The 278,289-nt window shown below is 40.7% G+C and overlaps 4 protein-coding genes and 1 long non-coding RNA gene across 6 annotated transcripts; 3 read left to right on the forward strand and 2 right to left on the reverse strand.

Moving 5' to 3' along the window:
- The first annotated feature begins 1,800 nt into the window (after window positions 1–1,800).
- On the forward strand, window positions 1,801–44,867 carry DYNC1LI1 (dynein cytoplasmic 1 light intermediate chain 1). The gene is made up of 13 exons (XM_074267146.1): window positions 1,801–2,033; window positions 2,418–2,491; window positions 25,068–25,187; window positions 25,717–25,947; window positions 28,998–29,164; window positions 32,934–33,027; window positions 34,692–34,827; window positions 35,903–36,014; window positions 36,586–36,645; window positions 36,775–36,819; window positions 38,596–38,716; window positions 39,140–39,295; window positions 43,900–44,867. Exons 1-13 carry the CDS (start codon window positions 1,903–1,905, stop codon window positions 44,010–44,012), a joined length of 1,560 nt encoding a protein of 519 aa, XP_074123247.1. The 5' UTR covers window positions 1,801–1,902; the 3' UTR covers window positions 44,013–44,867.
- A 9,380-nt stretch (window positions 44,868–54,247) lies between these two features.
- Window positions 54,248–75,082, forward strand: CMTM6 (CKLF like MARVEL transmembrane domain containing 6). Its single transcript, XM_074267147.1, has 4 exons — window positions 54,248–54,657; window positions 66,780–66,956; window positions 69,327–69,425; window positions 71,550–75,082. The coding sequence occupies exons 1-4, from the start codon at window positions 54,526–54,528 to the stop codon at window positions 71,685–71,687; spliced, it is 546 nt and encodes a 181-aa protein (XP_074123248.1). The 5' UTR covers window positions 54,248–54,525; the 3' UTR covers window positions 71,688–75,082.
- Window positions 75,083–97,239: 22,157 nt separating this feature from the next.
- On the reverse strand, window positions 97,240–151,519 carry CMTM7 (CKLF like MARVEL transmembrane domain containing 7). The gene is made up of 5 exons (XM_074267187.1): window positions 151,011–151,519; window positions 105,587–105,760; window positions 102,356–102,454; window positions 98,973–99,054; window positions 97,240–97,836 (listed from the first exon to the last, which is right to left on the reverse strand). The coding sequence occupies exons 1-5, from the start codon at window positions 151,203–151,205 to the stop codon at window positions 97,823–97,825; spliced, it is 564 nt and encodes a 187-aa protein (XP_074123288.1). The 5' UTR covers window positions 151,206–151,519; the 3' UTR covers window positions 97,240–97,822.
- A 128-nt stretch (window positions 151,520–151,647) lies between these two features.
- LOC141542630 (uncharacterized) lies at window positions 151,648–220,244 on the forward strand. 2 transcript variants are annotated; one of them, XR_012482221.1, is made up of 3 exons: window positions 151,648–151,968; window positions 190,868–190,931; window positions 220,114–220,244. It is a non-coding gene; the product is annotated as an uncharacterized LOC141542630 (long non-coding RNA). The 2 variants fall into 2 exon arrangements; XR_012482220.1 differs by lacking the exon at window positions 220,114–220,244 and adding an exon at window positions 205,390–205,758.
- Window positions 162,196–226,577, reverse strand: CMTM8 (CKLF like MARVEL transmembrane domain containing 8). The gene is made up of 4 exons (XM_074267189.1): window positions 226,305–226,577; window positions 169,479–169,652; window positions 164,621–164,737; window positions 162,196–162,619 (listed from the first exon to the last, which is right to left on the reverse strand). Exons 1-4 carry the CDS (start codon window positions 226,449–226,451, stop codon window positions 162,536–162,538), a joined length of 522 nt encoding a protein of 173 aa, XP_074123290.1. The 5' UTR covers window positions 226,452–226,577; the 3' UTR covers window positions 162,196–162,535.
- Window positions 226,578–278,289: the final 51,712 nt, after the last annotated feature.

A 278,289-nucleotide genomic window follows, 5' to 3' on the forward strand; every position in this document is an offset into this window, starting at 1 on the left:
CACACACACATATATATTATTATCATTTCTTTTGAAATTAAAAATCTTGTTTTTCAATTACATGTGTCATATTTCATTTCATTTTTTCTTTTTATTTCATTTTTTTTTTTCTGATGAAACAAGAGAAAGTAAAAAAAAATGAGGCTTTATTACTCGGCGTGTGTGTGTGTGTGTGTGTGTGTGTGTGTGTGTGTGTGTGTGTGTGTGTTAAAGAAGAAAAGGTAAAGTGAAAATAGAGAACAGCATCTCAATATAATTCCTTCTCCCCTCCCATGTCAGGTTGGATATAATAACCAGATTTATCATAGGGAATAGCAATATTTTCTTCAAACAAGATACTATTCTTAAGCTTATTTTTGAGAGCAGCTAATAGGTTATTTTAAAAGACTGGAAACAGGTTGTGCCATACGGTATCCTCTTACAAATGACTATCAGGAAAATCCAAACCATTCCAGTTTGTGGGGAGGTTGTTTGTTTGTTTGTTTGTTTCCTTTCTATTGATTGTGTGATGGATTTGTTTTATTGAAACCTGCTATTGGTAAGAAAAAGGAATTGATAATAATCCTTTGGAGCATCTAGATGGTACAATCGATAAGGTGCAGTTAATAGAGTATCAAGCCTGCAGTCAGGAAGACCTACATTCAAAAACATTCTCAGGTATTAGCTGTGTGATTCTAGGCAAGTCACTTTACCCTGTTTTCCTCAGTTTCCCCATCAGTAAAATGAGCCAGAGAAGGACATGGCAAACCACAATGTATCTGCCAAGAAAACTCCAAGTAGAGTCATGAAGAGTCACTACAATGACAATACTCTTGCTGCTTGGGAACAGATGACAGGAAAAGTTCATTAATGTTAAGGTCACTGAAGTGTCAGGACAGAATGAGGGACAAATAGTAACTCTAGCTTCTCTGCCTTCCTTTCCCAGGTGAATGGGGATGGAGGCTAGAACCGAATACGCAGTGTACATCAACAGCAGCTGTTAGGGGGCAGGAGCACCTGTGGGTTCTAAGCTCTCCCAGAATCCAAAGAGTCAGGGGACTGGCTTGAAATCAAGTAACTTGCTACTAACTTGCAAGGTGACTTAGGGCGCCTCTACTGTCTGGGCCTGTTCCTTCATCTATGAAATGAGGGGTTGGAGACATGATCTCACAGATGCCTTCCATCTCTGAATACTTATGTTTCTATGGCCTTTCATCTCCTCTTCTGTAAAAATGAGGTGGTTAAACTATTATAAATTCACAGAGGGCTCAAAGGGAATCTAATGCAACCCACCATGCAGATGAGGAAACTGAGGCCCACCAAAGTTCCTTCCGACATTAGATAATCTTCTGTTTCATCCCATACATCAGTTTCCTCTTCTGTAAAAGCAATAAGGGCCAGTACTTCCCAGCATAGACAGTGCGGGGTCCCAAGCCCCTTCCTTTCAGAGCCTCAGTTTCCCCGTTTCCATCACAGCTCGGACCGTGCGGGATCCCACGCCTGGCACCGGTGTGACCAGTCCCGCGGATCCTGGGCTGGAAGAATCCTAGAGGTCATCGCATCCAAAGCCCTCCTTCATTTGCAGATGAGAAAACTGAGGGGAGGGGGGAGGCGCCGAGGACGGGTGGGACTCCCGGTCAGGCGCTGTCCCGACCGCACCCACCGAGCCTTCCCATCTCCGCAGCAGTCTCAGAGGCAGGAGGCGGGGCCAGACCCGCCCGATGCAGTGACGTCATCGTGACCGCGCCCAGGGCAGCCCCGCGGCAAGGGCGGCCCAGGGCCCGCCCCCCAGGCGCAAGCCCCGCCCCTCCCGCTCGCCAGGCGCCGGGCGTTCGCCTCACATCCGGGTCCCGCCGCCGTCGCCGCCGCTGCCGCCCCGGCCTCGCTCATTCAGCTCCGCTGGAGCCCAGAGTTCCGACTAAGATGGCGGCCGTGGGGCGAGCCGGCTCCTTCAGCTCTTCGCCGCCCACCCTGGCCGCCGCCAACGGCTTCGCCCCGGCCTCCTGCACGGGCGGCGGCGACAAGGCCGAGGACGACGACGGGCAGAACCTCTGGTAACCGGAGCCCGCAGCGGGGGCAGGGAGGGGAGGGGAAGCCGCGCTGGGAGGGGCCGCCGCCCCGCCCCAGCCCCCTGCCGGGGGTCCCCTCCCCGCTCGGGGTGCCCTTCCTTTGCTCCCTCTCTTTGCGTTGGGGTCTTCTCCTGCCTCCCTCCTTCGGGGGCGGGCTCCCTCTCTTGGGTGGGGGTCCCTTTCACCCCCTCCCATGCTCCCCTCTGCCTGCTTAGAGGGTCCCTCCCTTGCTCTCCCCTCCTTGGGCCAGGCTCCCTCCCTCGCTGCTTCAGCCCCGGGATCCTCTCTTGCTCCGGGCTAGCTGGGGGTCCTCCCTGACCCCTGCAGCCTCTCTAGCGGTCCCCTTTCTCTCCCCGCCACCGCTGCCAGGTCCTGCATCCTCAGCGAAGTCTCCACCCGTTCACGCTCCAAGCTCCCGTCGGGCAAGAACGTCCTGCTGCTGGGTAAGTGGTGCCCGCCCTGCCCTCGGGGGGCTGGGCCAGCCTGGCCGGGAGGGGCTCCGGCCTCAGTGTCCCCTTTGGTAAAATGGGCGGGTGCTCCTCCCGGTCCCGGCCTCAGTGTCCCCATCGGCAAAATGGGCGGGGGCCCCTCCCGGCCCTCCACGCTGCTCGGGACTGGGCGGGCCGTCCGAGCTGGTGCCCGCCCCGAGTGGGCGGCCGTGTCCCCGCCGAGTCCCGGCTGCCGTCCCTTCCTTTGTGCTGGGCTGGCCCGGCCCCTCCCCCTCCCGGGGCTGGCCCGGTGGCGGTCCGCGCACCTTGGCTGCCGTGCGCGGGGGACGCCGGGGGACGCCTATTATTGTTCCCGGCCCCCAGAGCCGGGGTGTTGACCGAGCGAAGCCGTCCCCTGCAGCAGGCGCCTGGAGGGGACATCTTAGCATCCAGGGTACATTCAAAACTGAGGCGCCCTGTCACGGCCATCCGAAGTGTAATGGCGTAACTCATTAATTTTTCATGGATGACTGGTACAAAAGATGATGAGGCTGGAAGGGAGGCGCTCCTGGAAGGGAGGCTCTCGGGAGCGCTCTCCGCCGGCTGCTGCTTCTCCGGGTAGTGTTTGGCTTTGGAGCGTTTGGGCTTACGGGGCTCTTGCCGCTCGGAAGGAACTCCGCCGATTTTGTAGTTGGAAGGGACTTTGGCTTCCCTTCCCCCCGCCAAAAGGTTTTGATGTGGAAGGACATAGTCCATCTAGAAGTCATGAACTGTTCTACACATATGCCTTTTCTCAGCTTCTGAGCTAAAAGGCTGAGTTTTGTCACCCTCTTCGTAGGCAGCCTCAGACTCATTTAGATGCATTTTTCTAAGGTTCTCCTTGGTGTTTGCCGTACTTAAATGTGGACTTTCTCGGTTAGATTAAATTGAGTCTTAAAATAATAAAACGAAATGGTTTTTTTTTCCTGTTGTGCTCGAAAGCCTAAAAGGAAACTTGAGATTTTATAAATCACAGAAATAAGTTAAATGTTGACTAGATGCTGACATTTAGCATGAACTTTTTGGGATCAGGAAAACCCATGACATGTTGTTACCCTGGAGTGCCTTGTGCTTGTGAGGTCCCTGCAAGGTGTCTGCAATAGCCGGACTTGTTAATTGTGATTTTATTTGCCTTAAATGGACTTTTTTCCTTTGTGATTTGTCAGGACCGTGTTGTTGTTTTTAAATTATCTTTTACTGAACTTGTTCCATATGAGTATGACATGCCTTGGATGATTTTCAGATCAGGATTTTAATGGAAAACATCTAGAAAGTGTTTGCAAACCCTCTTTCATTGCACTTAATACTCAACTCAGTGTTTTGTGTTTATCTTTTAAAATGACCTTAAAGCAGCTCGGCAGAAACAGAAATGACTTTTAATGAATTTAATTTATATGATAAAGAAGACTAGTGTTTGGTTATTTTGTTTATTTATTTATTCTTGGCTTTCATTGATGTGGAAACAGGGTCATGGAAAGTACTATGAGAGTTGTTATATGGCTGTGCCTCTTAATGTTGGGAGGAAGAGTGGTTGAGATAGAGTGAGAATGGCTGGCTGTGTTCACTTTTATCATCCAAGACAAAGCGTGTCCTGTGACATGCACAGATTTTTAAATCTCTGACTGCTGGGGAGTTCTCTTATAAATCCACAAAATCAGAGGTGGTGGTGGGGGAACCCCCAGAACCCAATCCTTCTAGATCTGATGTTCGGGAGTCTGATTCTGTAATGATGAAGTTTTTAAAATTTTGTCCATTTCCCCAGCACTGTACTGGGCTAACTGTATAGGCTCCTCATGATGAGCCAAAGCCGATAATTCTTTAGATACTTCATGGTATATTTGACTCGGCAGAGACTCTAAGCTTTCCCTTTCAGTGGATGGCAGTTCATTGTCTTCTATCATGGAGTCTTTGAAGGAACCTTAAGGGCCATCCTTCCCAGCCCTCCATTCTACAGAATGAAGTCACACAGGTGCTAGGAGTTCTGGTCCTCAAGAACTTTTACTGCCTTTCCAGTCCATAAGTCTCCCATTTACTTGGAGACCTCAGACTGGTCAGTTCATTCCAACATGTTTATTAAGTAGCTATTTTGTGAATGGTTCTGAGAATGTGGCTGGACCACAAATGTGGCAGTGCCCATACCTCCAAGAGATTTACATTGCACTGAAGAAATAGAACAAGTTTTCTGAGAATTGAGGACTAGACAGTTCGAGAAAGATGAATGCAGACAAAGCAGAGGAGAGAGACTGGGAGAGCTGGTCCCTGAGCCATGTCTTAAAAGAAGCTATGCATTCTAAGAGCTAGAAGGGGAGGACTTTGAGGGTATACTCACCTACGGACAGCCTGGGCACAGACACAGATTGAAGTTGGTGTGTTGAGTTCTGGAAAGATCTTATAGACCTGACTTGAAACATAGGGTTATTGAAGGAGAGTAATGTGAAATTAGTATAGGAAAAACAGGGAATAGAGAGGAGAGGCCTTTACATGCTAGTTTAAGAAGTTTGTAGTTTATCCTAGAGGCAGCTAGGAGTTATTAAGTGGAAAGGTGTCACTTTCAGACACATTTAGGAAGCAAAGAAGCAAACATTTATAAGTGTCTACAATGTGTCAGCATTTATTTGAGGTGCCGGGGACACAAAGAGATACATGAAGTAGTCCTTGCCTGCCTTTGGGAATGAGACCACATGTGCTCATACAGGATAAATACAGTGTAACTTTGATGGCTCAGTCTGTGGCAGCTGGTGTATACGGGAATCAAAAAAGCCTTCCTATAGGGGGAGTAGGGTTTGAGTTGGGGGTTCTGAGAGGAGCAGATAAGAAGGGAGAGTGTTTAAGCCATGGAGGACAGAGAGCGTAAAGAAGAAACATGACATACTCTGGGTGAGGTCAGCTTAGCTGAACTGTAGTGGCTGAAAGCATTGAAAAGGTAGATTGAATCCAGATTGTGAATGACTTTAAGTGAGAAACAAGAATTTATATTTGATTGTAGGAGCCACTGTAGTTGGTTGAACATGGGAGTGACACGGTTGGACATGTGCATTAATGACCTTATTTTGACAGCTAAGTGGAGGGGTGAGTGGAAAGGGGAGAACGTTGAGTTAGGAGGTTGTCGAAATAGTCCAGTTGAGAGATCAGGGATTTTACTGTGATTTTGGCTGAGTACAGAAGAGGGAGGTATGGAGGCTGAATTAATGCGATTTAGTAAATGCTTAGAAATGCAAGGTGAAGAAAGAACAAAGATTTGAAGGGATAGAAGGATGGACATGCTGTTGTTGGGAAAGGGGAAATTTGGAAGAGGGGTGGGATTTTGGGAAAAGATACTGAGTTGTGTTCTTGACAGAATCAGATGCTATGGGGACATCTAGATCAAAATGTTAATGTGGGATTAGAGCTCAAGAGCAAGACTGATTCTCTAGATCTGGAATCATCTGAATATAAATGATAATGGAACCCTTGGAAGTTGAGGTCATCAGGAGGGAGAGTGTCAGTCAGAGAAATAAAGAGGGGTCTAGGCCAGAGCCTTGGGGTAATCCTCAGTTAGTGATATTGATGATGACACTGAACAGAAATGCAGTAGAGAAAACTAAGAAACAGCTACGCAGGAAGGAGAAGGACCAAGAGCTAGCAATGGCACAGAACCCCAGGAGAGGAGTGTTCTCAGTAATGTCACAAGGGCCTCCAGAAAGGCAAGGATTAGATTAAAAAGCCAAGGTAATTCTGGAGAAAGGAATTTAAGTTTAGTGATGTATTTAAAGCCAGATGGCAAGGATGAGGAAATGGAGGCTAATGGGCTTCTTTTTAGGTGATCTGTTGTGAAAGGAATGAAAGGGACAAGGTGATAGGTTAAGGGTATGATAAGGACAAGTGAGGGTTTGTAGGATAGACATGGGGATAGAGTAGGGATCTGTACTTGCTTGTATGAAGACTAGGATAATTAATTTGGCAGCTGGTGGCAGATGGTTTAGAGGGGGGAGAAACTGGATGCAGACTTACTAATTATGCTGTTTGGATGTCCAGTAGAGGGAGAGATTATGAAGGGCTGAACTAGAATAGCCAGAATAGTGGCTAAGAAAGGGGGAAAGATATGAGCAAAATATGTATTATTTCTTCCTCAAAATTCCTAGTTTTCCTCCAGGTACATCTCTAGTACCACCTTAGATAAGTGATCTTTCCTCTCAATTTATCTTGTATGAGTTTTACATATATACCTTGATAAGATTGTAAATTACTTTGGGAGTCAAATCAGCAAACTTTTTAAAGTATTAGGCATTAAGCATAATGCTAAGCACTGGGGATATAAAATTGGCAAAAGATAAATACCTTCAAAGAGCTCTTGGTCAGTTAGAAGAGATAACTTGTAAATAGCTGGGCACAGACAAGTTATATATAGGATGAATTGAAAATAAGTAGCAGAGGGAAGATGGTAAGAACTAAGATCTGGAAAGGCTTTTTATAGAAGATGAGATTTTAGTTTATACTTGAAGGAAGCCAGGGTGTGGAATTGAGGAGGAAAAACATTCCAGGCATGGAGGAGAGTCAGTGAAAAAGGCCAGAGTTGGGAGATGGAATGGAGGCCAGTGTCACCAGACTGTAGAGTATATGGTTGTGTTGGTGGTGGTGGTGGTGGTAAGAAGATTGAAAAGGGAGGGGTTAGGTTATGCAGGGCTTTGAAAGCCAACCAGATTTTTATATTTGATTTTGGAGGCAATCAGGAGAATGGTTATTGAGTGGGGGTTCATTGGTGCAATGGTCAGAACAATGCTTTCGGACAAAAACTGTGATAGATGAGTAGAGGATAGACTGAAGTGGAAGAGAATTGAAGGAAATCGAATAGCCCATTGGAATGATCTAGGCGTGAGGTGATGATGGTACTAGAGTGGTGACTGTGTAGAGGAGAAAAGGGTACATTTTGGAGAGATGTTACAAAGTGAGTTGAGGATGGACATCTAGGTTAGGCACCTAAGGCACTGGGAGGGTGATGTTGTCCTTGACAGTAATAGAGAACTTTGGAAGAGAAGAGTGTTTGAGAGAAAGGTGACAAGTTCCATTTCTCAAATGGAATTTTTATGTCTGAGACATCCAATTCTAGGCATCAGTAAGTCATTGGAGATGCAGCACTGGAGGTCAGGAGAGAGGTTAGGGTTGGATAATAGATTTCAGCAATCATCAGTTTAAAGGTGATCATTGAATTCATAGGAGCTGGTAAAATCATTGAGGAAAATAGAACTAGGAGAGAAAACCTAGATAGAAGACAGTAGTTCAAGCAGAAGAGAATGATTGATAGCAGAATCAAAGGCTATAGAGAGGTCCAGAAGCATGAGGATTAAGAAAAGGCCAAAGATACAGGCATTTAAGTTGGCATTAGCGAAGCAGCCAATAGACAGGGAGAGATTGAAAATTAGTGACAGAGGAAGAGTGTTAGAAGAGGCAATTAGCTGGGGAAGATGGGATGAAATTGAATCAGTTGTGCATGCCTAGTGATTGGTCTTGCTAAGAGAAGAGCTACCCGATCAGGTGAGACAGGAGTGAAGAAGGAGCTGGGGCAGAAGGCCTCTGGGAAGTGAGGGGAGGAGGGGAGAAGAGCAGACAGCCTCAATTTTGTTAGTTCCCACCTGAAACCAAGGGAGATGAAAATTTTTGAAGAGGAACACAAACTAAGGATTTCATGAGTATATGGAGCTCCTGGTGAAGTACTCACCTGCTCTATTTTCACTTTTCTCTTTGTGTCCCAGTGCCTGCCCCATCTTTAGGCACTCAATACATTTGTATTGTTTGATGGACAAGTCTAGACAATTGACTGAATATAGGAGATAAAAGGATGTGGAAGTTCTAGGATGGCTTTGAGATATATCTGGGTGCCTGGAAGGATGCTGATTCCCTTAACTGAAATGGGAGATTGGAAGGAGGGAGAACTTTATTGGCTAAGATAATGGATCTGGGCTGTTGGAATGCTAATAGGATAATTGTCTAGCAGTCAGTTTGTTCTTTTCTTGTTATAGATTGGTATATACTACTCTTCTCATAAATTTTTATATTTTTCTTTTAATATTTGAGATTTTCATCCAACCCTTTTGGGTTTAAAGAGAGAAGTAGAACCGTTTTTGTTTTTTTTTTTTGTGATGATGGATTCTTATGATAACCCCACAGATAAACACACACACACACACACACACACACACACACACACACACACACACACACATGATCCAGATTTCTCTGAGAGCTTCAGAGGAACTCAGTGGAAAGCAGAGTGCTATGCTTGAAGTGAGGAGGATTCAGACTCTTGGAGATGATGAGGAGTATCAGATAGGAATTTCATCCATATACAGAGCTCTTGGTAAGGAACTTGGTTCTTCCTCAGGTCAGATCCACAGCTCTATAATCTATCAGTCTGAGAGATGGACTTCTTTACATGATAGGTATAAACTTGTTAGAATATTTTGATGAATTAATTAGTTTCCTTTGTAATCCTCTGTTTTATCTATTGTGTTTTATCTCCATTTTACAGATGAGGAAACTGAGTCTCAAAGGAGCCTCAGCGAAGATTGTAGTTTATTCAAGAATATTGTTATATGAGGGAGACCTTGTATACTAGAATGAAAAGTCTTTGGTTTAAGCATCAAGGCACATTGATTTGAGTCATGTAGAAAAACAAGCTCAGTCCTAACTGGCCCCCCACTAAGATACTGTTCCATAAAGACACAAAGGGAGGAAACACTCAGCCAACATGGAGTTAATCTGCAGAACCATCTGGGCACAGGAGCAGGTTAATAAGGTAGGAGCTGCTGCTTGGAGACCAATGAATGCAAGGATTAGGATTGTGGCCCACTGCCAAGGAAACATCTTTTGGGGCTCCTACTTATTTATCAGAAATTAAGCAGTTCATTATGCTTTTCCTGCTTTGTTGAATACTAAAGGTATTCTATACCTTGTGCTGGCTTCTCCTCTGGCAGATGGTGAACTGTATGTGTTGCTCATTTATAAATAGCATGGCAGGTTTTCTGTAATGGCCCTTCTCTGAGAGGAGGATTGATTAGAAGTTGGGCTTCAGGGTCATAAAGACCTGTGTTTCATCTGGCTCAACCTTTCACTTGCTGGCCACATGACCCTGGGGAGGTGCTGTTTGTCCAATACATTTTTAATTTAATGTAATCAAAATTATCCATTTTGTTTTTCATAATGTTTTCCAATTCTTCTTTGGTCATAAATTCCTCTCTTCTCCACAGATCTGAGAGGTTGACTGTTCTCCCCATTTGCTCATAGTATCACCCTAGACAAAAGTCTAGATCATAAACCCATTTTGACCTTATCTTGTTAGATGTTAGTCAATGCCTGGTTTCTGCCATACTATTTTCCAGTTTTTCCAGCAATTTTTGGCAAATATTATTGAGTTCTTATCCCAGAAATTGACTCTGGAGTCAACTTTTTTTTTTTTTTTTTTTTTTAAACAAAGATCCAAGAACTAGAGCAGTATATGAGAAAACCCAGGATACCTGCAGACTAAAAATTGCCATGTGTTCTGGGTCCAGAGAGTGAATGTGGGGATCCTTATCTCAGATCAGATCAGTTTAGTAAGGGTCCTGGAGGGGTTGGAGATTCTAGCCATACTGACAGTGTTGTTGATAACCTCAAGCCTGCTTCCAATTAGGAGAGGATGATAGACATATAGATAGCCCTTTAGATTTTCAAAGTGCTTCCCATAAGGGATTTTGTCTTTGATTTTCACAACCACCCTATGAGAGAGGAACTCTCCTACTTCATTGGTTTGGGTTTACAGATTGAGGAAGCCGAAGCTGAGAAAGGTGAAAGAGGTTTTTTGCCCCTGCTCTTCAAATGAGTGTCTAAAGTGGCATTTGAAGCCAGCTCTGCCTAACCCCGATTAGGTACTTGCTCCATTGCCCATGCTGTATCTTTCTGATTCAGAAAACTATGCTTTGTAAATGTTGTTCAATTTCATGTTTTTGTTTATCAAAATTCCTTCTGAAAATATCCCAGCCTGTTTACTGACATTTAAGGTGGAGTTTACCAATTCTTCCGTCAGCCAATTTAAAAAATGTCATATTCCTCTCTCTCTCTGTGGCAAGGCAATTGGGGTTAAGTGACTTGCTCAGGGTCACATAGCTAGTTAGTCTTAAGTGTCTGAAGCTGAATTTGAACTTGAATCCTTCATACTTCAGGGCCAATGCTCTCTCTACTGCACCAGCAAGCTGTCTCCTTTTGTTCTTACATCATAATGAAGCTTTTTCCACTCCCAAAATAATGAATCATGAAAATCAGCCAACATTTATTAAGCACGTTCTTTGTCAGTAAACTTTTATTAAGCTCCTCCTATGTGCCAGGCTCTGTGCTATGTGTTTGGGATAGATAGGAAAAAAGAAAGATAACTCCCACCCCTCAAGAAGCTTATAGGTTAATGGATGATGGTGTTCACAGGGATATTCCCCTGTCCATCCTGGTGGGACAGCTAGAGAAGCCTCAGAAGAATATACAGCCCTGGGGAAAAGAACTGTGCCACTTCCCTCCTTTTGTAGAAATTTTATCCTTCAAGGCTCCACCTTCTGATTAAAGGGACCTGGGATTTGGCTGATAGGGAGGAATCACTGGGCTGATGAGATCTTGTGATCTCAGATGAGGTTATCTCTAGAAGGAACTTCTGAGGCCTGAGGAAGAAGTTAGTGAAATCCCAGAGGAGGGCAGCCAGGGGAGAAATGAGAAAAAAACATGATTAGATGCCAGAGTAGGTGGCAAAGCCTTTACCAGATGTGTGGGTGATCTGGGAGGGTGCTGACCTTGTACTGTGCTAAGTGTTGGAGACAATTAAAACAGTAATCCAGTGTCAACCCCCTGACTGAAAGGGACTGTGTTTCTGCCTCCCTTGTTTGCCTTTTACTTAAAGGAACTCTTCCTTTTTGTGATCTTTTCATTCTCCTTTCACTGTGTATGAACTAGGTTTTTCACTCTTTATCAGTTCATACACATAGCTTTCACGGTTCTCTAAATTGTGCAGATGCTTTCTTCTTTCATAGGACATTCCATTGCATAAGTCATGATTTTTTTCAGCACTTCATAGTAGATATCTGTCCATATTGTTCTTCAGTTCTTCACTATGCAAGAGTATTGCTGTCAGGAGCAGCTCGGTGGTGCAATGGATAGAGCACCAGTCCTGAAGTCAGGAGGATCTAAGTTCAAATCTGGCCTCAGACACTTAACACTTCCTAGTTTTGTGATAGTGGGCAAGTCACTTAACCCCAATTGACTCATCAAAAAAAAAAAAAAAAAAAGTGCTGCTATGAATGTGTTGGTATATAACAATCCTTTGGTTTTATATTGATCTCTGGAGTTCTATGCCCTGTACTGGGTTCTTTGGGTCAAAAGGATATGGACATTTTAGTCACTTTTCTTGAATGTTTCCTCATTGATGTCTGGAATAATTTTTTATTTTGTTTTTATTATTATTTTTTTTTATTATAGCTTTTTATTTACAAGATATATGCATGGGTAATTTTTCAGCATTGACAATTTCAAAACCTTTTGTTCCAACTTTTCCCCTCCTTCCTCCCACCCTTTCCCCCAGATGGCAGGTTGACCAATACATGTTAAATATGTTCAAGTATAAGTTAAATATAATATATGTATACGTGTCCATCTGGAATAATTTTATCAGACTTCATAGTATGGTTGTCAGCAGTTTCCCTTAGCCTCTCCATTATTATTATTATTATTTTGGTAGTTTTGCCTATTTGCAGGGGATAAGGTGAAACCTCAAAGTTGCCTTAATTTCCATTCCTATTACTTTAAGTGATTAGGAGCATATTTTGAAATTATCATCTATGGTTTTTTAAAGCTTTATATCCTTTGATAGTTCTCAATAGATGAATTGCAGTTTTAAACAGCCAAACAAAAGATTGCTTAAAATTGTTAACAGCACAGTGCAAAGATATATAAATTAGAACAATCTGAGGTTTCAGTTCACACACAATAAATTGGCAAAAACTACTGAGGCTAGGAGCAGTCACTGTTGGTGGAGCTGTGAATTATTCCAACCATTTAGGAAAGCCGCATAGGATTATGTAAAGACAGTGACTGGGCTGTGCTGCCCTATTGTTCTAAGATTCTGATGAGAGACATATGTCCTAAGGAGGCCAGAAACAGAAAGGCCACGGGCTGCACCAGAATAAATCTAGCAGAACTTTTTTTTTTTTTTTTTTTTTTCCCTGAGGCAATTGGGTTTAAGCGACTTGCTCAGGATCACACAGCTAGGAATCTTTAAATGTCTGAGATCAAATTTGAACTCAGGTCCTCCTGACTTCAGAGCTGGTGCTCTATCTACTGCACCACCTCGCTGCTCCTAGCAGAATTTTTTGTAGTGGCAAAGAACTAGAATCAAGTAGATGGAAATGGCTAAACTATGTGATCTAAAATGCTTGTTAATGTCTCGCACTAAATGATGCATGTGAAGAATTCAGAGGAGTCTGGAAGGCAGAATCTCACTAAGGAAGAGCAACATAAATAGAACCAAGAAGGCAGTGCACACAATGAATTGGGCTGTGGCCAGCATTCTATTTTCTCTTCTTCCCACTTTCCATCCACATCCCATCCTATTTCTCCCATTCCCACTGAAGAAAAAAGAAAAACAAAACTTTGTTAGTGAACATGCACATTGAAGCCAAACCAGCCATCACCTTGTCCACATCCAAAGATGTCCTCTGCCTCTTTTGTCAGGCTCTGGGGAGCTTGTGTTCTTGGTACTGGGTCTCGGAGAGCTTAGTTGTTTGTTTGTTTGTTTGTTTTTAAAATCTACTTAATATTTAGCATAGTTTTACATAACACTTTTTTTTCCTTTTCTTTTTCTTTCTTTTTTTAAAATTAATTTTATAATTATAATTTTTTTTTATAGTATATATGCATGAGTAATTTTTTATAACATTATCTCTTGTATTCATTTTTCCAAATTTTCCCCTCCCCTAGATGACAGGCAATCCCATACATTTTACATATGTTACAGAATAACCTAAATACAATATATGTGTGTAAATACCATTTTCTTGTTGCACATTAAGTATTATATTCCAAAGGTATAAGTAACCTGGGTAGATAGACAGTAGTGCTAACAATTTACATTCACTTCCCAGTGTTCCTTCTCTGGGTGTAGTTATTTCTGTCCATCATTGATCCACTGGAAGTGAGTTGGATCTTCTTTATGTTGAAGATTTCCACTTCCATCAGAATACCTCTTCATACAGCATTGAAGTGTACAGCGATCTTCTGGTTCTATTCTTTTCACTCAGCATCAGTTGATGTAAAGTCTCTCCAAGCCTTTCTGTATTCCTCCTGCTGGTCATTTCTTACAGAGCAATAATATTCCATAACCTTCATATACCACAATTTACCCAACCATTCTCCAATTGATGGGCATCCGTTCATTTTCCAGTTTCTGGCCACTACGAAAAGGGCTGCCACAAACATTTTGGCACACACAGGTCCCTTTCCCCTCGGAGAGCTTAGTTATTGTATTGATCAGAACTTTTCAGAGATGTTTGTCCTTACGGTGTTATTTTTTGTATAAATTGTTCTTGATTTTGCTGATTTCACTGTTTCAGTTATAGAAGGCTTTCCAGGTTTCTCAGAAACTGTGTGGGACACTTGTATTCCATTATATTCAGGCAGCTAGGTAATTATTATGGTCAGATGTGGTCCTCTCTTCTATTCTTGCAGGGGTTGGGAACCAAGATTGCAGAATCAATCTAATCAGATTGATGAGGGTTGGGGTCCCTTTAAGACTCCTAATTGCCCAACCCATGACTGACCTTGATTCACAAATCCTGGTCAGAGGCACACTTTGAATATCCGGGCCCAGCCCCCACCATCAGCTCAGCTTCCCCCAGCCCTCACCTGATCTGAGCTAGCTGAAAAGCCCGCCAGAACTGGGTACCGCCCATCATCTTTTGGGTATAAAAGAAATAAGCTGGAACGCCCTCATTGCAGGAGCCCTCCCAGCCAACACATGGTATCCTTCCAGCCATGTAAGGGTCCCTGCCCGCCCAGCGGCCACCTCTGGCCCTGGTGTCTTTCTAACTGAGCTTTACTTCCAAATTCCTACAATAAACCTTTTATTTATCAATCTAGGTTTTCGGGCCTGTAAATTCATTTACAAGGGACACTGCGCCTCATGGGATCTATGCGCCGAGAAATGGGGTTCCCCCTTTCCTTTCCCTCATTAAGATGATTAGGAAACACTTAACTGTATATCAGGTATTAGCTAGGGATACAAGTGCAAAGGAAACAATCATTGCTTGCAGTGAACTTACATTCTTTTGGGTTAGACGAGTGCATAACAAAATATATATGGCGTAAAATCAATAAATAGAAATGTGCACAAAATAGTTAAAAGTAAGGTTGTTTGGAAAAGGGAAATCAGCAGAGGCTCCACACAGAAAACATGGCCCCTAAGCTGCAGCTTAAGGAAGAGAAGGATTCTGAGACAATGCATTCCAGGAATGGGGGAGGGGGATGGACAGTGCAAAGCCACCAGAGTAGAGCTAGAGCGTCCATTTGTGAGGAACTGAGAAAAGGCCACTTGGACTGGATCACAGAGTGATAAAGGTGACAACCTACAGTGAGCCTCAGAAAATTGGTTGGGGTTGGGTTTTATGTGACTTTAAAGGCTAAATCAAGAAGTTTGAATTTGATCCCGGATACAAAAGAAAGCCTCTGCAATCCATTGAGTCTGAGGTGTGTGTGACTTGGTCAGATCTGCACTTAAGGAAAAAAGTACTTTGATAGCCATGTGCAAGGTGGATTGTAATGGAGAAAGCCTTAAGCCTGGGAGACCAATATGAGCATTGCATATGCTGTCTGATTCTGTTGAGGGATTGGTTAGTTGCTTCAAAAGATGGCCCTCAGGAAGGGAGAAGGAATATATTTAGAAAACAAAATATAGAGCAAATTAGAACAAATATAGGTACTGAGCACTCTTTTAAGAATGATTTAAATTTTTTTAAAAATTTCACCCCTGGCCCTATTATAAAAAGCACCTCCTCTTAGTAGTTTCTAATTTTTTTTTTTTTTAAACACTGTCTTTTTCTATTCAGTTTGGATATTCATTTTGTATGAATGTTATGCTGTGTAACATTGTTAGTCTAAGCCTCATTTTTGCTTTCTGGTTTTCTTAGCTGTTCTTGCCAGAGTCCTTATCCTAGAATAGTAATCATGTTTTAGATTACATCATACTCTGAGCTACTGGTTTTGACTGCTGTTTCTTGCTTTTCTAGTCTGTATCTACTGACCTATTCTTATGTTTTTTTAAACTGTTACCACATAGTTTTGTTGACTGTTGCTATATAATGTAATTTGAGATTTGCCCCTATTTGTATCCCCAGCATTAGTACAGTCCTGGCATAAAGTAAGTGCTTGTTGATTGATAATGCCATATTCTCTTTAGAGTTTTTCTAATTTCCTATGAGATTTTTATCTTTCAAATGAATATTATTTTGATTGATTTATCCCTAAATCTCTACAATGATTTAGATATTATCATTTTTATTATATTGATATGGCTTAACCATGATCTGTGAATAGATTTCCAATTATTTCTGTCTTTCTTGCTTTGAAGAGTGACTTTAATTGTATTTCTATAAATCTTGTATATTTTTGGTAGATTAAAACTCAGATACTTTATATATTTTTGTAATTATTTTGGATAGAATTCCATTTACTGCTCAATCCTAACTCTCATTTTAAAAGGTGGGGAATGGGGGGCTAGGTCCTGGATTATCCCAGGTCTGGTATCTGGGGAGAGACCTTAGACCTGGGAGAAAAAGAGAAAGAACTCAGGAGGCAGAGTCTGGATATTCTTTCTGCCAAAGACATTTTTTCCCCCTTACTGGGAAAGGTGGGGCCACCAAAAAAATGCTTCCTATATGGTTATATAGTTTTATTTATTATTTGAATAATAACAGTTGGCATTTAGATAGTGCCAACTTAATGTGCCTGGCACTATGCTAAGCACTGTACAAATATTATTTCTTTTGATCTTCACAATAAACCTAAGAGGTAAGTATTATTAGCCTTGTTTTATAGTTGAGGGAACTGAGGCAAAGAGGTTAAGTGACTTGCTTAAGATTACACATCTAGTAAGTATCGAGGTCAAATTTGAATTTAGCTTTCCTGGATTCCAGACCCAGAATTCTATTATGCTGGTCCCACTGAACTGCCTTTATAGGCATTATATGTGATTATAGCAGAGCATAAAGTAGACGAGAAACAATGAAACAGTAATTTTTGAATCAGATTATGAATCTTTAAAGTAACAATTTGTAGTCAAATTTCAAGAATAGGGAACTCTCTTAGAAGTAAGAAAATAGTAAAGCAACAAATGGGCATTTCTCCAGAGAAAACTATAAACTGACTGAGGGATAATGTTGGAGATCAGGGCTAGGCCCATAGCAAGTCAACATTTTTGTAAGCAAACAGGAATAGGAAGCAAATAGTCACCAGACTTTTATTAAGCACCTACTATGTGTCAGGTGCTAAAGACAAAAATGAAAATCCTGCTTTCATGGAGTTTACATTATGTATGGGTAAACATACACATGTATATATGCCTCTTAGTCTATATAGATACATAAATATATGTAACATGCAAATATATATGTATGTATGCATAAGGTAGTTTGTTGGGGGAAGAGCAAGGGAAAAATTATATATGGAAAGTGATGTGAGCTGACTTTGAAGGAAGTGAGCAGTTTTAAGAAGTGATCTCACTTTACTTTAGCAGATGACACTAATCTTTCTCATATAGAACTAGGCCAAAGGGATAAGCTAGGAGATCTCTTCATTCTCTTTGTGGACTAATGCATTTAAGGGAAATAATCCAAACAGGGCTTAGGGAACCAATGTAAGGAAGGGAGTACCTGTATTGATGAGGTCATAACTACATTGCAATATAATTGAACCTGCCTTTTAAAAATGATTTTAAAATCGATTTGTCTTTGCACTTCCAGTTGTGAGCTCAAAGGGTATGTCCTATAGCCTTGAATCTCATTTTCCTAATTTATAATAATGGCATGATAACTTCGTTATCTGTATGTGGGGTTTGGTAGCATCACATGAGATGATGGCTACAAATTGCTTTATAGATTATAGAGAAATACACAAATGACAGGTATTATTGCTTGATTAATTCAACAAGCATTTATTGAGAACCTATTGTGAAGTACTGTGCTCAGTGCTGGAGCTAGAAAGACAAAATCAAAAATAAGCTCTGCCTTCAAGGAACTTACATTTTGGGGGGAAGTATAATAGAGGAGAAAATAATCAATAAACTGATGTTAAAATATAAAATATTAATAGGTTCATTTTGTGCGTCTGAAATTATAGTGAATAGTTTTCTCATTTTTGATTAGCAGATTAAAGTACTTCAAGATCTTATCAAGATCTTACTTTAGAGAAATAAGGAATATTAGTTATTGAGAAGCAAATGCCCGTAGCATTACTTTTACTTATTTTATCTATTGCACATGGAGGGAGGTAAATTGAAAATATAATTTTAAGAATGGTTTAAATAAGTGTGGATAATAGATCCATAAGATTATTAAAGGAAACAGGATATTTGGGGTACATCCTTAATCTTTGGGTGTGGAAGACAATTGTACCCTTTTATGACATCTCCTGTAGGACCACTATCAGAGACAGAATACTGGATCTGCATGAACCTGGTGTGGCATTTCTAAAGTTGTTAAAATAAGGTATGTGTAACTGTTTTAAACACTATGAAGAAAAATGCTTACAGAAAAGGAGATCAGGAGATATAGGTTCTATAATCTTGTGCTTTAAGAAATGATGAAAGGGTTTCTGAGCAATATGTAAAAATTTGTATGTACTGATGCAGAGTGAAACGTACAGAATCCAGAAAACAATTTAATATAATAATTACAGTATTATAAGGACACACAATTTTGGAAGACTTAGGAATTCTCATTAACAAAATGACCAACCATGATTCTAGAGGACTCAAGATTCTACTCATCTCCACATAGAGAACTGATAGACTCAGAGTACAGGTTGAGATCTAATTTTTTTGGCCATGGTTAATGTGGCTCAAAGTATAAAAACAAAACAAAAACTTATTTTTGCTTGCAATACGAGTTTTGGGTTTTTTTTTTTTTTTTTCTTAATTGGGGAGGGGGTGTGAGGGAAAAAATGTTCATCTGAAAATAAAATTTAATTTAAAAAATAGAGGTTATGGTACCATTTCAGTCTAACAATAAATATTAAGTGTTTTCCTTGAATTGGGCACTGTGCTAAGTACTGTGGATACTATGTTTTGCTTACTGATGGAATCAAAAGACAACCCTCAAGAAACTTACAGTCTAGTTGGAGACAACATGAACATATCTATGCACAAATAAGTTGCAGGAAGGGTAAATTAAAGCTAATTAACAGAGGGGATGTTGTAACATTAAGAGATTGGAAAATATTTCTTGTACATAGTGGCATTTTAACTGATACTTGAAGAAAGCCAAAAGGTGGAGATGACAAGGTTAGTGTCACTAGGCTGTAGAGTATGTCGAGGAGAGTAAGGAATAAGAAGATAGAAAGGTAAGGAGAGCATAAGTTATGAAGATTTCATCTGTAAAATGGGGATAATAATAGCATAGATAAAATTTGAGTTTTTTGAGATTAGGGGAGGCATAGGCATGTTTGTGGGCTGTAGAGAAGCAGTAGTAGATAGAGTTAGATTGAGGATTATTCAGAGAGGGAATGATAGAGGAGTCTGCTGGAAAATATTTTTTTAATGGGATCACTTGTACATGTTAGAAGGGATTTTTTTGCCTTGGTAAGAAAAACCACCTCATATGGAAGAATAGAGAGTGAGAGAGTAGAGGAAGCTTTCAGAGTGATGTGAGAGGAGGAGGGGAAAAAGTGAACTCTTAGAGAATAATCTCAATTTTTTCAATGAAATGTGAGATAAGGTTCTTAGCTGAGAGGATAGGGGAAAAGGGGAGCTATGGACAATTTGAGGAAGCATGAGCTAGTCTAAAAAAGTCACTGTTGAATTGGGAAAGTGAGTCAGGGGGGTGCTAAAAAAATTACTGTGTTATAGTGAAGGTCCAGTTGAGATTATGTAACAGAATTTGTAAAGGACGCAGTCAGCAACTTTGTGATTTTTTTTTTTTTTTCCTAGTTTTATTCATAGAATGTGTATAAGACAGAGGATGGTGGTAGTAATCCAGGATGGAGGCTTGGTGGGACAAGAGACTTGAAACAAGACAACCATATAGAATTGAACTGATTCACCAAGGGATAAAAATAAAGAAGGAAGGAGAGTGTGGGGATGATAGCCTGAGCAATATAGCAATTTGAACTCGAAGTTGAGGACACAGAACAAGGTTAGAGCCAAATAGTCGACTCATTGCATGAAACACTGATTGGGAATCAGAATTTCACTTTTAGGTTCAAACTTTCTGCTGACTCTCTGTTCCTGGGCAAGTTACTTCACCACTTTCTCCTTCAGTTTCCTCATCTATGAAATGGGAATGATAATAGCATTTGCAATCCAGGGTTGTTGGGGGAACAAAATGAAATAATATTTGTAGAGCTCTTTGCAAATTTTAAGCACTATAAAGACTACAGGGGGAGGGGGTGCAAGTCAGAGGGAGAGGTGGAATGATGACAGATTATGATCACATAAGGGAATTTCCAAATTCATCTCTATGTGGATCTGTGGTGGGATAGAGGAACAGGTCTTGGGAAATGAAGTTGAGGAACTGTGTTTAGTGGGGAGATTTATGTATGTTGAAGTCCCGTGGTATGAGGAAAAGTTATTGAGGAACATGTTAGAAGGAGAGAGAGCCTAGAAATGGCAGTGAAGAATGAGGCATTTTCCATCTCCTTCCATGACCAGTGAGAACATTAGAAAGTGTGAATAAAAGGCAACCAGTGCTAGAAAGTGTGGCAAGAGGAATTGTGTCATGAAGAAGGACCCATATTTCAAAGAATGCAGGAAAGGAAAAGATTGTAGTTTGTTACCAATGGAGGAGATTTTCTGGAATCCTGTGGGAAGAGTGGGTAGCTTTAGAATGGGCTTGGTGGACTGGAAATGACAACTAGGAGATGGTAGGAGGGAGAGTGAGCAGAAAGGGGAGTAGGGAAAGATCCTTGGGCAAGGGGAAGCCCGGGTGTGACATGGATAGGCAATCACCTCCTGCAGCAGGTTGGGTAGTTTGCTGTCATTCTCACCTCACCAATGCTCCACCTTTTCTCAGCAAGGGAATTCTCTTTACATCTAAAGGCTTCTTGAGAGTTTTCGATCCCACTTGGTCTATCTTTCTCAATGAAAGGAGATCATACCTTCCTTTGTCTGAATCCTTTGAAATCTGTTCTCCTAAAAGTTAGGGTAGATGGCAGACTCGGCTCAGCTTTCTCCTCCTTCAAAACCACAGATTCTAATGGAGTTATTACTTCTCTTTTTCTTTATCCCAAGGTTCCCATCATTTCCCCTTTTGTAAGCAGAAGCATTTTGGAAAACATTACAAGCCTGGGACAGAAACCTGATACAGTAGCATTAGGATATACATTAATGATCTGGGAGTTTGCTAGAGCTTTTTCTCTATTTTAGAGCAGGTTATAATTTCTTGATTTATTTTGATGATAATCCCATCCTTCAGAAGGAAGCAAATCCAACCAAGCTAACTTCAATTGTCACCAATGAGAAAACATTGTTCTGCTTCTACCAACATTGATTTTTATGCCCATACCTATAACCATACTCCTCCCTTCTCTTTCCTAGTATATTCATTTAGTATACAATGTCATAGTACTTTCTCTCCCCTTTTTTCACTTCTCCTGTTCCTTGTTTTTTGCATGAGATATTTTTCCAGAGCCATATTTTAGTCAGGTGACTCATCTTGCCACATCTCAGTGATACCTGTAAAATCATCTTTGCCTTCTTTCAATAAGCATCTTCACCTTTGTGTGCTTCTATGTAGAGATTTAGAGCCATCAGTTTTTACTAAAGCTGATTCCTTTTAAAATTTTGTTTCCTATTAATTTATAGGTATCACTACTTATACTTTTCCTTATGTTGTGGCTACGGACTATGATCCTTTTCCATTTAAAATTCTTTTGGTAAGATATGCAGATACATTCTTATTAGTCCATGGTGTAAGTGTTTATTCATCTCAGGCTCAGTATGTCATTTCTATATTTTAAGCTGTGATTTAGTAATCCAAATCTCTAAATCCTGTTCCCACACTTCTTAACCAGTTGTTCATTTCCCAAATCTTTTTGTAAGTAAACAATTATTCCTTATTTTATCTTTATTATGTGTGTGTGCATGTACACACACACAAAAAAAAAATTCAATTTTTTTTTTTATTGGAGTTACTGAAAATAGATCTTAGTGTAAGAATGAATTTTGTTAATGGCCTTTCAAACAGGTGTTTTCATATTCAAGTTTAAAGTCAGAGACAGAGCTGCTTTGGGAAGCACAAATAGAAATCCTTAATTTGGAAGAAATTAGAAAGGACAGAAAAATCTCTGTAATTAGGAGCTTTAGTGACTTAAAGTGAGATTGAGTAGTTTTTTCCATATGGAAACTGTAATAGTTGGGGGGAAATCAGGGTCTACAGTCAGTAGCATTTAGTCATCTGGAATCCATAGAGACTATGAATCTGTCTGATAGAACTTTAGCAGGTATCAGATGTTTTCTATGAAATGTTCTTTAAAACTAGGTCTAACTCCAGTAGGAGGGAAAAAAAAGAAAAGTAGCATCATTTTGTTAACCTAGGATAGAAGTTAGTTGCTTGCTTCACAAACAAGAGCCTAATACATTATTTTTCAAACTCTAACTTCCTAGTTATTAGTGATTAAGCAAGCAAGATTCTGTCGTTTCTTGAGAGGCAACACAATGTAGTAGAAACATAGCAAAGCTTATAGTCAGGTGATGACTGCTTTTGGATCTCACATCTTAAACTTTCTAATTGTGTGATCCTGGGCAAGTCACTTTGCTTCTCTGAACCTTCATTTTCTTGACAGTAATGATGATGATAGCTAACATTTCTATAGCACCAGCTGGTGAAAAAAATGTTTATTAAGTTTCTTCTACATGCCAGACTCTGTGCTAAACTGGGAAAATAAAGAAAGGTAAAAGAATCCCTGCCCTTAAAGAGCTCACATCTAATGAGAGAAGACATCTAAAACAGTTAAGTACATATAAGCTCTATACAGGATAACTTGAAGATAATTAACAGAAGGAAAGAATTAAAAGGGTTGGGAAAAGTTTCTTGTAGAAGATGAGATTTTAGCTGATATTGAAGGAAGCCAAGGAATCCAAGAGGCAGACATGAGAAGACAGAGTTCCAGGCATGAAAGAGTTCCAATGAATATGTGTGAAGTTGAGAAATGAAATGTTTCATTCAGGGATAAGCCAGGAAGCCAATGTTACTGCATCAGAGTGCTTGGTAGGGGATTGATATGAGAAATAAGAAGAGTGAAAAGGTAGAAGAGGCTATGAAGGACTTTGAAAGCCAAACAGGGTTTTATATTTGGTCCTATAGCTTATTGGGTAGTGCTTGAGAGGGGCATCACTTTGTCAAATGAATGGAGGTGGGGAGAGACTAGAGACAGGAAGACAATTACTGCATTAGTCCATAAGTGAGGTGATAAGTGCCTCTCCCAGGTTGCTGGCTGTGTTATAAAGGTAAAATTAATAGGATTTATCAACTGGTTGGATATGAGAGATGAGAGGAGTGAAGAAACATGAATTGACATCTAGGTTGAAAACCTGGGGGATTGGGAGAATGATGGTACCTTGGACACCAGTGGAGGGTTTGGAAAAAATGATATGTTTTGAAGATGTTGAGTTTAAACTGACTCTGAGGCATCTAATCTAAATGTCTAAGATAGAACACTGGAAATTAGGAGAGCGATTAGGGCTAGATAGAGAAATAGGAGAATTATCTTGGAGAAGTTTTAGTTGAAATCATGGAAGTTGAGATCAAGTGAAATAGTTTAGGAGAAGGGGCCTGGGACAGAGCTTTGGGAGACAGCCTTGGTTAACAGGGGGATCTAGATGAAGATCCAAGAAAAGAGACTGAGAACAATTGGTCAGAAAGGTAGGAAGGGAACAAGAAGAGAGCATTAAGAACAAGAGGATAATTGGTGATGTAGAGGGAGAGGAGAGGAAATACAGGAATCAACTAGAGACAGTCTTCTTTGGGAGTTTAGACAAAAAAAAGAGAAGAGATAAAAGGACAGTAGTAAGCAGGGGTGAATGGATCAGGTAAGAATTTTTGAGATTGGGGAAGACATGGACAAGTTTGTAAGCAGTAGAGAAGCGACCAATAGACAGGCAGAGATTGAAGATAGGATAATTAAAAACAATCTAATGGAGAAGACAGGATGTAACAGGATTCCTTTTACAAGAAGGACCATTCCTTCTTGTAAGGCAGGTGATAGAAATCATCTTAGTAATGGTAGGTGATGAGAAAAGAGAGAGCTTTTAGTGACTGACCTCAACTTTTTCCAGTAAAAATATAAAGCCAGGTTTTCAGATAAGGGGATAGGGACAAAGGGGAGTAATAGAAGATATAAAAGGGATAAAAAGAGTGGATAAAAACATTTCATGGATGAAAAAATGAGTTAATTAGATATTTAAAAGTTGAGATTATGTAACATTTTTAGTGGTTTTGTCACTACAGTCTATATGGTCTTCCTTCTTTCCCCTCCCCCTAGCTTCATACATTAGAATATATATTGGGATTGAGAATATTCCAGAGTTGGGGCTTTACAGGGCAAAATGGGATAAGGAGGCAAGAGATTCAAAAGAAGACAATTTAGAAATGAACTGGTTTACCTGGGATCAGGCTAGGGAAGGGAGTATAGTCAGTACAGAAGTGATAGCCTGGGAGAGAACTGAGAAATTGAGGGATTTCGGGTCATGGGGAGAAAGAAAATTAAGCTTTAGGGTTGCAGAGGGAGAGGTGGAAAAACAACATATTGTGGTCAGATAAAGGAATTTCAGAGTTCATGAATATGGAAGGGATGCATTATGGGTGATGTCAAGATCAAGGGTATGAATGAGGAACAAGGAGGAATGATGACTGGAGATTCAGAATTACTGGGGGTGACAGGGAAGGGAGTGAAGGATAGGTTAGTGATGTCCATTGGGGCTCACCCTGAGGGAGCTTTAAAGTTCACAAAATGCTTTATATGTATTTATATAAATATATGTATATGTGTACACACATATTCCCTTGATTCTCAAAATAGACTTGTCATATACATGCTATTATTATCTCCATTTGACAGATTAAGAAACTGTTTGAATCCATGGTTAGTACTTTAAGTGTAAAACATAAAAAAGAAAACAAGACTACAAAATATAACTACGTTATAATAGCAAGCAGTTGAAGAATGGCCAGATTATGGAGTATTAGAGAGAGAGAGGGGATATGATACAGGGAATTAGTTTTTTTAATACAAAAAAAATTTCAAATGTTTAGTATGAATACTTTAAAATTCCAATAAATAACTTTTATAAATTTGTGTCTAGGTGAAGATGGAGCTGGAAAAACAAGCTTGATTGGGAGAATCCAAGGAAGAGCTGAAGAGTGCAAGAAGGGGAGAGGGGCTGAGTATTTGTACTTGAGCATTCATGATGAGGACAGAGATGGTGAGTGGTGACTGCTGGTTTATACCAGTAACGTTCTTATTTAAATTAACAGAGATTCACATTGGAATCTGTCTTTTACTGTGAGACACTTCAGGAGAATGTTTTCCAGACTTTCTCTGCTCACTTATCTAGTCTATGGTACCAATCCCTGACTTAAAACAAAAATTGACTCATTGATGTTAGTGAATTTGCTAAATATGTACTTTGCTACCATCTCTTGTAGACGTGTCTGTGTGTAAATGGTAGAGGAGTGTGTACAGATGTATGCATTGGTAGTAGTGATTGGAAAATACAGAACCTGGGTCTCTAGCATCTGGTGTGTTTCAGAGAAGCCCATTGCTTAATGAATAGATGGCTACCTTAAAGATTATTTTTATTTTTACATTTCTTCTTGTGGAGTATACAAGAAATGTTTAAAAATGTTTTTATTTTGATGATAAGGTAATTTCATAAAAGTTTATGTATTTGCTAACTTTTTAAAGAACAATTTATAAAATATTATCAAAATTTATGTTTCATCTTGATACAGATCAAACAAGATGTAATGTATGGATCTTGGATGGGGACCTCTATCACAAAGGGCTCCTAAAATTTGCAATGGAAGCTGACTCTCTGAGAGACACTTTAGTTATTCTGGTTGTTGATATGTCAAAGCCTTGGACTGCTTTGGATTCTTTACAGAAATGGGCAAGTGTGGTGAGAGAACATATTGATAAGCTAAAAATCCCTCCTGAGGAAATGAAAGAAATGGAACAGAAATGTGAGTATTCTAGAATAATTTTTAAAATTTTATGTATGTATGTGCTGGTATTTAGATTTTCATGAGTGATATTTGGGAAATGGTTATCCAATTCATACTGCACTTTAAAAAAAAAATCCCATTCCCATGAATAATTATTTAGACAAGGACTTTGTTCCATTATACGAGGAAAATAAGTCTTAGCTCCCAGATTTCAAGGTGAAAGATTAGAATTTGCCCATGTGGCTTCATGTGCTAAGATTAAAAACTATATCGAATTTAAGAAAAAATCTTAAGTTTAAAGCTTAGCATCTGAATTTGTAGGTTTCTTCAGAATTACCCAGAATTCCATAATTATTGAGTGTTATTGTTCTATTACAGTTTGAAATCGTATTTAATCATATATTCATAATCATAGAACAAACCTTTAGTGACTGCTTTGTCCAGTCCCCTCATTTTAGAGGTAAGGAATCTGAGGCTTGCAGAAGTGATGTCAACCAGCCAGGCCAGGTCAGGTGTGCCTGGCGCCATTTGTTCACATGGGTATTAGAATAGTTCAGCTAACTAATTAGTGATTTCATTTCATAAAGTCACTTCTGTAATCTGTTACATTATTAAACGACATCCTAGACATCGTAATTGACAGTCTCCCTCTTCATTCTTGCGTTTGAGTGGCTCAGTGGTTTCTGTGATTGCTTTTTCTCTCAAGGACGGCCAGTTTGCTTAGCCTTGTGGGCTGCAAAGGTGAGCAGGAGGGAACTGCATGGTTTTGCTGCTACAATGCTAATTTTGTGTATTTGGCTCCTTGACTAAATTGGTGCAAGTGAGTGAGCTCAGCTTTCTCAAGACAAGACTGGAGGGGAAGTGGTAGCCCATAATATGAAAGGAACATTTACATTGCACTCGATGGGAAGTGCCTCTTACTGAATATCTCTTTTACAGACACCGAGATTCCTTAAAGGTCCATTTGGGATAACAAAGTGTTGAAAGGCCCGCTGAAAGTCATTGTTATAAATGTAAAGGTTTCCTGAGAGAAGAGGTCTGATTTGTGATTTATTATGAACAATTTTGAATCAGATCAATATCAAACTCTGCCACACTATAATAAATCTAGGAATTCATTTATCTGACAAAGCTATTCCAAGAACAAGATGCTAGGGCAGGAAATGCACATAGAACTAGTTTACATTCTTCTCATGAGAAAACCAAAGATCAACCAGGACTAATTTGTCTATCTCAGACTCTCAACACTGACCCCTCTGGGTCTTGAGGCATTGGAGAGGCAGGCAGAGGGGCAAGCAGGGAGCTGGAGAAGGAGGGCCAGGCACACCTCTTCTGCTTTCCCCTGGGACTCTAGAAGAAGCTTGGGTTTGCTTTTAGAAAAAATATTTTCCTAATGCCCTATCTCTTTCCTTCATTGTCATTTCCAGTGGTCTTGGCCTCTGTTAACAAAGTTGTAAAAGTGCTTTGCACATAAAAAAAATTTTTTTTTTTTGATGCTTGTTAAAATCAGAATAAAAAAAATTAAAATAAACAGAAGTAAGTATAATGAAGCAAAACAAATCTGTATATCAGCCACATTGAGCTGCAGGTTATTTAGCAGTAAAAATCACTGTTGCTCACTGTTCATGACTTCATTAATTTATTAGAATTAAATTAAAATTATTATTATGTATTAAATAATTATTAAAATATTTGTAAGACTGAAAACCTTGATTGTGTCTTTCCCGAAGCTTCTTTAGCTTAGTCCATAGGCTTCCCCATCCAAAACTAATCCAGAAGGAAATAGGAAAAAGAGGAAAGTAGCCAACTCTTTCTCTTTCATCCCTTCTCCCTTTCCTTATTGGAATGATAGATAGACTATTTCTAGAATATGAATTAATTTCTAGAAATTAATTTTAGGTTTTATTTCACTGTAATCTTTCCTACTAAGAATATATGAATGGAAAAAAAGAATATATGAATGAAAAACTTTTTAGAAGAAGTAAAATATATTCTCCCTTGTCAAATATGTACCTTTCTTCTGGAATTTTCTTCACTTTATAATCATGAGCCATCTTTTAATTTCCTTAGGGGGAAAAAAACAGCTCAAAATCATATGGAGCTTTAGTGTTTACAGAGACACTTTCCTCACTCATTTTGTGAGTCATAGTACTGTAATAATGATTAAGAGAAAATAGGATCAGAATGGTTAGGGGCTTTGCTTCTCATCACACAACTGGCAAAAGGGAAAGCCAAGTCTTGAATAAATGTCTTCAGATTCTCCATCTTTGTGTCCTTTATAAGTAAGAAATCTATTTTAGGATGGGGTATAATTCTAAGGAGTGTTATTTTAAAAATGGGCCTTTTAATTATTTACAGGTCAGTGGCTAATATAACTGGCAGATTTTGCTGGCCCATTTAAAAAGAAATGAGCCAGTTTCTATACATGCATGCATGTGTAAAAATAGTATTAGTAATCATAAAATGAATAAATAAATTTTTTGTTATTAAAATTGATAAGTTTCTTTCTCTAAAAGTGCTATTATTTTGGCATTTATTTTCATATTTATCTTTTATTTTGTGAAAGTAGAATTTAGAAAAGATATAAGTTAAGTGACTTGCCTACAGTATTTATTATTATTGATATTATGAAAAACAGTCTGGCATAGATGGATAAACCAGTTATTGATATTGATGATGAGTCTACCACTTTGTCCATTATGCCATTAGTCCCAAGCCACATTCTAAGATCATAAATTGTAGAGAAAGTGTCAGTCTGCATTGGTAGAGATCACTAATTCTTCCCTGAGAGTTTCCTACAGAGCCGTTTTTTTTTTTTTCCTGCTTTAATCACAAAGACAAAATGAGTACCAATACCCAGATCCTCTTCTCAATTTCAAGTCAAATGTTATACTTATCCTTTCAAGGATTAATGGTACATTATCTTTGTTCATTCATATCTCTTTTATAAGACATATTTCAAAAAGTGATAAATATTGATAAATATACTTAGTTCTCATGCCTGAATAAACATATTATTAGGAATATAAAAATGAAATCATCATGAACTATTATCATTTGCTTTTCAGTGATTAGAGATTTCCAAGAATATGTAGAACCTGGAGAAGATTTCCCAGGATCTCCACAGAGAAGAAGCACGTTACAGGAAGACCGAGATGACAGCGTCATGTTACCACTGGGCGCGGACACGCTGACGTATAATTTAGGTGTTCCAGTGCTCGTAGTTTGTACCAAGGTTGGTGTCCATGTCAGGGCCAGGAGTCTTTTGCTTTGAAGGATGTTTTTTTCCCTGGGAGAACTTGATTGCCCATGACAATCATCGTAGCCTAATGGAAAGATTTTCAAATTTGATTAAAATCTTAATCCTATTTAGGCTTTTAAAGGGAATATCATTTTATATTGTCACAGGAAGTCATTTGTGCCTTTACTTATTTTTGTAGCCAATACCATTATCCTATCCCAGAGTGGTTAAGTGTTAGTAAGATTATTTGTGTTGATATTTCAGTCATATCTAACTCTGTTTTCCTTGGCAAAGATACTGAAGTAGTTTCCTTCTCTGGCTCATTTTACAGAGGAATCTGATGCTAACACGATTAAGTGAGTTGGCCAGATCACACAGCTTGTAAGGGGCAGGCTGGATTTGAACTCAGGAACATGAGGCTTCCTGGTGCTCTGTGAACTATGGCTCCCCCAGCTGTCCTCATAAAACTAGACCTGCTTTTATTTTTGCTAAATAAAAATCATCAGAAGTTTAAAAGCTCATAAATTTAGAACCAAATTTTTCACAGTTAATGTAGAATCCAAAATAATTGGATAAGACTTTGTTTTGCACTTATTCTGGGGTAAGAATTTGATAAAGGCTTTCAGGGCATGAAACAGCGATCCACCTAGGTTAGAGAACAATTTTAAAAGTATTTTGGCAGCATTTATTGTGTACAAAGATGACCTATTAAATGGTGATTCATTAAAAGTGGTCGGTGGACATTTATCATGTCCTGCATGAAAGTAATAAAGTTGCAATTACTTTTTGAAAACTTTTCTATTTGAAATTTCCCTCTCTCTTCATCAGTCCAGATTTATGAACTTTTATTGCATATCAATAATAATATGCTTAAGAATTTCAAATCAGTGATTTGCAAATAGCTTTGGTCTTAGGAAATTTAATTTAATTTTTATTTTAGTCTTTTAAAATTTCATTCTTAAATACATTATGAGGAAAGGTGACAAAATACTGAACTATCAGAACCAAAAGGAATAAACAATTTCAAAATCATCTAACTTAAAAATTGTTTTTCTCTCCTTGAAGTTCCTCAGTCATTTTAAAATTAATTCATTTTTGCTATTTAGTGTTTTTAAAAAGCATCCATTTTTCTCCATTTTGCTTTTGTTAATCTAGTATGCAAGCATTTCTAGGCAGCTCCCATTTTCATCATGATGCATTCCTGGAAAATGTCAGTGGATCTTATTTTCCTATAGGATCAGTGTTATAATTGGGAGGAATATTACAGGCTGGCCATACAAGCCTGAAGTGAATCAGAGACTCAAGTTTTTAGATTTGGAGGAGGCCTTTTAGATCATCTAGCCCAACCTCTTTATTGCACATATCAGAAAATGGAGACCAAAGGATGATGAGTGACTAGTTAGTGGTAGAGCTACCTCTTGAATCCAGACCTCATGACTTCCAGGCCAGTGTTCTTTCCATTATATCACACTTCCAACTCTAGTCAGAGCAAAATGAATAACGTGTCTTTCATAATTTCAAATTGTGACGGTATTCTTGAAATCCTTTTAAAATGAATAGAATGTGTATAAAGTATGTAGCAATATACATCGATTCCATGGTACTATAATCAGTTTAAATGTGTCTAAAACAAATAGGCTGTCATAAAAACATTAAGCATTTAATAACCTTGCCCATCATTCTTGGGGAAATTTGGGTGGCTCACTGTTTCTTTTAAAAAACTGAAAAGGGAGCTTGGTTTAATGCCTTATTTTTGTCTTGATAAATTTCTATTTAGCAAATAGAGGCCTTCCAAATCATTCCAGTGTTCTTAGTGCCATGATTTTCAGAAGTAACCTGTTGTTTCTTTTTGGCCATTAGTTGTCATGCCTATGCTTTGGTAAACCCTTGATTAATTGAGTAAAGGTGCAGAAAACTGAAACATTGAGGTCAATAATTAAAGTCATGAAGAGATTGGCCAGTTTTGAAGGGCATGAAAGGTGAGGCTTTGCTTATATATTTAGATAGATCTTGAGTGAATTTTAGATTCTAGATACTTCTTGTGGAAAACAAATAGTTGAGCTAACCAAATTTACTTCAGTATTTTTTCTATCTTAATCCTTACAGAATCTTTAACAGATGAAAACTTTTCTTGAAGTGTTTTCCCCCATGATTTATTTTTATCACAATTGTCCCTGGTGCTTAGAATTGGACAGTTCATAAGATAAAGAACTATAATAGAGGGTCATAGTTCTAGAGCACATTTCAGGCCTCTCCATTTTACAGAGGACAAGACTAAACTAAAGATCCCTGAGGTTAAATGGCTTGAAGAGGGCCACACACTAAGAACCTTAATTTGAACACAAGGCTTTTGATTTCAAAACCTCCATTTTTCTCTTTCTTCTCAATAAAGAGCTCTAAAACTCTTAATGCAGTAGGTATTTCCACAGTACATTAAAGACCTAAATGAGTTAGAGGTGGCAGATTTTTCCTGACATTCAGCATAAAGGGACAGAATCACTTTCAGCACAGAAACAAGAAGTGTTGGCTCAAGTCAATCATAGGTGCCTATTGGTGTGTCCCTGTTTGTAGGATTAATGAGGGAAAGGAATGGGGGAACCCCATTTCTCGGCACATAGATAATAAGATAATCCCATGAGACGCAGTGTCCCCTGTAAATTGAATTTACAGGCCTGAAAACCTAGATTGATAAATAAAAGATTTATTATAGAAATTTGGAAGTAAAGTTCAGTTAGAAAGATGCCAGGGCCAGAGGTGGCCGCTGGGCGGGCAGGAACCCTTACATGGCTGGAAGGATACCATGTATTGGCTGGGAGGGCTCCTGCCAAGAGGGCGTTCCTGCTCATTTCTTTTATACCTAGAAGATGATGGGTGGTACCCCCCCAAAGTTCTTGGGGGGTAGGGCTTTTCAGTTAGCTCAGATCAGGTGAGAGCTGGGGGAAGCTTAGCTGATAGTGGGGCTGGGCGCGGATATTCAAAGGATGCCTTTAACTAGGATTTGTGAATCAAGGTCAGCCACAGGTTGGGCAATTAGAAAGGAATCTTAAAGGGACCTCAGCCCCCATCAGGATGACAGATGCAGGTGACCAGACCTTATATATATATATATAGGCACCTTGCATTCAGTGACCCCTGTTAAATCCATCTTTTAATGATGGTCGTAGCCTTGGTACTTAATTAATAATTAAGCTTATCAGCACCCATCAAGGACCAATCATGAGACATTTAGGGCTAAACAGACATTTGGGAGACCACAATGGAAAATCATGAGGAAAATGGATTGTTTTTGTTTTTGTTTTTGTTTTTTTACTTCATCGGAATATACAGACATTCCTCTAACCTTAATTACTACCCCTCTCTGTCTTTACTTTCTGTGGCCAAAATTTCATTACCTTTTGGCCAGCGTTTTCGTATTAAGCCTCTCCAAAGATAACTAGGCTGGTTAACATATCTATAATCTGTCTTTGGACCCATAATTAAAGACTTTTCTGCTCAGTATCACAATTTGTCTTTAGGAACCCAGGCCTTGATGACCCATCAGAATAGACATTAAAGTAGAGGATTCTTGTCATTAAAATTAATTTTTATGCAAACATTTATTTTGACATCTTTCCAGGAATACATTTCATTAAATAAGGTTTACATGTTTAAGTGAATTTTTTAATCTTTTAAATCTTTTTTTGGTCATATTTTCATTTACTGTTTTTGCATTGTTATTTAATACGATCTTTTCAGCAATTTTATAATTATTTTAACTCAACAGTGTGATGCCATTAGTGTGTTGGAAAAAGAACATGATTACAGAGATGAACACTTTGACTTTATTCAATCACATATCCGGAAGTTTTGTTTACAGTGTATCCTTTTAAAATCTGATATTGCATAATGATTGTACATGTACATTAATATTTGTATTTTCATTATAGAGTTGATCAATTTTCCCAGCATTTTAAACTTTGAGGGGGAAAAAGACCCCACTTAGTAGTTGTATTAGGCCTAATTATCTAATCAATAGAACATCTATTACTATTATTTCTCCTTCCATTGCCATCTTTTGCCATATGACGGTTTATTGATTTCTCTGGATAAGAGAATATTTCAAACTGGTCATTTTTATACCAATTAAAGATATTTATTGCTTAAAGTTGAAAGCATCGCCTTCACAGCACTTACAGTCAGCTCCGAGTCAAAACAGTCACATTTAAATGTAGCTTATGTTAAGTACCAAATGAATGATACCAACTAAAGCAAATTCCATAAATGACCTCAATGGTCTGTATGTTACAACAAATTAACAGTATTAATTCTGAAAGTCCTTTTAGTAAGTTAGGTGTTGTATTGAAAAGAGATGACAGAATAGGGTTTTGTTCTAATGTTTTATTTTCAAAATTTCTGTGACTTGTTCAGGATGAATGAGCTGGATGAGCTGTGTCCAGAAGAAGTTGAAAGGAGAATTTCATCGGGGCTATTTACTTTTTGTGACTTGATTGCCAGAAACTCTTTAATTGTAGCTCAGGAGTTCTTGGCAGAGTTGCCTTCCTATGAGAAGCTCCCTTGAGCTATAGGCTTTGAACCCCAGGAGAATAACCCTGAAAAAAGTAAAGCAAGTAGAGATAGGGAGGGAGGAAGTAATCGAAATTCTATGCCTAAATAAAATGCTGATAGTATTTCCTTTTCCCTGATTTCTATCCTATTCTATCCTATTCTATTCCTTGTAACTATCAATTTGTCTCCCAGCCCTGTAGCAAAAAATGCCACAGATTAAATTCTTGAAAATGGAGTTAATTAAAAGACACTAGCTCAACAAAAGACACTTTTTGTGTGTATTTAAATAGTGGTGAATCAGAAAAGGTCAGGTTGGTGTTCAGCAAGTCTTTTGTTCTCTGAAAGTTATCTGTAGACCTGCCAATTTAAGGTCTAATGTTGTTTCTTCATCCCAAAAACCCAACCCACAACTACATATACTGTACCTGAGAAATACAAAATATGGGCAGCTGTAAAAAAAAAAAAATATATATATATATATATATATATATATATATATATATATATATATATATATTAGTCTTGTTTCTCATTTACTTCACCTTATTGCTAATTAATTTATAAGTGTTTGAATTGCATTAAATAAGTAGTGTTGGAAGGTTAGATGTATGAGATTTGAAAGTGAATGAGGATAACCCTATGTGAAAAGATTGTCCTTGATGGGGAAGAAATTTATTTTAAGATATGTTTCTGTTCTCACTCCTAGCTTCCTCCCTGCTCCCAGGTTTTTGTAAATTTTATCTTCCTTTAGTTTTTGGTCTAATAATATTGTTTTTACCAATTTTACTATTGTTTTAAAGTTTGAGAAAAAAATAATTTAAAGTCTTATTTAAAAAACCAACAACAACAAAAAGAAGACCTAGGACATTGCTTTGAAAGTTAGTAACTATGGGTGCTAATGTGCCAGTTATTGTAATTAAAACACATCTGGTAAGTTGACAATCTGCTCAGAAATTTCTTTAACACATTTATTTAGATGGTGCAGCACTTATTTACACTTCAGTAAAGGAAAATAAAAATATAGATTTAGTATATAAATACATTGTTCAGAAATTATACGGATTCCCTTTTAAGATCCCTGCTGTTGTTGTGGAAAAAGATGCAGTATTTATGTAAGTATCTCATAGGTTGATAGTGCTCTCTGGTATTTTTTGTTTCAAAGGTGAAACTCAAGGGCAGGGACTGGAGGGGAGGTGGAAACCAATAAAGATTTTCTTGAATGTATTTAAAAACATTTCTTGTATAAGAAGAGAATTTCCATTCCCTACAGCTGCACAAGTAATTTGTTTCTTGACTTTAGCTTTTCCCTGCCATCCAATTATACTACAACATCAAAAAAAAAAAAATTCAGTTTATTTACATACAACATTTGTAAATATTGTTTTATTAAAGATAGGGACTGGCCTTGGCATGTCATTGGTATCGAGACCCCCTGAGTAAGTAACTTTCTCCCAAGGCTGCTCAACACGTTTCCTGCCACTTAGAATCTGGGTGCATTGCTTAGATCCAGTGAAGGGAAGGAAGCTGGACTTCCAGGGTCCTGCCTATACCACACCACCCTGCTTCCCACATGATATACTCTGTGTGTGGGGGGGTCTGTGAACTGCTGTTCTAATGTTGTCGTAGGCATGTCCCTTTCTTCATGACCCCATTTGTTTCTTCTTGGCAAAGATACTGTTTCCTTCACGAGATCCCACGGGATGGGCCAGTCACACAGCTGGAAAGTGCCTGAGCCTGGATAGATTAGAACTCTGAAAGCCCTATCGATGCACTCTGTAGCCACCTAGTGGTCATGGACCCTAATACATGCCTATAAATGTGACAGGATAATTGGATGTTTCAGGAGAAGTGACTTTGAGTTTATCCATTCAAGGGAAAACAAAACAAAACGTTATTGGATTGAAATGGTTTCCTAGCATCTGAGCTTTATCCAGATTATCACTAATAATCACTATCTTTTATGAAGATATATTCCATCAAGAAAATCTATATAGTAAAGAAGGATTTTCTTCTTTAGACTCATGTTCCCTGTATCAAAGATTGTGACCATTAAAAGGAGTCTAAAATTGAATCTTCCAGACCATGGAAGTGAACAGCTTCCTTCATGTTGTGACATTGGGTTGGAGAAGAGAATGTATACCTACATAAGTGGTTAATAACTGATGTCTGCATAATCTTTATTTCTAGTCCAGCAGGATGGGATAATGATAAGAAAATAGGAATTTTACATGAAAATTTTCAAACATTAAAAGCAGAAGATAGTTTTGAAGATATTATAACCAAACCACCTGTCCGAAAGGTAATTTGATTTTATTATCTGTTTTTAGTGGTAACAACCTCAAAATGAATGTTAGTATTTTACATTAAGAAATAGGATTTGCTACAAGAGTTTGCTTGCTTGCTTATAAGGCAGGACTTTTTCTATTTGTTTAATTGTACTGTTGACAAGGGCAAATGTGGTTAAAGTTGAGCTCTTGGATTATTTAGTTTTGGGAGGAAAGGAGGACTAGAAAGAGCCAGGAAGCTAGAACTTGTTTGCTATGAGACCTAACATATCAATGCCTCCTTTTTAATAATATGGAACCTGCAATTTGCCAGACAGTTCTTGTTGATTTCTTCTATTTTTTAATTAACTGCTTGCCATTTTAACAACAACTCAGGGTGTTTCCTATTTTATCAGAGCCCCCAGCTTGACTTCCTCAGAATGAGATAACCAGATTGGAAAGTTGAATATCTATATCAATATCTCTTCAGTACAAAGAATGTGATTGACTATTGGAGAGATAACATCCATAGCCCATTACAGTTTCTGATTTTTCCATATCTTTAGAATGACATCTTGAACTCAGTTAAACATTTTCTTGTTTCAGGTTGTTCATGAGAAGGAAATTGTAGCAGAAGATGATCAAGTATTTCTCATGAAGCAACAGGTCAGTATATTTCATTTAAAAGCAGATTTAGAATTTAATACATGAATCCATTCTCTAACAGTATTTGAAAAAATTGAAGTAAAAATCTTGTAATTGTATATATCTAAAGTAAATGTTTTTATTTTTCAGTCCCAGTTAGCAAAACAACCACCAACAACAGCTGGAAGGCCAGTGGTTAGTATTACAAAGTTAAGAAAATACAGGAATATGTATTATTCTTGTATTTTTTCATGTGTGTATTTGTGTGTGACAGAGACATGGATTGTAAAGACAGAACTAGAAACTTTGGGTTATTTTGTTTCAAACATAATTTAAATTCTGAAAGCATTTATAGGCAATCTTTATATAGTCCAAACATCATTTAAACTAGTTATTTAGAATTTATTTTCACATAAAAACAGTAGTGCTTAGATTTCCGGGCTGGCTCAGAAAAATACATATATAATCCATAATACAATCTAAAAGGAAATGTAGTCTAGTGGATGGAGAAATAGGAAGCTCTGGATAAAATCTGGTCCCTGATATTGTGTGATCCCAGACAGGTCACTTAACTTCTCAGTATCCCAGGCAACTCCCCAAACTTGCAGAGAAGGTGCAGACTTGTATCTGTTGAGGAAATGTCCCTGACAAGAGCTCCCTGTTGTAAAGAAAAAATCCAAGTGCATCCCATGTATTGTGCTAAGGATGCTGGAGCAGCCTAACATTCATGGGTGACAGTATTTGGATGGGAGCCACAGCATGAGAGAACATCTTCTTCCTCATCATTCAGGACTCCTACAAGCTGAGGTTAGGGGGCTTCATGGCCTAGGGCGGGGAGGAGATGACACTGAAAGAGAATTTTCTTCTTTAGCCTCATTTTGCTTTTTGTTTCCTAATTAATAATTGTGTTTTATTTATCTCTCTTTGCTGTTGTCTCTTGAGAGTGGGAGCCAGTTGGTATTTCCTCTAGCACCAGTACAAGGTTACCCCCACCCCACCCATATATACTTAAACATATTGATTGGTTGATTTTGATTCACCTTTGAGGTGAGGAGCCAGGTAGTGTTTCTTTTCTTTCACTTTTGATAGACAAGGCATTAAAAACCAGATCCCTCTGTAGCAAGTTTTTAACTAAAGAAAATTTACTAAAATAAAACTTCCTTTAAAAAATTGGGGCTGGATTAAAGTTAATATATTAAACTGAAAAAAAAAGTATGTATGAAACTGAAAAAAAAGTAGCTAAAATGTAATAGAAGAAACTATTGAGTCCAATAAAGCAAATTTTTATGTTTTTTAAGGCATCCTTTTACATACAATTAAGTATTCGTTATACACTATTGTTAGCTAATTATTAAAACATTCTTGACTATTCTTATTGCCAGAGCTCAGTAATCTTGCTTGTAATTGTTTGAAAGTGCAAATGGGTCTTATAAGATCATAGATTTAGAGCTGGACAAGATCTTCGATCATCTAGTCCAAAGTCTCGGTGAGGAAGCTGAAGCCCAGAAGGCTAAGTGATTAGCCCCAGCTCTTAGAGGCATTGTCTGAAGTCTAGTTTGAAATATGCCGCTGATGCAATTTTCCATTTTGGTGACCTTAGGTCCATCCAGATCTGAGGTTCCAGAGTTCTGTCTATATGTACATTAGTCTTTTCACTGATTCAGATGGAATTTTTTTTTTTTTTATCTTCAGTAAGGTTTGGCATATTTATTTTTTGAAGATGACCACCACTTTTCTTCTTTATGTTGTTGTTACTTTTTAAAATAGTTTGCAAGTTCATGATGTCATGGAGGGATTTGAGCTTCAGATAGTCTGAAATGTTCCCCCCCAGGACAAAGTTGTTCATGTGTCAGTGAAATGGATGATGTGATAGAGCCAGTGATGAGTACATGCAAAACATCTCTTTGATATTAAAAGCTTCAATAATTATAGGTAAACCTCACCAATCTTCTTATTACTGTCTTGGCCCAGGATTCTTCTCCACGGGTTCCTGGTGGTTCCCCTCGAACACCGAATAGATCCGTATCATCCAATGTGGCCAGCGTGTCGCCCATCCCTGCTGGGTCTAAAAAAATTGATCCAAATATGAAAGGTATATTTCTAAGAGAATAAATTTGAGGGATTTGGGGCTCCTTCTTAGCATATATATCATACTGTCTTATTTTGATTATTTATTATACTGTTGCTACAGTAGACATATTATTTACATAGGATTTGCCTAAGATGAAAGTTCCTGTGCTCAGACTCAGAGACTAAATTTGGTTAAGAATTCATAGCTTCTCCTTGAAGTTGTCTGACATGGGTGAGTGCCATTCTAGATCCTAGTCCCCAAAGGCAAGGACTTTACAAGATCTCAATTGTTTTTCTTCCTGAGATGCATAGCAGTACTCGCTCCAAAGAAGGAACTTCATTCTTGTTTTTAAAAAAAAAATTAGTCTGAGTTTCTCTAATATTGTTTCCCATTTAGGGAGGGGATGGAGATGTTATATTAATAAAAATATTTATTTTCCTACAGCCGGAGCTACAAGTGAAGGTGTCCTTGCTAATTTCTTCAATAGTTTGCTGAGTAAAAAAACAGGCTCCCCTGGAGGCCCTGGTGTTGGTAGCAGCAGCCCTGGAGGTGGCAGTGGTGGTGGTGGCAGCAATTTACCACCATCAGCAAAAAAATCAGGTATGGTGGACTCTGGAAAATAATTGACTTTTAATTTTTTGTGAGTTCCCCTCCCCAAAAAAACAAAAACAAAAAACAAAACTTTTGATAGGTGAGAAGAAGCTGAAGCACAGTAAGGTTATGATTAAATGAGAAAGCTAAGATCAAAATCCAAGATTGCTGTCCTATAAAAAATTCCATACTTTTTATACCTGCACAAAGAGTAAATTTTATTGGGGGGGGGGGGAGTAGGGAGATGGGAAGGTGGTCTCATTTGATTTTCCCAAGTTCCAAGCAGATGTTCTGATCCTCAGTCTTCAGGCTACCCAAACCATAGTCTTTTTGAAATACTATATACTTGGAGGTTACATGAAGCAACTGAAGGAGTTCCATAAAAGTTTTTCATAATTATATTGGAAAATAAGCCCTATGTGGAAAGCTATGGAAGAAAAGACAATCTATACAAGGTAAAGTAAAATGTAGAAAGATTGTAAACATCTTTTTGGCAAAAAAACAATCTTCTGCCCCCTAGTGGTAACTCCTGGTGAATTATACTCTATTGGAAAACTTGGATCATGGAACATAAATGAGGAGAAAAAGAACCAAAAAATCATTTCCTGCCACTGATGCTACCTCGGTATTTCCAGAACTGGTGTGATTTGTGGTTAATTCTGGAATTCATCCTCTGCCTGAGAGATCCAGGGTCCTTTAGGTCATCCCCTGGACAAAAGACATTAAAGGGTCAGGTCAGACTGAGGTACCAATGAGTCTGCTAAGCAGCAAGTCAGTCCTTTGTTATTACAGCCTGTACTATCCTAAACCCCAAGTTTTTAGCTTCAGAGTATCAAATATAGGCAAACGTGTGGAAGGTCTAAATCATACTGGGCAACTTTAAGTCAACTTGGTTCCTTTGCAACCTAAAGCACACTTTCTTCCAAGTTTAAAGTAGAACGTAATCAGCTTATGGAAATAGAGAGGCTTGGGAATTTAGAAAATGCTAATTTTTTTCATATAATTCTGTTACTTATCACTTTCTTAATCTCAGGGTGGGATAAGATAAGATCTTTAAAATGATGGAATAAAAGTCCCTGGAGCTACCTATTATTAGGTTCTAGAAAGAACATGTTTACATGATTAAAATGTAGACCTAGATTGTCTTTTTGAACTTCATTAATTTTTTAGTAGTATTTGGTACTTGTCATATTTTATACATGCATCCCAGAGGTTATATCCTAAAATTGCTAATTAGTAGCTGACTTTATTTAAAGCTATTTTAAGGAGATCAACAGCTTTTGAAATGTTCCTGAAATTTTAAATATTTGTATTTATGTATCCTGCTTTATCATGGCAAAGCAGCTTGCATAGTTCAGTGAAACTGTGAGCTGTGCTATATGGGGGTACCTAAGATGATTAGGTCATTAGTGGAGAGTTTTGAAAAAAGGTTATCCATTAGAGGAGGAAATGGGCAAACCACTTTTAGTATCTTTGCACCCCAAAAATACATGGACAGTACTAAAATGATAAAAGATGTTACACTGGAAAATGAGTCCTGGAGAAGAGCAGAGGGACAACTATAAGTAGCTCTAGAAAAAGTGAAGTGGCTGGGCCAAAGCCAAAAAGAAACTCAGCTATGGATGTGTCTGATGATAAAAGGAAAGTCTGATGCTACAAAGATCAATATTTCATTGGAACCTGGAATGTAAGCTTTTTGACCAAGGTAATTTGATTGTGTGGTAAAACAGGAAATGGAAAGGTTGACATCTCAGGAGTCAGTGGCCTTAAATTGATGAAAATGGGTGAATTTAATTCAGATAATCATTATAATATGCCTCTGGGCAAGAATCCCTTAGAAGAGTTTCTTAATTAATGAATTGGTAAGAAATAATTTTTAAAATGGTAACAAAAGCAATATTAGGGCATAATTTAAAAAATGACCAAATGATACCTGTTTGAATCCAAGGGGAAACCTTTTAACAATAATACTGATAATACAAGTCTGTGCTACAACCATGGATGTCAAAGAGACCAAAGTTGATTAGTTCCATGAAGACTCACATCATTATCTAGAAATAATATTAAAAAAAGACATCCCATTCATCAAAGGGAAATGGAATGCTGAAGTAGGAAATCAAAAGATGATTGGAATAATAAGCAAATTTGACTTTAAAGTACAAAATTAAATAGGACAGAGAAAGTTTTTCAACAGTTTTCTAAAGATAACTCACTAGTCATAACAAACAACAATGTAGACATTGATTGGGAAGGATCAATTTATATGCCAATCGTAAAGAAGTGTACTGCCTAGGAATCTTCAAGTTATTGCTGAGTTGTGCTCATTTAACACACCAGCAGGGTTATATTTAAGATTCTGGAAGGTAGGCTTTAGCAATATGTGAACTGAAATTATCAGAACAGCAGCGGGCTGGTTTTTAAAATTTTATTTATTTATTTATTCATCTATTTATTTATTTATTTTTTGATTTTATTTTTTTATTAATTTTTCCAAATTATCCCCTCCCTCCCTCCGCTCCCTCCCCCTGATGACAGGTAATCCCATACATTTTACATGTGTTACAATATAACCTAGATACAATATATGTGTGTAAATACCAAAAAATTTTATTTATTTTTTTAAAATTGTAATAATATTTTATTTTTCCAATTAAAGACAATTTTCAACATTTTTTTTTTTTAAATTTTAGTTGTTTTAGTTCAGTTGGCTTTTCCCTCCTTCCCTTTCCATCCCCACAATGACAAGCAATCTGATACAGGTTAAATGTATGTAGTCATATAAAACAATTCTACATTAGTTTGTTGTGAGAGAAGAAATAAAAGAGAAAAAAAAAACCTTAAAAATTTTTTTAAAAGGGAAAATAGCATGATTCAATTTGCCTTCAGACTCTAGCAGCTCTTTTTCTGGATATGAAATTTAGTTGATTACTGCACAAATGCTATAGCATGTAATTGTATAGAGCATTCTCCTGGTTCTGCTCATTTTACTCCACATTGATTCTTGTAAGTTTTTGAATGTTTTTCTGAAATCCGCCAGCTTATCATTTCTTATAGCACAGTCGTATTCCATTAAATTTATATGCCACAACTTTTCCAACCATTCCCCAATTGATGAGCATCCCTTCAATTTCCAATTCTTTGAGCCAGCACAAAAAGAGCTGCTGTAAATATTTTTGTACATGTGGGTCTTTTTCCATTTTTTAATGATCTTGTTAATATAGACCTAGTAGTGGTATTGTTGAATCAAAGGATATGCGAGGTTTAATAGTTCCAAATTATTCTCCAGAATTAGTGTCCCAATTTTCTCACCTTCTTCAACATTTATCATTTTCCTTTTCTGTCATTTTAACCAATCAGGCAGGTGTGAGGTGGTACCTCAGAATTGTTGTAATTTGCATTTCTCTAATGATTAGTCATTTAGAGCATTTTTTTCATATGAATATATTGATATCCATATATATATTATAGATAGATATAGATATCTATATCTATTTTTTATACACACACACACACACATATATATACACACACACACATTATCACCTTATAATCCTAACAAGATATCTATATCTATTATATATTTTATATATATATATATAATCACCTTGTAATCCTAACAAGATAGCTTTGATTTCTTCATCTAAAAACTGTGTGTCACATTCTTTGATCATTTGTCAATTGGGGAAAAACTGGTTTTCTAAGAGGCAGAGGGAATAGAAACCAAATTGCCAAAATTCACTGGATTATAGAAAAAGCAAGAGAGTTCTGGAAAAACATCTATTTCTGCTTCATTGACTTCACTAAAGACTCTGATTATATGGGTCACAACAAAATGTGGGAAGTTCTCAAAGAAATGGAAGTAACAGATCATTTTACTAGTCTCCTAAGGAACCTATCTATGAGCCAAGAAGCAATAGTTCTATCTAAATAATTGATGGTTTAAGTTTGGAAAAGGAGTGTGGCAAGGTTGTATATTGCCATCTTATTTATTTAACTTTCATGTAGCATCATGTGCTGGACAAATCAAAAGTCAGAATTATGGTTGCTAGCAGTTTCAAATACGCAGATGATTCCATTCTGATGGCAAAAAATAAAGAATTAAGAAATCTCTTGATGAGGGTAAAAGAGGAGAATCTAAAAGCTGATTTGAAGTTTAACATAAAAACAAAACAAAACATTAAGACCTTGGCAATTGATTCCACCACTTTGGGGCAAGAAGAAGAAATGGAAGCAGTGTTGAATTTTTGTATTCTCATGCACTGTGGATGGTGGTCAAAGCCATGAAATTGAAAGATAATTGTTCTTTGAAAAGAAAGTTTTGATGATCCTAAAAGGCAGAGACCTTGATATCAAAGGTCTGTATGGTCAAAGCTAAGGGCTTTTTAAATAGCAATGTAGGGCTACAAGAATTGAACTATAAGGAAAGTTGAGTACCACAGAATTGACATTTTTGAATTGTGGTGTTAAAAGACCTTTAAAATTGTCTACTTTGCGTAACTTGTTGGGCAAGACAATTTTAAGTTTAGTTGATTAGATTTTTGTTAGAAGCATTAATGTAAATGAAGTACTTTTTCTTGTAAACTTAAGTTTGTATTTTATTCATTTTTCTGTAGGCCAGAAACCTGTCTTGACAGATGTTCAGGCAGAATTGGACAGAATTTCACGAAAACCTGATATGGTTTCTCCTACAACACCAACGTCTCCTACAGAAGGTGAAGCATCTTGAAGATACCAAATAAAGCCATTTATTCAGTTTTCTGAGATAATGTAAACTTGCCTCTGCCTTTTCCTTCAAAAGTGGAATTAGGGAGCTGAAACATTTTTTTTCAAAAGGATAAAATTGATGTCTTTTTTGTTGCCCAATCTTACCAAAAGGGAACTGTACAAATGGAAGATTAAATTACACTATGTTGGACTGCTGTTTGCATTGCCACTTTGCATAAGGAATTAATTTTGAGATTTTGAACACTCAGAACAATTTCTAAAACTGCAATCTATCCATTGACCTTATTCTAAACACCAATTTTTTTTTTTTTTTTTTTTTTTTTTTTTTTTTTTAAATGGGAGGGTTTGGGGTTGGGTGGTAAGCAATATGCAACACGGACACTGGACTGATTTGGAAATCCCTGTCTGTTTTAGCTTTTAGGGCTGTTAAGATGGTAAATGAATTAACCTGTTAGTTTTCTTGGAAGATGGTGATCGTTTGCTCTCTCTTGTGTATACCAACATGAATGAATTCAAATTCTTTTTACTGCCATGTGTAGAGTGTGCTCCCCAAACTACTGGATCACATCTGAGCCACTAAGTCTATTAAAAGTTGTGGGGCAGTGTCATCTTCCAAGTAGATGGCATAGAGAAATGTTGACCAAGTTTGATTTAATTAACTAGCAGAATACGACGGCCTACTGCCTAAATAAAGAAAAATGCAGAGGTTTTCAAAATGAAAAGAAAAACAATCTACAGATTTGTTTCTCTATGGCCCAGCCTTAATACTCCCCTTTATGTTTTCCATATTACCGTGATGGTTTTAATGATCAGTCTTTTAAACTGTAATCAGTTAATAAAGTATTTATTCTCTGCATTCAGATTTAAATAATTCATTGCTTTCTTTTATGTTTAAAGTTCTATTTACTAGTTAACAGAAAATAAGGTCTGCTAGTATTTTTATGTTTGACTCAGTGAGGTTATTAAGCATACTGATAATTTCCATCTCTTCATCCAAATGTTCCTAAGACAAAAGTGGTGAAATTCATCAACTTCTTTGATTTTGTATATCAAGGAAATGTCAGATACAGTGGATGGTTTGCTTGCCTTTGATAACCTTGCTTCCCTAAGGATGGAAAGTTTTCACATCCCAGAACTTTGTATAGCATTCAGCCTCACAGGTTATTTGAGAGGCTGCTTTTTAGTCTTCAGTCAATATGCTCCTGATAAATTATTCCCTTCCAACACTTATCATTTCCCAAGATTTTCAGTAGCTACACTATTAGAACCTAAATATAATAGCATTAGTAAGAGCATATTTTCATTGATAGTTTGATGATCATAGCCATGTTAGACCAACTTAAGCCAATAAGGTAATTTTTTTAATTGTGTGCTTTTCTTTAAGTGACACTTCAATTTTTTAAACTTTAAAGATATGCTCTATATTCCAAAGATATTCTTTAGAAATCCCTGAAGCATTAGAGAAAAATCATCTTTCAGGATGTCTTTCAAAATCAATTTAGTCATAGGAAAAGCATGTTAGTTTCCTGTACCTCCATAATTAAACATAAATACTGAAGCTGTGTGAGAAGAGAAGCAGCTTTCTAGATTCCTCCATAAGAGAGTATTTAGGGAGAAAAGATGTTCCTTTACACTGAAAAGTAGGCTATTTTGAAAAAACTTATTTTCTTAAAATATGCATGAGTTAAGTAAAACATACCACTGACAAAAGAATAAATATTTACCTCAGGTTGTGCAAGTATATTGTCATAATACCAATTTTTCTAAATTAGTACTTTATACTAATTCAGAACACCATGGAATAACTGGGAAGACCAATAAAATTGATGCTCCTATCTATATCTCTTTATACCTCAAATATCTACTAAGTTTGCATGCACAGATTAATGGGTTGTTTCCTATACGGCATGAAGATGTATCAGAAAGCCCCAGTGGTGAATTCATTTGTGTATGTGTTATCTGTTATCATGCTGCTTACTCAGAGCAGAGGGGTTGGATGCTATCCTGAACTAGATTAAAATGTAATTGGAATGTATTTAATGAAACAAAAATAGAGTAGAACATAGATAATGTTAATATGTGATTTTCTAAATATGTGGCCTGCAAAAAGCCTTATATTAGAAGTTTAGTGACCATATTTTTAATTGAATTTATCACTATATGTTATCAAAGGTTCAGGTATAACTAATCCCAGCTCCTTAACTTTAGCATGTTCTGGGTGCTATAATTATTTTTGTACTGATTTAATGTTTTCAAGGAGGGCAATTTGTTTTTCAACGTCTCAGCAGTCTGAATTTTCAGATATCAAGTTTTGAGGCCCTTTGTGAGACTGGACAAATGATGCATATGTTAAAGAAATGTCCGTTACGTGTTTGTTTTTTTCTTTTTTTTAACTTTTATAAAGAATTTCTTTGCTTTTCAAACTGTTGAAATCACAAAATGCCCTGAATTTCTCCATCTAGCTGTCATCTCCTTTAAGATGTTTATGCCATATTAAATTATTTTGTCTCTTTTTTAATGAATTTTTAATGACTATTTTTAGATAGTCAGATTTAGTCCTCTACCAAAGAACTATTCATCCCTTAATTGAAAACTTCTCTAATCCCCTTAATATAAAGAAATATGTAAATTAGATACAACCAGTGCACTTAATGGAATGTGTTTTTATAATTTAAAAGAAGATACTTTAAAAGTTAGAATGGAAGTGATATTAATCATTGCAAATGAGTGTTAACAATGATGAATTGTCATTTTTCAAAGAAATTACCTAAAATACACTCACTACTATCAATTCTTCCAGATATCTATATAATCGAGTACCAATAGGTTTTTTTGTAATATAAAGTGGTAATATTTTTGTTGAAATTCCTGAAAAAAAGAACAAAGAGGGCATTAAATTCATTTTTAGTTATTAACTTACTTTTGCATTTTTAAAAAATCCTAAACAATGATCTAATCCAAAATTAATATTAACAAATTAAGAATATTTTGAAATATTCCAGCTCTGGAAAAAAATTGGAGGAAATTTTAAAGGCTTATGTTTTTTTCCCCACCCTCTACCTCTCTTTGGGGGATAATAATCTTGTTTTCCAACTCCCTAATTCTCAAGTTTGATACTATTGAATAAGGAGAACTGGCAAGTGGAAAGACATCACTTGTGTAAAAAGTGAGCTAAAGTTCAGTTGTTGAAAAGGCATTTAGTAAATTAATTCAAAATGAGCATATTAAATAAAACTGCTATACTTCCTTGATACTTCAATTAATGAAAATTTGATCTCACTGATGAAGATAATTCCTCTAAGGCTGACCATCATAACCCATTTGTGTCTTTTCCTTATGGGATGAATAGCTTAACTATTCTCTTAAATCTTCCTTAAGGGTTTCACTCAGATTCTTGGAGACTTTCTTCTGGAGCTCTTGACATTGTATGCATTGTAGTAAAACACACAGGATTTGTTACTTATTTTTCCTTCATTTATGCCTGTGTTATAAACACATTGTCCATGTCTGACAATTTATTCCTCATTACATGTCTATTTTCTGCCATCTGTCTGGTAAGAGGATAAAAGTGTTTTTTCATGGTCTTCTGAAGTCATTTGGTCATGGCCCTAAGCAGTTTTTAGTTCAGTATTTTCCTTTACATTTTAAAAAAATATAAGTTCATATGAATTCTTCATAGTCATTTTTTAATTTAATTTTTCATTTAGCAAATTTTTTTCCTCTTCTCTCCCAATGGAAGAGGGTTGAATGTCTGTAACATGAATAGCTTAATAAAAGCAGTTCACCCATTGGCCATATCAGAAAAATATGCCTGTACCAAGTCCAAAACTTTTGTCGGGAGATGGTTAGCATTGGTTAATATTAGCCAATTAAGAATATTTTAAAATATTCTTTATCATAGCTCTGAAGTCTTTCAAAGTCATTTGTCTTTACAAGTGTGTTATTCTATAAATTGTTCTGTTTTACTTCTCTCTGCATCAATTCATACATACTTTCTCAGATTTCTCAGAAATTGTCCATTTTATCATTTCTTACTGTAGCACAGTAGTATCCCATCACATCCATATACTGTAATTTCTTCTCCTTTCCGATATCTTCCTATATCATTTGAATCACTAGTAGGGAGTAATAAGGCTTTTCCCCCCTTTCAAGAAAATTTCTTTTTCTAACTACATTATTTTTGTTCACTGCAGAGTTCTTCATTGATGATATGCTACAATGTACCCAAGCTCAACTTGTGCTCTGTTACTCTTTGGGTGATCCACAAATTTAATTTTTCAGCCACACAAAATCATCTCATGAATATTGATATTAAAAAAAAAAAAGACAGATTTTGTCCCAAAGCTAATTCAGCCCACCTTGCTCCAGTTCATTCTGAGGTCTAACAGCTGCATGTTATAGTCTGAACAATAGAAATTCTTCATTTTATTTTATATTCAGAGAATTATCAAGTGAAATCAATTATTGTATGCTTTAAAGAATCTTAGTCAATTTTACACATGCAAGATAAGTGTGCATATTTAAGGTAGCCTGGTATTATTAAGAATTGCCCTTGGAATTTGGATCAGATCCTGCTCTGACATTTGATGATTTTGTGAGTCTGGGCAAGTCCTTAATCTCTTTACTCCAGATAATTCTCTAAAAGTTAAAACAGGTGCTGATGCACTGGGAAGGGAAGTTTCCTTATCTGGAACTTCCTTGTACCAAGGAAATCTGATTTAGTCCTGTTACTATGAGAAACAATTTCCTGCATGTGAAATCAGCATTGTGCTTTTGGAAATCAAATGGTTGTTTGTTTTTTAAGTATAAACAAAGACAGTGGGAATGTATATGACTATAAAGATGTGACCTACTATAGAATATCTGTGACAACTTTGTTTTCTTCTCTAGCTACCAAGGATGCCCATAATATGCATGTGGATTATTTTTACAAAGATGTAGAAATGGAAATGTAGGAATATAAGGGTAATTGTAATGGATATATCTGTTTCCTATTAAAAAAAAACAATCAATTTCCCCCCCAAAATGTTTAATTTACATTCATTATCCTGAGAATTGATCTGTCAGTACTCTCCTAAATGTACCTCCTCTGGAAGAACCCTCCTTTCTCACTAGTGTATATGGTATTGCCTGCCTGCTTTTCTTTAGTGATGTTTCTACTTCTAATGCATATGCTACTAGACTTGACCAGTGTATTGGTTAGTTTTGCTTTTAACTACTTTTTAAAGAGTGTTCTGTTATATGTTGCTGAGATTTTTCTTTTTTAAGCTTTTTTTTTTAAAGGGATCATGTTGAGTCCAGATGTGGCTCCATTGCCCAAGAAACGAGAGCATTATAGACATCTTGACATCTCTTTTGCATTTTTCTTTGTCTTTCCAGTTTAATCTTTAAATGAATGCTATTGGAACAGTTTGGCTAAGTTTGGCTCAGCAGTTGGAAAGGTGAAATCAAAGCATAATCTACCTACCTCCTCCCTCTCCCCCCCCCCCCCCCCCAGTCACACTGGTTTGTAGCTTGATTTGTTCAACTGTTAAACTTGTGGGCCATTTCTGATTTGTATGAACCAGTGTAGTATAACTTACTGTCTGTCCAAACCACTAACCTTAATTTGGTTGTCAAAAATCACCAAGCTTGTTTTATTTTTTTGTCTTCTATCTCCTTAATTTTTTAGCTTGAAGAAAGAATAACTCATTTGTTGTTATTGAGTCATTTTAATGGAGTCCAACTCTTCTTGACCCCATTTTGGATTTTCTTGGCAAAGATACTGGAGGAGTTTGTCATTTCCTTCTTCAATTTATTTTACAAATGAGAGAACTGGGACAAATAGGGGTGATGTGACCTGTCTGGGGTCACACGGAAGAATCTGAGGCTGGATTTGAACTTGAAAGATGAGTCTTCTGTTTTCAGGCTCTGCACTTCATTAAGCCACTTAGTAATAAGATTTTTAAAAAGGACATTGTAGCAAGAATACCACCTTGGTGACAAGCAGAAATCTGTATTATTGAGACCAGTGTCTTAATAGAGATAGGACATGTATGAGAAAAAGAGAGGGAGGAAGAGAGACAGAGCATATTTATTAAACACTATGTGTGCCAAGCACTGTGCTAAGCAATGGTGCCTTATGTAGATAGGACAGCCCCTGCCTTCAGGAAACGAACATATTCTAATTGGGGAAAACAGCCCATCTTCATGTGAAGATGACTAGAAAATGGTAAAGTGAAAGTCTACTTATTAAAGCTAGGAAACCCAGAGAGGAATCTAAGGTTCCAAAAGCTAAGAAGATGAGACTGATGGCCAGAGAAAATGTTAAATGGTGAGGAGACAGCTAACAGGTCATCATCTTTGTATTTCCATTCCCAGCACCTACCATAGTAGGCACTTCATAAATATTTGTTGACTGATTTTTGTGTTCTTGAAAGCAATCAAGAATAATGTTCTTATCTAAATTCAGTCTTTCATCCTATCTCCCCTTATCCATCTTTCCTACCCTACAAGACTCATCATTCTTATATCATTTTTCTATTTCCTACTGAGTAAAATTTATTTTTCTTTTGTGATTCAAAGCTCCCTTTTATTCACTATCAAATTTACCAATCTTCATCAGTAACTCTTCCAGCTTCAGCCAAATCATAGTTCTCTATATCTCATGGGTGTTTTTTTTGTTTTGTTTTGTTTTGTTTTCATGCCTTTTTTCTCAGTATTAGATGTATTCTAAGCATAGTGTTCTGCACTTTCATGTTTTCTAAATTAGTGAATAAATGAGAATCTAGAGTTACATGGATTACTGCGACTAAGTGCTTAAAGAATCATTTGGGCATTATTCCTAACACAAGCTATTATCAAAGTTTAGATCTGTTTTGTTTGAAAAGTAAGTATTTTTTCCCAGTTTAAGATCAATGAATGGCTGTGTCCTCAGTGGCTGATGACCTAGATGGTCAAGTCCTTTCCTCCCTCCAGGTTCCTAGAGATTTAATCAGCCACACTCTGCTACAACAATTAGTTCACCTTTAGCTTAGGAGCTGTGCAATAACCCCTCAAGTCTATGCCCCTGCAAATCCCAAGGCCTTCCCTGCAGTTTTATGGATTTTAAAATTAAAGGAAAAGTTAGCAAAAATCACCATCATTCATTCAGAGCCTTGCAAATAAGGAACATTCCTAACATTTAGACAGGCATTTTGCTTTAATTTAAGTAGATGTCATGTTTAGCTCTCCCCCAGCCTCTTTAAGATTGAGGCAAAATTCATGTTACCAAGGAAAGGAGCATTCAAAGTATGTTCCAATGTCTGCTAATGGACAAGAATCAAGAAGGGATGCTGGCAAAAGAGCAGACCTTTTCTTGAATTTTTCCTCAGTACAAGAAGGGATGAGTAAAACTGGTTTCAGTTTGAATCTTCTGCTCAGAGTTGTCTGTAGTGTGGGCCAGGATCCTCCTTGAACAGTCTCTTCTTCCCTCCATTCCTAATTTTTATGCCTCCTATTTCCTTTCACCCCAGTGCCACTAGTTCCTTCTAGCTAGCTAGTAAGTCCTATACAGGGTAGTGGGGGATGACCCCCCCACACACACCTTGCTGGTCTAGCCACCCAACTACCACCCTACTCCCACTCCACCACACCCCTCATAGAATTCTAGGGTATGATTCAATTCCTTCTGAGCTCAAAGATCATTTATAGACTGGAAATTATTGGTAAATATTTAACCTCTGGCTGAGAGGAAATGTAGTTAGGATCTACTTTTAAGTTTAAACTTCCTCAACATTTTCTTCCATTAGTTTCCTTAAAAAAAAAAAAAAGATATATATATATATATTAATAGCTTTTTATATTTTGCAAATACATGCAAAGATAATTTTCAACATTCACCCTTGCAAAATGTTGTGTTCAACATTTTTTCTCCCTCCTTCCCTCTCCTTTCTCCCCTAGACAGCAATATAGGTTAACATGTACAATTCTAAACATTTCCACATTTATCATGCAGCACAAGAAAAATAAGATCAAAAGGAGGGAAAATGAGAAAGAAAAAAGCAAGCAACAACAACAAATTAAAATACTAAGTTGTGATCCACATTCACTCCCTACAATCCTCTCTCTGGGTACAGATGGCTCTTTTCTCCATCACAACCATTGGAACTGGCTTGAATTACCCCATTGTTGAAAAAAAAAAACAAAAAAAAAAACAAACCAAGTCCATTGCAGTTGATCATCACATAATCTTGTTGCTGTGTACAATGTTCTCTTGATTCTACTCACTTCACTCAACATAAAACAATAATATGCCATTACGTTCACATATCAGGACTCTACATCAGTGGCTTTTGAGAGATTTTGCCTGATTTCCCAGTTGCTAGTTAGTAGGTGAGCCCCACTCCATCCCATGACTTTATTTTGCATGTGCTGTATATTACCTAGTCTCTCCTGTAAAATATAAACTCCCCAAAGTCAAGAACTGTATTTTTGACTTTGAATTCCCCCTAAAAAGAATTAGCAGGGGTGGGAAATTAATGGTGGGCTAACTCCAAAAGGGGTTAAAGAGTTAGCAAGGGTAGATTATTTTTAGAGGTGAAATATAACATCGGAGGTTGACATAAGTTGGCTTTCTGATTGGATACAATAACTGTAGAGTTATGATGGTTTTGTCAATGCAAAGAATTCAGCTAAGAATTCTAACACTGATTCCCACCTGGGGTGGGACTGTAATAAAAGTTCATACTGTTCCATATATGGTCCTAGCTACAGAATATATGCATTGCTCCCCTGAATCTCAAAATCAACTCCAGTATTTTCTCCTGGAGGCAGACTCCCTCCCCCTTCCACTTGGGGAATCTGTATCAGCCATGAATGCTCGTTACAATCCGTGCATTGGGTATGTTACACTCAGCCAGTCTCCCTGTTACAGTCAGATTTCGTTTCTTCACTTATATTCATGCAGTCTGCTCAAAGAATTCTAAACTTGGCCTATTCAAGAACTCTGCGAGGTAGAAAGCACAAGATGAGGCTGAGAAGGATCAGTTGCATGGGTAGAAAGAGAAACCAGTAGGGAGCAATCATGGAAGCCAACAGATGCTGAGGAGGATGAAGACTGAGAAAACCACATGATATTGACAATAGATAAGAGAAAACTGGTGTCCTTGGAGACAGGATGGGAACAAGATGGGAAGAGGATAGACTGTGCTTTCTAGATGTGTTAATGGAAGAGGAAAAGTCACAATGGCTTGGGAGAATGGCAGAGTTGAATGAAATTAAGGGAGATGGAGTTGGACACAACGCTGTTACAAGGAGGCGGCAAAGAAGGAAGGAGTGGAGGTGAGCTTCTGAAGAGATCAAGTCCAGCAGAGGGTTTGTCTTTGGGAAGGAGAAATGTCTCTCTTTCCTCAGAGACTGGAGTGAACGAATGAAGGAGAGTTCAAAGAGCTTCATTAGATCTTTGCAAACTCCCAAGGACCGAGGTCTGCGTTTTGGCAGTTCTTGTACCCCCAGGGTCTAGATGCGGCTCTTCCCGGAGAGTAGCCACTTAATAAGTGTCTGTTGGATGGAATTGAATCGCATTGAGAGAATGGAGGAGAAAGGGGAGGGATACGTCCCGTCTCAGATTGTCCTTCCATCCGTAAAATGGGACCTTTGAGCTACTTTTTCTCCAACGTTCCTTCCAGCCTTCGACAAGGATGGGGTTAGGGGAGAGCAGAAGATGGGCAGAAGTGGCTGACCCTGCAGGATTTACATCAGACTGCTTCCTATAGTGCACTCTGGGATGCCTCCCACTGGGACAGTCCAGGACATCCCAGGACCCTCAAAGGCTGGGGACGGGGAGGACGAGGTTAAGGCGTGGGATCTTCGGGCAAAGGGCAGGGCTTATGACCCCTAGGTGCGGTGAGACTTTGGGGGCGGGGCCTCTGGGATACTGCGTGGGATCGGTTATGGAAGGGGCGGAGTTTCTAGGCAGTGATGGTCAGGTGACCTGAAAAGAGAAGCTATGGGAGGAGCTCGGTGGGAGGGAAGCGGGCCGGGGGCGGAGGCTCCGGACTGGGCAGAGCAGCGGTTGAGAGAAGGGGGAGGGGTGTGGCGCCTCTGAATTAGATGGGACCAAGGGGGCGGGACCTCCAGACTGAAAAGTGGTAGTTAAGAACCACCGAGGGGGCGTGGCTTTACCGAAGGACGGGGAAAATGGGCGGACCCTGGGGCGGTTCTTCAGAATGACGTCATGAGCAAACGGGGTTCCGAACTTAAGAAGAGAGGTAGAGGAAACTCAAGAGGCGGAGCTTCCAGATTTGGGGGGGGCCACGCTCTAGGACAGAGAGAGGGGTGGGGCCAAGCGTGGGTGGGGCTTCCTGGACTGGGAGCAGGGCCCATTCCTCCGCTCCGGACGTGACGTGCGGCGGGAGCCGGGTGGGAGTGTGGAGCCGCAGCTCTCCGGACTCTTCCAGTCTTCGTCTGCCGAGAGACTCCCGCTTCAGTTCCGGCTCCGGCTCGGGGCTCCTCGCCCGCCTCCTCGCCGCTCCGCCCCGTCCCCTCCGCCGGCCATGGACAACGGGCAGGTGTACAGCTCCACCACGGAGAACGTCCCTTCCACGAGCGGCCCCGGGCGCGGTTCCCGCCGCTTCCCCCTCACCCGGCCCGACCCGATCCGGGCCTCCCTCAAACTGGCCGAGCTGGTGAGGCAGTCTCCCCGGGAAACCTAGGAGGCAGGGGCTCCCCTTCCCCCTCCGGGCCGCGCCCCAAAGGGAAGTTTCGGGGGTTAGAATCACAGAGTGGGTTTAGACCGGGAGCGAGTCCTCTAGGGCGACCCCCACATTTGAGGAGGAGGCAGCCCCGGAGGACCGTAGTGACCCCGAGGGGTCCGAAGCCAAGAGTCAGAGTCGGAGCAGCCCGGCCCGGGGAGGGGGGTCGGCCGCCTTCCCAAGGGCAGTTCCCCAGGCTTGTTTTCGAGGACCCGGGCTAGTCTCGCCCCGCTCCCGGCCCCGGCGGGTTTTGGATGCTGAGCATTCATTCCTGTGGGAGGGCACCCACGCTCGACTGGGCAGTCCGGTTGGGCACGTTCAGGACTGGGGGCCATCCTCCGCCGTTAAGCCGGCTCCCCTGGCCCCAAACCCCTCTTCTAGCCGAGGTGCTTTCTGGGGTCTTCGTTGCAAATATTGGCGTGCCCCGACCCAGACTGTAGATCTTGCAGATCTGAATCTGTATCTTCGTAGTGATAATTGACACTTGATAGAAAGCTCTCCCTTACCTTTCACCACCTCTGTCAGTTTCTGAGTTTCCCAAACCACCTGTGAAGCCGCCTCCATTTATCAATTCCCCATTTAGGGAGGAAATCGAGGCTCCGAGTCAGGCATCTGCCCTTGGTAGCACAGCTACTTTGTCCCTCATTTGGAATTGGGAAGATCCCAGTTCAAATTCCACTTCAGAGAGCCCAGAATTAACGCAGGGACTGGAAATATAAAGACAAAGTGTATATATATTCTCGAGATTCTCAATTCTCAGTCTCAGCCTGTGTCCAGATGTGTTCCTCTGGGGAAGGGTCAGGGATGAGGGGTGGATAGATCTGGGAAGGCCTTTTGGGAGCCCAGGCCTATGAATGGGGGAAGGGCAGTTTGTTTAGAGGGAATGGATAAGAAGAAATTGCTTTGAACTAATTCTGGGTAGGTAGACTGGAGCCAGATGGTTAATAGCTTAAAATGCCCCAAAGTTGGAATTTTATCTTAAACGAACAGGAAGCTATTAGAAATGCTGGAGCTGGAGCAAGGATTGAGGAAGCTAAGAGACCTATTAATTGTCTTATTTGCAGTTGGGGTGGGGCTCAGTAGATGAGGGGGGCTGGAAAATTTTCTAGACGTAAAACTGCTTTGACTTTCTTGCCTTATACCCTTTTAACAATTGCCCTTCCCCCTTTCTGATCTCTTCAGAAGTGCAAACTGAGCTCATTTTTATGAGGATCCCTTCATCTTCTTTAAAAATTGAACACAATCTGGAGTTTTTGATAGTCATTTTTTGGCCCTGTTTTGTTTTGAAACCATCTACATGGCTTTTTCATTCTTTAAGAAAAAATTGGTTCAGAAGGGGGCTAGGCTGGAATTTTCCAGGTGCTCTTTTAAGCAAGAAACATGGTTGCTTTGGATGCTGGCATGATCTCATTTGTTTCACTTTCACTTTTCCCACGTAATTTTTGTGCTCAGTTTAGCTTTGACCTTGGTGTTCTTTATAACATTGTATCGTTTGCTTAGTCCTGTGTATATTGTCAGAGATCTACAAAAGTCTCAGTTGTGTAACATTGAAAGATCTGTACAAGTGCAGAGCTCAGGAGAAAGCAGGGCTTCTAGCTTGGATTAGGACAGGCAAAGTTCAAGTTCATTTGGAATTTAAATCAGAGCAAAGGCTCTGACTTTTCATCTTGACATTTTGAAAAATTGATATCCTGGATATCTGTTGACTTAATTTACCAAATATTCTTTCTCTACTCAGTGAGCCCTCTCTTATAACAAAGAGCTTTAGAAGAAGGAAAAAAAAAACACACTAGTCTAGCAAAAATTTACCCACAAGTTGCCTCTGTCTGATCCTATCAGAATAACCTTTATAATATAGTCTACAACCACCCCAAAGTTCTGTACCTCTGCAAAGAGAAAGCCCCTGCATATTTTTAGGGGACTTTCTCCTAAGCTTGAGCTCACCAGCTTTAAGTCTAGGGTCCTCCTTTGTAGGGCAGAGAGATGGTGTTGATGTCAAAGTCAGAAAGCGCCAAGTTCAAATCCACCCTTAGACACTTAAAAATGATGACCTTAACTTTTGTCTGGCCCATTTATAAAATGGGGATAATAATAACCCCTCCATCACAGGATGGGGTAGATCAAATGAGATATTTGTAAAGTTTTCTGCAAATTTTAAAGAACTATATAAATTTTAGCTATTTTTATTACCATCAGTTTCATTACAGATGGCTGAAGGTTTGAAAGCAAGTTAGGGTAAGAGAAGAGTTTGGAGTATGTGGTGATTGTAAAGCTGGCTAGAAAGTGGCAGTGTGTGTGGCCAGATTTGTGGCCTTCTTCTCTGACTCTTGCATGAGCTCAAGATAATTCAGTACACTCGTCAACAGACTCTACATTGTGATTTTGGTACCTACCAGTTGAGTGTTCTAGTGTTTGCACAGTGCCGTCATTGTGGTCACTGTCCAGTTAAAGCGCTTGCGTTAGGGTTCCCCAGTGATATCACTTTATTAACTGAAAAGCAATGCTGCTGTTCTTTAAGGCCAAGAAACAAGTAAATTTATTCTTTTTTTAACCACAGCTTAATATTAAGTAGCTGCTGTCTTACTGCCACCATTTCAGCTGGAGAATGCTCAGGCTGATGTGAAGTGCTGTGTCAGTGAGACTCCCTACATTAGTAATCGGGGCAAATGATTTTTGAGGAGCTGGTTAGCATGATCCTGGGCTTTTGGGTATGGAGGCCATATTATGTCGTACTGCTCTTCTTGCTGACAATTCCCATTTTTCTTTTACATCACAGAATCATAGAAATATAAGAGCTAAAAGAGGCTCGTCAGCCTTCCTTTCCCTCCTGCATTCCCCTTGTCCTTTGTTCATGAAGCTCTTTTGTCCTTTGCTCAGTCCCTGTAACTGCCTCTGGTCCTCTTCTCTCTCCTCACTTAATTTGTATTCAGTCACCTCTATGCTATTACTGTGATTGATCCACCCTTCAGTCTACTGCTCTGGTCAGTTTTCCAAAGCTTGGGCTCTGATTGTCCTTGCTGTACTCAGTCTTTAGACCTTCCAGATACAAGCTCCAGATCCTGGCATTCAATGCTCACTAGAGTCTGGTTGCAAACTGCTTCCCTAAAGTTTTCTAGGCTCCAGCAAACTGGACTGTTGACTTCTTGCACCACCTTATTGGCATGACTTCATTTACTTCTGTGCAGATGACACCCTCATCTTGGACTGGATAGTCCGTGACATATCACACATAGGAGGGCAAAAGCAGGACCTTCCTGTGTCTGTCAAGACCCCTCAACAACAGGGCTCTGATTAGGCTTCCCCTCCCCCCCACTCATTGAGGTCCGGGGACCTCTGTTAGCCCCAGGAGCAAATATAGAATCCTTTTAAAGCTCTTCTGAACTTGACTCCTCCTTGCCTTTCACAAATCCTAGAAGCCAGCTTTTTGGGCCTATTTTTTATTCTTCAAAACCCAGCCCTGGCTTTCTGATTTGTGCCGCCAGGCTGAGATCGCTCTGTAGCCTTCTTGGTACCTCTTCCTTTTCCTTGTTTTCTTCAAGACTTGCCTTGCATCTCCCTTCGAGCCGCCCCCCCCCCACCTTGTTTGGGGATCATCTGCCATCTATTCCAGACATATCTCCCTTTCTTCACCTTCCCAATGCTCAGCACAGAGCTCCAGGTAACAGGAAACAAGGTCTTTCCCTTGTGCTTAGGGAAGGCTCCCGGGCCCATCTGTTAAGACTTTGCTTTGAGGCCCAGTTTCTTTTCTGTCTTTTCTTCTCTCCACCATTGGAACTTGGCCTAGCCTCTCCTGTGCCTTGGATCTAGGCCACTTGGGCTCCGGCCTGTTCCGCCATTGGACAAGCAGAGGTTGTGTCATATCTAGCATTAGTCTCTGGTAACTGTAGGCCTGCAATAAAACTTTTGTTGACTCTCTTTAAAGAGTTAAAACACTGGTCCGGGAAGTATCATGTGAGAAGGAGCTCTGGCTTTTAGTTAGTTTGGGTTTTCCTGCTTCTGTAGCTGACTCTTTGAGACCCTGTGAGCCATAGCATGTCAGTGTTTTCCATGGGGTTTTCTGGGCAAAGATACGAGAGTGCACTGTCATTTCCTTCTCCAGTGAATTAAGGCAGAGGTTAAATGAACTGGCCCAAGGTCATACAGCTAATAAGTGGCTGAGGTCAGATTTGAATTCATGTCTTCCTGATGCCAGTAGGAGCTTTAATTAGATTGGGGAACTTTGGGCAAAGTCTCTTTGCCTTTCTTGACCTCAGTTCCCTCATTTGTAAAATGGAGACGAAAGAAGAATTTCTGAGATTTCTTTAAAAAACACACTTATCCAGTTAACTCATTCCTAGAATTTTAGAACTAGGACCTTACAAATAAAATAATAAGATGAGAACTTACAGTTTTAAATATTATATCATTTGATGCTCATGTCAGCCAACCCGGCTCATCATCCTGATCCTTAGTCCACTGTCCTGTCCCCAGGATTTATTCAGTGATTTGGTACATATGTTACCCTCTTTTAAAATATCTCTAAAGGGGCAGCCAGGTGGTGCAGTGGATAGAGCACCAGCCCTGAATTCAGGAGGACCCCAGTTCAAATCTGGTCTTAGACACTTAACACTTCCTAGCTGTGTGACCCTGGGCAAGTCACTTAACCCCAGCCTCAGGGGGGGAAAATATATTTCCAAGTATCAGTCAAATTGATGAGGAATTTCAACTTTGTTTTTATGTCTCATATTCCCATTCCTTTCCCCGGGAAACCATCCTTTGTACTAACATTTTTAAAAAGTAGGAAAGCAGTTGAGCCAAGCCAACCAGGTCCTAATCTAGGTGTGTGCATTCTAAGCACTATTCCCAGCTCCTTATTTCCCTCCCTCTGCAGTGAAGGGGGCAGGGGTGTTGATCTTTTCAATCCTTCTCTACCTTCTTGGGGCCTTCTCTGGAGCTTGGCTGTGGGTGTGTGATGGAGTCCTGCTTCCTTAAATCTGGAGGGGAGGAGGGCTTGAAGATTGGGCATTTTCTCTCATTTCATGGTATTTCCAGGAAATTACGGAAGTTTTGGAGATGCCAGATAATTTTTCTGGCATCTAGTAAATACTAGCTTCTGGTGCTTTGAGCAGAAGGCTGGCCAGGCCGTATTTATGGCGGTTCTCTTGAAGGTTAGCCGTGACCTCCTTTCCTGGTAAGCGCAGTGGCCTTTCCTCTAAACAAGTCCTTTTTGATCTCTTCCAACTTCTCTTTTTTTCTTGTTGGTACTTTTTGTCCCTCCCCCGCTCCCAGACAAGAAACCTTTATAAAGAGGAAGCAAAAGAAAGCCTTTGCGAAACCAAGGAGCGTACGTGAAGTGTAAGGCCCGTCATGTGATGGTCTCTTCTCCCTCCAGAAAGAAGGTGTAGGGGGGTGTCTCCTCTGCCTCCTTTGGAGCTTGGGCCTCCCCTCAGCTTTCAGTTATTTTGTTTTCATTTATATCAGAAAGTCATTGTATATAATTCTTTTTTGGTTCATACCAGTTCGTGTAAGTCTTTCCTAAGTTCTCGGTATTCTTGCAGCCTCATATTACACGACATTGTATACATCACATTTTGGTTAGCTGTTTTCTTACTCTCTGGACACTGACTTTGTTTCCAGCTCTTGGCAGGCTCTCCCCTGCCTTTACAGTTGTGCTTTAAATATATTGACATAGACATGACCTAGCTGGGAGAACCTCTGGGCCAAAGGGTATGATTATTTTGCATCAGGTTTCTGTGGCGTCTGAAGCTATTGACAACTCAGCCTTCTTGGAATCCCCGCATTTTTAATTCTAGAAGCTTTTCTCTCTGACTTTTCCTTCTTGACCCTTAGCTTTCCTTTCCTGAATTAACTGGGGGTTTCTCTCAAGGCTTTTTTGTTCTTTAGGTGATTCCTTCATGCCCCATCCACATCCTCACCTTCTATTATTGCCTCTGATGACTTCCTGTGGCCACTGATGCCAGACTCTGCAATCTTGCTCTCTTGCTGACCCAGCTTCCTTTTAGTCCTATATTTATAGTTCCTGCAGGCTATTTCTGCGTGGATTTCTTCTTTTTCCCACAAGTATTTATTTAGTACCTTTTTGTGCTGGAGGGCACTGCCACTTTAACTTCCACTGCCCAAACCAAATGTCTTCTTCCTTCCTGTTTTTATTTTCGCCTGCGAAACCTCCATTTGTAATCGCTTTCCAGGCAAGAAGGCTTGGAGGCATCTTGGATTCTGATGGTACATGGAACCTTTCCCCAAATCCTGTTACTTATTCTTTTCAAAATGGCTCAGGGTTTCCATGCTCCCTGCCACTTTGCCCACCAGCACTCAGTTCTGACCTTTCACACCTCATTTGGAAGTTACTGCTTTGACCAGCCCCAGTGCCTGAATATTCTTACTTGTCCCCTCCAGTCCACTTCCTGTTTGCCTTTGCATTCTCACCTGCCTGTTGTCAAGGCTCTTCACCAGCCTATTCAGCCTGTGCTGGGCACTCCCAGTATTTTCCTAAAATTTGTCTAGAACTCTACAGGAGTTGGAAAAGGTTTCAAAAGAAAGGACCTGGGTGGTGTAGTGGATAGAGCACCAGCCCTGAAGTCAGAGGATCTAAGTTCAAATCTGGCCTCAGTCCCTTAATACTTCCTGGCTGTGTGACCCTGGGCAAGTCACTTAACTCCAATTGCCTCAGGGAAAAAGAAAGAAAGAAAAAGAAATGGGTTGAGTATGAAAGAGCCTAAGCTTTTAACTCAGTTATGCTCTGGAACAGAGGAGTGACATGGATCTAATTTGAAAAAGAAAAGCTCAACCAAATTGAGGAAGAGGATTTTTCTCAGTAACATCCTCTGAAGGCCCATCAGCTAAGGGTTTGGGTCTGGGCAGAATGAGAGCTCTTATGAGGACACAGTCACAGATCTTTGACACACAAGCAGATCACAGAGCTAGTTATGGTAGATATAATGACGAGTGACAGCCCTTGATAGTCGAATGGGGACCAGGATGAGAGAGGCAGCTGAATTTTTACAGACTCCTCCTCCTTGAAGCCTTCTGTGATGCCTCTTGATAACTATTGTGTGGCTACTTTATTCCACGTAGTGGTCAGCCCTTTGCATGCCTTGGGTCTTAGCCAGTTTCTTCTGAGTTGATTTTGCCTGCGCAGCTAAGTTGTGAGTCTGTTACGGAAAGTGATCAGGAAACCTGTTCCAGCCAGCACAACACTAGGCACGTGGGAGTTTCTGATTATGAGGCTCTATATTACACTAGGCACTTAATAAATGCTTGTTTTCTTCATGATGTCCTTTCCACGCTGATCATGGGAGGAAGTAAGTTGGCCCTACACCAAGATGAGACTGCAACTCAAACATAGCTCTTGTTCCCCATTGCCAGCAGATGCAGGTTTCCTGAGAGAAACTGGAATAAGTTGGAGGTCTTCTCCCTTTTCCCTCCGTTTCCTCATCTCCAAAGTACAAATGGCTGTTTCTCCACCGACCCCATTTCAGCCAGATAGTAGGATTTAAATCCTCCCAGAATCCTCCCTTGGATGTGCTCTATCTGGTGCGGGCCGGACTTGGTTCTCCCCAGGATCTCAGGGGAAGACACAGCCCTGGCACTGTCGAGTCTGAGGCAGCAACAAACTCAGCTGAGAACTCACCTGCTTTGTCTTACTGGCCACCAGTGGATGGATCTCTTTAGCCGCTGGAATAAGAGAAAAGTTGTAAATTGCTTTTGTTGGGAGTAGCACTATTGATGAAATCAGTCTTCAGAGTAGGAATTAAATAGATGTTTGTTGAAACTGAATTGCCATCTGTAACAGTTTGTGGTTTCAAAAAGTGTTAACCAGTTTCAAACAGCTTGTGTGACGGATAGCTTTTGGAAGGAAACCCGTTGTAAACTGGAAAATTCTTAGATGCCCAAGCAAACTGTAGTTTCTTCCACCGAGTAGATAAGTTTTACTCGGAGAATTCTCTAGTTGGTCAGGTCTATATCCCACCTTCCCAAAGTAGATCTTTTCCCAAAAGTCTGCTTTTTTATATCCTGTTACCTTGAGGCTAAGCTGAAGCTGCCTAACATGGGCATTCTGCTGGCTTCTCTGGTTTTTCTCCCGGTGCCACTTTTCTGGGGCCTTCTACTGGAAGTCCTCACCAGCCCTGCCAGTCTCTGGCCCAAGTCTGCTGTAGGTTCCTTGTTAGAACCTTCCCTTACTTAGACTTGAAGTTGGTTGAGTTTGGATCTTTCCCTTCCACCTTTTTTTTAGATCATGTTCAGAACTCTCTTTCCTAATTCCCATTTATTTCCTTTCAAAAACATTTTAACTGCTTTCATTTAGCTCCTAATGGCCAGCTTCCCTTTTCTTGCAAACCCAGTATTTTCTGAGTACCCCCAGGTGATAAAGATTCTGAGTTGTAAAGGGGTATGTTGGAAGGAAGGATAAAGATGTGGAGCAGTCTGGGAACATTAGTGCGCAAGCCGAAAACCTTGTGGCCATGAGATGTTAGTTCTGTGGAGCTGGGAACAAATCCAAAGTGTCCCAGTTTACAGAATGGGAACGGCATTCCAAGTTCGCCATGTTGGGCATCAAGGGCATCTGGGTCTTTGGATCTTGCTGTGACTCTGGCTTCTTTCTTGTTGCTAGTTTCCCACTTGCTGCTTGGTGATCCCTATGCATTTGACCCTCAAATTTACATATCAATCAAGCATTTATTAAATTAAAATTTAAAAAATTAAAATTAAAAGTTCTCAAGATACTTAATTCTATTTGGGGGAGTGGGAGATAAGCTGTATACTAATATATTTATACCAGGTAATTTAGAGGGGAGCCACTAGTAACTAGAAGAGCAGAAAATGCTTGAATAAGTCCTTAATCCTGAACTTTAGTTCTATTACCAACTGCTTGTTGGACCCTATCTCAAACTCAATATGTCCAAAGCATTGATTCATCTATGTTTTTTTTTTCAGTTCCACATTTTGCTTCTTATTTTATTTTTTCAAAATTTTTTATTAAAAGCTTTTTATTTTCAAAACATGCATGGATAATTTTTCAACATTGGCTCTGGCAAATCCATATATTCCAAATTTCTTCTCCCCCACCTCCTCCTCTAGATGGCAAGTAATCCAATATATGTTAAACATGTTAAAATAGATGTTAAATCCAACATATATGTTTATTTATATTTATATATCTTGCTGTACAAGAAAAAAAGCTCAAAAAGGAAAAAAATGAGAAAGCAAAATGCAAACAACAAAAAGAGTGAAAAGGCTATGTTGTGATGAACACTCACTTTCCACAGTCCTCTCTCTTCTTTCTTTTTTATGTTGAAGGGGCTAATATACTTCCATCCATCCAAGTTCAAATTTCAGAATACTTCTTGACCCTCTACATCCTTTTCTAGTACTCAGCTCTCTTAAATTGTGGGTTATGAGCCTTGTTACTGAATGTACGGGTCATGAAATTATGATTTGTTTTCAGTAAATGTTTGATGTGTACAGCTAGTTTATATATCTATATGCCTGGGTGAAAAGGGATTATGAGTGGAAAAAGTTTGAGCTCATCAATTACCCAGAGTTCTTGCAGTATGGTAGCCCAATGGCTCAAGTGCCAAAGACTCTTGGCTTGAAGATACTTATGATCTTGAGTTGTTACTCTCTGGGTTCCATTCGCTTCACTCTGTAATGTAATTCTGTAATAATGATTCATACTACCCTGAGTTCTCTGAAATTATGTTTTGTCATTTTTGGGTGGCTCATAATCTATTAGATTTATCTAACACACTTTGTTAGCCATTCTTCAATTGATGGGTTAGATTCTAGTACCATTCTCTTCTTTTCCCCCCTTGTAATCCCGCTCTTTTGAGGTCACGAAATTTGTTTTGCTTGGGACTATTTCCTCCTGAGTATTTTTCCCCCTCTTACTCTTTCCCTATCCCTGCTTCAGTGTATCCCTCCACCAACCTATGTGTACATGAATGTGTTCATTCCTGCTTTTTTTTCTGTTTCAGATAAGAGGCTCCTTTGCACATTTTCTCCCCCTCCACCCCAACCTCTTTCTCTCCCTCCCCCCCCATACCTCTGACTCCAGTTAGGAGAAACAGCATGTTTCGCTCCCTTGTTTCTTTCAATCCTCCAGTGTTCCTTTTCTCCCTCTCTTCTCTTGCCCCTTTCTTAAGTCCTCACAACAGAACCAGTTCATTCCCATGTCTTTTGGTTTTCTTATTTAATTTTATGCCCTTTACCGGAGCTCTTTACTTCACCCACCTTAAAATGTTAGAACTCTCCTCATACCCTTGGAATTGCTCTCATGACTTTATCTTTCTAGGCTTTTCTTGGCTCTTATATTTATATTCTCGACTTGCTGCTCATCTGAAATCCTTGAAAGACCATTCAAATTCATTTGCTCCCCTGTGGGAGAAGTTGTAGCTTGTGCCTTGTTTTTTGCAATGTTGAATCCCCCACCCTGTGTCTCATTTGGAGTAGAAGCTACCTTGTTTTACGTCATCTAACACATGGTTTCTTAGGTGCTCAAGCTGTTTCGGGGTGATTTCAGTATTTTTTCCTTTGGCTTGAAAGCCCTGGATTTGGTTCTGATGTTCTTGAGCCTGCCTTTTGAGGTTGCTTTTTGGGGTAATCAAGAATCTTTCCCTCTTCACTTGTCCCTTGGCACTTTTCATATATCATTTCTGGAAGTCTAGTGACCAGACTTCCCCCCCCCCCCCAATCATGGTTTTCAGGTAGTCCAGTGATTAAATTTTCTCTCCCAAGCTGTTTTCCTAGTCACTAAACTGACTGACCTGTACTGGGTCCTGCCATATTCCTTCTCCAGCCTCTGGGACCTCTCTGCTGGCCATGATTTCTCCTTTCTACCTCATAGCATCTCTCATCCCCTTCAGGACAAGTTTTGTTGCTTTTTCTAAGCCTCCCCGATTGTTAGTGGTCCCCACTTATCCATACATCTGACACAATCTTCTGGACCCTCCCAAGAGTAGCCGTATGAGTAAGAACAGAGTTTTCTATTTCATTTTTTGGTTTGGGTTTTGCGGTCCCTATGGTTGACACTGAAATGTTTGATCTACATTTGAACAGGAACACAGACAGCATTTTTCTTTTGAACTATGTCATTCATAATGAGTGTGATGTAAGACAGAAGGGTTTTCTCTGATAAAGACCCAGTGACTGAGCAGGAAGGGGAAAAGTAAGGTTCATCTTTCACTAAAACAGTAACGATCATAGTAGAAGTGTTCTTTCATTTTACAGTGAAATAGAGAAGAGAAACTACTAGCCACTGATGAAGGAATCCGGAGTGCCGGATACTGAGTGTCTTAGCGTGTCAGAGCCACTCACTGGAGAGTGAGGAAGCACACTGACAGAACTGCAGCTGGGACTGATGGGGAAGCAGGAAGAGGGTTGGTGGGGGAGTGGGTGGATGCTCTCTGAGGAACCCAGGGTGTGGCCCAGACACTGGGCCTTCTGTGGAGCAGGCTGGGGGACTCAGGGACATTATGGGGAAGTGGGAGAAAATGGAAAGAAGCCTCCATAAACATTTAAAAAGAGGGATAATGCCCTCCAGAGCACCCCAAATGGCTTTTTGTTTTCTGGGGTTTTCACTACCTCCTGTGCTGTGGTTTTGTGCCACCATATTATGCCCATTAAATGGGAGAAGTTGGGTAGCGTGAGCCTCTGTGTCCCCACTCTGGGGCAGTGTGCCTGCCACATGGTAGCCACTCGATCAGTGCTTGCTCACTCACCTTGCCAGCCCCCTTAGAACCACGGGCTTTGGGGTCCCCCCCCCCAATAATGCATTCTTTTGTTTTGTCTGGGCTTGTCCATTACAACTTACTAGTAGGAGCGGTGGAAGTCTTTGAGAAGGCAGTTGCCCCCTTTCAGGTAGTGAGCAGATGCGGCCTGTGCTGGCCTTAGTGACAGCCCTGGCTCTCAGGCCGGAATTTACTGACGCTCTCTTGTCTTGTGAGACCCTGGTCAGTCTGTCTGTTGGGGTAACTGAGGGCGCTGCGCCCTTTGGGCCTCTGAGCCCTGGTTTTCTCTGTGATTCTGGTCTTTTCACTGTCAGTGTTTCACGATTGCAGGTCTTTTCTCTGCTGGCCTTTATCTGTGAAGAGGTGGTGTCCCTGTGCACACAGTGCGGAGGCCTGTACTTCTTCGAGTTCATCAGCTGCAGTGCCTTCCTCCTGAGCCTGCTGGTGGTGATCGTCTACAGCACCAAGTTGTACGAGAAAGTGGACAAAGACAAAGTGAAGAAGTTGGTGAGAGCTCCTGCTAAGTCCCCTGATGGGCGGGTCTTGAGTGGCTGATTAATAATGAGCTTTTAGCGTTGAGCCGGGCAGTTTGAGAGTTTTTTCTAAACATTTATTCCCTCTGCCACGTGGAATGCTAGAAGAACATAGGCTGTGAGGGCAATGTAGGGTTTAAAATGAGGGGGAAAGACTATGTAAGACAAGTGTATTAATATTTTGATATTTGCATGTGTTAAATTCAGAAGAAAATTAGAATTGTTGCCTTCAGTACTTTTATAGGGGCTTGTGAGTCCTGTGGCATTCTGGCTCTCTTCTATATATGGCTGCCATTCTAAGGACAGTTCCTAAAAAAGTTCTTGAATGTGTCATTCTAAAATTTCACCTCTGTGAGAGCTCAACCAATTGGGATGTTTTAAATTGTCAAAATAATATGGTTTTCAGGATTTTGATCCTTTGGGATCTTATGCCCTTCTTGAGGGCAGGGGCTATGTATTTTTGAAAGGAGAAATGTTCAAAGCATCAGCCTAGAACAGGGGTTCTCAAACCATGGCCCACGGGCCAGATGTGGCCCGCTGAGGATGTTTATGCGGCCCACCGGGTTATGGCAAATGGGCTGAGGGCGGAGACAGAGTGTGAGCTTTTGTTTTTACTATAGTCTGGCCTCCCACAGTCTGAGGGACAGTGAACTGGCCCCCTATTTAAAAAGTTTGAGGACCACTGCTCTAGAACATGGTACTATTGTAGAAAAGATAAAGATTTCAGGAAGAAAACTTGGAGGTACTTCTGTTTTCTGTTTCTCTGCTAAGACATCCCAGCTCTCTCAGTATGTTTGAATGAGGAATTCTGCATCTTAGAAGATGCTGAATGTTACCGCCAGGGAGAAAAGCCGTGGCTGATGTATTAGAGACTCAGCTTTATTGGGGTTTTCGATGGAGGCCAAGCCTTTTTTTGTAGGCTGCAGCTGCATCCACATTAGTCGCAGAGCAGAGGTTCCAGCCTATTAAGGCTGTGTCCCCAAATTGGTTTCTTTGAAGGAAGATTGAACATTGAACAAGAAGATTGAATTTCCTCTTGCATAGATCAAATATTATGCCCTTAAGGAATTACTTTGAAAAGAGTAAAAAAAAAACATTATTTAAAAGAAAAGGTAGCTTTTCTTATATAATGAGATCGAGAAGTATAGTTAAAACATGTTCTAGCTGGGTAGGCAGATGATCTCTAGGATTTCCATTTTAGAGTATAAGAAAGGCAGCTGATTAAATTAGTTGCGTACTTCCCTACCTATTCTGACTTTAAATTAAAAGATTTATTTTAAATTTAAAATTAAAAAAACAAACTCAACACAATTAACAATTTCTTTCCAATAAGATAACAGAAATGAAGAGTAAGAGTTTAAGATAAAAATGAGAAGTAAGGAGCTTTTAAGTGAAAAGAAAAGCCTCTTTCCCTTCTAATTCATTAAATCGCATCATTAGGTTTGGTAGGAAAAGGAATCTTGTTACCCTCTCATTTCATAGAAAAGGCAACTGAAGACCACAAAATGAAATTGCTGCCCCAGATCAAGGTGGTTATAATTCTAATTGAGTTCAGGATTAGAACTCAAATCCTTGGACTTCAGTTCCAGTATATTATTTTTCAGCTATGCCCTGTCTTCCCTTCCATACACAATTACATATACATACTTAAAAGGTTTTTTTTCTTCCTTTCAAAGACATTTTATTGTAGAGAAGTGGCTAGAGTTGAACCAGCCCAACACATCCTTTTATTGTAGCAGGAAGGAATTAAGGGCTCATAAAAAACACCGAAAAGAATTATTTTTAAGTGACTCAAAAGGTGTATGGCCTATCAAGCTGTCTCATATGGCCCTGGAAATGTAAGCCTCCTGAGGCTTTGAAAGTTATTACATACTGGAGGTGTAGTAGAGTCATGGATTCCCATGTCATCTTTTTCAGTTCTGCTTCATTTCTAGAAATGCCTATGTGGTGGTGTTTATTAAATCTTGAATAAAACTAGTTCTTTAAAGGAGAAATCCCTGACCTTCCAAAGAAGGTTTAGCATAAAGCGCTGGGCCCTCCAGCGAGGTGATGGGCCCTCTTTTCCTGTAGCTCAACAGGGTTGAGCTGTTTCAGCTTCCAGGCATGAGCTAAATATCCAGTGAGAAGCCTGCTGAGAGCACCAGTCTCTGTAGAATGAATTCAACTTACAAGTCGAGTAAAGATATGGAAAGGCTGAAAATTGGATCATTCTCCCCAAGGGGAGAACATTTATTTGCGCGTGACTTTGTGGAGTTTGTTTTTTATTTTTTAAAAAACCAAACAAACTGAGCTTGACTTTTCTAAATGCTCATCTTGGTGTCTTTCCCTTTACTTATGGTTCCAGGACTTCATAATCTCTTTAGTAACTGGCGTGCTGTTTTTGATAGCATCAATAGCCTTTGCTTGCACCAGCGACCAGACTACAGCCGAAACTGTTGCAATTGTAAGTAGATGTGTTTTCTCCCGCACTTTCTTCTTCTAATGAATTTATTTACAATTTTTTTCTAACACGAATCCTCCAGGCAGCTCTTTAAACAGTCCAGCAAAAGGCTGAAAGAGCGGTGAGACTTTGCCGTTCTCTCCCACACTGTGTGCTCATCTGCCCTATAGAGTTTGGTTGAGCACTAGAGCAATGCGGATGACTTCTTGAGGGGCGTCCGTAAAGCCAAACTTAGGCAGTGTGTCAGTGGTCGAGCCATTTTGCTTTTGTCCCCCTGAACTTTTATCATCCCGTTGTTGCTGCCTGGCTCCCCCAAACCCTAAAGCTATCCTCCACTGCTTCCCCTTTACCTTCTCCGCCTCTATTCCACAGCACTGCTGGCAGGATCCTTGCCCACAATGGGCCTTCCCTCTTTGGTTTCCTACCATTTTCCTCCCCTCTTAGTGATTTTCTGCCCTATTACCCAGGGTCACATTTACATTCTCCCCTCTTCAAATTTGCAGATTCTCCTGCTTTCCTTAGCAGAAAACGCCGCCTTCTGGCTCACTTGACAAGAATGTTCTCAACTGCTCTTCTCTCTAACATTATAATTTATAGGTCTGGTTCCATCTTTTTCTCAGCATAGCAAATATTTTTTTGAATAATTGAAAGCTGTGGTAGTGCTTGACTGATGTAACTGGGTACAGAAGGGATATAGCAATGGGGACGAAAGAGGGGAATCATTTTATTTTATCTTATTTATAGAGACAGTTTTAAATAGAGTCATGGCAGAGAATCATTATTTGACTTTAATAACAAGGCCAGGTTGATAATCTTGAAAGTGCAGGTCATCTCTTCATTGACCACCATTGTTTGGCTACCTGGATCTTTTTCAGCACTGTACCTGAGGACTGTTTTCCTGTTTTCATCAAACCCTCTCTTTTGTGTCAAATTCTCCTTGATTTTTGTCCTCTCTGGATTTTTCTTATTACTTATAATATTGGATACAGAACTAAAATCAAATGGTTGATTTTCTCACTTAGAAAGTCGAAGAGAATTTCTTTATAGGGTTTTTATGGAAGAAATTTTCTTTATTTTTTATAGTGTGATTTTTTTTTATAGGGTTTTGCTCACATTTTCCCAAGAAAGCACATTTTGAGTTTTGTCATTTCTCTTGGAAAAAGTAGATTCTCTTATCTACTATCTCACAATTCTTTTTTTTTTTTTTCCTATCTCCCTCTCATCTAGTCAATAAATGAAAAATATAAGAACAGGGAAATCTGAATATGATGACCTTATGAACGACCAATTTGGGAGAATTGAATACCTCAAGAAATTGCCCCAGCAGCTCCAAATAGTGTCTGTATGTCACAGTCATTTTGGAGTGAGAATTCACTCTAAATTTAGGATTCTTCCCCCGTTGGGGGCCTGTGGATATGATCTAGGGGGGATAGTATTTATATCTTCATTTTTATTAACTTCTGACTGGAATTTAGCATTTTCTTCAAGTATTTAAAAATAGTCTTTTAAGATGGGCCCATTAACTTCACCCTGCTGCCAAAGAGGCTCGGGAGCCATAAAGGGTGAAGATTGGCTTAAAGGGAACATTCTTTCCGGCACTAGAAGATTAGAACCTGTTGGAGCCCAAACATCCTTCCTCAGGTCCTGTTTGCTGTTCAGCTCCATGTCCCGTCAGGAGCACTGCCCCTGTGCCCCTGCCAGTGGCTGAATGATTTTCAACGGGAATGAAAACCGTTTGGTATTTGATTTGCAGAAATAAAGACAAACTGATTAGCAGTTGTGGCCCTTTAGGCAGCTCACTAGGTAGAGTCCAGGAAAGCTGGTTTTTCCAGCTCTTTGGCCCCTGGGAGGTCTCTTAGCTTCTTACCCTTAAGTTCTTCAAATGGAAGAGGAGAATTGTAATGTTCTGATCATCTCTCAATTATAATCCTTCTCTGGGAGAAAAAGAATCCTTCTCTTAGCACTTAGTAAGAACCTAACAGAGAATATTAATGTTAACCGTCTTCCGTTACATGAGATATTTGTGAAGTATCATGTAAATGGTATTATTGTTCAATTGTCATTCTCAAAACCACCATTGATGGCCCGTGGATGGATTTGAATTGACTTTCTCTTTTTACTTTCTAGGTGTTTGGATTTTTGGCAAGCTTTATATTCATATTTGATTTTGTTTTAATGATGGTTGAAATATTGCGGAAGTCCCAGTCCAGGAAACCTGAAGTCCCTCAAACAACTCTTACTCAGCCACTAAATGCAAGTACTTAGAAGAAGGAAAAAGAAGGCAAGGACCAGAGGAGGAAGAAACTGAGGGGAAGTGCTTATAAAGTTTGGGGTTCCACTCTGTTTCCACCAGCTCTCTGTTTCCTCACTTCTGGGAGTTTAGGGGGAGAGGATGAGGAAACACTCTGTTAAGCCAGAGCTTCATCAAGGGTCTATCCATGTTGCCTTTTTTCCAACTACTGCTAAAGTGTGTGCCTTAATGAAATTTCTTTGTGCTGTTTTTTCTTTAAAACCCATTGTCCATCAAGTGCCGAATCTTTCTGTGACGCTGTGCCGGGGCCTTGGACTGTGCTGGCTTCCGGATAGCTTTGTGTGCTCATAAATGGTATGAAATGTTCATCTTACTGGCACCTGCTCTTGTTCAATTAATTTGCTGTTTTGGAATCTAGGGGGAGATTTAAAAAATGAAAATAATCTAAACGTGGAGTGACTTAATTTTATCTTATTGAATAATATCATTTAACCTTTAAAAAGGGAAAACGTGTTCAACTTTTCAGATACAGGAGTCTCACCTTTCTCATTGAATGTCATTATATCTGGGAGGATCGGAGCTCAGCCATGAATGTGAACAACCATTCTTCTCACTTATCCATCCTCACCAGGAGGGTCTTTGCCCAGGCCATTGTGCATGATTTTCTGAGGGAGGCTGAATTTGTACATCCGGCTTTAAGCAACAGGGATGGCCTCTAGTCCATAAATTAGTCTGGCTGTCTTAATGGCATAGCAAGTAGGAAACTAACTGGCAGATTGTTCGCTCCTCTGTTAGCTTGTGAGGTGAAAACCTGAACACAAGGCAGGAGGGGAAGGACCACTTGTCACCTTTACCACCTCCTCTCCAGCCAATATCTGGAAAGTTGATATCGTAACATTACATTTAGCCTTTTGGGGTTCAGAGATGGTCCTGGCTGCCTTTGTACCTTCTCTACCACAAAGGCAGAAAGAAGGCTGCCATGTGGCCATTGTTTTCTCCCTCTTCAGTGCCCACCTAGTGAAATAGTTTATATTGAGAGCTGCTAGAATGCAGGAGTTTTAGATGTTATCTTTCCAGGGAAATCCCAGCTAAGGAAATTCCCTCCGCAAAGCAGGTGCAGACCTGCTACTGGGCCTAGAGCTGCTGAGAGCATGAATTCGGTTTAGGTGGAGCCGCACGCCTCCCACTTGTGTATGTGTCAGAGGCCGGTTTTCTGGTACTATGATCTGGCTGCCACTTGGGGGACTAATACTGTTTCCATTAATGTTGATTCTAAGCCTTCAGAAGAGGGCTCCCACTGTACTTTAAGCTTTGATTAGAAGAAGTGCTATTTGTGTTTGTCTGGACGTGGTAGCCTATCTGGTGTCTAAAGGCAGGGTGGAAGTGGGGGAGAGAGAGGAAGGAAGGAGGAGAAGAGGAAGAGAAGGGGAGAGAGACAGAGAGAAGACTTCACATGGAGGGAGGGCTGCCAAGTGTATACTCATGTTGCAGTGATTTCCATCTAGTTGTGACCTTGCTCAGGGGCCAGGGCGATCTGGAATTGGCAGTTTTGGGCTTGTTTTCTCCCCAAGTGAGTCTGGGATAGCTTTCCTCACTGAGAACATGGATGTAAGATCCCCACTCTGCTGAGGTATTCTCTTCCTCCCTTAAATCACAGATTCACTCACTTTCACTGGAAGATTGTTCTGTGCTATGAGAGATCGAGAACGAGAGCGAGAGAGAGCGAAAGAGAGAGAGAGAGAGAAATGTGTCATTATGAAATGTCCCAGAATCTCCTTTGTTTCCTGTATAATAGTGCTTGTTGTGATGTCTTTCCATTAATATGTAAATCTTGAATATAAAAATAGATTTTTCATATTCCTGTAGATTAATTTGGCTTTTGTTATCAATGCTAGAACAAGTCTAAACTTGTACTGCTGGCGACTCAGCTCTTCACTCTTGCCTCCAGAGTTGGTATTGCTCTTTGAAGAAGGAACAGCAGGACATGGAGTGTTTTTGCCTGTTCATGCATGTGCCCCACCCAGTCATGTTGTCCATCCCTGGCATCCTGTCACACACTGACTGGGTTTTTCCTTGGCCCTTACTAAAGACCTTGGTCCCAGGGCTGCCTTCTCAGAAGCCTGCTTTGCCATCCCAGTTCTCACAGACGGCCCATTAGCATCAAAACCGTCCCGATCCTTATTTCTTCTATGTGAATTATGTTAGTTCTGTGTCATGACATGAGTCTTGGGTCCCATCAAGCTGTATGGTGTTTATCCATTAAGTGAAGAGCAGCATGAATCTCTCTTAAGGGAATTAATAACCGTGACCTATCAGACCAGTTTGGAAGCTCCCTTTTGGATGTGTGGGAATAGATGTGTGTGTGTGTGTGTGTGTGTGTGTGTGTGTGTGTGTGTGTGTGTAGTTTCAGGACCAAATTAGAAGCTTAAACCAAAACTTCCAAGTGTGCTTTAAATAGTACAGAGTGAGTGGACATAAATATATTGTCTCAGAGAAACCAAACTCTCTATGCTGATACTTAATTTCTTCTGAGGCAATTTATGTAACTGGATTTTGGACTCCACGTTCTGGGTCATGGTCTTAGCAAAACTCTTCTTTGCAAAATGCTTGGTTTTGAAACTTTACAATTCTTTTGGAAGATCTAGTTGTAGTTTGTTCAGTAACTTAATTTATAATCTCTTTTAGGAGGGTGTGGGGGAGCGGGGCTGTCAGGAAATCTAATGTCTGCACTTTGAAGCTCAAACCACTACTTCCCAGGTTGTCCATTTCCCAAGCCTTTAAGTGACTTTATGTACTTTGGGATGGCTGTGTTTGACCATTAGGTTTTGGGTCCATGATGAGGTTAAGCGTCCCTATGTCAACCTTGACTCTGTTTGGGAGATACATAAATGAAATCAACTTACTTTTGATCTTTACTGACTTGAGTGGTGAGATTTTTTCTTTTTAATTCACTAATTGGACCCTTCCTTGTAAATTTCTAACATTCAACATGGTACATCGCCACAGATTGAAGAAAGAGTTAATGGGGTAAAAACACACCAAAAATTCCCACTATTCCATCTGAAAATTCAAAACAGAATTAGAAATTTGGACATTAATGTCCTTTAATGAAAAATCTTTTAAAAGACTTCTTTACGTTGTTGAATTTTCAACTTTAGACATGTAGTTCCCTTTCCTTTTTGCTTTCTGTTTAATTTTTACTGGTTCTTTTTTAAATATGAAGGACTTACTAGTTAAATTATATGTTTGTACTTGGATATGTATATTTAATGTTATTTGTAGCTAGTCTTTTGTATAGATGTTAATTTTTAAACCTGTGGCCTTTTTTATCTGCCTGGTTTTTTGTGGTGCTTTTTACAAAATAAAAATTTTGTAGTTCTCTTTTTTGAATAAATTCATTTGACTAAAATTGTCCCGGACATTCAGTGCCTCCTTTTTTCATAGCAACCTAAGGTGTAAATGCAGGTTCATTCAGGGTGTCTGGTTGGAATCAGAGCACTGTGTGAACACCATGGGAGAATGCCGAGGGCCTCCTTTGCCCCTCTCCCAGCCCTCCATCGCCCTGGAAAGACATAAGACAAACGAGCAAGTTTAAGGAGTCACTTGGAAAAGCAGATAAATAATAGCATTTGAGTGAAGTTATCACATTCATGAGATAACGTTCCAGAAGTCCAGGCTCCCATCACATTGCTCAGAGCCAAATTCTGGGGGCTCAGGAGCGTCACTTGGGGAGCTCTCAAGTTCTCTGGGAGAAGGAAGAAGTGAGATTAAAGTGTCTTCCAGCTTTAATCTATGATCTGAAGCATCCGTATTTGGGTGGCTTTGGCACAGCAGCAAGCATTTGTCTCCATGCACTGTAAAATTCTTTCCTCCAGTTGCCAGGAGGGACAACAGAGCCTGTGTGAGTGGTCAGAATTCTCTACAACATTGACATTCTTCGGAGTTTGTGTTTGTAATTTTTTTAAAAAACTGCAATAAAAGTAAGAGGTGCTGCTGTATGTTTTGGAAAATGCTCATCAGCTAGCTATCAACATAAGACAGATCAATTGATAATTTTCAACACTAGGAAGAAATTATTTTTGCTCCTTCCTTCCCTATTAGTAGATCGTTATCTTTGGCCCTGTGTTCTTGGTGCGACACACTGAGCGTTGCCCCAAGATTGCGTAAGTTGAGGGAAAGCCACGGTAATTGTGTCTATATACATAAATACATGTGAGTATATGTTTAGTTATACCGAAACTGTCAGGGTGTCTTAAATTGTGCCTTTGTAAAATCAGTACCACACATGCTTCATACTTTAAAGTTTGCTATGGAGTAGATTCCTGAGACAAAAATACAAAAAAAAAAAAAAAAAAAAAAAAAAAAAAAAAAAAAGTTTCTCATGAAGAAGAAAGTAGTAAGTCATAGTGAAGGTTTCTGATGCCCCTTCCTGATCTAGTTATACATTAAGACCCCTGAGTATCCCCCAAGGATAAAAAGAGGAGAGGAGAGGGTGTAGGGTGTACATGAAGGCAACGATTATAGTGGGGAGACTCAAAACCAAACTACTTTTTGTAGGTCACCTCTTGCCTGTTAAGTGAATTGATTTATTTATAAATTTATTTATATTATATTAAATATTTAGAAATTTTCATTTATGGGGAGAAGCATGGGGCTAATTGAGGGCCAAGAATCTTGTGACAAAAAGTAATATTCAGTGGGTATTATATCATTTATGTGATAAATTCTACCTCCCCAACATCACCTCCCCAACATTCCACAAACACAGAGGATGTGCTGTGGGCTAAGTATGGGAAAGGGAAAGACATGGATGAAGATGGAAAGACTTTTATGACCAATAAAGGTCCTTTTTCACAGGAAATTACTACCTCTTTGAAGTCTGAGACAACATAGCATCTATCTTAACAGCAGTAAGAAAATGTGACCAAATTTCCTAGCTGTGTGACCCTGGGCAAGTCACTTAACCCCAGTTACCTCAGCAAAATAAATAAACAAATAAATAATAAATAAATGTTTTAAGTAAAAAAGAAAAGAAAATGTGGCCAAATGAAAGAGTCTCCACATCAGGCTAAATATAACCTGTGTCTGCTTGACTAAGAAATAGCTAGGTAGCTCATTGGGTAATGTGCTGGGCCTGGAATCACAAAGACAAGTCGAAATCTAGTCTCTCATACTCTGGGCAAGTCACTTAACCACTGCCTCAGTTTCCTCAGTTGTAAAGTGGGAATTGTAATAACATTTGCCTCCTAGGGCTCTTGTGAGGGTAAAATGAGAAAATATAAAATGTTTTATAAATCTTAACATCTAATATAATTGCTACTTATTATGAGACCCAGCAGTATGAATATTTTCTAAAACAGTGGAATCACATGTGATCTATATTGTTATATATATAAAATGATAAGATTATACATTTTCAACTCAAAAACTTATTTTTGGAGGGGACTCTTTGAACCAAACCCAAAGGGTAGCATCTACTTCAGTAGCTCCCCAGAATTTGATGGGGACACTTGGGGGGAGGTGTCTGACTTCTGACTGCTCCTCTCATATGACACGGGGACTTCTGGACAGAGCCTGTCTAACTTCCTTCAGCAAGCATATCACTCACAAGACTCAGAATGAACGGGTTTATTCACCGGCCAAAGAACCTAAGCAGAGTTTTGTATAGGACATAGCAATGTTCCCAGTAAGCCATCATCCCAACCGCCTGGGTGGGCCTTAGGCTTGGAGCACCTGGGGGGCTCCTCCATCCTTTCATTGGACCTCTCATGTGGAGTTTGTTAACTGTGCGGGGGCTGTCCACATGTGCCCCCTCCTCAGCACATGGCATTAATCGCTAGTTCCCCACTGCCGTACTTCCAAGTCCCTGTGCCCCTCACCAGTCCCTGGGGTGCTCGGCACATGAAAACAGACTTGCTCTTCCATGCGGGATCTTAGCCTCCATCCTCAGTTTTCTGCAGTTCCTAGAAAGTGGAATTAATTGTTCTCTTGCCTAGACAACTAGCATCCCCAAAGCCCTGGAGCATTTCAGACGGTCTGTCCTGGCAGCTTTAAGTTTCCAGAGAAGGTGCCCCAGATCCAAAGCCCTGGTCATGACCTTGAGCCTCATGGCAGCATCTTCTCTCTCCCTTAATTAATCAGTAGTCTCTTGGCTTAGCGTGAGTTCATGGCGGTCCTTCTGCTTCTGGACCCTGCGTGGTGTGCCCCTGCCTGGGCCAGTGGATCCCAGTTCAAATCATCCGGGTCTCTCCTCCTGCTCTTAATTCTTCAAGGTTCCTCCCGAGGCAGCTGAGCAGCTTCTTCTCCAGCCATTTATGAATGAGCACAGGAAGTCTACACCTGTCCAGAATTTCTCACTTGACACTGTGACCTCACTTACTTTACCTGCAATCTCTCTCAATGCCTGGAGCTTTCTCCTCCCATAATACTCATGCTTCCTTCTCCCATTACTCCCATTCCTTCTCCTGGGAGCCTCCATGTGGGGCATGAGATCCAGCCAGCTAAGCTTCATTCCCCTCCCAGTTATTCTGAACGTATTTTGCCATCGTGTTCACCATCGTGCTCCCTCTCAGATATTTTCTCCCTCCCCCTGCACCCCTTTACAGTTCCCCACTACCAGTTTTGACTCATCAGACCAGAAGCTCCTTGTGGGCAGAAACTCGACCCCAGCGGTGTGTAGCACACAATACTTATGTGATTGTTTCCTGTGTACCAGCGGCACACTGACAAGAGGGACATAATATATATATATATATATATATATATATATATATGTAAATATATATATATATATATATTTTTTTATATGCTATAATTTCCTCACCCCCTTAAAATTTTTGCTGTCCTTCAACTGATACTGACCTTTATACTTCTGAAATTTAAATAAATGAAAAAATAAGTGTATTTTATATATATAAATAGCAATATGTAGCCAAAAGTCCTTATGTGAATTATTTGCATCATCCAAGCCATGAGTGATACACTCACTCGATACCCACCTAGAGTAATACACGCACATTACCCCAGATCCCTGGTAATTAATTGTAGTAGTGACTAGTAGTCATCTATTACTACGATGACAACTACTACTACTACTACTACTACTACTACTACTACTACTACTACTACTACTACTGCTGCTGCTGCTGCTGCTGCTGCTGCTGCTGCTGCTATTATTACTACTGCTACTACTATTACTACTGCTACTCCTGCTACTACTATTACTACTATTACTACCACCACTACTACTGCTACTACTATTACTATTACTACTGCTGCTACTACTACTACTACTACTACTATCTCATGCCTTCAGAGAGGGTGAATGTCATGTTAACTCTGTGACTCCATTGGGATTTCTTGGCAAAGATATTGGAGTAGTTTGCCATTTCCTTCTCCAGCTCATTTTACAGATGAGAAAACAGACAGAATGAAGTGACTTATCCAGAGTCACACAGCTAATAAGTATCTGAAACTAGATTTGAACTCAGGAAGATACTTCTGAAGACTCTATCCTTTGTGGGATGGAAATTTTATTTGGGGGACAAGGGACCATGTTCTGGACCCATGACCCTTGAGAGGGATTGGGAATGTCTGCTATATCTGTAAGCTATTTCAAAACTGATTTATTTTCAAAATAACTTGGTCTGAATTCAAACAATAGTTGATTTTCAGCCAAAATGGAGTTACAAAGACCCATCCACAGCAAAGGAGACAGGAACTGACTGGGGCAATAGTTTTTCTGCCTGGCTGAAGAATGATAGGGATTCTGTGTCCGCCAGAGCTGTGGCTTCCAGGCAGATTTAGTCACAATGTGGAAAATGCCCAGGATATGAGATGATCATGCTTGGGTTCAAATGGGCATTTTTAATTGCCTGACAGACTTAGATAAGCTCACTCCTTTTCCCTTCATCATCTCCGCAGTGACAGTTTCTAGTTTGGGAGGATTGAGAATAAATACAATGCTTTGTGTGTGTTCTTAAAATTAAGATGTGTGACCTACTTTGTAATTTAGCCCTCATGAAGGGCTCTGAAGACTGTTCCTCCTGGAACTTCCATTGGTCATCCTTCTGTCTCTGCTACTGATTTTCGAGGGCTTGCTACCATGTGCCAACTTGGGTACCTCCCCACTTCCCACCTTTTCAGCTTCCTTCTATATATTGCCCTCCCCCATTAGAATGCAAATTGTGCATAATAGATTTGCAGTTTCATGTTCAATTTTTTATTATACTGTTAGAAATACTTGTTTTAATCCATAATTTTAAAATAAAATAAACCATTCTCCCCCCCCCAAAAAAAAAAAAGAATGTAAATTTTTTGAGGGCAGGGACTAGCGTTTGATTTGGTTTTATATTTCCCAATGCAAAGTACAATACCTGCCAGTAATAGGTACTTAAATGCTTGTTGTTGACTTGGAGATAATGCTTACTTTACAGGGTTGTTGTGAAGATCAAATGAGTATAATTATAACATTCAGTTGTTTCAGTCACATCCAATTCTTTGCAACCCCATGGGGGGCTTTCTTGGCAAAGAATTGTAGTGGTTTGCTATTTCTTTCTCCAGCTCATTTTATTGGTGAGGAAACTTAGGTAAAGTTAAATGACTTGGCCAGGGTCATATAGTAAGTGTCTGAGGCCAAATTTGAAATCAGAAAGACTTTTCTTCCACTCTACCACTGAGACATTCACAATTATAATAATTGCCATTTATCTGGCATTTTATAAGTATCTCATTTGAACCCTGTGGAAGTAAGAGACATGATCCTCCATTTAATGCTTGTCAAGAGAATTGGAAATTGGAAGCATGAGAAATGACACTTATCCTATTAAGTCTCCTGTTCTAGCTTGTCTGGATCTTCCAAAATTCTGATTTATTTTATTTGATGCGCAACAGATTCCCGATTACTCAGCATCGTATCATCTGAAGGTCTGATAAACATGACATCTCTGCATTCCTGCCTTTATCTAAGACGCCAGTAAAAATGAGACAGACCAGAATCAAGTCCCTGTTCCTGGTGCACTCTTTGCTAGATTCCCCTCTTTTGAGTTGATCTTGACTTATTCATGACTCATTTTGGGGCCCATTCATTCTATCAGTCCCAAGTCCAACAGGAAGGGTTTGTCTTAGAAGACTTTTTTCCAGATAGTGGAAAGGCTTTCCAAAATTGAGTTTAACCCCATACACAGCCTCCACTCTATGAATTTTACAACTGTGTCAAAAAAGGAAATGTCAAATCTAGTGCAAACTGTTTTTGATGAAGGCATGCTGGCTCTTTGTGACTATGGTTTCCTTTTCTAGATAGCCACTAAACAACCCATTTAATAATACTAGAAGTTTTCCAGCAATCCAGAAAATCAAGGATGCTGACACAAAATTTGCCAGACGTGTTCTTTCTCTTAAAAACAAAATAAGGAAAAAAAAAAAAAGAAAAAGCTAACCAGGCCCAGGAAAAGATTCAGGACTTTGAAAGACAATAAAGGATCTGGACTTTAAAAGAATAAAAGAAAATAAGAACATTTGTCCTAGTTCTGTAATGACTTCAGGGTTCTGGGATCTTTCAAGGGTCCTGAGAGAGCAGCTCAGCCACCACAAGTCAGTCCTTTCAGGACAGTGGGCTCAGCCATTTGGACTCACCAAAGAGAGCTCTTGCTGTGTACTCTTACTCCCACTATTGCCTTACTTAGCTTGGCCACTACTGCTCTATTAACCCTTTTACTCCCATTCTTGTTGGTCCAAAGAGCAATCTGTTCTTCATTGAAATCAGGAGCAAACCAAGAGTTGACCTTCCCTCTCTCTTAAGTGATCTCTGTCCCCTCCACCCTGAGCAGTGTCCTGCTTTGTTCTCCCCACTCCCCAAAATGCATCAAACCTTTTCCTTTCCTGCTTGCCTCGCCTGTTTCCGAGCTTTAGCAAATGGATACTTTTCCTATAGGTCCACCCCTTGGGATTCTTCTTCTGATCCAGTTTTTGCTTCCAATTTCTATACACATATTTTTAAAAGATGAAAGATCAATGGCTAAACCAGAATTTTTCAGAAAGCATCAGAATATCATAGGGATAGGAGATCTTTGTTTTGTTGATTTCAACTATCCCAGGAGTGCTTAACCTTGGGTCTGGGATTGATGTTGGATTTAAAAAAAATTTAATATTATTTTTTTCTAATTACATGTAAAGACAATTTTCAACATTCATTTCTTTTTTCTTTTTTTTTGCAATAGCTTTTTTATTTTTCACACTACATGCAAAGATATTTTTCAACATTCACCCTTGTAAAACCTCCAAATTTTTCTTCCTTCCTCTCCCCTTCCTTCCTCTCCCCCTCCTTCTTCCCCTAGACAGTAAGAAATCCAATAGATGTTAAATGTGTGCAATTCTTCTGAACATATTTCCCACATTTATTATGATGCACAAGAAAAATCAGATCAAAAGGGAAAAATGAGAAAGAAAACAAAAAACAAGCAAACCACCAGCACCACCAAGGGAAAATACTATTTTGTGATCCACATTCAGTCTCCATAGTCCTCTCTCTGAATGCAGATGACATTTTTCCATCACAAGTCCATTGGAAATGACCTGAACCACCTCATTGTTGAAAAGAGTCAAGTCCATCACAGCTGATTATCACATAATCTTCTTGTGGCTGTGGACAATGTTCTTTTGGTTTTATTTACTTCTTTTAGCATCAGTTTAAGTCTCTCCAGGTTTCTCTAAAATCATCTTGCTGATAATTTCTTATAGAACAATAATATTCCATAATATACATATACTATAATTAATTCAGCCATTCTCCAACTGATCCACTCAGTTTCCAGTTCCTTCCCACCACAAAAAGAGCTGCTGCATACATTTTTGCACATTTAAGTCCTTTCCCCCTTTTTATGATCTCTTTGGGATATAAGCCCAGTAGAGATACTGCTGGCCCAAAGGGTGTATGTCCTTTGGGCAGAGTTTCAAATTCAACATTCATTTTTTGAAAGATTTTGAGTTCCAAAATTTCCTCCATCCTTTTCTTCCCATCCCTTCTCCAAGATAGCAAGCAATCTGATATAGATTTAGGTTATTCATGTGTAATAATGCAAAACATGTTTCCATATTAGTTATACTGTGAAAGAACAAACAGAATAAATGGGGGAAAAACCCCAAAGTGAAATGATATGCTTTGATCTGCATTCAGCCTCCATTAGTTCTTTCTCTGAATGTGTATAGCTTTTTCCATTATGGGTCTTTTGGAATTGTCTTCAATCATCCCTTTGCTGAGAAGACGAAGTTAATCATAGTTGATCAATGCACAATGTTACTGTTACTGTATTCAGTGTTCTGATTCTGATTCATTTCAATCAGCATCAGGTCATGTACGTCCAGGTTTTTCTAACGGATTTAAAAATAGAATTTAATAAGTATTTCAACAGAATTGGTTATCTTTGTAATTAATTCTGAGACTTTCTCAGACAGAAATAAAAGTTTAAGTCGGGCCAGAAGAGGATATTCTTTCTGTCAAAAGCAAAGCAGCTAATACATTCTTATCTTGACAATCAAATCTTTTAAAATGTGGAGAAATCAATCAGTATTTCAGTGAGGACTTGATTCTCAGTGACTTATTGCTGGGGTAGAAATGATGGGGACGGAGGAGGAAAGTGGTCATTCTATTCTTGAGTAGGCGATGGGAGAGAGGAAAGCCAGGAATAATTTGCCATGTACCCTAAATTTAGAAGAGCAGATCTGAAAGGTTTAGAGGAAGCATATTTAAAATACCATAGACTAAAATGGGAAGTCAGCCCAGGAGGGATAAACTCTTGAAACAGAAATTCTGAGGACACAAAGATATAATTCCAATGAAGAGGGAAAAGGGAGCTGCTAACAAGATCAGTATGTGGGGATAGGTAGCTCACTAACCAGCTTAGCTTTTTGAGGATGTTCAGGAGAAGCAGCAGAAGGTTGGTTAATGTCGGGGGTTTCTAACCATTGGATCCATGGACCTTTAAGGGGTCTGTGGATAGATTTCAGGGGCATTTGTGAACTCAAATGAAAAAAATCTTTATTTTCACCAACCTCAGATCAAAATTGAGCATTTTCTTTTATTTATGAATATATGTGACACCCAGCAGTATTAGACTTCCCCAAACTGCCAAAGAGGCCATGATATAAAAAGGGGTAAGAACTTCGTATGATACCATGGAAATATGTTTTGCCTGACTTTACATGTATAATGGTCATCATACTGTTTGCCTTCTCTATGAAGGGGGAAGGGCTGCAGAGAGGGAGAGAATTGTTGCCCCTCAACAACCTTCTGCCTCAAGGATAGGGGGCAGCTCTTGAAGCCCACAAGGCCTGGTTTGGGGTCCCACTTCCATTAGGTTAATATGACTTGGATTTGGGAAGATCATAGGATCATAGATTAAGATCTAGAAGACATCAAAAAGACCATCTAGCTCAGTCCTCTTCATTTATGGAGAGGGAAACTGAGTCTCAGAGAGTTTAAGTAATTTGCTAAACCAGGAATACAGTAAGAACAAAATTGTGCGATGATCAACTATGACATGATTGATTTTTCTCAGTGGTTCAGTGATCCAAAGCAATCCCAATAAACTTTAGATAAAAAACACTATCTGAATCCAAAAAAGAACTGTGGAGAATGAATATAAATCAACACTTGATATGTTCACTTTTTTCTGTTTTTTTTTTTTTCTCTCTTGTGGTTTTACCCTTTTGTTCTGATTTTTCTCTCCCAACAAGAAATGTGTATTTACAGGCTAATTGTACACTGTTTCAAAGTCTGATTTTTTTTGTACAGCAAAATAGCTGTTTGGACATGTAAACATATATTGTATTTAACTTATACTTTAACATATTTAACATGTATTAGTCAACCTGTCATCTGGGGGAAGGAGAGGAAAAGTTGAAACAAAAGGTTTTGCAATTGTCAATGCTGGAAAATTACCTATGCATAAAATTTTTGTAAAAATAAAAAATATATATAAAAAAGAAATGCATATTTAAAAAATTAATATGCAATGTATAACCAGCAAAACAAAAAAATTAACAAAAGAGAAAAAAGGAATAAAAATTGCTTTTTACATGTAATTAGAGAAAAATAAAATGCTATTAGATAAAAAAGCATTTTTTTTAAAAAGAGGAAAATCTAGCTTAAGTCACTTAAGTAGTATTATATGCAAGATTTGGGGGCTCTAATTTTATATTTTTCAATTCACAAAATCTATTTCCTTTTCTCTCATCTCCACCACCCTCTCATTAAAAAAAAGGGGGGAAACAAGCCCTTATAACCAAATATACATAGTCAAGTAAAAAAAATCCCACATTAGTCATGTCCAAATTTAAAAAAATAATAACCATATTTCAGGGGCAGCTAGATGACAGAACACCAGCCATGGAGTCAAGAGGAACTGAGTTCAAATGTGGCCTCAGACACACAACACTTCTTTTCTTTGTGACCCTGTCAAGTCACTTAACCCCAATTGCTTCAGAAAAATAAAACAACATAAAGTAGGTCTCAGTCTGCTCTCATTATCTGGGTTCATAATCCATTTACTATTAAGTTCATTACCCGTTAAGAGGAAGGTAACATATTTCAACTTGACTCTTTTGGAATATCGGGGAGTCACTTGAATGATGGAAGGTCTTAAGTTTTTCAAAATTCACTCTGCATCAGTTCATAAAAATCTTCCCAGTTTCTCTGAAACCGTCCCCTTTATCATTTCTCATAAAGCACAATCGTATTCCAATATATTTGCATATCACAATTTGTTCTGCCATTCCCCAATCGATGGGCACCCCCTTAGCTTCCAATTCTTTGCTCCCACAGCACACACACACACAAACCTATGAAATATATATTTTGTACATGGGAATCCTTTTTCTCTTTCTTCAATTTGTTGGGAGTATCAGTCTAGTAATAGCTGCATTGACCCTGGACCAGTCCTTTATCAAGTGCTCTGAATTGTCACTTCTTTATCTTTAAAACATGGACAATAACATCCAGGGCTCCGGGAGGCTCAGATGATGTCATGCTCATACAGTGAGAGGCACTGCAAATTTTGGTGTTATGTAATTGATAACTAGTTAACAGCACCTAGTGGCAAGCTGCAGTGAGGCCCTTTGGCCACAAGAGGGAGAGCAACTCCCACTGCTCAAATAGTGCAGGAGCTGGCTTTTGGTCCAGCCTCTCAGGGTTTTCAGTGATGCTCAACATCTGACTCCTGATCCTTGGAGGTTTCATTTTTATAAGAAAAAAGAAAGCCCGTAGCACTCAGTGTCCAGAGGATTACTCAGAGCAAGACAGAGCAGCTTCTGCACAGAGAGCCAGCCACAAATCCCTCTCCAACTGATGTCCCCACTAATGTCGCCCTGCTTCTCCCACAGAGGCTGCCTCGGCTGCAAGGTAGAGGATGTACTCAGGGAGGAGGCAGCGGGGAGCCAGAGTCCCCATCACATTTGTTTCTGAGCGTCCATTTGGGTGAAATGGCCTGGAGGGGATCTTTCCAGCTTCAGTCACTGGGGCAGGGGTCCAATAACAGCCGCCAATAGTTAGAGGCAGTGCTTTAGGATTTGTTTGGAAAGCACTGTACATTTATCTCAGTCTATCATTGCAATAACCCTGGGAGGTAGATGCTATTTATGATTAAATCTAGTTTACAGAGGAAGAAACTCGAGACTGAGAAATTTAAAGTGATTTGCTCTGGGTGATAACAGGTAGTAAGTATATGAGAGAAGATTTGAACTCAGGTCTTCCCAATACCAAGACCATCAATCTACCCACTGTGTCATCCAGTTGGCACTATGCCTTTATTTTATTTTATTTTTTTCTGGAAGCCATTGGGGTTAAGTGACTTGCCCAAGGTCACAGAACTAAGAAGTATTAAGTGTCAAGGACAGATTTGAACTCAGGTCCTCCTGACTTCAGGGCTGGTGCTCTATCCACTGCACCACCTAGCTTCCACTAGCACTATGTTTTTAAAAACCATGAGGTCCTAGTGGGCTTTTGGATTGTGTCATTCAGCAATGAGCCTAGCAGTGCTTAAGAAAAATCTAGCTCAAACCCAGAGAAGAAACACTGGGAATTGAATGTAAACTGTTTGAACTACTGTCTTTCTACCCAGGTTACTTATACCTTCGGAATTCAATTCAATAAGAAAATTGGATTTACACACATATATTGCATCTAGGTTATACTGTAACACATTTAATATGTGTGGGATTGCCTGTCATCTAGGGGAGGGAGTAGAGGGAGGGAGGAGAAAATTTGGAAAAATGAATACAAGGGATAATGTTGTGAAAAAATTACTCATGCATATGTACTGTCAAAAATTATAATTATAAAATTAATAAAAAAAAGAAAAATCTAGCTCTCTAGCTCTTTTTGTGGTAGCAAAGAATTAGAAAATGAGTAGATGCCCATCATTTGGGAAATGGCTGAATAAGTTATGGTATATGAAAATGATGGAATATTATTGTCTATAAAAAATGATGAACACAATTTTAGAAAGTCCTGGAAATATTTATGTGAACTGATGCTGAGAGAAACAAGTAGAACCAGGAATACATCATATACAATAACAGCAAGATTGTGTGATGATCAACTATGAAAGACTTAGTTCTCAGTGGTTCAGTGATCCAAAGCAATCCCAATAGACTTTGGGTAGAAAATGGCATCTACATCCAGAAAAAGAACTATGGAGATTGAATATAAATCAACACTTGATATGTTCACTTTTTTTTGTTTTTTTTCTCTCATGGTTTTTCCCTTTTGCTCTGATTTTTCTGTCCCAACATGATTCATAAAGAAATGTGTATTTAAAAATTAATATGGAAAGTCTAATCAGAAAAACAAAATAATTAACAAAAAGGGAATAAAAATTGCTTTTTACTGTAATTAGAGAAAAATTAAATGCTACTAAATTAAAAAGCACTTTTTTAAAAAGAGGAAAATCTAGCTTTAGAGAGCCTCCTAGGCAGCCACATCACCCACAGCTTCTAAGCCTCGGGGTGCCTTCCTTCTTATTCATGGAGGTGGCGGTGACATGGAGTTTGGGTTATGTTATTAAGGATCAAGAAGGGCAAATCAGCTTTTGCTGTGGTAGTGAAGATGGCTCCCTACAAGACATTCAGCCCCATTTGAGAGTGGGACATAGAAATGGTGTTAGATTTGAAATCAGAAGGCTCTGGGCATCTGTCACTTAGTACCTGTGCGATCTAAGATAAATCACTCTACCCTCAACTCTATGAGCCTCTATTTCCCCATCTGTAAAATGGGAAGTCTGGACTTGGTGGCTGCTAAAGGTTCCTTCAAGCTCTAAATCTGTGATCCCTTCATAGAGTCAAGTTCAGTTGGGAGGGACCTTACCAGCTATGTATCCTGACAAGTCATTTAATCTTTTGGAACCCAGTTTCCCCATCTATAAATGGCGATAATGTTAGTACTGCCCTCATAGGGTTGTTGTGAGAGAACACAGTAAAGTGCCTGTGAATCTTATTGTCCAGGGTCATACTGGTGAGGATTCTTACATTCTCTAATCTCCCTGGTTGTTTCCTCCCCCTTTTAAAAATATTCCCATTACTGTGCCTAGCCCATAGTAGGTACTTAATAAATGCTGGTACTATGAGGTATTGGACTCAGGATAAATTGGGTTCAGATCCTCCCCTGGAATATTGTAGGAGCTTAATTAATACATGTAGGATGAATGGAGGAATGGATCGGATAGTTTTATAATATGGGAAATTTATTTATTACAGGACTAGATGACCTTCCATGTCTGTTTCCCAGAAACTAAAACCTATGACTCGGGGGGGGGGGGGGAAAGTTTGCATGGTAGGATGGGAATGAGGTTATGCTGGTCGGGAAATTCTCTGTTTCCCAAAATTCCCTTATCTTCCAGTTATAAGCAGGGCCAAAGTATATTTGAACTTAGATCGCTTCATTCCAGAGTTGTCACTTTGCTCAAATCTCACCTTTGATACTTCTTTCATCTGTGAAATGATGAGGTTGGTCTAGGTGGCCCTAAGGGCTTTTCCAGCTTGTGGTCCACTATGACCCTCACATCCTCATACCATTAAATTTTTTTTATTATAGTTTTTATTTACCAGAATATGCATGGGTAATTTTCTAGCATTGACAATTGCCAAACCTTTTGTTCCGACTTTTCCCCTCCTTCCCCCCACCCTTTCCCTCAGATCTCATACCATTAAAAATAACTTTACCATCCTTGTTTTCTCCCCAGCCCCTCTTCTGCTGAGCCTTGATCTCTGCTTTTATTAAAGGATGGGGGTGACCTCTTAAACCACTTTTCTGTAGGTATGGTCTGAATAGTCGAATAGGTTGGTGGTTATAAATAAAGTCTTTGGAGAACAGAGAAAAGAAAAAAAAAATGTCATAAGGACTCCACCAAACAGCTTCCTGCCAGAAGCAAGACTGGTAAGAAAAACACCTGCTTTGGGCCCGCCCTCCTTCCCCAAGGACCCTCCCCACCCTCCTTCCCCAAGGACCCTCCCCACCCCCACCTCAGCCAGACACACCCACCCACAGCACAGCTGACTGGAGGGACATCATAATTAGTAACCAGGACTGGTGATGAGGTAATCTGGCTCTCGGAATTTTGAGACACTGTTGGGGAATCCCCTCCCCACCTACCAATTCTACCCACACTTGACCAATATCACTGAGAGGCTGAAACTGCCTTCTTCTTGTCTGAGTTGGATTCACAGTACAGGATTTTGGCCTGGAACCCATAAGGTGCCCTAGACCGAAAGCTGGGTTGAGGAACTGAAAGATGGAAAGGGCCATATGATGCTTTGAGGCAAGCAGGACCAAACAGAAGGTTTTAAAGTCAGAGGAAGTGACTTAGAATCCTGGCTGTGCTGATTAATGCCCATATAACCTAGAGAAAGTCACTTCCACATATTGGTGTTGGTCTCTGAAATGAGAAAGGCTGGATTATAGAATATTCAAATTGTAAAGTTTGGAAGGACCTCAGTGGGCATCCAGCCCAATCTGTACATGAAAATTCTCCAGGTGACCATCTTCTGCCCCCGATTTCGAGCTCAATAAGCAGTTATCAAATACCTAATGATTACAAGATATTGTTCTCCAGTCTAAGGGAAAGACAGAGCTGAATGGACCTCAGGGATCCTGCCCTCAAAGATCTTAAAATCTAATCAGGAAAAAATAAAATGTGCAACAATAAAATACAAAAATAGTGTGTGAGATGACAGGCAATGAGATCAAGGCAGGGAAAAATAATTTTTCAGGGGAACTCTAAGAAAAATGGGGAACCTAGAATTATGAGCTGAGATTAAACTGAGATAAATCTACTCAGGAAGGCTGCATCTGGACAACAGAGAACTTTGAATGCTGACCGAGGGAGAACAGTCTTTATTTGGTAGGTAATAAGGAGCTAATGAAAGTTGGGAGAATAACATGAACAAGCAAGAGTCATAGTGTGGAGTCTTGTGATTAGAATTGGATAGGGGGAGTGGAATTGAGAGAGACTGGAGACTAAGGCAGGAGAGTCAGAGTTGAACTGGAACCTTAGACACTATTTAGTCTAACCCCTTACATGACCAAGACTCTCCTCTGTAATGAACCTGACAAGAGTTTGCTTGAAGGTCACCATCTCTCACTGAGGTCAGAGAGTCAGTCAATCAACATTTATAAAGCACCTACCCTATGCCACAACTGTACCTGTAAGCACAGGAAATAACAAAGGAAGCCAAAAGACAGCCCTTTTTGTCAAGGAGCTCACAAACTAGTAGAGGAAAAACAAAACAAAACATTACTTTCTGATTAGTTCAAGTTACTAGGCATTTTTTTTAACCTTATATCAAGTCTAAATTTGCTTAGCTCCAACCTTTGGGGTCAAACAGGACAAGTCCAATTAATCTAATTATAGGATATTAGAACAAGAATGGACTTTAGGAATGATTTAGTTCAGCTTTCCCTTTGAAAACATAAGGAAACTGAAGGCCAGGAAGGTTGACTTACCCAAACTCATATGTACTTAGCTAGCCTAGTGGCAGAGCCAAGAGGCAAAAATTAAGCCCCATTTTCCTCTAAACATAGTGTTCTTTCTCCTATAATAAACTGCATCCCTCCAAAAGTGAAAAAAAATGAAACAAAAATCCTAGAGTTGAAATGTTAACTTGAAAATTGGGGGCAGCTGAGTGACATAGCAGATAGAGCACTAGTCCTGGAGTTAGGAAGAACTGAGTTCAAAATTGGTCTCTGACACTTACTAGTTGTGTGACCCTGGGCAAGTCATTTAACCCCAATTGTTTCCAATAAATAAATGAATGAACAAAATAAAATATTCCTCAATGGACACGAAGCACCTGAAATTCCTCAATGCCATCTCCTCAGCAATATCAGGGCCATAGTACACACTGCTTGCTTATGAGTCATATCTATTCCATAGCTCATGAACTCCACATCCCTTTTTTTATTTTATGAGACAACTCAGGCTAAGAAACTTGCCCAGGGTCACACAGCTAGGAAGTGGTAAGTGTCTGAGGCCGGATTTGAATTCAGGTTTTCTTGACTCCAGAGCCAATGCTCTATCCATTGTACCATCTAGCTGCCCCCCTCCCAAATTGTACCAATTGTTCAATCTTGTACCAAACAAGACAGGTGACCATGAGTTCAAAGTAAAAACATCTAATGAAAAAAATTAGGGCTGGGTACTGTACTTATCTTCAAATGTAGAATGGGGAGAACAGCACCTCTATTGAATGGTTGTTGTAGGGATCAAGTAGATAATATTTGTAAAGCAAATAAAGCTCAGGGCTTGGCTCACAATAAGTGTTATGGAAGTACCTACTCCCTTCCTTTCCTCTTCCTACCTTGCACTGCAAGCACAGGATTTCTGTGCTACTTGTGTACAAAAACTAGAAAATAGTAGGAAACCTCTTGGGTCTCACGGTCTTTTAAGTCCAGGCCAGATGCCTGAGTGAGGGCACAGTTACTATTTTCTTCGCATCTTTTTCCAATGAAGCACTGTTCTAGCCCCACTGTTCCCAAGATTTCTTCCAGTGCTTTCCACTTTTGTACTCAGGAGTTCCCTTGCAAGGGATAGAGTTCCCAAGAGAATATCGAGTCCCAAACCTGCCTCTTACAGAAAGGAAGCAAAAGCTATCCAGATTAATCCTAATAATCTCACCACTGTGGAAGGCAATCCCTCTCAGTTTCCTCAGACCTTTCCTGGGTGTCCATGAGTAAAGGTACCTGCACCATCTGGGGTGTTGAGGCTGGTGGGACTGTTCCTTGTTTTTTAATGTCTCAGAGAGATCAGATGGATTGTAAACCTGGATAAAATCCTAACAATGCCCATATTTTAGAAAAAAAAAAACTTGTTTGGGGGTCTGGCAAAGGAGTCAGGTGGTTTAGCATTTTAAATAATACTCCTTGTTCTATTAAATATCGATTTCTCTGCTTTTTTAGGCTGTGCATAATTTAGATGGTATTTCAGCAAGTGTGGTGCACTAGCCGTGGCTGGCAGGTATTGATTTTTTAAGTGATGTATTATTTTGTGTAGGAATAGTATCCATTTCAATCCTTGGAATTATTTGATTGGGAGACATAATCCCAGAAGCAACCTGGATGGATCTAAATGAACTTTCTGTTGCTTCAGAAGGCTCCACCACATTTGAGTATCTTGGCTTCTAACTGATCAATGGAGGGCCTTTCCCAAGTGGGTGAGAGGCTCACCTCAAGGCCCATTGACTGGCCTTGCTTGACATGGGGAATTCCAAGGCAGGATGGAAGGTAGCTAAGGACCAGTTGGGACATTGGGCAGGAGATCACCACCATACCAGGACAGATGGGGCTTGGTGACTTGATGCTCAGGCAATGGGTTCAATAAACACTCAGAAATTTTAAGATGACTGTCAGCTTGAAAATAATGAGGAGGACCATCCCACAATCTGGGATGGTTGACTTGCGGGAATTTCAAGTTCAGAGAGGAGGGATCTCAATTCTCATCTACACCCCTTGAAAACAACCTCTGAAGATTTTTTCCCTAAAGGGGATGAGGGGGAGAGGGGAAGGGATCAAACACTGGGGACAAAAAGGACACAAGCCCTCAAGCTATCATGGACACCAGCAGCCTATGGGGACATGAAGAGCACAGAGATTGTTTTAAGGTATTATATGTAAAAAAAAGTTTACTCATGAATCAAAAATGGACTGGAGGGCCTTATTTCTTCAATTCTGGTCACGCATCCTCACTCCCTCTCATAATGAGAGATCTAGGTAAACCTAAGTATATGACCAAGCAAACCAATTCAAATAACATTGACCTAGGATTCTACAATCAAATGCAAACTCTTCTGGCACTTGAAATCCTTGTCAGATCAAATGAAATATTTTGTTGGTAGTGGTGATACAGTGGTTAGAATTCCAGGATTGGAGTCAGAAAGATTCATTGTCCTGAGTTTAAATCCAGCCTCAAAGACTTCCTACCTGTGGGACCCTGGGCTAAATAAGTGCAGAGACATGGACAAGATCCAGGCAGAGGCCTAGGAGCTAAGCTCAGAGAGAAGACCCCAGCAGCTGGCGGAGACCAGGAAGGCTCTGCAGAAAGGTAGCATTTGAAATGAGTCTCCAAGGCAGCCAACAATCTTAGAGTCAGAGAGGAGTTGGGGCGGGGGTGCCGCCAGACACAAGCATCAGACAGTGAGCGCCAAGTCCTAGAACTGGGAGGTGCAGCAGGAAGAAAGCTTCTGTGGCTGAACCAAAGAGGCAATGTGTTAGGACTACCAGGTGATATTGCGTTATAGCAATGCATGGATATGAGTGAAATGTGAGCATTCACAAGGGGCTGTGATAGAGTAGGGGTCAAGTGTATACAATGTGTCAATGTACCTATAATGTGTCAATGTATAAATAATGTATCAGTGTGTACAATGTATCAATGCATATGTAGTATTGATATATATACAATGTATCAGTGCATATGCCGTATGTCTATGCATATAATGTATCAATGTATATGCAGCAGTGATGTGTATACAATGTATCAATGCATGTCTTATATTATATACCATGTGTCAAGGTGTCAATATGCATAGTGTCAATGTGTATACAATGTGTCAATGTATATATATATATATATATATATATATATATATATATATATATATATATAAATGTGTAAACAATGTATCAGTGTGTACAATGTATCATGCATATGTAGTATCAATATATATACAATGTATCAGTGCATATGCAGTATCTCTATGTATATAATGTATCAATGTGTATGCAGCTTCCATGTGTATACAATGTATTATATAGCATGTGTCAATATGGATTTATATGCAAGGTGTCAATATGCATAGTGTCAATGTATATACAATGTGTCAATATTTATGCAATGTGTCAGCCACTCTAAGCATAGATACAAATATTCCTGGATCTAAGAGGCAGAAAAGAATCTGAGTCTGACAGAATGTTGTTGTTCATCATCTTTGGCAAAGATGCTGGAGTGGGTTGTCACTTCCTTCCCCAGCTCACTTTGCAGATGAAATAATTGAGGTAGACAGGGTGAAGTGCCTTGGCCAGGTCACACAGCAAGGAAGTGTCTGAGGCTGGATTTGAACTCATGAAGAGGAGTCTTCCTGACTTCAGGCCCAGTGCTTTGTGCACCATGGCGCCCCCTAGCCTGGAGCACAGTAAAAGAGCAAATACTCAAGGTTGATTTCGAGGCCCTGAGCTAGTTGCTGAAGGTCAAAAAGAAATCAATCGGTCACTGATACTAAAGAAGGGAAAGGGACCTGTATGTGCCAAAATGTTTGTGGCAGCCCTTTTCGTAGTGGCTAGAAACTGGAAAATGAACGGATGCCCATCAATTGGAGAATGGTTGGGTAAATTATGGTATATGAAGGTTATGGAATATTATTGTTCTGTAAGAAATGACCAACAGGAGAAATACAGAGAGGCTTGGAGAGACTTACATCAACTGATGCTGAGTGAAACGAGCAGAACCAGAAGATCATTATACACTTCAACAATGATACTGTACGAGGATGTATGCTGATGGAAGTGGATTTCTTCAACATAGAGAAGAGCTAATCCAATTCCAGTTGATCATTGATGGACAGAATCATCTACACCCAGAGAAGGAACACTGGGAAATGAGTATAAACTGTTAGTATTTTTTTGGTTTTTCTTCCCAGGTTATTTATACCTTCTGAATCCAATTCTTCCTTTGCAACAACATCAACAAAATTCGGTTCTGCACATATATATTGTACCTAGGATATACTATAAGATATTTAATATATATGGGAATGCCTGCCATCTAGGCGAGGGGGTAGAGGGAAGGAGGGGAAAAATTCGGAACAGAAGGAGTGCAAAGGATAATGTTGTTAAAAAAAAATTACTCATGCATATGTACTATCAAAAAATGTTATAATTATGAAATTAATTTTAAAAAATGGCTTCCAGGGACAGGTGTTTATATCATCTTACTTAGGAACGTACATTCTGATCCTCCACTGGAGGCAGCTGGGTGGCTCAGTGAATAAGGTGCTGTGCCTAGAGTAGGGAAGAACTGAGTTCAAATCCAGCATCAGATTCTTCCTGATTGTTACTTAACCTGTTTGCCTCAGTTTCCTCAAAACTAAAATGGACATAAAAATAGCACTTCCCTCCCAAGGCAGTTGTGACGATCCAATCAAGTAACATTTGCCAAGTGTTCACCCTTCAATTTCAAAGAGGACCAATGATCACACAATGTGATACAGGATTAATTAATTCCATTTCCTTGCCTGTAGGCTGTTTGAGGGAAAGGGGTCATTCATCTTTGTATGCACACCTGAGAAGGTGCCAGTCACCTGTGACTTTTGTCCCCATGGGAGCTCTCACTCTGTCCAGAGATCTCTACCTTTCTAAGTCAGCGGACTTAGGAGCAGATGTGGCTGGAACATGGATCACCATGTGGCTATTCTGTGGCCTCACTGGAGGCTGCTCACTGGAGCTCCCAGAGTTGGGAGAGTTCTTTGAGCTCATCACCCCTCCCCCATTTTACATAGGAGGAGACTGAGACCTGGGAAGGATTATAAACCTGGAAGGAATCTTGAGATAAGGCAGTCTGATTTCTTTATTTGAGAAGAAGTAAGTGGCAGTGATATTTGAAGTTAGTCTCCGCTGATTAGAGGCCTTCTATACAATAGGCATTTAATGTTTGTTGAATTGAGTTGGGCCTAGAAAAAAGGGATTCTAGGAGATGGATGTAGGGGCTGGGATGGGGAAGGTTCGCTTCCAGCATGGAGGTGGGAAGAAATCACTCAATCAACAAGCATTTATTAAGCTCTTACTATATACTCAGTGCTAGCTACTCAAAATACAAAGATAAGAGCTAAAAAGCAGCCCTTGTTCTCCATTAGCTTCCATTCTATTGGGGGAAGCATATGGGTACAAATAGTTATAAAGGGAGGCCCAGACCAAGGTGTGGAGACAGGCCGAGGGAAAGAAAGAAGGCAACATGGGAGTGGGAAGTGAGAGATCATCTTACAGTAGGGTGTTGGGGCTTGGGGCTAGAAGTTTAGTGGGTGAAGGAAAGGAGATTAGCTACTTTCTAATCCAGTGCACTTCAGTCTCTCCTATAGGTTTTCAGATTTCTTTTTCCATGGCCATGCCTGTAGAGGGCTCCGTGAAGCTTTCTTTGTGGGATCAGTCACTATGGACTCACAGGCAGCCAGAGGGTGAGAAGGGTGATGTGCTTGAGGAACCTCCCCCATCCATCTTTTCCCTCATTTATTCATTCAATAAACTAGGGGATAGGCACTGTGTGGGGGGGCTAAAATGAAGCTCAGCCCTTAACTGCCTCAATCTGGCAAGGGTAAGAAAAAGGGTAAGAAGGAAGACAGGGTATCGAGTTAGGTACTCTTGAGTGGTGAGGAAATGGCTGCTAGCTACCCTCGTAGAGCTAGTCCTTGGAGGATGGGCAGGTAGCCCACAAATGGACATGAGAGAGAGAAATAGGAAGGAAAGGAGGGAAGAGGAAGAAAGGGAGAGACAAGGGGAAAAGAGTGTAAGAGAAAGAGGGAGGAAAGAAAGAAGAAAATGGGGAGGGAGGAAAAGAGGGAAGAAGGAAGAGAGGGGGAAGGAAGAGAGAGAAGGAGGAAGGAGAAGGAAAATGTAGAGAAGAAGAAGAAAGGGAGCAAAAAAGAGAGAGAAGAAAGGAAGGAAAGACAAAAGGAGAGATGGGAAAGGAAGAGAGAGAGGGAGGGAAAGAAGGAAGGAGGGAGGAAGAGAAAAAGGTAGAGAAGAAGAAAGTAAGGGAACAAGAGAGAGAGAGGGAGGAACAAGGAAAGAAGAGAGGGGAGAAAGAACGAAGGGAAGGAGCTAAGAAAGGAGAGAGGGAAAGATCCTGGGGAAAAAAGGGAGGGAAGAAGGGAGTGTGACAATTGCTGGGATTTGAACAGCTAATTACCTGCCCCCCAAGAAGCTGCTCTGTGCCTCCAGCGAGGCAGTGTCAGAACGGTCCTCCCTAAGTGAGCCACTTTGGGTTTTACTTCCTTTGGTTTATGGGAAGGATGATAAAACGAGACACAAGCGACTGCTGGTTGCATGGTGTTTATCAGGTGCATCTCACTTTAAGCAAGCTGAACATCATCAATGTTGGATTTACAAAAGCAGATAAATTAGGGATGGAGAAGAGGGGGGTTTACAAAAGGATTTACACAATGTTCGCTAGATAGCGCCCCTTCTGCCCAGACTGAATTGAAGACAGCATTAGGGAGGACTTGGTCTTGCACTCCTATGAAATGGGAGACCTGGGACCTGAAGAGGTTTGCTGGACAGCAGGAGGCAGAGGGCTGCTGGAGACGCGGCTTCCCTTCCCAGCCTGTCTAGTCCAGTCCACGCCATCACCTTCCCAAAAAGAGGCAGGGTTGTTGCTAAGAAAACTGGAATAGGAGTCTGGGGAAGCCCATCTCCTGGACAGAACTCCAGGAAGGGCATGGGGGGCCCTCAGGAAGGCTTGCCATCCTTCTGGGCAGTACTTTGGCACCAAAGACATTGCTTTCAAAGCCCTTCTTCATCCCACCCACAACAGGTGGTCCTTCTGGCCGGCTGTATGTTCTCTTCTGCCCCATGGGGGCTCTTCCTACCAGGGGGTATAAGGCATTATGGGTGATGCCATCACACAGCTGCAGCTGGAAAGAAGAAGGAGGTCGGGTCAGATGGCCGTTCACTGGTGGCACCCACCCGCAATCTGCATAGTGGAAGGAAGGCCCGCACCAGTACAGCCCAGCTCCGTGAAATATTAGAGTAATTATTATTATCATACAAAGAGAGGCAATGTAATAGGGTGAAAAGGATGCTTGGCTTGCAATCAAAAGACAGACGATTTTTAAAGTCCCAACTCTAATACTAACTAGTGTGGGCAAGTCATTAACTCTCTCAGAACCTTAGTTTATTTTTTTGTAAAATGGGGATAATGATTCCTAAGCTCTCTATCTCACAGAGCATTTTCAGAAAAGTGCTTTTTGTAAATTAGAAAATGCTGTTGATTTCAATTATTATCACTCTTAATACTGATTCTTACTCTCTAACCCCTAATCCTGGAGTCCTCAAGATGATGGACAGTAGGGAGATACTGTGCTGACACCTTCTATGTCATTAAAAATTCTTTTCTTTGCAGAGGAGAGGGATTATGGGTATAGAGCAGTGGTCCTCACACTTTTTAAATAGGGGGCCAGTTCACTGTCCCTCAGACTGTGGAAGAGCTGGACTATAGTAAAAACAAAACCTCACACTCTGTCTCCGCCGGTGGGCTGCATAAACGTCCTCAGGGGCTGCATCTGGCCGTAGTTTGAAAACCCCTGGTTTAGAGTATTGTATATACTGTTAATGTGTTGATTAGGTTTTTGTTTTTTTTTCCTTTTACTCTGAGAAGGAATAGCTTAACGTGGAAGAGAGGGAAATGATATCCCTGGAAATGAGAACGATGTAAAAACAATTAACATAAAGAAAACATAAAGAATGACAACATTTTAAGTTTTCTTAAATTCACTTTTTGGGAGCTTCCTGACACTCCTCCCCAGCCTGAAGCTAATGCTCAAACATAAGGCCTCTTGGGGAGGAAGGAGGGCAAGCAGGAGGGAACAAAGTGCTTCAGCCTTTCCTTTTCCCATCCGCAACTTTAGTAAAAGCTGGGGGCTGGTGTCTCCTCCTGCAGCCTAATTCTCACTGACCCATTCCTTCCAGGAGGGGCGAGCTCTCCCCACGGAGCAGAGAGACACTCCCCTTTTCAGCAAATTGTTTTGTGCAGAATTGGGTCTTCACTCACCTGTGGCCTGGGTTATACACGAGATCTTGTAGGATGACCAGATGCTCACCATGCACAGCAAAGTAGCCAGGAACCCAAAGACCTGTGGCCGGGAAGAAAGGGAGAAGGAAGGGCATTTATCTCCAGCTCTGAGGCTAACTAGCCTTGCGATGGGGCCCAGGCTTCCCAGGCCCCAACACAGGCTTTATCACCCCAGTGGACATCCCCTCTTTTCTGGATCTTAGCTGAGTGGGGACAGTCAAAAGGAACTGGAGCAAATCCTGGCTCTATCACTTAGCATGTGCTGACTTCAACTTGACAGCCTCAGTTTCCTTAACTGTTAAATGGGAATCCTGGATTAGTAGTTTGTTAGGTTCCTTTATGCTCTAAATATAAAACTTCTGTGTGTATGTGTACATGTATATGTGTGTATATGAAAATTATTCTCAGATTTCACTGATGGAAGGGAATCCTGATGAAAAGTTTCCTCTATGAAAATAAAGATGAGAGCAAGTTCTGTGAATTAAATTTTTAAAAAATTATTATTGCAGTATCATTGGCTTTCTTTGTAACCAGTCCTATGTGTTTTATTTTATGCACTTAAAAATGCTTCTGAGAAGGGTTCTCTGGGCTGCCCAGAGATCCAAGAAAGTTTTAGAAATTTTGTGCTAGAGCTTCGTGGGATGCTGAAAAGATGAATCACTTGCCCAGCCATACAACCAACATATGTCAGGCTTGACCTGCGTCTTCTGGATTTCTTGATATACTATGGTATGTAGACTTTCCCATAATCCTTCTTAAAGAATGGAAGATCTTCAGAGTGGTTTAGTAGTTAGTGTGCTGGATGTGTAATCTAGAGGATCTAAGTTCAAATCCAGCTTTAGATACTCATTAGCAGTGTGACCCTGGTCAAGTCACTTAATATCTGATTGCCTCAGTTTCCTCATCTGTAAACTGGAGGTGAAAAAGGACCTTACCTTGGAGCTTTCTTTTGAGGATCAAAGGAGATATTTGTAAAAAAATGCTTAGAATAAGAAATACATATTCCCTTGCCTTCCCTCTTCAGTAACTCTCTAGGACTGGGACCCCTGAGTACATTCTCAGAGAAGGAAGTTTCTTTCTATGATAGTATAGACCTGTGTTAGCATATAGTAGGTCCTCTGTTTTTTAAGTAGCTTAACAAATTGAGCAAAGTCTATTAGAACATTGGACCCTTTGGGGCTTGAGGCCTGGCTTGGACTCTTCCCAGCTAGGTAGAGTGATCCTGGCTAAGTCATTTATCTTTTCCCAATTCTCCAATGGAGGGGTTGGGCCCTAGGGTCCCCTCCAGTTCTCACCCTTGGTAATTTGGTGGGTGAGTAAATGAATGAACGGAAGGCTGCTCCTCCCATTCCCAAATTGCCTGAGCCCTTTGATCTATTGCAAGGGAAGAAGGAGGAAAAGAATGATGTAAAAACAATTAACATACAGAAAACATAAAGAATGACAAAATTTTAAGTTTTCTTAAATTCACTTTTTGGGAGCTTCCAGAAGACTCAGTCTGGGGGAGGGAAGGAGGTGGGGGTAGATGCTTAGCCTTTCAATCCCTTTGGGTTTGAGCAGAACTCAGCCACTGTGAGGCAGGGAGACTGCCAACATCAGGATGACTAGTGGCTGCAATTGCAGTCCAGAGGGGACAATGAATGTCAGAACTGGTGATCTCTTGGTCTACCCTTGCCCTACTTTTTACAGATGAGGCAGCTGAGGCCCATGAAATGAAGTGCTCTGGTCATATAGATCAAGTGAGATAACAGAAAGTAGTGCCCAAATCTGAAAGCACTTTCAAAGTGCCTGTGATTGGTGCTTCTGGCTTGGGGAGGGTGGCCTAGGGAAGCGGGCCCTGTCTGGCCCCTCTGCGGTCCAAGGCGGAGCCCAACCCCAAGCTGCTGAGCACCTTCTACCAGCTGTCACCGCCAGTGGTGGCCCCTTCCTTGATTCTGTTGGTCCTGACTGACAAGCCCATCATTATGAAGGCTTCTCTTGTACAATTGTCTGCAGAATGAGCCTCTGTAAACTGGATTCTGCTCCAATTGTTCGCCTTGCTTGTTCAACTAACTGTCCCCTGGGTCCACTAAGACAGGAGGCCCTCACAAACAGAATGATGTGATGATGACGTTTATATGGCACTTTAAGTTTTATGAAATACTTTGCATCTATTAGCTAACTTCACTCACAGGAACCCCATAAAGGAGGTACTATTATTATGACTTCACATGAAGGGAACAGAGGTTAGAAGGGCTTTAGTGGCTTGCCCAGTCATACAGCTATTTAAATGAGCCAAGATTTGAACTCAGGTCTTCCTGCCTCCACAACTGTGTCCCTGGATACCTCACGTCTTCTATGGGCTCTGCCAAAGGTTCAGTGCTTCCAGCAGCCCTAAGAGCGTGGATGTGGTTTGTATCCTGAGGCTTCATATACTTGGTCAGAGTGAAAGGTAGGGTGAGTGGCTTTGGCTGCTTGATAAAATCAGGAAGGTTTCCATCCAAAATCTACCTGTCATATGACCTCAATTTCCTTATCTGTATAATGGGAATAACCATAACATCTTAAGGTTATTGGATAAGTCTCAAGTGAAATCACTTAGGTAAAGTGCTCCATAAATCTCAAAGTATGTGGGAAAATCCAGCTCAATGTCATCTCAGAGGGCACCGGGCTTACATCGGGAAGATTGGGGACCAATGGTGGCATTGTCCTGGGAAAGTCACCTGACCCTCCTGAGATTTGATTTCTGCCTCTGTGAGAGGAGGATTAAAAACAGCAACAATTGCCCAGAATTCTTGGGAGACTCAAATGAGATAACAGACTTGGAGCATTGTAAACTTCAAAACACCATTATCAATAATAGCTCTTGCTGTTGTTTTGGAGCCTTTCCCAGCCCCTCTGAATTCCAGTGCCTTCTCCCTCTCATTTACTATCCATTTATTCTGTATTTAGCCTCTTAGTTCATAATTTTTCCCATTGCCTCCAACCTTTCTTTCTCATTAGATTGTGGGCTCCTTGAGGGCTGATTTGAGTCTGACTCTTTTTGTAGACCCAGCCATTAGCATAGTGCTTGGCACATAGTAGGTGCTTAATAAATGTTTATTGACTTTGGAGTCTGGGATTTGCAGTCTAGAGGTCCTTGTGACACTGATAAGCTGTGACCCTGATGAAGTCACTTCAATTCTCCGACTCAGTTTCCTCATCTATAAATTGAGACAGTTGGATTAGAAATCTCTTGGATGGGGTTGGATTAGATGGGCTCTAAGGTCCATTTCAGTTCTCTATGCTCCTGTCATCCACAGGTTGCGAGGAAACTCAGGTGGTGCCAGATCAAGGAAGCCTGACTGTGTCTGAGTTTTGGGGTGTTAGAGAATGCTCCTCACCGATCCGGCCACGAGCCCGTCTACGCCGTGACTCTTGGACGCTGCCACAATGGATGCAATCAGCAGGAGGATTGTACCAATTAAGTAATGGAGGAATTCCTGGAGGAGAGAGAGATGCAGAAAGTGGGTAGTTTGGCCTGGGAGCCATGAGAGTATTGCTCATGGGGTGTTGGGTGGGGTGTAGTCTTGCCTGGGAGGGTCTATCCCTAGAGTATTGCTCGTGAGGTGTTGGGTGGGTTAGCTGTGACACCAGGGAGAATGAAAACCAAAAAAGGGAATCATCCCCTGACTCCAGGCAGGTCTATTCAGATACAGCATGAGACAAACCAAGAGGGAGATAGGGCAAGCCAGGAGCAAAGGGAGAAAAGAAAAAGAGACAGAATAAAAATTCATCTCGCCAAGAGAGCTGCCAATAACTGCTTGGTTCTTTTGGAAGACGATTCTGGCTTTGCAGAGAATGACAAGTGATCCTCTCTCCCTTTCCCGCCGCCAGACAACTAAGTCATCCAAGGAGGCCACTGGCTTCATTCCCAGGGGCAAAGGTCCCGGCAAAGCAGCTTTGGGTCTTCTCTGCCTTGTGCAAAAGTTCCGTGCCCCTACTTCTCGTCACTGACCACAGAGAACCTGTGAGTCCATCAACAGCTGACAGGATGAAGTTTGAGGTTCTTTGCCACACGGAGCTGGCTCTCCAAGTTAAAACCCCCAGTTCCTTCTTCATCTGTAAAACGGAGCTGAAAGTAGCAGCCACCTCACAGTTACCATAAGGGACAAAGGAAATAATTGAGCCTCAGACAGAACTTGGAAGGGAGCTGTGAAGCATCTACATGGACCCACAGGGTTTCCTCTGTCCTAGATTCAGCTAGGGTGCTCCTCACCTTGCCTCCCCTGAGTTTGTGCTGAAACCTAGAAATGGGAAGGACCTCAGGGACCTTGAGTCCAATCTGGACCTGAAGAAGAGCTCGCTCTTAGCAGACCCACAAAGGTGGGACTTTGCTCGGAAACCTCCCGGGCATTTGGAAACAGCTCCAATTGTTAGGAAGTTTTCTCTGGCATCTACTTCAATCTGTCTCTCTTGTAACTTCTGCATCTTCTGGTGGGTCAAGCAGAGTGAGTCTAATCCCTCATCCTTGTAACCACTCTCCAAATATCTGAGTTTAAACATGGCCACCAAGCCCTGTTCTTTCACCACCTCAGCCCTGCAAGATTTCTCTTTTCCAACTTAAAATCCCCAGTTCCTTCAACTAGAATGCCAAACATGGCTTAGTGGGTAGGGCCAGACTCAGGAATTAGGAAGCACAAGCTTTTAGTCCCATCTCAATAAAGACGGGTAACGAGACACCTAACTACATTTGAGCTTCAGTTTCTTCATCTCTAAAATGGGAATACGAGCAGTAGGTATCAGATGAGGTAAATGCGAGGAACAAATGAAATAACAAAGATAAAGGCCTATGATGTTAGAGACTCATGGGAGTAATGATGATCATTACTATTCTATCTTATGCCTTGTAGATCCTTTACTATATCGTTTGTATTTCTCTTGGAGACCCACCAATGTTGGAATACTCTTTCTAAAGTCGGGCCTGGAGCCAGCCTTGATATTCCACATGGCTCTTTCATATTCAAATGGTTAGCTTCCATGTGTCATCCAGGAGACTTTGTCTTTGTTGAGCCCTCTAAAAGATTCCTCTTTAAGGCTCTGTCTTGGTCTACAGGAGTTTCCCTTTACATGAGTCCCGGGCTGGAACTCCACACACTGGGTCAAAAATGTATTTCACTATAATTAGAAACATTGCTCAGTCTTTCCTGTTCCTCCGACTTCCTTGTAACTAAACAGGCTGGATAGAGTGGAGAGTGGTGTGCAACAGGCACTGGCAGTGCCGGGCAGGAACCTCCAAGACCTTCAGATAGGAGGGGAGAGGAGAAAACAGAGAAAGAATGAGGCAAAGAGAAAGCAGAAAGGGAAAAAGGACAGGAGCCCTTCCAAGACATGTGGAGCAGAGCTCCCAGCTAATGAAGGAATGAAGGGGCAGAGCATGTGACTTCTGCTGACTTCCCTGCCCTGCCCACTACCCCCATTCTTCTGCACACTGTCCTTCTGCACGTGCATCAGACAGACAACCGGGAGGGCAGAAGGAGCTTGCTACTTGGTGCCACAAGGATGAACCAGAAATAGTGGTCAGGAGTTTCAGGAACTCAACGGCACTTTCAGATTCCCAAGCTCAGCAGAGAGCAGTTGATCAGGAAGCACCTGTTAGGAGCTGAGCACTGTGCACAGCAAGAACCGCTCACCAACATTTTCTCCCAGTTAAGAGGCATGTGTATTTGATCAATTATAGTGTCTATTTCACTACTGGAGTGAAATAAATTGGGTGATCAATTTCAAACTTTGAGAGGGAGAGAGAAGGGAAGAGAGAGAGAGGGAGAAGAAGGGAAAGAAGTCGGAGAGAGAAGGGGAGAGTGGGAAAGAGAGGTATAGAAAGAAAGGGAGAAAGGTGGGAGAAAGTGGAGAGAGGGAGGGGGAAGGGAGAAAGAAAGGAGAGAGGGGAGAAGAGAAGCAAGAAACGGGGAGAGGGAGGGGTTGAAAGGGAAAAGAGATAATGAGAAAGAGGGAAAAGAGGGGGAGAGGGAAAGAGGAGGAAAAGAGAAAGGGGGAAAGGGAGAGAGAAAGAGACAAAGAAAGAGAGGGGGGAGGAAGGCTAACTAGACACTGTGCTGTTTTTCTTATTTAAATGTTTCCCTTTTTTCTCCCAAACATAATTTTAAGTCTATCAATTAAAAAAAAAAAAAAAAAAAAAAAAAAAAAAAAAAAAAAAAAGGTTAGTGACTGCTGTTTGTCTCCGCAGGTTATTTTGTAGCTAAAAGGTATTACATTTAGTTTAGTACAGTGTGTGGCACAAAGTGGGTATTTTTAAAAAGTTTCCAGTCATTAGGAAAGTGTTAGAAATGGGCTTCTTGAGCTTTGTCCTCCCTCCCAAATCCTCCATCTGTTTTGAAGCACTAAAGGGTGGAAATCAGGAGACCAGCTTACCAGATCTTCCCTTAATCAGTAAGAGGTAATCACTGACTACGGATAATTAGGCCAGCGGGTGCCAAATTAAAGGATTAAAAAGGACCACCTGGAAAGATGAGAGCATCGCTTCCCTCCCTCCCATTCCAGTTACCAAGCAGAGCCTGGCTGTGCAGCGCTGAACCCCCTCCCCCACCCCTGCCCCATGCTGCCAGCCTGCTTACCGCCAAGGGCCAGCTGATACAGGTGAGCATCCTGTAGAGGTAGAAAAGGTGGACCAGGTAGAAGACAAGAATCATCAGCAGATCACACATGGTGACCACTTCGAAGTAGCTGTAGGCGCTATAGTCAGTCCACATGGAGTTCTTCACGCAGAGAAAAGCAATAAGAAGAGAGACCTGCAGGAAGAGAAATAGAGGTTGGAGAGTGCTCTCCCAATGGGAGCTTCGTTGAACGGAGCTTCCTCCTGGTGCAATGGAGAAAACTCTGGATTCTGACCGACTAGGCCGGAGTCCTGAGCTTCAGCCCTGTGCCTGATACTGAGCACCTGGGGGGCCTCCGGGCAAGTAACCCCCTCTCCCAGTCTCTTCTATCTCAATGGTGGTATGAGATTTCTCAACAAATCTAAGTTAAATGTCTGCTGAACTGAGTGTCAAACACACACACACACAGAGAAAACAACAACAAAAACAGGGACCTGCCCTCTGGGAGCCTCCATTCTATTGACCTTAGTAAGGTTAAGTAGCTTAGTGTCCTTGATTCATAGATGGAGAACAGAGGGCCTTAATCAGGGGTGTTTCTTAGCTGGGGCACAGACTGCCATCTTCCCCCACAGATTTCAGTGACTCTGTGGATTTAGATGGGAAAAAGGGCAAGCATGTTTCCCCCAACCTCTAACTGGATAGAGGATTTCCTTCAATTTTTTAAGAACAATATCAGGCTTCACCAGACTACTAACGGGGCCATGAGAGAAAAAGAATGATATAGAGACAGAAAAAAATTTAGAGGTCATTGACTCCAACCCCCACAATTTTGTAGTTGAGAAAACTAAGGCTGAGAAATCTCTTGGCCATAATCATACAACTTGTGTCAGAGATAGGATCTGACCCCATGATTTTTGGATGGGAATACTAGACAAGTCAACATGCATTTAATAAATATATAAAATAACTAAACTTAATAAAGCTCTTAGTATGTGCCAGACATAGCACTTAAGTTCAAAGAAAAACAAATACTGTTTCTGCCCTCAAAGAGCTCACAATCACTGCACCATTTCAGCACTCAGCATGGTGCCTGGCACACAGTAGGTGTTTAATAAATGTTCACTGACTGATATTCCATTAGTAGATGATTAAGACTAATTATGTGTATACACTGATAAGGGAGAGGAACCTCCAGTGTAATTCTATGGAATAGGGGAGAAATGCCTGGTTCTTGACAATGGCAGAGGTTGACTGAAGGAGCCAGCCTCAGTAATGAGGGCCTTTAGTAAATCCTGCTAAGTGGGCCAGCTCCTCCACGATGCAGTTCATTCTCCCCAGCCCCACCCCAGCAGAAAGAGCCACTCTTCAGTAAAGCCCAATTTACTCAAGGGACTCAGCTGTGGAGCAGGTGCCTACTGGTGAAGGGCAGCTTCCAGAGCCTCTCCTTGGGAGGAACAAACTAACCTGGGCTCCCCACTAGGCCTCAGAGCCCTTTCCCAAGCCTAAGGGCTGTGCACATGACATTTTACTGTGGGATTAGAGAGCGCTTAAATGCCAAAACAAAACAATGCCGATTCTGAGCCAGCCGCACCTCAGTATTTTCCTAGCCCCCTTTTCCTCTATGTACTGAAGCCACAGAGGCTCCTTTCGGTTCCTCACCAGTTAACCAACCAGAATCAGAAGTGATGGCTTTTCTAAAGCCGGGAACTCAGTGTTTCACTTCTTGGCAGCAGAGCCAGCTCTGGATTTCGGCCATACGCCCATCCCCAAAACAGCCAGGGGTGGCCATGGAGCACAGGGTGTGGCTGGGCTCTGTGGCCTGCATCAAAGTTGTGCCCCTCAAGGTCAGCTGGTTCATTTGTGGAAGCTGAAGGGATTTCTGTCCAGGTTGGAAGGAGACCTGCCACTTTTTAAAGAGCTTCAAAGATCCCAGATGTCCCCAAACAAGCACAGGAACCTTCCCAAGCTGGCTCAAGGAGATCAGAGCTGGATGTGAAGGGAAGAGCCCCTCCAATTCTGAGCCATTCCACAGAGGCAAGGGCTTGCTGGCTGAGCACTTGCTGGTGATGTTCTAGACAGGATTCTTATTGGAATAAGGAACTCATAGTTCCATTAGAGAGATGGCCTTTGAGGTGGTCCCTCGGACTGGGAGTAGCAGGAGCTAAGGCCAGAGGGTGGCTCCCAGCTTGGGGAAAGAACTGAAAGCTAGAAAGAGGTTTGCAATTTAATCCGGTGTTCATAATTTAATCAGGATGCAATAGGGAATCAGTGAAAACATTTGAGTAAAGGAATTGCGTACTGCTCCAGACATGGCACTCCTCTGCTCAAACATTTTCAATGGTTCCCTATTACATCCTGAATAATTAGGAGCCTTGTAAGGTCATTCTTTTTAACTCTACAAAACCTATGGTCCCTATGAAATGCCTTTCTCTGTTATAGTGAGGACTTTTTAAAAATTGTGTTCCTCACAAACAGTTAGTGTTCAATAAATGCTTATTTTTTCATTTATTTTTCCCCATGGAAGTAAACCTCTGGAGTTTCACTATGAATAAATCATGGGATCAGATTTGGACCTAGAAGGGACCTTAAAAGCAGAGATCTCAGCCTGGGAGCCCATGAATTAAAAAAAAAAAGTAATAGATATAATTATATTTCATTGTAATTGATTTCCCATATAGTTCCCTGTATTTTATTTTATGCATTTAAAATGTAGGAGGAGTTTATAGACAGCCCCCAGGGCCCCAAGATGTGACAGATATAAAGCCTTGCCTCAGAGCCCCCATTTTACAGATGAAGTAAAACCCAGAGAGACGATGGGTTTTGGCCTGGCATTCCACAGCTAATCAGTAGATGAGCCAGGATTTCCAAACTGGTCTTCTGGCTCCCAGCCCAGTGTGCCTGCCAGTGAACCAGAAAGCACCCTCCTTGTTGAAGAGGGTTTTTCTTGGAGTAACACATTGTGCTCGATGGCAGGAATGCCCCAATCTATGCCATTTCACAAGATGGCAAGCAAGTCATGGTCTCCTGAGTTTGGTGAGTTAACCATCTCCCACAATGCCCTTGTACCTCTATTGGAGAGTTTCACAAAATCAGTTCTATGGATGTCTTTTTTTTTTCTTTTTTTCCTTTTTCTTTTTTTTTTTTTAAATGATTTTTACCTCATTTGTGGTCATTTAAAGATCTACCTCTTTTCTCCCATCCAGCAAAGCTGAATCTATATAGAAAGCACAGCCAAGCCAATCTTGTCCTTTTCTACCAGCATAAGTGGTATTCTGCACCCATAGTTCCCCACATCTCTACTGCTAGGAGGAAAGTTCTTCCAATACTTCTCCCCCAGGGCTGAGACGGGCAGTACAGCTACTGGATCTCAAGAGTCCAGTAAATGGTTTTACTAACCTTCAGACTAAAAGGGGGCTCACAGCAAGTTCCAGCAATCCACTACCCACAATGCTGTGCAAAGCCCATGTAAATCCATATAGGTGCAGTGATTGGCAGGTATTCTTATCCGGACCACACAACATTAATTGGGCATCTGCTGCGTGCTGGGAAGAGCTCCTGGCTTGTTCCCTTCTGAAACTAACTAGTTGTATTACTCTGAGTAAGTCACAACCTCTTAGCTTCAGCTTTGATATCTGAAAAATGGCGGTAATTCAATTCAATAAAGGACATACTATAAGTCAGGCCTTTGTTCCAGGCACTGAAGGATCAAAGGGAGATGGCCTTTGCCCTCAAGATTACATTCTACTAAGATAGGGGTCCTGAACCTAGAATCCCTGAATTAATTTATTAGATTTCAAGGATATCCTTGAACTTAAATGGGAAAAAAGCTATATCTTTATTTTCATTAACCTGAAATTGAAATTTAGCATTTCCTTCAATGATTTAAAAATCTGAGTCTGAGAAGGGATCCCAGACATCCAAAGGGGGTGTCCATGATACATGTGCACACACTCTGGACTAAGGGGATAGCAAATACATGCACAAGATGTATAAACCCCAAAATATGTACGTCAAAAATTGTATGTGATTTTATTGCATGAGAGCGTGTCGTATCTTGCTAATTCTCCAAGGCACACCAGTCCCCTTTCTCCCCCCACTGTCTCCGGGACTCTGTCCAAGCTCTTGTTCTTTGCTTCTATGACATTCATCCTTCTCCATTCCCTTCTCCTTTTGCCTTCACTCTTTCCCAACTTTGGGTCATTCCTAATATATCCCGTCTTCTCATGATATGGCCAATAATTAAGCTTCAGCTTCAAGGTTTGTCCTTAGTTTGAATTAATTGCTTTAGTCCTACCCCCACTGTGCATAACTACATTTTGGGGATGGATGAGGGGGGCTATGCCTGTGATTTCATTGGTGCAAGGAATCCTCAGTGTAGAAATGGCCTCCACCATGTAGATTGGACAGATCTTGCCAGGTAAATCAGTCTCAGAGGGTGTCTGGGAGCTCTGAGAGGTCAGGAGGTGACTTATCTAGGATCATACAGTCAGGAAATGTCCGAGGGAGGACCGTAGCCCAAGCTTTCCAGACTCTGAGGCAGAAATGGAAAACCATTCTGCCAGCATTTTACAGTGGACGTGTGTTTGGTATGATTCTTACTCACAAAACAAGATCTACAACAATAACAAAGTAATGCAAAATTAATTGATGAGGGAGAATGTGCTAAAGAGGCCAAGGGGATGGAGTGGCAATCAGGAAAGGCCCCGTGTGATGGATGGCTGCTGAGCTGAGCCTTGAAGGTTCTCAACAGGGTGACAGTTGGGTAGGCACAAAGGGAAGGGATGGAACAACAGGACAGGTGGACTGGAAGAGAGGGATATGAAGGGGAAGAAGATAAAACAAGACTGAAAGGTCATGTGGGGGCTCAGGCTGAGGATGACTCCTAGTGTCCTGCCAGGCCAAGAGCGTACAACTTCAGAAGCCCATAAAGCACCGTTCTCACCATCCTGTAGAGCAGGTAACGCAAATGGTACTTGATGGATAAGGAAGGTTAAATAATTTGTCCAGAGTCACCTAGCTGGGATGGGTCAGAGCCAAGATTCCAACTCAGAACCCCTGATCCAAATCTAATGCTTTGTCACTATACCCCAGCACCTCCTTATCTCAGACTTATTGGGATGAGATGAACGGTGAAAACTGTGCTGAGAGGGTCCAGAAAGATGCAAGTCCCTGGGGGAGACCCCAAAACCCCAGAGTAGTTACAAACCTGGATGAAGCTCTACTTAATGCCAAGGAGAATATAATACCCATAGAGTATGGTGCAAGAGGCAGGAAGAAATGGATTCAATTCCTGCCTTTAATAGTGTGACCCTGGATAAATCACTTAATCAGTCCTTAGGTAACTGTACTTACTGGAAGAGGTGGGAAAATTCCCTATAATGATGAAATCACAGGTACCCTGTGGTCTAAATACTTTAAAACAAAACCCTGATCCAAACTCAACATTTCCCCTTTAGTCTTGCCTTGGACAATTGCCCCACTCCTTTCGGGCTTCCTTCCCAGAACCTAATGTCCTTTTCCCCTTCCTGCAAGAAGGGTGACAGGGCCGACGGAAAGAGCAGCCTATTTCAGTGAAAGATAAACAGTCTCACTCTCACAAGAGGCAGAATTATCTAAGAGCACGTCAGAGAAGATTCTCCCTTGGGAGCCTCAGCCAGGGTGAAATCCAGAAGAAGGTGGCTGAGCTACAATTTCAGCTCCTGGGCCCTGTAAGTCTTGGTCCATGACCTGGCTCTTGGTTGTGACTGTCTCACACTCCCTTCTGTAAAGAACAAACTTATTTTGAACAGGCCAAGATCTAGTCAGGTTTGGGTCATGAAGCCATAGATAGAGTGATGACAGGACTTCGGTGCTGGCCATTCACATGTCCTCATGCTATGATCTCTCTCTAACTGGGACCCCGACCCAACACACAACTTCTCCCCATGCTTGGCCATCACTTTCCATATCTGGTGCTGGGATGAGTCCTCAGTTTCTCTATCTGTGAAATAAGAAAGTTGAACTAAATGACCTCCTCCAGAATCACTTCCAGTTCTACATCTAGCCTAAAATATATATTTTAAGTTGAGCGGTTTCCTGAAAACCAAAGGAAGAGACATTAGCATGATGTACAGAAGGCTGTTTCTCTGGCTGACTCTAGCATAGGTGGCCAAGAAATCAGGGTTGATGGTTTGCCCCAAAATTCAGCTTCTTTACAGCCTCTGCCCATCACTAAACGTGCTTCTTTCTAGCTGAAGATGGCACCAGATGCCTTTGGTTCAGGAAGCAAAGGACAACAATGGAGTTACTCGACACTGCTCCCTCTCTGCTTCCTGGCCTCGGGATAGAGTTTCTGTGGGAGAGGCCATGGGTAGAACTGAGGGAGGAGGGCAGAGGGCTCAGATGAAACCTTACTAGGCTTTCTGAGGGAGCGGAGGGAGGAAAGAACAAGGCTCTCTTGTTAGCCTGGGAGGCCAGGGAAAGCCGGGCAGGGGCATCTGTAAACTTATTGAGGTCGATGAGGTAACGCGGGCAGGTTTGCTGGGGGAGGACAAGCCTGGCATGGTCTCAAAGTTAGCTGAAGTCTACAATGGGCTGGGAGAAAACTGCCCCCATCTCCAAGGATGTGGGATTGCAGGATCTTAGATCTGGGCCATGTAGTCCAACATCCTCATTTTACAGGCAAGGAAACCGAGGCTCCCTAGACAACTGCTCCCACATGTATACATATATTGTATTTAACTTATACTTTAACATATTTAGCAGGTATTGGTCAACTTCCCATCTGGGGGAGGGGGTGGGGGGAAGGAGGGGAAAAGTTGGAACAGAAGGTTTTGCAATTGTCAATGCTGGAGAATTATCTATGTGTAAAATTTTTGTAAAAATTAATTAAATTAGTCAAAAAATAAAATAAAATAACTGAGGAAAGGGAAAAGGAAAAGGAAAAGGAAAAGGAAAAGGAAAAGGAAAAGGAAAAGGAAAAGGAAAAGGAAAAGGAAAAGGAAAAGGAAAAGGAAAAGGAAAAGGAAAAGGAAAAGGAAAAGGAAAAGGAAAAGGAAAAGGAAAAGGAAAAGGAAAAGGAAAAGGAAAAGGAAAAGGAAAAGGAAAAGGAAAAGGAAAAGGAAAAGGAAAAGGAAAAGGAAAAGGAAAAGGAAAAGGAAAAGGAAAAGGAAAAGGAAAAAAGAAAACTGCTCCCCTATCCAGGGATTGTGGGATTCTTAGATCTTAGATGTTGGCCACCTAGTCCAATAATCCCATTTTACAGACAAGGAAACTGAGGCTCCCTAGAAAACTGCCCCCATCTCCAGGGATGTGGGATTCCAGGAACTTAGACATGGAGCCATCTAGTCCAACATTCCCATTTTATAGAAGAGGAAACAAGATCAGAAATTTAGAGTGCCCTAGATTTCAGTTGGAAGGGATTCAAGGGCCACATAATCCAAGCCCTTCATGTTATAGAAAGGAAAATGAAGGGGATTAAATCTTGAAGTGACTGCAGGGATCACCTCATTCTTCCCCGTCATTTACAGATGAGGCAAATGAAGCACAGAGAAGTAAACTGACTTATTTAAGGTGACAGAAGAGATAAATAATAAGATTAAAAGAGAAAAAACATGAATAAATGAGACAATTGGAATTTTTCTATCTTCTGATTTTGGGACTATTGGGGGTGCTATAGGACATATAATACCAGTTCTGGAGTCAGGAGATCTGAGTTCAAATTTGGCCTCAGATACTTCCTGGCAGTATGATCACTTTACTGTTTGCTTCAGTTGACTCATCTGGAAAATGAGCTGAAGAAGCAAATGGCAAACCACTGTGGCATCTCTGCCAAGAAAACCCCCCAAAACCAGAAAATGACTGAAAGTACTGAATTGATTTTAGAGCCAATCTTCTTCCCCTCCCTCCAATCTGTATCAGGCCATCTTCTCAAGGACATAATTTTCCCTGGAGTCCCAAAGTCCCAAGCTTAAATCCTACTTCTGATTCTTACAATCTTTGTGATCAAGAGCAAGTCCTTTCCCTATTCCAAACCTCAGTTTCTCCATCTGTTCAATAGGAATAATAAAAGCATCAACCTCAGCAGATTGTTATAAAGTTTATGTACAGAAAGCACTTTGCAAACTTTATGGTTACTTGATAAATGTCAGTGATTGCTGTCTTTTTTTTTTTTTTTTTTTTTTTTTTTAGGTAACTGGGATTAAGTGACTTGGCTAAGGTCACACAGCTAGTAAGTATTAAGTGTCCAAGATTGGATTTGAATTTAAGTCAGTGCTCTATCTCCCATACCATCTAACTGTTCCTATTATTATAATTTTCTTAAGATCCCCATTCTAACCAATAGAATGACACTGGGGGTCATGGGGAGTGTCCTCGAGAGTCGGAGCTGGATTTGAATCTCAGCTTAGATGCTGACTAGCTGTGTGACCTTTAGCACAAGTGTACCACCTCTGTGCACCTCAGTTTTCTCATCTGTCAAATGGGGATAATAACCCCTGACCTGGCTGTTGTGAGATCAGTGCTCTAGTGAAGGGAAGTTGTCATCTGGGAAACTTTCTGATGCTTTCAAAAAGACTTGGGGAAACTTCAAGTCCATTCCAGATCAAGAATAAGTACTGAAGTTACTAATTCCTCCCACAGTCCCCACTGCACGTTTGCTTATTCAAATGTGTGGGTTCTTAGGCAAACTACATCCTTCCCTCTCTGGGCCTCATCTGTAAAATGGGCAGGCTCATAAGAAATAGTAAATCCCTAATCCCCATCCTCTATGTTCCCTCCAAATCAGAGGTTAATCCCTGCTAGGAGCCTCCCTCTCCAGACTGCCTTAGACTTGCTCTATTTGGCTTCAGAGGGCAAACTGAAAGCAAGCCAGTTTAGGCTGGAGGTCAAGAAAAAAAATGTAGTGGCTGGCGGCACAATGGCCAGAAAGTTGGTCCTGGAATCAGAAAGAGCCGAGTTTGAATACTAGGTGTGTGACCTTGGCTGGGCAAGTCACTAATCTCTGTTAATTTGTTTCCTCAACTGTAAAATGGGGGTAATAAAGGCAGCTGCCTCCTAGGGTTATTATGAATAAAAAAAGATAATGTTTATTAAAGCACTTGGGACAGTGTCTGGCGTTATATAAATGCTTATTTCCTTCCCTACATGAAAGTGGTCCAAAAAAGGGATTGGTTCCCTCAAGAGATGGGGCTGCTTCCTCCTACTTAGAGGTTCTCAAGAAGAGGTTGGAGGACCATTCGTTGAGTAGGTTATGGTGAGGATCCTTTTGGGTTTGGGCTACAGATTGGACTAGATTCTATGCTTATCGAAGACGCCATATGGTAGGGTATCAGTAATGCAAACCAGTGTAGCCAATGCATCCTTCCACAGATCTGTCACTGAGGGCACTGAGGTGGAAGAGGGGACAGAGCCCTGGATCCACAGTCAGGAAAATCCAAATTCAAATCCTGCCTCAGGCACTTGCTATGTAATCATGGGCAAAGTCACTTAACCGTTATCTGCCTCAGTTTCCTTGTCTGTAAAAAGTGGCTAATAAGTCCTATTGCCTCAGAGGGCAAGTGAGGTTCTTCCTTTATAAAATAAAAGTTCAATAGACTTTGAACAGAGGGGGAAAAAAGCTAAGGAGACTAAATATAAATCAACTCATGCTATATTCACTTCTTTTTTCTGTTTTTTTCCCCCCCTCTCCCATGGTTTTTCCCTTTTGCTCTGATTTTCCTCTCCCAACATGATTCATAAAGCAATGTGTATTAAAAATAAACTCACTACAATTAAAAAATAAAATAAAATGAGAAGATTGGATTTAATGATTTCTGATACTGGGGTGAGGGGAGAGGTAACGTGTGTGCCTACCTGTGAGACAGAAGCTAGATTAAGTCTGCTCAGGTGAACTCCAGCCTTGTACACCAAGGGCTTTTAGGAGCTCCAGACAAGCTTCTAGGAGGAGAGAGGGGAAGAAATAGGAAATCATGCGCTTTAAGAGCAACAAGAATCTGAGGGTTTAGCTAATTCAGCACCTTTGTTTTTCATACATGAGGAAACCAAGGTCACAAAGCTAGTTTGGGGGCCAGAATTAGGACCTAGATTTCCTCACTTCCAGGCCTCTTCCTCTGATCACACTCCTTTTATAGCTAGAATAGTTCATCTTTAAAAAAAAAAAAAAAAAAAAAGAAGTCAATGATAAAAGATACAAGTATTTACAGTCAGATTTGAATGCCAACCTTCAGCTGTCAGAATCATACAAAGAAATTAATTCAAAATTCACCTCAGCAAACGAATGATCAAATAAATATAAAACGAGGGGAAATCTGATTAAAACCACAGCATCCAAATTTATAAAATACATAGACATACAAATACATAGAACAACAAAGTCCAAAACCCACAAAAATACAAACTCTAACAAGAGGGCAGGTCATGTAGCAACAATGTGTTCATGCAAAGAGTGGAAGACAGGTTCGAATTCAGATTCAGACACACGGGCCACTTTGGGCAAGAAGCCAGAGTCCTGCTAGTTTGAGACTCCTCCTCCTATCAAGGAGAAATTTGTACTTGTGGGCTCCATCCCAACCTTCTTCTGGAAGAGACCTCTCCATTGTGACTATAGTAATTTCTCTGAAATATCTCCCATCTTCCCTACTGAGTTATTTTCATCTTGTCTCTTTTAATACACAGTGAGCAACTTGAGCCCAGGGACTGATTTTTTTTTTTTTTTACTTTGTATGTCCGGGCCTTAGCACAGTGACTAACACACAGTAGATGCTTAGTAAATGTTTGTGGACAATGATGGTCTCCGAGCTCCCTTCTTGTTCTAGTTCTAGGTTTTCTGGTATAGTGGAAAGAGTGCTGGAGTAGGAAGGCACCAGAGGACCCAAGTCGAAACCTGAATCTGATGCTAACTGCCTGTGTGACCTCATTTAGCCTCCTTGGGTGTAAAGTGAAAGGATTGGACCATATAATGTGGGGAATTATGGGTAAGGACAATTACATACACCCTCACACTTGGGTGATGACTTGGTTCGACTGCTTTTTTTCCCCTCTTTTTTTTTTTTTTTTTAATTCTTTGTTCCCAGGGATAGTCCCCTAGGTAGGAGAGGAAGGAAGGATATATTCAGAAATAAAGGGGACATAAACATTGTCAATAAAATGTTATTTAAAAAACAAGTGGTTGGATGATAATCTCCATGGTCCCGGTCCAGCTCTCAGTCCTAGAACCTAGACTCCAGGCATGATTCCTACTCTTTCCTCTGTCCCAATACTCACACGTGGACAGCTCTTTCAACCTCTCCCTTCTCCTCCTCAGCCCCCAGAAACATCACTGGGGAGGGGAGCCATGATATTGCAAGAGGCCTCAAGGGGCGCTGCTCCCTGAGCAGGTTAAAGCAGGAGGCAACTTGCCCTTGATGTAACTTTTGGCTTTGCCAAGGAGAAAGGCTACCTTTTCACAGAGACTGGAGCACAGGGTGGGGGAAAAGTTTGGGAAAAGAGGAAGGGTCTTGATTTTCTCACTAAAATAAGAAGTGAGGTTTTCAGTTGGAAAGAAGAAAGGAAAGAGAAAGTGAGTTGACTTTGCTAAGTTGCTCTGTCTCCATCACTTGTCCCTTCCCTCATTTTTAAGCCATAGATTTTCTAGAAGCCCCAAGGACTGCTATAGATCCAAAGGTGAGTGTGGGCAGCCAGTACGGAGTGAGGGAATTAGGGGAAGGCCATTTCTCAAGATGTTTATAGGTCAGGCAGGGACGGTGTGTATGTCTGTAGATTATTTCTCAGCAGAGCCTGGTAATGGGTATCAGTGCCATTGTTCAAACACTTTAAAAGCCACAGATGTCCAAGGCTTAAACAAAGAGCTAATTTGGGCACTGGGCCCCACATCCTGAGCTGCTCCTCTGAATTCTTGCTTCCCTTTATTTTGCCAAGTCACTAAGATGAGCACACAGATGGACAGTGCCCTCCCCAGTGGGGTCAGCAGGCAAGGAAGCCATGAGGAAAATGGAATCCCAAGCCGAGACCCTGCCCTGGTTGGAGCTGGACATTTGTTAAGCACCCACGAGTGCTCTGCTCTCAAAACCCAGTGGGATCCTGCCCAGCCCTCTAGAAAACGTAACTCTGAGGCCGCAGGGACATGTGCCAGACACTCATGGCCATCTTTAAACACTACTTGAAAAATTAGATTATGGTAAAAACATAGGGTTCAAACTGAAAGGACCCCTTGAAGCTATCTACTCCAATATTTCCATTTTACAGTCGAGAAAACTGAGGGTCACACAGGGACTAAATGTCAATGGCAGGATTTAAATCCAGGTCCTTCTCACTGTACTGTGCTAATATCTTTCATTTTTACACCTTCTTCACCTCCTGTTCTGCTGCTCAGAAAGTCAATCTTTTGAAGAATTAAAAAAAAAAAAAAACAGGGAGAAAAGGTAGTTTAGCAAAAGTAACCAAGACAGCCCAACCCAATGGTATAAAAACTAGGGAGAGCAGGGCCTCAACTTGAGACCTTGTGGATTGGGAGCCCACATCCTGGGGACCTCCCCTTTCTTAGTATTTTAGAAGCTAGATTGGCCCCAAGGTCTGATTAACAGGAACCTCACTGTGAGGGGGGAGGGGGCTTGAGTTAGGAAAGAGTGAGAACTATCCCTAGCCCAATGAGCTGCACTGTTCAAGGTTGAGCAGAGGTCCCAAGTTGGCTGGAAATCCAGTCCTGCCATCACTATCTATGTGACCATCTCCCTGAGACTCTGTTTTGTCCTTTTATCAAATAAAGTAGTTGGATTATGTGATATCTGAAGTCCCTTTCATTTCTAGAATTAAACAATAAAAGTTAAACAAAGTGCTTTTTACAAATATTATCTTGTTTAGTCCTCACAGCAACCCTGGGAGATGGGTGCTGTTATTATTCCCATTTTACAGATGAGGAAACTGAGGCAGACAGATGTTAAGTGACTTGCTTAGGATTATACAACTGAGATTGGATTTTGAGTCGGATATTCCTGACTCTCTGCTCTGGCCCTCTGTGCACTGTACCACCTAGTCACCAAAAGTGAGTTTGTATCTTCTTCTATTTTTAAAAAGAGATTTGGATCATCTGAATCATCTCAGAAAACAGTTAAGTCCTTAGAAGGATAAACAAAAACCACCTTAAAAGAAATGGCGGATTCAGTCATGATGGCAATTAGTTTTGGACAGAGCAAATATATGATGCCAGAAAGTATCTCTCTCTCTTTTTTTTTAATTTTCCATATGTGTAATCAATATGTATTGATGTCATAAAACCTCGATTCTTAGCTTGGTAGCTCATTGACCTTGAGGTCAGAAAAACCCGAATCCTTCCACAGACACTTCCCTGCAGCAAGTCAATTCACTCTGTGCCTCAGTTTCCTCATTTATCTGGGGATAAATAAAATTAAAATGGGGATAATAATGATACTTACCTTCTAGGGTTGTTGTGAGGATCAAATGAGAATCTATATAAAGTAGAGAATCATTTGATGAGAGAGTTAAAAGAAGCAGTGTAGTATAGTGAATAGAGAAGCAATCAGGAAGATCTAGGTTCAAGTCCTACTTCCAGGACATACAGAATCTGTGAATGGATGAGTCCTTTTACTTCTTAGTCTTCTAGGCGAGCACTTCTTAAAGACCCCTTCTTGCCTGAGAAATTTTTATGTGACCCCAAGTATGAATGTATATATAATAGGTATACAAATCAAACATTTACTGGTAATAAATCATAATTTCATGACCCCCACATTCACTTATGTGCCCCTGTATGGAGTTGCAACCGTAATCTAAGAACCTTTATTCTAGGTATCTAAGTCACAGAGAACTTGAGGGGTTCATCCCTCTGTGTGGTTATAAATGTTAAGTTCCCACCATTACCACCATCCTGACCACCCCATGTGCCCCTGTATGGAGTTGCAACCGTAATCTAAGAACCTTTATTCTAGGTATCTAAGTCACAGAGAACCTGAGGGGTTCACCCCTCTGTGTGGTTATAAATGTTAAGTTCCCACCATTACCACCATCCTGACCACCCCATCATCTTCCTCCTCTCTGTTGGTGTTCCTTTCACTATTTCAAACTAGACTATTCATTCCTCTTTTCTTCTTGTGTAATTCTTGTCAAATAGAGAACTTTTGATTTTTTAATATTTTGTGGATACCAGTGCAGCACACTAGAGTTCTCTTTATTTTCTTTTAAAAATAAAACAACCCCCCCAATTTTTTGGATAACTTTTGTTATCTTTGACTTCTCTCTGTATATTTTTCCTCCTCTTCCCAGAGAGCATCCTTATCTTATAATAAAGAATATTTAGAAAGGAAGGAAGGAGAAAAAGAAAGAAAAAAGGAAGGAAAGGAAAGAGAAAGAAAGAAGAAAAGAAGAGAAAAAAGTTGGTAAATTTAATGAAGACATTGAAAACAACTTGACAGATGCAATGTTTTTTCTATCCACAGACCCTGCAGTCGAGGCAGTGGAGGAGGGGCTTTCTCACAGCTCTGGGGCTGTCCATATTATCTCCATTGCTCTCGCAACATGTCTGGCCCACTTCCTTTTCTATCGTACAACCTCCTCAATGATGTCTTTGGTGTCATTTCCTGTGTGCATGTCATTTTTTAATGCAGTTAATAACTATTTACACAATTGTGGTGTTAAAAGAGAGAAAAGTACCTGCCTGACTGAGAAAAGGGTACAAACGAACGAATGCAGGCCGAGTAGCCAGCAAGGAGGTAGGATGGCCCTTGGTGACTTTGCAGTGCCCTCCTTTTACTACTAGTGCCTGCCCCTCCAGGTTGTTATCCTCTAATGGAGAAAGACTACCAAGTCACAAACTGGTGCTAAAAAGTAGCATGAGGTGAGGGAAACTGAGGCACAGTTAAGTGACTGCCCAGAGACACACAGCTAGTAAGAATCTGAGGTTGGATTTGAATTCAGGTCCTCTTGACCCTAGGGCTAATACATTAGGGATGCCACGTGTAGATGAGCATGGAAGCACCACTGTGGGTTGGCTCTAGTCTCGACAAGTCCCCAGTTGATGTGATCACATTCCACCATACTCTTTGAGATAAGATGTGCTTGATTCTCAATATAGGGAGAATCCAAAGCATGTTACTAACCCCATTGCATAAATCAGCAATCAGGGTCAACAGGGTTTAGTGACTTGCTTAGGGTCACACAACTAGTTAAGTGTCTGAGACTGGATTTGAATGAACTGACTACAGGACCAGGGCTTCTGTACCATTTTGCCCAGGAGCTTGTGACCTTTCAAACACCCTGTGATTTTCTGTTCTCTCCATTGATTGCTCTGTCCACATCTTTTCATCCCGCAAGTCTCATGCAGGTCTTCTCATCAATCCTTCTCCACTTCTGCATTGTCCATGTGCAGACCAATCATCCATTCCCATCATGCCTCAGCCACGGCAGCTCTCTCACATCTCACTCCAGAAGCTAAGACCGAGGACACTGAGGGCATCATTTTTTTCTTAACTCTTTAAAAAAAATGCTACAGTTTCACCTGAGATACTTACCAACTATGTGAGGAAGACCAAATTATTTTATATCTCAAACTCATTTTCTCATCTATAATGTGGACACCCTGTCTATTGACAAAGAGAAGGAATTCTAGTCTTCTTTCCTATATATTTGTTTTATTTTATACAAAGAAATAATGGATTGACTGGGAGTGGGGGAGAGATCCTTAATTTTTCAAAATAAGAATGACATTAATGCAATATTTTTAGATTACACAGAGTTTTTATACATATTATATAATCTAAACTTAAAATAGGTTCAATGGATATTATTCCCATTTTACAGATGAGGAAATTGAGACTCAAATGGGTCACTCAGGAAGTTAGTGTCTAAAACTCTACTTCTAAATCTTCCTGATGAGTGCACAATTCATCATCAAATTCTGGCTCTGGATCACTATTGGGATAAATATAAATGCATTTGTTTGGCAATTAAAATCCTTCTCAATCTGGTTCCTGTCTCTCTTCCCAGGCTTATTCCTTTCTTTCACTGTTTATGTCCCATTTATAAGGCCTCCCTCCAACTTCCAGATTATTCCTCTCTAGTTCCTATGCCTTTTCACTATCCTGAATGCCCTTCCTTCTCTTTACCTCTTAGAATCCCCAGCTCAACAAGCATTTATTATGCACTTACTATATGTCCTGCACTGCGCTAAGTGCTTTGGAAACATAGGCAAAAGTGAGAATCTCTGTCCTTAGAGAGCTTACATTGTAGTGGAAGAGATAACAGGAATGAAGCATATAGGAAATATGTATACAAAATGAATATAAGGTAGTTTGGGGAGGGAGGTCTACTAGCAGCTGGGGAGAGAGGGTGAATCAGAAAAAAGCTTCATGTAGAAGGTGACATCTGAGCAGTCTTAAAGAACACCAGGGATTCCAAAGGTGGAAGTGAGAAGGTAACAAAGAAATAGTCAATCACAAGGTCAAGATTGTGAAAAAAGGAAAATGGGGGTGAGCAAGGGTGATGAACTGGGAGAAAAGGCTGTAAGAGAGTCTGCAGGTCATGGTAAGAGGAAGAATATAAGCTTAGTCAGTGAAAGACAGAAAAACGGAAGTCTCAATAAGCTATCCAAAAGTGATTTTTAAAGCAAAGCTAGATATTCCCCCTCCCCAACCTTGTTTCAAGAATACAAGGGAGAAAACTTTAAACAGTGGCTGGAGCTTCATGTCCCTTGCCAGCCCTGACATTATGTGATTCTCAGTTTCATAATATTGTATCTATAAGAGTTGGATTTGAGGTTTGCCTCTGATGATGTCCTGGGAATTCTGCCGATCTGCTTTGATCTTCTTACTTCTGAGAAATGTTGAATTATTTCCTGAAAAAATTATTATTAGCTTCTATGTGTGGATATGTATGTGTGTATGATGAGAGAGAAGAGAGAGAGAGAGAGAGAGAGAGAGAGAGAGAGAGAGAGAGAGAGAGAGAGAGAGAGAGAGAGAGAGAGAGAGAGCTCTCTGAGAACACTAACTTTTTCTTTACTCTGTTTCTCAACTTTTGCTTGAAACATGTGCATTCCTTGTTCCAGGTGGGTGGTCTTTGGAGCTTGTTTTGCTGTTTCCATATTTGTTGACAGACCTTGGGACTTAGTTTATTTTTGCTTCTAGGCCTTGGCTCACATTTCGCACTGCTCTCTCACTCTCCAGTGTTGGCTTCTATCAATTGATGATGTTCTAGCTTTACTGATGACAGAACTCTCATTACAGATCCCAGGTATTTCTTTCCCCTACAGCCAGACCCTTCTTCATTTTCTTGTTAATTGTTTAATTGATCTCTTCTGGCTCTATCCCTATACCTGTATTCAAAGTCATTTAGTTATTTCTTTTTTCTCTCACAATTTTCTTTTGGGATCTTTTAATCCACGACTTCTCAATTCTAAACGTGTGTGTGTATATATTGCTTGTTCTTTTCTTGACTTTATCTAAGAGAATGTTCTCATTTGAAGTTCTTTGATTATTTCCCTTCTTTTCTTATCTTCCCCTTCTTGTTGAACTATTATTATCTAACCTCTGACAGTTGTTCAATCTTTCTTATTCTCAACCTCTCTTTGCCATCTTGCCAGAATTATTGCTCATTGCTCCCCTTCATTCTCCCTTTATTCTAGCCATAGTGAGCTATTATCTGTCCTTCTTCCCAATCACTATCCTATATCCCCATGTCTATCTATGCCCTGAATTGTATTTTCTCTTTACCTATGCTTCTAGCATCTCTCCCTTCCTTCAAAGATCAGCTGAGATGCCAACTTCTCCATCTGGCCTTCCCAGATTGCTGCCCACCAAGTTGTTTGTGCTCTAATCCTCCTCAAATTATATTTACTTAACTATGCATATGTTGGATGTCAAACTCTGCCCTATAGGGCAGAAACTATTTTCTTTTGGTCTCTTCAAAACCAAGCAAAAGGCCCTGCACAGTGAGTCCTTGGTACACGTTTGTTAAGTTAAATTCAGAAGGTCCTCAGTCTAGTCATTAAGTGGACTCCAAGCCCTTATTCTTTAAGGTCACCATCCAGCCTCAGCCTGCACCACTGATGGACAATCTCCCATGATATGAGGATCTTGTTCCATGGAAAGGGTGATTATTATCCCTGGTAGAAAATTCTTCCCTATACAAAATAGAAACGTGCATCCTCATAACTTCTTCCATTGCTCCTAGCTCTGTTCCCAGGAATGACAGGAGATAACTCTGCTCCCTCTTTCCCTTAAATCTAAAAACAGCCATCCTAAACTATTCTTCTATCCAGTTTCTTCAAAATCCTCTAGATTTACTTGATTTTACAACAGTAGTATAATCTGTTCATTTCAGTCTTAAAATGTGAACGTAGACACAATACTTCCCGTATAGATGGAGAAGGACAGGAAACAGTGGGACTATTACTTTCCTTGATCTGGAAAGTCTATTCAGTACAGCCTAAGAGTTCATTGAGAAAAAGTATTGCAGAATTGATACAAAGTTGACTTCATGGTCCAAAAGACCTAAATTCAAGCTTCTCAATCAATAAGAAAACATTTATTAAGCAACTCTATATGCCAAACCCAGCATACAAACAGGCTGTGTGATCCTGGGCAAGTCATTTAACTTTTCAGTGTCCCTTCAAGGCTGAATTAAAGTGAAGGTGCTAAGGTATATTAGTTGGGGGAGTTTCTTCATTTGGAATTCACCGTGTCAATGAAATCACATATGATCTAAAGATATATCTCATGTTAGCTTTTTTTTGGGGGGGGCAGGTACACAACACTGCTGGATCATATTGAGGATGTGGTCATAATGACTGCCCCCAGATCTTTTTCATATGAGCCCCTGTCAAGCCAGATCTCTACAGTTGTGCAACTTAATTTTTAAAAACATTTTATTCCATTCAACTTTCATGTCATTTGTTTCAGCTCAGATCATTCTGGTTTCTTTTGATTTTCTCTGACTTGCATGTCTAGTATCCATTATATTAGTTTTCCACCAGAGTTTTGTGCTATTGGGAAATTAAAAAACATAACTTCTATTACTTCAACCTCAAAAATTATGGCTATAACAGGGTCAAAAACTTAGCCCCACTCAAACCAGTAGAATTCTCCCTTCAGAGGGACCTCAACCTATTAATCAACCTATATACGAATTCAGCTAGCTATGAATCTGCCTAAGTCAGGAATCAGGACATTCTCCATCTTGTCCAAAAGATTAAGCATACAGATCACAGTTGGAAGACAATGTGGAAGCCATCTAAATCTAAGCATGAGAAAATCTGTGGCTAGCTGAAATGAAAACAGCCAATGACTACAGAATTTCCCTATGCTAACCAACTAGTAACCTTTGTAAAAAACAAAAGATTCAAAAGAAATGATTGTGAAATAGGTAAGACCACATGAAAACAAGCTTTAAATGACTAGGAAGAGAAATGCAAATGAATAAAACTCCGTGGTTTCATTTCACAGCCTGCAAATTAGCAAAGATGGAAAAAAAAACTAGGAACCATCAATTTTGAAGGCACACACTAATATGTTGTTAGTGGAGCTATACGTTGGGCCAATCATTCTAGGTTTATTCAAGAAAATTGGCTAAGCTATTCGTACCCTTGAGCCAGCATGCTCACTACTTCGCTTCACATGAGTCAAAGAAAGAAACAAAAGGTCAAAATAGTCATTGTAGTTCTTTTTCTAATAGCAAAAAACTGTCAATGAAGTAGGACATAGCTAAACAAACTGTAGTCTGTAGATATAATGGGATATTACTGTGTAATGAGAAATAATAAATATGAGGTTCAGAGAAACATGGGAAGAATTTGTAAGAACTAAGCCACAATAAGATCAAGAGAATAAAAATATATATACAAATACAACAATGTGAAAAGTTGACAAAGTCAAGCTGAACTCTGAGAACTGCTTCCTATTGAGTAACTGAAATGCTCCTAAAAGAGTAATAATGGAACGGATCTTTTACCCCAGCTCTCAGGACTGACAGGTAAGCCACATTTTGCTGAGTTTCTTTCCAGAACTCAATTTTAGTGCTCTCACCCCTATTAAAATGCAAGCTCTTTGACAGCAAGGACTATCTTATGTCTTAATATTTTTATTGCCATTATTGAGTTCAAATCCAGCCTCAGCTACTAGCTGTATGACCCTGAGTAAGTCACTTAACCGTGTTTGCCTTAATTTCCTTATCTGTAAAATAAGGTGAAGAAAAAAAAAATGACAAACCACTTCAGGAGCTCTGCCAAGAAAACCCCAAATAAGGTCAGAAAGACTAGAACTTAACTGAAAAATGACTTAAAACAAGCACAAGGATTCATAATTCCAATAGTGTTGTTATTCAGAGAGAAGATTGTGAAGACTGAAAGTGGATCACAACAAAGTATTTTCACTTTTTGTATTGTTTGGTTGCTTGTTCTTTTCTTTGTGTAGCATCATAAATGTGAAAATATGTTTAAAAGAATTATATACGTTTGATCTATATTGGATTACTTGCAATCCAGGGGAGGAGGGAGGTGGTAGGGAAGGAGGAAGAAAAATTTGGAACATAAGGTTTTGCAAGGTGAATGTTGAAAACTATCTTTGCATATATTTTTTTCCTTTTTATTTTTTATTAAATTAATTAATTTCTACAAAAATTTTATGCATGGGTAATTTTCCAGCATTGACAATTGCAAAACTTTTTGTTCCAACTTTTCCCCTCCTTCCCTGACCCCTTCCCCCAGGCAGGCTAACCAATACATGTTAAATATGTTAAAGTATAAGTTAAATACAATATATGTATACGTGTCCAAACAGTTGTTTTGCTGTACAAAAAGAATCGGACTTTGAAACAGGGTACAATTAGCCTGTGAAGGAAATAAAAAATGTAGGCAGACAAAAATAGAGGGATTGGGAATTCTATATAGTAATTCATAGTCATCTCCCAGAGTTCTTTTGCTGGGTGTAGCTGGTTCTACTGCTCTATTAGAACTGATTTGGCTCATCTCATTGTTGGAGAGGGCCACATCCATCAGATTTGATCATCCTATAGTATTGTTGTTGAAGTATATAATGATCTCCTGATCCTACTCATTTCACTCAGCATCAGTTCATGTAAGTCTCTCCAAGCCTCTCCGAAATCATCCTTTTCTTACGGAACAATAATATTCCATAACATTCATATACCACAATTTATTCAGACATTCTCCAACTGATGGGCATCCCCTCTGTTTCCAGTTTCTGGCCACTACAAAGAGGGCTGCCACAAACATTTTGGCACATACGGGTCCCTTTCCCTCCTTTAAAATATCTTTGGGATATATGCACAGTTTGATAACTCTGAGCATAGTTCCAAATTTGTTTGCATGTATTTTGAAAAATAAAAAGCCATTGTTGTTTTTTTTAAAAAGAATAAGGATTAACAACTATCAATAAAAATTGTATACATACACACACACACACACACACACACACACACCACCACACACAATGCACAAATGTATCTCTATTCCCAGCTTAGCACAATGCCAGTTACAGAATAAGCACTTGATAAATATTTTTTCTTTATCTTCCAGTAGAGAGGTGAGAGACACTATAGCAGAATGGTATATACAGGAGGTCAGATGAAGGTTATAATCTTGTTTTGTTTTTTGTGTTTTTTTTTAAAATTAAATAAACTTTTATTCTTTATCATAAAATGGAGATCTAATTGAGGGGTAGGACTGAGAATAATATGTCCAAAAATGACTGTGAGGCAGAATAAAAGACAAAGAACCTTTATAAAAAATTAACAAACAAGTGATTCAAGAAAAAGCAACCAAATAAAAAAAGAAATGACATAAATTTGACTTTTGATCTTAGTCAAACGGTACTGGTTTTTATCGGCTAACGTTTCCTTCAATATAACAGTTTCTACCCACTACATTCCTGTTTAGGGAAGGATGTTCAAGGAGCTCTTGATACAGCTGAAGCTCCCATTTCACCATCAGCAGTAGCTTGAGGTTTTGGCTACACTTCTAGAAAAGCAGGTTTGGGGTGAGCCATGGGCACCAGACTGAAGAGAGGGTCAGGAAGCAAAGGTTCACCAAGCAGCAAGAGAAAACACCTGACAAATTGGAGAACCTGAGGGTGGGAAAGAATGTAAAACCAGGGCAGAGCAAGGTCTGTGCCACTCAGTAAAACCATGCTGATGCTTTTGTGGGAGAGTCCAACCCCTGGGAAAGGAACAGAAATATCCTGAAGTAATTGTTACTGGGATAGAATGGTCTTTCATCAGAATACACTTGGGGGTAATGGAGAGAACATGTTTTGGAGTCACCCTGAATTTACTGCAAGTGTGACTTTGGATAAGCCATTTATCACTGCTAAGTCTCAATTTCCTTATTTATAAAATGAAAGATTTAAATTAGATGGACTTTAAGGCTCTAGAGCTCAAATCTCTTTTCTTGATTATAGATTTCTTTATGTCTTATACATACTTACAATGAATATATATATATATATATACATGTATATATATATTCATTGTATCTCCTGTTTTGTAAATATTAACATATTCATACTCTGTATCTCAATAGAACATTAGCCTTTTGAGGATAAAGACTGTTTCACTTTTGTTTTGTATCTCCAGTAGCTAGCACTTTATGAGTGCTTAGGTTTGGAAAGGGCTTCATAAATATTTCTCTCATATGATCCTCACAACAATCCTGAGAGATAAGTGCTATTATTATCCCCATTTTTACAGTTGAAGAAACTGAGGCAGACAGAAGTTAAATGACTAGCCCAAGATCACATAGCTAGTAAGTGTCTGAGATTGGATTTAAACTCAGGTGTTTCTGATTCCAAGCCCAGTATTCCATTTGCTGCACGGTCCAGCTACCTATTCTAGCTACTAGGGAATACAGATTTTTAAATGACAGTCCCTGCCCTCAAGGAGTTTATATTCTACTTAAATAATTCTTCCCTGGAATTTTTCCTGGATTGTTTGTGGTTTGTGGGTTGTTGTTTTTTTTTTTGGATGGGGTAGAGGGCATGTGGGTGTAAAAAGTTTCCAGGTCTTACCACCTCCTCTCTATCTGTGGATTATTTGCTAGTTCTCCATTTAGAATTCTGATTTAATTTTGGGGAAAACAAAGTCTCACTATCTCTTACTCTCTTAAGCGCCGCTCCACAGGGATAAAGCCCCAAAGATCATGGATAAAGAGTTGGGAAGGACTCAGAGACTATCCAGTTAATGTCCTCGTTTTAGAGAGGAGGGAGGGAAGTAAGGTACACAAAGAAGCTTCTCCTCTTCCCATGGTTCTGCTTGGTGAGATCCGAACCAAGGCCACAGGCCATCTGCTGCCATGTCAGCACTCTAATATGTTTGCTGCTCCTTCGCTAATGAGACCATTTGTTTGGCTCCCTATGGGGGCCTTGCTGGAGCAGAAAGCCCTTCTTGCTCTCCCCACTGTCTTCCACCCCATTATCCCCAGGGAGGAAGTCAATTAAATTTTCAGCAGTGGGTTTTCTGGAGGTGGCTTATGGAACACACAAAAAGCCCTCTTCTTTTGCCTTCTATTCTCCCCATGTCAAAAGTCACTACCATCGAGGTTTGCACTAGGGATGGGGCAGTAGGGTTTAAGGCCAGGGGGACTAGTGGTTCCCAGGCCAGGCATTTAACTGCTGACCAAAGGAGACCTGGGCTTAGCAGGGAGGCCCTCTGTGATAGGCAGTGCCCTGCTCTTCATCCTTCTCTGTCCCTTCCTACAGCCCAGTCCCACACTCGAAGGTAAAGCTCTCTTTCTTCAGAGGTCCCTCTAGCCTCTCATTTTAGGCCTGTTCAAAATCAACTATTTTTCTGGAGTGCAGCCTTGGACTCACTGCTGCTCCTCCTGCCAAGTCACGTCCCCACCTCTCGGCCACGGTCCAAACATGATACTTGACCCATAGACAAAGGAGCCTTTCAGCCACCTCTGAAGCAAAGGCTCCAACCAATCACTGGAAAAGGAGAGGCTTTGAAAGGCCTATGAACAGTAAAGATAGGTGATTAATAAAGTCAGCTTCGGCTCTGTGGGCTAACCTGGCCGGGGACAAGACCAAAAAAAAGAAAGCTGAACTTAACCATCAATTGAGGCTTGGGTTAGAATTTAACCTCTGACATTTCCTAGCTGTGTGATGATGGGCAAATTGTCTTAAACTCTCTGATCACCATCTCATAAGTGCAAACCTTAAAAAGGGTTATAGAAATGTCACCTGCCTATAAGAACATTGAATATAATGTACTAGGTTTGACTTCTTTCTTGGTTATTACTAAGGTATACACATTTAAAAACACTTTAATAAATATCAGTTATTATTATTGTAAATAAAAGACCAGTATAGAAAGTGCCATCCACGTCCAGAGAGAGAACTATGGAGACTGAATGTGTATCAAATAAAGCATAGTATTTTTACCTTTTTGTTGTCATTTGTTTGCTTTTTTTCTTTCTTTCTTGTTTTTTTTTCCCCTTTCAATGTAATATTTTTGCTCAGCATGACAAATATGGAAATATCTTTAGAAGAATAGCACATGTTTAGGTTATATCGAATTGCTTGATTTCTTGATATGAGGGATGGTGAAGAGAAGGAGAAAACATTTGGAATGCATGGTTTTGCAATATAATTATAATCATAATGTTATCTAATTATAATATGATCTCATATTAAACTATATTCAAAATAATTAACTTGGACTTATAAGTATATTAATTATCTTACATTACAATGTCACTTACTGCAAAACAGAATAATTATACATAATATTTATAGCATATATCATGGGGCAGCTAGGTGGCGCTACAGTGGATAACACATTGGGTATGGAATCAGGAAGACTCATATTAAGTTCAAATCCAGACTCAGATGGATGACCCTGTTTGCTTCAGTTTCCTTATCTATATAATGAGCCAAAGAAGGAAATGACAAACCACTCCACTGGTCTTTGCCAAAAATAACAACAAACAAAAACCTCAAGTAAGGTCACAGTCAGAGATGACTGAAAACAAGCACATTATATATATATATCATATTTATATATCATACTAAATATATCAAACAGCCTAAGGCCTGCAAAATCCCATGTGTAGCCTGAATCAGATTAAACTGCAATGGGGAGATATTTAACAAGATAAATAAAAATATGATAGAACATGGTTAATGTTAATATGTGGTTTTCTAAGTCAATATGTGACCTAAGAGATCTATTTCTATCCCAGTTTAACATCACTAACCTGACAATATTATAAAATAATGGCAATATTCTGTTATAGATGTTATATAGAATATACATATTTGGAATAAATACAAAGTAGTTTGGGTTCAGGAGGTCCTTCAAAGATGGAGGAGCAGGAAAGATGTGATATAAAAGGTAGTTCTTGAGCTAGATCTTGATCAGAGAAGAGGAGGTAATGAGGGGAGAGGAGGAGTGACGGTCTTCCAAGCTTGGGGTTGGCCAGGATGAAGGCTTAGAGGGAGGGCCTCATGTGAAGAACAGAGAAATTAGATTCCATTGTGGAGATAGGGAGAGGTGGATGGGGATGCTGGAGGATTCTAGAGAGGCATTTTCCCTCCCCTTGCCTAACTTCTTGTAGAAGGGATCACAAGGGAGACTGTGGGAAGAGTTGACTGTCCAGAGACCATGAATTAGCCTTCTTTTCTCTCCAAAAGGGCACTAAGATCTGAGGCCTGAATACACAGGCTACTTTCCACCCCCTCATCTGTGATCAGCAACCTGCCTCCAAGAGCTCAGGTCCATATCTTTTCCTTACACTTCCATCTGAGCCATCGGTTTAAATCTCATAGTCTCCATCTCCAAAGTCAGGCTTGAGCTCATTTTGAGCTGCTCAAGACGCCAAGTTCTTGAATACATTTAAACCATTGCTGGGCATGGTGACACAAGCCTGTAATCCTTATTTTCCTGGGCATGCCAAGTCTTTGCCTATGGGAGTTCTAAATCACAATGGGGATGAATTGAAACTGACAGTCAGGTGTCTGAACTGAGATCTGTGCCAGAGGGATGAACCCTCAGACATAGACAGTCATGCCTAAAAAGGCCTGGAAAAAGAGGGCAGATTAGAACTTCTGTGCTGATTAGCACAGGCCTAGGCCCTGAGTTTTCACAGCCTGGGCAAAATAGGAAAACTCAATTTCAAAAACAAAAGCAAAAAGACAAACTTTTACTTACAGCAACTTAGTAAGGGACCCAATGAACTTAAAAAATGAATTGTAGAGGCAGTAGATGGCGTAATGGATAGAGCACCAGCTCTAGAGTCAGCAAAACCTGAATTCAATTCCAGCCTCAGACACTTAACACTTTCTAGCTCCGTGACCCTGGGCAAGTCACTTAACCCTTACAAAAACAAAAACAAACAAACAAACAAAAAACAAAAACAAAAAAAAAAGATTTTTAAAAATTGAGTTATAAACTGCTGCTTCCTAAGCTTTCAGCCCATTTGAATGTAAGGGGATTGAACAACTGAGCAGGAGATTAGAGTGGTCTCTTTGCTAGCACTGAGTCAGGGCTCTTTTGATTTCTCATACTTGAATCTGGGTCACAGTCCAGAATGGCAGTCCCAGGATGAGGAGGAACACTAACATAGCAGAGTTTATAGCCACAGTGGAACGGAAACCCAATTTCACAGGACAAGTCCAGGACATAAAAGAGTGCTTGTGGTCACTCACAGATTAGGGCACAGGCTAGGAAAATAGGAAACACACTTCTCCTTAGATTATATCACCTTGGAAGAACTGAAAATTTACAGGTCCTAAGTATAGCTCAGAAAACAGCTGCACAAACCCTCTGAAGCTTGGGACAATGAACCATCTACCCTAGAAACAGATCCCTACTTTAACAAAGAATTAAAAATCAAGTAACAGGCTGAGAAAATGAAGACAGAAAATTCTGACCATCAAAAGTTACGATGGTGACAAGAAAGATCAAAACACACACTTAGAAGAAGATAAAGTCAAAGCCCCTACGCCCAAAGGCTCCAAGAAAATATGAATCCATCTAAGGCCATGGAAGGACTCAAAAAGGATTTTGAAAATCAAGCAAGAGAGGTAGAAAGAAAATTGGGAAGAGAAATGAGAGTGATACAAGAAAAGAATGAAAAAAAGAGTTAACAGTTTGACAAAGTACACACACCTACACTGTAAAAAACAACAACTTAAAAAACAGACTAAGCCAAATAGTAAAAAGAGGTGTGAAAACCAATGAGGAGAAAAAGGCATCAAAAAGCAGAAGTGGCCAAATGCAAAAAAAGGCACAGAAATTCACTGAAGAAAAAAACAAACAAACTTAAAAGTAAATTTGCTAAATGGAAAAGGAAATACAAAAGCTCACTGAAGAGCATTATTCCTTAAAATTAGAATTGAGGTAATGGAAGCTAATGATTATATGAGAAACCAAGAAACGATAAATCAAAACCAAAAAAATGACTAATAGAAGACAATGTGAAATATCTCCTTAGAAAAATAAGTGACCTGGAAAATAGGTCCAAGGAGAGATTTAAAAATTAATGGACTACCTGAAAGCTATGATTTTTTTTTAAAAAAAGAGCCTAGACATTATCTTTCAAGAAATAATCAATAACTGTCCTGATAGTCTTGAACCAGAGGGTAAAATTAGAAATTGAAAGAATCCACCAATTTACCTCCTGAAAGAGCTCTCAAAATAAAAACTCTCAGGAATATTATAGCCAAATTCCAGAACTCTCAGGTCAAGAAGAGAATACTGGAAGCAGCCAGAAAGAAACAATTCAAATATTGTGGAACCACAGTCAGGATAACACATGATTTAACAGCTGCTACATTAAAGCTGATACTTGGAGGGGCAGTTGGATGATGCAGTGGATAGAGCACCAGCCCTGAAGTCAGGAAGACTTAAGTTCGAATCTGGCCTCAGACACGTAATATTTCCTAGCTGTGTGACCCTGGGCAAGTCACTTAACCCTAATTGCCTCAGGAAAAAAAAAAAAAGATACTTAGAACTCATAAAGAACTCATAAGAACTTTCTCATTATTAGGGTAATTAGGTTTGTATATACCCAGAGAGCATGGGTATTATTCATATAAATAATATAAATATAAAGGGATTGTTAGGTTCTTACTAAGAGGGGGAAGTTGTTAGGTTCTTACTAAGTGCTAATGAGATAATGAGATATTGGGTTTTTACTAAGTGTTAAGTCGGTACTTGACAATTTTCTAGTTCTGGCCTTTCCTGGTAGTTTGACTGTGAATTCCTGGGGAAGAGCTTGCATGCTTAGGAGGAGCAAGCTCATTGGTTTAAGTGGTTCTTCCCAGAAGCCCTTGCATTATCCCATGCCCATTCTCTGGGAGGATAAAGAGGGCATCTCCGGAGGAAAAAAGTAGGAGATCTGCTGTGTCAACTCAAATCTCTCGGACAGATTCTTCTTCCTGTAGAGAACCGTTGTCTCCAGACAGTTGCCATTAACTGTCGCCCAGAGAAGTGACTTCCCTTCCTGCAGAGAGCCGAGTCAAGCCTGGTGTAGAGCAGAGACTGACTTTTTTCCTCCCGAGATGCCCTCTTTATCCTCCCAGAGAATGGGCATGGGATAATGCAAGGGCTTCTGGGAAGAACCACTTCAACCAATGAGCTTGCTCTTCCTAAGCATGCAAGCTCTTCCCCAGGAATTCACAGTCAAACTACCAGGAAAGGCTGGACTTAGCACTTAGTAAAAACCCAATATCTCATTATCTCATTAGCACTTAGTAAGAACCTAACATCTCCCCCTTTCTTTTGATTTAGAACATAGAGTGGTCATGACCTTGAAACATAAATCCATCAATATGGGAGGCATTACACATAATTACATAGATTACATAAACACATAGTAACATAATACATGCTAGAAGTATGTAACAAATAACATGATCAAATAATCATAAATTGAGAATTTATAAATGTCCATAAGTCCATTGTCCATTAGTCTCATCTTGTGTTAGGAAATCCAATGATTCCTGCTGGTTTTTAAAGTACCGACTTAGCACTTAGTAAAAACCCAATATCTCATTATCTCATTAGCACTTAGTAAGAACCTAACAAGGGATATCTAAAAAAATAAAATTAAGGGTAAGAGGAATATACTGAGAGAAAGGAAAAGGAAGATTGAGATAAATTATTTCACATAAAAGAGAAAAGTTTTATAGTGGAGGGGAAGATGAGAAAGGTACAAGATAGTGAGTAGACCTTACTCTGATTGGAAATGGCTCAAAGAGGAAATAATATATACAGTCAATTAGATATAAAAAGTATTCCCCATTAGAATGAGCTCTCAGCAAACAAGGACTGTCTAATGTTCCTTTTAATATCCCTAACATTTAGCATAGTGGTTTGCATCACATTAAGCTCCTAATAAATGCTCCATCCATCTGTGCCTAGGACCAAAAGCTGAAACTTTAGGCATCCCAGAAAAAGTTTCAGAAATGATGTTTTGTGTTAACTCCAAAATACCTGACCATCCAGTGAAGGGAGTGTTCCCCATGATGCTCAAGCACTATTTACATCTACATCTGAGCCCCAAAGGAAATTGGATTTATCATTACCCAGAATGGACATCTGGGTTGGGGCAAATGGTGTGCATCTGTCCATTTATTATACTTTTAATCTGTCCTTTATCTCTTCCAAAGATAATGAGGTGGCAAATGAAGGAAAAGTTAAATATATTGAGTGCAGAATAAGGTCACCTGACCATCAAGGGTCAAGAAAACCCTGAGAACAGAGAATGTCAGAGCTAAGCAGGGTCTTAGAGTATCTATGGTTACACACACACACACACGCTCAATCCATGGAGCTCTACCAACTGAAACCTTAAGAGGAAACTTTGTGAAGACTAGTTTGTAACACATACAGCAATGAAAAGTATGCTGGCCCCAATCCAATTAGCAAATGGAACATACAGTTGCTTTTTGAAATGTGGCCACAGGCAACATTTACAACAAAGTTATTATTCTCTTGGCTCCTGAAATTAAAATTTAAAACACTCTGAACATCAAGAGTCAATGGTGAGTTCTTATTTCATTTTGCAAAATTGGAAAACTAGAGTTATTGGAGTCATCAGTTCTAATGACTATAATCCTATATTATAATAAGTGATAAGAAAAACCAACTTGCTCAATGACACAGCTTTGTCTGACACATCTCTCATCAATTTCTTTGGAATTCATCTGATGCCTTCATCAGATACTCTGGAAAGAGCTATTAGGTGCCTCCCAGGCTCTGCCTCATTAATTCTCTCAAAAGATTCAGACAATGAGAAGCCAAATGGTGGAAACTGACACCAGGCATTCTGGGAGAATACTCCCTGAATGAATGTTTAATGAAGCCATCGTTCTCCTGCCCCCGTGAACCACACACTGATGGAGTTGGTACAAAAAAATCACCTTGCTTTTCTTCCCAAGTTAGGGCAGACCTCAGGAAGCTTGGGTGCCAGCCTTGGCTCTGCCAATAATTCTCTGTGACCTAAGAAAAGTCCCTTTCCATTCTGAGGCCTCAAGCTTGCCAAAGACCCTGAGATCCCTCCCAGCTCTGACATTTTTTAGACTTCTATGATAGCATAGATTTATAATTCTAAGTTCTTTGAGGCCAAGTAGTCCAATCACCTCTTCTCACAGATGAGAAGACTGAGACAAACAGATGTTAAGTGATTGCCTCAGGTCACACAGCTAGTGTGGGACAAAGGCCATTTTCAAACCCAAGTCATCTGGACTCCAAATCTAGTGTTCTATCTAGTACTCTATACTGGGCTGCCTCTCAGATCTAAAAAGAGGCACTATTGAGTATAACAAAGCACTTAAATAAAGATATTTGCGCAAGGGATATGGCCTCAGTTCCTCATTTCTAAAATGAGAGAGTTGGTTAGATTACCTCTAAAGTCCCCCCCCCAACCCAGATTTATGATCTACTACCATGAATACCCTTCATTTTTCACCTGATGTGCTTCTTGAACTTTCTCCATCGTGCTAGCATCAAAGGGTATCATTATTATCAAAATGATTACAATCTACACAGTAAAAACCAAATGGATGAAAAATGCCTATTATCTAGACTATAACAGACAACTAATAAATGACTCTTAGAAAGCATGGCATTGAATGGAGAAAAAGCTAAAACAAGTCCATATATACTTCTTTCAAGCAGACCCAGTTTTCTCTTTCTTCTTCACATGATATCCATGGATGTGTTGGGATCATGTGATTTACACATAAATGATGTGTTGGGCAGCGAGAAACTAAAGAATTGGTCCCTGACCCAAGCAGGGAGAAGGCACTGATTGTGATTTCCAAACAGATTTTCCAGCATGAATAAATCTGAAAGTACTTACTATTACTAGCAGACACTTTTTTAAATAAAAGGCACTTTATTAAAGTGGGCAGTCTCCAATCACTTCATTATTTCCAGCTGTCTGCTCAGGAAGAACATTCCTACTAGAGCAAAAACCCCAACCAAATGCTAAAACATGTTCCCTGCTTTGAGTTGGAGTAAGATTCCCTAGCGAACGCCCCTGGCAAAATGATTCTCCTGACCTAGCTGGCAAGGTTTGCCATCTGGTCCTTGACTATGGGCTGCAGCAGGTTCAGCCAGGCTGGAATCTGATACTAAAACTTCTGAGGTCAGGGGCTGTTTCCACTCATTCTGTTCCAATCTGGAGGTGAGTTCGATTGGGAATCTCTACTCCATCTTTTGTCTTTGCTTTGCAAATGAACTTCTCTCCAAAGGCTTTTTTCTTTCTCAAGTTATACTAGCTTCCAAATCTCCATTTTCTCTCAGCAAGCTTAAGCTGGAAAAGTTCAGAAAAGTAAAAAATAGACTAGCCTTCAGATCTCCATTTTCTCTTGGCAAAGTTCAGAAAAGTAAGAAATGGCTCTTATTTTAAACAAACCATTAAAAAGGGGAGACTTTAAAGCAAAAACCAAAGATTGGATTTTCCAAAGCCAAGAAGGGAGAAGGTAGCCACCATTTAACAGAAAAATCATTCCCACAATCAACAAACACTTATTAAGTGCCTACTGTGTTGCTAGGCTTAGATGATAAAGATAAAAAAGATGCCAAAGATGGTCCATATCCCAGAGGAGCTCGTGGTGTAAGTGGAATGGGAAATAAAACATATATAAATCCAACTATATCTAGGATAAACTATAATTAACTAGAAGAGGTTAGGGAAGACTTGCAGTAAAGTTGGGATGTTAGTAAGTATGAGAAATGGATGGGCATTTATTTTCCACAGATATGAAAATTAAATGAGAGAAATGAAACAAATTAGAAAATTGAAACCCACAAGGACATCAGAGATTAGTCAGCAGGGAGGTTTGAGATTTGAACAGGACCCTTCTCTACTTGACCCTTCCCCTCCTAGGATTACCTTCCCCCCAAAGAATGTAAGAATGTGGCCTGGCTATGTGATAAGGAAGAGGAATTTTTCTCTTGAACACGAAAGGGATGGGAGAGTGGAGATGTGACCAATAGCAGGAGCACAAAGAGCCAAAGGAAGAACTGCTCTGGTCACATTTTGCTTAAAACATATGTCATGAAGGAGAATGGCAACCTGGAAAGGGTCCTGACCAATAAGGATCCTGAAGGAAGAAGAAGAACTAACTAATTCCCATAAAAAGGCTTGATCTGGCCTCTGTAGGTGTGTTCCCATTCTACAGAATGAAGATATATCATTCTTGCAAAAATGTCAAATAACTCTTTCCTGCATTCAAAGTGAGTCAATGGAGTTCTTGGTTCTTTTGTTTGTATTGTTTCTTCCAATAAGGTCACCGGTTGGAATCGATATGGTACTATAACTCCTGAGGAGGATGTGGCAATAATCCTAATGTCACCAGGTCTTAACCCAAGGCCACCTGGCCTTGGGAGGGCTGTGTAGTTCCACACACAATGCTGGCTGTCAGATAACAATCTGTTGGTCAGTAATAAAGTTTCTGAGACAATAACAAGGTGCATACCAGACCACTCCTCAACTCTACCTCTGAGCCATAGAATTCAATACTAAGACCACTCTCCTTAACTCCATAAAATGAACAGAGCAACGAAATGAAGCACCTGATCTTTCTTTTTCCTATAACTTTGTCTTCTTGCTCCTAGTTCTGTGCTAATTCTTTTAGAACTTAGCCCCCTTTAACTAGTATTACAATTATAATAAACTTTGCTCCTTGACTTAGAGATAGGTCTGAGCCTGCAAATTATTTTGAGACACCTCGCAACACCAGCCTGGAACCCCAATTTTGGGCGGTCTTCTTGAAGCCCAACAGAACAATAGGGGGAAGACATCCAGAACTGAGATCCTGGAGGAGTTAGGAGGCCACTATCACTGGATCAGAGTAGAGAGATAATGGAGAACAAGGTATAAGAAGACATGTACGACGAATTTAAGCTTTTGAAGGGTTTTAGAGAGCATTTTGTTATTTGTTCTTGGAAATGATAGAGAGCCACTTGAGTTTCTGAGTAAGGGAGTAATTTAGCCACTATAGCCAAGTTAATTCGAGTGAATCCATGATCACCCATTAATTTTTCCCCCTTTTAAGAGCAGCTAGGTGGGACAGCCAATAGAGCACTAGGCCTGAAGTCAAGAAGACTCATCTTCCTGGGTTCAAATCATGACTATGGGCTAGTCACTTCATCCTGATTGCCTCAGTTTTCTCATTAAAAAAGTAAGCTGGAGAAAAAAAATGACAAACCACTCCAATATTTTGTCTTTTTTTTTTTTTCCTGAGGCAACTGAAGTTAAGTGATTTGCCCAGGGTCAGGTAGCTAGGAAATGTTGTTAAGTATCAGAGACCAGATTTAAACTCAGGTCCTCCTGACTTCAGAGCTGGTGCTCTGTTCACTGTGCCACCTAGCTGCCCCCACTTCAATATTTTGTCAAGAAAATTCCAAATGGTGTCACAAAGAGTTGGATACAATTGAAATCCCTCTTTTAGAAATGTGCACCTATCAGGACTGTCTTTTCTTGTTATGAAACTCATCTTTAAAAACTGGGCTCAGTTTGAACCTGGTGCCCATTCACATTTAATAAGCTTTTGCCTTGGAAATTACAATAAATTCCTTTAAACTTTCTCTTCCTGGGCTTGCTCCGTTATTGAGAACAAGGCCTGAACAAAGATTTTCTTCTAACAATTTCTGACAAGCTCAGCCAGGAGCATCACTTTGCTGGGGGCAATCACTGGGGATTCTTCCTCCAATTCAGTCTGCACCACATTTTGGGTTTGGGTTTTTTTACCCAATGGCTGGCAGGAGTGCACTTCCCCAGCATTCAGTCAGACATGATGAAGAATTTGGAGAATTTAACTCCGCAATCTCAGGAAAGTAAAGAAGAAATGGGTAGGTCCAGAGAGAAAGTTATTCACATATTTACAGAAATTGTAATGCCAAATATATGGACTGACACTCCCTTCAATGATCCACATAAAGTGAGAATTTCCATAATGTCCTTATATTTTTATTGTTAAGATATTTATTCTTGATTACATTGAGCTGAACCACACCTAGGTCCTTGCACCCAGGGATGTTGCCTTGGAGAGCCCAGCTCAAACTGGATCTCTAACTTCTAGTTCCTTGCCCCCTTCCATTGGGATTTATGGCATGAAGGGCAAAACAGTCAGAAAAAAAGTGACTTCCCTTGCTGGGATGGCCAAGGGCCCAGGCCTTGCAACCTCATATTGTATCCTCCTACTCTTTAACACCTAAAGGTATTTTAAAAATCTCTTGCATGAAAAATTGACTAGACTTCCTCCAGAGTGGGAGGTTTTCTACCCTGTCATCTCAATTCAAGATGCTTTTCTCCTCAACTCATAGCTTTGATTTATCGTGGGATTTCCCCAAACCCAAATTTTGGTTTTTTTCTCATTTGTGCATGAAGAAAGGAAGAGGCTGGTAAGGAAATGGAATTGTAGGCACGAAAGAGCAAGTATTCCAAAGGGAAGAGGGAAAAAGGCAAGCCTTCTGTAGATTTCCAGGTAGCCAAGATGTAAACCCCCCCCCCAAAAAAAACAACCAAACAACAACAAAAAAAAAAACCCAAACAAAAAAAATAGAAAAAAACACCAAAAACTTGGGATAGGAAAGATTCTGCCAGTTATGTCCATGATGGAGTAATGAGGTTCAGTATAGACTAGAAAAATTAGGGGGGAAATTAGTCAGGAATGTGGATATAAACATAAGACTTCAATAGCCTAACAAAAATGGCACAAAAGTTGCCCTAATTGCTGAGGCACAGAAGTTGCCTTTATTATCATATGACAAAGACCAGAATCCCAAGGAAAAGACTTTGGAAAAGGGATTAAAGAATGGAAAGGAAGACTTAGAAATCCAAAAAGGGACTTGTGAGTAAACTCCAACCAAATCCAAGGTGATAAACATTCACAATATTGGAAGCACAGATTTGAGTGGAAACTAGCAGAAAATCTTTTGGGAAGGCTGAAGTAGAATACAGTTACCTATATGATAATATGGTCAGGAAACTTAGAAGGGTGAGGAATAGGAGAAGACTAATGAAATTTAGAAATAGAACTATTTATTCCCACTGATCACTAACCAAATACTCAGTAGGAAATGAGGAAATCTGTGAGATTGTTTCTTTCTGCCTTAACAACCAGGTTGGAGAAGTCAAAGATAAAGACAGACCCAAAAAAGGAAGGAGATAGTTTCCCTCCTGTTTTGTAGGAATCAATTGGCAATGGGTCAGCAGAATTAAATTGGTCAGGTAATGAAATGAAAAGGTTTTCATTTAAATCCATTGGAGGAGTGTAACAAGAAAGGAAGAGAGAAAGGTTAAGCAAGTAGGGATAAGAGGAAATAGGTGGAAAGTTAAAGAAAGCCGAAGTCAGTTTTGTACTGCCTGTGTGACTGAAGGTTTGAGGATAAGAGAGTTTGAAGAGAAGTTAGGAAAGGTTTGGCTCCATTGAGATAAGAAAGCTTTGAGAAAACTTTAAAGAAATGCTTTTAGCAATTTCAGATGGCCACTGGTCTGTCAAGTTATAACTTTTACTAACTAAAAGCTATGGACTCTGAAATTTTAGATGCAGGTAGCTTTTAGAGGAAAACTGAGCTTCTAAAAAAATTATCTTTTGAGATTGTAAACCCAAATCTCACTTGAAGCTTTTGTCTTGAAACTAAATTATATGATCTTTTAAAAAAAAAACAGTAAAATGTGTTATCCTATTAGGATATTTGTGTTTAATTAGAATTTAATGCAAAATACATTTGATTTTTGGGCAGTAAAGAGACACCCTTGGAAATTAAATAAATCAGAAAACCTGAGTTAAAAACTAATCTCAGATTTAACTGTGTGATTTTCAAGTCATTTCACCTGTTTGCCTTCAGCTCTTCCAAACGTAAAATGGGATAATATTGGCACATCCCAGGGATGCTGTGAGGATCACAAGATATAGACTTAACACAGTACGTGGCATATGCTAAACCACTAAAATATAAGTGTTAATTACTATTATTGTCTCTAATTGAATGTCATTATTCCATACTGTATTACTCTATACTGAGTTTTTAGATGTGATTAGCATAGAAGACCAATTACATTTTCTATATATAAGATAATTAGAAAATGCATTCAACTGAATTGATGGCATCTGAATGGTAACAGGTTTTTTGCTTCAAGTTTTAATTACATGCTATTGTGTTTCTGAAATGTTTCTTATATTGTGAAATCTGGGAAACCATTGTATCAGAAATGCTGTTAGAAGAGTAACTTATTTTTGTAAGCTATTAGATTATGAATTAAGCTATTAAAATAATGTGATCAAAATGTCTGAATAGTGTTAAAATGTAATTGAATATATTTTACTTTAAAAATGGATAATACTGATAAGGAATTCTTGGGGGGGATAGCAAAGGTTATCTTTCTAAATTAATCCTTTTCTGTGAGGGTCCTTGGAACCTTCTATTTGGGTGGAGTCATAAGATCTCATCAGCCTTATAGACCACATGTTGTAAAATTCTCAAGTCCCCAAATTACATCTTTGAGCCAACTGGTAAAAATAAATCTTATAACCAAAGACTTCCTTTTGCTTTGGCTTAGCAAGCAGTACAAGATTGGGGACTTGCTGTGGTCAGCAGTTTTCTGAGATTTGTCATCAACTATTATGTACTCATTGTATATGTAGAACTTCAGAATGTAGTTATTTTTATATTATAAATGAAGAATAAATGAGATGTCCTTATATGTGCTTAGTGTTAGCTGTTCTTGTAACACGAGAGGAAAAAAATAACAATACCTCGAGCCCAAGCTATAATTAGTGTGAATTTGCTATTTGAATTAAAATTGTGTAGAATTGTAGTTTGACATTAACCCGAGTTTGATTTCAGGTATGATCATCTGAATTGCTCTTAAACCAATAAATCCATCATTCATGGGGGATACAATGAGATGCTCAAAAGTAGTTTGGCCTGAAAACTGGTACAGGTGGATGATATTGAGTAGACAAATGTTGGAGCTACTTGACTCAATTTCCCACTATATTATTTCTTTTCTTTTCTATTTATTTGTTCGTTTGTTTTTTTGCTGAGGCAATTGGAGTTAAGTGACTTGTCCAGGGTCACACAGCAAGGCTAGGAAGTATTAAGTGTCTGAGGCTAGATTTGAACTCAGGTCCTTCTGACTTCAGGGCTGGTGCTCTATCCACTGCACCACCCAGCTGCCCCTATTATTTCTTTTCTTAACAGGAAATTTTCCTGTCTGGTTAATTCTAAGTCTGGCTATGATATGCTGTGAATAATATGGAACTTGGGGACACAATGAGCTATTAAATATTTCTCATGCCTGAAATTAAACAGACCTAAGGGAAGATTTTCCCGTTATGGCTTGCATCAGTCTGTGCCTTTGAAGGAATAGTCTTGATATTGTCATAACTATGTCCCTCTTTTTTTCCCCTTTTATGGCAAATTTCCATTATCAGAGCAGGTGAACAGTGACAGTTTTATCATGGTAATACAAGATCTATTGACTTGCACATCAAGATTAAAACATCTGAGTTACTATTATAGGATGTAAGTTTGAAAGACCTTACTTCTTTAATCTGAATTTCTGGTCAACTCCATATCTGTATCTTCAAAAAAGGGATAAGATAAAGATATACAAGTGTTTAAAAATCTGGAAGAGCAAACTCTGAGAAAGCAACAAGATTAAACTGTCTTTAATCTAAAGACTAAGAGATATGCACACACATATAAACAAAGGCTTTCAAAAGGTTTTAAAATGAATCATATTGATTTTGAATATGTTTAGAAATAAGCTCTCAAAATATTTGGATTAAGCTTTCATATGTAAAAATGCATTAATAATTGTAACAAATTTTAAAATCGTGTGTCTTCCACCTTCTATTTTGAGGTATCAGTGTGATAATATTCAGGGACAAAAGTGCTCATTCTCCAATTCAGGATCTAGTGGGTTCCTTTCAAGAACAGGAGTAGATCCAAAAGATCTGAATTGAGTTTTACTATATGAACCAATTACAATATGATTAGTTTTGAACATAATTTACTAAATTATGCAAAGTCTTATTACTAATAGGACTTAGTCATATTCTTGATTTTTTTGGCAGTAAGAAGACATCCTTACTCATTTACATAGAAATTACATAGATCAGAAAAGATCTACTAAAAGATTAGTAGTTCTATTAGTAATAAGACTTTGCATAATTTAGTAAATTAACTAGAACATCTCAGCAAGTAATCTGAAACCTGGAGATGGTTAAGGAAATACCTTCACAGGCCTGCCTTGTCCATATGCAGCAATTTGGGAGATGTACAGGAAGTGTTTTATGGATCCCTGAATATTATGGATGTGCAAAATGACTTAATAGTCCTTAAGGACACTTAAGGGACACTGCTGTATTGGGCTTCTTTATTCACACATTATACATCTGCTTATATTAGCCATAGATATATTATGGATTTGTCACCTATTTTGTAAACTATTTTTTTTGTTTGTTTCTACTTTCACTAATGCCATTTTAGGAATCAAGGTCCTTGCACTGCATGTTTGTCAAGTCATGATTTGTGCATGGTATTTATGCAGGAGTCCTCTGTGCAATCCCTAGTTGCCTTTCTTGTCAAGAGTCAAACTCTTCACTAAAAGAAACTGTGATGATCTAGTCTGAACAAAATTTTGCAAGTATTTGTTAACGAGACTATAGATGCAGTGGAATACCCTAAGCCTGAAGTCCATGCTCTTAGCTGTAGCCTTACAAAAAAGGTTTGCTTTTGGATTTCTTCCTGGCAGAGGAAGGAGTGTGCTCTTGTAGCTCAAGAATGAAGCATCTGGACAACTTTGGTGATGTCCATACCCAGATGGCCTTGGAATGCCTGGAAGGGAGCCCTGATCCCCACAGGAATGGCCAATTTCTTGGCTCCCAGATCTTTCGGGACTAAAGTATCTGTTGTTTGTAGGGTCTGTTGCAGGTTCTCAAAGGAACTGTGTGCTATCTGTGCCTTCCTTGATTCCCAAACTAATTCCTAAATTACAGCTGCCAAGATTAGGATAAAGGAACCACATAAGTCTGATTCTGGTGTTGTATCATAAGTATGGTTAGCACCAAATGAGGGAGTTATTGGGTAGAATTTAGTTACTGCCATTAAGCTAAGTGAATTCATGATTTCCCACCCCCCTTGTTGCCAGTCTTATAAGGAGCGACCCAAATATGTAACAATCTGAAGGTAGGGCAGTCACAGTAGGTACCAACCAAAGTGCAAGAAAGGCCAGATGCCCTTTAACCTTCATGTTAGAAATTGGTATCTCTCTAGATTAGAAAGGGGTGTTCCAGATAACACCAGTCCATTTGCTTTTAGAAATATGCACCTAGGAGAACTGTCTTCTCTTACTGAGAAGCTAGTCTTTAAAAATAGTACTTGGTTTGAACTTGGTGGCAGGCTCCGTTCAATGTGCAAAGCCTTAGATGCTACAATAAATTCTTTTAAATTGTCTCTTGCTCAGTTTGTTTCATTATTAAGGGCCATTATAGGAGCTAGGCCAATCAATAAATCAATCAATAAACATTTATTTACCATGTGCCAGGAATTGTGCTAAGTTCTAGGGATACAAAAAGTGGCAAACAGTCCCTGCCCTCAAAGGGATTACAACTTAACAGAGGAGATAATATGTAAACTAATATATCCAAAGCAAAGCACTAGAATTCAGAGGAAATAGGCTTTTGATATAAAATGGGATTTCAGCTGGAACTTGAAGAAGTCAGAAAGTGGGTAGAAGGGAGAGCTTTCCAGAAATGGGGGCTCCCCTTCGCAATTCTCCATTCCAGCCAAATTGGCTGATTTGTATTTCCACAAATCATATTCTATTTCTCTGTTGAAAGTCTATATCTATTAGAACATAAGCTTCATAATGGCAGACTGTTGTCGAGAGATAGACTAGTACTAGAGTGGATGTCTACCATATTTGAAATAAGAAAAACCTGAATTCAAATCCCACTAGCCTGTGATTTTACTAAAGTTTTTTAACCTCTTTAAAATTCAATTTCTTCATTCATAAAACTTGAGGTGAATGGTGTCTTAATGTTCGCTCCAGTTTGAAATCCATGGACCTCTTGCACAGAAGGGAGTCTTAATAAAGTCAGCTTAGTAGGGAAAATTGTGAAGTTGTCCTTAGAAATAGGAAAGCCATGAAGGGACTCTGGATTATTCAAATTCAAAGCAGGTTAAATATTTTGTCATTGGAGAAAATCTGAGGACCAACTGTGCTAATCAAGCTTCTTTCACAGGGATAACTCTGGCTCAGGGTAGTGTCTGCCAGAAGCACATAGCAAGTGAGAGAGGATCTAGAAACCAGAGCTGTGTGGCGTCCAAGTGGGGTAAGCCCAACTGCTGGATAAGAGTCAGAGTTGCATAGATCCTGAGGGAAAGTTGCCAGAGAGTGAGTAATGAGAGAGTTAAAGTCACTAGGCTAATATGGAGAAAGACAGACAAATGGGGAGGGAGGAGAGAGAGGAAGAGAAAGAAAAACAGAGACAGAGAGACACGCAGAGAGACAGACAGAGCCAGAGTCAGATAGGGAGGAAAGTGGAGGGAAAAAAGACAGACAGGTAGACACAGAGATAGATGGAGTGGGAGGAGAGAGAGAGGGATAAGAGGAGAGAGATAGAAAAGAAAGTGGAGACAAAAAGAGAAGAAGGAGGAGAGAGAGGAAGAGGAAAAGGGAGAGCTGGTATTTGGCAGGCAGTGGGTCAAACAAGAGTCTCCATCCCTCATCACTGAGCCAGGAAAAGGCTAGCAGATGGCAGAAAAAAGGAAAACAGATGGAAGGAGAACTGGTAGGTGCCTGGGAAGATCTATCACTGAGAGATTGGGGGTGGGTAAGGAAGAACTCTAGGAGATTAGTTTAGATGAACACACTGACCCACATAGAGAAGCCTCCTCGGGGATAAAAAGTCTGGTGGCTGCTTCTTGGGAAACTGACAAAGGCTCTCCATCTCTGGCTCAGATAAGAGGAACTCAACTCTAAGGACCTCCTGGAAGGAAGACTTACTTCCCTCTTTTGGAAAAGCTCAAGCAGGAAATTAACTTCTTACTTTGGATCAGTGCCTGATTGGTGAAGTGGGGACACAGCTGGCAAAGAGGGTAGATCATTGCTGCTGGCTTTGGTGAATGGATTTCAAAGATTCAAAGATTTAGAGTAAGTGAGAATCTCAGAAGCCTGCTAGTCTCACCGGTTTATTTTACATAGGAGGAAACTCGGGTGACAAAGTGAACTGACCACCCAGGTATGGATACCAAAGAGCTGGAGGAATGGGGGCAAAAGATTATTTCATTTTCACTTTGTGCCATGATGGGGGACACAAAACAAGACAGAGGAATCCACTTCCCTCATGGAGCTTTCTTTCTGATAGGAAGAGTAAATAGGGTGTCATCTGCTGCTCAATGTCAAATCTTGAGGCTGGAAAATCCTCCTAATCCAATCCTCTAACTTTTTCTTATGATTCTTTGAAAGATTTTGGGGTTTTCCTAAAATTTTGTGGGACAAATATTTGTTGATCAATCTGTGTGTATTAGTTGCTTACTATTAAGTATCTACTATGCACCAAACAAACATGGGCTAGGGAGAATAAAGATAAAAACATACGTTCCCTGCCCCCAAAGAGCTCCCATTCTACTGGATTTAAGTTTGATTTTGACAGACTTTGCAAAAGGAGAAGCATTTGGGCATGATTTTGTTACTCACTAATAAACGTGTTAAATGAGGGAAGACAGGCAGGAAAGAAAATTCTCAGGGGGCTATTAATCTTGGGGCTTCCCTACTCTTATAGGAACATTAGGCTTAAGGGCAGCTTTTTTAGGCACTGTGAGAATTATAACAATGATTTACTTCCTATTCCTCCAGTGCTATATATTCCATTTCCCATTGGCATGCTGCTGAATGGGCCATCCCCTCAGCCTGGGATGCACTTCCTCCTCAGATCCAACTCCTAGTACTCTTAGCTCCTTTCAAAGTTCACAGTGAAGTAATACATCTTACAAAAAGTCTATAATAATCCTTCTAGCTGCTAGTGTCTCTCGGAAATATTTCATATTTCATATTTAATTTTCTGCGTACATATTGTCTACCTTGTTCCTCTTGAAGATGGGAGACATATTAATTTTTGTACCCCAGTGCTTAGCATGAAGTAGAGACATCATGGATGCTTAATAAAAGCTCATTGCATGAATAGTAATAGCTCACACTCATACATTGCCAGAAATCCTGGCCTCCAGCAAATTTGAAGTTCTAGCTACTGAAAGGGATGGTGGCAGTGAAATTGATTGTGTGAATGATTCCCATTGCTGAGGACTTCTGGAGAGCCATTCTTTTCTCTCTTCCACAAAATTTCTCACCAGAGTTCTAAATAATCAATCAGCATTTATACAGCACCTATTGACTTCCTGTTTTGTACTTGAGGTGGAAGTGATACAAATCCAAAGAATGAAACAATCACTACTCCCTATCATCAACAAAGTTGACCTACTTATTATAATATCTTGGCTAAGCAGTAATTAAATCACTAAAACTTGACAGTAAAAATCCTGGATGTTTCTCCAAGTCAGTGAACTTCATTCATGGCTTCTGCCCCAAGCATACAGCTATTGGGGAATCCTGTAAGTGGACTGAAGTGTTCTGAAGAAGGGAACCCAGAAAAGATCCAAGTGAAAACTACTCCTCAAGCCTTAGAAAGTTCTATTCTCTGTCTTCTGAACAAGGAGGCTTTTCTTTGCCACCTGCAAACGGTCACAGAGAGCAATTAAGCATGAGCTGGTCTGGATTGGGGGTGGGGGGAGAAGCATGGAGCATTTTTCACTAGCTCAATCAATCCTCATGTTGTTCTATCCTATAGAACAAGGCTTCTTAAACTTTTCCCACTACCAACCTCTATTTCCCCCAGAAATTTTTAAGCAGCCCTGGGTACATAGGTATATAAAACAAGTATACAAATCAAATAATTACCAATAATAAATCATAATTCCACGACCTCCATGTTTAGTTATAAGACCCCATATGAGGTCATGACCTACAGTTTAAGAAGCTTTGCTAGAGAGCTTATTGGCAGAGTTAGTGCTTCCTTGATTCACTGAGGCCATTATTTTCTGTAGGGGAGAGAGAGGGGGAAGAAGGTGCTTTTCCATACTCCACTAATTCATCCCAGAGTTACAGAGTCCTTACAAAGAAGCACATATTCATCCTCATTCCTGAAATTTTTGAACACAGATTAAGGGCTGGAAAGGAGTTTAGAATACCATTGATACAAACCTTTCACTTCATAGATGGGGGAAACTGAGGCCCAGAGAGTTATTTGCGCAAGGTTATTTCTGGTGCATTTTCCCTTGTATCAGATATCTATTGTATTCAATAAAAGTTTAAAAGAAAAAGGTTCTAAAGAAAGTTATGTTGCCTTGTTTATAATTTTTTTTATTTGAGCTATTCAAAACAAAAATATGTATATTTAATTTTTAATTTTTTTTTACAACGTAACTGTAGACATGGTTTCTAGTTAGCTTTCTTTAAAACATTTTTTAAAAAAGAATTTTATTGATATCTTTTGTTTTTGTCCCCGTTCAGAACTTCTCCTCCCCTCTTTCCTGAGCAGGGCTACTCAAATGCTTGAGATTTAGTCACAACTTGAATGAAGCTTTTCAGTCCCGGCCTCTCACCACCCTCCAATCCCTTCACGTCCCATCCTCCTCAGTCATTTATTCCCACCATTCCAATGGGGGGGGGGGGGGAAACCAGCTTATGGACAAAATGTACTTTCCCAAGGCAAGATTGGACCACCATCTCAAAAGAGATATTTTTATTTAAACCTCAAAAGTGAGCTCAAATAGATGGACCTGAAGGAGAGGAGGGAGAGGAAAAGAGAAAGCAAAGGAACCAGAAAGAAAGGAGAAGTTTGGACAGCCTCAGACACTTATTAACTGAGTGACTATGGGCAAGTCTCTCGATCCTGTTCGCCTCAGTTTCCTCATCTGTAAAATGACTAAGGAAGGAAATGACAAAGCACTCCGGTATTTTTGCTAAGAAAATTCCAAAAGGGGTGACGAAGACCGAAACAGCTGAATAACAAAACCCTCCAGGAGTTGCAGCCTCTTTGAACCTAACTCAGCTTTCCGCATTCTGTTCCTGGTGGTTTTAACAGCAGATTCGACCTACTGACATCGATTCTGAAACTTGAAACGCCTCAGGCTTTCACAATTGCCAGGTCCTAATCGGGATCCCATCACCTCCACGAAGTGCTTTGTTCTGTACGTAGTTCTCTGTTCTGCTCTTCTGCTCCCCCCAAACCTGGCACACTCCCTGGTTCCCAGGACCCCCTCCCCCCCAAAAAAAGAGCCATTCAGCTCTCACCGTACCCAGGTACTGGCTCAAGGTCCAGAAAGAGTGGAGGCTACAAGAGCAAGAATCCCCCACATTAGCTCCCTGAGGAAACGAGATTTCAAGGTCCCCCAAGGCAGCAAGTTTACCGTGACCGAAAGACAGACTGGAAAACTTAGCAGCAAACCTAGTACCCTCTTGTTTGGAGGGAATGGGGAAGACTTGGGACAAAAGGGAGAGGCCCTTTCCTTTCAAGTCCCTCCAGGTGAACCACAGCTTTCCCTCAGATAGGGTGGAGGCGCCGTAGCACGCGCCAGGAGGAAATGGGGGAGGGGGAAGACTCAGAGTCGGGAGGGGGGACCAGCTGGCGGATGGGGAGGTGGGGAGGACGGGATCTCTGCCCCAAGGATTCCAGGTGAAGACAAAAGAGTGGAGGCTGGGAAGGAAAAAGGGGTTGGAGGAGGGAAAGAGAAGTTCCTTTCGCGGAAAGTAGCCGGGGAATGGGCGAAGAGGGCGGCATGCGCGGTTCCAGCTGGGGGGTGGGGGTGGCCGCGGCTGTGCGGGACCCCGGGGGGGCAGCGGCCCGCGGATGCTTCGAGGAGCCCCACAGGTCTCTGCTCCCCCTCACTTCACCCAGGGCGCTTCCCAGCCCCTCCTTACCATCTGCGCCACCTTGAGCAAGGCGGGGTACGTGGCGGGGTAGCCCCGGGCCAGCAGCCCCTCGGAAGGGCCCGGGACGGGGGCCGGGCCCGACGGGGGCGCGTCCACTCCGGCGATGCCGCTGCTGCTGCACGTGGTGCGAATGACCCCCGGGCCGTGGGACATGGCGCCGGCTCTGGGGGGCCGCGGGTCCATGTGCCAGGCGCGGCTGCAGCACCGGCCCCAGCCTGCCTGCCGGCCAGCCTGCCCGCCGGTTTAGGGCTCCGGGACCCGAAGAGACGCCCGAAGGAGGGGCAGGGACCTGGGCTGCCCGCCCCAAGGAGGAGCGGGGGCGGGGCGGTCCCGCGGACAAGTTCCCGGGGGGCCTGGGACTCTGTGAGGGCAGCCTGCCTCCGGCTGGGACGATTTGGTCTGGGTCCTGACCCTGACCTTAACCCTGACCCGACCCCGACTCGGCGCGGGGTCCCCAGCCCCCCAGAGGGCCGACTCTCTAGCTCCTAAGCCCAGGAGGGGGCGGGGTTATAGGAGGAAGAACCCGAGCTGGTTAGGGCGGAACAGGATCCAGATGTGGACGAGGAAGGGGTAGGGGGCGGGAAAAGCAGCTGAGGGAGCAGCTGGGGGGGCGGGGGCGGGGGCGGCCGCCTGCCCTATCCCAGAGTGACTCCCAAAGTCCGAGCCCCGGAATCCTTGGGAGAATTGGAGGGAGAGCGGAGGTCCCGCAGGTCACCGCTGAGCAGATTTAGGTCCTCTGGGATCCCCCGAGGGCCAGCCCCGGACCTGGCCTCGGGGCCCAGGAACCTGGAGCTGGGAGGGCCCACAGGGTGCAGCCCCAGGCTGCCTCCGAATTCTGCGGCCGCCAGATCCCCGCCTCTGGGGCGCAGCGGCTCCCGCCTCCCACCATTTACTACACTCTGGGGATGTTGGTACTTAGCAGGCCTCAGATGAAGCCATTTAAAAAGTAAGTAGTTGGGGAGTAGAAAAGGGGAGAGGAGGCTCCCAAATGGCCCCTCCCTTTCGGTTGTCTCCAGAGGGATTTCTTGGGCTCCCGAGTCTCAGGGAAGATAGAAATGACAGCCCCCCAACTGTTTCCTTGGTTATTGATCAATAGGACCCGTAGGTAGCTGGCCTCCCTTCCACAGAGTTTGTGGGATAGAGAACCAACATCTAGGGTGGTCCCCATCCATGGGGGGAGGGGGAGAAAGGCTGGACAAACTTCCGTGGAACCGAAAGAGTAGGATTTGGAGCTGGAGGAGATCTTACACAAATGAATGTTGAAAACTAGCTGGACGTGTGAGGGGAAAATAAAATGCTCTTGAATTTTTTTTTAATTGGAGGGTTTTAATTTTAGGGTTTTCTAAAAGCGCAGTTTGGTAAACGCCAAACTAAACTACATCATCTCTCCTTCTGTATATGGTTTCAGAAAGTTGTCTGGATGCGGAATTGTTAGAGGATTGGAAGGTCACACAAGGAGTAGGGGTGAGAGGCAAGTCTTCTGGACTCAAAGCTTTGCCTTCTGTTTCTTATACCCCACTGCCTCTCTAGAGCCAGCAGTAATTGGGGCAAAATTTGTTGTTTAGTAGTGGTGGTTTGTCCTTTCCTTGAAGACCATAACTCAGGAAAGTGATACCCTGACACGCAAGTGAGTTGGAGGCTATGCAAGGTCACGGCCTCATTTTCTTCTTCAGCTCCTCTTGGTATAGATGAGGATGAGAGGAGATAGCCCTGGATGCAGGGAGAGGCCTTAGGCTTTTTAAGCAGGTCTCAGTTTGAGTGGGTTAACATCCTTAAGGATAAGTAAAAATTGAGGTAGAGAAGAACCTGTTTAACCTAGTCTCACATATACACAAATCCAATCCTGATCTACACTGGGCCCGGGTGGCTCTGGAGAAGAAAGTGAGTCTGGTGACTTTGCACTGCCCACTCTAACTCCAATCCAACTCACTAGCATGTCATAGCATCATCTCCCTGCCGTCATGGTCCTCTTTGAGAACAAAAGACAAAGCCTATGAGAACTGTCCTATTGAGGACCCAATTGAACTAGTCAGTTGTATAACACAGCCCTTTCATCCTTCCTTCCTTCTTTCCTCCTTCCCTTCCTTCTTCCCTCCCTTTCTCCCTTCCTTCCTTCCTTCCTTCCTTTCCTTCCTTCCTTGCTTCCTTCCCCCTCCTTTCCCTCCCTCCCTCCCTTCCTTCCTTTCTTCCCTCCCTCCTTCCTTCCCTCCTTCCTTCCTTCCCTCCTTCCTTCCTTCCCTCCTTCCTTCCCTCCCTCCTTCCTTCCCTCCTTCCTTCCTTCCCTCCTTCCTTCCCTCCTTCCTTCCTTCCCTCCTTCCTTCCTTCCTTCCTCTCTTCCTTCCCTCCCTCTCTCCCTTTCTTCTCTCCTTCTCTCCCTCCCTCCCTCCCTCCCTTCCTCCCTCCCTTCCTTCTTCCTTCCCTCCTTTCCTTCCTTCCTCCCTCCCTCCTTTCCTTCCTTCCTCTCTCCCTCCTTTCCTTCCTTCCTCCCTCCCTCCTTTCCTTCCTTCTCTTTTTCCCTCCTTCCTTCCCTCCTTCCCTCTTTCCTTCCTTCACTCCTTCCTTCCCTCCTTCACTCCTTCCTTCCCTTCTTCACTCCTTCTTTCCTTCCTTCCTTCCTCCCTTCCTCCCTTCCTCCCTTCCTCCCTTCCTTCCTTCCTTCCTGGTATCATACTGTTACCTGTAGGAGCTCTGCCCAAAAGAATGTAAATTTTGGTTTTTGGATTGCTGAAATCTTCCAAGAGATCTTGGGGTTTACTAGCTAGATTACTTTCTTAAGGACTATGCTTTAATTACTCTGGCTACCATTGATTGGCCTACTATAGGTCCCCAACCAAGCCCCAATTGGTCATTCTTTGGCCCTTCATTGCCTCAGAATGAATGTAAATAGCAATTATGACTAGTGGATAGCCGTTGTGATTTTTCCCAGAATTCCTCATAATTATTTTAATAAGAATGGGCAAGATTTTCAGGCAATGGGTGGGACTGGAATCTTCCTCCTTAATCTGCATTAGAAGTGAGGCAGAATTGGCTATAGCACATATGCCTACAATGAACCTTTATGGCTACCCATTGACCGAGAGAGTACTAGACTGGGTTGCTGTATAACTGGGTATTGTTGTGATCTTTTTAACATCAGTGTTCCACTAGGAGTTACTGTGTGACTGTGAGTCATGGGACAACACAATCTCCAAAGCATAAAAATAGAAGACAAGTACTCTTTGTCTTAAAGACCTTCATAATCCATAGCACCTCCTGTAATAGGGTAGTCTCTTGACTATGGAGACCAAATGTGGATCACAAAATAGTATTTTCACCTTTTTTGTTGTTATTTGCTTGCTTTTTTTCCCCTCATTTTCTCCCCTTTTGATCTGATTTTTCTTGTGCAACAAGCATGACAAATGTGGAAATATGTTTAGAAGAATTGCACTTTTAACCTATATTGGATTACTTAATGTCTAGGGGAGGGGAGTGGAGGAGAGAAAAAAACTTAGAACACAAGGTTTTGCAAGGGTGAATGTTGAACACTATCTTTGCATGTGTTTTGAAAAATAAAATCCTATTATTATAAAATTTCCAATGTGATAGTTTCTTCTCCATCTGACAGCCTGCCGATAAAATAGTCCATATTAGAGGTGTCCTTGGTCAAATCTTGCCTATTCTGAGGTGCTGGGGATGAGCTGGGGGGGGTAGGGACCATGCTTTTTGTTTCATCTGCATTCTCCCCACCCCATTTCTCCTCACTCCCACCTACCCCAGACCTCCTGCTAGCCAATACCACTCTGTACAGAAACACTTGAAACTTTCTGGCTTCCTCCTTTTGCTGTTTTTAGTCAGCCAGCACTTGTGGTCTCTCTACTAAAGTCTCAGATATTATACAACTAAGGAGGCTTGAGATATGGGTCCTGGGTTGGGCAACTCGTCTCTTGTTTGAGGTCTATTCTACCTTAATACCAGAGCTGCTGGCCACTAAAGAGAATGGCTTGTAGGTTATGAATTTCTTTTCAGCCAGATCAAACTGGATCTATTCTTTATTCTGCATTTCCCTGTACTTCTGTGAATATAGTGATATCAATGGGGTTAAAATCGATATATCGGTGTTCGGGATCTTGCTTCAGTTCTCCCTGCTTTCTTTGTACCTTTGCCTAGAGGGAACATCTGCTTATGGGTGCAATTGCAAACTCAAATGAAATGCTGTCATGAATAAAATCCCGGAAGCATATCTATTCTTACATTTTTATCATTTGTTCATTGGCCAGATCATTCTTTTGTAGGGTATAAATCAGAAATATTTATTGCAGAGTAATTAATAGCTTAAAGGACATTATCGATCTGCAGGGAAAGGGTAAGCACATGAGATTAAAACAATCCAATTCTACCAACAAAAATCTAAAAGTTTTGGAAGGACCATGAGGCGAATACAGATGGCAAACAGTTAAAGCACGTGGTGCATTATTAATAGTATCCGAGAATCGATTTTTTTTTTAAGTTGGAAGAGATGGGAACAATTATTTAGTTCAATATCTTCATTTTACAGATAAAAAAAAAACTGAGAGCCAAGGAGAGGAAGTCAGTTACCCAAGTTCCCAGAACTATTGGGGGGCACGCCCACTGATCGTTTGATTCCCTTCTGGTCTTGCACATAAAATTGACATTCTGAATTTTATAGAAAAAATGTTTGCAAGTCTTCCAACTTCCCACTACCTGCCCAGGGTCACACAGCTAGGAAGTGTTAAGTCTCCTCACATTTGAACTCAGGTCCTCCTGACTTCAAGGCTGGTATTCTATCCACTGCACCACCTAGCTGCCTTTATTTTCAAATCTTTAATTGATCCTAGTATGAAATGGTTTGGGGTTTGTTCTGATGTTCTCATTGAAACAAAGACAAAGTTGCTTTCCTTCCAAACTCAAACCAGAAGTAATTTACAGCCCCTTTGAATAATGGAAAAAGTTATCGGAGAATCACAAGATAAATGCTTTAGTCACCTAAATGCCCACACTGCTGAAAAGAATTCATGAACCTTGCCTCTCAACACTCAAAAGAGGAAATTCTGATTTCCTTTCAGTTAAAAATAAGTGCCTATTTCCCTGTGTGGCTTTGAAGTACACAAAGCGAGAGCCCACAGAGATATTCCGAAGCACAAAGTCAGCCATCACTTTTCAAAACCAAGCCTACTGTTCTTCTGGGCCATGGATCATTCCCAGACAGATCTAGAAGCTGTGCACAGGACGCTCCCCACTGGGGGTTATTGTGTTACTGGCCAATGTTTCCTCAAGTGTCCCTCCAAGCACGTGCGTGGGAGAGACCTGCACCCAGGCCCACCTACACACACACTCCAAACCAGGAAAGTGAGACACAGCTTCTATCTAGGGCTGCTCAGTGTGCAGCCCACAAAGGCCCACGGGTCCACGCTGAGGGTTTGATTGGTGTGCCAAATTTTGGGGTCTATTGACTTTGGTGGGCTGTTTCCTCTTGCAAAATAGAATAGTGCCTGGAGCAGGAAGGAGAAAAAGAAAGATTCGGCAGTTATGGGGATCATAGGATCCCAGAACCAGAAAAATCCATAGAAAGATCAGTAATTCAGGGATTTCCATGATTTACAACCAGATTTGTGTCTCTTTTTTCTTCACCTCTCTAGGCCTCAGTTTACTTGTCTGTAAATATGGGATTGAGACAAGATCTATCCTAAGACTTCTTCCCACTCATGAACTATTATGCTAATCCCCTAGTCATTTTACAATCCAGGGAGCTGAGGAAGGCAGGAAAGCAGCTCCTCAATCCCTAGTCTGTGGCGGAGGCAGGCCCAATCCAGCTCTCTGACTCCCAGGTCACTGTACCACACCACTTCCAACATAGCTTGTCCTAAGATGCCCTTCAGTCAGGCGTGTCCAAGGAGGGGGTGACCAACATTCAGCAGCCTTACTTTTCAGCATCCTCAGCACTCATTCCTCCTTTGACTGGGCCCACTAGAACCTAATGCTTGCATGTGGCAGCGGGTTAAAATTTGTCTCTCACAGGGAATAAAGGGAGCATGACTGGGGTTTGTAGACACGTTAACTAACAGAAAGGATCAACTTTGCTCAGTACCCTGGTTTAAGTTTTGCTTTTCCATCAGAGCCGATGATATTCCGGTGTTATTAAAAAAAAACAAAAACGGGGAAAACAAACACCTTAAGGGGAAGGGGCACACTCTAAGACATTCCCACGGAGGGCACTGACCCCACAAAATCACTTCTCCCAAGTCAGTATCGGGGGGTTTGTTGTCCTTTCTCTTAACTTTACTAATAACAGTATCGTAGAATCACAGGGCATTAAGTTCCTCCATGATCTGGCTCCTACCTCCCTTCCCAGGCTTATTTTGTATTCCTCAGTTCTATTCAGGTCACACTGATTTGCTAGTTATCTGCGGTCTAAAGCATCCCATCTCCACATGTCTGGAACATGCTTCTTCTCCTTGTTTTCACCTAAGAAAAATCTCATCCTTTCTTCTAGCTTAGCAGCCATCTGCTCCATGAAGCCCTGGCTAATGTAGCCCATTGTTAATGTTTTCTTCCCTTAAAAATATTATTTTGGGGGCAGCTAGTTGGTGTAGTGGATAGAGCATCGGCCCTGAAGTCAGGAGAACCTGAGTTCAAATCTGGTCGAAGGCACTTAACACTTCCTAGCTGTGTGACCTTGGGCAAGTCACTTAACCCTGATTGCCTCAGCAAATATATATATATATATATATGTATACATATATATATGCTCTTTTTATGTACTTTTTAATTCATTTACATGCCTTCACTGTCCCCTAGTAGAATGTAAACTCAAGGGCAAAGAGTGTTTGGTGAAGGCTGCCAGGTGGAGCAGTGGATAGAGAGGTACACAAACGGTCAGGAAGACCTGAATCCATCTTCAGACACTTACTAGCAGTGTGTTTGCTTTGGTTTCCATGACTGTAAAATGGCAATAATAAAACACCTACCTTGCAGGGGGGTTGTAAGTAGTAAATGAATTAATATTGGTAAAAAGCATTTATCACAGGAACCGGTACATAGTAGGAACTTATAAATGCTTATTTCCCTCACTCCTAGTTTCCTTGTCCTCATAACCCTAGCACTTTGCATTAATAAGTGCTTAATAATTGAATTGACTTGAACTTTGGAGTGGTAAGGGACCATGGAGTTTATCTAAGTCAGGGACCTTAACTTTTTCAATGTCTTGGAGCCCTTTGATGTTGGACTGGCTGGACTTCTTCTAAGAGTGTTTGTAAATAAATGCTATTTCAGCTGACACTTAGTGAACATGAAGAGCTTATTTGTTTTTCCCATGCATGTTCTCAGATTCTTAACTATCCACCGATCCCCATTAACCCCCCAATCTTAGCCAATTTTCTCATTTTTTCAAGGTGTGGGAACAGAGGCCCAGAGGCACTGACTAGCCTTATACAAATTCCTGGAAATATATCACCTCTGCACTTGCCTCTGTGGCCTCGGACATCAAACATGATGACTCTACAGGAGGCCGAGCAGCCCGGGTCCTGGAGACAAAGTTCTCACCCCTCTTGGCTATTCATTCACTTTGGTTTAGTGGTTGTTCCACTTGAAGAGAGAGCCTTAGTTTGTGTGTGTGTGTGAATGTGTGTGGGTATATAGGGGCCAGTGTGGGGAGGGGAGGCTAGAAGGATCTTCGGGGAGAAGGCTTCCCAAGCAAAGGCACCACAGACATGCCCAGCAGATTTCAGTAAGAGGAATACCTGAGGAATTTTATTTTATTTTTGCACTTACACTCAATCATGCCGGATATTATTTTTATTCGTAATGAAACAAAAACAATCTTAAGCATAATACAACAAACCATACCTTAAAACTAAAAGGGAGAATATGCCATTAAAGTCAAAGACAAAGCTACTATTTGTTTTTGTCTATGGGTTGATTCTTAAAAAGACAATGAGGTGGACCTGACACTCCCCTGATTTGTCTGGATTCTGTGAAAGGAACACAAATCCCTGCTTTCCCAATTCTTCTAATTCTTCTGATATACAATTCATTTAAAAAGATTACTTTTAGACACATCTACTTTTTCCTTCACATAGTTTATTTGTAAGGTCTACTTATCAAAGGGGATCTCCTTTTCTGATTTTGTCAATGTTATGAAGGGGGATTGCCTCCTTTGATTGTTGTCAAGCCATTTTGTCATCCATTTTTTCCATTTTTTCCTTTCACATTGTCTCCCCTCCAGTCCCAAGAAATTTTTGATAAAGTGTTTGTTTTTGGTCTAAAAGAGATAGCCAAATGACCATTCTTTTTAATAATATGTTGGCTTTGTTAAAATAAAATTATTAAATTGTCCCCCCCCCCCCAAAGGTTACCTTTATTTGATCTTCACAATAACCCGTAAGAGGCAGTATGGGATAGTGGTTAGAACACTGGACTTGTTTTAGGAAACCCTAAATCTGGATCCTCTTGGATACTTATTAGCTTTGTGATTTTACCTTTAGAGACTATGTCCCCGGCTGTAAAATGGGGATAATAATAAGAGCATCAACTTCCCAGGGTTGTTGTGAGGATCCAGTGAGATAATGTTTGTATGGTGCTTTGAGAATGTTAGAGCACTGAGTTAATGAGTTTTATCATTAGGTAGTACAAGGATTATTGTGGCCACTTCATAGACACCTGGGCTAAGGCTAAGCCAAGGTCACACAGTAAGGGGCCTGGCCAGGATTTGAACCAAGTCTGAACTCCAAGGTCAAATCCCCTGTAGTCAGTTAGGTAGTTTGTAAGTTAGGCAGCCACCATTTGGCCTTCAGGAGGCCCTGATGACTGACCAGCTCCAATCCCCTGCTATTTAATATAGATTGAGTTTTTCCTTACTATAGGTCCCCCTCCTTTTTTGTATCCCCAGTGGTACTTTAAAAATACTGCATGATGACTTGCCCGAATTCCCATTTCAGATGGAAAACTCTGAGGGCAGAGACAATATTTCCTTTAAAATATCCAGCTCTACAGTAATGAACTGAACCAGCTACACCCAGCAAAAGAACTCTAGGAGATGATTATGAACCACTACATAGAATTCCCAATCCCTCTAATTTTACCCACCTTCATTTTGGATTTCCTTCACAGGCTAATTGTACACTATTTTAAGTCCGATTCTTTTGTACAGCGAAACAACTGTTTGGACATGTATACATATATTGTATTTAACTTATACTCTAACATATTTAACATGTATTGGTCAACCAGCCATCGGGGGGGGGGGGGCGGGAAGGAGGGGAGAAATTAGAACAAAAGGTTTGGCCATTGTCAATGTTGTGAAATTACCCATGCGTATATCTGGTAAGTTAAAAGTATTAAAATATTTTTTAAAAAATATTCAGTTCTATTTAGTCATATTTTAAAGAGGGCTTTAAAAATATATGGGCAACGAGACTAATTAGATCTTGCCTGATGGCACTTTATCATTTCTGTAGGACAACAGGAGTAGAATATAAGCTAACTAGCCATGCTAAGCCAGTGAGGAGCAGGGGCCTGTACATAGGAGGGAAATCAAGCTGAGGAAATGAATTGGAGGATTGTTGTTCACTCTTCACCTTCTATAAGGATCGATGACATGATGAGGATGATACCTTGACATGTGGAGAAATGGAACCTTTTTTCTCATTCTTTTCCTAGATCTCCTGACTAATCTGACATAATTTAGTAAAACAAAGGAAGCAAGATGACACGATAAGGAGAGTGTTAGACCTGAAGTCAGGAAAATATGAGTTCAAATCCCTCTTTGGTTTCTTTCTAGTTGTGTAAACTCTGGGAAAGTTACCTAACCTTTCAGCCTCAGTTTCCATTTAAATGGAAAATCAAAATCAGATTAATACCTTCATCAGAGTTGATTGTGAGATAACATTGATAGAGCCCTAAAGAAAACAGATGTATTCAAAGGTACCCAGGATCTGCTTGTCCTAAATTAGCAATATTTTGGAAAGGACTCTGGCTCCTTTTGCAGTTCTTGGGATAAAACTGTGTGAGCCCCAGGTGCTGTGGGCAACTGGAATTGGCCTGCAGATGTGGAGTGATTTCCTGGGCCTTTTAGGGTGTTGCTGATTGAAGATGGAGACCCTGGTGGCAACTGAACAGATGAGCACAATTCCCTTTGTATTCTGTGATTTCTAGTGGTTTGGGTGCCATAAACCTGGTTATTAGCCCAAAGGATCATGGTTTTTTAAGCCCAAATTGAGCTAGCAGCTGTCCCCTGTGTGAGTTTGCTATGAAACATTCGGTGATGCTGTGACCAATGGCAAAGAATGAGTGTGGGGGTTACTTCTATGTCCACAGCAGAGTCGTTATTAGTGAATTTGGGGATGAGAGAAGAGAGTAGACATTCTGTGGGGGAGAAGGATCTCATCCTGGGACACATTCAAGTCCCTGAAGGCTGCCTCCTGCTAAAGTGAGGGGGCTACTTGGGTGGGGGAAAGCTGATACCAAAGAGAGGATGTATGCTCTGAAGCTGGTGGGTCCCACTGGAGGCAGAGCCAGAAGGATGGGGGGGGAAGGGGTTCACATGACTGCCACTGGAAACTCCCACATCACCTGGGTGGGGGGGGTCAAGCCTGGCTCTCCCAAGTGTAGTTATGGTCCTGCTTCAGGGATCGTCCAAAAGCTTACTGGCTCTAGAAGGCAGATCTCTGCAGACCCCATATTTTCCTGTCATTTGGCTTGGTTTTGCTATTTTTACATTTAAATTTAAATTTAAATTAATTCAATGAATTAATTCCCTTTGACAGATTTTCAAAACACGTAGGGCAGGGGTACAAAATTTAAATTGTACATAAAGACCCCCATGGAGTGCATAATGACTTAGAAAACCATATTTTAATATCATCTATGTTCTATGTATTTTAATGCATTTTCTGAAGTATTTCAGAATTAACATTTTCATCTGATTTAGGCAGCCCTTTCTCCTCTCTGTTGTAGAGCACAGGACCCCAAAGGCAGTGACTGTAAGTGTACAGGTGATGAGTTAATCCCCTAAACTTGCTCTTCTAATCCAGGTAGGTTTCTCCTAAATAATCTTGCAAGCACTCAATGTCCCACGGAGCCACGTGCTTTGGTTGTAATGAAAAGACTCATTTTTCTTTAATATGTTCCCCCCAAAAAAATAATATGTCCCCAAAACTCAGACACTGAAGTTCATGGGTGATTTTCAAACATTTAATCAAAAAAAAAAAAAAAGTCTGACATTTTAAAGGTTAGATTTACAAACTGGATGTGTTCTTAACATTAGCGATTCTTACTTATTATCTAAGAAAAAATAGGATTTACAAAGTTTGTAACAATGTACTGAAAAGGTTTTGTCCTAAGGGTTTACAGCGTTTTGTAAACAAATATCCAGTTTACTTGCAACTGACCATAGTGACCACAATGGAATTAAGTGTACAAAAACACGCCAAAAACACAGTTCTCTGGAAATGTACATGCTACTCGTGGCGGCTTTTACAGCGACGTTCTTTCTGTTAAAATCATCGTCGAAATGGCGATCACTGTGTGCTCCGGGATCTCCACGACAGAAAGCTGAAATACGTGTTCCCAGCATAGCAGATTGTGACCACAAAGGCAAAGAACTGTGGGAGAGGAAAGAGATTAGAGTGGGGTGTTATAGAACATCCTAATTCATGAACTTAAGGATCTGTCCTTCCTTGACTCACACTTTAGCACTATGATCTAGTCAGAAACGACTTTCTTGATGCAAGTCTCTGAGTTCACTGCCTGTTTATCCCAGCTTCAGTTTTGCTTTGGGAAGAGTGAGACCATGGGTAATTATGCATCAAATGGTTAGAGAAGGTGGGGACCATCTCCAGTGGTCCTGACCTATAGGTGGCCATTGGATCCAGATGGCCCTGGAGGGGAAAGTGAGGCAGGCGACCTTGCCCAGCCCTCCCTCGAAGGACAAACAACAATTTCTGTGGGTGGGAGTAGGAGCTGCAACGCTGGTGAACCAACAAGAACCGGTCAGTTATTTCTTTCCTTTTTCTTCTTTCCCTTCCTTCCCTTCTCTGTGTCCACTTAGGACACATACCATACCTCCACCTACAGGTGCTCTGCTCAAAGAAATGTAATTTTTTTGTGATTGCTGAAATCTCCTGAGATATCTTGGGGTTAACCAGCTAGATTCCTTTCTTAAGGATTAGGCCTTAAATCCAAATCACTCAGGCTCTCATTGATTGGCCAAGTCAAACGCCAGTTGGTCACTGTTTGGGTCTCAATTTACTCAGTGAACACAAATAGTAATTGTTTCTATTTTGTCCAAAAAACCCTCCCCTCTCAGATTGATTTTTTTTGACTAGGTAAAAGAGGCCATTCTCTTCCTCATTTCTTACCTCGTCTTCATCACTGATTGGTTGTTGCCCCAGTCAGACAGGTCAGAGACCTATGGAAGAGGTTAGCTTAAAAAGGCCAAAATCTCCCATTGTGTGCAGGGCCTGATCTACGTCTGGCCACTGGACCCAGAGGGCTCTGGAGAGAAATGTGACTTTGCCCAACCCTCCCTCACTCAAATCCAATTCACTTGCACATCACACCATCATCTCCCTAATGTCCTCCTCTTCAAGATCAAAGAAGTTTTATCTATCATGTTATTTCATTTTCCTCATCTGTAAAATGGGGATAATAAAACTGCATCGTAGGGCTTGTCTTGAAGCTTATAAAGCCTTTGTGAAGGCAAGATCAAATACTATGGGCATTTTTATCTCCATCTTTCAGGTGAGGAAACAGAATAAAATGACTCATAGGCCCTGAATAAATGTTTATTGATTGTTCAAGGTCACACAGTAAGTGGCAGATCCAGGATGTGAAACCCAGTTTCCAAACACCCGCCTTCCCCCCAGTGTTCTTTCCACTGCACTTCAGCTGCCTACAAAAACAAATGCAATCAAACTGATTTTGCAAAATTTGGCTCCAATGGGGATCACAGATTTCCTGGAAAGCTCTTTCTTCATATGAGACAAAGTTTAACAAGAAGAAAATCCACATTTTAAACTTTGCAGTCAGTTTTCTCATACGTCTCAAGACATCTTCTCTATCTCTGATCTGTGGTGTGGCTCCCACACACTGTTGTTGATTCCCAGAAGTCTGCTGGCAAGGACCATAGTTGTGGCTTAAATATAGAGGGGTCTAGAATAATTTTCCTCCTCATCTGTCTCCTGCTTTCCCAGGTTCTTTCAGGTTCCAGCTAAAGTCTCATCTTTTAATGAATCCTTTCCCAAGCCCTCTTCATTCTAGCTTTTTCCTTCTCTTATTTGCTCTTTATGCTGTACAGATTTGTTTACAGGCTCTCTCCCCTATTTGATTGTAAGTTCCTCAAAAGCTCTTTTTGTATCTCAAGCCAATTTCTGGCATATCATTGTTCATTTTTAGTCATGCCTGACCCTTCATGACCCCATGGACCATATCCCACCAGGTGCTGTTATCCTCCACTATCTCCCAAAGTCTGTCCAAGCACATAAATAAATAAATGCTTTTTGACTGGCTTTGGTCCTCATGAGCAGGGCTATAGGGACAGGTGGGGAGGGGGACAGAGGCTCTGTGCACTGTCGAGTGTCAAGAGATGGAGAAAGCTTACTTACCGAGGAGGCGGCCCAGCTGTTGTAATTGTGGCTGTCCCTCTCTTTGGTAACCGAGGAAGCGTCTACGATGGCGGCAATAAGGTACAAAACAAAGGCACTTCCATTAAAGCAGAGGCCCTGTGTGAGACAAAAGAGAGGAGGGATCAGAAACACGTGATCTTCAGGTGAACATGATGAATATGAACCCAGGTCTTGTACCTGCAAGCCTAGGGTACTTTCCACTTCAATGGGCCTCCCTCAGTAATTAACAGTAGACTTCCATTTCATCCAGGGCACCCAATTTTTAAACAGACAGGAAGACTTGAATGGACTGATTGAGCAGGAAAGGAGAAACAGGAGACCAGTAGACACAATGCTGGACTGCTGCCAAACTCACAACTGACAGTGACCAATTTTGGTCCTAGAAAGAAGACCCATGTCTATCTTTTCTCAGCAGGAAAATGAGGAATTATGGATGGAAAATGTTGCATAGATTGTCCGACAGTTGTTTGCTCACATTTTTATTTTGAGGAATGATTCAATTTTTTTGGAGGGGGGGAGTGGTATGATGGGAAATGAGTCTGGAAAAAAGACAAACAAGACAGCTGAGGAAGAAGCTATTAACCACCTTCTGACGGTGAGATCACAGACTAATATGCCAAACGAGCCACAGTTTTTGAACTTAGCCAATGGGGAAATTTGTTTTGCTGGACTTTGCTTATGTGTTACAAAGATTCTCTCCTTCCCTTCTTTCTTCCCTCCCTCCCTCTCCAGAAGATGTGAGATGGAAGGGAGAAAAAACAAATTCTTGATAATTAAAAAAAATTTAATTTACAAATGGCAAAAGCAGCATAGATTAGGAAAAAATAAGCAGACTCTTTAACCATAATAGGAATGTCAGAGAGAAGCTAATAAGGGACATGAAATAATGGGAGAAAGTCAAAGCAATCACCAGCTTCCTGAGGACTCTCTGCTAATGTATTGTACCAGACAAATGACTCCTGTTAAGTTACCATCTGTTTCTGAAATCAACTTTTCTGTACTTTGGAGCTTCAATCAGCTTTAGAGCTGAAAGGAAACTGGCTGAGGAAAATCCGTTGGAGCAAGAACCACCATTGTTGGTCCCACAATCTTCTGAGCTGGGGGTCTGGAGAGCTTAGAAAAGACCTGCCTATTTCACACATAAGCAATGCATTATGAACAAAAAAGGAAAAGTAGGAATGGAAAGGGGTGGGGAGAACCAGGTATCTTGGAAACATAGCTAGTTCCAGTTCTGTGCAGGAAAAAGCTGAGTCCCCAGAAGGGGATCAATAGATACGGAGGGGTGCAGACATTAGCAGAGTCTAGATTGGGTTCTTGGTTTTGTGAACTATTTTCTCCCTTTATTCTTTATGGCCATTTGTTTCAGGGGAAGGCTGACTCAGGAAGGAAAATGGGGGGATCTACATGGAAATCAAGGCAATATAAAAACTAAAAGTATCTGTAGAAAGATGAAATTTCCCCAGTCAGCAGCTTATAGACTTTCCATGTTTGGTTAAAGGGTTGTTCTTTATAATACCCTCCTCTGCTGAGAGAGGCCTTCTAACTCGAGTCCAGAGTTCGAGAAGTCACGCTGACTTTTCAGTTCAATTCAATCCAATATTTATTGTGTACTTGATGCATACCAGGAACTGTCCTAGGTGCTGAGGATATAAGGACAAAAATGGCTATATTCTGGGGGTCCTAAGGAGGGAGAGGAGGCAAATGCAAACTAATACAAAGTAATTTCGAGGATGGCTGGACCTTAAAGGAAATGAGGAATTCCAAGAAGTAAAAGTTAGGATGGGGAGGGCATTCCTGGCTCGGAGCATGGATTGAGTCCGAATTGGATTGTCATGTCCCGGGAGCAAAAGTAACTCAAAAGGATTTATTGACTAGAGTAGAGTCCAGGCAGTTAATCACGACAGAAGAGTATTTCTCCCTGTGGTTGGTCTGCCTAACTGGCACATGCTCCCCAATCAATGCTATGTGGTGGGAAAGCAGAGTGTTAGCCCTGGCTCATTTCGATTGGCAGCTGGGAGGGCAGACGCAGCAGGGTTTTATTCCAGGCAGCACCTGGATTCACAAGAGGCCAGGGCTGCTGACAACAAATGAGATCAGGGAAACAATCACAAAGCTATTGGGTTTGCCAAGCGAAGAGAGCTCATCAAGATGGCGGGTCTGCCAGCAGAGCATCCTGCTCAGGATGGAGCCCCGTTCAGTGGCCAAGGGGGTGGATATCGCTTTGTCTGCACAATGGTGGCTAGAGGGAGTCTGAAGTAGCTCATTTATCACAGAACTGTGATTCCCTTCACAAAGGGTGATACGAGGGACCAGTTTTAGGGTCTAGTCCGAGATACTGCAGCTACTCTAAGCTTGGGTACAGTATGAACTTTGGGGGGTGCTCACTTTCCTCATTTAAAATGGAACTACTAACTTGTGCCATGGACCACCACCACCAATGGACAAGACTGACTCATAGACCTTGGGAAAACAGGAAGCGGTTTGGACTTGGCAGTGGGAGAACCAGAGTTCCAATCTCAACTGCAGCATTCACGCCCTGTGTATTCATGGAAAAGTGCCCACCACCAGGCCTCGAATGGTTACAGCAGCCATCACTCCAGAGGGTCAGAGTGAAGGTGAAGTTGGAATTATTGCTGCAGGTGACCTTGACCCTTTCTAGCCCGGGAAGTGGACTAGAGGAATAAGTCATTTCCAATGAGCTCCAAGTAGCAATTTCTTAATCTCTCCTTCAAAAGTGTTTTGTGTGTGGGGACGGCTACACATCTGGAGATAAAGGGACAACTGATTTTCCCAGAAGGCATCTGGGGCACGCCCTCAGTTCAGTTTTTAGGGGACCAGCTGGTGCTATTCCCAGGCATCTCCCCAGATGAGATCCTTAGGATGCCAGGGTAAAATCTTGGGATAAGCACAGTCGTAGAAGTGCAGCCGGCCCCATTTCTCAATGCCCCTTTCAACATGAAGATGCAGACTTCCAAGAATACCGACTCCTCCCTATGTCACAGGCCACCAGGCACCTGAGGGACCAGCAGGGAGACACAAGTACTCTCTTCTTTGGTAGTTAGCACGAACGCCAGGGACGAGGGCTTCCTCAGAAGGGGAACCAGATCAGTGGTGGCGGTCCAAGCCTCCTACAGTGAATCCCTGACCTCCAAGGAGGCACAAGTTGTCTGTCCAGTTCTATTACAGCAGCCAGGTCACAGAGCTCCCTCCCTCCCTCCTTCTCTCCTTCCCTTTTCCCGTCTCTCTCCATCTCCGAAGCTCCCCAGCCATTCAGGCTGCCACAAGGGCAAGACAAGGCGTGCTGTGCTTGACCTGATTCCACTTCTTTCTTTGGCCTCGGTACTAATGCCAGCCATGTCCCAAGGCTTCTAACAACAGTGCTATGATGCCTAACAGAGTCAAAGAGACGGGCAGTGAAGACTGGTTTAATTTCATTTTATCAGGAGGGAGGGCATTCAGGTGTTGAGGTTATTGACAAGTTGTAGTAACAATTTTTCCTCTGAGGCAATTGGGGTTAAGTGACTTGCCCAGGGTCACACAGCTAGGAAGTTTTAAGTGTCTAAGGTCACATTTGAACTCGGGTCCTCCTGACTTCAGGGATGGTTCTCTATCCATTGCACCACCTAGCTGCCCCTCCACTAACATTTCTAAAAAGCAACTGTCGGTCTGTCTACCTACCTTCCTATTTATTTATTCCTATTTATCTAAGTGTGTGCGTGTGTGTGTGTGTGTGTGTGTGTGTGTGAGAGAGAGAGAGAGAGAGAGAGAGAGAGAGAGAGAGAGAGAGAGAGAGAGAGAGAGAGAGAGAGAGAGAGAGAGACAGAGAGAGACAGACAGACAGACACACAGACAGACAGACAGAGCCAGAGAGAGACAGAGAGTGCGCTAACTTAAGGTTCCAATTTAGGATGCCAATTTAACGTTATGGGCTGCCTGGAGTGAAACCAAGCCTTTGCTGGGGAAAGAACACTCGCAAATGATATTTACAGTTTGCATGAGGGCAGAGTCCTGCTGGAAGTCCTGCTGTGCCAAGAAAATCCTTTTAGAACAGGGATTTCTAGCCATTTTATGTTACATGCTTCTTGGTAATCTGGTGAAACTCAGGAATCACTGTTCAGAATAATGTTTTTAAATGCACAAATTAAATATTGATTGCAAAGGAAATCAGTTACAGGGAAATAAAGGTATAATTTTTCCACTGAAATCCACAAACTTTCTGACATCTATCCCGTTGGTGGTGCATGGATCCCAGGATAAAAACCCCTAATCAGGAGGAGTGTCATGGAAGGTAAGAGGTCTGGGGGGCAGGCTTTCCAGCAAGAGTTATCTAGAAACGGGCAGTTAGGTGGTGCTGGGCTATCAAACACTGGGGCTTTACCCTCATGGTGGCCTGGCAAGATTGAAGTGCCTGGTATCTAATGACCCAAAGGTTGTTCTATGGGCAGGTGCCACTCCTACCACTTAATTCCCTGCGGCTGTGCCAGAGGTGAGGTCTGCAGACTGAGAGAAAGACTCTCCCCTCCACGGCCTGGGGGTGTGACTCAGTGATCTCCATGGCCCTTCAAATGGGGGTTTCCTGCAATGGCTGAAGTTCTAAGAGCAGCAGCAGCTGGTGGTGGGGAAGCCTTTGGAGGACCTTGGAATGGAAGCTTCTGGTGGGTGTGTACACACACACACTCACACACACACTGTCTCTCTTTCACCTCTTGTTAGCCTAGTGTCAGGGAATCGGGGAGGAACAAACAAGATAAAGATGGGAGCTAGCTTCAGAGGGAGAGTGCTAGCGTTAAGGGGAAATGGACGAGAAAATAAAATAAGGAGGAATGTGCTTTCTTACCACTGTGGTCCATGGCACCTGGGGAATCCTGGTGTAGGTCATTGTCATATAGATGATTAAGAAGAAGACCGTCAGGACCCAGTAAAATACTGCAACGAACATCACCCAGCCAAAGGCAGGGACCCGGAAATACTCTGTCCCAGCGATCAGAGTCCATACCAGCAGACCAAAAACCTGCAGAGATGGTGGAATGGAAAAGGGGGATGGGCAGGAAGAAAAGAAGGAAACGAGAAAGGAAGGAGAAAGGGGAAAGGGGATGTAGATGAGGGGAAAGGAAAAGAGGAAGAGTAGAAAGGAAAGGGATTGAGAAGAGAGGAGAGAAAAGCAAAGAAGAGGAGAAGAAGAAAAGAAGGGGGAAAGAAGAGAATACAAGTAGAGGAAGACAGAAAGGGAAAGAAGTTGGAAAGAGAGGAGAGAAAAACAGAGAAAGGGAACGGGGGGGGGGGGGGAGAAAATCATTATTCTAGAGTCCCAAAATTATGCCCAAAGGGCAACCAAACTGTGCCCATCCTTTTTTTTTTTTTTAAATTAAAGCTTTTTATTTTTCAAAACATATGCATGGATAATTCTGAAATATTAGCCCTTGCAAAACTTTGTGTTCCAGTTTCCTCCCCTTTTTCTACCACCCTTCCCTAAATGGCAAGTAGTCCAATATATGTTAAACATGTTAAATTCATGTTAAATTCAATACATGCAAACATATTTATACAATTAGCTTGCTGTACAAGAAAAATCAAATCAAACCAGAAAAAAAATGATGAAGAAAATAAAATGCAAGCAAAGAATAACAAAAAAGAGTGAGAATGCTATGTTGTGGTCTACACTCAGTCTCCACAAGCCTCTCTTCATCACAAGTAGATATCTACAAGAAGTAGATACTCTCTTCATCACAAGATCATTGGAACTAGCCTCCATCATCAGAATTGGTCATCGTATAATATTGATGTTGCCGTGTACAATGATCTCCTGGTCCTGCTCATTTCACTTAGCATCAGTTCATCTAAGTCTCTCCAGGGCTCTCTGAAATCATCCTGCTGCTCATTTTTTGCAGAACAATAATATTCCATAACACTCATAGACCATAACTCATCCAGCCATTTTCTAACTGATGGGCAGCCACTCAGTTTCCAGTTTCTGGCCACTACAAAAATGACCCCAACAAACGTTTTTTGTGCCTCTCCTTTGATCCAAAAAAGCAACTACTAGTCCGTATCCCAAAGAGATCATAAAAATGAGAAAAGATTCTACATGTACAGAAATAGTTACAACAGCTCTTTTTGTAGAATTGGAACTTGAGGGGAATCCATTAACCGGGGAATGATTGAACAAGTTGTGCTACAGGAATGTAATGGAATATGATTATTCTATAAGAAATGTTGAACAGGCAGATTTCAGAAAAACCTGGAAAGACTTACATGAACTGATACCCAGTGAAAGGATTAAAACCAGGAGAACATCCTACACGGTAACAAGAAGACAGTGTGATGATCAACTATAATAGACTTGGCCCTTCTCGGTAATACAGTGATTCAAGACAATTCTAATAGACTTGTGATGGAAAATGGCATCCATATTCAGAGAAAAAATAATAAAGACTGGGTGCAGATTGAAGCATACTTTCACTTTTTCCCCCCATTTTGTTCTGATTCTTATTTCATTACATGACTAATTTGGGAATAAGTTTAAATCGATGGTACATGTCTTATCCATATTAGATTGCTTTCTTGGGAGGGGATATAAGTGAAGGGGAGAAAGAGAAAAATTTGGAACTCAAAATCTTACAAAAATGAATGTCGAAAACTATCTTACATGTAATTGGGAAAATAAAATACTACTGAGAAAAAAAAATTGGTGATAGAAAATATTATCCCTATCCAAAGAAAGAATTAGGGAGTCTGAATGCTAATTGAAGTATACTATCTTCACTTAAATTTTTTTTTTTGTTTTTTTTCTGCTTTTTCCCTTTTGTTATGATTTTTATTTCATGATGACTATTATAGGAATACGACTAATATGTTTGTATATGAATAAACTATCAGATTGTTTGCTGTCTTGGGGAGGGAAAAGGAGAAAAAGAGAAGGAGAAAAAACTGGAACTCAAAATCTTTTTTAAAAATTGAATAACAGGGGGAGCCAGGTAGTACAGTGGATAGAGCACCAGCCCTGAAGTCAGGAGGACCTGAGTTCAAATGTGACCTTAGATACTTAACACTGCTAGCTGTGTGACCCTGGGCAAGTCACTGAACCCCAATTGCCTCAGCAAAAAAATTAAATTAAATTAAATTAAAATTGAATAATAGCTTTTTATTTTCAAAATACATGCAAAAATAGTTTTCAACATTCACACTTGCAAAACCTGGTGTTTTAAATTTTTCTCCCTCCTTTCCCCTATACTTTCTCTTAGACAGCAAGTAATCCAATATATATTAAATATATACAATTCTTCTCTCTATATTTCTTCATTTATCATGCTACACAAGAAAAACCAGATCAAAAAGGGGGGGAAAATGAGAAAGAAAAAAAAAGCAAACAATAACAAAAAAGTGAAAATACTATATTGTGATCCACATTCAGTCCTGGTCCTCTCTCTGGATGCAGATGGCTCTCTCCATCACAAGTCTACTAGAATTGGCCTGAATCATCTCATTTTTGAAAAGAGCCACATTCATCAGAATTGATCATCACATAATCTTGTTGTTGCAGTGTTCTTGGTTCTACTTACTTCACTTAGATCAGGAGCTCAATATCTTTTTTTTTTTTTTAAAGACTGTTTATTTTCAAAATATGCATAGACAGTTTTTACCATTCACCCTTGCAAAACCCTGTGTTCCAAATTTTTTTTTCCTTCTCTTCCCCTCATCCCTTCCCCTAGATGGCAAATAATTCAGTATGTTAAATATGTGCAATTCTTCTATACATAATTCCACAATTATCGTGCTGCACAAGAAAAATCAGATCAAAAGGGAAAAAATGAGAAAGAAAACAAAATGCAAGCAAACAACAATTAAAAAAGGTGAAAACACTCTATGGTGCTCCATACTCAGTTCCCACAGTGGCTCTCTCCATAACAAGCCTCCTGGAATTGGAATTGGAAGAGAGCCATGCCCATCAGAATTGATTATCGTATAATCTTGTTGCTGTGTATCATGATCTCTTTCTTCTGCTCATTTCACTCAGCATCTGTTCCTATAAGTCTCTCCAGTCCTCTCTGAAATCATCTTGCTTATTATTTCTTATAGAACAATAATATTCCATAACATTCACACACCACAACTTATTCAGCCATTCTCCACACTGATGGGCAGCCACTCAGTTCCCAGTTTCTAGCCACTACAGAAAGGGCCACTACAAACATTTTTGCACAAGTGGGTCCCTTTCTCTCCTTTAATATCTCTCTGGGGTATAAGTCCAGTAGAGACATTGCTGGTTTACAGGGTATGCATAGTTTGATAGCCGTTTGGGCATAGCAACTAAAAATCTTATAAAAGTAAATGTTGAAAACCATCTTTACATGTAATTGGAAAAAATACTATTAAGTGGCGGAGGAAAAGATCTGAATTAAAAGTGAAAAAGCTCTTAAATTTAAAATGAGCATAATAACAATAACATTAACAACAAGGATGATGGGGATGACTGTGATTATGAAATGCCTCCTTAATGTCAGTGACATTAATTTGGGGTTGATATTAAATTAAGAGTAAACACTGATAGAAGAGAATGGAAACCGATAAGGATAATGAATGAGTTCTCCATAATCGGGGACAGCTATGGAAACTCCTTCCTCCCTGTCTGTCACACACACCATATTATGAAGGAGGAATAAGGCAGGAAGAGGGGATCCCGGCAGTTTCGGAGAGTCAAGTCCAATGCTTTTAGACTACTAAAGCAAATAAAATGTCACCAGCCAAAATACAGGGAATGGAGCTATTATAAAAAACTACTGCTGTGACTCCATACCTACACCTTCTTTCTTGACCAACACTATCCGTGAGACCAAATGAGTTCAAAGGTGTCCAAAGTTGCCCCATCTGGGACGTCCAGAAGTGAACAAAAATCAAGAGCAAAGAGAATTCAAACATGAAAATGGCCAAATGACCTTTCCCCTGACACATGGGACAAATTGAGCGTCTGAACCAACAGATTGTAGATTAAAGGAAAAGCTAAGATATTACTAGTTCTCAGTCTCCTTTGGATTTAATATATGACTTGGTGAGTCATGAGGACTTCAATTTTTCTGCTTTAATTTTCTTTGCTGTGACAAAAACAAAACAAAACAAAACAAAACCAAGCTAAAACCAAACTCTGCCCCTTCTCCTTCTTCCCATAAGGATCATTATAGCCAGGAAAGTTGTATAAAAATAACTATTCTTTGTGACTCTGGATTGGAACTATACCCTAAGTAATGTACCAAAAAGAAAAAAAAATAGAGCTGCCTTCCCCAATCCAGGATACTAACAGAACACTGTTGAGCCTGGAAAACTAGGAACAACCAAAATATTCAAGAGTTGGGGAATGGCTGAAGAAAGGGAACATTTATCATACAATCTAAGGAAAAAGAATAAGGATCTAAATAGCATCTACTATGTACCAGGTACAAATTTTATCTCACTTGATTGTCACAACAACCTCAGGAAGTAGGTGCTGTTATTATCCTCATTTTACTTTGAAGAAACTGAGGCAGGCAGAGGCTAAGTGACTTGCCCACACAGCTAGTTGGATTCGAACTCAAGTCTTCTTTATTTTTAGAACCACTGCTCTATCCAATGCATCACCTAGATGCCTAACTACAAAAACAAGTATAAGGAATGTAATAAATTAGGAAAGATTGATAGGAAATCAATAGTGTGACAAAGAAAGCAGAATTCAAAATCATATATACTCTGTACCTATATTAAAAAAAATTCTTTGTGCAGATTACGATTTCATCAGTCTAGGGAACTTCCAGTGTGGAAATTGTTCTCACCAATGCAGATAATAAATCAACTATAATTTATGGTCTTAAAGAGTTACCTGGTAACTGCTAAAAAGTTAAATGGTTTGCTCACAGTAATACTTTCAATGTACATGAGAAGGAAGTCTTGAATCCACATCTTTCTACCTCAAAGATCAGCCCTTTATCTATTATGTCACCTTGACCCTTGCTAAATACACAATATAGTTGCAAAATCCGGGAATGAATGTACAAATATAACAAGAAGCTCTAAAGGGAGTTTGTTAAAGATCTAAAGTTTTGTCACTGTTCATTCTGACTGTTCAAGACTCCATTGTGGGGTTTTCTTGGCAAAAATTATTGGAGGGCTTCACTCTTTTCTTCTCCAGCTCCTTTTATAGATGAAGAAACTGAAGCAAACATGGGTGCCCAGGGTCACAGAGCTAGTAAAGTATTTGAAGTCAATTTGAACTCAGGAGGACCTAGCACTTGGTTCCTTGAGTTAAATATATTTAATAATGGAATAAGTTTTTTTTTTACTCCATAATTTATGTCTCTGTATCAAATGAGAGAGCCCTTCATTGATTTTTCAGACACCAGTTCAGGGAGTAAACTCTCCTTTCTCTAGTGTTGAAGAAGTAAGCTGGGCTTCCTTGACAGCCACCCATTATGGTTCCCTATGCAAATCATCAACTGAGAATACAGCTGACCTTTTCAAGCCTCATCAAGAAATTTGTATCATTTTTTCCCCACAGAGTGCCATGCCCAATCTCATCAAGGCCCAATCTCTGATCAAACTGAATGTCGAGCGCACTTTTATAGATTGCCTGTCAGTTATGATGAATAAAAAATGAAGAAAAAAAAATCCCATTAGTGTAAATCTCAGAGTTTTCCAGGAATTACACCAGGCTTGTGCATCTTAACACCAGATAAATCGCATTGCCACTGCTGGAAACCAAGAAAATAGATCTTCATTAAGCATCCTTTCTTTGGAGTTCTCACATAGTATAAACTAAATAAGCAGATAAAAGCTTTAAGCTCCCCACTCCACAGAAGGAAAAAATGGTTAATTATCCTCATAGAGAATCTAATCCTTGGGCCATCTAGTCTATTCCTCTGCCTCTGAGGTTTTTTTTCTTGAAACCTTTCCTAATGAAAACACCTAAGGATGAATGTTTAAAGGAATCAGATTAAAATGTCCTTAACGACATTTGAGATTTAATACACTCAAAGGAGTTCTTGTCTATGTCTAACCCACATTCCTCTAGTTACAATGGAAAACCCATTTTCCCTTACTTTAACATTTACTACTGACATTTACTAAGATTGGCAAAGGGCTTTAAACACTTGATCTCATCACCCTTATTACACAAATGAAAAAAGTCTGGGCAAAATTATATGACTCAACCAAGTACACACTCAGTCCAAAGCAGGAGTTGAATCTAGATTTGTTTGATTTTGAGTCAAGTACTTACCCACTGTGCTGTTCTGTCTCTACATTCTCCAGATATTAACTCTGGACATAAAATGCCCTCCAATCATTAATCATTCTAAATAAGCAATTGATTTGGCTCCAGAGTGTAGTGGAGAGGTAAGTAAAGTTGGTTGCAATATAATTTAATTTTAAAAATTATTCTGCAGCATTTTATTGATGCTTTTTTTTTTTCTTACATCAAAGTGATAGTGTTTCTTGCCAGTAGCCAACTAGTACAGTACCTGCTCTTCTAACAAATCTGTACAATCAAACAAAGCAGGGACAAATACCTTGGATTATGGTTATGGAATACTGCATGTAAAGTTAAGTTTTTTCAATATATTGGTTAGTTTTGTTAAATTGTTTTCCTCTTCTAAATTCTTTGTTTTTTGTTTTTTTTTTTTTTTTTTTTGTTTGTTTTGTTTTGTTTTTTTGTTTTTTTCTGAGGCTGGGATTAAGTGACTTGCCTAGGGTCACACAGCCAGGAAGTGTTAAGTGTCTGAGACCAAATTTGAACTCGGGTCCTCCTGAATTCAAGGCTGGTGTTCTATCCACTGCGCCACCTAGCTGCCCCCTCTAAATTCTTTGTTAAAAGGGATGAGTTTCTCTAGGAATATATGAAGAAATATTGACATAATTACAAAATATGACTATATTGTTACAATCATTACAATATATAATAGAATATATAAGGTCGTCAAAAGGTTATTACATATTCTATTACATATAAAGCATATGATATGTAATTATAGCATAATAATTACAAATTTTTAAAAAGAAGAAATGACAGTCGTCAGACACAAAGACAAAGGCACCATCTTCATGTGCAGAAATAAAGGGGCCAACATTTGACTCGTAGCTTCCTCTATCTGGCATCACTGCAGAATGATGGATTTTTCTTAAGTAAATAGTCAAAGATTCAAATGGATTTGTGATCTCAGAGATTTGGACGTTGGTCCTTCCAGTAATGCAGGTCACTCCTGGTGGTCCTGTGAAATTGTTATCCAAGTCCTCCCACAGGTTCACCATAGAGAGTCTAATATCTAGGGCAGAACTGTCAAACTCAAATAGAAATGGGGGCTACTAAACCTTACAGGAGCCCAGGCTCTGGTCATAGTGACTTAGAGAACCACAGAACAACCTTATCTATGTTCTATCGTATTTGTATTTATTTTGTTGACTATTTCCCAGTGAAATTTTAATCTGGTTCAGGAGTCTTTGCTTTTTTCTGAACACGAACAATTTATTAATTAGGCTAGCAGTAAATTAAATTGGATCAATGGTCTCTCTCAAGTACTAAAGACCCAGAATGAGGGCTGACAGGTCTTTTTTTTTTTTTTTTTAATAAAATGTTTTTTCCCTTGTTACAAGTAAAGACAATTTTTGATATTTATTTTTTAAACAATTTGAATTCCAAATTCTCTCCCCCCCTCCACTTCCTCCTCCCTGAGACCATAAGCAATTTGCTAAAGGTTACTGAACATGTGTAATCATGTAAAGCATATTACCATATTAGTCATATTGTAAAAGAAGATACACACCCAAAAGGGGAAAAACATAAGAAAATGTCAAAATTTTAAAAAGTAATATGCTTCATTTTGCATTCAGACCCTATCAGTTCTTCCTGTGGAGGTGGATAGTATTTTTCATCATGAGTCCTTTAGAACTGCCTCGGATCACTGTTTTGCTGAGAATAGCTAAGATATACGGTATTGTTGGACCATTCCCTCTACCCAACTTTTAGCTTTTCCTTTATTCACTCTCTTTATGAATTGCTCATCTTCTCTTTCTGTTTTTCCATGACAGCTTTTCCTTCCCATCTTTGAAGTTTTGTCGGTTTCAGTATCATCATCACTAATATTTACTTATTTTAAGAAATAAAACTTTTTAAATTAGGGAGTTCTGCTCCCTACTACCTATGTGACTTGGGATCAGGTCATCCTCAGACCTTAATTTTCTCTACATACAGTCCTCTATCCACGTCCAGATAGTGGAAGCCAAGGCTTCTTCCAGTTCTTCCACAGGACTTAAATGAAGTTCTGGGCTGAGTGGAACGTGGCAACCTTACCACTTTAGCCACAAGAGGGTGCCCAAATACCATTCTAGGAGCAGGAGCACCTTTAAACCCAGTTCTATTCACCGACAGCAACTGGATACTTTCCAACTGTTCTGATTATTTCAGGGGTTTATAAACACACATTCTGAAGAAGCTGGGAATCAGAAGCAGACGCTGCCTCAGGAAAAGTCCAACCAGACACTGGCCCTGTGCTGAGACAGGGGATTACTAAGCAGACAGGTGTGGTCCAAGGGAACTCCATCCACAAAGTCAGGGTCCTTTCCCAGCTTTGGCTGAAGTGTCAGCCAGAAAAAGGCCTCATGGGACAGTGGAAAGAATGGTGGGTTTGTCAAGTATACTGTATAAGCAAAGGGACTCGGTCTATTTACTTTGACACTACCTTCTACTCTCACTGTGCCTTAACTTCCTCAGTTTACATGTGAAGTTGGACTAGAGAACCTCTAGATTTCAGCTCTAAATCATGGTTCTTATGATCAGGAATATGAGAAAATGGCAATTCCCTTCCTGTACCTCTCTTGCTCAGTGACAGACTTTGGGAGCAATTCAACATATTACATTGGATCACAGATTGAGAGCTGGAGGGGACCTGAGAGGTCATTTTGTCCAAACCTTGCCCCCCATTTTTACTGAAGGGATCCAGAATAGGGAAGTGACTGCCCAAAGTCACCAAGGTAGTAAAGGATGGAGGTAGGATTTGAACCCAGGTTCTGACTCCAAATACAATGCTCTTTCCATTGGATTATGCCATCTCTGATATGATGCTTTAAAGAAAGCTACTAGAATAGCAGTAGTGGGGAAAATACAAGATAATAGAGTTACAGTGAAGTAGAACCAACAGGAACAGATAACAGCTGGAGATGAATGGGGGGAAGGAGATACTTCAGAGTCACAAATTGGAAAATTTAGGTGATGGTCAGGTAGTCAGTAGAAAGAGAAGATTCAAAGGGGAAGCTCGGGAGTTTCATTTTAAGCAAGCTGAGATATCCAGGGAGAAACACCAGATTGGAGATGTAGCCTGGAGGTGGTTGGAGATAAAAGTTTCCAAGACCACCTGCACAGACATTCTGGTGGAAGTCAAAGAAACAAAGGATGGTGCTCAAAGTAAGGAAGAGCCAGTGTCAGACGCATAAGGAAGGTCATCATTAAGGAATGGGTAGGATCCAGCAAAGGAGACAACCAGGAGACTGTTGTGCTTCTGAAACCAAGGAAAGAGAACCCAGTATTTGGGATTTATCAACAGAGCCAAAAGAGGAAGATAATTCAAGGGAGACAGAGCGGAAAAAGGTCACTGGACTTGGTGATTAATGAGTTATTGATACATCTTATAGAGAAGTTACAACAGAGTGACATAGGGGTCCACATAGGGGATTCAAGAGAAAGGAGGATGAGGAAGTGAAGACATAGAATAGAAGTTGTGAAATGAGTTTAACAGTGGAAGGGAGGAGAGAATAGGATCATAGCTGGAAGGGATGACAGCACCAAGGGAAGAAGACATTTATAAAAATAGGGAGACACAAGCACAGTAAACAGTGTAGAATTTCTGATGGCTGTTCAAGAGATTGAAAATACCAGCCAAAGCAGATGAATATTGAAGGTGAGTCATGAGAGAGACTGGAAGAAATAGGATGAAGGGAATTGATGAGAGAGGATTAGTCTTAATGAAGAAAAGGGATACCGCTGCTTCCATAAGTAGAGGGAAGAAGAAAGCTTGTGAAAATGTTAAGATGGAACATGCAGCTGGGTCATTTAGCAAATAGATGACTAGACTTAAGAGTCTGGAAGAACTGGGTTTGAATCCCTTCTCAGGTACATACTAGTTATGCAATCCTGATCAAGTCACTTAACCTCAACTTGCATAATAATAGCACCTAGGTCAAAGGGAAGTTGAGAAAACCAAAGAAGAGGATGAGTGAAGTGCTTTGCAAATCTTTTTGTTCCATATAAATGTGAACTATTATTATTACTAATGACAATACTAGGTGAGGAATGGAGAGGGCCGAGCAGAGGATCTGGTCAGATAATCTTGATATTCTGCAGGTATCCTACCGGAAATGTCCTAAGAGAAGTATAAGAAATAAATAGGAATAGAAGGGGAGAGAATAGAGAGGAATAGTTTGGAAACCTTTAGCATTGGAGTATGTAATTAGGAGTTAATCAACAATCAATCAAGAAGCATTTATTAGGCTCCCATTATATGCCAAGCACAGTAGAATAAGGGTAGAGTAGGTAACAGGATTATCAAACAGCAATTGTTTGAGCTGATGTTATAGAACCTACTTTTATAATAATAATTTTTAAATTAAAAACAATGCATTTTAAATTACCTTTGTAAACTACTTTTGAAAGCAGTTTGATTTCTAGATTTTTTTTCCCCCTAGGCCATTTAGCAACCCTAGAGTAGGAGGGGAGAAATTAGATAATGAGGAATTAGCTGCTAATGAGATATTGCGGACAGTTGGGTATCAAGGTATACACTGCAGGGAAGTAGCTAATGTAACATGTAAATGGCTGACTGTGTGCATAGAGACTGGGGATGGAGGTACGGGAAGTCAGAGTAGGGGAGATGCTTTTGAAGAACCCAAGAGAGACAAGAGATCAAAATAAATTTGAGACTTAAAGAGATCTTTTGCTAGGATTTCAGTAGGTTGAGAGGGAGAGAGATTGAAAAATAGAAGGTGGTGACTTAAGAGTAAAATTTGATTTTTTCTTTTTTTTTTAATTAAAGTTTTTATTTACCAGATATATGCATGGGTAATTTTTCAACACTGACCCTTGCCAAACCTTGTGTTCCAAACTTTCCCCTCCTAACCCCTCCCCCCTCCCCTCGATGGCAGGGTGTTAAATATGTTAAAATATATGTTAAATCCAATAAATGTACACATATTTATGCAGTTAAAAGAGTAAAATTTTAAGGGAAGCAGCTTCTAGAGGTGGGAAACCATCTTAAGGTGGTGAGGTTTAACATGAGGTTTGCACCTGGATGAAGTGAGGATGGCAGAAGAAGCAGTTAGGTGGCACCATGGTGCCGGACTTGGAATCAGGAAGATTCTTCCCTGAGTTCAAATCTGATCTCAGCTACTTAGTACTCTGTGACCATGGGCACATCCCTTAACCCTATTTGCTTCCATTTCTCATCTGTAAAATGGGTTAGAGAAGGAAATGGCAAACCCATTCCATATTTCTCCCAAGAAAACCCCAAATGGAGTCATGGAGAGTCAGACCTGACTGAAAAATGACTGAATAACAGAGAGGGAAGGGGAGTAAGGGATGGAAGGGAGGAGGCTAGATACAGGGGCTGGAGTGCGGGAGTGAGACAAGAGCCCGGAGCCGACAGCATTAACAGTCAAAAGAAAGACCTGGAGTTTGCTGCATGAGAGCGTCAAAGTTGGGGAAGAGGATGATTTAGTCTCAAAAGGGGTTATATCAAGGAAATTATCTGGACTTCACAGTATGGAGGAGAGTATCCCCTTAGGCTGACAAGGGGGTTGCAGCTCCTCCAGACATGGGAGCGGAATGACCTCCAAGTAAACAGGATTTTAAGGGGAGTGCCAGGTTCCCATTATAAAGAGGAAGTTGAAGGAATAATGGTTGAGAAACTGGAGGAGGTGAAAGAATGTGTTGGCAAGGGAGTATACATTTCTAGGAGCACTGAGGGTGGGATAGAAGATAAATGAGCTGGGTTGGAATGAGCCTGGGGGAAAGTAGGGTTGATTAGAATAGGACTGTGCATTTTCCAGGAGGTGTCCAGATAGTGTAGGATCTCGAGAACATGTCACAGAGAAGATCTACTGAAGGAGCTTGAGACATGTGTCCTAATGAAGATGAGAGGGAATGTGAGGATTCTGCTTAAGGACTATCATTAGAAGCAAAGAATTAAGACTCCTCTTAGAATGAAGAAGCAGGAAGTAAAGATCGATTGAGAATTGAATTGTAGAGTGGCTAGGAATAGACTTCTTAGGAAGAAGAGGGGAATTTGTCATCCTTGGGGAGATTCACACTGAGGCTGGATGAATAATTGTGGAGGGCATTCTAGTGAGGATTTATTTGGGCTTGGGGTTGCACTAGATTGGCTGCTGAGGTCTTTCCCAACTCTCAAACTTGGTGACTCTACCATGACATGCAGGGAGAATGAATGACATTAAATTAGCAAATAAAGGAGCACAAAAATTCTCAAAAACAGACTTTAAAAAAGAAATAGGCCAAAGAAGCTTCTACTTATTCTTTTAGAAAAACCTACCGGGGACTTTGTTTTGTTTGTTTGAAGCATGAGCTTCCCTCCATTCCCAACATTCAGTACCTAGCTATTATTTCCATAATAAATATTGTCAAATAAGGGACTCCTAAGTATACAAAAAGGTTGACTTTCCCTTGTGTTCACTGATCTCTCACCAGCAGAAACAAGGAATGGGTTTGGAGAAAGGACTAAAATTTAGGGACCTTTCACTTTCAGCTTTGGGTTACAATTCTTCTTCCTCAAGTATTATCCACTGCTCCATTACCTTCTAAAACAAGGGTTCTTAACTTGGGGACCATGAATTTTTTTGAAAATAGCAACTTAATATAATTAGATTTCTTTGTAATCCTCTATTTTATTATATACTTAAAAACATTTTTCCCAGAAGGGGTTCATCCCTAGATTTTGTCAGACTGCCTCCAAAGGGTTCCAGGGGAGGGACGGACACACACACACACACACACACACACACAGAGGTTAAGAATTCTGCTCTCTTTACAGCTTCCAGTAGCAGCTAATAGAGCCAATGTCTGATCCAGAAAGCTTTGATCTCTTATCTTGCATTTCACCTCCGTGTCTATGGTAAAGTCTGCAGAACTAGTCCCACAGAATGCTCTGTCGCCTTTTTTAATTAGCATGTTCATTTTAGTTCTATTTCAGTCTTTTTTTGTTTGTTTCAAATACTAAATTAGGAGACCCTGTAAATCATTACCTTCTGTCTAACCAACCAACATCTGAGATCCAGCCATGTGTCCTAGGCATTGGGCCAATCTGACCCCTGGCCTTGGAACGTTATAACAGCTATTATTTGCAGCCAGGTCAGTGCCTGCATGATCGGAAAATCAGTATTACATAGCCTGAGTTTTCAGGTCACAAGGCTGAGAAATGCTCATAATTAGTACTCTACTCTTTCATATACTTATAATTTCTGCCATTTCAATGGCGCTTTGAGGGTTACAACATGCTTTCCTAACAAAAATAGGGCAAGAATTAATATCTCCATTTTGCAAATGAGGAAACTGAGGAATTCTGTTTCCTGCCTCCCTGAAATATATTTTCTCCTCATGTTAATTCTCTTAGAAACCCAAGCTTCCTTCAAAGTTCAACTCAAATGTTACTCCCTGTATGGGGTCTTTCCTGATCTCTTAGTTGTTAGTGCCTTTTCCATCCTCAGGCTACCATGTACATCATCATTCATGTGCATGTTTTATTTTCTTCCCCCTCCCTCTTCCCCATAGAACATTAGCCCTTGGAGGCTAGGCTGGTTTTGGTTTTGTCTTTATATCCTTAAGTGTATAGCCCAGAACACTATAGGAAGTAAACATTTAATAAATGTTTATTTGATGGGATAAAATGATTTTCTGTTGTTAGCATCAGAGAACTCAAGTGTCTCCTGACTCCATGTTCAGTAATGTTTCTACTATGCCACATTTTCCAAATTAGTTATCTCCTTCCTATGCTAATGTATAACCCCCTTCTATAGCAAAAACGGTTCTTGAAACTTGCCTTACTTTCTTGTCTATCACTGCATTATTACATATCAAGTTAAGTAACATAATCAGGTATTAAAGTAGGTATATCCGATAGACTGATTACTGTCTTTGAGGAAAGAAAAACTCAGAACAATAGTTTTTTTTTTTTTAAATTGCTTTCTAGGGAAGCAATAAACTGGGAAAACAGTTTTACATCTAAAGGATCTGATAAAGGCCTCATTTCTAAAATATATAGAGAATTGATTCAAATTTATAATAGTTCAAGTCATTCTCCAATTGAGAAGTGGTCAAAGGACATGAACAGACAATTTTCAGATAAAGAAATTGAAACTATTTGTAGCCACATGAAAAGGTGCTCCAAATCACTATTGATCAGAGAAATGCAAATTAAGACAACTCTGAGATACCACTATGCACCTCTCAGATTGGCTAAAATGAAGGAAAAGATAATTATGAATGTTGGAGGGGATGTGGAAAACTGGGATACTGACACATTGTTGGTAGAACTGTGAATGGATCCAACCTTTCTGGAGAACAATTTGGAACTACACTCAAAAAGTTATCAAACTGTGCATATCCTTTGGTCCAGCAGTGTGTCTACTGGGCTTGTATCCCAAAGAAATCTTAAAGGAGGGAAAGGGACCACATGTGCAAGAATGTTTGTGGCAGCTCTCTTTGTAGTGGCCAGAAACTGGAAACTGAGTGGATGACCATCATTGGAGAAAGGCTGAATAAATTGTGTGTGTAAATGAATGCTATGGAATACTATTGTTCTGTAAGAAATGACCAGCAGGATGATTTTAGAGAGACCTCCATGAACTGATGCTAAATGAAATGAGCAGAACCAGGAATCATCATACATGGCAACAAGAAGACTATATGATGATCAATTCTGACAGACATGGCTCCCTTCAATATTGAAATGATTCAAACCAGTTCCACTTGTGCAGTGACGAAAAGAGCCACCCAAACCTAGAGAGAAAACCATGGGAACAGAGTGCAGAACACAACATAGCATTCTTGCTCTCTCTCTTGTTATTTGCTTGCATTGTGTTTTCTTTTTCAGTTTTTTTGTCTTCTTTCTTGATCTGATTTTTCTTGTGCAACAGGATAATTATATAAATATGTATACATATATCGGATATAACATGTATTTCAACATATTTAACATGTATCAGACTACCTGCCAGCTTAGGGGAGAGGGAAGATGGGGGAAGGAGGAGAAAATTTGCAACAAAAGGTTATGCAAAGGTCAATGTTGGAAAAATTACCCATGCATATGCTTTGTAAATAAAAAGCTTCAATAAAAAATTGCTTTCTAGTTTATACTTAACAAGACAAATGCATTTACCAGGGCTGGCCTTAGTGGCAAAGAAATGACCTCACTTTGTCCTCCAGATGCAGCTGAAGCCAGCAGATTGGTCCATTTGGCCCATGAGAATGGGCCATGCCAGTCAACTCTTTATTGTCATTGGGTTTTGTTTCCATTCACTGAAGTTGTGGGTATGAAAGAAAAATGGCATTACTCTAAGGCATTGCGGTATAAATAATAGGGAACCAGACTTAAAGTCTGCAAGTTCAATCCCACCTCAGATATATCCCTGTGGTGTGACTGAATGAGCCATTTAACCTCAAACTCCTCATCTGTAAAATGAAGAGATTAGATTCAATGATCTTTAAGATTCCTTCCAGCTCTATATATACTGTAGAGAGTCTGATGCAGTTCAATGAATAGTTATTGCCTGAAATGCGCTCATCATAGGATAGACAGGGCACTGTCCTCGGTGCTGAAGGAGAAAAAGTGCTATATGACAAATTCCCTTCCTACAAGATGCTTACAATCTGATAGAGCTGCAGCTGATGTTTATACATTGTTTTGATAGAAGGCACATTCACCAATAACTATAATACAAAATAGACTTTAAGAAGTATATAAAAAGGAACAAATTGCAAACATGAAAGACTGGCTATGTATGAGGCACTATGCTAGAGCATGGAGATAATACAATGAAAGGAGGCAATTCCCACCCTCAAGGAGCTCACATTCTAACAAAGGAGATATAATAGCTGCACAAGGTATACAAGGTATAGTGTGAAAAGTACCAAAGAGAAGTTTCAAATAGTACTCTAAGAAATTTGAGGAAGACAAAATAACTTTTCAGGAATAGGGGTAAAAAACAAGGAAGACATCATGAAAAAGGTGGTCTTGAGGGAAGACAAGGATTTTTATATGGGACAGTCTAATCATGGACAATATCCTGCACCAAGAAAAGGTGGCAGAGGCAGGCAGAAATAGATAAGAATTCTAATTTGGCTGGAATTAAGAGAATAAGGCAGGAAAAGTTGATTGGGGCCAGAAAGGGAAATCATGCTTATGTGCATTGAAGTCTAAGAATATTAAAGAACCTTGGAGGATTAAAGAATGTTCTGTGGAGGAAGTATCATTTAAACTGGATTTTAAAAGAGAACTGGGAATTCAATAGACACAGATTGTGGAGAAAGGAGAACAGGGAAAGCAGACAGCATATGCAAAATAATGGAATTAGGTTGGATGATTTAGAACTGGGAAGAAACTTTGAGTTCATCTTGTCTAATTCTCTTATTTTATTCCCAACCTGAGGCCTAAGGACAGTGAACAACTCACACGAGTAAGAAGCATTGGAGAAAAAATTTGATCCTAGGTCTTGTGGACTCAGGTCCATCTCTCTATCTACTGTTTTATATATGAGGCACTTAAGAGATGAATGGTTCAGTTTGATTGAAGCGCTGAATATATGGAGGGGATTAGAATTACGACATGGCACTGGAAAGAGTTTGGAGCCAGATGGGAAAAAGCATCAATTCCAGGCTACAGAACTTGGATTTCAGTCAGTAGGCATAAGGTAGGAAGTAGAGGGAATGAGTGAGAAGGATCCAAGTTCCAAACATCTGAACATACTTCCTCTTTCCAAACTGATGTCAAGAGGTGGAGGTGGGGATGAGTCACAGAATAGAGTCAGAGAAAGGACATTCAATGTCATTTTAAAGTCTATCCAGATTCCCTTCACTTGGAATTTCCCTTCCCCAATTATTATAGAAAAGTTAAACAACTCTGAGACAGGGGAGATCGATCTTACAAAGTACGAAAGAACAATGCCTAGCACACAGGGGGCACTTGTTAGGATTAGATTGACTGGAAAAGCCAGTGGGTTAGTAGTGCTCCCCAAGTCTTCCAGCATAATCTCTCTCCCATCAATATGCTCTTTTCCTCAAAATCATTTCCCCCTCCCCTCTCCTCTTACTCTGAGTCACAGAGATGTCAGAGAAAGATCACTAGATTTGCAGTCAGAAATTCTAGATTCATATCATGGTTCTGATCCTACTTGAGTGACCATAGGCAAGTCAACAAACCTGCTTGAGCCTTAACTTCCTCATCTGTAATATGGGGATGACATCTACTATGTAACTCATAGTTGTGAGGAAAATGAAGCCCTGAATATGTGAAAGGAATTAAAAGGATGACAGCACTGGAAAAGTATGGAGCCAGATGGGAAAAATTCAAGGCTATAAAAATCTGGACTTCAGTCAGACATAAGATAAGAAGTGGAGGCTCTCTTAATACAAGTTATTATCATCAGCTTTCACTAGTCTCTCTCACCACCCCCGCCTCCAACCAGGTGGATTTCCTTACCATCCCTTATTCATTCTCACTTCCTAGTAGCTCTGCTCATGCTGTTCCCAATGCCTCCCACCTTCCTTCACCCACCAATTCGTGTCTCCATCCTTGAGCACCTGGCTCAGGACCCAACTCCCACAAGCTTCCCCTCGTTTTGGAAGGCTGCCCTTTCCAGCTCGCTTTACTTCTAGAAGAGGATCCCCAAATGGTTGACCAGGAAGGCATCTTAAAAGAGATTCTCATTTTTACAGAGGGGAAACTGAGACGTAGAGAGTTAAAGTGACTTGACCACAGTCACACAGCTAGAGAGTGACAGAAGCAATTAATCAATCATCAAGTAATAATAAAGCACCAAACAGGGATCAGAGTGGAAGCCCTGTGGCTATGAAGACAAATCTCCATTCACAGACTCAGAACTAGAATCCTCTGTGAACTGTATAGCCTCTTTTTACCTTCATAGTGATTACCCCCAGAGCAGGAATGTACCACTGGTATTATGCTACCTGGAACTTGCTTATAACACTGTTTAAGTTGGTGAAAATGTAAGCCCTATCCCATTTTGTCTTTGGATCTTCAGGATTTTCATTGTTGTTCTTCAGTCATGTCAAGCTCTTTGTCACCCCAAGGACCATAGCTCACCAGGCCCTCCTAAACATCACTATTTCCCAAAGTCTATCCAACTTCATAGTCATTGTTTCCATGTAGCTATCAATAGTAAATTAATAAATGTTTGTTGATTGAATCCTCAAAAAAAAAAAAAAAAAGACATCATAGTATAGTGGAAAGAACTATGGAGTCAAAGGACCTCAGTTCAAATTTTATCTGTGATAGTTAATACCCATGTGACCTTAGGTACCTTACTTAAGTGGACTGATGTCAGGATTTTAGAGTCAGTAAGTCCTGAGTTCAAATCCTGTCTCAGACACTGACTTGCTGTGGTCCTGGACAAGTCACTTATAACCTCTTGATGCCTCAGTTTCTTCATCTATATGATAGGAATAATAATAACACTTCCTCAAAGTTAACAGATATAATGTACTCTGCAAAACTTAAAACCCTATAGAAATTCTTATTTATTATTAACTGTTATTATTATTTTACATCTATAAAATAAGGGGGGGTGTTCTTCCAGATCTAGATCTTGCTCCTTTGAAACTAAAATGACAATTCCTTGAAATTAGGGGTGATAACAAATAAGGGAAGATAAGAAAGAGGAAGAAGAGGATATGACCATGAGCAACTAATTTTACCATTTTGTATCTCAATATCACAATCTGTAAAATGGAGAATAATAAAACTGCCTACCTCATAGACTATTCGAATGGAAAGTGTTTTGTAAATCTTAAATTCTATAGAAATTACTATTAGTATAGTATTTATTATTGTTGTTATATTTTGTGCTGTGAATGTAATAGAAAAATTTTTTGTGGAAAAGTTGAATTAGGTTCATGCATGAAATTAAACTACAAAAAGATGGGTTAATAGGAGGATATTAACTTATAAGTATGATTTATGACAATATATGATCCTCATAAAAATTACCATTACAGCAAAGGATAAGAAAGCTATTTTGTCCAAGAACATTGTTTGAGAACACAGAACACAAGAGAACTGGATTTGTAATGAACCTGGGTTCAAATCCTGAGTCTACAAGACTTGTGTAATTTGGGCAAGTCTTTAATAGTTCTGGCATCTTATATCTTATACCACTTCATATATATATATATATATATATGTATATATACATATACATATATATATATATATATATATGAAGTGGTATAAGGTAAAATAAAAATTAAGTAAAATAAATGTTCTGGATTTCTAGCACTCATGATCCAATCTAACCTGAAGCCATGGGAGCCAATCCTCCTCAAAGTCTAGAAATTATTTAGTAGACAGCCTTGCTTTGACCACAAATGCCATAGATGTGTTTCACCAAGAGCTTTTCGCACAAAGCTAGGTCTTGCCTGCCTTGAGATGAGCTCTTGGAAACATGAAGAGAAGGGTAAATCTCATCTCCTGCTGAGAACACAGCTTTAGCAGGGGGCGCAGAGGGGAGATCTATTGACTTGATGCAGTGTGTGAGAACAGGCTCAGCCAGCTCTAAAAGCTGAGGCTCCATGGGATCCCACTGAGAACAGTTCAAAGATCTGGTCCCCATAGCATCTCTTATACCCTCCAGAATCCCAACTGGCCTGGAAGGCAAAGACACAAGCCAATTTCACTCATTGGCTATGTGAATAGAACACCTACTGTCGGTTGAGGAATAGCTCAGACAGCACCTTTTGCTGGGAGGGTTAGAGGCTAATGGAGGCTGAGATGTGAACAACCCCCTAGTTCAGCCTGCCTCTGGGGACACACATGTGAGCTTGCTCATTTTTCTCAAAGCTCCCCCAAATTAATCGACACAAGGCTTCCTTGAGGCAGCAGATTATTACTCAGCTAGAGCCTGCATTCCGAAGACATTTAAAAATGCAATAGCTATGATTTTTTTTTTTTATTCAGCCCCTTTCCAAGGTGGGTACAGAGATCTTCTCCTACATGGAGCCTTATCTGTTGCCCCCATTTAATAGGATTTTCTACCTGGTGAACTTACTTTGTACAAGCAAGGGTTGGAAAGAATTCCTTGAGTCCTCATCAAGCACCAAGCACAGTGCCAAATGTGGAGACTCAAAGACAAAGGGAGAGGGTCGCTGCTCTCAGGATTTATAATCTAATGGGGGAAACCAAACATGCGGAGGAGAGAGACCGGGGCTGAAGAAGGGTGTTTTGGCCCAGGAAATCACAAGGGAGTGGAGGCACGTTCCCTTTAAAAGCAATGGTGGGGCAGCCCTGAATTCAGGAGGACTTGAGTTCAAATTTGGTCTCAGACACTTAACACTTCCTAGCTGTGTGACCCTAGGCAAGTCACTTAACCCCAGCCTCAGGGAAAAAAAAAAAAAAAAAAAAAAAAAAAAAGCAATGGTAATATTAATTTAATTATGGTTCTCAAAGAACAAGAAATGCAACAAGGGGTGGGAGGAGAGGAGCATGGTTGTAGGTAGATGGCAAATAAGATGGCCAGGGTTGATGGATGGCTAGTATGGGAGACACAATGTGGATTCTGATAATAAGTATAAATTTAGTACTAATCCTCCCTCTGTGTACAGGCTGACCCTCATCTTTGGAATGCTCTTTCTCTTCACCTGTTTCTTAGAGTCTCTAGCTTCTTTCAGAGCTCAAACCAAGGACTTCCACTGAAATAAGATCTTCCCGAGTCCCTTCCCCCACTGCCAGTTACTAGTATTGCCTGAAATGTTTTGTATTTTTTTTGCTGTTGAGTCATTTGGTCACGTCTAACTCTTCTTGACGACATTTGGGGTTTTCTTGGCAAAGATATTGCATCTTCTCTAGCATCATTTTACAGATGGGGAAACCGAGGCAAATAAGATAACATGATTTGCTACTAAGTGACTGAGGCTGGATTTCAATATTTACTTGTTATATATTTTGTATTGATTTATCTGTTATTTCTGCCTAACAGAATGCAACTTCTTCAAGGTCAGGTGTCCTTGGAGGCAGGAGAACAAAGCTGAGGAAGCAAGAAGGTAAGTAATTGCAGAGCAGAGGGGTTGGCAGACTTCTTTGCCTGGAGGGGAGATAGTTTATGTAGGGAGTAGCCAGCACTGAAGGAAGATGTAGATTTAGCCAGCCTAAGGAATTTGGACTTTGTCCAGTTCATTGGAAAATTTTTGAGAAGAGCCAGGAAGTGTTTTTAGGAAAATTAATCTGGAAGCAGTGTCTCTGGGGCGGATACCTACACTCTCCTAAACCTCACTTTTCTCAGGTTGGAGTAACTGCCCTCTAAGTTCTAAAACAATCCACAATCCTGTGTCTGGAGGCTAAGTGGGTTCACCAGCCAGAACTCGATTGGGAGACAGGGAAGTCCTTGTCCTGCCCCCATCACTAACTAGCTGTGTGACTGTAAGTGTGGCTAAGTCATTCACTTCTCTGGGATTCAGTTCCTTTATTTGTAATATGAAGGGTGTTCTCTAAGGTCTTTCCAAACCCTGTGACTCTATGATCCGTGAAAAGTTTGATAACTAACCCTTAAGTAGTAATACAATTGATTGTCATTTTACATGGCTCAGAAGGGACTGCAGGTAGACAACTCTGGGGAGAGGGAGAGAGAGAGGGAGGGAGACAGAGGGAGAGAGGGAGAGAGAGAGAGGGAGAGAGAGGGAGGGGAGAGAGGGAGAGAGAGAGAGGGAGAGAGAGGGAAGGAGAGAGAGGGGGGAAAGGGAGTAGGAGAGAGAGAGAGAGGGAAAGAGGGAGAGAGGGGGGGAGAGAAAGAGAGAGGGGGGGGGGGAAGAGAGAGAAAGAGAGAGAGAGAGAGAGAGAGAGAGAGAGAGAGAGAGAGAGAGAGAGAGAGAGAGAGAGAGAGAGAGAGAGAGGAGAGAGAGGGAGGAGAGAGAGGGAGACAGAGGGAGAGAGAAGGAGAGAGAGGGAGAGAGAGGGAGGGAGAGGGAGGGAGAGGGAGGGAGAGAGAGGGAGACAGAGGGAGAGAGAGGGAGAGAGAGGGAGAGAGAGGGAGAGAGAGGGAGACAGAGGGAGAGAGAGGGAGAGAGAGGGAGACAGAGGGAGAGAGAGGGAGAGAGAGGGAGACAGAGGGAGACAGAGGGAGAGAGAGGGAGAGAGAGGGAGAGAGAGGGAGAGAGAGGGAGAAAGAGAGAGGGAGAGAGAGGGAGAGAGAGAGAGGGAGAGAGAGGGAGAGAGAGGGAGAGAGAGAGAGGGAGAGAGAGGGAGAGAGAGGGAGAGAGAGAGAGAGAGAGGGAGAGAGAGGGAGAGAGAGGGAGAGAGAGGGAGAGAGAGGGAAAGAGGAGGAAAGAGGGGGAAAGAGGGGGAAAGAGGGGGAAAGAGGGGGAAAGAGGGGGGAGAGAAAGGGGAAGAGAGAGAGGGGAAGAGAAAGAGAGGGGGAGAGAAAGAGAGGGGGAGAGAGAGAGAGAAACAGGGGTGTGTGTGTGTGTGTGTGTGTGTGTGTGTACCCACCTGCAAAACTAGATTAGAATTCAGATTGATCTTTCTTTGCCTATTTGGAAAAGAGTTTTCATCTTCTTCAGAGATGATTGTTCATAACAATAGAGATTATTATAATAATAATAGTGAAAATAATATAATAATAATAATAGGTGCTTATACAGCTGAGTCCTGATTAATTCACATTATGAGTCCCATGAAACAATCATAGTCTTTAAATTCCCATGGCATATTTCTACTGGGCTGGAACCAATGACCCTATTTTCCACAATTATAACTTCAAATAGTGCAAACTCAGATGCAGACAACACTTGACCGGATTCTCATTATTTATTCATTGTTTTCGGTTCCTAGCTGTGAATCGCTTTAAGGTTCGTGAAACAAATATGTACTTCACATGTCTCATTTGATCCTCACCACCATGAGGTAGACAGCCTGGAGATGATCATCACCCCTGTCTTCAGATGAAGAAACTGAGGCTGAGAGTATCTAGCTCAAGTCTCATAAATAATTCACGTCAGAGACAGGATTTGAATCAAGGTCCTCTGATTTCAGAGTCAACATTCTCTCCATTACAGCTGACCATGCTAGCTTATTGTGACAGTCTCCTTTAAATGCCTTCTTTCTTTCTCTTTGATAATATTTATCCTTGTTAACGTAATACTGTCACTCCAGAGCGAATCATACCTCTTCTCTTTGCGGGGACAAATGTGCAGGAGGGTCTTCTAAAAATCTCTGGCTTTTTAGCATTTGTTCATGTGGTGTGATCAGCCACCCAATGGGTGCAATGAAAGGAAATCTGTCACAGATCTTCTGTCTCACTATTTCTTTTTCACTAAGCTCTTAAAAAACAACAGCCATATCATCCATCCTTCTTTCCCAGTGCTAAAAAACGTAAAGAAATATCCAACGAGAAAGGAAGCACATGACCCCATTTTGAAGTATTAATCACTACAAAGACTCCATTAGGAAAAAAAATTTACTAAGAATTCCCAAACACCTGTTTTTGTTTCAGTTTTTCTGAAATGTCCTGCCTCAGAATGAACTTCAGATTATCCCTGACTCGGGCAGACAAGTATTGATCTACCCTTGGGGAAGACTCATAAATGCACGCATTAATTAAAACTTGAATGAGATGCCGCCGTTAGCTATGTTTAAATCCCACCCATATATCAAAGTCTGTCTAGGGCAAGACAAGACTGGCACCCGTGAACATTACCCTTCATTAGGTCAGCTTAATGCACCAATCATTCAAGAGTAATGGAGTGGGGGCTACAATAATAGTGGGTTATCAAGTAACCGGTGTTTATTGGGCATCTGCCGTGTGGTGGGCACGGGGAGCATGAGAGGGCACAAGGGAGGAGGAGGAAGATCTCTGAACGTGAAGAATTTCTGGTGTAATGTAGAAATGCACAAAGGAAAATAGATATCTCAATGATTCTTTCCTATGGGGAGCCCCTTACTGGATAGGTCTACTCTTCTCCACTATGCTGTGTGTATTGGTGGGAAAGCATGCCCCAGGCTTATGAGAAAAACCTTCTATTGCTACTTTTCTTTTATTTTTTTTTTTGCGTTTCTTTTTTTTATTAATTTTATAATTATAATTTTTTGACAGTACATATGCATGAGTAATTTTTTTTACAACATTATCCCTAATATTCATTTTTCCTAAATTCCCCCCCCCCAGATGACAGGCAATCTTATACATTTTACATGTGTTACAGTATAACCTAGATACAATATATGTGTGTAAATCCAATTTTGTTGTTGCACGGTAAGAATTGAATTCTGAAGGTATAAGTAACCTGGGTAGAAAGACAGTAGTGCTAACAGTTTACATTCAACTCCCAATGTTCCTTCTCTGGTAGTTGTTTCTGTCCATCATTGATCAGCTGGAAGTGAGTTGGATCTTCTCTATGTTGAAGATTTCCACTTCCATCAGAATATGTCCTCATACAGTATTGTTGTTGAAGTGTATAGTGATCTCCTGGTTCTTCTCATTTCACTCAGCATCAGTTCATGCAAGTCTCTCCAAACCTTTCTGAATTCATCCTGCAGGTCATTTCTTACAGGGCAATAATATTCCATAACATTCATATGCCATAATTTATGCAACCATTCTCCAACTGATGGGCATCCACTCATTTTCCAGTTTCTAGCCACTACAAAAAGAGCTGCCACAAACATTTTGGCACATACAGGTCTCTTTCCCCTCTTTAGTATTTCTTTGGGATATAGGCCCAGTAGTAGCACTGCTGGATCAAAGCTGTATGCACAGTTTGATAACTTTTTGGGCATGGCTTGCTTTCTACAATGGCCGGATTCTTTCGTAACTCCACCAACAATGCATCAGTGTCCCAGTTTTCCCACATCCCCTCCAGCATACATCATTATCTTTTCTTGTCATCTTAGCCAATCTGACAGGTGTGCTACTTTTCTTTTTATCTCATTTCATTAACTGCCTTTTTCTTTGAACTAATTGTGGCCCTGCCTCCCTCAATACATTTGATCTGTTCAACATGTTTATATCTTCTGAGACATTTAGTTAAATAAACATATTGATGGTGGCTCATGAGCTATATGATCTTGAGTACATTTACTCAGAGAGTAGATTTTTCTGAGAGCATCTTGAACTAGAATATACATTAGAAGAAATCTGAGGGGAGGGATGCTTCAGTACTACAAATATAACTGAAGATAAAGTAAAATAAGTTAAAGTACTTTAAATTGAAGGTGTATTTACAAAACCCTATTAAATACAAAAAAGTGCTAGATATCAAGATTAACCACAAAGGTGAGAATTTTACCAAAACCAAGTGAAATAAACTTATTTGTGTTTCATCTATTATTCAGATGTTTACAGATGCACTGTACTCTTACCATTCAGTTAGAATAGGACATCATAGTTATGATTCAGTGACAGTTGTGATCATCTCCACCGGAGCCCCACTCTGTTGCCTCACAGTAGGGGTAGAGGTGACCCCCAGCTTTCCAAAGGCATGCATCAGCCAAAAGGAAGCTCTCTAATGTTTCTGGTTTTATAAGACAAAATCATTAGGTGACAGGTATTATATTGATATTCTACTATCTGATGAGCAGCCAAGTTCATTCAAACCAACAAACCTTTATTAAGCACCTACTGTGTGCTTGGCACCAGGATTACAAAGATAAAGATATAGTATAATTCCTGCCTTCTAACACTTTGTATTCTTAGAGAAGGACTGACTCATTAAAGGAGGCTTCAAGTTTCTGCAGGGTTCCTGAAGACAGAGCTGGAAGTGCTCAGAGAGAAGCAGATTTTTATTTCCTTATTTTAAATTTTTTTCCCCAGTAATTAGAGTCATCCTAAAATACAATGGGCAGCCATGGGATATCTCGGGTATCCTTTCTGGAGGTCTTCTAGTAGACACTGGAGACCACTTGTCACCTAGGTGGTTCTGCAAGGGATAGAGCATTGAGACTGGAGGCAGGAGTTCAAATCTGCCCTCAGACACTTATTGTGTGCTGCTTAATTTCTGCCTACCTCAATTTACTCATCTGTAAAATGGGAATAATAATAATTGCCTCTCAGAGTTGTTGTGAATATCAAATGAGATAATATTTTTATAGTGCTTAGTACAGTGACAGTCACAAACTTTGTTTTTCAATCATTTCAGTAATGTCTGACTCTCCGTGATTCTATTTGGGCTTCTCTTGGCAAAGAGAGTTTTGCTATTTCCTTTTCCAGCTCATTTTACAGATGAGGACACTGAAGCAAACAATGACTTTTCCGGGGTCATGCAATTAGTGGCTTGAAGCCACATTTCAACTTGGGAAGATATGTTACAGATTCCTCTGAAAGCCAATGGAGATCTCAGTATAAAATAAAATATGTGGGCTTAAAGTGGACACCAGTTATTTTGAAACACAGTGATCAGAAGGAAAAAAATAAGTTCATCTATATGAATTAGGAGACTTTATGAAATTGGGTGATCCAATTGACCTCCAGTGGTCTTAGTTTTCTCTTCTGACATGCTGGCTTCCTTCAAATCATAACTAAAATCTCCTACCAGAAGCCTTTGCTGGTCCTCCCTAATGTGAATGGCTTTCCTCTGTTTATTATCCTCAGTTTACCTGCATTTAGACTGTAAGCTCCTCTGAGGTGAGAATGGTTTTATCTTTCTTCCGTATTCCTGGTGCTTGGTACGAAATAACACATGCTTATTGACTGACAGAGGACTAGATGGCCCGCGTTAGGCGACACAAAGTTGCGGATGAATGGATGATTTGTCTTGGTGGAAGGAATTTCCACAAGGGGTTCTCCCTACACCATCGGCATCACAGATCGGAGTCACAAGAAAAAGACGGGGAAGCTTTCAATAGCACAAGGGACTTCCCCGCCCAACTCACTTCCCTTTCTTGTTGTGAAGGGTCACTGAGAATATAGCCAGCCCGGAAAAAGGGGCTTTGCTCCCTGTTTCCTTTTTTTCCCCTCTGGCAACAGGTACCAGGGAGTTCCCTTTCCCTGCCCTGTTCACTCCAGCATCCTAAGCAACCCACACCCACCAGCTCCAACATCTGTCTATAGATTCCCTCTGTTGTCACCACGGTTTCCCATGCTCAGCAGCTGCCACGTCTCTGTGTCTATGAGGGAGACGGAGACAGAGACAGAGTTTATGTACGTTTTACAAAGTGTTCTCCACAATGGATGTTTGACTTCTGACCCGAGCTTTCTTTAGGTCCCTGTCTTTGTTTAAACAGAGCCCCAGTTTCCCTGGGAAACAATGCTGGTACAGCTGTTTCACCAGTGGGAAAACACAGTCCTTACTTGGGTGGTTATTTTTAGATTTCCACCTTCCTGTGGCGTTACATAAATAAAGAAGGGCTGCATTTAGCCGATATCAGCATTGTTCTCCCAGAGACCAAAGCAAGTTCGGATATAGGAAAATCCCTGAAAGAAAGCTAATCTCTCCATCATCCAAGTTAACAAAAGATGCCAGTCTCAGGACACCACAGAAGGGAACACAAAAGCGGGTTATTTGTTAAGAGAACATACAAGGAAATAAATAATAAGACTTTTTTTTTTTTTTTTTTAACAACCTGTTAAGTTCATTAATATAAAGCACTCCCGGTGAGGAACTTTCTCTTCTAATGCAGAAGCGGCATCTCCTCTGAATGGATTCTGCTCTAAACCACTCTCTGCCTAGGATAGAAATAATAACTGATGTTCATACGGCACTTCAGAGCTTGCCTTCTCAATGAGTGAGGAGGAGTGGGAGACAAAGAAAAAAAATAGAAACTAAAAATACAAACAGTAGAGTTTGCAAAGTATTTTATGTACATCGTGTCATTTTTATTTCACGACAATCCTGTGAGACAGCCACTAGGGTACTCTCAATAGTTTATAGCTGAGGAAACTGAGGCAGGAGCTGATCTTTTTGTCGCCACGGTCAGCAGATTATCTCTTGACCACCTAGTGACTCATCTAGGCGGCGTTAGAGCCCAATCCATGTGCTCCCTCACCGATCATGGCTCCCTCCTCTCCTACCTCTTTGGAAATGCATTTTTTGCTGGCTCACTCCTACCTCCTCACTCATCCACTTTTGCCTCAGTTTCCCCATTTGAAAAATGAGAAAATTGGATCAAAAGGTCCACAAGGTCTGTTTTTTGTTTGTTTGTTTTCACCTTGGTTCAAATCCTGGCTCTGCTGCTTATGATTTGCCATAATTAAGCTGAACCTCAGTTTCCTCATCGGTGTCCCCTGAGGTCACTGTCCTCTCCTGACTTGGGATCCTGGGCATCAGCAGCTGTTTTGATTGCTATTATTCCTCCTGCCTCAGAATTTGTGGGGAGGCTCAACTGAAGCAGTGCATCTGAAGGACTTATTATACCTAAAGACTGGACTAAGTGGCAGTTCGGATAATTACTATCATTACTCACTGGGCCTATCCTTCTCTGGAAGGGCATGACAGGTGGGTTAATTCTCATCCAGAAGCAGTGCACATACACCCTCTGGAATTATGACTCCCCACAATCGCTCCCGCCCACACCGACACGAACAAGCTCCTGCCTGTGTGCTCAGGAAAGACTCCTAGAAGCATGGCGGCCGTTAAGGACAAGGGCCCAATGGGCAGAATCGGTCACTTGACAATTTTAAAAAATTAAGGATCTGCTACATGGCAGGCCTCACACCAGGGGCTACGCGGGAGACCCAGATCCCCATCCTGCCTTTGCTGTGTGTCCCCAGGCAAGTTACTCAGGCTCTGAATCTGTAAAATGGGCATAAACTATTGAAACTGGGATCAGAAAAGATATATGGATTTAGCAACCTTCGGAGGGCTATATTCTGAACATAATGGCAATATGGTCTATTTGCAGCGGATGGTAAGTGTCACATGCTAGAGACATGTGACACTGTCCCTCTTTCTACTAGAAAGTCAGGACAACCCAGCCCTTAGACTTAAGGACCCAGGACTGGGTGACGTTATTTTGGAATATCACGAGAAGAAAAAGAGAAGGAGTGAGGGCGAGGGACGGGACACTAACTACGTCCAATCATTCATAGGCCAATTCATAGGTTGTTGTCCTTTGTTCTCCAGGAGGGCCAAAGTGACATTCTGTGTTTGAGCCAGGTCAATGTGTCCACTGTGGCTGCTCAGACTGATACCATGGTTCCTATGAACACTCGGTAGGCTGGCATGAAGACAACCACTCTGGTTCTGTTGTTGGCTTGAGCTACACCGTATCTTCCTGACTCAGTAAAAGCCAACTGAAGGGCTTGGCTCGTAAAACCCTTCTGACCTAAAGGAGCACAGATAGTTGAGACGGGACCACGTGGGAGGGCAGAGAAGTACATGCGCTAGAACTGGGGAGGAGATCATCCACATTGCCTCCCTGGCCCTCATCTCCACCCCATCCCAACCTCCTCCTTCTCCAATTGCCCCAATTCCTCTAAGCCGCCACCCTGCTTCCAGTCAGTCACCAGACTTGTCAGCTCAGGGACATCCTTGACTCTTAGTTAGCAACTAGGTAGTTCATTGGGTCTAAAGTCAGGAAGGCCTGAATTCAAATCCAGCCTTCAACACTTGCTAGTTGTGTGGACCTGGGAGTCACTTAACCTCTGCCTCAGTTTTCTCAACTGTGAAATGGGAATCACAATCACACCTACCTCACAGGATTGATGTAAAGATCAAACTTAGTATAGTGCATGGCATTTAGTAGGTGCTTAATAAATAATATATAAATATATAAATTATATAAAAATATGATAAATAAATAATGCTTGTTCCCTTCCTTATCTCTCTCTCTGTTTCTCAGTCTCAAACTACAATCATTTGTCAAGTCTGATAGATTTCTACATCTTTTTAACTCCACTCACGGAGTCATCTCCTTGGACGAATTTCACTATTACCAGGACTTCTGTGATAGCCTCCTAACTGGTCTCCCTGCCTCCAGCCTCTGCTAAGGGAATTTTGCCTTCACGCCACTTCCTAATCATGTCCATAAGCTGCTGTGTGTGTGGTCCATCCCCTTAGAACTCCCCGGCACTGGAGCCTTCCCCCGTCAGAAGGCAAGCTCCCTGAGGCCAGGGACTGCTTTGCTTGCTTCTGTGCTTAGCCTTCCGGCCACACGCCAAGGGCTTAACACATGTCAGTTATCTCTATCTAATCATCCCTCTCCCTTCCCATCGCTGCCCGTGGGTTCTTGTTAATGCACTGTTAGGATCATGTCACTTTTGTATTACTCTTGAAATCTGCAGTAATCTTTCTAATCTCTGAGCAAGGAATTATCTTGGCATTCAAGACTTCCCAAAGCCTGGCCCAAGCTCCCTTTCCAGCATTGTTTTGCACCACAGCCCTTCTTACACTCTGCCCAGGAAGGCCAGCAGACAGTGGGCAATGTGGGAGTGAGCTCTGGAAGGGGATGAGGGACACAGATTGGGGAGTCACTTACATAAAGATGATGTAAATCCAGGAGATTCTCGAGGAAGAAAAGGTTTAGACAAAGAGAGGCAAGATCAGAGCCCTGAGGAACATTCATGTGGAAAGGGGAAATTGAGGCAGAGAATCAGGAGCCAGCTGTGTCACAGAAGCCAAGAGGAGGGAATATCAAAGAGGAAAGGCCAAGGATCAAAGCCGGGCTTTGCAAGACCTCAGTATCTTTAAAAGCTGCTGTTCAATCATTTTTCAGCTGGGAATCCCTTTGGGGTTTTCTTGGCAAAGATATTGGAAAGATTTGCCAGTTCTTTTTCCAGCTCGTTTTACAGATGAGGAAACTGAGCAAACAAGATTAAGTGACTCGCTCAGGGTCATCCAGTGGATAAGTGTCCGAAGCTGGATTTGAACTCAGGAGTAAGACGAGTCTTCCTGACTCCAGGCCCGGGACTCTGTGCACTATGTCATCACCTAACTACCCTTAAAAGCACTATGTCATCACTTGACTACCCTTAAAAACAGATAGCTGCCCTCAAAATGCTTCCATTCCCAAGGGGGTATAGAGAGAATGGTCTGTACTAAGATAAATAAATGTAACTGAGTAGTGCTTGTGTTTTGTGCTGGGGAGGGGAGTTCTAACAACTGTGAGAATCAGTAAATGGCTTGGAAACTCAGGCTTGAAGAAAGCCAGGGGATATCCCCGATAGGCGAATGGCAAAAGAAAAAGCAGCGGAGGAACGGACACAGCCAGGGTGAAGGGTCAAAATATCAGACGTGGGGTAATTATCCTTGGCAAGGATATCATGGAGCGTAGAAGGGAGAATTACGTGACACATGCCCGGAAGTGTAGGGAGGTCCAAGCTGGATCGTGAAAATCTTCAAATGCCCCCAAAGAAGAATCTGTAGTTTACCCTCAAAGTAATAAAGAACCATTGAGGGTTCCCGGGCAGGGAATGGTCAGACCTGCGCTTTAGGAATATTAATTTGGCAGCTGCATGGAGCTTATAAATGAAGAATAGCCCACAAATACGTATATTGCAGGCTAACATAAATCATTACTTTTTTCCCAGAAGCCCATGGAGGAAGTAAAATATAAAATCGGTGCCAAGTAGAATTAAGCTAAACACTAGGGGAACACTTTGGACGCTGAGATCAAAAACCAAGTAATAGTTTCTCCTGCAAAGATTCGGAGCTTTTCTTACCACCCTCAATGCAAGGGTTGGAATAGCTTGTGAAATCTGAAAAACAGAAAAGCCTTTCAAAATTTCAGGCTCCACTGAACCAAATCCTATACAACCTACATAACTAAAAATAGTTTTGCTTTTAGGGTGTAGTCAAGCTTCTGGGATGAATGTGTCTCTTTCATTACCTTATAAATAATGAGACAAAAACTGATGGCTCATGAAATGTTTCTATGTATTATCTACTTTGACCCTCAAAGGCAACCCAGTGAGGTGGGTAGTATAAATGTTGCCCCTGTCTTACGGAAGAAGAAACTGGATCTCAGGAACTTGCCTAAGATCTCAGAGCAAATAATGGAATTCAAATCCACTTCCCTGATTCTGAAAACCAATGTCTTGATGGGGGACTGTAATGTCCATCAACCAATCAGCCAAAATTTATTAAGCACCTACTATGTGCCAAGCACTGTGCTAAGGACTTTACAAATCTCTCATTTGATCCTGTGAGTCGTTGGGCGAAAGTGAGGAAAGCCTGAAGTCCATTGGACAGACTCCTTGTGGTGAATACATGGGAGATCTTGGACAAGATTCCTAGAGGATGGTGGGCAGCTATTATTATCTGCATTGTTGGAGGGTAATCCCAAATCTCTGAGAAAACAGATCCATTTCACGTTTCTCTCCTTTCCATTTCTCCAGCATAATTCCCACTTGGAACATTACCCCGTTCACTCACACTTAGAAAAATGTTTTTAATTACATTGGCAAGATGGCCTATATTAACCATGGGCTCATGGAAAGATACTGAGGCCACATTTAATTTATCCAGTTCTCAACCAGGAACATAAACTCCAGACCCTGGAGTTCTCAAATCCAAGCAGAAATATTTCTGCTCATCAGTTTTCTCAGCCCTTTTATTGACAAGCCCGAGTCTCTCCCCCAAAATCAACAGAACCCACGATTTTGCCAGGCTGCGTTTGAGAAGGTATTTGCCTAGCTGGCCGGCACTACCAGGGGCCCCGGCCCGAAGAGCAGACCAGGGACGAAGGCCGGGAACGGGAATTTGTCACCCGGCGCAAAGAATTCTCTCTCCTTTGTCTTGTGTGTGTTCTCGATGATGTCTTAACCAAGCCAATACCAGGCACTTCCTAACAATCCCAGGACTAATACTTAGGCGTCATATGTTGCTGACATGAAATAAATATTGGCTGGGGACTCTGGGCAAGGAGGTGGGAGTGAGCAAAGCTGCTTTTGTACAGGGGAATCTGAGCACCCAGGAGTGTGCATAGATACCTGATGTTGAAGGGAAGCAGCCCCCTTAACATCCAGTGATTAATCAGGAGAATATTCATTCAGCCGGATCTGAAAAGTTTCAAGCCAGATTGACTGACCAACCAAACACACACACACACACACACACACACACACACACACACACACACACTAGCTCTCTCCCCCCTTCATTCTCTCTCCCCTCCTTCATTCTCTCTTCCCCCTTCATTTTCTCTCTCTCCCCCTTCATTCTCTCTCTCTCCCCCTTCATTCTCTCTCTCCCCCCTCTTCCCCCTTCCCTCCTTCTCCCCTTTCTCTTCCCTCCCCCACTCTTTCCCTTCCCATGGAGGGGCTGCCAGTATCCTGCTACCAATCCCAACTACAGAACTAGGGGCCTTGCACATCCTTATAAGACAGGAGAGAGAAATCCTCTAGGTAATCAAGAATCTGCTCCAGCCCTAAATCCAAAGGCCCATTTGGGGTTCCTCCCAGCTGAGATGGAGAGAACAGCCTTCCTTTTAGCCCTACTGCCACATCAAGGTTCTGTGGAAACAAGGCAGTTGGCACCATTGGCTCTGGGGAGCCCTGGAAATTCTTTCAAGAGGCTCACAGTGTACATAAATCCTCAGGCACATAACATCAGCTATGTTACTCCACGGTAAAGTGACCTTTGTGCCTCGTGAGCATGGCAGCTTTGACTCGGACTTAGAGAAGAATTATGGGGATAGCTTAAAAAAGAAAGAAATGTCTACTCAATGATTATCGGCCCACCCCGATTCTCCTACTCGCTAAGAACCCTCACGTACCAAACGGACATTTGGGCCCTGTAAATTGGGCCACCATTCTGGGAGACAATTTGGTGTTTTGCAATAATTGATAGGCATTTTAAGGTTTTCAAAGTCCTTTACACATCTTATCTGAACTGAGTTTCACGAGAACCCCAAGAGGCAGGTTCAACAAGTCTTATCATACCCTTTTATAGATAAGGAAGCTGAGGCTGATTTATTTTTCCAAACTCTCAGTTATGACACAGCTTAAGGCAATGCGCATCAGTGGCTTTCATTATCTGAGCTGCACAAATATTCTTTTTAATTTTTACACTCCCTCTTCTTTTGGGAAAGGACCTGTTACTCTGTGTGTGTGTGTGTGTGTGGACAGAGAAGGTACCATGTCCTTGTTACAAACTGAAGCAAAGAGGGTGAAGTGACTTGCTTAGGGTCACACAGCTAGAAAGGACCTGAAGTCAGATTTGAAGTCAGGTCTTCTGGACTCTAGGACCCTGGGGATCTATGCATTATATTACCTAGCTGCTGCTCCAAAGCAGTATTGGAGCTTTCTGAATACCCTTCTTTTAAAAAGGGGAAAGAGAAGGAGGAATAGGGAGCAGAAAACCATAGAAACACATGCTTCTGACCCCAACCCTGCTTTTAAAAAAACCCTTTTTTATACTGAAAGTTGATGCCTTTTAAAGAGCAGGAAGCACAGCTTGTAAATGTTCATAAAACTCACATTTGAGACGCGCCAACAAATCAAAGGGTGGCACAGTGGCTAGGATGTCTGGCCTGAAGTCAGGAGCACTCATCTTTAAGTTAAAATCCAGTCTCAGACGCTTATTAGCTGGGCAAGTTTGGGCAAGTCCCTTCACCTTGTTTGCCTCAGTTTCCTCATCTGTCAAATAAGCTGAAGAAGGAAATGGCGAGCCACTCCAGTATCTTTGCCAAGAAAATCCCAAATGGGGCCTCAAAGAATCGGACATGACTGAAGTGACTCGACAACATTTCGAAACCCTTCTCCAGTAGGAGACTGGGTGATTTTGCTGGGATTCTAACTAAACACAGTGACCACAAGTCTCAGCCAACAGGGGTCCTCTGTGAGGGCTCTGTAGCAGACCACCTCCTTCCCATCTTCCCACATGGGACCTTTCCTCAGAGCTCCATCTATTTTGCAAACGAATGACAAGAAAGTGCCTTCCCTGGTACCGAAGGGATCTGCCACCCAGCTTCCATTCCAGCTGAACCACATGCCAGAAGGCTTCCCACACACCTCCCAATTTAGGGACTCCAGGGAACTGCCAGTTTTTCTAAGATTCAGAACATCTTTCCCTTAACTGCCAGTAAGCTTGTAATTAAGCCCTCTCCCAGATAAGGAAAAGGAACAATAGAGAAAATTGTTATCTTGAGCCATCACAGCTTTGAATCCATTCCTTGTGATACACTATTAAGATTGTGTAGTGCTGCCTGACAGATTCCCCCAATACCCAGGCGTAGACACTTCCCAACAGCCAAGAATCCCAATTTTTCATCTTGTTAATGATGCCTTTGTCGAGGCAGGGCCCAACCCCCCAAGCAGGCTTGCAGAGATGGGGCTGAAAAAACTCCTCACCTGGAATCCAATCTTTTGCAGACCAGCCTCTCCCAACCAGACTAGCTTACCATGCTGACATTCCCCCATCATCCATCTTACCTCCACCTCCTGGCTTCCTTTATGGATCAGCTAAAATATGCAAGAAGCCTTCATTGGTCCTCCTTAATCTTAGTGTCTTCCCTCCCAGACTACCCCCAGTCTAGCCTGTAAATGTCTTGTTTGTATGCCGTCTTCCCCATTAAACTGGGAGCTTCTTAAGGGTAAGGACTGGTTTTTTAATTTGTCTTTCTTTTAATCCCCAGTACTGGTGCAGAGTAGGCACTTAATAAATGCTGGTTCCCTCACTGAGTCAGCTTGTCCTTGCCCTGGAAGCCTTTCCTTTTAGAAGTAACCCTGAATAATGGACTGAATGCTGGACGGGGGGATCAAGAGAACCTGGATTTTTCTGGAGAAGAATTTGGAGTCATGTGCAGAGGGCTATAATACTCTTCATACCCTTTGATCCAGCAGTGTCTTTACTAAGCTTATATCCCAAAGAGATCACAAGAGAGAGAAAAGGAGCCACATGCGCACAAGTATTTACAGCAGCTCTTTTTGTAGTGGTGAGAAACTGGAAACTGAGTGGAGGTCCATCAGCTGGGGAATGGCTAAATAAGTTATGGGATATGAACGTTATGGAATATTATTGTTCTGTAAGAAATGATGAGCAGGAGGAGTTCAGAAAAGCCTGGAAAGATTTACATGAACTGATGCTGAGTGAAATGAGCAGAACCAAGAGAACATTGTACATAGTAACAAGATTATGTGATGATCAACTAAGATAGAATTAGCTCTTCTCAGCAATACATTGATCGGAGTCAGTTCCAATAATCATGGGATGGAAATTGCCATCTGCATCCAAGTTCCAGAACTGTGGAAACTGAATATGGATTGAAGCCTACTGTTTTCACTTTTTTTAGTTGCTGTTGTTTGCTTTTTTTTTTTCTCATGGTTTGTTTGTTTGTTTGCCTTTGGGGCTGGTTTTTCTTGCACAATATAACAAATATGGAAATATGTTTAAAAGTATTGTACATATATAACCTATGAGATTGCAGTAGGGGAGGAGAAAAGAATTGGAACTCAAAAACTTACAAAAGTGGAAACTATCTTTACATGTAATTGAAAAAACAAGATACAGTTGAATTTTTTTTTAAAGAAAGAAATTCAATTAGGAAAAAAAAAAAAAAAAAAGAAAACAAGTTCAGATCCCACTTCTGCCACTCACTGTGATTCTGGGAAAATTGCTTTGACTTTTCTGTCCCTTAGTTTTCTAAATTATAAAGTGGGGATCCTAATAACCTCTCCCTTCTAGGATTTTTATGATGATCAAATAAAATAAAATCTTCAACTGATACTTAAAGCCATATGTATGTCCATTATTATTATCAGCCCAAATGACCAGTAATAATAATTCATGTAATACTTTAAAAAGCTCTCCGAGATGTTCATTGTATATTATGTCATTTGATTCTTGCAATAACCCTGGGAGACAGATGCTGCTATTATCTCTATTTTACAGATGAGGAAACCGAGGCTGAGAAAGATTACTGTCCGGGTCACATATTAAGAGTCAGAATCCCATCTCCCTGGCTCCAAAAGTTTATGCTAACCTGCACGCCGCCTCCATCTAAGATACATTTAATAAGCATTGATTTGGTATTGAGATGGCTCAGTGGATAGAACAAGGAATCATGAATACTTGAGTTCAAATCCTGATTCAGGGATTTCACTAGTTGTGTGACTCCAGCCAAGTCACTTAATCTTTCTCTGTGCCTCAGTTTCTACATCTGTAAAATAAGGGGGTCGGATCTGATAGTTTCTGAGATTCCTTCTTGTTCTAAATTTATGATCTTATGATCCTCCTACGTGTGCCTGGTGCTGAGGTGATGAGACATAGCCAGGCCCACATGAAACTTCTAGTCCAGCAGGTGGATAATATGCAAAGTCAAGTCAACTCGAGTCCACAGGCATTTATTAAGCACCTACTATTTGCCACACAGTGTGCTAAGTCAGGGAAGACACAGATGATTATTGTGCAATATCACCCACAAGTGCTAGATTAAGTGCTGTGGCCAGTTCCTGGGGGAAAGATGTACCCAAGATACAACAGCCTAGTCACCTAATGCCTCTGGTGTTTTCATGAGTCTGGGGCCAGCTCTTCAGCATGGTGAAGCACAGAAGGAAGGCTGGAGTAAAAATGGGGAGCATAAACCTTGGGGATCTGAGGAGCAGCTACTTCATCCTTTGCCAGGAGCAAAGGACACCTCATATTACTACAAGAAATAATGTCCAGAGAATTCTAAAAGTCGACTAGAGCCCATAGTAAGCAAACTTAGCCCAAAGTTTCAGTGTGGGAACCCCATGTCTCTGGGAAATCCAAGTCTCTTTGGTGGGCTAGTATCTAAAGGAGGACCCTGGAATGGCTTTCTCTGGATGCCCTCTAAAAAAGGGCATTTTACTTATTCTCCCCAACACTCAGCTCAAAGTGGACAATGGCTGCGTGGCTCCTGCCCTCTGCTGGCTAGAGCTCAAGGCCCATTGGTTCTTTTAATTTCCTGAAGATAGATCATGGAATCACAGATTTAGAACTGGAAGAACCTGGCTCTAAATGAGAAGTTATCTAGTCCAGTTACCTCATTTTACAGCTGAAAAAACTGAAATACAGAGAAATGAGCCCAGAGACACAGAGACAGTGAGTGACATTGAGCGGATTTGAATCTAGTTTCTGTCTCTAAAACCAACATTTTTTCTATCGAAGTAGAAGCATCTCAAGAGCTCCATGGCAGACATCTTAGTTCTAGCCTGCGGTGTCACATGGGATGCACAAGATATACACCCACTTTCTATATTATGGCTAGTTTCCAACTCTGTATATATTCATCCAGCTGTCTATCCGTCCATCCATCTGTCCATCCGTCCATCCATCCATTCATCCATCAACTCTCAATCAGAAGGGATCTCTGGCCATTTAGTCCAATCCATATCCAAACCAGAATCACATCCAAGGCAAATAATCAGTCAGTCTAAAGATGTCTAGTGAAGGGAAGACCACTGCCTCCAAGGCAGTAACTCTAATAGGAAGTTTTCCCTTATGCCAAACCTCAGTTTATGTCTTCACAGCTTCCTCCATGGTTCCTGGTTCTCCCCTTCTAGATCAAGTAGAACAAGTATAATCTCTCTCTTCCACACCTTCAAATTATAGGAGTCATAGATCAACTCTACCTCCCATTTCTTCATATTTGTTAAGAAACTAGGAGGCACCACTGTATACAGAGAGTTGGGCCTTGAATCAGGGAAACCTAAGTTTAAATGAGACCCTTAACATGTCACTTAATCTCTGCCTCAGTTTCCTCATCTATAAAATAAGCTAAAGAAGCTATTCCAATATCTTTGCCAAGAATATTCCACCTGGGGTTTTGCAGAGTTGATTGAAAACACAACTGAACAATAAAATAATGTTGAAGAGGTATAATGGAGATGGCTTATGTATGTAACTGCTATCTTCTTTAGGCTCAAGGGGAAAAAGGCTCCTAGATCTGGAATGAAAAAGTAAATCTAATGCAATCCTTTCATTTTAAAGAGACGAAACTGAGGCTCCCAGAGCCTTGCTCAAGGCCATAGATGAAATAATAATAATCAACAATAACTAGAACTTGCATTATGCTTTAAGGTTTGTAGCGTGATTTATAAATATGAACTCATTTTTAGTGCTCCTGAGAGCCTAAGCATCAGAGGCAGCATTTGAACGCAGACCCTACAGACAATATACAATAGTGTCAAAGTCTCTGTCATAATTTTAGTTTGAATAAATAAAGGAAACAGAAATGAAATCTAAGGAAGCCATTTAGGCTTACATAATCAACCAATTAATTAATCAATTAATATGAAGACCTTATTTCCTGTCAAATAAACTGGCATAATCCCTACACATACTCAGTCAGCTATACTCCTCTAGGAGCACTCCAAAAGTTGGATTCCTATCATGATATATTTTATTTCTCCTCATTCATTCACTTCCCTATCACCATGCCTTGTCTTACACACATGCCTTAATTTAGTTATAAAATTCACACAAGCCACAAAGCCATTGTCCACTTTGCGCTGAGTCCTGGGGAGAATAAATAAAATAGTAGCCACTGGAACCGTTTTAGAGGGCATCCAGAGAAAGCCATTTGGGCTCCTCCTTTAGATCACCCACTGGCCAAATCAGATTTATGGGTGGGGAGGGATTACAGATTGAGTGCTAGAAAGAACCCTGTGGGTCACTGAGTTCAACCTCAGGATAGATGTCACTGTGTGGTCATGAGGATGATGATGACAACTACTACTACTAGTATAGCCACTACTATCACTACTAACTACTACTACCACTACCACCACCACCATGGCCACTATTACTACAACACAACAACAACAAGAAGAATAACCAGCATTTATACAAAGTTTACAAAGTCCTTTACAAATATCATTTCATTTAATTCTCACAACAACTCTGGGAGGTAGGCACTATTATCAGCCCCATTGTACAGATAGGGAATGTGACTGATAGTGAGAAAAATTAAGCTATTAATTAATGTCTGAGGCAGGTTTTGAATTCAGGTCTTCCTCATTCCCAGTCCGATGTTCTACCACACCACCGAGTTGAAATTGTCTTTAAATATTAAATTTCCTTAAAGAAGAAATGATGAAACAACTGTTTAGTCATGTATATATATATTGTATTTAATTTATACTCTAACATATTTAACATGTATTGGTTGACCTGCCATGTGGGGGGGGAGGGAGGGGGAAAAATTAGAACAAAAGGTTTGGCAATTGTCAATGTTGTAAAATTACCCATGCAAATATCTGGTAAATAAAAACGACAACGACAACAACAACGACAACACAACAACAACAACAACAACAACAACAAGAACAAGAACAACAAGAAGAAGAACAAGAAGAAAGAAGAAGAAAGAAGAACAAGAACAAGAACAAGAAGAAGAACAAGAACAAGAACAAGAAGAAGAAGAAGAAGAACAAGAACAAGAACAAGAAGTAATGCTGGTGGGGCTATGGAAAAACTGGCATACTAGTGTCCATTGGTGAAGGTATGAATCAGTCCAGCCCTTCTAAAGAGCAATATGGAACCATGCCCAGAAAGTGACGAACTATGCAACCCCTTTGATTTAGCTGGACTACTCTGGATCTATACTAAACAGAAGAAAGGAGCCATGGGTACAAAAATATTTATAGCTGTTCTTTCCCTAGTAACCCCAAATTGTGACTAAGGGGTTTCCACCTATTATGGAAAGGTTAAACAACTTATGGTATGAGAATATAATAGAATTTTATTGTCTTATAATAAATGGTGAATTAAGAGTCTCAGGGCACGCTGGCCTTATAGGTGACTCAGACTAGCAGGACAATTTAAACAATAATAAAGAAAAATAACACTGAAAATTTTTGAAACTCTGGTCAGAGCCTCTCCATCTTCTGCTAGAAAAATAATGGGCAAAAAACCACAACAAAATGAGACATATTTTGGGGACATGGCCAATGTGAGAATTTGACTATGAAGGCTTTATTTTTTGTTTTTTAATTGTTCAAGGGGGAGGCCGTGGGAGAGAGGAATAATAAATGCCTGCAAAAACAAATATTTTTTAAAAAGAGTTTCTTGACATTTGGTACACTATAATCAAGTCTTTACATTTCCTCCAAAAACCAGCCACCTAAAACACCATAGAAACAGAGAGCAGGTGCTCTGGTTAGTTTTTAGAGCTTTAAACTCCAAAAACTGCTGGAGAAATAGCTAATGTTTTCATTTGAGTCTGAAGAGATGCCACTTTGCTATCCATAACTTGTGTTGAGTAAGAATTGAGGGAGGAGAGGTAGGCAGTTGATGTGTTCCCTTGGCCCCATCACAACGTCAGGAGAAATGGAGGAAGGCTTGCAGAGCTTTGGGGAGACTCTCTGAGGCAAATGTAAGGGAGAACGCAGGATGGGAAGCCATGGAAGAACTGAGATCTACTTTGTTGGAAGGAATACCTTCAGAGGTAAACTCAGAGCATCTATGGAACAACTAAATATGAGATACAAAATGGTAAAATGGAAAGGATTTGGAGTTAGCTATCTGGATTCATCTGGATTCAAATCCCAATTCTGCCACATACTATCCATGTGATCTTGGGTAAAGCACTTAACCCATTTACCTCAGTTTTCTCAACTGTAAAATGGGGATAATAACAGCATCTCCCTCAAAGAGTTGTTGGGAGGAATCAAATAAGATTATTGTAAAAAAAAAAATATTGGGCACACAGCAGACATATAAATGCTTCTTCCCTTTCCTTTTTGGGCCCCATTTTCATTTCTGAAATGAGATAGTCGAACCCAAAGACCTCCAGGATTCCTTCAAACTCTAAACTTATGAGTCCATTAAATAACCGATGCAGCAGCATGGATGCAGGCCAGTCACCTGACACCTCTGGGTCTCAGTTTCCTTCTTTGTAAATGGGGGAAGGAAGGCACTCTGGAAGCCAGGAGATCAATTAGAATGGAAACCCAGGTTCCCAACACTAAACACCTTGCAGGGCATTAGTCTGCAAGGACACAGGGAAAGTGTTTGCCAAATAAACAGAGAGCCCAGAGCCTGGGTTGGCCAATTATTTTTAAGCACCTTGGCATTTAAACAATGACTATAATAGTTAATCCTCTCTTCCTTAAGGCTGTGATTTACAAGATTCCGGGAGAAACAGTGGGGCTTCCCTTTTCAGCAGGAACTGGAGAAGGCTTTAAAATAGCAACTAACTGTAGGCTCGGTGAATGATGCAGACATCCCCAGCTCCCACTGCCACCCGAGTGTGCTGAATGATAGAAATGACTAACCCTGCGAGGAAGGCATTCATCACCTTGGAGATACTGCAAGCCTCTCCAGGAGGCAAACTCAGGCTTCCTAATTCGAGTCCAACTCAATGGCCCTCTCTCCTAAGAAGCCTTTAAGTGAAGGCTCCAGCTCTTGCTTGTCAAAATCACACACAACAGCATTCGATGATCTAAATCATCTCCTACTCCGGGAAGGCAGAGGCTAAACTCCAGCAGCTCTGTGATCCTGAACAAGTCAGTTTCCTCACCTGTGAAATGGGCGTAATAATATACTAACTGTATCACTTTGTACAAGTACAAAGAAAATACTTTGTAAACCTTAGTGAGCTTGGGAAAGTTGCTACAAATCATTGTGTTAATTTGTATCATCCGAGGGCCTCACACAGAGCAGCGAGATGGCTGGTGAACTGGGCTCCCTTGCCTCAAACATAAAATTCACATTTCTATTGGGTAATTAATGCTGTTCCCAGTCTGGCTCCAGCCTCTCCTTCCAGACTGATTTCACATACCCTCCCTCGCATATTCTCACCGCCATGCAAACTAATCTGCTAGCTGTTCCCTGGACATTTCTGGAAGGGTCCCTCTAGTCCAACCCCCTCCTTTGAAAAATAGGGAAACCGAGGCCCAGTTTAAGTGACCTGCCCCAAATCACCAAACAGAGGCAAGTGCCTCAAAGCCCTATGACAAGTCAGAAGAACTGAAGATGGAGATCGCCGTCATGGGGCGAGACATCTCAGTATGTGACATATGAGGAACTTTGAAGGAGACTAGGAGCAAAGAATGCTAAAAGAGAAATGTATGAAGGGAAGAAAACATAGGCTGGTCATGTGACATGGCTGAGGGATGGTGGGCAAAGTAAGAGACCCACTGCTCTCCTTGTGACAATAAGAGAAACTGAGGAAAGCCTTCTTGTAGAAGCTGATGGGAGGACAAAAAGGAGAGCTGCCCTCAATGGGCCGGAAACTGGCCCATTGACTTGGAGGGGAACAGGGTCCATTTGAGCATCTGACTTGGGCTTCAGAGAGGATTCGGGGTAATTACCTCAGTTTGGGACTGGGAACTTGAGACAACAGCAGGTTCTGTGGGAAATAAAGGCCTTTAGAACCTCCTGAACTACAGATAGTCAGAGGCTGAGGCATGTGGAAATTCAATTCAAGCTGGCAAATATTTATCAATCCATTCTGAAACAACCAGAATGTTTCTGCTGGAGTTTGAGGTGGTCACATGATCCTGAATAGCATCTCTCTGGCATGCTGGGACTGAGGAGTTTGGAGAGAAATAGATGGTGAATCTTCTATATTGGCTAAAAGAAAGGGGACCCAGGCCAGAAGGTAGAATCCCAACAGATGACCTGGGCGGCCTCGTAAGGGAAGAGTCCTAGGCAAGAAAAGGCCAGCTACTCAAAACAGAATCTCCCAGCAGCAAAATTCCCAGCTTTTATCTCTTAAAAGGGGCCCTCCCTAGATAAACTCAAATATGCTCAGATAGCAAACTCCTTTGTTGTTTGTTTGTTTTTGTTTTTTACCTCAACTGGCTTCAGATCTAGGGATTAGGGAGAGAGAATGGAGAGATGGATGGATAAGAGGCTCTGGTCCCATCAGGAGCCTGAGCTTACTGGGGAATGCAGGAAAAGCTCCCCAAGCCTGTCCGTTCCTACATGGAGGCTGTCCCTTCACAGGCTTACCCCTTAATTGGCGTCTTCCTTGCTCCACTGCACTCAGCCCAAAGCTCTTCTCAGCTCCCTTTGATTTCCCAAGTATCCCAGGGTGGGACCAGCACATAAACTACTAATATCTTCAGCTGTTTAGGTCACAGGGGCAGAGGCTGAGGCAAGAACGGTAGGCTATCTTGGCAACTTCCTCGTTTTCAAGCTAAGGAAGTTTGGCCCATGGTGAGGAAGGGGCTGGGCCGGAGGTCATAGGAGTTAGGGGTTAGGAAGGGATGTGAAGAGAGGTCTTCTTACTACAAATCTCACACTCATCATCCTGTATGACCAACTTAAGGTGAATGACACTTGGCCCTTGGCCAGCCATTTCAGCCTCCATGTTGCTGTCTTGACCCCTGGGAGGTCAGCAGAGCGTGTGTTCTTATCCCCATTCTACAGACCTAGGTCTATAATTTCTTTTGACATCTCCTCCAGGGACTACTTCCACATGGCATTCTTTGGACTGAATGAGCCAACTGTCCTGATCTACTCCAGAAAGGATGCTGGGGTGGAAGTCAAAGGTTCAAAGGGTTCAAGCCTGTGGAATTATTCCTTGGACAAGCAACTTGTGCTGTCTGGTGTTAGTTTTTTTCTATAAAATGAGTATGGACCAGCTCTGAGACCCTCTCCAGCAATGAATTTATGGTTCTGTAACTAGGATGTTTCCTCACAGCTTAGCACGGAGGTTCCAGACCTCCAGATCTAGAACCAAACCTGGAATTCTCATCCCCACATCAACTGGGCCCTCACCACCAAAGGCTCCACTCACTGCTCAGGGTGGCCATTCTTAGGTGCCTAGTGAGAAAACAGAGCACACTCTCTAGTTTGGGCTTTTGCTAAAGAATACGCAAATGTTACACATTCATGCAAATGAAGTGTTATCTGAATTCATGGAGAGAGTCCAGGAGGCTTCCTTACCCAACAAGTTTACCCAGGCAGGCAGCTCCTCTTGGGTGAGAAAGGGGGTGGGGACATCTAGGAAGAGCCAGTGGAGTGAGAATGAAAGAGAGACAGAAATAGAGAACAGAGAGACAGACACACAGAGACAGAGAGAGACAGACACACAGAAACACACACACACACACACACACACACTCAGGGACAGAGAGAAACAAGAGAGAAAGAGCAACAGAGAGAAAATGAGGCAGAGAGAGACAGACAGTGAGAGAGGAAGGGTGTGTTCCTTTGTATATATATGCATGCGTGTGTATTTCTGTGGGAGAGGGAGAAGAGAGAAAATGTTTATGCAAGAGAAAGTATGTGTGTGAAAGAGAAGAGAGAAAATGTATGGATATGTGTGAGAGAGTACTGTGTGTAAGAGCACATGTGGGAGAGAAAAATAGAATGTGTGTATCGGAATATGTTTCTATATGAGGGAGTGTTCTTAAGCATGTAAGAGAAAAGAATATATGTGTGAGTGTGTACATATATATGTGGATTGTGTGTATGGGTGTACATACACATATAAACACACATACGTATATCTATACATACATACATATACATACACATATACATACATACATATATATATGACAAAGACAAAGTAAATCCCTGGGCAACTGAGGCAAGAGAACTATAACTGTAACAGACAGAACCTGCAAGGATTCTTCCAGGATGATTTGGAAGAAGAATTTTAGTTGAAGGAGACCTTCCTTGGGTCAGTCATTTTTCCTCTCAGAGTCTCAGTATTGTCCTCCAAGAAATTTGGCTCTGAGATCCCTCCTCTGTGAAAAACTACAACCCCTTGACCTAGGTGTAGTGAACTAATCTCTCTTCAAAGAAGGAGGAGGTTTAGATGAAGTGTCCTCTAAGACCCTTCCCAGAGATAACATACAAGGTTAGGAATCCTCATGTCTTCTTCTAAAGAGCCAGGGCAATTTAATGATCAACCATGAAACTCTGAGAAAGGCTCTCTCAAGGCCAAGGCTCTGGTGCTTATTACATGCTACAATCAACTTAATATTCCTTTTTACAGTCAATGGTAAAGACTTGACTACCACTAAATTGTTTATCAAATGAGACACAAAGGCAAAATATTTTGTAAACTTTAAAGTTTTATATAAATATTAGCTATTATTATTAACATTATGAAGAGAGGGAGTCTCAACACAGGAAGACCTAGATTCAAATTGGTTTAAAACCTATCTCAAGAGTGCTGGTCTGTGAATGTGGATAGCTCTATAAACCAATATGGCGTAATGATGGGAGGCTGAAATCTAAGAATAGTTATGGAGAATAGCAACTACCTGTGAATAGTTTGAAAGATGGATGGAAAAGTAAATTCGGGTTGAATACAAAACAGTTTCTGACCTCAAAGAACTTATTTTTTACTAGGAATATTATTTGAAACTGAATCTGATAGGAAATAGATACCACTGTTATATATATGTATATATCATACATATATATATATATATATATATATATATATATATATATATATATATATATATACACACACACATAGACACAAACACACACACACATATATTGCCTGCTACAGTCAAGGAAATCTCTAGGGCAAATGGCCACTGGGGGAAGAGGGCTTTATAAATCTGAAAGTATTATGGAACCACGAACGCTTGTTATTCCAGAAACTATGGAAGCAAATGTAGAAAATTGCTCCTTTAAACAAAAGGACACAGACTAATGATTCTGGAACTTCTAAACACACACACACACACACACACACACACACACACACACACACACACACTTCATTTACAGATGAGCAAACAGATCCAGAAGGAAAATCATTTGCTATAAGTACTAGACTTTGAATCCTGTTCCTTTGATTTCAAACCCCAAATTATAGCCACTACATCATGCTGGTAGTAAAACAGTCTGACCAGATTCTGGAAGATTATTTCAAATTGACTGAAATTTCTTTATAGTGAAAGTCTTGTTCTAAGCTCTAGATAGCCTATAATGAGAAAAAACAAAACAAAACAAAACATAACTTTACTAAGGTCTATTTTAAAATCTGTTTCTTCATCCTGGACAATGTATGTTTATATTTGGAAATGAAAAGTAACAAATTATTAATCATTATTACTATTTTTCTTTTAAATTTCAGTATGAAGATAAAAAAATACTAACTGTTTAAGAAAAAAATTTCATTGTTGTTGTTTAATTGTGCCCTACTCTTTGTGACTCCAATAGGCAGAGATACTGGAGTGGTTGGCCATTTCCTTCTCAAGCTCATTGTAGAGATAAGGAGGCTGAGGCAGACAGGGTGAAGTCACTTACTTGGGTTCACAGAATTAGTGCTTGAGGCTGGATTTGAGGCTTAGCACTCTAACCACCTCACCTACTTTTCTCCCTTGTTTATAAACCACAAGGCCATCAATTTAGATAAGGAAATTAAGGTTCAGAGTAGGAAAATGACAAATTTATCAATCCTCAATAAGCACTTATTAAGCAAGTATGATGAGCCATCTATAAATATTTGAACCTAGTGTTCAGTTATTTCATTTGTAACATGAGGAGTCTGCCTGAGATGACTTCTCCAGTCACTCCTAACTCTATATCTAGGATCCCAGAAGTCACTTGACCTCCAATGTCCTCATCTGTAAAATGAAAAGGCTGTGTCCTAGACAGCCTCAAAAATGTCTTCCAGCTCTTGACTCCAAATCCAGATCAGTCCCCTGCCTCTATGCTAAGAAGCTATAAAATGGGAGAAATGATTTCAAGTGTGGTGTGAGAAGCTTTCTTTGATTGTATTTACCTGATCAATTGAGATGCTTCTAAAAACCAGGTCATTGCAGACAGAACAATAGGGCAATATAGTCTATCCTATAGCTAGAACCATCCTAGTCAGAACCATGAATCACTGCAATTCTTCTATATCTTAATCTGGCCACAGTGCAGAAAATTAAGAAAATGACCAGCCCTTGGCCCCAGAATCCAACTGCTAGGATATAATTAAAAGTTGAGTTCAACAGATTTCTTAGCTCCAAAAGACTTTTCTATCATGACATTTGGCACTGTGAGCACTACCGTTGGACACTTATTTTTTGCTAATGTGGCTCTGGGATTCTAAAATAATTTTCTTCTACAAAGAAATAATAGGTACTGATACCTAAACCAGGTAGATCGAAAACTGAGAAAGAAAACTATAGACCAATTTCCTTAATGAATATTGATGCTAAAATCTTAAATAAAATATTAGCAAAAAGACTTCAGAAAATCATCCCCAGGATAATACACTATGATCAAGTAGGATTTATACCAGGAATGCAGGGCTGGTTTAATATTAGGAAAACTGTTAGTATAATTGACCATATTAATAATCAAATTAATAAAAACCACATAATCATCTCAATAGATGCAGAAAAAGCATTTGATAAAATCCAACATCCATTCCTACTAAAAACACTGGAGAGTATAGGAATAAGTGGACTATTCCTTAGAATAATCAGGAGCATATATTTACGACCGTCAGTAAACATAATATGCAATGGAGATAAACTGGAACCTTTCCCAGTAAGATCAGGAGTGAAACAAGGTTGCCCACTATCACCATTACTATTCAATATTGTATTAGAAATGTTAGCCTCGGCAATAAGAGTCGAGAAAGAGATTAAAGGAATAAGAGTAGGTAATGAGGAAACCAAACTGTCACTCTTTGAAGATGATATGATGATATACTTAGAAAACCCCAGAGATTCTAATAAAAAGTTATTAGAAATAATTCACAACTTTAGCAAAGTGGCTGGATACAAAATAAATCCACATAAATCCTCAGCATTTTTATACATCACCAACAAAATGCAACAGCAAGAGATACAAAGAGAAATTCCATTCCAAACAAATGTTGAGAGTATAAAATATTTGGGAATCCATCTACCAAAGAAAAGTCAGGAATTATATGAGCAAAATTACAAAACACTTGCCACAAAAATAAAGTCAGATTTAAATAATTGGAAAGCTATCCAGTGCTTGTGGATAGGCCGAGCAAATATAATAAAGATGACAATACTCCCCAAACTAATCTATTTATTTAGTGCTATACCAATCAGACTCCCAAGAAACTATTTTAGTGAGCTAGAAAAAATAACAACAAAGTTCATATGGAAAAACAAAGGAATAATAGAAATTGCTCTCAGGCAGAAAACAACAACAGAATCCTGATAGAAATGGGATAAGAAAGGTCAAGATGGCTGTTGTTTATCCTTCATTTTCAAAGAGGACCAATGACACTACGGGATGATATCTCAATTCCTGCATGAAGCTCCTTCACCTAAATCCAAACCCAAGAGGTCAAGGTAGAAGTAATCTCTCATAGAAAGAGGCTGCAACTGGAGAAGCCGGTTCAGTTCTCAAGGGACTGAGTGTTTGTGGCTACACCACATTCGGGAAAGAATTTGGTGGAAACTCAGAAAAAAAGGATTTCCAGGAAAACTGGAAAGCAGTTGGTCAAAACAGAGATTTAGGATGCCTTATTTTATTGTATAACCCAATATATCCCAGTTTCTATCCTGGACTTTTGATTGGTGAGAATTTGCCAAATCTAGCCTAATCCAGACCTACCACACAACCCCACCTTCCTTCACACCTGACAGAGTAAGCACCTAAATACATTTTCTTTCATTCAATTACTCATTCATTAAATATAAAAACATAAAAAACTCTTCCCTCCAAAATACAGGAGAATGGAGATTTATATCTTTTAAAACCACAGAGGAAAATTAATAAGCAAGCATGATAGAGGTATAAAAGTCAAAATAGATCAATGCATATGGAATAACAACAAAGTTATGGATGGGGGAATCTTTGTGTCAAATATTCAGTGGTAGTAATATCTTTTTTAATAAAGCTTTTTATTTTCAAAACATATCCAGGAAAATTTTGACAACATTAAGCCTTGCCTAGCCTTGTGTTTCAGATTTTCCCCTTTCCTCCCAACCCCTCCTCTAGATGGCAAGTAATGCAATATATGCTAAACATGTTAAAATATATGCTAAATCCAATATGTATAAACATATTTATACAAGTCTCTTGCTGCACAAGAAAAATCAGATTTAAAATAAGAAAGTAAATGAGTAAGACAATAAAATGCAAGTAAACAGCATAGAAAAGAGTAAGAATGTTCTGTTGTGATCCACACTCAGTTCCCACAGTCCTGTCTCTGGGTATAGATGGCTCTCTTCATCATAAGATCATTGAGACTGGCCTCAGTCATCTCATTGTTGGAAAGAGTCAGCTTCATCAGAATTGATCGTCATATAATATTGATGTTGTCATGTACAATGATCTCCTGGTTCTGCTCACTTCACTCAGCATCAGTTCCTGTCAGTCTCTCCAGGCCTTTCTGAAATCATCCTGCTGATCATTTCTTATAGAACAATAATATTCCATAACATTCACATAAGTGGTATTAATATCTTAACTACAATTCATTCTTTTTTTGCAGAGATGGAAGACTATGGATAAGGAACACTACATATGCTGTCAGATTCTGCTAATATGTTAATTTTGCCACAAGATTCTTTTCCCTTTTTAAAATTCTTTATTTAAAAAGATGGCTTCTCAAGGAGGGGAGAAAGGGAGAATGTAGATGGCACAAATAAATGTGATAAAGATAAATGATAGCATTACAAATTTAAAAAAATTAAAATATAGCATACGTCCTTCCTTTCTGTTAGCAAATAGTAAACTACACATTGGAAGTTAGCTTATACTGTCAGTCCTATTTCCTGTGGCTTTGCTTAACTATTTTTATAGGAAGGCATTATTATGAAGGGTTGTTTATTGGGAAGTGACCGATGTATCATTTTAAAATTCCACTGTCCTAGTTGTGGAAAATTCATGACTTGCTAGTCCTGCGGGGGAGTATGGATCCAGAAGACTTTTCTATCAGGTTGTGAGCACCATCACTGGATCCCTATATTTCGTGTTAGTGCGGCTCTGGAGTCCTAAAATCATTCCCTTCTCCTAGAATCAAATAACAGAAACCTCTCTCAGTTAAACAAACACAAAACCCTGATGGAGATGGAATGGGAGAGGTTAAGGTTGTTGTTCTTTTCCAACAGGACCAATGACATCATGGGGTGAATTCTTGACTCCTGCATGAAACTCAAATCCAAGAGGACACGATAGAAGAACTGTCTCAGAGGAAGAGACTGCAAGTAGAGAAGTCAAGCCACCAAAGTGATCTTAATACAGACATCCTTAACATCTCTTAAAAAGAACCCAGTGGGGGCAACTAGTTGGTGCAGTGAATAAAGCACCAGCCCTGAAGTCAGGAGGACCTGACTTCAAACCTGACCTCAGATACTTTATACTTCCTAGCTGTGTGACTCTGGGCAAGTCACTTAGCCCCAATTGCCTCAGAAAAAAAATTAAAAATAAAAAAAAATAAAAAAAGAACCCAGTAGGGGTCAACTACTTAGTGCAGTAGATAGAGCCCCAGCCCTGAAGTCAAGAGGACCTGACTTCAAATATGGCCTCAGACACTTTAATACTTTCTAGCTTTGTGACCCTGGGCAAGTCACTTAGCCCCAATTGCTTCAGGGGGAAAAAAGAACCCAGTGGTCCCAGCAGAGGTGTAAATAAAGTATTAATGCCATATCTGTTGTACGCTCAATTTATTCCCCGAATCAAATAAAAAAAAATTGGGGGGGGGGAGTAATCTACTAGCAATGCATCCCAAGAGAAATTTGTACAAAGTTTTTAAATTCTTCAAAGTTTCTTACATAGATGATCTGATTTAATCCTCACTGCCAGGTACAGTTTTTCAGATATCAAGACCCCCATTTCACTGATGAAGAGATCAGCTAAGAAAGTTTGCTCACCCTGTTCGGGATCACCTAGGCCTAAGATAGGATTCGAAGCCAATAAGTGGGAGCAGGTGCCCATCCATCAGTCAGTAGTGAATTATGCACAGGCATTGTGCTAATTGCTGGGGATACAAAGAAAGGCAAAAAACCCCAAAAAAACAAAACAAACAAAAAAAAAAACCTGCTCTTGTTCACATTCTATGAAAGGTCTGAGTTGCAAATTAGATGCAAGGTTCCATGGTCCTTAGGGAGCAGGGGCAAAGCAGGTAAATACATCATTGTTAATGCCATTTCTACTACTAAAAACATATCAGTTTCTAGGATAGAATCACTTGAGGCAATTTCCTCAGCTGTGAAATGGGAACGATACCTGAATTATTTACCTCATGGCGTTACTGTAAAGAAATTACTCCCATTCAAGAAGTTATCATTAGTATACTTTTGCTCTGCCTCCTTGAAAGACCCATGGTTAGCTACTAAAGGCCATACTTGCTTCCATCACGGGGAGGTAGAAAGTAAACAGCATGAGACAGCAGAACCTTGTGTTCCTGGGGTGAGCTCTGCCAACCCAATCTCATTTGTGATCCCAGAGATCCCCCAAGAATACACTGACATAGGCAGGACCAGCACAGAGCAATTAAAGGCTCCTGACGAGTTGATCTTGTGACCTCCCCAACACCAACATTTACAGGTGGGTGAAATCACATTTAAATAAAGAGCACAGGAAGCCCTGACCATAGGAGGTAGATTTCATGAGAGAGAGTCACAGATTTAGAGCAGGATAGGATCTAGTCCAGCAGCTGAGTGGTACAGTGGATAGAGCTCTGGGCCTGAGTGAGGAAAACCTGAGTTCAAATTTGGCCACAGACACTTATTAGGGGTGTGACCCTGAACAAATTTGACACAGTTTCCTCATCTGCAAAATGAGTTGGAGAAAGAAATGATAAATTGTTTCAGGATTTTTGCCAAGAAAAATCCAAATGGGGCAGCAGAGAGTGGGACACAATTAAGAGCCTTGATCCAACAAGTGTCTCATTTTTGGTCCAGAGAAGGAACAAGACTCAGGAGCCTAGATCTGAGTGGAAAGGAACCATCCAGACGAAAGATGTCAAACACAAAAAAAGCAGATTAAAAAGTCATTGGGAAATATTCAACAATATAAATAAAATCACAATAAGACATATGATATTACCTTTTAGAACTAATTTACTCTGCAGCTTCCAGGATTCTTCTCTGGGATTGATGGCCCCATTTTTTATTTAAGTTTGATTTCACAGAGCCCCCTTCCCCTTTCATTTCACAGAATGAGAAACTGAGGCTCAAAGAGATCACAATACAGATTTCAAGTTGGGGGTTAGTGATTCTAAAACATTCATTTTAAAGAATGGCTTAAAAAGCCCAGCTGCTTTGCTCAGGGTCCCACACCTACTAAGCAGGAGATCCAGGATCAAACAGGGAGGCTGCCGAGAGCCCAGGAACAAAAGAGGGAAAGGGAGGCAGGGCTTCCTCTCAGCCAATGGCAAGCACCAGCAAAGCCCCAAGTGCTATTGTGGCTACAAAGGCTCCAGAAGCCTCCTAGAATTACAGCACTTCAGAGGCCACCCTGTGCCCTCCCACACCAGCCCAGAGAACAGGTTCCTGGCCTCTTACTGGCAAGATTCTTAAGCATTTTGTTGAATTAACCACAACAATTAACATTTAGATGAGGCTTTAAAGCCCACAAAAGATTTTACATCATCTTGTTTGGGCCCAAAAAACCACTCTGGGAGGTGGGCGCTCTGAGGGTCAGCATCCCCATCAAGGGACACCAAGAGAAGGAAATCGATTCTCAGGGAAATTGTGATTTGGCCAAGATCACACAGCTGCTAAGCGTTAGGAGTGAAATTGGAATCCAGCTCTTCCTTACTCCAGGATCTAGGACTCCGTTTACCTCATCACACTGCTTTCTCAAGTCCTGCACCAAGTTCTTGGGCTTCAGAACTATGATCCTATGTCTCTTTATGCTTTATTCAGCCTCAGTTTCTCTAAAATGAGGGAATCAGACTAAACAGTTTCTAAAACCTTTCCCCAGAGGCAGGACAATCTGTATAAGGAACACATATTTGTGTTCAGATACTTACTAACTAAATAACCTTGGAGAAGTCCCATAATCTCTGTCTGCCTCAGTTTTCTCAACTGTAAAATAGGGATGATAATAACCACACCTACCTCACAAAGTTGTGAAGATCAGATGAGATAATATTTGTTTAGTGCCTGGCATACAGTAGGTACTCTATAAATGTTTATTCCATTCTTCTGCTAGTTAGAAATCTATGATCTTAAGTCTCATCACATCAATCATCATCATCACCACCACAAATTGATCTCAGTTTCCTGTTCTGCAAAAAGTGAGACGCTTGCACTAAATCAGGGGTTCTCAAACTACGGCCAGCGGGCCAGATGCGGCTACCAGGTTATGGCAAATGGACTGAGGGACAGAGACAGAGTGTGAGTTTTTGTTTTTACTATAGTCCAGCCCTCCCACAGTCTGAGGGACAGTGAACTGGCCCTCTATTTAAAAAGTTTGAGGATCATTGCACTAAGTCATCCATAAAGTCCTATCCAGTCAACCTCAGACACCACATGGAGATGATGACTGGTTTCTCAGGATTTGCCCCAATGAAGTGTAAACTCTTGCAGGTTTTATCTGCTCGATGATGACTCAGAGACAGCCAAGGACCAAGGAGAAGCTCCTTATCAGGGGCTGTAGGAAGAGGTCTTGTGAGTCTCCTAGATTAAAGAATTATCCCTGGAGTGGGGGGAATGGTCACACCCAAATGCAATCATGACACTGCTCTCCGTGCCTAGTAGGAGCCCTCCTACCCCAAGAGAAGTCCTAATTTCCATGAAAGCCCAGCCCAGAGCCAGCAGTTATATTCTTCAGATCACTTTATTAGGCACTTTCCTGTGCACAAGCTATAGCTCTCCAACAGGGGAGGGGGTAAGCTCCTTGACATTACTCCAAGTCTGACTTTATATCCCTATTTCCCACCTAGCACAGTCAGTGCTTGGTACACAGATGGTGCATAATATTTGTTTTTTTTAATAGCTTTTAATTTTCCAAATACACGCAAAGATAGTTTTCAACATCCACCTTTGCAAAACCTCCTGTTCCAAGTTTCTCTCTCCTTTCCCCCACCCCTCCCCTAAACAGCAAGTAATCCAATATACATTAAGCAACACATAATATTTATTGAACATTGAGCAGGTTTGTCGAATGGAGGTTAGCCAGGCAGTTAGTTCTACAGGTAGTTTACAGATAAGGAAAAGGCAGCTCCCGTGACTTGGGCGCTGGGGAAAGTCTTTGTCTTCCCAGTGTTTAATAGAGGCTTGTTGAGTGACTGCAGGACCTCATGATCCAGCAGAGGAGAAGCATTGGACTCTCTAAGAGAACTGGGAGAGGTTTTATTTTTAATGCGGATAGCCATCACCCAAGAAGCAGAAGAGGAGAGCCTAAGGGCCCATGTAGGCAGCCATCTTATTTATTATCCCATATTTACTAATGACTCAGTCGCTACAAGAAAATTCCCAAGGGGAAGTTTGCCGGTTCCTTATCTTTCTCCCGTATTTCTGACGGAATCAGAAGGCTCCACCACAAAGTCAGTCCTGATTAGCCTTACCGGCTCTGGCCACTTTCCTATACCATACAGTGTATACTCTGTGAGCCATTTGCCCTTGTTGACATTACTCTGTATGAATTAAGTCACTGTGGTTTTGCTCCTGTTTATTTTTCTGCCCCTCCCTGGGAGAGTTTTCCCAATTTATTTGGCATCTGCCCTCCCTCACAATCCTCTGCACAAAGCAGACTCCTAAGAAGTTCTGACTAACAGACAACACTTTTAACACCTGCCTTTAAAAAAAATATCCGGATTTCCAGACCCTCAACTCTGGACCATAAGGTCTGTTAAGTAAACAGAGCAAAACTCGAGTTAAAATCATGGGGGGGGGGGGGGGGGAGAGAGCTGGAAGGGCCGTTGGAAATCATCTAGGACAATCCGCAGATGGCTTTCGGATGAGGAAACTGAGGCCGGGAGACTAGGTGACTTCTAAAGAACTGAAGCGCGGTCCCCTCATCCAGACGGGCTGCCATTCCCATGAACCCCGTGGCCAGCAGAGAGGACTTCCTCCCCACCTCGGTGCCAGGGCCATGATTCTGGCATAAAGCCGGCGAGGTACCCACTGGAGCCCTTTTATTAGCCCCAATCCCGCATCCTCCCCCGGGCTCCGGGACTCGCTCCTGGCCCACGTGGATCCCGGTCCGAGGATGGTCCCGGTCACCCCCGCGGCCAGAGGAAGCCAACTGGCAGATCCCTGGACGGCTCTGGGTGGGAAGTGCTCCCGAATCCGAGAGCGGCTCCCCCTCCCCCACTCCCGCCGGTCAGACGGCGCGTCAGGGGCGTTTCTGCACCCGGGGGCTGCAGGGCTCCCAAACGCTCCCCGCACAGCTCCGCCAAGCGGGTCCCAAGGGGGCGCTGGCCCGGGCTGGGGTCACCCGGGGGCTAAGCCCGGGGCTCGGAACCCGAATCCCGAGCTCCTCCCCGGCTTCAGCCCACCCCGCGCGGGCGCCGAAGGGAGCTCGAGAGCCGCTCTCGCTTCACACCTTCCCAGTCACTCCTCCTTCGGGGAGGGGGTGGACAGAAGGTGAGCAGGGTCCCCTCCACACACACGCACACACTTCTGCGCGCGGACCCCCCCCCCCCCCCGGCAGGCAGGCGCCCGCCCGCGCTTCCTCAGCCCCGGGGAGCTCCCGCGAGGCGCCCCTCCCCCCGCCGCGCCCCGCACTCACTATCTCGGCCACGATGAGGATCCCGGGCAGGGTGCGCAGGAACTCCTTGTCGTAGGCGAAGCTGCTGCTGCTGGTGGAGAAGTTCTCGGTGAAGGAGCTGGCGGTGGTGGTGACCGTGTGCGAGCGCGAGCGCTGCGGCTCCTCCATCTTCCGCGCCTCGGCCGCCCCTCGCTCTGCGCACCGGGAGGGTGGGCGCGCGGCCCAGCGCCCCGGGGACCGGCACCGGGGCCCGGAGGGCGGCGGCGGCGGCGGGGAAGAGCGGCGGCGGCGGCGGCGGCGGGAGAAGGGGAAGGAGGAGGAGGAGGACGAGGAGGAGGAGGAGGAGGAGAGGGAGGAGGCGAGGGCGGGAGGAGGAAGGGAGCAGAGCCCACGCGGAGGTAGGGGCCCGGGAGTTGCCGCCCGGCCGCGCCAGCCAGCCCCCGGCTAAAGGGGCGGGGAGGGGGCGGGGAGGGGGAAGGGGCCGGCCCGGGCCCGCCCCGCGGGGGAGCCGGCGGGCAGCCCGGCCCGGCGGCCGCTTCTGTCACCTGTTACTGGGGAGAGCGCCCAGGTGCGGGGGAGGAGCTGCGGGAGCCCGCGGCAGCTGGACGCACGGGCGGACCGACCGACGGACGGACGCACGCAGCCGCAGCCCCCGGCTCCGAGGAGCTCCCCTCGCAAACTTTTCTCGGAGGCTTCACAAGCTACCTGCGCGTGCTTCCATCTGGGGCTGGCAGGATCTGCGGCTCTGAGCTCAGGCTCGCCCTCATAGGTCTGCTAAGACACGCCCCCCATTTTACAGATCAGGAAAAGTGAGGCCCCGAAAGTGACTTGCTTAAATCCACCCCTGTGGTAAGGAACAGAAGTCGCATTTAAACCCAAATCTTCTGACTTTAGAGACGCTTTCCGAGATACCACACGGTATCTGCTTCGTTATAATAAAAGTTATACGGGAATTTAGAGATTATTTTTACATCTGGGGAAACCGAGGCCCGGGGACAAACAACACGAAAAGACTGACGCAACTAGAACTCGGATAACAGAATTTAGAGGCACATTAGCTTTTCATCTTATATAAGGGGAAACTGAGGCTCAATAAGGGGGAGTGACTTAGGTTTACAAGACCACAAGGCCAAGAGCCTGGGACTGGAAGAAATCTAGAGAGAGCCAAGTGCCAGTTCCGCCCTCCCTTAGCTGAGTCTCAGTTTCTTCATCTGTAGACATGCTGCCTCCTACTTGTTGGATCGAGTAGTTGTTAGGATCGAATGAGCCAGTTTGTGAAGCGCTGTGCGGATCTTAGAGTGGGCTGTCAGCTGCTTATTATTCAGCCCTCAGAGTTGGAATTCGAACTCAGGTGTCTGATGGGTATTGGGGCAAGGGGCAAAGAATCATAGATTTGAAGTGGGAAGGGACTTTCGAGGCCATCTAGTTTAGTCTTTTACAAATTAGGAACTAAAGTCCATTAAAATGAAATGACTTTTCTAAGGTCACACAGGTAGGAGGCACCAGAGTCCATTTTAGATAATAAGCCACAAAGTGGGCACAGATCAAGGAATATCAGATCCCTGTCTAATAAATAGCCTCTGGAGCTGTGATCTCTAGGGCTCCTATGGGGGACAAGAGGCTAACAGGAAGACCCCCAAACTTCCAATCACAAGAAAGCACAAGTAGCTCCTTGCAGCTCATTAATTAGCTGGCTTCTCTGTTCTGGCCTGAGAGGCAGGTGTATGCCTGCAAAGAGAGATCGTCTGGGTTCTCATGGGCAGCCCCACCCCCACTCCCATTGGTCAGCCCCATCATTTCCTGCCCCTCCTGTTAGAAACAATATAAGGAACTTATTTAATCTCTTTCCTCTTGCAGCAATGGACTTCCAAGACATGTCTTTATAGCCTTCCCAGTCATTCTGCTCAACCCGGTCATAAAAGCCTACTATTATTAGCTTTAAAGTTTACAAAACATAGCTATATGGTTGCATTTAAAACTGACAGCAACCCTGTAGAATTGGTCACATTGTTATTCCCATTCTTCAGATGAGGAAATCAAGGCTCAAGATGAATAAAAATGTCTTATAAATGCCAGTTTGGGTTTGTTTATTATTATTATTAATAATAATAGTACTATTACTAATGTTATTTTCCTAGTTAATCTATGTCAGAGCCAAAATTCTAAGTCAGATTTTCCCAGCATTCCCAAGAATTCCAAGCACCTTCTTCTGCTCCATAGTCTCTCCCAGTGGCTCTGAGACACAGAGTTATTACAAGCTATTTTTTGTTAGATATGGGTCGTTTAAAGTTCACTGAACTTGAGGTCAAAATTCCCAGATTCCAGTTTTAGGGCTGATAATGACTAGATTTGATGCTATGAGCAAGTCCCAACCTCTCAGCTCAAGTTCCTTGGCTAGAAAAGTCTTCACTGGGTTACTTTGAGGAACTAATGATATAAAAATGTTCTGCAAACTAGGAGGCCACTGTAGATTCAGGATCTCAGACTGAGAACTTGCAGGAGTTCCAGAGGTCACCTAATCTACCTCTCCCCCAATTATACAGCTGATTAAGCAAGCTCAGAGAGGTTAAGCAATTTGCCCTGGATAACACAGTCTTTGTCAGAGGCAGGATTAGTTTCCCAAAAGTTGAGCCATTCTTGTGTTCCTAGTATAACTCATGTTATCTAGTGTAACACATGTTATCTTCAATAAATTGCTGTATTCTGTTTGGCTCAATTTTATTTACAATTTTAATCAACATTAATTAGTGATAGTGCCCAATAGTTCTCCTTCTGTGTTTTATCCTTCCCTGGTTTGGGTATTAGGTCTCTATTTGTCTCATCAGAGATGTCTGTTGGGACGCTCTTTCCTAATATTTGAAAATAATTTGTGTAGCTTTTGTATGAATTATCTTTAAAGGTTGATAGAATTTTCTGGAGAATCTACTAGAACCAGGATTCTTTTGATGGTCCTCCAAATCTAGTTCTAGTCTGTGTTTTCTGACATTGAATTACTTGCATCCTCTAGTTGGTGTTCTATTAGTTGGATTTTTAAAAATATTTTTGGTCCTATTTCTTTGTATGTTCTCATTTTTATTAGAACATGACTTAAATTTTTTCTGGTTTTGTCATTTTCACCCTGTTTATTTTTTATGTTATTGATTTGATTTTCTTCCCTCTCAGAGCCAGGATCTGAACCCAGGTTCTTTGGCTTCAAATTCAGCATCCTTTCCATTTGTATTATTTGAAGAAGTGGGGCAGGGATTGCATCTGAGCTTCCACAGATGAGAGGAACTTTTGGGGGAAAAAACTTCTCTGTGACTTAATATTTTACAGAATTGTTTTGAACACTGATTGGATGATATGGCTACACAGCCATACAGGATGTGTTACAGGCAGGTCTCTAATCCAGGTTATGTTTTATCCACTATGTTACAATGCTTCTTGATATGTATTGATGTAAGTTATTATTATTTCACATTTCCCCATCACCCTGAAGGTAAAATACCTTTAAAAAGAAAATATTGCTCTTTTGGATGCTTTTTCAAGTAGATTTGAGTTTTAAAAAACTTTGTTTAGAAGAAAAAATACAGACCTTGAAGTCAGAGGATCTACCTAAATCTGAACCTCAACTCAGTCACTACCTGTGTGACTTTGTGTCAATCATGTTATCCTTGGGCCTCAGTTTCCTCATCTGTAAAACGAGGGCATTGAAGTCAGTGATCTTTGAGGTCCCTTCCAGCTGGAGATCTGGGATCTTAATTTTTCACTAGACTCTTTTGAGGCTCTCCCTTCCTTTCCCTAGCTTTCTTCTCCTTTGTTCCATGCTAATGATTGCACACACAGGAGGATCACATTTTAGCAAGAAACTCTAGCAAGTAGAAGGGAAATAATCCTCCACTGACAATAAAATGGGTTGAAGAGGTCTGGCTGCTCTCTCAAAGTGACCCTGGACTGAGAGGAGAGAGACAGGGACAAAAAAGAGAGAGGGGGAGAGGAAAATGGAGGAGGGAGTGAAAGAGAGAGGGAGAGAGGAAGGGGGAAGAAAGACAGAAGATACAGCAGGGAGAGAGAGGTGAAATGAAAAGGGGGGAGGGAGAGAGTTGAGGGGAGGGAGAAAGAGAAAGAAAGAAAAAAAAAGACAGAGAGAGGTAGAGAAATACAGGGATAAAGAAAGAGAGAGAAGGAGGTAGAGATGGGGAAGGAAAGAGGAGAATCAGAGTCAGGGACACAGAGACTGAGAGCCAGAGTGCAAAGAAAACCAATGGATTAAGTCAAGAGAAACACTCCTAGTAATTAATAAGATTTCTCACCCAGCTGGGGCTCATGGGAAGTGAGATAGAGATCATTTTTCAGAGGAAAAACTGGGGCAAATTGAATGACTTTTCCAAGGCTACTGAGAACTAGACCCAGATCCTCTGCCTCCAGAGCCAGAGCTTCCCATTTATTATAAAAAGTAAAACCAAGTAAAACAACTCAATTCAAGAAGCATTGAGGATAATAGATTTAGAGTTGAAAGAGATCCTAGAAACAATAGGGTCCACCTCATCCCCATTTTACAGATGAACAAACTGAGACCTAGAGATAGTAATGGACTTACTCAAACCCACATGGGCAATGAGAATTGGAACCAGAATTTCTTGGCTTCTACTTCACTGCCCATGAGCTCCAACTGGGTGAGGAGTCTTACTAAATTACTAGTAGTGTCTCCCTTGATTTAATCCATTGTTTTTCTTCCTTCTTGGTCTCTGTCTCTGTTTTTCTCCATCTCTGTCTGCCTATCTGTCCCCACTCCTTTCCTCTCCCTTCTCCCTGCCCCCCAGTCTCTACCTCCCTTTCTCTCTTTGACCTGGTATCTCTGTCCCTGTCTTTCCTCTGTTTCTCTGTGTCCTCCAATTTCAAATTCAGCCCTCTCACATGCTTGCTTAAGTGCTTGTTATTTTATTAATCTTTCTTCATTCAAAGAAAAAAAAAAGACAGAAATGATTTCATGATAAGAGAAGGTTTGGCCCAAATCCTGAAGGAAGGATGTGATTCGTGTGAATGGATAAAACTATGGGAGGATATTCCAGGCTGGGAGATGAGTAGGAGGGAAAGCCTAGAACCCTCATGCTTAGAATGCCCTCATTCTGCCTCTAAGAGTGCCTTGTTGCTTTCAAGGTTCACATCAAGCCTCCCCTGGTTCTAATTATTAACAAAGGATGTGGAGGATGTGTTCAAGAAGGACAAGCCCCTCCAGTAGGAGGACTTCCCATCTGCCTTTGATATCCACCTGATTCACCCAACTCTCACCTATGGCTCCAAGAAGCTCTAGGAGGCCAGCAGCCAAAACTGAGCTTAGATAGGTCCTCTGGCTTCGGGGTCTGTGTTTTTCTTCTAAACACAGTTTTCTTTAAACTTCAAATTTACTTGAAAAAATCCAAAAGTGAAATAGTTTCTTTTTAAAAGTATTTTACCTTTGGGATACTGGGGAAATATCAAATGTAACTTAGTACACTGTTTCTGCAGATGGACTAAACCAGGTTTCCGGTAACCAAAGGGTCTTAAACCCATCAGTGAATTTAGGGGGTATCTATCCCAAGCATGTGAAGACTTCTCTTGGAAGAATCGGCCGAGGAGAACAATTTGTCTCAATGGCCATGGAGGTGGCCGAAGCAGGTGCCCTGAAGGACTCTGAGCTTGCTGAAATGTGGGAAATGTCAAGGTCATCCAAGGCACCATCACCAATCATCTTGATTTTATCTTGCCACTAGACACTAAAGACTCTGGAAGAGGAAATTTTCAATTTTACCTTATTTAAATCCAATTTTTGCTTGAATTACAAAACATCACACATACCATTTTATAATTTGAATCTGCCTCAAAGTCCCATGGTAGGCAAGTAATGAAGCAGCAGATTGGATGTACTGAAAGCTGTAGTCCCAACCCTTTACATGGGCAGCCCAGGCCACAGGTCATCTCATTGGAAGCAGAATGGGATTCTGGAGAAAAAGGACCAGTGGGGACTGAGTATGGATGACAACATAGCACTTTCATTCTTTTTGTTGTTGTTTACTTATAGTTTTTTCTTTCTCCTTTTTCTTTTTAATCTGATTTCTCTTGTATAGCACGATAAATATGGAAATATGTATAGAAGAATTGTACACGGTTAACATCTATTGGATGACTTGCTATCTAGGCGAAGGGGTGGGAAGAAAAGAGGGAAAATTTGGAACACAAGGTTTTGCAAGGGTGAATGTTGAAAATTATCTATGCATATGGTTTGAAAATAAAAAGCTTTAATTTAAACAAAAGAAGCTATTTTGGTGTCTGAGCAGCCTTTTAAGGACCATACTACTCACCTGCTGGCATGAGGAAGGGGCTAGAAAAAGTGCCCTAAAAATTGTCTGCTTCATTCAACTCTGGTTTGCTCACCATCTGCCTCGCAGTCAAAACACAAAACAATTACAAAAACTTGTGCAAAGATTATTCCACTCACTATTGGTATGTGGAATGCGCGAGCGCGCGCGCGCACACACACATACACACACACACACACACACACACACACACACTGGTGGACAACAAAAAATTCAGTAGACCCCAAAGACAACAAATAGCTCTTGTTGTTACATCCAAAAAGCAGCCCTAAGTAAAACAAAGCTGACAAATGAGTCACAACTGGATACGTGCTTTTCTGGAGTGACCCCATTGATAAGGAATACCAAACACAAGCTGGTCAGAAAAAGCAATCCAAGGACACCCTCACAGTCTCTCTTAAGAACTTCAGAATTGATTGTATAATAAGGGAGACACTAGCAAGCAGTCTCTCTTCAGAGAAGGTGCTGTGCTCTATGAACAAAACAGAATTGGATTAATTCAGGAGAAACTCGAGATGCTCAAAGTTAGAGAGTCCATGTGGGCTATTTGTGTCCAACCTGTGGCAGAGCATGTTGAGCTCATATTAGTCTGATCGGTCACAGTCAGACACACTGTAAATCAGCTCTAACAAAGTGATGTCACTTTGGCTCTCTTTGAGAACAAAGGACAACCAACTAGTTATTAAAGCATTTCTAAATTACTTGCTATTTACTTGTTCTTTACTGTACATTTACTCTATACGAATCTCTATCCTTTTTGTGTTCCACTAATGGAATCAAAGCTCTCTGAGAGAAGTATTCTTTGGGGGGTTTTGTTTTTCTATTCCGAGTGCCTAGCCCAGTGTTGGGCAGACAGTAGGTGTGTAATAAATGTTTGTTGAATAAATGAGTGAGTCCAGGGACATGGAAGAGGATGCCCTTATTTCCATGGCCTTTTCAATCTTTCCAATTTATTGAATGAAATTTTTCCTTATCTCTTCTCCTGTGAAAGATCTAAAAAAAAAATCTTTCCAAAGCTCATTAATTCAGGATGTCTATTCCTTTTTTCTCTTCTTCCTCCACTTTATTTACTGGGATGATAAAAGGAACATGTGGACTTAGGGCTAATGGGTTTGAGCTCCATTTGCCTATCCTTAGGCTCTTTATCTAGGTGCCCTCTAGCAAAGGCAGAGGGGTAAGGTGGTTGGTCCAAAGGATCCTGGGAATTTCTATTCAGGCATTAAGTCACACAGAGGCAGGTTGGAGGCTGATGTAATGCCTAATCCTTAGAACTCTCCCCAGGTGGGATGTGACTTTTTTTCTGGAGGTCTTTAAGCATAGGTTGGAAACCACTTGTTGGGCTATTGTAAAAAGAATTCTCATTCAGGATTGGTTGGGACTTGATGGTCATCTGGTGTTCCTTCCAGTTTGAAGAATTTGTGGTTCTGTGAACCCATATCTAAGTAAATAGAAAATGAGGAGAGAGGCAGGATTGGGCAGGGCAAAAATTCTGGATTTAAAGCCTTTTTATTTTTTATTTATTTATTTTTTTGGGGGGCACTTACTGCTTGTATGAATTTGGCCACGTGACTTGATCTTCCTCAGAATCAGGTTCATCTGTAAAATGAGAGGAGTTGGACTACATGACCTGAGGTCCTTCCCAGGTTGACATCCATGGCCTCATGTGATTTTTTGTTATCTGGACCCTTCCTTCTATCTGACTCAGATCTGACAACACAGACCCACTTGCCTTTCCTAAAAAAGGGCACTCCATCCCCCATCTCCATGCCTTTGCATTTCCTCTCTCCCATGTCTGGAATGTGCCCCCTGGCTTCCTTCAAGATCAGCTAAATCCTACTGTATGTGGAAAGCACTTTCTAGTTTCACCTCCTCAACTTCCACTCTTCAAGTGCTTTCCCTGTGAGATTACTCTCCACTCTTCCATTTACCCTGCCTCTCTCTTGTACATACATAGTTGTTAGTATGTTCTCTCTCTCAACAGAACGTGAGCACAGGGGCTGTTTTTGCCTTTCCTTGGAACGTTGGTGATTAACAACAAATGTCTGTTGACTGATGGGTTGTCAATGAGTCATACAGCCTCTGCTCAGAAAATTCTAGGGAGATAATAGTTTTCCTTCCATTGGAGGGCTTCAAACAAAAACTGGATGAATAACGTTCAGTCTTAGAAGGGCTCCTGGGTCAGATAGAGATTGAATCAGATGACCTTTGAGGTCCCATCCAAGTCCAAACTCTGATTATCTGCTCCCAAATGGCCACTCCCTCTCTCCCTTTCCAGCTCCTCAGCCTCCAGCTCTATAGGGATGGCAGCACCTTCTGGGCTCCCCACATCTTCGCCTACTGACTTGAAATTTCAGCTGGCTCCAATTAGCTGCCCCCCTGCTAGAAGACAATTGCCAGCTCAAAGGACTCTTCTAAAGGTGGGAAGCCTTGCATGCCTTTGAAAATATCCAAGTAATTCATTTTAATCCAATGCTTTCAACTGCTTGCCTTCAGACAGAGGAAGAGCTCCTCACTGAGGCAAACAGACCTGCTGTGGTCATAAGTCTGTTCTTTAATGGCCTAAAGGTTCACTAACCAGGAGAGAGCAAGAAAACCCAATTATTTTGAACCCAATTTTAATAAAGATTCATGTGGCCAACGTAACGCTTTGGAGAAGAGGCAGATTTGGAACTCCCCCTCCTCCTTCCTTCCTTTTTTAAAGGAGAGAAATAACACCCACTACAAGGTCTTTTAATACCTTACTAAAGGAATAGAATTCCAGTCTCACTGCTATTAACTGAAGAAATAGCAAGAACTCTGGGAGGGTTATTGAGACACGCCTTGCTTGGGCTGGCCAAGATTTGGGTTGCCAAAAGAATTTTCAAAAATACATAGAAGGAAAAAAGATTATAACAGGATATAAACAGGGTGATGTTGTTACTATTTTTAAAAATTTATTATCTAAAAATCATAATATATGTATAACAAGTTTATCTACAATCCTTTTTTTAATCTTTGTATTTGTGGGGTTTTTTGGGGGGGAGGGGGCAGGGGAACTGGTAAGGCAATATGGGTGAAGTGACTTGTCCAGGGTCACACAGCTACTAAGTGTCTGAGGCTACATTTGAATACAGGTCCTCCTGACTCTGGGGCTGGTGCTATGCATTATGACGCCATCTAGTGTCCCCTTTTATCTTTTCAAATGTTTGTTTTAGGGATTTGATCAAAGAGTCAATAATGGGAGTGGGGGAGAGTGACAATGGGGGCAGCCTGGGTTCTCACCCCATTTTGCATCTTGTGTCCTAGAGAAGGAAGCCCATGGACTTCTTTTCAGAAGGATTACAAAGTAAACCAATTAGAATGAAAGATAGTGATTAAAATGCTAAAAAAAAAAATTTTTTTTTTGTGAACTTGAGGTTAAGAACATCCCGTGTCATATGTTGTATTTTATTTATACTTTAACATATTTAACATGTATTGGTCAACCTGCCATCTGGGAGAGAGGGTGGGAGAAGAAGGGGAAAAGTTAGAACAAAAGGTTTGGCAATTGTCAATGCTGTAAAATTACCCATGCATATATCTGGTAAATAAAAAGCTATTAAAAAGAAAACAAAAAAACACCCGGTGTTATGGAAAGAGCATTGATTCTAGCATCCAAAGACAGGTTCAATCTAATACTACTTCTAGGGCTTCCAGCGAGTCAACTCCACTCTGCCTCAGTTTCCTCATCTGTAAGATAAATGTAATGGACTTTGGCTTCCAAAGTCACTTCTTGCCCTAATCTATGAGCCTATAAACATATACATACAGAGATAGAAAGAAAGAGCAAGAGAGATAGATACATGCAGAGATAGAGGCGCAAAGAGTTTGTGAGAAGAAAGAAAATTAAAAATAGAGAGAATTTCCCCAATCTCAGGCTGACTTTGGGATACTTTTTCAATGGAATAAAAGAGCCACCCAACCTGGCAAATGACCTGGAAAGTATACTTAAGCCTTTTTTCCCCTTTTTTTGTAGATCATCCAAGGACATCTAAGGACACCGGCAAGGATGTCAGAGAACAGAGGCAATAAAGGAAATGCTGCAGGAGTGGCCAGAAACAAACTGAGTAAACAGGGTGAGACATCTCCCCTACAGCTGGAGCAAACAGGATCAGAGTTGGGAGATGACAGCTGGAGACAAGTCATGGAAGGCCAGAGGAACTGCTTTCCAGGGTACTGAAAGCACTAATTGTGTCACTGTCAAAAGTCCTTGAAAGATCTTGCAGAATTTGATTAAATCCAACACCCATTCCTATTAAACAAACAAACAAACACTAGAGAGTATTGGAATAAATGTACTTTTCCTTAAAATGATCAATAGCATCTATTTAAAATCATCAGCAAGTGTCATATGGAATGGGGACAAACTAGAACCATTCCCAATAAGATCAGGGATGAAACAAAGTGGCCCACTATCACCATTACTATTCAATATTGTATTAGAAATGTTAGCTTTGGCAATAAGAGAAGAAAAAGAAATGAAAAGAATTAGTGTAGATAATGAGGAAACCAAATTATCACTCTTTTCAGATGATATAATGATATACTTAAAGAACCTTGGAGAAGCAGCTAAACTACTAGAACTAGTAGACTACCAGAAACAGAGTTCAAGTCATACCTTACTCAGTATCCAAGGCAGAATTTTCATAGTCTCCCTATTTTCAAGGTCTCTTTAATTCCAAACTAGCACTCTAATCACTAGTACCTCTACTTATCTTTTTTTTCATATTACTTGTAAACTCCATGGTATGGAGCAACTTCAGGTAGGAGAGAAAGTTCAGATGATGCTCCTAATGTCACAAAATTATGCATATCTTTTGAACCATTGATGTTTCCTTTTAAGCTATAGCCTTAAAGGGGTCAAAGAAAGATGAAAATAAAAACATTTAAGGCACTATCTCAAAACTGGGAACTAAGGGGTGCCCACTTATCAGGGGATGGCTAAACAAATTGTGGTAATATCAGTGGGAGGGAATGTTATTGTTTCATAAGAACTGTGATGAAATGGACTGTTATAGAAGAAGCTGGGAAGACTTCTGTGAATCGATACAGAGTGAAGGGAGCAGAACCAGAAGGATTATTATTATAACTGCAACATTATAAACAACTTTAACTACTCTTAATCAATGCAATGACAAACCATGAACCTAGAGGAATGAAGATAGCATGCCATTACTTCCTTTCAGTGAGGGGAAAAAAGAGAATGAAACATAAATTGTTTTAATAAATAAAATAATAAATTATATAAATATATGTGAATATATAAAAATAAATATAATAAATAACCCACTGAGAAGTAAATTTTCAAGGGGTAATTTTGTAGGGAAGGTAGTAGTAGCTAGAAGTGAGGAAGTGTTGAGGAAGGTGTAGACATCTAAAAAAAGCATTGGCAGCAGCAAGCTGAGGGGGCGAGATATTGACTGAGGAGAAGAGGTTCAGATGCCCACCTTCCACTTGGGGCTCAGACTTGTGGAGGAGTGTGGAGGAGGAAAAGGGAATGTGAGAGTTCAAGTCAGGTTCTCCTAGGTGAGCAATCCTTTATTTCTCAAGTGTACTTAATGAGATGAGTCAACAGAGCAGGTACAATACACAGTGGCTAAAAGTCTCCACTGTTTGCTTTGAATAAACCTACTTGGCTGGAGGAGGGGAGAAACCTTTTTTTTTTTTTTTTTTTAAGAAGGTAAGGTTCAGAAAAGAGAATAGACTTGTTTAAGTTAATGCACCAAGTTTAGTGGCAGTCTCAGGACCAGACTTTGGTTTCCTGACTCCCAGTGCAGTGCTTTCTCTTTTAAAAATTTAAAAATTCATTAATGAAATATTTTTGACAAGATTTGTTTATATGTTCCTTCTACTTTTTTTTCATCCCTAAATGAATAACAAAAAGAAAATTCTCACAACAAATATCCATCCATCCATCCATCCATCGATGTGATATTCCATGCTGGTCTTTTCCCAAAAATGTGTTCTTTGGGGCAGCCAGGTGGAATAGTGGATAAAGCACACATCCTGGATTCAGGAGGAAAAGAGTTCAAATCTGGCCTCTTGATAGTTTTTTGGCCTCAGTTTCCCTATTTGAAAATGGAGATGATAATAGCACCTATCTCCTAGGATTGAGGGGATCAAATGAGATAATATTTGTGAAGCACTTTGCAAACCTGAAAATGCTATATAAATGATAATTCTCCAAAGGATGACTCCATGACAATAAGCATTTATTAAGCACTTACTATGTGCCAGCCACTGTGGTAAGGGAGGGGAATAAAAAGAAAGCTAAAGGCAATTCCTGCTCTCAAAAGAGGTTCATGATCTACTGAACAGTGACAATTTCATGTTTGCTTCTGTATTTCAAGCATTGAGCACAATGCCTGATAGTCAGTGGGTATTTAATTAATATTGGCTTATCGATCCTTCCTTAATCCTCCCTTCTGTCTTTTGGCCTGTACTTCTTTTGTCCAACATTGCCTCTAGCCTTCTAGAATAACAAGAAGTTAATTTGATGCTTTACTTCCTAATGAACCTTTCTTAACTTCTTTTTCTCCAGTCTTTGCCAATTCCATCCAATCCCAATCAGTTCTATTAGCAGCTTTATATGGGGGAATTCCCAAGCTTAAATCTTTCTCCTAAGTAGTTAGCTTCACATTATCAACTATCCACTGAACATCATTACATTAATGTCTTGTTAATATCTCAAATTTAACATATTCCGAACAAAATTTATTTTCTTGCTCCTAAAGTAAATCTGTCTCTAACAAAGTAGAAACTAAGGAATTGATCTCTTCTAAGGTGCTAGAATCAAGAGGACCTAATCCGTTTCCTGTTTATGAGACTTTGGGTAATTCATTTCCATATCTGTAACATCAAGGGATTGGACTAAGTAAACTCGAAGCTCTCTTCCTAGTCTGAATTTATGATTCCCCCCTTTAGTGTGTAAGAGGGGATGCCTGGTTGAGATTCATCTAAAGCTGGAAGTCTGCAGAGAATAAAAGACAGAAACATGAAAAACTGAGGAGAAAGCCTTCGAATGCAAAACAGAAAGAATGAGAGAATCATGAAATATTTATATCAAAGTTCTTGCCTATTCAAGGAGCAGGAAGGAAAGGGAAAAGATTTGGAACTCAGAAATTATTTTTAAAAATTATTTTAAAATGTGAAAATAGTTTTTATATGTAATTGAGAAAAAGAAAGGAAGAAGGAAAAACAGAGAGAAAGAAAAAAGAAAGGAAGGAAGGAATAAAGAAAAGGAAGGGAGGAAGGAATAAAGAAAAGGAAGGGAGGGACAAAGGAAGGAAGAAAGAAAAGAAGGGAGGGACAAAGAAAGGAAGAAAGAAAAGAATGGAGGAAGGGAAAAGGGAAGGAAGGGAGCAAGCAATGCACTTGCCTCCAGAGAACAGGCTGCTTCTTCTCCAGCAGCTCCTCTGCACGGAGTATTGAAAGGAGTATTGAAAATAATTGAAGGATTTGGGATTGTTCACCCAAAGGCCTCACTAAGGAAAGCATTTCTGAGCCAGAAAAACTTTAGAGATTAAGAGTTTGGAAGGGACCTTAGAGATCATTTTACAGAAAAGGAAACTAGGGCCCTGAGTGATGATTTGCCCAAGGTCACTCAAGGTTACTCAAGTGGTAGTGCTTCTTTAAGCTATCAGCCCTGTGAGAAAGAAAGTGTAAATATTATCTCCATATTTTGCAGATGAAGACACTGAGGCTTAAGGGAATTGCATATAATCATGTGACTCTGCCTTGTTGCCTCTCCCCTCAAAGGCAACCTGTGGACCAATTAGTCTCTGAGGTCCTTTCCAGCTCTAGCATCCCATGATTCTAAACCAGAGGTGCCCAGATCAGCCATTTCCTCATTTCCCACCCAGCTGCACTTCTCTGGATTTCTCCATTATGGGTCTATTGCAGGTACTTTTCTCCTTTTCCTCCTCCCACCATTAACCCATAAGCTTCTTAAAGGCAAGGATTGTCTTTGGTATTTTTTTTTTCTTCAGTATCCCCAATACCTAGAAAGTGGCTGGTAATAATGGGTGCTTAAGAAAAGTTTATTGGGGGCAGCTAGGTGGCGTAGTGGATAGAGCACCAGCCCTGAATTCAGGAGGACCCGAGTTCAAATCAGGTCTCAAATACTTAACACTTCCTAGCTGTGTGACCCTGGGCAAGTCACTTAATCCCAGCCTCAGGGGAAAAAAAAAGGTTATTGGTTGACTGAGGAGGTTAGGGTACAGATTCACTTATTGCTCAGAGCCCTTCTCTAATGCCATTCCAGTTCACCTCTCTGCCTAAAATAACTCTGGTCTCCACGTCATCTATTCATACTCTTTCCTCTCAGTGACCTATGACAAATTAACATATTTTTAACGTTTTCTTGAAAAATATTTTGGAAAACTAATACGTTATGTTCAAACACGGAAATAAACAACATAAATCATGACATTGGAGAGAAGGAAAAAACAAAACAAAGCTCTGATGAATTATGTCTTTAGAATTTGGCTCCAATCCAGAAGAATATAATTTTGGTGACAAGATCAGTGTAGAGTTAACTCAGAATCACCCTGTTTTATGACAGGAAGCCTATAGTAGCTATGGTAGATTATTGGACCCTTGGTGGAAACCAAAAAATATGGTGGGCATAAGGTGGTCTTACAAAACAAAAAAGTGGACTTAGATGCCCTATTGTTTTTAAGACTCAAGATAGTTTCATAAACCAGACCATAACAGTTTGAAAGTCAAAAGAAGCTTCAAGGACAGGTAATAAGAAGGCATTTTTACTTAATCTTAATTAGGTGGGCAATGGAACCTCCTCTTACTAGCCAGAGAATGTTCTGGGACAAGAAGCAGCTAGTACTAAAGGAATCATACAGAAATATCACCAAGTCTTGTCCATCACCCTTTGCATCTTTTGCATCCCTTTCTCTATCTCTTAATTCAGACCTTTATCACTTCTAGTTTTGATGGAAATCATAGCCTCCTAATTGGCTCTTCCTGTTTCCTTTTCTACACATCTTCCTTACAGCTGAAAAAAATTTTCTCCCTGTCTTATGAGTATGAATGTGCTCAAAAAATCTTCAATGGCTCCCCACTTCCCAGATGCAAAGACACAAATCCTGCCTGGCATTGTCAGCTCTGCACAATTTTATTCTCATCTACCTTTTCTAGTCTTATTTTATACTGCTCCTCTTTATACTCTGGTCCAGCCAGATTGGACTATTAGCCATTCCCAATGGATAGAGGGCTAGATTTTGAGAGAAAGAATTATTTCTCTTATATTTAATAATTAATTAGTAGGACCAAGGTTTTTTTCTCCTTTTCTCCTTCCTCATCCAGAAGTCAACTATGTGGGAAATCTTGGGTAAAGACTCATCCAACCAGGATGAGAGAATTGGTGAATTCCTGTTCATTGTGTTCATCAGAGAGATCTGGGTCAGAAGTGGGTTTCCTCTTTGATCTGTATATTGATAAGTCTCTTTGACCAAGTCTTGGGTGACCCAAGTACCCCCAAAACCTTCACTAGAATGAGCCCACATCTTATAATATTCTATCTCTCATTAATTTTTAACCAATCAGAGTTGATTGCCACCCTCGAGAACATCTACTCTTTCAAGGGCATATAAGCTATAAGTCCACCACCATGAGGAGTCATTTGTCAGGACAAATTCAGCTAGAGCTCTTTTTATTAATAAATATGCTGGTCTTATTAATAAAATGATTAAATTACCCTGAAATGATATCTCTTGCACTCTTTACATCTCACAACTTTGGACTCAGGAAGACCTGAATTTAAATTCACCTTCTTCATAAGATTGTTGTGAGAATTATGTATGTAAATATATGTAAATCTCCATGTAAATGCTGGCAATCTTCAATCTCATTTCAGGCACCTTCCTTATTGTTAGTATATTTGTTCAAGAACGTGCTACATCCACCCCCATCCAGTAGAACATAAACTCCTTGAAGGCAAGAAACATTTCATTTGGGGCTTTGTGATCCTCGAGCCTAGGACCATACCTGGCACATAAAAGGTGCTTAATGAATGTTGATGCTCTGGAATGGAATGGAATTGACAATGACCATCTTGCTTATTGGTAATATTGTCATGAGACATTTCTTTTTATAAGGGGTTGATTGTATGTCTACTAAAGTGCCTTCTGATTCTCAAATTGTTTCTGTAAGGGATTATCTCAGAGTGGAAAGCATCCCTGCTCTGTCTTCAGAGGATAGTCATTAGCATGGATTTGCCTCTGATGTTACATGAATGATGTGAGGATGTCACTTAGGCCCCTGAGTCTCAGTTTCCTAATCTGTAAAATGAAAGGTTTGAATAAGGTGAGCTAAGAAGTCCTTTCAAAATTAAGTCTTGTGCTCCATCATGATATTGTGTAAGGAACAAAAGCTCTGCAACTAAAGAATCTGGGTTCGAATGTTGCTTCTTCTTAAGCCACTGCCTGTGTGAGCTTGGACAAGTCAAAACTTTCTTGAGCCTTGGTTTAAGTTTCTGTAAAATGACCAAATTAAACTCTACAGCCAATGAGGTCCTTTCTAGCTCTAATTTAAGTGAAAATTGAGGAAGGAGAAAGAACTCTAAAATTGGGTTGATTGGGGAAGGTTCAAACAAAGGGTGGTACCCGAGACTTAAAGGAAGCCATGGCTTTCTGAGAGATAGAGAAGGACATGTATTAAAGGAGCAGCCTGTACCAAAGGGATGGAGGAGGTGGAATATCAAGGCTATGGCTGGACCAGAAGCTGGTGAAAAGAAGGAACAGAAATCAGCGTAACCGATGAAAAGGTTTTTTAAAAATTGCTTGAGGCGACCTGTCGTGTCCAATTCTCTGTGACCCCAGCTGGGGTTTTCTTGGCAGAGATACTGGAGGGGTTGGCCATTTTCCTCTTGTGCTCATTTTACAGATGAGGAAACTGAGGCAAACGGGGGTGAGGCAAATGGGGGTAAGTGACTTGCCTAGGGTTAGTAAGTCTCTGAGTCCAGATTGGACTTCAGGTCTGTGGCACCACCTAGCTACCCCTCAAAATCATAGGGACTCATTCAGGTAAATCTGTTACTCACTTACATCCTAACTTATTCTAGTGTCTTTATGTTGAGGAATCTTTGTGTATTCCTGGAAATCCTTCCTAGAGGGTCTGTCCAGGAGGGTGCTTACTCTAAGTCTTCTTTTTCTTCTTCCCTTTTTTTCTCCTGAGGCAATTGGGGTTAAGTGACTTGCCCAAGGCCACACAGCCAGGAAGTGTTAAGTGTCTGAGGTCAAATTTGAACTCAGATCCTCTATCCCCTGTACCACCTAGCTGCCCCCAGTGTTCCTGACTCTAGGGCCAGTGTTTTATGTCCTATAGCACCACCTAAAGGCTGAGGAAGGATCCCATCCTGAGGAATGAGCAGAGCCATAACCAAGGATTCTGGGGCTTGGAGCAACCCCCCACTGGGCAAGTAGCACGGAACATGCTCAAGGCTACTTTGTAATTCATCGTGTAAAAATAATACCAGAATAATACAATAATACAAGAAGTGTCAAGACAAAGCTGGAGCAGGAGGCAGAGTCATGAGCAAAACAAAGGATCATCGATGTTGACTGGAAGGGGTCTTGGAGGTGGCCATGCACCTTATTGTGCACATGAGGAAACTGCAATTTGTATAAGGTCACACAGGTAGAAGCAGAAGTGGACTCAAATCTTCACTGGGCATGTTCTATTCACTGTAACATGTAATATTTGAGAGACAGAAAGAGACAAAAGAGAGAGGGGGAGAGAGACAGAGAGAGACAAAGACAGAGACAGAAAGAGAGACAAAGAGAGAGCGAGAGAGAGAAAGAGAGAGAGAGACAGAAAGACAGAGAGAGAAAGAGACAAAGAGAGACTGAGAGACACAGACACAGAGATACACATAGAGAGAATACAATGTAGCCTATAAACTCTGAGAAAAAAAAGTACTATTTCCCATTGGTCTCTGTAGCCTCAGGGTCTAACCCAGTGTCTGCCACATAGTGGATGCTTGTTAATTACAAATGATGGAAGCTCCTCATCCTCGGAGACTCTACCTATACTGGTCAGTGTGGAGCTCTTTCGAAAATGCACTCAGTTAATCAATGAGTATTTATTAAGCACCTACTGTATAACAGTCTATTTTGTCAGAACCTGTTTGCAGGCTGGGCTACTCATGGGTCACAGACTATAAGAAGTTCACCGCTCTCTGCCCATATTGCAGGACATCTCTTGTTTAATTTTTAATCAGTTTGCTCTCTCCGCAGTCAGGTGCTTCCTGTCTCGCTGGAGGGCTCAGTCTTGCCCATCTTTTACTACTTTCTCTGCCTCTGTTCTGTGGAGCAGCGCCCCAGAGAGCTGTCCACCTGGCTGATGTTTTCTTTCTTTCCGGCAGATACCATCAGAGGAGGATAATTGAAAGCTGCTTCTGGAACAATGGTCCTTTTATTGCAGGCAGCCAGCTGAGGGGAAAGGCATCCCTTTTCTTTCTTTAATTATCTTCAAAATTAACTTCTCTAGAAGGATGTCAGTCATCACTTCTGTTCTAGGCTTGGCAGTGCCAGCCCCAGCTCCCCCAACACACACACACACACACACACACACACACACACACACACACACACACACTCTCACACACACACACACATACACACACACTCACACACACATTCATACACACACTCACACATACACAGTCACACACACATTCATACACACAGTCTCACACACACACACAGTCACACACACACATTCATACACAGAGTCACATGCACACACTCACACTCACACAAGTCACACACATACATTCATGCACACAGTCACGCACACACTCACATACACACATACACACACTCACACTCACACACACATTCATACACACAGTCTCACACACACATTCATACACACACTCACACATACACAGTCACACACACATTCATACACACAGTCTCACACACACACACAGTCACACACACACATTCATACACAGAGTCACATGCACACACTCACACTCACACAAGTCACACATACATTCATGCACACAGTCACGCACACACTCACATACACACATACACACACTCACACTCACACACACATTCACACACACATTCATACACACAGTCTCACACACACACACAGTCACACACACACATTCATACACAGAGTCACATGCACACACTCACACTCACATAAGTCACACACACATTCATACACACAGTCACACACACTCACATACAAACACACACATTCACACACACATTCATACACACAGTCACACACACACTCACATACAAACACACACACATACACACATACACACACACATTCCATCTTCCTTACCCCATCCCACCACCTTCTCTTTCTTTCCTTGGGAATGAATAGTTTCATGAAATAGGCAGACAGATGTCGAAAGCACACATCAGGGAATTTAGTTCTTAGGGAAGGGAATTGGGCCCAGAAAGCTTCCAGAAACCAGGAACTGTTGAAATAAAACACAGGCAAAGACAAAAGACTTAAGGGAAATCAAACCCCCTAACATCCCACTGCAATGACCTGAGAAGGAGCCCCAATCAAACTGGAAATATTTCACCTTCTTCCCTCCCTGTTTTCACTGCTCTTTGATGCTCAGGGACTTAGATGTCTATAAAGATACTGAGAAATCTGAGTGGATGCCAAAACCCAGTGGATGGCAAGGAATTTCCCATGGTCATTAACCAAAAATTCAATATAAAAGATACCTCAATTTTCCTGGGGCTGATGAGAATGTCAGCCAAAGAAACTAATCTTTGGCTCCATGAATTACAGCTTATTTTGCTACCTCGATGATAGTAATATTTGATAACATTCATATAGCATTTTAATGTGAGCAAAGAACCTTAATCTCATATGCTATACTGTGAGGCAGGTGTTGTTATTATTTTCATTTTTACAGAAGAGGAAACTGAGGCTCAGAGGAGTTATATGATCTATCTAGGATAAGAATTTAAGGGAAGGTTTAAACTCAAGAAAAATTCCATCTGTTCCCACACATTGCCACTGTGGGGCAGAGATGTTAACTAAAGATTGATGGGAGTTTTCTCCCAGTTGGTACATTAAAAATTAGAAATTAAAAAACATATCTATCATTTATATAGTGCTCTGAAGATTGCAAAGCACTTTACAAATATATCTCATTTTGTTCTAACATCAACCCTGGAAGATGATGAGTACATTAATTATTCCCATTTTACAGATGAAGGAACTGAGGCAGACTGAGACTGCCCAGAGTCACAAGCTAGTAAGTATAAGAGGCAAGATCTGAAATCAGATAGTCAAGGAATACTTTGACTCCCAAATGAGATTATGAAGAATCAGACACAGCTAAAAAACACTTCAACAACAACCACAAAAATTCCTGCCTCCAGGTTTGGTGTCCTGCCCTCCACAATATTCAGTTACCTAACAGTTCTGAAGCAGCACAGAAATTATTTGGCTTAATACTCACCCTTTCCTGGGTAACTGTCGGGAATATGTTTGTGTCACTTACCCTAGGAACAAAATCACCGGTTACTGCTCTAGAAGTGGGCCCCTCCTCTATGGAAGAACACACATTAGTTGAGTTCAATTATTTTTAGTCACGCTAACTCTTTATGAAACCATTTGGAATTTCTCAGCAGAGATGCTGGAGTGGTTTGCCATTTCCTTCTCCAGCTCATTTGAGATATAAGGAAACTGAGACAAGCAGACTTAAGGGACTAGTGTAGGGTAACGTGGCTAAAAAGGGTCAGAGGCCAGAGTTGAACTCAGGAAGATGAGAAAGATATTCTATCCATTGTGCCACCTAGCTGCCTCTCCATACTTTATGGAGAAAGTCTTTGTGAGTTGGGACAAAAAGTGCATCTTGTGCTGGCCAGCCTGTAGTTGAAGCTCTCTGAAGATTGCTAGGTTGGTCCCATGAAAAGAAAAGTAAACTGGTTCTCCCTTCCAGCCAGGTAAGACCTGGGAGTGATGATGCTTTGATGTTGCAGTCTTTAAGACCTTCATTCATCTCCCAGGCTAGAATGATCCTGGAGGAGGATTTTGGGGGAAGTAGCTGCATGTCTGAGCTCTCCATTCCCTGCTCCTGGCTAATATGAGCAATCCTGTAGCAGTGGTCCTCAAACTTTTTCAATAGGGGGCCAGTACACTGTCCCTCAGACTGTGGGAGAGCTGGACTATAGGAAAAACAAAAACTCAAGCTCTGTCTCTGCCCCTCAGCCCAGTTGCCATAACCCAGTAGGCCGCATAAACGTCCTCAGTGGCAGCATCTGGCCCTCAAGCCATAGTTTGAGAACCCTTGCTCTAAAGCCAAGTTTCTAACAGAGGGTCTGTGCCTCCCACAATACTCTTGAATGCAGCCAGAGCCAGATTAAATGTAATTGGCAAATACTTAACGAAAATTTAAAATATATAATAGAACATAGATAATATTAATATGTGGTTTTCTAAGTCAATAAGAGGTGATTAGAGAGCCTTATATATGGTTTAGTGAATCTGTTTTCTGCTTGAGGCTGTCAAGTAATTGAATTCAAAGGTTCTTAGCCACTAGTTTCTTTTTCACTTTTTGGTTTTAAATACGTGTTTTGTGGATGCCTTTTGTAAGTGCAACAGTAATTTCTGGGGGAAAAAAATCCCTTCCTCCTTTAGCCTGAACCCTTCTTGTGACGAAGTAATACAATTAAAACACCTGTTAAGTGACCACATCTCACTGTATATACAACATTTTGACCTAGTAGTCTCCAAAGTTTCTGGCATGAGTAGCTGTAATTCTTTTTTGTCTTTTAGTTTGTAACTTTATTGTATTTATTTGATGGTTTCTCCTTGGTTACATTCAAAACAAACAAAAATTTACATTTGTTTTAAAATTTTTTTGAGTTCTGGATTCTCTCCCTTATCCCCACCCACAATTAAGAAACCACATGTGAAGTTATGCAAAACATTTCCATAAAAGTCAAGGTGTGAAAGAAAACAGATTTCCCACCATAATGAAAATAAAAATCCTCAAAAAATTAAGAAATTAAGACAGAGACACACACACACACACAGACAGAGAGAGAGAGACAAAGAGAGACAGAGACAGAGAGAGACAGAGACAGAGACAGAGAGACAGAGAGATAGAAACAGAGACAGAGACAGAGACAATCTGTATTCAGAGACAATCTCCTCAGATAGGATTTGAATGATTGCACTACTGAGAATAGCAAAGTAATTCACAGCTAGTCATCTCAGAATATTGCTATTATTTTATACACAGTATAATTCACTTTGCTTGAGTTCATGGAGCATTTTCCAGGTTTTTCTTTTTTTTCTGAGGGCATTCTGCTCTTCATTTCCCATAGAACAATAATATTCCACCACAAACACATATCATAGCTTATTAAGTCATTCCCAAATAATGGGCATCCCTTCAATTTCCATTTTTCCCCCTGAGAGGAGAACTGCTATGAATATTTTTATACATGTAGGTCATTTCCCCCCTTTTTTGGAATCCCTTTTGGTATTCATGTCTATAATGGCATTGTGGGGTCAAAGGGTATGCTGAATTTATAGCCTTTTGGATATGGATTATATGCTTTGATCATTTATCAATTGGGGTATGGCTCTTATTTTTATTAGTTTGACTTAGTTTTCTTTATGTTTGAGAAATGAGGCCTTATCAGAGAAACTTGCTTCAAAATTCTTTTTGCAGTTACTATTGTTTGCTGTATCCCCCCCCCCAATTTAATCTTTTCCCTTTCACCGTGGCCCTCCTCAAAAATATTTTGCTATTGACCACTCCCTCCCTCTAATATGCTTTCTCTTTTATCACTCTCCTTCCTTCCCATATCCCATCCTCCTCCTATTTTGCTGCAGAGTAAAATAGATTTCTATACCTCTATTGAGCATATATGTTATTTCCTCTTTGAGAAAATTCTGATGAGAATTCACCTACCCTTTCCTCCCCCTCTTCCCCTCCACTATATAAACTTTTTGCTGCCTCCTTTTCTGCTGAAGAATTATATTCAGCTTTTCTGATTAGGTGATTCTTGGTTGTAATCCTAGCTCCATTGCTCTCCAGAATATCATATTCTAAGCCCTGCAGTCTTTTTTTCCTGAGGCAATTGGGGTTAAGTGACTTGCCCAGAGTCACACAGATAGGAAGTATTAAGTGTCTGAGGCCAGATTTGAACTGAGGTCATCTTGATTTCAAGCCCTGCGGTCTTTTAATGTAGTAGCAACTATATCTTATATTATCCTGGCTGTGACTCCACTATACTTGTATTATTTCTTTCTGGATGTTTGCAATATTTTCTTCTTAACTTGGGAGTTCCAGAGTGTGGCTATAATATTCCTGGGAGTTTTCATTTTGGAATTTCTTTCAGGAAGTGATGGATGAATTCTTTTGATTTTACCCTCTGATGCTAGAGTATCAGGACAGTTTTCTTTGATAATTTCTTGAAAGATGATATCCACGTTCTTTTTTAGATCATGATTTTCAGGTAGTTCAATAATTTAAAAATTATCTCTCCTGGATTTTTCAGGTCAGTTGTTTTTCCAATGAGATATTTCACTTTTTTCTATTTTTTCATTTATTTGGTTTTGTCTTATTATACCTTGCTTTCTCATAAAATCATGAGCTTCCATTTGTTCAACTTTATTTTTTAAGGAATTATTTTCCTCAGTGAGCTTTAATACATCCTTTCCCAATTGGCCAAGTTTGCTTTTCAAGGCATTTCTCTCCTCATTAGCTTTTTGTATTTCCTTTTGCACCATTCTCAATTCTTTTCCTAAATTTCCCTTTATCTCTCTTACTTGATTTTCAAAATCCTCTTCCATGGCCTGAGCCCAATTCTTATTTTTCTTGGAGGCTTTGGATGTAGGAGCTTTGATTTTGTCATCTCCTTCTGAGTGTGTGATTTGATTTTCCTTGTCACCATAATAACTCTCTCCCCCCCTCCCCAAGGCTGGGGTTAAGTGACTTGCCCAGGGTCATACAACTAGGAAGTGTAAAGTGTCTGAGACCACATTTGAACTCGGGTCCTCCTGAATTCAGGGCTGGTGCTCTATCCACTGCGCCACCTAGCTGTCCCTACCACAATAACTCTCAATGGTCAGAAACTTTTTCTGTTGTCTGCTCATTTTCCTAGCCCATTATTTGGCTTTTCATTCTTTGTTAAAGTAGGGCTCTGTTTCCAGGGTGGAGGAAAACTGGGAAAGAAAACAAAATTCAAACAACAGAGAGTGAGAATGCTATGTTGTGATCCACACTCAGTTCCTACAGTCTTCTCTCTGGGTGTAGCTGGCTCTCTTTATCGCTGAACAATTGGAACTGGTCTGAATTATCTCATTGTTGAAGAGAGCCACATCCATCAGAATTGATCATTGTAGAGTCTTGTTGTTGCCATGTACAACGATCTCCTGGTTTTGCTCATTTCACTCAGGCTTCTCTGAAATCCTCCTCCTGATCATTTCTTATAAAACAATAATATTCCATAACATTCATAGAATCAACCATTCTCTCACTGATGGGAATCCCCTCAGTTTCCAGTTTCTGCCACAAACATTTTTGCACATGTGAGTCCCTTTCCCTCCTTTAAGATCTCTTTGAGATATAAGCCCAGAAAGAGACTTTTTTTTTTCCTGAGGCAATTGCCCTGGGTCACACAGATAGGAAGAGGTAAGTGTCAGAGATCAGATTTGAACTCAGGTCCTCCTAACCTCAGGGCTAGTGCTCTATCCACTGCACCACCTAGCTGCCCCAACCTGAATAAGTCTATAAGCAAGATTTCCCATACTGATTTATTTCTGGGTAAGAAAGTAGAAAAAGGGAAAAAACTTGGTCCCAATATAATAACAAGTTATTAAATGAATTGTCTTCTTTCTTCTCCCTTCTTCCTCTTTCCATTGGGAAAGAACAAGAAAAAGAAAAACTCTTGTGACAAATATGCATCTTCAAGCAAAACCAATTCCCATATTGATCATGACCCAAAAAAACCTCTTTATTTCCTTCCTCACCCTGAACTCATCGCCTCTCCATTAGGAGTGAGCAGCATCCTTCAGCATCTCTACCCTGGAATTTGTGGTCATTTTGTTCATGGGTTTCTTAAGTGTTTCAAAGCTAAACAAGCTTCCTGCAGCTTCTTATAGTGCAATCTTGTCCTGAGAGTGCAGCTATTGGAGCACATGATCTTATTTTGCATTAGAAAGCATATTTTATGATCCACAAGAGTTAACCCAAGAAAAATAGAAAAGGAGACCAAATTGGTCTTTTGAACTCCTTTTCACCAATATTTTCCCAAGTCCTAGGAGCTCCCTCACTTCAATCTACCAATCTTTCCTCTCCTTCCTAGCAGGGGCCTTTTCTCAGTTGGTTATCAATTAATCCCCAGAAAATGTTGACAGATTATCAAATCTTGGCTCTAATGATTTCAAGGGTTTGCACTTTAACAAGTAGCTCTTGAAGCAATCCACAAGCAATCAGTCGGCTCCAGCCTATCTTTCTGGTCTAGTTATATATTATCCTTTCACACTCCACATTCCAGTCAAACTGAAGTGATAAATGCTGGTTACTTACAAGGGGGAAGGTCTAAAGTCATAAAGAAATGTACATGTGAAGGTAGAAATTTCAGGGATCAGATATTTATGGGAAATAGAGTATACTTGGCCCTCAGATTATACAATTGTGCTGGCCTCCTCTCCAGTTACTCTTAAATGCTCTTTAAGACCCATATTTATTCCTTCATTCAAAAAACCTCCCACACTCATTATGATTGTTGTTACAAGGTATTGGGGCTAGACAAGGGGGAAGGTACAAAAATAATAGTCCGGTCTGTGTCTTCGAGGCGCTTTTTGGAGAAATGACATGCTCACAAAAAGACTCCCACAACATGCAATCCAGGAATAAACATGCTACTTTATGATTCTGAGAAGCAAAAGATTTCTTTCAGCTGAGGAGTCCTGGTACTTCATAGGAGTGGTGCTATTTGGTCTTGAGCTAGGATGGTGGGAAGGATGGTGGGGAAGGATGTAACCTTTTCCATGACCCCTTTTGTTCAGCTAAAATATATGGTGGCAAATCTTGGCCCTGGAGAAGAAATGAGGAGAACATCTCAACCCTTTCCTTTGGAAGTTTAGGAATTATGGGAGCCGAATGTTGTCATGAGAAGTCATAAAAGTGGCAGTTCCTTTGTTAGGAGAGAAGGCTCACTGCATGAGAGAGGAGGTGGGATATTTGGAACTGACTATAATTTTTAAAAAAGACATCAATACAACTTTTTTTAATGAGTCAGTCAAGTTTGTGAGGATTGTGGAAAGTATCCTTTGCATCTTGGTTAGGGGAGATTTCATTAGAAGGGACTTTAGGGCATCTAACCCAACCTAGAGTTGGATTAGAACATTCTCTATTTTTTACCCAACAGCAAGTCAAAAGCAAGAGTCTTTACTTGAAGACCCTTAGTGATCCCATTGAGGGAGAATTTCCTACTCAAGGGAGTCCAGTCCATTTGGAGACAGCCTTTATCATGTAGAAGCATCTACTTCTCTTCCTCTTCATCATTTGTACCAAAAAGTTATGTAGTTACATTTTTCTCTAATATAACACCTTAATTGTATGGCCTTCATCTTCTCAGTCTATGAACAAGACCCTCCATCTTTGGATCTTCTTTGGATAATCATCTCTCTCTCATGCCTGGAATTCTCTCTCTCCTCATCTCCACTTTCTGACTTCCTTTCCTAGCTAGAATCACATCTTGTCCAGTAAGTTTTCCCTTACCCCCTTTAATTCCAATTAATACAGTGCCCGGCATAAAGTAAGAGTTTCAGAAGTACTTGTTGACTTGATTCGTACAAAAGGGATTAAGAATGTTATAGCTATCCCAGGCAATATCAGAGCTGGGAAGGATCTTGGAGACCGTCTTGTCCAATCTCTTCATTAGACAGTGAGAAAAATGACTATTTCTCTCTTGAATTTAATAATTACTTATTACATTGGGAGCAAAGTTCTTCCCTTTTCTGTTTCCTTATCCAGTAATCAATGAATATGGGAAATCTTATTCAAAGACTTACCCAGTATATGAATATTATGGAATATTTTTGTTCTGTAAGAAATGACCGGCAGGATAATTTCAGAAAGGCCTGGAGAGACTTACATGGACTGATGCTGAGTGAAATGAGCAGGACCAGGAGATCATTGTACACTTCAACAACAATATTGTATGAGGATCAATTCTGATTGATGTGGCCTTTCCAACAATGAGATGAACCAAATCAGTTTCAATTGAGCAATATGAACTGAACCAGCTACACCCAGTGAAAGAACTCTGGGAGTTGACTATGACCCATTACATAGCATTCCCAATCCCTCTATTTTTGTCCGCCTGCATTTTGGATTTCCTTCACAGGCTAATTGTACACTATTTCAAAGTCCGATTCTTTTTGTACAGCAAAATAACTGTTTGGACATGTATACATATGTTGTACTTAACTTATACTCTAACATATTTAACATGTTTTGGTCAATCTGCCATCAGGGGGAGGGGTGGGGGAAGGAGGGGAAAATTGGAACAAAAGGTATTGTAATTGTCAATGCTGAAAAATTACCCATGAATATATATCTTGTAAATAAAAAGCTATTAAAAAAACACAAAAACAAGCAAACAAAAAAACCCAAAGACTTACCCAGGCTAAAATCTAAGTAAAGACAGTAAAAGAAATTCTAAGTTTGGGCTACTGGGATGATTCTTGCTCTTTGTGTTTATTCAGATAGGTCAGGGAAAATGATGATTCTCCTTTTTCTTAAAAAGGTGATATGGAAATTACTAAGTCTCTTTAACTAAGATTTGGGTAATGTAAGTCACGTTATATTCATTCTCTCATTATTTGTTAGCCAATCAGAATTGATTATTACCCTCAGGAACACTACTCTTCCAAAGGTAAATCAACTAATCCCACTGCTTTGAAGAATCTTGGGCACTGCAGAAGGCCTCTGACCTCTTTTTATTAATAAATTTATTAATCATTAAATTACCCCCAAACTATGTCTCCTGCATAGGTCAAACCTCTCAACTTATGAGAAAACTGAGTCCCTTCCTGGGACGAGGTTAAGATCAGAGATCATATTTGCAGCAGCGTTTACTCTAGAGTCTAGCAGGTGTCTAGAACCTAAAGCCTCCCACTAACTCTTCTCCCTCTCCTTCCCCCACATCCTTTACAAGAGATTGCATGTGGGAGGGATCATTGACCAGAATGCTGATGACTTCATGACCATGCAGAGATGCTCAGAGTGTATCCTTTCTGTTTCTATCCCCACCTTCCCTCTCATAGGTTGAGAGAATTAATGAGGCAGAACCTGGGATACACCTGATGGCTCCTTCCTGAACCTCGGATGAATCATTTACTAGGTGATTATCTCTCACTGAGCTAGGGGATTTTTCTGATCACTAAAATGAAGGAATGTAGTCATAAAATATAATTACCGGTATCACCTTAGTTTCATTTGTGATAATACGGACTCGCAGTAGATTCTGAATATTGGACAAAAGGCTGAATTTGATTTTGAATACTGCTTTGAAGACTTATTAGTTGAGTGACCTCTGTGAGCCTCAGCTTCCTCACGGATAAAATGGAGATCTTTACTTTTTATTTACAAGATATATTCATGGATAATTTTTCAGCATTGACAATTACTGTAGTGCCCTGTCATGGGATGGTTCTGAGGCTCAAATGTGTGAAAAGTGCTTTTCAGACCTCAAAATAACTATGTTTGCCATTAGGCAGTTAGGAGCACCATTTGTGCAGAGAGTGCTGAGCCTGGAGTCCGGAAGCCCTGAGTTCAAATACAGATACTTATTTACTTTGTGATCTAGGCAAGTCTCTTAAATTCTCTCAGTTTCTTCATCTGTAAAATAGGGATTATAATAGCATCTACCTCCTAGAGCTGTCTTAAAGATAAAATAAGATATTATAAGACATTCTGCAAATGTTAAAATGCTATCCTGTTATATTGTAAATGCTAGCTATCATCATTAACCAACTAGCAAGCATTTATTAAGTGTTTACCATTTGTTCAACACTGAGAATTTATCTGGAGATACAAAGACAAAAATGAAATAGTCCTTGGCATCATGGAACTTACATTTCATGAGAGACATCTGTCTATTTATCCATCCATCCTACCCATTTATCAATCTATGAATCTATCTCCTTATCGTCTATCTACCTATGTATTTAGGTGTCATCTATTGATTGTGTTTTGTGCCCAAAGTGCCTAACACAGTGCCAGGGACACAGTTAGGTACTTAGTAAATGCTTGTTCCTTGGTGGATAGGTGTTAGCTTGAAGAGAAGACTCACGAGGGACACGATGATTGTCTTAGTATTTGAAATCTTGTTATTTGGAGCATTCTTTCTACTTGGTCTCAAACACTAAGAGCAATATGGAAGCTGTGGAGTCGAATTGAAATTTAGTATAAGAAATAACTTCCCAAGAAGTAAAATTATCCCAAAGTGGAAGGAAAAACCTTGGAAGGAAGCCATTCTTTCCTCATTGAATATCATCAAGCAAAATCTTGATCATTGTGGAAGTTGCTATTCATAGGATGGACTAGCTGGCCTTTGAGGTCCCATCCAATATTGAATTTTTTTTTCAGGGAAGCTTCCAGAAGGTGGTTACACTCTGAATTCGAGGACCCTAAACTGAGAAGAAAGCTTTGGGTCATCTAAACTCTAGATCTGAAGCACAAAGAATCTCTATAACATCCCCAACAAATGATCTTCAAGCCTTAACATGAAGAACCCCAAGGAAGAGCAATTCTCTACCTGCCAGTAGCTGCCTTTTCTATTTTGAGGCCGCTCTTATTTAAACAATTTTCCTGATATTAAGTCTAAATATGACTCTCTGAAGTTTCTATACATTGTTCCTAGTTCTTGGGGTCAAAGAAAATAGATCTAATCTATTTTTCATGTGACTTAAAGACCAGTGTCATGTCCATTTTCCCTTTTCTCTTCTCCTCTGTCCCTTTCCTTTCAGATCTTCTCATTTCTTGTTTAATCAATCTCATTTCCTTCAATCAGTCCTGAAATGGTATGATTTCAAGACCTCTAATTATCCTAGTCATCCAGCCTTGAACGGGCTCCAGTTTATGAAGGATCTTCCTAAAATGTGATATCCAGACACAAAACTCTAAATAAAGGAAGAGTACAACTATATCTGAATACTACTCTGTTCCTGTACCCTAAGATAAAATTGTTTTGTCTTTCCTGTTATGCTTACAGCTGGTGAACTTATGGTCCACTCAAATTCCAAGGTCTTTTTATTGTTCTCTATCCAATATTTCTTTCATCTAGTACTATCATAGATGACTTTTTGGACCCAAGCATGGGATTTTACATTTATCTCTGTTCAATTTCAACTTATATTGCTGAATTATTTTAGATATTGTTTTAGATAAAGATATAGTTTTCAGCCCCAGAATCTTCCATTTACTATATTGTCATCCTCTTGACTTTGTCAACCACTGATAAGTCCTCAATCAAATTGTAGATTAAAATATACAATAGAAGAGAGACAAGAACAAAGTGTTCAACGTGCCAATATATCTATAAGTTAATATAGATTATCACTCTTAATTACTGTTCAATTACATAATTATTGTTATGGTTGTACTATAGTCTAGTATCTATCTCCTTTTGTTATCAAGGACCCCATGAAAGACTTGGTCAAAGGCCTTGTTCATTCTTTGAGCTGTGAATTAATAGCTTCTAAAATATTATTGCTTTAAATAATGAGCATATACAGATCTGTTAGGAAGTGAAGTACTTTATTTTTTTACTTATTTATTTTTCACTGATGCAATTGGGTTAAGTGACTTGCCCAGGGTCACACAACTAGAAAATGTTAAGTGTCTGAGACCAGATTTGAACTGACTTCAGGGCTGGTGTTCTATCCACTGAGCCACCTAGCTGCCCCCAAGTGAAGTACTTTAAGCACTTTTCAAATATGTTTTTATTGATATTTTCTGTCTCTTTCAGTTATCTGTAACCCATGTATCTTGAGCTCCTTGAAAATAACCATTTCATAAAGAAATAATATTTTAAGTTAGTATAAAATATCAGGATAACTGACAAATACATTGCAAAAGTACAAAACTCTGTGCAAAGTGTAATCCTTATGAACATCCCATGAAGGGGTAAGTGGAATGATGTCTCCTCATATCTCTTCATTTGAGTCATGCTTTATAATTTTGTGACATTTATTTTTTTATTTTTTGGTATGGAATTCTTTTCATTTGGAGTACCTAAGTCAAAGTTACTGTATGGTGATTTTTTGACTCTGTTGATTTCACTTTACATCAGTTAATAAGGAACTTTCCTTGCTTTCCTGTATTCCTCATACACATAGTTTCTTTTTTTATTTACAAAACATATGCATGGGTAATTTTTGACATTGACCCTTGCAAAACTTTCTGTTCCAATTTTTCTTCTATGTTGTGGTGCACACTCATTTCCCATAGTTCTTTCGCTGGGATACACATAATTTCTTACAGCAAACCAATATTTATGTATCACAATTTGTTTAACCTTTTCCCAACTGAGAGGCACCAGCTTTGTTTTCAATTTTTGGCTAAAACAAAAAATGCCATTATAAATATTTTGAAGTATTACAGGGACTTTGGCTTCATTAGGATATAAGTTCAGTGAAGGAATCTCTGGTTCAAAGGGAATGAATATTTTAGACATTTTATTTGCATAATTCCAAATTGCTTTTCAAAATGGTCGAAACAATTTTTAGTTCTATAAATGTATTAGTATACTGATTATTCCTGTATTCTGTAATATCTGTATAATTATTCCACAACCCCACCCACTGACTGTTGTCATTTTTCGGTTATTTTTGTCAGTTGGCAAGGTGTGAAGTGAAACCTCATGATTGTTTTGATTTTCATTTCTCTTATTAGTAACGATTTAGAGCATTCATTCATGTGACTGTGAATACTTTATAATCCCTCTAAGAACTATTTGTTCATATTCCTTGACTATTTATTGGAGAATGGCTGTTAGTCATACATACACATTTTTATTTATTTGTTATTTATATATCTTGAATACCAAAGCCTTATCAAAATTATTTGATGAAAAAATTCCCCCCATTTAATCATTCTTCTTCTCTTTCTTGATATATTAATGCTATCTGTACAGACACTTTTTCATTTCAGGCAAGTTAACGTAATTTATTTTATCTTTTGTAATTCCTTTTATCTCTTGCTTCATTAGAATATATCACCTACCCATAGCTGTGAAAAGTTGATAAGTATTTGTGAAGGGTCAGTTATATATCAGGCACTCTCCCTAAGTGCTGGGACACAGGACAAAAGACAGTCCTTCCTCCTGAGGAACTTACTGTTTAACGTGAGAGTCAAGATGCAAATAGCGATGTACATACAAGATATATCCAGGATACATTGAGGGTAATGAGTAGAGAGATGGCACAAGTATTAAGGAGAGTCAAGGAAAGTGTTTCATAGATGACAAGATTTTAGTTGGGACTTGAATGCTAACAGTTATTCAACCTTTTTGGTGGAGCTTTGGAAAGACCATTCTCTTTTTCCCTTGGTCATTCCAATATCTTGTTTGAGTTAATAATAATAATAAATTTGTTTCAGTTGGTCACTGTTTAAGCGACCAGAAAGATCGTAGGAAAGTAACCGAGAGTTCAACTTCCTCATCTTAAAGATGAGGAAACTGAGTCTCAGAGACTTTAAATGACTTTTCCAAAATTTTAGCCTCTTAATAGAGTTAAGATTCAAGCTTAGTTCCTTTGACTCAAAATCCTGATGGGCAGCTCTGCCATTTAGGAATTCTTTGTATGAAGAAATTGCAAGGTTTTATTTTGTTTTGTTTTTTCTTTTCTTTTCTTTTAGACATAAGGGAATCCTTAAAAAGCATTCAGGGGCACACTGGATGGACCCTCCAAGCCTGAACTAAACTATATAGAACACATTTACACAATTAAGATTAAGCCCAAGCTCTGCCACTAACCACCTAAGTGACCTTGAATTCCTTTAGGGCTATTCTTGGATGAATTCTGAGATACCTTTCAGTTTCAGAGCTATGATCCTGTGAGCCAATGACCCACTTGGTCTCAATTTCCTCATTTGTAAAGTGGGAGGTTGGATTAAATGACCCCTAAAGCAAATTTTAAATCTATGATCTTATTTTGGGATAATGTCTAAGGTCTCTTCTAGGTCTAATATTCTGTTATCTCAGATTGGAAACACAAATAAAGGCTGTTTTTGGATACTGAGAACCAAATATAGCTGACCTCTACTAGAAGGACGGGGCAGTTATTTTTATTATAAACTAAGTCGGCAAGCCTTTGAGTAGGACTAACCTTGGGACTATCCAAACAAAAGTTTGTTTTTGTTTTTTTATTTAATGGAATGAGATTTTGTTTTGTTTTGATTTTTTGTTTGTTTTTTACATAAGCTTGATTCATTTGCTTCTTATTTTAAATCATACTTATGTCAAACAGATACATTTGAAAAAACAAGTTGAGATCCCAAGTTGGGACTGGTTCCCAAGGGGGTGATGGGATGGGTCCAATGACCTCTGTGACTCTCTACCTGGATCTGATAACATGCTCTCTGTTTATCTTAACTTTGAACCAACTCTGCCTCTTAAAAATGGAAATAAGAAAGAGATTTTCCCTGTCTTTATTGATAATGCAAGCTATAATAACTGATTTTTTAAAATAAAATTTTACTGATTTTATCCTAGTGATAAGCCTGAAAGGTGGAGCATGGAGGGGCAGGGTGAGGACCCAAAGATTTCATCAAAGGAGGAACCTCCCAGTGTGGAAACTTCCTCTACTGATGCAGAGCAATCCCCTAGAATACTATTTAGCAAACACCAAGAGGGCACAGATCATATGGATCCCAGTTTTTCCCACTGCTCTCCTTCATGCTGTGATCTCTGAACTACCTGCCAGTAATGGCTGGACTGGACAAAGATCATGACTTTTGAAGTGCATCAGGCACTTGGTCTGCTTAGGAGAGCAGAGTAAGTAAGCATTATATGCATCCAGAGTTGAAAGAAACTTTGGAGATCATCTCGTGTCAAATAGGGAAACTGAGGCTCTGAGGAAGAAAGGGGCTTGTCAGAGCCATATTAGAAGGAATAAGTGGCAAAGCTGTGAGCTGACACCAGGTTAGATCCTCTGAGTCTGTGTACAGTTTTCTGAAGGTAGCCAGGTTGTAGAATGTAGAAAATGCTAGCTATAGAGTCAGGAAAACTTGAGTTCAAATCCAGTCTCAGATGCTTACTAACTTTGGTCCTGGGCAATCACTTAATCCTGTCTACCTCAGTTTCCTCATCTGTAAAATGGAGATCATAACAGCATCTACCTCCCAGGGTTGTTGGGAGGATCAAATGAGATGATCATCAGAAAGTGCTTAGCACATAGTAGGTTCTTAATAAATGCTGGATAGAGAGGAATTTCTGATTCAGGAAAGGTTGGAGGCCCTCTGTGGTCCTGATGATATTTAGATTTCTCTTAAAAAATTATACGTAGCAGGCCGTAATGATTCTTCCTAATGAGTATTAAAAAAAAAAAAAAAAAAAGGGGGAGAGGGGCAGGAGACCGAATGCTAATTTTAGCTATCCCCCTAGTTAGCTATGAAACCATGGCTTAATTTCTCTGAGCTTGACTTTCCTTATCTGTAAAGTGAACGCATTAAACTACATGATCTCCAAGGTCCCTTCCTGCTCATATAATGCATAATGTATCTATACACATTTATATATGCATATCTCTACATACATAACGAGGATATGCTGATAAATATTGTATAATTGGCTCCCCTGCCCCCCAAAAAGTGATGAATGCAAGACACACTTTTAAGTGTAACCAACATTCATCATTATTAATATTTCTCTGTGATCAATTATTAATATTTCTCTATATCATTAATATTTTGCTATCACTTTCTTAGTAAGTAAATCAAGCTTTGATTTATAGTTTGTCTATTTCTGAAGCAGAAATGCTCACATTTGCAATTAAACAAGCTGCCTCCAGCACCCCCCCACGTTTCTACACACACATACATACCCACATTCACATTTACATATGTGTTTACCTAAATACATGTGCATATTTATATGCATTACATATATTACAGATGGGATGGAGCTTGGGATTTCATTGCTAGCAAGACCTCCCAGTGAGAAAAATCCCTTTTCCAAGGCAGATCAGGACCTGCAGTTTACTTCTGGGAGAGGGGCTGGGGACATTGAAAATGGAGGCGTGTGTCCAGGGCCCCTCAGCCAATGGATTTTCCAAGTGAGAGAAGCCTTATCTTTTCCTGATTCTACAATCCATGTCACACATCAGGTCCCACGTGACGTTTATCAAGGAGACACTATAAACCAGTGTCCTCGTGGCCATGTTTATTTAAGGATGTGTGCTCTGACTCAGAGAGTCAGAGTCAATCTCTGAGGTCATCTTGTTCAAATTCTGCCTTTTATTCGTGAGGAAACAGGCTTCTTCCAATTCTAAAATCCAATGGTTTCATGATTCCACGATTTTGCTGTTCCAAAGCTCTGGTAGAGAAATCCCGCGACAGCATGCTTCTGGTTCCTGGGGTTGGACAAGTATTTCTAGAGTCAACAAGGCCTTGGTCCCAAGAGATTGCCCCAGTATACAAAGCCTGACCCCATTCAGTTTACCAGCAAACAGCTGGCTATGAAAGACCTAACTATGAATTATTTATAGGCAGGTGTAACACTTCTAGACCCTAGGAGTCCATCAATCTGCCTCAGAAAGCAACTTGCTTTTAGATTGGAAATGGCCTGCTGCCTTTCTCTTTTTTTAAAATTTAAATTATTATAGCTTTTTATTTAACAGAGATATGCATGGGTAATTTTTCAACATTGACCTTTGCAAAAACTTGTTCCAACTTTTCCCCTCCTTCCCCCGGCCCCCTCCCCTAGATGGCAGGTAGTCCCATACATGTTAAATATGTTAAAGAATGTTAAATACAATTTATGTATACGTATTTATACAGTTACCTTGTTGCACAAGGAAGATCAGATTTAGAAAGAAGGTAAAAATAACCTGAGAAGAAAAAACAAAAATTCAAGCAAACAATAAGAGAAAGAATGGAAATGCGAGGTTGTGGTCCACACTCATTTCCAAGGGTTCTTTCTCTGGGTGTCTTCTGCCTTCTTCCAATCAATCCTGGATCTCAAAATGTGGACGCTCCCTCCACTGGGTATAAGTGGAGTCCATCCTGCCTCCCCATTCTGGGTAATCCCCTTCCATCTCCTTCCATGGCCTGGGGTAGAGGATCTAGCCATTGTTCTGGACTTCTTTCGAAACATTCTGTGGGTATGAATGAAGCACTGAAGCTATTCAGCTCATTTCTCCTGCTCTTGGGACATGATCACCCCCCTTCATTATCCAACCATCTGAGGCCCTGATGGTGTCTTTGAAACTAAATTATCTTTGATAATAGGCTGCAACCTTCTTACCCACCTCAAGCATCTTCATCTTGAAAGATGGTGAGTCCTGATTCTTCTGACATTGCAGCGTTCCTCCACAAGCAAGTCGAGTCAACAACCATTTAAGAAGCCCCTACTACACATCAGGCACTGTGCTAAGATTTGGACATGTACTAGTGGATAAGTGACGGATGAATGGAGGGTTAGATCTTGAGGCAGGAGGTTTGTCTTAAAATCTGGCTTCAGACACTAGCTGTGAAGTCCTGAACAAGTCACATCATTGTCGCCAGTTCTCTTATCTGTCAATGGGGATAAAAATAAGCACATTTTCCCAGGATTGTTGTGAAGATGAAATGAGACATTATTTCTATTTCTTGAACAGACAGATACCTAGCCTAAGTCACATTGTCATTTGTCTTTTGGAAGCCACAAACTGGATGACTCATAATCAACCTCAATGTGTACAAAAGGGAACTCCTTATTTTCCCCCCAAACCCTCCCTTGTTCTTAGCTTCTCTATTACTCTCAAAGGTACCACTTTCCTCCTTTGTACCCAGAGTCACAACCTCCATGTCATCCATGCCCTTCTCTAATGGGCTGCCCAAGGGAATTTTCCAAGCCTAAGGCTGCCCACAAACCACACATTCCCACCTCCTCTGTGAGATCCAAAGACTCCCTAGTGCTTCCAAGAGCTCTTCACAAATGGTCCCTTACTACCTTTCCTGAGCTCTTACCGTTACTCCTCTTCACATACCCTACAATCCTAGACTTTATGACTTCCTCCTGGCTGTCACTCTTGCCTTAGTTTGCTGACTTCTTTCAAGCCTCAGTTGAAATCCCATCCAGTTCAGGAGCCCTTTCCCAGCATCCCCATAAGCCTCCCCCAACTCCCTTCCCCATTGTCTTTTGTCTCCTCTGTACATATCTTGTATGTATTTAGTTATTTACAATAACAGGAGGAAATCCCCCATTAGATTGTGAGCTCCTTGAGGCAGTGGCTACCTCATGCCTGTCTTTGTATCAAAGATGGCCTCTAGGATCCTGTGGCCATTTAGGGAATGGCTTAAGGAGAGATATGGCTCCCCTCAACTGAGAAGGTAAGGGACTAAAGCCCTCAAATATTGCTATGTATGCCTCCGACAGGAAACCTTTCTAAATTTCTCTAGTCACTCTATCTTATATTTGCTCACCTGTTTCCACGTCAGATTCCCCCATAGCTCTTTGAGCATAAGGGTAGTTTTTCATTTTGTCTTTGTTTGTCTAGTTCTAACACTGCGACCTGCGCATAGTAGGCATGTGACAAATTCATGTCAGATCATACGGCATAGAAATGTTGTATGTTAGATGTGGTCATTTGGTCAACAATTTTGTTTCAATATTTTACCAAGGAGTCGATGGATATAAAAATAAAACAATTCCTGCCTTCAAAAAGCAATCTATCAAGGGAGATAACTTAAAGGTATGAAAATAGACACAGAATAAATGCAAAGTAGTTTTGAAAGGGAAGGCTCTTCAGCCTGCTGGGAGAATCTGGAAAGACCCCAAGAAGAAAGAGCTCGAGCCAAGATGTGAAGAAGCCGAGGATTCAAGGTAGAGGAAAGTGAGATGGCATTCCACTGGGGAATGAGTATGGTGGAAAAGCCAGAAATCAACAAAACTTTAATTAAAAAAAAACTTTTAATGAAATCCAGGACTGAGGAAAAGTAATTTATAAAATACAACTGGTCCAGAGTCAGAAATTGTTAAGGCCTTTTCATATTTACAATGACACTGTGTTGAACAGATAGAATTATTTAAAGAGGATGACTTCCCTGTGGTTGTGGAGTGATGCATTTGATGTTAAAAGCATGAAAATTATACCATAGGATAATAATCTCTCTCTGATCCATGATGAAGAGGCCTAGAGCCCCTTGAGTAATCTATGTGGAATATTCAGACTTAACATCACAGAGTTCATTTTTTTAAAGCCTGCTTGTTTTTTTTTTTAAACTGCAGTTTTGATAGATTAATTTATTCCCACAAGTGAAAACATTTCAAACCAAAACATCAAAGTCATGGAAAATAGGGCAAACCTGCTTCCTAATGTTTAAGAATATTCAGGGATGCTTTCAAAGGGGAAACCATAACCACTTAAGGGAAACTTTTCTGTTACTAACTGAAAAACTGTAATCTTTTCTTCCCTCCTTCCTTCCTTCCTTCCTTCCTTCCTTCCTTCCTTCCTTCCTTCCTTCCTTCTTTCCTTCCTTCCTTCCTTCCTTCCTTCCCTCCTTCCCTCCTTCCTTCCTTCCTTCCTTCCTTCCTTCCTTCCTTCCTTCCTTCCCTCCTTCCCTCCTTCCCTCCTTCCTTCCTTCCTTCCTTCCTTCCTTCCTTCCTTCCTTCCTTCCTTCCTTCCTTTCCTCCTTCCCTCCTTCCTTCCTTCCTTCCCTCTCTTTTTCCTTCCTTCCTTCCTTCCTTCCTTCCTTTCCTCCTTCCCTCCTTCCTTCCTCCCTTCCTTCCCTCTCTTTTTCCTTCCTTCCTTCCTTCCTTCCTTCCTTCCTTCCTTCCTTCCTTCCTTCCTTCCTTCCTTCCTTCCTTCCTTCCTTCCTTCCTTCCTTCCTTCCTTCCTTCCTTCCTTCCTTCCTCCCTTCCCTTCCCTTCCCTTCCCTTCCCTTCCCTTCCCTTCCCTTCCCTTCCCTTCCCTTCCCTTCCCTTCCCTTCCTTCCTTCCTTTCCTTTTGTTCATGTTCTTCTCCTCTTTCTCCTTTTTCTCCTCCTCTTCTCTTCCTCCTTTTATTTGCCATTTTTATAAACCAAACACCAGAGAGGACAGGGACACAAGGAAGACAGGATGAATGGGGGTCTTTGCCTCAGGGAGTTGACATAGGAAAGTACATGAACTACTGCCCCTTACTTAGCCTTGAACTGCCATTCCTTCCAGTGTCTCTACTGTTTTTTCCCCTTCTTTCTCTGTAAAGTTATATAAACTTAATCCATTTTAAGGCAGCCCTGTTCCCAGTTGCTCTCTTCTTCTCACCCACAAGCTTGTTTCTCATTTTTCACTCTTTTCCCCAGTTTTTGGATTTTGCTTCATTTACAAATTCTTTTTTCTTTCTTCCTTTTATCTTGTTATCTAATGATTTCACTCTTTTTCTTTTAGTTAAGAATTATTGTTGTTCAGTAGTTTCAGGTTTGGGTTGTACCTAACTCTTCATGATCCCATTTGGAATTTTCTTGTCAGAGGAATCAGAACAGTTTGCCATTTCCTTCTCCAGCTCATTTTACAGATGAGGAAAGTAAGGCAGACAGGGTAATATAATATGACTGGTCCAGAAACACACAGCTAGGAAGTGTCTGAAACTAAGTTTGATTGACCCCAGGTCTTCCTGTGCTCTATCCACTGCAGCACTTAGCTCTCCTCTTGGTAAATAAAGTAAAATTGCCCATCATCTTCCCTTTAACTTGTTTGGTTTGCTATTTATATTTTTTGTACATTTTTCCTAAGGAAAAAAATAAAGAAAAAAGATTTTCTTCCATCATTCTCATTATTTCCCTTCCTTTTTCTTTCTGTTCTAGCTATTTATTTATTCCTTTTTTTCATCTCTACATTCCTCATGGCATTAAAGTCAATTAGTTAATCAGCTGCAATATATTTATTAATTATTTATCACATGCCAGGAACTGTCCTAAGTCCTGAGGATACAAAAAAGACTAATATTATCATTGGTAGTAGTAGTATTTTTGCTTTTAAAAGTCTAATAGGGGACATGACATGAAACAGCTATGTACAAACAAGATATACACAGTCATATATACACATGTGTGTATACACACACACACACACACACACATATGGAAATTGGAGATACTCTCAGAGGGCAGACACTAAGATCAAGGAAGACCAGAAAAGACTTCTTACAAAAAGTGAGGCTTTTTGAGAACTGAAGGAAATCAGAAAAGAGGGGAGCTAGGAATTAGGAGGAGAGCATTCTAAATGGGGGGCACAGTCAATGAAAAATCCCTGGAGTCAAGAAGTCTGAAGAACAGCCATTGGCATTGGATCTCAAAGTGTAGGGAAAGAAGAAAGGTATACGAAAGCCTGGACAGTTGGGCCAGCTTCTGAAGGACTTCAAAAACCCATCAGAGAATTTTATATTTGGTCCTAGAGGTGATGGGAGCTCCTGGAGGTTATAAATGAGGTAGGGTTGAGGTGAGATAGATCTCTGCATTAGGCAGAGTGGTTGCATAACTGAGCTGCTAAAAGACTCCTAGGGTAGGGAGCTGACCTTCAGGACAGTAATACAGATGTGAGGTGATAGGGACCTGTACAAGAAGGGAGGGGGAGAAGAAAGCAAGCAGTGGGAATGAGACATGTTAGACTTGGGTAGAAATGACAGGAGTTGGAATCTGGTGGATATAGGGGCTGAGAGAGAGAATGAAGAGACCTACGGATGACTCCTAGATTGTGAGCCAGGGTGATTGGGAAGATGGTGGGGCCTTGGGTACAGGAAAGTTCAGGCAAGGGGAAGGCTTGGGGACTTGGACATGGTGAGTTTAAGAGGAGACATCCGGTTAAAGATGTTCATTTGGAGACGTGAGGCTTGAGGTTAGAGATGGATAAATAGTTTTGAGAATTATCTGCCAAGTTTTTCTATTCTACTAATTATTTCTTTTGGGAAGACCATAAATTCTTCTTTCACAGCTCTTTTTTCTCTCTTAAGTCTTTCAGAAGCATCTTACCGTGTTTCTCTTGGGAAGGCATAGGACCTCTGCCTTATCAAGTATTGATTCATTTTCCTTTGCTGTACACCATTTATTCAAAGATGTCTGGATGTATTTAGATGATCTGAGGGCCAGATTCCTTTCCTTTATTAATATCTTGGCTGTTTTCTATCTATATCTCTCTGTATCTTTATCTGTAAGTGTTCAAAGTCTGCGTTTTCTTCCTCCTGAAGTTTTTTGTAATGTCAGCCCTTTTTCTGTATATTCCTCTATCTATCATTTTTTGACTCCTTTATCTTTGATGCTGATTTCCCAGGGGGTTAGAGCTTAAAGATATCTCAGCCTTGGGCAATTGAGTTAATGGAGTCAAATGGCTTCTGGGAGAACAGAATTGGTCAAAACTGGGTGTTGCTCCCTTTGTGTTCAGATCTAGTGGAACACCACTCCCTCCCTCCCCAACACACACACACACACACACACACACACACACACACACACACACACACACACACATACACACACACACACATACACTCTCATACTTCCCACATTTCCACTTAATATTTCTGGTTAAGCAGAGGTACCATAGAGTCTCTCTGACAGCCCACCGTCTCCCAAATGAAGTTACTCTGGGAAGAGAATTCCTGGTTATGTTTCTGGAGCAACAATGCACCCAGATAAAAAAAACAAAAAAAAAAACTTGAATTTGGTTTGTATATTATCAATATGTATAAATATATTATATTAATAATATCTCTTATTAATAAATATTTCTTATGCTTTCATTATGAACATGTTACTAGGCACTGTGGACATGAGGGTGAAATAAAACTCAGACCCTGTCCTCAAGGAGATTACAATTAGAGAGAAAGTTTAATGTAAGTAAGGATAAGTATAAGTATAGAGGAAAGGCACAAGTAGATACTGAAAGTAAGTAGAATTCAGTAAAATAATCATTGTCATATTAATAATGATGGCTAGTTTCTGTTTGGCTCTTTAAGGTTTGGAAAGAAATATATGTGTGTGTGGATAGATAGATAGATAGATGGATAGATAGATAGATAGATAAATAGATGTGTGTGTGTAATCTCATTTGATCTTTTCACATGTGCTATTATTCCCATTTTGTAAATAAGAAAACTGAGGTGAGATTAAAGTGACTTACCTAGGATCATTCTGCTAGGAAGTGCCTAAAGATGCATTTGAACTCAGTTCTTCATATCTTAAAGTCTAATCCTTGATCCACTGTGCATCTGTGACTATAACAAGTCCCTGTGTTATTTCTAGCAGCATGGGGGCATGTTGTATTTGGAATCATGAAAACAGACAAGGTTCAAAATCCTATCTCAGGTGCTTACTAGCTGTGTACTCTTGGACAAGTCAAGTGACTTAACCTCTGCAGCCTCAATTTACTTACCTGTATAATGGGATAATAATATACGCAGTATGAACTTTACTTCTTGTTCTGAGGATCTAATTAAATAAAAGCATATGAAAAGATTAAATACACACACACACACACACACACACACACACATATATATATATATATATATATTTATATATATACAAAGTATGTTGCACACCTTATGGAGTTATACACGTTACTTGTCATTGTTGTTGCTATTTTTATTAAGCCAGACATGGATTCATACCTTCTCAAGTTAATACTTCCTACTTTTATTCCCTCTCAATTTCTTTCCCATGACCAATTGCTATATTCATCACATGACCTCACATTGCAGGAGTGGGAAAAAAAAAGGACCCCTTACTTAAAATAGAAATGGAGGATGAAATTGGGAAAATGCATTTAATCACAAGGACGCCGACATCCGGTTTCCCAAAGCTATCCCAATCTTTAGTGATGGGAGGTTGGAAGAATTGTGACCCTACACAATTCCAGTCCAGCTCTGACTCCCACACTATAGCTATCAGTTTGGTTCTCAATTGTGGAAGGAACAGGGAAAGGAACAAGCATTTATTAAGCACTTACTGTGGGCCAGGCTCTATGATAAACACTTTATAAATATTACCTCATTTGATCTTCCCAATAGACCCAGGAAGTAGAGGTCATTAACCCCATTTTACAGCTGAAGAAACTGAGCCAAAGAACCATTCAGGAATGGGTGGTCACATGACTGTATCCACAGTTACAGCTAGCTCAGCCACGAGTCATCCATGTCCAGAAGCTGCCCCTACCTAAAGGGTCACTAGAATTGGCCACTTAGCAGCTCCAAAGTGGGGATGGAGAGAGGCAGGGAAGAACCAGCATCTATTATACTGGGAAACCAGTGTGCAAGATTCCAGCTGTCCCAGGTTCCAGAGAAAGGGCAGGGTGTGTCTACAATGGAGACAGCCTGTCCCAAGAAATTCTGGACCCAGAAAATCAGAGGAACAGAAAGGATGGGGGAAATCTGTGGAGAAGATGGTTATGGTCTAGGAAACTGAAAGAGGATAAAGGCTTGGGGAAGACCCAGAAATTTTGTGAGTGTATATGACTTTATTCATTAAAAAAACTGGAAAGCTCTGGACATGGAGACTGATGAATAACATTTTCCTCCTATTCCTCCCCCCAAAATTTGGTAATATCTTAACAGATAGAAAAAGAAAGACAAATTACTGATTGGAAGCCATTTCTAAATCAGCTTAATCATGAATCAAAGCAAAGATCAAAATCATTGTAAAAGTAGAAGGATAAAAATGAGAAGGGCTTTGGTTTTTTGCTTGTTTGTTTTTGGCCTAGACCTTTGATTTCAGCAGAGTGGGAGATCCTCAGAGAGGAAACTCTTTCTACAAATAGAGATCAACTACTGCTATTCAAGCTCTGGTCTTTCTTTAAAAAACAAACAAACAAATAAACTAAAAACAAAAACAAACAAACAAAAAATCCCCCACCACTTTCTGGCCCTGGAGAGACTTATATGAACTGATGCTAAGCAAAGTGAATAGAACCAAGAGAACATGGTACACAGCAACAGCAAAATTATGTTGTTTTGTTGTTGTTGTAGTAGTTGTTTGCTTGCTTGTTTTTTCTTTCATTTTTCCCTTTTTGACCTGATTTTTCTTGTGCAGCATAAATGAGGAAAAATGTTTAGAAGAATTGAATATGTTTACTCTATATTGAATTACTTGCTGTTTAGGGGAGGGGGGAGGAGGAAGGGAGGGAGAAAAATATGGAACACAAGGTTTGGCAAGGGTGAATGCTGAAAATTATATTTGCATGCATTTTGAAAAATAAAATAACTATTATTAAAAAATTATATGATGATAATCTGTGATGGACGTGGCTCTTTACAACAATGAGGTGATTCAGGCCAATTCCAATAGACTTATGGTGGACAGAGCCATCTTTCATAATATTTCACTTTCACCAAGAAATGAATACAAGTAAAATTTTAAAACCCCACATTTTCTGTTATTTTAGCTCCCTATTTTCTCCTCCCCCCCCATCCTTTTTCCTCTCTATCCATTGAAGAATCCAAGAAAATTAATTCCATTGAAAACCATTACAAATATGGTGTAGACACATGTTTAATCTACATTGGATTGCTTGCTGTGTAGGAGAGGGGATGGGGGAAGAGAGGGAGAAAACATTTGGAACACAAGGTTTTGCAAGGGTGAATACTGAAAACTATCTTTGCATGTATTTAGTAAAATAAAAAGCTATTAAAAATCAACCACCAAATATACAGACAGCCCTCAGCCAAATGTTTCCTTCTGTGCATCATCTCTCTAACTGGAGGTAGATCTCTTCAGCCTTCAGGTTTATAGAGTTCTCTGGGGTCCCAAGAGGTTACATGTCCAAGGTCACAGGATCTCTGACTCTGAGGACAGTTAGGCAACTCAGTAGATAGATTTCTGGTCCCAAAGACCAGTTCAAATGCAGCTTCAGAGATTTTCTATCTGTTTGACTTTGGGCAAGTCACTTAATGCTGTCAGCCTCAGTTTCCCCATTTGCAAAATGAGCTGGAGGAGGAAATGACAAACCTTTCCAATATAGTTTTCCCTTTGAGGCAATTGGGGTTAAGTGACTTGCCCAGGGTCACACAGCTAGAAAGCGTTAAATGTCTGAGATCAGATTTGAACTCAGGTCCTCCTGACTTCAGGGCTGATGTTCTATCCACTGCACCACCTAGCTGCCCCCATTTCCAATATTTTTACCAAGAAAACCCCAAATGGTGTCATACAGGGTTGGACACAATTAAAATGAACTGCCACCACCATCTTAGACTCCAAGGGTCTTCCCCCTGTGCCCAGCTGTGTCCCCACCCATATGAAGCAGTATTTATCTCTAGAAGTAACCCTCGCACACATTCCACATTATGTGTGAGTGATCCCAACACTGATGTAATCACTTTGATGACTTGAGCTTCCATTTTAAAAAACCAAACTAAACCCCATCACCTGGTGGTCAGCCTTTGGTGAAGAGGCCTGGGGTGAATTTACCTTGGCCGACCATCCAAGGACAAACTGCATTTATTAAACCCTTCCTGGGTATAGGAAAAGAAAAAAAAATGATACTTACTTTCCCTCAAGAAGCTTAATTTTTTTTCTGAACTTAACCCCAAAATAAAATGATAATTTCCATTTATAAAGTAGAACAGAGAAAAAGGATTGTATATGAAGCTGTGAACTTCTATTATCTATAGCTCATTTTTCCTTTAAGTATAAAACGATTCAATTTGTAACTTTCAAAGCTGTTCCATCTGTTTCTTTTTTTCTTTTCCTCTTGTTCTCTTTTATACATTAAAAATGCTTCAATATCTTTTTTTTGGCAACCCCATCCCTATGTTGTCTCTCCCCTCCCTCCCCAATTAAAAAGAAAAACAAAACCCATGGAAAAAATATGCATAAGAGAGCGAAATAAATACCAACAATGGCTGTGTTTGATCTACACATTGTAGCCCACTTCACCCGCGGGATTCATGGTGGGCCTTTGTGTGGACCAGAGTTCTCGAGTGTTTAAAAGTATGTTTTTAATATGTTGTTATCATGGAAATTGTTCCCCTGGTTCTGCTCACTTTACTGTGTATCAGTTCAGACAAATCTTCTCTTTTGTTGTGTCTTAACACACAACACTCCTGGCACATGTATAGGCCATAGTTTGTCCAGCCATTCCCCAGCTGAGAGCGAGCCCTTGGGTTCCTAGTGCTTTGCCATGACAAAAGGAGCTGCTATATGTGTTTAGGATGAATGTACGTTTTTCTTCAATATTTTTGGAGGTTAGGCCCTCCTAGCGGTATTGACAGGTCAAAAGTCACTATTTAATGACTTATAAAGCATAGCTCCAGGTTGATTAGGGAGCATTCATTCTAACGAGGGAGACAATATATGGCAAACCACTATCTTTGGCAAGAAACCCTCCCAATGTGGCACAAAGAGTTGGTCTTGACTGACATGACTCAATAACATGAGTCAATGGGTATATAGACATTCAGAGGAGGTGGATTACTCCCAGAGACTTTGGGCATTGGTTATGGTTATGTCATGAATAATGAATATTTTTTTTAATCATGGTGAACAAATTAGATATGAAGCCCTTTCATCAGGCACAAATGCAAATTTTAAACTAGAAACTGAAGGGATTTTATACAGCAAAGAGTAAACTGAATTTCTGCATGTCCTGTGGCAAATCACAATCCTGCTGCCCCAGTTTCCTCTGTTAGAGAAATGAGAAAGAATGAACCTCGGCCTCCAAGGGGCTGCTTTACATATTAATCACAACTATAGTTAATGATTATCAATGTTTTGAAAAGATAAAGGAGCAAAGTATTGGATTTATTGGGGGTCTTTCCATTGGGGTTTCTTGGGTATAGAAAGAAGAGAATCATTAGAGAGAGCAGAAAAAGTGAGCTTGCTGTGTACAGGGGAATCCATGTCTTTTAGACCCCTTTTCTGCACCTCTTTTTCCTCCCCAAAGCTCAGCCAATAAACACACCTTCTACATAGGGTAAGATTCTCCTGTTACTTGCCTGGGCTATGTCCCTTAAACGTAGACTTTTTCCTCTCCAAATTATGTTCCACATATACCTGACAAATAGTCTGTCTGAAAAGAGCTTCCTCCCCTCTCCTTTGTTTCTCCCCTCACTCTAAAATATTCAATGGCTCCCGATTCTGAGATAAAATTCAGTCCTCAGTCTTATTGGGATTTCACCACAATCTGCCTCTTATCTGTCTTTCCAGTGTGATTCCATCTTACTCCCTTTTGCTTCCATTGTTCCAGTTAAACCAATTTATTAACCTTCCTCCTCCTTGCTCTCCCACCAGGGCCTTCCATTCCAGGCCTCTGCATAGGAAGAAGGGGTCACCACGTCTAAAACACTTCCATAAAATCATGTCTCCTACATGAAGACTCCTGATTCCTGAGACTTTTGGGCCACGGCCCTTCTGAAATTACTTTGTGTTTGCTTGTATACATGCTGTTGTCTTCCCAGGAGGAACTGGATTAATTTTGAATAATTTTACTATACATTATTAAGTCCATTACTCTAAGACGGGCACACAAGGCAGCCCCAAGTGGTACAGAGAGCTCTGGGCCTGAATTTAAGTCAGACACTTATAAGTGATGTGACTCTGGGGCCTGAAGCCAGAAAGACTCATCTCTCCAAGTTTGAGTTCAAATCCCAGCTTGAGACGCTCACTAGCTGTGGCAAGTCACCTAATCCAGTTTGCCTCAGTTTCCTTATGTGTAAGAGCTGGAGAAGGACGTGTCTTTGCCAAGAAAATCCCAAATGGGGTTAGAACATATGATAATAACAATGATTTATGTGCAAGACACAGTGCCAGATCTTGGGTTTGAGGCCCCAGTCCTATCTCAAGATGTTGGCTAACTAAATAAGAACAGTGTCTATCTCATGAACTCAACAGTGGATGTTCAATTCAATTAGCCAGCATTAATTAAACACCTCCTATTTGCCAGCCCCAGAATATTCTCTATAAAGATCTTAAAATGTAATGAAGGTCCCATTCATCTGACCAACATCTGCTAAGTGATCACTATGCCTCATGTCCTAGGAGAAGCTTTTAAAGACCCTCTGTTTGCTCCATGATCTCTCCCTTCTCAAGTTATCGGGGATTTATTTTTCTGTTTGCCTTTTGTCTCCCATTACAAAATACAAATTCCTTGAGATCAAGGACTATTTCATTTGGGTCTTTGAATTCTTTGTGCCTAGAAAAGCAATTGGCACATAGTAGGTGTCATTTATAGGGTCCCTTAAGGTGAAGTACTTTATAAATGGAAGCTTATTGACATAGGACAATTTCCTAATTGGTAAACATCAATGTTCTGAGTCTGTAGGAAGGGATAGACTTTGGGGCAATCTTGGGAGATGCTGCCTTATAATTCCCATTTTACAGATGAGGAAACTGAGAACCACTGAAGTTCAGCTAATAAGTATCAAAGGCTGATTTTTAATTAGCTTTTTATTTTTCCAAACACATGCAAAGATAGTTTTTAACATTTACATTTGCAAAACCTTATAATTTTTCCTCCCTCCCTCCCAACCCCCTTCTCCTAAATAGCAAGCAACTCACTAGAGATTAAACACATGCAGATCTTCTGAATATCCTTTCATATCTGTCTAAGGCTGATTTTGAACTCGGGTCTTCCTGATTCCAAGCCCATTTCTATCCATTCATTGCCCCTCCTAGCTACTATTGATTGAAAGCTAGCGCATTTGCCTTTTTGACTGTGTACCCTTAGCACCTAACCGGGGCTGGCCCAAATTAGTGCTGAATTGATTGAACTGAACGTTCTGCACGAGATGTTAGATATCGAAGGCAGACTTTCCATATTCAGAATCTGCTCTTTGAGATAGGAAACATAATTCCTCCTCAGACTTGTGGCGTCAGAGATGAGACTGGCACGAGAAACCCCACAATTAAATGTTCCAGTTATTATGGTTCATTAGATGCATTTGCTTCTCCCAAATTTAGGTATAAAAGAAAACTTGAGATTTAATTTAAATCAGATAAACCTCATTTCCCAGTCCTTAACTAAAATAGAATCCTAGGGCTTTCTTGCTGGGTATTTTATTTCCATAAAATATACTATTATATTTAAAATAATAATAATTAGCTCAGTTCTTGAATCAAGAGAAGGATGAGGGTATTAGATAAAATCCTACTGGATTCGGATGTAGAAGAGTTGGGTTTAAATCTTAGTTTTTCTGTTTCTTGAAAAATGGGGATAACAATAGCATCTCCTTGCTATTGTCAAATGATATAACAAAATGCTTTGTAACCCTCGAAGAGTTGTATAAATTCTAGCAATCGTCATCGTGTTTTATTTCCTATTTGAGATACCTGTGTATGTTTCAAATCCCTTTCCTTAGGGCTGTAAGCCCCGTGAGGAAAGGCTCTAAAGTTTGTTCTCACTTGGATCTTACTCTGGGTCTCTGGATAGTGCAGGTGCATAATCAGTGTTCAATGACTTGCTGAATTCATTGAATTAAACATGGAGCTCTAAGTTTTTGCAAACACCAAGATATGAAAAAGAAACAAGTGTGATTTCAGCTCAGCTTCTCAGAGCTCTGTTCTCAGAGGATGGATTTCTCCGTCCAGGTCCAGGAAGGCCCGATCTTTGTGCTAACTGCTCATGGAACACCAGGGAAAGGAAAACAAAGCCCAGGAAGGCAGAGCCGGCTTGGGAGAGCATCGGACAATGGTTTACCTCCTGGAAGCATTGCCTTGGACTGGCAAGCAGGCCCGCTTAGGCCCACTTAGGCTCATTTAGGCCCGCTTAGGCCTGCTTCAGACCCACTTAGACCCACGGTCTCTGTCTCAGGCTTCAGACAGGAGCCAATGGTCCCATTCAGGCCCCAGGCGTGCAGGCAGGAAGCTCCTTATCAGAAGTGAATGCAGAGTTGGCATCTGACCCAGACTACCAGAGAGCACCCCTGGGGCCTTCAGGAGCAGCCCTCGCCCATGCTCATGACAGAGCTCAGGACAGTCCAGAGTCCTTCTGGGCCCGCTCTCAGGGAAGAGACGGCTGCTGCCAGGGTCACTCACTAGAATCAGGGTCAGCCTCATGTTGCTGCCAGGTTTCTCTTGGCCCAAGGAGTAACCCAGGAACCAGGAAGGCAGGCAGCCCCCAGTGCGCTTCTGACAGTTCAAACATAGCTGATCAGGTGACTCCGGCAGGCTCTGGGTGCCGAGGGGCCCACCTGAATTAGTAGAGGGAGTTTCCCCCCTGGGAGTTTCCTCAGGCTCCAGATCAGGCGTGTGTGTTAGTCCTCCTGTTGTTTCTGTGGTTCACTACAATTTGGGCCAGGTTAGGCCAGGGCAGAACCTACTGAGCAATGGGAAGGAGACATGGGCTCATCTCGGGAGCGCCACAGGCCTCTGTACCAGGGGAGACAAAGTCCTCTGATAGACTCTGCCTCCATTGGCTCACCAGTCCCACAGGGCAACGGAGAGGGGGGGGTCCTCCATCTGTGAGCTGTCCTGGATTTGGACAGCTCCTTCCCTTGACCTATTGATCATGGGTTCGAGAGCCCTCTTGGCCGATTATTAGCTGTGTGACCTTAGGCTTGCTTTCCTCATCACCATGGTAGAGAGTACTTTGCTCCATGGTCAGAGCAAAGATGGCCATGGTCAGTTCTGAGCCAGGCTGGCCATGGGGCTGACCTCCTGTGGCCATCTCAAGGACCCCCAAATCTCATACTGCCAGAAGCTCACACCTCAAATTCACTTGACGCTCAAGGCTCCCTTTGCTTAGGCTGTTCTGCCTCAGCCTGACCCAAATTGAAGTAACTGTCAGGGGGAAACTCCCTCTGATAATTCAGGTGGGCTCCTTGTATTTGAGACAACTTCCGGGGCATGCAGAGCAGGTATGTCTGAACCGTGCCAGAAGTGTGCTAGAAGCTGGCAGCCGGCTGCCCCCTCTCTTTGTCATTATGTTTCCCACCTTGGACCATATTTCCCAGGGCACTAGTTTTAGCTTCCACCTCCATCTAGGATGGAAACTCCATCAGGGAAGCAATCGTCCTTGAATCTGCGAGATCTAACCGTTTATTTATCAAAGAATACTTACCAAAATGCATGAGGCCCTTGAGCCAATGACTGGAAAGATTTCAGAACCAGACCACTTCTCCGGCCTGTAACCCACTATCCTCCTCCTCCTCTTCCCCTTCCTCCCCTCTGTCTTTTCCTCTTCCTCCTCCTCCCTTTCCCTTCCTCCTTCACTACAGGACTTGGCTCCTTCCCCAGAGGGGGCTCTTCCACAAGAGGAATGGACCCGGCTTGGGATATGGGGCTAAAACCTCTTGCCAGTTGGGGTGAGTCTAGGTCACTGACCTAGAGAGGGAAAAAAGCAATTGAAGTTTAAACACACACACACACACACACACACACACACACACACACACACACACACACACACACACACACACACACACACACGAGTTTCTGTTTCTGTCTCTGTCTGTGTTTCTCTCTCACAGTTTCTCTGTCTCTATTTCTCTCTCCCTGTCTTCCTGTC

Source organism: Sminthopsis crassicaudata, chromosome 5 (genome assembly GCF_048593235.1).
Source record: "Sminthopsis crassicaudata isolate SCR6 chromosome 5, ASM4859323v1, whole genome shotgun sequence".
Taxonomy (NCBI): Eukaryota; Metazoa; Chordata; class Mammalia; order Dasyuromorphia; family Dasyuridae; genus Sminthopsis; species Sminthopsis crassicaudata.

What these genes read in the sequence shown, in the direction of transcription:
- CMTM8 (XM_074267189.1), bottom strand. Translation starts at nt 226,451, where the DNA reads ATGGAGGAGCCGCAGCGCTCGCGCTCGCACACGGTCACCACCACCGCC. An exon ending in TCCTCATCGTGGCCGAGATA is followed by an intron (nt 169,653 to 226,304) that starts GTGAGTGCGGGG and finishes CCATCTCTGCAG; the next exon opens with GTTTTTGGTCTGCTGGTATG. An exon ending in ACAGCTGGGCCGCCTCCTCG is followed by an intron (nt 162,620 to 164,620) that starts GTAAGTAAGCTT and finishes CCTCTCCCACAG; the next exon opens with TTCTTTGCCTTTGTGGTCAC.
- CMTM6 (XM_074267147.1), top strand. Translation starts at nt 54,526, where the DNA reads ATGGACAACGGGCAGGTGTACAGCTCCACCACGGAGAACGTCCCTTCC. An exon ending in CCCTCAAACTGGCCGAGCTG is followed by an intron (nt 54,658 to 66,779) that starts GTGAGGCAGTCT and finishes TCACGATTGCAG; the next exon opens with GTCTTTTCTCTGCTGGCCTT. An exon ending in CAGCCGAAACTGTTGCAATT is followed by an intron (nt 69,426 to 71,549) that starts GTAAGTAGATGT and finishes TTTACTTTCTAG; the next exon opens with GTGTTTGGATTTTTGGCAAG.
- CMTM7 (XM_074267187.1), bottom strand. Translation starts at nt 151,205, where the DNA reads ATGGACCCGCGGCCCCCCAGAGCCGGCGCCATGTCCCACGGCCCGGGG. An exon ending in TGCTCAAGGTGGCGCAGATG is followed by an intron (nt 105,761 to 151,010) that starts GTAAGGAGGGGC and finishes CTCTTCCTGCAG; the next exon opens with GTCTCTCTTCTTATTGCTTT. An exon ending in ACGGGCTCGTGGCCGGATCG is followed by an intron (nt 99,055 to 102,355) that starts GTGAGGAGCATT and finishes TCCCGGCCACAG; the next exon opens with GTCTTTGGGTTCCTGGCTAC.
- DYNC1LI1 (XM_074267146.1), top strand. Translation starts at nt 1,903, where the DNA reads ATGGCGGCCGTGGGGCGAGCCGGCTCCTTCAGCTCTTCGCCGCCCACC. An exon ending in GAAAAAGATGCAGTATTTAT is followed by an intron (nt 34,828 to 35,902) that starts GTAAGTATCTCA and finishes CTTTATTTCTAG; the next exon opens with TCCAGCAGGATGGGATAATG. An exon ending in ACCATCAGCAAAAAAATCAG is followed by an intron (nt 39,296 to 43,899) that starts GTATGGTGGACT and finishes ATTTTTCTGTAG; the next exon opens with GCCAGAAACCTGTCTTGACA.